A 288,358-nucleotide genomic window follows, 5' to 3' on the forward strand; every position below is an offset into this window, starting at 1 on the left:
ACCGTGTTGCTTATGCATAAAAAATGCAATGGTGCTGTACATATTAAAGCAATGTTTCATTCTAAGCATGAGTTGGCATTGAATGCTAAATGAATGAACATGAGTGTATACATTATAAAATGGCTCGTAAATACAGAAGAAAAAAGCCGAAACCATTGCATGGCAAGTTACATAAAACAATTGTTATTGACAAAGTGACATATTGTCTCTGGAAGTGTTTTAAAGAATTCCTTTCTCTATGAATAGTTCTACTGCAAGCAGATTACTTTGCCCAAAAAAAAAAGAAAAATACAAATTTGGAAAAAATAATTAATCATAGGAAAAAGCTCCAAGTTTAGTCTTGTTTTGAAAAATGAAGGCCAAATTCAGTGTCTTCCCGGTACACTGTGTGCTGAATCAAACGTCAGTGTATGGGGATGGAGAAAACATGAAATCTTCTAATCCTGTAGACAAAAAGTAATCTACCGTTGTAGGTGAAAGTTGGAGTACCTCGTTTAGAAGATTAACCGCACATAGATGAGAAGCATCGCCTTCAGCATTGGAAGCATCAGCAATGTTTGATTCCGAAGTTACCTGTGTGCCTGTTGATTCCTCTCGTACCTCAGCAGTAGCAATTTGCGTCTGTGAGATCTCAATGAATGCCGTCATCTAGATTGGTAGCCGCTGGGGACAACACACAACATGGGCCGTTACCGGGTTCAGCAGAGTATCGATATCCGTTGGAATGACTGATGGAAGTGTTAGACAGATGTCTAGCACACATTCTTCACCGCAAAACAGGCAGCGTGGAACAAGTAAGATGCAATCTTGCCAAATTGGTCTGAATGACAGAAACCATGTGGTATTTAACTCTTGTAGACGAGGTAAACTAAAATTTGGACGATGCGCTCACGACACTGCATCTCCACGGTGCAATGGGTGTCGCTGATGATTTGGCTTGCCATATCGTAGCAGTAGGAGCAAAAACAGGATGCCTGCAACGAGTGCTAAAAGTAGTGGCAGTCCGCCAAACACAAAGTGCACAAAGTTAGGAATTATTACGAGGACTGCTTGAAAAGGTGTTAACAGTCCTGAACACACGTTCTTAAATACATGTACAATACAGCTCGTATCAGACATGTTTAAGATACGTCCCAACATTACTGAGAAATGTATAGAACAGTTTGTATTCAAAAGGGCTTGTATCTAGGCTGAAGTCCTTGTGACTTGTAGATCATAGGTTTCTTTGGCCGAGGTCAGAGGCACTGTTTGTTGCAAAACAATGGCTTTCATTCTGCTTAGAGTATCAATTCGTATAGAAGAGATGCTCAGTGAAGGTTATAAAGGTGACTCCCTGGCTGTCTCTATTTGGGGGAACAAGACTTGCCTACAGCAAGTGACCCTGGGTGTAACGGTTACTAGATATGGGATGCCTGGCAATATGCCACAGCAGCTTTGATCATTTAACATGAGATAACTTCCATTCGAAAGTTGTCCAAAAATTGGATTAATCACTGCAGCTGGTGAACCTTGCAGGTGGCTGGATACGTTTGTAGTGGAACCATTACAGGTCCCGTGTAAATTAATACCCTGGCATTGGAGAGAACCGCTTAGTGCGTTTTCACAGTTTGTACTGCTAAGAAACACTTCACGCCCCCACTCCAACATCTGTGTGTGTAAGGTGAATCCCAGGATGTCATGATGTATCCTTTACCCAACATTTCATATTTGCCTGCTGGTACATGTTTTAGGCAATACTGAAAATGGAAAGATGTAACAGGCAGAGTAATTTTACCATGTATGATCCACTCAGTAGCTGGTTTTTCTGCCACCGTGAATGGTAATTTCTCCAGTTTTTAAATGCTCAGCACCCTATAGTCTGCTCCACTTTGTGCCAGTTTGATCTGTTTATCAGTGAGATTGAATTCTGAAAACAGTGACGTAGTGTTGATTAAACGCCAAGGCACATAGCCTGCATGCAGGTGTTTGTAGCGTCCAGCCGACTAGCATGATAGAACGAAGTTGAGACTGACCAATTTGCGAACAGACAAAAAATGAAAGCAGACTTGCACAGCTCAATAAATCTCCAGTAAACCAATTACTAGTTTGTAGCGTGCTCCCAGGATAACGCCGACTGGCCTTTCAGCGTGAAGTTAAGAGACTATTACACAGCTCCCCCCACTGGAAGGAGACTCCCGGTGCACAGCTTGAAAAAGACAATCCTGTCTTATATATATAGTTCAGCTCATCCAAAGTGTAATCACAGCAAAAGCTTAGAGAAGTTCATCAATGATTTATTCCATAACTCCAATTCTTCTCCTAAATCCTAAATCTTTCCAAATGCCTGGAATCGACATCATTCATAATTCATATTTTCCATTAAGCATAACTCCCAATGCATTTCGGGCTGAATTGAAGCCCTTCCTCAGGGGATTGCTCTAAGAACATAAAGGAAAACAAAACCGTTTCAGTATCATGTGATACCATCTAATACCCATAACCATAGCCTCACGAGTGAACCGTTAATACTGCGTTTAAAGTGCACAGAATGATTCTTGGTGCTCAAAAACATGTAAATCATGATCAAAATTCATGCGCATGCGTAAACAGGTGTGTGTAAAACACAAAATAATGAAAAAGGGTGCGCTAATGCGAAGTATTATCCAGTGTGCCCGCCAAAATTAATGAGCGCTACATGGAATCTCCCATGGCCGAGAGAGTGTCAACGTTTTAAAGTGCACACGGCGTGAGCAAAGTTCCCACTGCAATACGAATAAACCGTAGAACCCAGTGCATCATACCAATAAACCCGAGTGATACCGCTATCAGCGTCCTCAAAGTGAGGTACTTACATGCAACGAAATACGTGTGCCGGCTCTGTGTGTCCACAGCTAGCAGCCTCGGAAAGCGGGGCGGCAAGCGAGTTAATATGCGTGCAGCGCGAAACAGGAAGTGAAAATAAAAAAAAAGATAGGACCAAACTAAACTTGCCCCAAGTGCACAGAAAATGGACGCCATCTTAGAGTGGTGAAAAACAAACCTCCACCAAACCATAAACACATTTCAATATATTTGATATACGAACAACCATGCATGAATGTGGTAATTGTTTCAAAACATCAATATCAAAACAAATCAAATGGTCAATGCAATGTGCAACTGTCGTTTAGAATATGCAGTATATCAAACAATGTGAGGACTATAATACATATGGTAATTCATTCAGATGTAGCACAAAAATTCCATCCGGTCATTCAAACCGTGTGGCTGCATCGTGGCCATGAAGCGGATCCAAAAGTTCTCTCTCTTGAGCAAAGTGTTTTTGTTATTGTGTGTGACTTTTACTTGCTCCAATATCAGAAATTTTAACTGGGCGACTGTATGTTTCTGTTCAACAAAGTGAGCTGCAACTGATGACTTCATGTTGCCTGTCCTGATGTTGCTTTTGTGTTCCAACAGTCGTACTTTGACTTTCCTTTCAGTATGTCCCACATAGCTTTTCCCACAGGGACATTTCAACATGTAAATCACATTGGTCGAATTGCATGTAGCATTCACTCGCAATTTGATAGGGTGACCCCGCATGGGGTGATTGGTAACATTCCCTTGTATGCAGTTGTTGCAATTACTGCAGTTGTAGCATGGTCTCAAACCTTTGTAAGTTGTCAGATGATCCTGTTCCTTGGGTTTAGACAAAATCTCTTTGAGATTACGTCCCCTGGTAAAGGCAAATAAAGGTGGCAAGGCAAAAGATCCCTGAAAGTCAGGCTCCAGACTCAATAATGACCAATGGTTAACAATGATTTTCCTGAATAGACTACTCAAAACAGAATATTTGGAAACCACTACCATCCGAGTATTTTCAGTTTTAGGTCGGACCTGTAGAAGGTCTTCTCGATTCATGTTGTTACAAGATGTGACAGCCTTATCCAATATCTCCTGTGGATAACCACGGTCTCGAAACCTGCTAATCATGTTTGCCATCTCCTGTTGACACTCATCTTCCGAAGATACTATGCGTTTAACACGCATCAACTGCGAGCGAGGTAAATTCTGTTTCAACCGAGGTTGATGGAAACTCTGATGATGCAAAATTGAATTGCGATCCGTTGGTTTGCGAAAGATAGTCGTGGTCACTCTGCCTGATTTCCTTTCAACTTTAACATCCAGAAAGTGCATGCATTCTCTGTCATAGTTCCACGTGAACTGTACTCTGTTGTTCACCAGGTTCCAAGAGTTCAAAAATTCTAGGAGCTCACTTTCAGTCCCTGCCCAAAGCATGAAAATGTCATCAATAAATCTCAGATAGAGTTTTCCTTTGTTTTCCTTTGTTGAGCCACAAAGGTTGATTCAAAACGTGGGTCTCCTCGAAAGATTTCATAAAGAGGTTAGCATACGCAGGAGCTGCGCAATTTCCCATGGCTGTCCCGCACAACTGATGAAACCATTCATCGAACACAGTGAAATAACTGTGATATAATGTGAACACCAATAATTCTAAAAGAAAAACTTTTAGATCCTCATCCAGGTCAGAGTCAAGTAATTCATGTTCAACAGCCTGTATGCCCTGATCATGTGGTATGCAAGTGTACAGTGAACACACGTCCAAGTCCACTGTGCACAGTATCAACTCCAAATTATCTAATGGTTCCACTGCTTGTTGGAGTTTAATGAGGAAGTCAGTAGTATCCCTGACATGTGATCTTGTCTTCAGTACAAATGTCTGCAGGTATTTATCCAGAAACTTGCCTGTTGTTTCATGAATACTCCCCTTAGTAGAGACTATGGGTCTCATGGGTGGTTTCGTAGGGTGCTTGTGCACCTTGGGCAACATGTACAATGTGGGAGGTCTGGGATTCATGGGGGTGAGATAACGTCTCACGCGGTCATCAATTGTTCCATTATCAAAAGCCTGTTGGATCTTATCAGTGAGAATGGTGGCAAACTCATTGGTGGGGTCCATTGTTAGAGGAGCATAGGTATTCAGATCAGAAATGTGTGCCCGAACTTGTTCGGTGTAGTAGGTAGTATCCATGATCACGAGTGCACCACCCTTATCCGCAGTTTGACACACTATGGCACTGTTGTTCGCTATTCTTTGTAGAGTATTCTTTTCGTTTATGGTTAGATTCTCATGTTTCATCCGGGATTGGAAGGGAAGTCGTGTAATGTCTCTCTTGACTAAGCTTTCAAACATGTCGATAATCTTATGGCTCACAGGAGCCATAAAGGTGCTGTGTGGCCGTAATCCGCGTAACATATCTTCATCCTGTGTAGAACTTGTGACTACATTATCAAAATAATGTCTCAACCGAATTTTGCGTAACAGCTTGAAGGTGCTCACCTCCAATTCTAACGTGTTAGTGTTGGTGGTTGGCACGAACGATTGACCTTTCTGCAACACACGTATTTGTGATTCATCGATATCAATCGACGAAATGTTGATCACCAAGTTATCCATCACCGTCATTTCCGACGATTGCTCCTGGTGCCTTTGGATTTTTCTTTTTCTACCTCTGCGGGTTTTGCCCCGCCTGGGTCGGTGGGTTTCCATCAACCTCGGTTGAAACAGAATTTACCTCGCTCGCAGTTGATGCGTGTTAAACGCATAGTATCTTCGGAAGATGAGTGTCAACAGGAGATGGCAAACATGATTAGCAGGTTTCGAGACCGTGGTTATCCACAGGAGATATTGGATAAGGCTATCACATCTTGTAACAACATGAATCGAGAAGACCTTCTACAGGTCCGACCTAAAACTGAAAATACTCGGATGGTAGTGGTTTCCAAATATTCTGTTTTGAGTAGTCTATCCAGGAAAATCATTGTTAACCATTGGTCATTATTGAGTCTGGAGCCTGACTTTCAGGGATCTTTTGCCTTGCCACCTTTATTTGCCTTTACCAGGGGACGTAATCTCAAAGAGATTTTGTCTAAACCCAAGGAACAGGATCATCTGACAACTTACAAAGGTTTGAGACCATGCTACAACTGCAGTAATTGCAACAACTGCATACAAGGGAATGTTACCAATCACCCCATGCGGGGTCACCCTATCAAATTGCGAGTGAATGCTACATGCAATTCGACCAATGTGATTTACATGTTGAAATGTCCCTGTGGGAAAAGCTATGTGGGACATACTGAAAGGAAAGTCAAAGTACGACTGTTGGAACACAAAAGCAACATCAGGACAGGCAACATGAAGTCATCAGTTGCAGCTCACTTTGTTGAACAGAAACATACAGTCGCCCAGTTAAAATTTCTGATATTGGAGCAAGTAAAAGTCACACACAATAACAAAAACACTTTGCTCAAGAGAGAGAACTTTTGGATCCGCTTCATGGCCACGATGCAGCCACACGGTTTGAATGACCGGATGGAATTTTTGTGCTACATCTGAATGAATTACCATATGTATTATAGTCCTCACATTGTTTGATATACTGCATATTCTAAACGACAGTTGCACATTGCATTGACCATTTGATTTGTTTTGATATTGATGTTTTGAAACAATTACCACATTCATGCATGGTTGTTTGTATATCAAATATATTGAAATGTGTTTATGGTTTGGTGGAGGTTTGTTTTTCACCACTCTAAGATGGCGTCCATTTTCTGTGCACTTGGGGCAAGTTTAGTTTGGTCCTATCTTTATTTTTATTTTCACTTCCTGTTTCGCGCTGCACGCATATTAACTCGCTTGCCGCCCCGCTTTCCGAGGCTGCCAGCTGTGGACACACAGAGCCGGCACACGTATTTCGTTGCATGTAAGTACCTCACTTTGAGGACGCTGATAGCGGTATCACTCGGGTTTATTGGTATGATGCACTGGGTTCTACGGTTTATTCGTATTGCAGTGGGAACTTTGCTCACGCCGTGTGCACTTTAAAACGTTGACACTCTCTCGGCCATGGGAGATTCCATGTAGCGCTCATTAATTTTGGCGGGCACACTGGATAATACTTCGCATTAGCGCACCCTTTTTCATTATTTTGTGTTTTACACACACCTGTTTACGCATGCGCATGAATTTTGATCATGATTTACATGTTTTTGAGCACCAAGAATCATTCTGTGCACTTTAACAGCAGTATTAACGGTTCACTCGTGAGGCTATGGTTATGGGTATTAGATGGTATCACATGATACTGAAACGGTTTTGTTTTCCTTTATGTTCTTAGAGCAATCCCCTGAGGAAGGGCTTCAATTCAGCCCGAAATGCATTGGGAGTTATGCTTAATGGAAAATATGATTTATGAATGATGTCGATTCCAGGCATTTGGAAAGATTTATGATTTAGGAGAAGAATTGGAGTTATGGAATAAATCATTGATGAACTTCTCTAAGCTTTTGCTGTGATTACACTTTGGATGAGCTGAACTATATATATAAGACAGGATTGTCTTTTTCAAGCTGTGCACCGGGAGTCTCCTTCCAGTGGGGGGAGCTGTGTATTACTGACCAATTTGCAACATGACCATGTCTTGCTCCATAATGTCTATGAGAGAGGATACAATGCTGTCCAAAGAATATATCCTGGACGACAGAGTTGTTAATCCATTGTCTACTACAGTGAGAGATTTCTCTAAATTAATAAAATACAATTTCTCGTATTCTTGCTGCAGTTTCTGCTTGGGTAACCTTCCATATTTCATTATAAGCAGCGTAGTTACCGGCATATATCAAACATTTTTTACGCAGTCCTCTTGGACCTAGCAAGAATTCCCTAAGGTCTCTAGTGTAGCTTTCTGTAGCCAATCAAGGCAAAGTTTCCCTACACTGTATGTTGTTATTGCCCCTGGATGCTGTCTTTGAACATAGCGTGGGTCTTGCCTATTGATAGTGAAAACCTGTGTTTTGTTCAGGAATCGATCTTGACAGTTGTTTGTGTCTGTGGGCCAGAGCAACCCTTTTTTCCATTCTGGATCTGATCTGTTGTGATGCAAAATAGTATGTACGTCGACCTCCCCCTGTGTAGTGCTATTACTTGCAGGTGCAGGTATGGGCGGAGTGTTCATGTCTTTGATCTTGGCTATCCCAAGGCAAGACGTTTGTTGAAAAGTGTCATTTAAAAACAAAATTTGCTCAGGGAGAATACAGGCTCTAAACAAAGCTTCTACCCCCTGCACTTGCCAATCTTTTGTACCCCAGACAGATTTTGTCTCAATGTTGTCTTTCCAAAAGTCAAAACCCTGTCTAGACAGTTGGACAATAAATGCTGCAGAATATAGGTTGACATATTTTTCATTCCTGTCTTGTTCACATTTTTAAAGAAAACCGTTTCTGGATTTGACAAGCTGAACCCTGAAAAATATGGAAAAATCTTTTGCAAACGTTTTTGATCTACCCTTTAGAGGTGTAGGACAATGTTCCCATTGGTTACACATAAATACATTTCTTGGTGTTGCAATCTTATGCAAGAAATGATGGCCATAATGGTTATAACAATACATTTGTTCATAGTCTGATGAACCCTCCAAATATTCATGATTTGTGAATACTGCAGACATTTCTAGATCAGACATCATGTTATTAATAGTCTCGGAGTCCCAATCATTAGAAAAGGTGCTAGAGGTAATAAAGTCACTTAAAGAAATTTTAAATAAGTGTGGAATCTTCAAAAGTTCTGACGGGCCACAAATGTCATATTCGGTTTTGTCCCAAACTATACCATCTGGTATAGGAATGGCTGTGATGTTCACTGCTGACAAGTCTCTGGCTTCAAGATGGGATGATTTGTGTGGCTGGAGAAGTAAGTTTACTCTTTTACTTGCTGTGTCCATTTCAATATGTCTTCCATTGATCAGCATACCCAGAGCTAACCAAAGTAGAAAGAAGAATATTCCCAAAACAATTCATAGTTCAATCCAAGGTGAAACCAGATAAGTCTTTTTCAGGAGATGAAAAAATCTATTGCTTGTTCTTTGAAAGTACTTTGTGCTGGCATCATTTCAGGTTCGCTGGGATCCTCAGAAAATGTATCAAAGTTAATGCAATAGCAAGAGGCAGTTCAATCAATGGTTGGAATTGCATCATGATTCGTTGAAATCACTGGAACCAGTTGATCACTTGTTACCTCATTGTAGACAGGTGTATCAGGACAAACTGTTATTTGGGTTTCAAGAGGAACGACTTCCATAGCATTGTTGGTTAGTCCTTCATTTCTCACTGTAGAATCTTCAAAGGTGATGAGTCTCTCAGTTTGAACCTCTTGGATTGTAGCTAGAGGAGTGCGTCTGCTACATTATCGAGGTCCACTTGGCCTACTGCTTAGTATCGGCCACATAGTGTTGTTTGATCAGGTCGATGGACACAAATCTTTTCTCCTTTTTACCAGCAAGGGGCGGCAAATGTACTGTTCTTGATCCGTGGATTGCTAGGACAGGTACTGGTTGTCTGTAAGAAAGCCCAAATTCCTTCTTGTCCGCAAACTTTTCTCTGACTAGATCACCAAGCTTTGGAATCCAGACAGCCCCTGCTGGGATGGCTGGTTTTCCCCCAGTCGTGGTTGGCTTCAGGAACACATTGCTTTGTTCCGATCTTAGTTCATTTAAGTCCTGTAAAACAGCCAAACGATCTTTGATATCAAACTCTTTATTTTCCACCACTGTGCCCTTCATGTCAAGGTCCAGTACCAACATTGTAGTCCCAAATAGGACCTCATATGGAGTGACACCCCCTAGAGAACTTCTTGGCAAATTATTTAATGATCATTGGACCCCATAAAGATGGTTGACCCACTCATCACTCGAACCTAATACCCTAGCTGTTATAGACTGCTTTATGTCCTGGTTTTTTCTTTCCACAACAGAGTTTCCCTCAGGATGGAATGGAGAAGAATACAGCAATGCTAAGCCCCAAACTGGCCATGGCTTCTTTGTAAGCTCGAGAGCTAAACGCAGGACCCTGGTCAGAGTGTAATGTGCCTATTGCGTATGTGCCGATAAAAACTCACAAATCTTTTATAACAGTTCAAGCGTCAGCCGAGCGCTGAGGCCACATCCATAGGAACCTTGAACACGAATCCACTGAGACCATGCTATATTTATAGTTACCATCCCTTTGTAAGGGACCGCAGTGGCCCAGGTGAACACAAGCTAATGGTTTATCTGAAATTAACAGGGGCGTCTGCGCAGGACATTTCCCAGTAGAGGCATCATCTTTTTGCATAGTTCACTGACCAAAACAGTTTCTGGTCTGTACGTAATGCTGGGCCACCAGAATCTCAGTTTTAATAATGATACTGTGGCGGAAACACCTGCATGAGCAGAGGCGATCCCTTCATCTGCTGCTAGGATTAGTCCTAATCTATGTTCCATGTTTGGTATTACCCTATCCCCCACTCCAGGTATTTGAGCAAACAGAACACTGTTCGCATTAATTGTATACAAGTATCTGAGTGGAAACTTTTATAGGTAACACTGCACCGCTGCCTTTGCTTGAAGCATTGACAGCCAGTAATATTTCACTGTCTATTTTCATTTTTTAACGAGTGATTGCAGCTACGGAAGCTGTTTTCACAGCCTCCTTTGCGGCCTCATCAGCCAATGCATTCCCTTCAACGCGAACGCCATCACGTTGATGACTCAGCGTGTGTATCATGTGAGTGTTTTGTGGTCCGTTTCAAAACTGAACTACTTGTTCCCAAAGCGTTTTGTGCTTGATTGTGCCACCTTTTGCATCTTTGAAACCATTTTGAAGCCAGTTCTGTAAATATTCAGTATATGTAGGCTTTCCTGTTTTCAGTTTCTATTTTTGGTAAATTCTGGTAGGGTTTTCTCAGTGTTTTCAAGTGATTTCATTACCTTAAAAAATAGTGATTATCAGTGGATACACATTTTCGCTCCATTAAAAACAACAGAAACAGTGTTTTCTCAGTGTTTATGGAACGTTTTTTCTTTTATTATTGCTTGCTTTCTACACTGATAATGCATGGTATATAGATGGTGTACCTACAGTATATATAGAGTCCAAATACACTTTTGCAAATCAAACCTATTGTAGTTCACAAAACAATACTTCTTCAGTGAGTATTTGATCATGTGCATGCACTTTTTAATTCTATTATTGAAGAGTCAAAAATTAAGCTGGACTTTTGAAAATACAGAGAAAATTCTATGCATCATTGCAAGCAATTTCTCATACATTGTAAAATAAAAGTTCCTGACTTGCTCTGTTTAAAAAGTGGCAAGAACTCTAACATGGAACATGTTGCAGTGCCAAAGTCACTAAAGGTGTCGCCAAGCCTACTCTCAAGGAGTTGTTTCACTTTACATCAATTATGCTGAACACTTGGCAGACAGGAGTAGTTTCAGACTCTAGTTTTTTTATTAAGTTCACTACAGCAGTTATGTTTTCCTGTAAAAATCTAAGAATGCAGTAGAGTGTAAATTTTTTCACATCACTCTCAATATGCGACTAAAGATCCTAACATTTCTCGCCTTTGGCATCCTCACTCAGCCAAAATTCTGTAAACGGTTACCACATGGATAATATAGCACTCACAGCCCCTTGGGCTGAAAACCATCAGCTAAATGACACAGTTGGGATGACTCTTTCTTTGATGCCACAGAAAGCACAAAATGAAAAACATTTGTAGGTTATATGTTTACACTGGTGAGGGCTATTTCGCTTTCGGTGGGGTTTTATCAGTTATTATAGGTATAAACCTAAAACCGGACACCTAATTATATGATTGAACACAGTAAAAGGAATTGCACACTATGAGTGTGGGGAATTTGCGCTCCCTATTTTCAAGTGCCATTTTGAATGCTTGTAGATCAGCTCGCTGAGCTGTACAATCTCCTAGAGATTGTGTTTTTGTGACCATTGGTCTGAATTTGCCATCTCGCATACAACCTTTAATGATCGCGCATGCTGCAACATAAGCTTGCTTACCCTCCATAGCGGGTTGTGCAGATCCGTCAGTATAAATTATAAATTGTACTGGTCAGGAGGGAGAATCTCAGTAGGGGAAGGACATTTGTATTCGTATTGCAGGAATGCTTGTGTTTTCAAATAAGGATCAAAAACATATTCAACATCAGTAGCAGCAAGTGAATTAACCCATTGTATCCATCTTGGATGTAAAACTTTTGCATTCAGAACGCTCGCTTTTGTAACTGCCTTTAAGGCTGGTACAGGAGTTACGACCATAATGCGTTTCCCATGTGCTAGAGCTCTTTCTTTTGCTACAGCGGTTTGAACTGCTGTCAGAATTTTTTCTGCTGATGTAAATTTCATTTCTGCTTGTGTGTACACATGTGATTTGTATGCAATTGGTACTTTTTCACCTTCATTAAAAGTTAAGTAGGTGAATCGGCATTGACCCGGAATGATTTGAATCACTAAGCTGCGTACATTTACGCATGTTTGTAAGTGTTTTGTTGCTAACACATCTGCTTGAAGTGAACGCAGGATATCTGTGTGTTCCTATGTCCAATGTGATTTTAAAATCAGGTTTGATTAATTCGTAGAGAGGTTTAACCCTTTCTGCGTAGTTTAGAATGTATGTTCTTCCAAAATTCAGGAAACCTAGAATCAAATGTACGTTTTCAGCGTTTTTGGAGGTTGGAGCAGTGCACACTTTTCTAAAAAGTTGGCTGGCAGGCTTTTGCCTTCACTTGATAGTTCATATCCTAGGAAAAGGATGTTGAGATAGTAATTTCTTGATTTTTTTAAGTTGAATTGTTAACCCTCAGCGGCGAAGCCCAGTATAATGGTGTTCACCCTGTTCAAGTGCCTGTCCAGGTCATCGTCTATCAGATAGATGTCATCGACATATGACAATGTCTCATCATCATAAATTTGTAGTAACTCTGTTACCCTTGCTGAGGAAACCCCTGGGCTATTCTTGATTAGTCGACAAAATTGACGTTGGATCCCCATTAATGAGAACGCTGTCAAATACCTGCTTTCAGGTGCTATGTTATTACAAAAGAAACCGTTAGAAATATCTAATGTGGTTTTATATTTTTTAAGCACAATGTTATTCATTAAAGCTGTACTTTGTGCATTTTGTACTGCAAATGTTTTACAACAAGAGTTTAGGTGTCTGCAATCCAAAACTAGACGATATGTATTGTCTGGTTTGGAAACAGGAAACAAAGGATTGTTTATTGATGAGGTCCATATTTCAATCACCCCTTGGTATTCAAGTTGATCTAAGATCCCCCTGACCTGTTTTTTAGCTTCTTGCTTAATCGGGTACTGCCTTTGTGCAGTTGGTTGATTTTTTAACTGGATCTTATGACGAGGTGAATTCTCATCCCATCCTAAATGATTTTTGTATAATGCTGGGGCCTGGGCCACTGCCCATATCCTTGCATAAGTATATTTTAAATGTACTGGAACATGGTCGGAGAAGGCTGGCATAATGATTTTGCCATATGGGCACTCCCTGAAAAATTCTGGTGGCGAGTCCTGTTCTGCTAGAATGTTTCTCTTTTGAATGTTATTTGTTATTTTCCCACTTCATTTTAGAAGAGATAGGATTGTGTTTCATAGAGTCCTTCTCAGGACCTCCACACAGTTGTGTTTAACTGTGTAATTCTATTAATTATTTAATCTGATTAAGTATTTCTATGTCTGACATTGCTTCAATGTCAGGATGAGGTGTATAACCGGCTAAAATCGGCCATGTTGCTCCTGGTCTACCTAGTGAAACAAGCCTGGTAATGTGATTGTAATGTTTTAGGGCGCCTTTAAAACAGAAATTATGCTCCTGGTATGTGAGTGGAATTTCAACATCCTTGAAAGGAATATATTCCTAAGGTGGATCATCTTCTTTGTAGAAGTAAAACCTTTTAGTTACTGGATGTGATTCAGGGAATGCTATCCATGAGTAGAATACCTCTGTCTGGTGAGATGCATGTGCCTCTATCACAAAAACTGCTCTACCATCTCTTTGTGATAGGCCATGTTTTATAGGTTTTAGAGTGATGGCTCTCCCTAAATTTGGAGCAATGATTATCGCGTCTTCATAGGTTTCATTAAAACCTGTATAATCAAAAGCTGCTGCGACTTTGTCAGATACAGCTCCACCTGTTCCTGTGTTTGTGCCATTTTCGGTCATTGTTTAATGAAAATTGCAGAGCAAGGGAAGAAAGATAAGGTGCACAATATTTTGGAACACTGTATCCTTCAACGTTGAACAAACCAAACATCTAATACATAGGATTTTCATCCTACTCAGCTATGGCGGATATTATCTCTACCCACTCCAGAGGTCTTATGGAGTTTTATGAGCAGGGGTTTCTGAGAAAAGCACATCGGAGTTTCTTCAGTATCTAGCCTTCAATTAGTGCCTTACCAAACCATTGGGCGCCATGTAGTGTAGTTACTATATCCCTGATAGGCTCTGCACATTGGAATAATATACACTATAGTTGTGGCATAGGACTGAGGTCAGTATACCTCTATCGAGTACATTAAACTTAATTACTTGTGTGTGGCAGCTAACTCAGTGGTCACTAGAAACTTCATGAATAAACAAGAAGGGATTAGTTTCTGACAACTGCATAAACATGACAACTTTGTTTCCCTTAGAATCAGAACAGTCTCAGGATCATGGAAACAATAGATAACAGTTTCACTCAATCAATCATGCATACTTTGTTTCTACAGAGTGTACACAGAAATAGGTAGACGGGTGTTTCAATAAAAAGGGTTTACTGAACAGTCTTATTTCCCGTGCAAGAGGTATGAACTGCTACAATCGTAAGACAGAATGTGAGGTATAATACGTACAGCATTAGCAGTAAGATAAAATAATACTGCAATAGCATGGTTTGTAGCTATGACATATATTCATAAAAATACATACGTAAATAACACAGGCTAAAATTTGAATACTCGTCTGGTGCTTCTAGCTAGTTCTACCCCAGTGTATCTAACCTAAGTGTAGTACGAGGTAGGAAGTAGGTAAATGTTTCTATACTCTAGTTTGCCTATAGTTAGGATTGGTGTTGCCAAGATTTGCCAAAAGTCCCTTTAGGTTCTAGTCTGCTTCATACCTTAGAATGAGAGAGGTTGGAATTCCTTTCTGGGTCTCGATCTCTAACAGCCCGCAAAGGAAGTCAGAAACACTGGTGCTGGATCCTCTGCGAGGAGGATGACAGCGTCTCGTCAGTGCATCAGGCGGGGACTCAACTGCCTTCCGAACTTGCCGTGGTGAGCCGTGCAAGTATGCAGCCGTGACTTGCCATGGCAAGTGAAGGTATATTTATACCTTGAAGGTGTTTAGGAATGCCTGTATTGAGGTAAAAGTCGGGCCGAGGAACAACATGAATGAACCCCTAAGGAATAGATGTTCATGCATAATAAATTAGTTCTTGGAGAAATCAATAATCCAGGCAAGGGGAAGTCATAAAGGCTTAAGAGTATGATTTTCCAAGAACTCATTGTGACATGGATGGACGGATGCATGTAGCTTTGCCTGTATTTGGTTACTATGGATAATGCCTAAATAAGGATTGGATTTCTATGCCTAAATAAGGGCAATGTGAATTGTGCCTATATAAGGGCATAAGTCGGGAAACCTATATACGGTATCTAAATTGACAAACAACACTCCTGTTGAGGAGACCCACTCCTTGATTGTTATCTATTTGCTCTATTCTTTTATTTTTTACTATCCCATTTCTTCTTGGAATAATCAGATGCTTGCTTGGTGTTATCCTTTTCAGGAGCACCAACGAGTTGGGGTTTTGTTGTCCTAGCTCCCAAACTATCTCTAACTAATTCATCACATGTGTCTTCGATAAGTTTAGGTAATTTATGCTCCTGTTGTAAAGGAGTGAAATCCCTCATGCGTTGGTGTTTTGCCACTGCTGCTGCCTCACCTTTTATGTTTGCTAATATTATAGTTGATACCTGGGAAACACTTCCTGACAATTTCATCTTTAGGTTTAGGGCAGGTTCTGCCCCATACTCATTCTGTATTTGTCTTAATACATCTGGTATATACTGCTATTGAAGGGATACCATGTGTTTTGGTACATATGGCAGCCAGAACTGTACCCCAAGAGGTACAATCCTCTATTTGGGGAGCTATCCCCATTGGCAAGCAGATTGTTAGCATTCTGTGTTTTCTTGCGGGTTTGTGTGTGGAAACACTGCCTCTAACTGTGTGATTTTCTGAGCTATCCAGAATGGCATTTGCTCATGTCTATTGGGCATTTTACCCATACCTGTGTGTAGCGTTTGTGGAGTTTTTTAGTTGTAGATCCCTGAATTTGTCCTGCTGGTGTAACCCTTGTTGGCTGAAGTGTGAGTGTTCTCAAAAGGAACTGTGTCAGGTTTCTGTAAAGTTTTAATATTTCCTTGTGTAGTAGACATAAGTCTGCTACTGGCATTATATCAATGTCTGGGTGCAGAGTGTAAGCCTCCAAGTTGCTCCTTCTCTGTCGAGCGGACCGAGTCTTACTTCATCTTGTGTGTGGGAGGGCGTCTTTAAACCAGTTTATGTGCTCCTGGTAGGTGAGCAGAATTTCAATGTCCTCATATGAACAGTATTCCTCTGGTGTTTCATCTTGAGTGTAAGAATTAAATGTTTTTGTGCATGCACCTACTTGTGGGAATTTAACCCATGAATAGAATACCTCAGTTCAATATGATTTCTGTGCCGCAATCATGAATGTTACTTTCCCATCCTTAGCTGTGACTCCATAATCTGCTAGTTTTAAAGTAAGTGCAGTTCTGACATTTTTTAAAATGTTCATTTCACCTTCTTGTCCTCCTTCCTACACTGGCGCGATGAGAACTGCATCAGTTATAGTTGAAATAGGTTTCAAGGAAACTGAGATAAGGTTTTATGCACAATAGGAACACATTGTCCTTCAAGCTTGAATAAACCTACAGCTAATATATAGGATATGCCCACTCAGCTATGGTGAATATGTTCCCTTCCACTCCAGACGTCTCTGGAATAATGTGAGTAGAGGTCTCTGAGAAAAGCACAACTGAACTACTCAGATTTGACCATTAAATAAGTACCAATAGGTATGTTCGCCTGCATACCTAGCTAGCTCACAGTGCCACTGTAAACTCCTCCTACCAAGGAGAGAATAGTAAATGTAAAATGTAAATTCTAGTGTAAAATAGGTGTGCTGAAACAATCATAAGACAGAAAAAGATTTAAACGATATTAAGCACCAACAGAGTAAATGGATGGTAGATTTCTACCATAGTGCTAAAACAATGGATATATGCAAGCATATAAATACATGTCAATAGTATTGCGTACTCTTATGATGCAAGTGTAACTTGGTGTATCTAAGTGTACCTTGCATGTATGTAGGTGCACAGCCAAGAATACCCCTAGGCTGAAGCCAAAGCAATTACCTGAAGTGAGAGACTGTAGGACCCCATCTTGGTCTTGATATGGACACCCCACGAGTGATGTCAGACCACTGCGAGCTGGAGTGTCTGTGTCCAGGAACCTAAGCATCTCGCATCAGTGTGTCAGCATGGAAGTCTTTCTCTTCTGTCTGCCTTGGCAAATATATGGTGTATATATGCCCAAAAGGTACCCTATGGGACTTCTACCATGCTGTTTCATGTTGGCCGAGGATGGCGGAAGAGATGACCCTTATACATAGTTATTATGCAAAAGTTGGTAATCCTGCTGTGATTCTGAGAATCTCCATGTATAATTAATGAGGCTAGTTTTCAGGGAAAACCACACATTTTGTGCAGTGTTTAACTAGGTCAAAGATCAATACCAAAACCTGTTATGTAGTGTAATGGTACGGTAAATGTAGGTGAACGGTTAGGAGAATACTCAGGCCTATATTGGGGTACCTTATGAAACATAACAAGATAGTGGAGACAGGAGTGGCAGATGAAGCAGGAGAAGGTCCCTGAGAGTGCTTGTGGCTCCACCAGTGCATCTCTCAGTGTCTGTTTAGAGTTAGCTAGATTACTGGAACCCTGTCGTGCTTCCAGACAATGCAAACTTGGGCCTGCCCTACACTAATGCAATTTTAAGCAGCTGCCTAAAAATACAACCACCAAAAAAGAACCAAGCCACAGAAGTACTACAAACAACTTCAAAATGACAATACTGCTATGCCAAAGTGTGTGCCCTTGCAGCAACATAAGATTTGTCTAAAGATTCAAAATCGTTGGACATGGGGCTGTCCAGGGGGCACTGCAAACCTGGTCTTTCATGATTCTGGACCCCCTTCCTTTGAAAGACACATTATTTGCAGTACTCACAATCACAAAGAGGTATTTACATAGATGGTTAATTAACATTTTACTTTAAAGGAATCAGACAGACTCCTGGAAATGCCCTGGCAATGCCACTAGTAACAGAGATCGTGAAATGCTCCATTTGGTGAGTTACAAAAGAGTAAAAATGGAAAAGGTTTACTACCCAGTAGAGTCCAAGCTGTGATTTGCAGAGCTGACGATCATTCAGCCTCTAATTAATTTGTTTCTCAGTCAGTTGTGATGAAACTCAATTAGCCATACTGTGCAGACCCATGAAAACCTGGAGCAGCAAAAAAGTAGCCTGGTAATCATGCTAAGTGGACGTAGGCAATTGTGGAGAGACATATAAGCAACCTGGGAAGACAGATCCACCCAAAACAGCCGTGGCAGAGATTGGACAAGATAGAAACAGAGAGTGCAGATATAAACGCAGCATGGCCAGAGGCAGAATCACTGTGGACAGAGATTAGCATGCATATATTTTTCCCCTATACTAGTAAGGGCAAGCATATGCCTTCAGTTCATGGGGAGGCAAAAAAAATAGGTGATGGACAGAATGCAGAACAATGTCATACATTCACCCCAGTACAGAGATCTGGGCCTAAATCCATCGTTTTTTTGCTCACCATGCCATTCCAGTTTGGACCCAGCCATATGCAAATCAGTCTTGACCCTGTGACCCATGGGAACAGTCCAGCCCAAACTGCCAAGCCAGGTCCTCCCTGGACTGGAAACAAGCTTCCAAGGACCGGTTTCGGGCTTTCAGCCCTCATCAGCCTGGATAGCTTGCTGGCATTTTTTTTTACTTAATTCTTAACTTTCAGCCCACCACATTGAAAGTCCACCAGCGGATACTTTGGTTAACCATGTCAAAATAGGGTCAGGACTGAAAATTGTCCTATTTACACCTGGCTGGTATCCAAAAAAGGATACTAGCAAGTCATGAACGCATTTACTACTGGGAAAGTGTGCGCAAGAACTGCGTAGAGTATCGCAGTAGTAAACACCAAGGGAAGAGTTGTGAGTGGCCGGATCAAGGCATAGTTTGCCTTCAAAGTTTTTTAACGCCCCCAACTTTAGAGACTGGAGACATTCACACATGATTATCTGATCCTTTCCCACCATTGAAATGTTGAAAGATTTGCTCTGGAGCAAAGCCTGAAGAAATACACTTCCAGGTTGGGAAGGCAAAGGAACACCTGCATGTTGGTGGGGTTCGAAAGTAAGGGACCGGGGTAAAATATTGTCCCCAGGATGAAAACAAAAGAACATATAAAACAAATGTGCTCTTTGCACAGCAGGCTGCCTTTCTCCAATGCATATGTGTTGTGTACATACAACTTTGTCTTGGGGACATGAGGACATGACATTCCCAGCAGCTTTCCTGGAAACCCTTGACTGAATGTGGCCCAAATCTAGGAAATCTACTTCTGCCTGTGGAAGTAAAGGTTAATAGATTTACAAATCTTGTTTATGAATCACTTTTGTCTGTGACCCAGGTCCCCAAAAGAATGAAGCAGATGAGGGTAATTTCAGCTGCATTTTAGAATGTGCTAATGTTTAAAATTGAAGAACTTTTATTTCAAAAGAAATTAGAGTAATTTGAGAAAATGGGATTTTTTCACTAATGAACAATTCACGTCATACAAAAACACATTAAGTGGGACAGTCACATTAGAAATACACCTTAGGCGATTTCATAAAAGATCATCGAAAGGTCACTCGTGTTGACAAATGACAGTTGTCTACGATTGGCCAAATATCCGCCTTCGTAATACACGAGTATTTCCACCGACTACACCTGTAGCCGAAGAACGTAAGTACAAAATAGTGCTGCTTTCAAAGTGAAACATTCCTGCGCAAAAACAAAACTAGAAAATAAGGGCTCGGTAGATAAAACGAGTTCTCCAAAGTCTTTGTGAGCAGAGAGCGAGAGAAAGGCAGAGATGGGCCGTTGGTTGAAAATGGCGTTGCTGCTCTTCTTGGTGACAGCTGGCTCCTCTTTGGCCCTTTCTACGCAGCCAGCAACCAGCGGTCGAAGCCCCTGAACTGCTGAATTTTGGAGTGAATAGATCAGTTTTCCGTCTCCTATAATCTGACGTCAGGCTGGTGAGTAATGATTCTCTCGAAGAGCCGAAAGCCAGGCTGGGCTACGAGTCCCAGAATTGAAAGTGAAGCAGAATAAGCGAGCTGCTAATGTATGTTTTAGCTCTACTTCATTGACTGCTCAAAACTAATGGAGCAAAAAAATGCACTTTCTGAAAAGCCAACGTACTTAATTTTTCATGCACATTGTGTGTCTTATAGGTATGTGATATTCACTGCTGGAAAGTTGGGGGATCCAGTGGTGTTACATTAGCATCCACAGCCCAGAGGTGTGGGGGCCCCCCAAGCTCCAGGAGTCCCCCTCTGGCACTGTCACGGCAGCAGGCCCCTGGCCTGAGAGCTCCCCACTGGGTGCGGAGCGTGGGGCTCCTTCTATGTACTTTGCAGAGTCCCCTTCAAGTTTTGTTATGCCACTGGGGGGATTCCACTGGTTTCTGGTTTCAGTAGCTGTTAATGGGCTGGATCTGTGATCTGGCTTACCCAGGGAAGCATGCAGAATTTGTCCAGGTGCTATTCCGTTTGGAACAGCAGAGGGCAGGCAGCCATGGGGCTTTCTATATTCAACATTCAAAACAAAATGCATGAGGAACACTTCAATTGATTGCTAAAAGAAGACTAGTAGTATTCTAGAAGAATAGTATTTGAAGCTTAGTAGTATTCTGTTAGGGTTTATTTGCTGCTCTTCTGCTATTTCAAGAGCAAAATGAAGGCTAGTCTCATTGATTGTGACCGCTAATTGAAGATTAGTGGTATCTTTTTGAGCAAATCAGGGTTTGCATTCTGGCATGTTTTATTCAGACATTCACCCGCCCATTATAGATGAAATTTCTTGTACATAGATCAGCTTGGAAAATTATTTACTGGTCACAAAAATATTGGTTGCAGTTTGCGACCGGTGTTTTGAGAGCAGTATATAGTACATGTTGCCCCTACCAGTTTAAATGGTAGGCTACTGCTTTTTAATTTTCCTCTACTGCATTCAGATTTTACCCACCCACCCTAAAGCTTTTTTGCTGAGAGTACAGGCCTTGCCAATCCCACAACTCATGCAGTTAAACAATGGAAACAAGGCCTACTATAGTCCAAACGTAAAGGTTACTTGAGATAGACAACAGTCTTATTAGTCAATCAGCAACTAAAACAGTTTGTTCAGCCACGGTAGAGTTGACATCTATCCCTGCCTTCTCCTGAGCCCTTTGACCAGGTGAGATAGTCAACGTATGTGGCTAGGCATTAGTGATTGAACTCAGGTAATAGATAACTTGAAGTGGAGATTCTTGATGTGAAATGCAAAAGAGCATACAGTTGTCATCATAAAGTCAACAACCACGCATGCCCTACGACTACAGAAGAAGGTATGGTTGCACTCTTGAGTTATCGTTCACAGACAAGGCCCAACAGATTGACACTTTCCCTAAGCAGTGTTAATAACAAGGGAGAGGATGTCCTGCAGCCCCATTGTAACTTGTGATCTCTGACATCCACTAGCCCGCTGACTCTTCAGTCACACACAGCTCTCCATCTTTGAATTTTGTAATGGAAAATTTCTATTTTTATGAAAAGCTGCTTCAACTTTGTATTAAAAAGTGTGGGAAGTGGAATTTTTGGGGGTTGTTAAGACTTCACTAATTGTATTTGCTTTCCTGTCACATACTCCTTTCACACCACTGCCAACCATCCCTCCTGTCTTTTTTTCACTTCCATTTAGCCATCCCATCATCAATTACTGCCTTCTGCTGCCACTAACACTGCCCAGTTCCCATCGCACACTTCAGTCCTGACACAGTCTGTCCCTCTCCTGGCACCCAACATAGTGGCCGATTAGGATGGCGGACATAGGTACCTCCCATGTGCACCCCCACCCCCCTTCACCCTGGGGGCCCGCAAGGGCCCCCCAGAAGCAAAGGTCTACATGCTTTTCCACAGTGGAAAAACTGCCGTGGAAAAGCATGTTAACACACGCTTCCTAATTTGGCTCGCGGTGTCTTGCAGACACCGCCACCAAATAGCAGGCTACACCTCGCAGATCAGCGGCAGACGGACCTGCCGTCCGTCGCTGATCCCACCGCCATCCTAATCTGGCGGGTGGTGTTTACAGGGACCGCGGCAGTGAATCCGCATCCTCCGGGCCGGTGGTGGCTTCCACCGGGCCGGAGGATGCGGATTCACCACCATCCTAATCGACCCCCAGGACTCTCTTCTGTCATGCACCATCCCCCATCATCATTCTGTGATCCTGTCTTGACACCAAAACACTCCGCTATGTCCCTTCAAGTATGTCAACTCTTCTTGTACCCCCTTCTGTGTCACCCAACTCCACCTGCCCCGTAACCACTCCTTCCAACTGCCCCATTCTCAATCATTCCCATCATGCATCTCATGTCCTTTCTTGCCACCTGTACATTACACCTCCCACAAATTTCCTTTCACCCTACATGTTAGCCGATAGCTATAGCATGCCAGTTGTACCTTTTTCCTGCTCCCATCTGTGTGGATTGGAGTGGCAGAGTACTGCAGTGTGGCATTTTGTGGAATGGTGTAGAGTGAGGTGTGCTAGACTGGGGTAGAGCTAATTGGGTTGATACTACTGCACACAACTTATAAACATTGGCAAAGCCAATAGCTTTTGCCTACGTGTAAGCTAATAATTTTGCCAATGTATTTCAGTCATGTTGTACAGTAGTGTGGCTGCTGGTCAGCAGGGCTAAAAGTTAGTGCACAGCATATAGGATACTGATTTCGATTGAACTGGCATAGAGTGGAGTGGCGTAAAGTGGCATACAGTGGACTAGAGTGATGTAGAAGAGAGTGGCCTAGAGTGGCGAAGAGCAGAGTGACAGTTCCTGAGTAGCATGCTACTCACTGAAAAAGTGCTTCAACACACCATCAGAGGTAGCAAGCAAAATATAAATGCAAACCTTTGCTCCTCTTCTATCCCTCCACTATCCTTCTGAATCCAAATAACTGACTAACATATCCACCGCTCAAATTACTTTCATATTTCACTATACTAAATCCCCACTAATCCTTTATGGGTTTTGGAGTAGCGTGCTACTCGCCAAAAAAGCACTTCAATGTCTCTTATGGGGAGGTAAGCGCTATGTAAATGCAATTACAATACAACAGAGTGCTGCAATGTGGCATTGTGTGGAGTGAAGTGAAGTGACAGATTGATGTGTAACAGAGTGGAGTCACGTGAATTGAGAGTAGTACTGCACAAAATTTGGAAGCATTGGCAAAGCCAATAGTTCTCGCACACGTGAGAGCTACTGGTTTTGCCAATATCTTTCAGCTATGTTGTACAGCAGCATGGCTATGGCTGATTGTCTTCATGGTTAAAGATTACAGTGTGGCATAGAGGATATTGGCTGCTGACCAGAAGCAGAGAACCTTATGGTGCACAGTAAATCATCACAAGTTATGAAGCAACACCTGTGCAGACTTGAGATGTCTGCTTCCTGCTTTGCACTGAGGAAGAGAGGCCACAGAAGAGAGTGGACTGCTGCAGACCCTGAGGGAAGTGTGCACTGCGATTACGGAGATCAGCAAAGCAGATGAGCTTTCAGTTTTTTCTGTTCAGTGTACTCAAAATCAGTACATGTTGAGCCATGAGTACTTAAAGGAAAGAAAAAAAATGCACAGAACAGAAATTTAGTTTTTGATTTGAGACAATGTTTTTTTTTCAGATTAATGAAGCTTGCAACTTCCTAAAGAGTAAAGAATTGCGAACACAATTAACTCACACGACTGTAGCAATGATTTGTAAAACAAAACCAAAGATTGGAAACGTGGTGTATTTTGAATAGTCATTGTCATCTTGCCTAACCATATGAAAATTTTAAGGTGCTAAGAGCTAAAAAGACTAGATTTCTGAAGGTGTTACATATTTCATATTGTCACGCTCCCAATTGCTGATCAGCTCCTGCTAGACAGGCAATCTGTCGTCACCATGTTGAACTTCCCCGTGCAAGACCTTGTGATGGTAAAGCTGGGGTCGGGTCAAATGTACCTTAGTAGCTGGGAGGAATAATACAGGGGTCTGCTGCAGACTAACCCAGCAGTTTGAGGATGCCTTCTAAAGCTTTGCCCTTACTGCAGAGTTTATACACAGAGTCAAATGTACTTTCCGCCTCTTCGTCCATAGATAAGGGCGTGTAGTTATCAGACAATGACCATGGCACGAAGGAAACGCGCAACAAATATTATAACGGTAAGTTATAAAACTCCTCTTCTACAGGACAGAAAAGACATGATTTTAACTTGAAAATTCCGCAGATGTTAAAAGGCAGTCACACGCTTTCTAGGAAAACCAAACATCTGATTTTCGCAAATATTACTTGGAAAAAGGCAAAACTACTCAAACTGCATGTACGAAATGAATGTACTAGTGTGAGTGAATTAACTATAACAGGGAGGATTCCTAGGACACTGGTGAAGAATGGTACAAAAAACGGCTTTGTTTTTGTGTGAAAATGTGCCAGATTTATACCATAGCTGTAGTAAAATCCTTGTAAATCTGTCCCACAAAGGATAAGAAATGTGTATATTGCAACATGAAAGGGCCCAGTACAAATCAGAGCGCTTTACGACCTGCTCAGGGGTATCTGGCACTCTATAATTAATGCACTCTGACCACCCAGAAAGTGCTTCAGGTCTCACAGAGGTTATCGAAGGCGCTTCATAAATACAAATTCAATACAAATCCATTATAGCTCACACTGTGACCTAGTTAACAAGCATTTACAATGCAACGGTTTCGCCTTTGTAAAAGTTAGAGCTATTGGCATTGTAAATGACATTTTTTTTATTTATGTGTTGGTTTTGAAAACCTATAAATAAATGGCATTGTCATCCAAGCATCCAGCACCACAGGGCAGAGAGCCGAAGGGGAACCAAGCAGCAGACATTTCTGAGGACTTTTAGGTCAGATGAAGGGGAATTTACCCATTCACCTGTCCTGTGAACTTCTGAGTGTGTTTTAATGCCTACAAGTGTGTGTATGCACACGCGTTGTGTGGTGCTAGGAGAACGTGAAACAAATTCCCAAGCTTTCCTGTTCCCTGTTGAAGAAGTTCACCTTTAAAGTACGGAAGGGAAGGGGCATATTGACACATTTGTTACTCAAACACAAAATACCAAGATTTTACAGTGACGTGTTTGATACAGAGTAACTCCTGTTTCTGTAATGTATTTATCACTGGCGGATATTTTAACATATTATTGTCAGGCCCACTGGAATTATGTGGCAGGAAAGGAGCAAAATATGCCGAAGGTTGACTAATTTATGCAAGGCAAATTATGTGGCAGGGTGCTGCACGTGTTTGTGATGGTTTTACCTAATTAATTTCTAATTTTTATTACACTTGTAGCACCGTCTGGACATAGGTTGCACCTCGTTAGTGCCAGTTTAATGCCTAATTATTCAGGGTCGGACTGGCCATAGCGGGCATCAGGTGTTTACCTGGAACGATGGGGACCGGTTTTGGAGCTGTAGGGGGCAGATTTGTTACTGGAGGCTGGTTTTGCTCTGCAAGGGCATCAGTGCCAGGGGCCAGTTTACTTAAGCAGCAGCGCTTCACACTTGCACCATCATCACCCTCCTAGTTTGATCACATTTCCAGAGCTGCTTTTGTTCTCAGTCTGGCCCTCAAATATAGCAATAAACACCAGAAATGTGACCAGCCAACCTCTATAGAGATCCTTCCACTGCCTGGCAACACAGGTTGCTGCGTTTTTTGAAACTTCTGAACTGAGTGAGGTAGAAACACAATTTTTGTTAAAATCTGCAGATTATGCAGCAGATGATGGATTATGTGGCAAATGCAGCAAATCCATGACTATGCGAAAAACGCCAATTAATTGCACAATTCCAGTGTCCTTGATTATAGTGTAGGAGTTTAAGAGTGTGCGATGGAGTATGCGTAGGAATGAGACTAGAACATGTATTATATTACAGTATGCGCATTTCATGACATAAGTATACCACTAGATTCAGGTTATTATGTCATACAGAGCGTCCTTTAAAGTCCGTGGGTAGTTAGGGATGCACTGGTAACAGTGTGTGCATTTCAGTAAGATTGTTAATGGGAGTGTGTGACAATTTACAATGCGTGCATGTATGTGTATTACTCGGAGTGAGTTGTATTGGTATTACAGAGAGTGTGTTATGTGTTACAAATCTAGTGGACGTGAGTTATGCAAAGCTGCATGTGCATGGCATTACGTAAGTGTATTACTGGGAGGTTATTTCATTATTTGGCTCTATATGTGGTATTTTGTGTGTACCGGTTTAAAACCTGCCAGATTTTTTTACGTTTTCATCCTTCTGAAGACTATATTAAACGAGTAACACTGAGGTAGGTAACAATACTTTGGTAATCTCGCAGTAGCACCACGAGACCCCTCGGGTAAACATGCGCTCTACAAGTGCGCCTCTTATGGAATATATTTTATGTGTCACATTATGTGCAATATATTATTCTCGTGTAATACCAGGCGCGAGCTGTGTATTTGCATTATGAGTATTACACTATGCTGGCTACACTTGGCACACTATTTAACATATTACTTGATGAGATAAATATTGCGCATATAAAGTAAACATTTACGTCATTAGCCACACTGTACCACTACATGAAGCAGCAGCACTTTTACTCCTGCTTACCCCTGCAGCTGGAGTTTCTGGTGCACTTGCTGGGGGCTGCTGCGGGTCACTTGCTGCGTTGTGCTGTGGCCCCCGCTCTGCTGCTGGCTGCTGTACCGCACCGCCGCCTGGCTGCTGCCACCTCCTCCTCCGGGCGCCTGCGGGTGCAGCTGCACGCCGGGCCTGAGCTGGACGTGCAGGCCGGGGCCGAGCGTGCTCATGCGGCGGCTCCTCTCCTGGGCGCCCCCGCTGCGGTGGCGGCCGCTGAGCTCCACACTGTACGTCCTCTGGTGCCCTCCCCAGAGCGGCGCCGGGCCGCTGAAGCCAGCCTGGCCCTGGTGCTGCTGCACCACGTAGGAGAACCTCCGCACCCTGCCGGCCTCGGCAGGGTCAGGCTGCCCCGCCGGGAGACAGGCACACAGCACCAGACTCCCACCTGACCCAGTGCACTTCCATATCCACGAAAAGAAAAATGCAAACGTTTCTCCTCTCTTTTAAGTTTGCACTTTTTTTTGTTCGGTTTCAAACCCTTCCTTGGTTTTAACTTGCAGCCCCCCTGCCTTTGCCCCCGGAGTGCCTCCTTCCACTCCACCTATGGGACCCCCGCTGCCTAGAGTGAAAGAACACTTTCAGCAACAAAGACAGACAAGTTGTAGGCCAGAGCTCTTAAAACATTGCTGGCACGAGGGAGGGGGCGACGGGAAGACACGAGCTGCTTAAAACAGCAGCTGTCATAAAAAGATGGCAGAGGAGGCGAAGGTTGAGGTGTTCCCGGGAGGCTGCTGTTGAGAGCAGATGTGGACCACGGCTGCCAGGGTCCCCCGTGCTTGGATGTGAGGCACAGGTGTCATGTCGGGGCAAACGATCAGCAGAAATCAGAATAGCATCTCCGCTTTACTCGTCTCCTCCGCTCTTAAATCAAGCGACAGACTCTACGATTGGCGAGGACAGGGGCCACATTACAACTGCATTCACGGTGTCACCCAAGTAAATTAACGCTCAAGATGGGCAAGTCTTACCTGAAAGAGATTTGGTAAAGGCCAGAAAGGGCGGAATCTACTGGGAATTGGGGCATCTTCCGCAGTGCAGGCTAAACGTCCGTGCCAAGAAAAGGCTTTCAGCTGGCAATATCTTTGGCGTGTGCGTCGCCCTAAATGAGCGAACAAGTCTGAACAAGTGGTGCGGGAATGGGCACACGGAGAGCGGGAGGGGGGCGGGCAGGCACACGGACAGCGGGAGGGGGGAGGGAACGGCAAGAAGAGCGGGAGGGGGGCGGGCAGGCACACGGACAGCGGGAGGGGGGAGGGAACGGCAAGAAAGGCACTCACCTTGACTTCCTCCGGCGGCGGACTGACCAAATGAAACCTCGACGTCGGAAAAAATAAACCCCGCCCACCGCCGCACTGACGTGACAAAAGGGGCCGGATGAGAAAAATTCTCCAGAAACGCCCACGAGTCGCCTCGCAGGATGACGGACGCCTCTGTTTGCCAATGGCTAGCGTCCATTTATGGAGCTAGCCAATGGGAAACGGAGGCGGGCCGAACATCCATACTGTAACTCAAAAGCTTTCGCCCTGGGCGGGGCACAAGTGCCCTCGCCAGGTCAAAACCTAAAAACTGCAGATAAAGCAAAGAAAACCCTTTAGGATACACAGTGAACAGCACTCATCCTATTCCACGCGCTCTCCGTCGCCCAGTCAAGAATATCACATCTTTCATTCTGTGTCAAGAGAGCGCTCTAGTGGGACCGTGTTCGAGGGCTGCAATTTAAATGGCTGTCCATTAATTGGTTAGCAGGCTTGCCTTTTCTAACTTTCAAACAACGTACAAGACATTTCTGCAATTTCCCTTCCAGCAGGTTTTTATTTGATGCAGGTGCCTAGAGAAATCCAAAAATCACACCACCTGGCTGGCAATTATAATTTCAAGTGGAAACCTTTCTCTAAATTAACAGGAGAATCTGCCTCCCTTCAGTGGCGTAACAAAACTTGAGGGGACCCCCCTGCAAAACACATGGAGGGCCCCCTCCGCCCCCCGGTGGCCCGGCCCTCCACCAACCACTTTGCCCCACTTTGGATGGATGGATGGATGGATGGACAGATGGGTGGGTGGCTGGACGGACGGGTAGATGGATAGATGAACGAATGTGTGTGTGGCCAAGGATGGACGGATGGATAGGTGGCTGGGGCTGGAAGGAGGGGTGGACTGAGGTACGGATGGATGGATGGATGAAAGAATGGATGTGTGGCTGGGGATGGATGGACGGAAGGATGTATGGATGAAAGGATAGGTGTCTGGGGATGGTTGCATGGGCGGACGGACGGATGGGTGAGTGGATGGATGGATGGACGGATGGGTGTATGGCTGGGGGGATGGGCAGACAGATGGATGAATGAATGAACGGATGTGTGTGTGGCTAGCGATGGACGGATGTATATGTGGCTGGGGATGGATGGATGGATGGATGGATGGACGGACGGATGGATGGACAGAAGTACGGCTGGATGGATAAAAGGATGGTTGTATGGCTGGGAATGGATGGCTGAATGGATGGATGGATGATGGATGCAGCAGCGGGTGATGCAGTTAAGCTCAGCAGGCGGAGTGATGTTGACTGACGTTGGAATAGGATTTATTTATTTATTTTATTTACTATATTCTATCGTCTATAGATCCCCCTGCGGCGCTTAACTGCACCGGCTGCTGTTGGATGGATGAATGGATAGTTGAATGGATGGATGGATGGATGGACGGGTGGATGGAAGGATGGGTATGTGGCTGGGTATGGGTGGATGATTGGTTGGGTGGATGGTTGATTGGATGGATGGATATTTGGGTGAGTGGAATGGGTGGACTGGATTTGAAGGTTAGAATGCACATGACGTAGTAGGCAGTGGGAGGCGACAGGACAATAGGGCCACCTGGGGTCTGATTTCTGAAGTAGGCATGCGGCACTGGAGGCTGGGAGGCACAGAGGTGCCAGTCACAGACCCTCCTCTACCCAGGCCTGTAAGGAGTGCCACAGTAAGCAGACCCTTCCTTAAGCTTCTCTCTTGAGTCTCGACACCCCAAAGGGACCACGGGTCTTTGCCAGACTGTCCCCGACTTATCAATGAGTGGGGGCCCCATGCCACCCAGACTGTGACCTGTGATTCTCTGCCCCTAAAGGCCTCTCCACAGACTTTCTCCAGCGCTCCTGTGAGCCGCCATTGTGGTGAACAGCCCCCAGTGCCCTCAGTCAATGCCCCAATGTTTACAATCAGCCTTGCCCAGTACCCGGGCACCAGGCCCTACCTCGTAAACACACTTGCTTGCCATGCCAGCACTTTAGTGCTCCTTGTTAGCCCTCCCCAGAGAGCCCTTTAGGAACCCTCAAGCCACCTGTTATTCGTCGAGCACGCCCCTGACCTCAAATGTACCCAGAGTGCCCCTCGGGGGAAACTCCTAGTGCCTGGAGTCAGCATCCCCCTCCCACCCCCCAGTGCCCTCTACAAGCCACGTAGCTTGTCCGTAACCACCCGCTCTTGTGCATGACCCCACCCGCAGCTCCAAGGTCCGTCAACACCCCACAGTGCCCTCGGCAGAACCATCACCCCAAAACCATGAACTGGTTCTGTATACCTCGCCTACCTCCCTTAAGTGAATTGCCATCAGCGGCCACCCCTCTCCCATGCACGCAACACTCTGCCATGAAGAGCACACAGTGAGCCGCTGGCAGCTCTGCTCAACAGTGCTTGCTCTCGCTAGGTGAGGGGGCCCCTGGAGCACGGCCCCCCCGCAATGAGGGAGATGCGGGGGCCTGTGTTACGCCCCTGCCTCCCTCCCCCGACCCCTACAGGTTTTTTTTAACGATTTTCCACACAATACCAAACAAGCAGTGCAAGGTGCGTTCACCATCCATCCCACAATACATACAGGTAACCACATTTTCCTAAAAATACAGCTTTCTCGCCAAATGCACTAGTACATTCTTTGGCTGCATTTAAAAGGTGGGCTCCCGCCTTTCAAATGAAGCGCAGCACAGAGAACCTGAAATGGAGACGAGAGGCAGGAAATTAAAACCACCTCACTTTTCTGCTCTTCCCCGTCCACACCTCTCAAAAAAATACAGATTGAAGTTCCCCTTTTTAACGAACTTTGCACCAAGTCCACGCTGTTTCCTTGTTCGCAGAAGGAACTCTTTCATCTTCACCTCGCCATCTGGCGCGCTGTGACTGAACTTCCGCTTCCGTTCTATACAACAGCAATCCATGCCGATGGAAGAAACAGAAGAGGAACCAGGACAAACTCACAGTGCATTGATTAACTTTGTGGCCATCAAGCATTGGCAACGACAACCAGTGCTCTTATACTCCCGCCGACCTGCCTGCAGATGCGCACACCATCTGTAGAAGACTTTATTTTTCTTATTGGAACTAACTATTGTATAACCAGGAAATACACTGCATACATTTTATTATGTATATTGTTTTAAGCGCAAAGGTGCCATAAAGGCATCAGAGCGCTTTACATGACAAGATATTTTTACACGTAACACCAGAAGTTGCACCTTTTTTGGTACACTGATGTTAAGAATGACCCCCCTATGTAGTCTATTGCATTCTAATAACTAATATTCTTATTTGCCTACATTAGGAAACTTAGGTAATTGGGTACTCATCCTCAAATCATCAGTAACAATCTTGTTTTGTGAAGTAAATAGAAAGTCATTTTCAGATCATCCTCAAGTCTTCAGAAACAATCCCACCTTTTGAAGTAATCAGGTAGTCATTTTCAAGTCATCCTCAAATCAACAGGCCTAGTTTCTAAAGGTTGCTGATGACTTCAGGAGCTTGATGATGTCTGATGACATGCAAATGACTTCTACAGTAGTTGGGTGATTATCCAATGACTCTGGGATGGCTTCTAAAGTAATCCTGTTTGACCTCACCTCGGCCATCGCGCCTCTCCCATCTCTCTTACACCAATTCCCATACTGCAGGATGTACTTGATTTAAAACCTGCACATTTCTTCGTTTTTATCTCAAAAGAGACACAAAGAGAATAAGAGTATAATTCCTCCGGTTTTAGATCCATGTTTGCAGCTTCAAATTTCCCTCGTTTTCAGCTCCATGTAGAACAAAGGCCAGTGAGCTGTCGGCTAGCAGTGCTAATTGTTTGGACACCAACTGCTGTGTCTGATTGGCCGAAACAGCCTGAGAGGTGGAGACGGGCTACAAGGTTGGTTGCAGTATAGCCATTAACCTTTTTATTTTAACAAACATTATTGAACACATGAGAGTAACAAGAAGACGGTAAAACTAATTTATTCAAATGTAGCTAAAATCTGAACTTATCATTTAAAAGAATAATAGAAGAATGTCGGATTGGAGTCTGGAAATGAGAAGATCTAACTTTAGAAGGGTGCAAGGGTGTATTAAAATGTTCAATGGTGCGTGGCTGCTTACAATACTTACACAATAAGGAGGGATGTGGCGAAACGGCCAGGCTCTAGGTTTCTAGTCTCGGATCAACATACTGTGATTTTGGGCAAATTACCTAATCTCGCTGTGTATACAAAAATGGACGTGCTCATGAGTTACCAGTGATTTTGTAAATCCCTCAAATACCTTATAAAACTGAAAAAAATAATAATATTGAATTTATACACAGCTGTTCTGTTCTCTTTATGAAGGTCAATTATTCCCCCCATGTGTCTCATGTGCAGCTGTGGGCTCGGCTGGGCAGTGTCTGGAGTCTTATCTCCGGCACGCCCGAGTTTTTCACAGGTCTTTAAAGACCATTTGCTTATTTGCATACCTTTGTTACTGAGGCTTCATTTTTTATTCAGGTTCCAGTACCCCCTGGAACCTCCACTATGCCTATACCTTACATTTATTTTTTAGATTTACTGCCATAGGGTGAGACATTTCGTCAAAAAGAATATAAAGTAGGGTTGCCTACACAACCCTCCTCAACCCCCAGTCTAGTTCCTACACTCAAACACTACCCTGCACGACCCCCCAGTACTACCCTAAACCCTAAAATCCTACCCGACACTACACAAACATCACAACACTACCCTAAACCCTAAAACACTACACCCAGCACGGCCCTCCCCGACCCCCAGTACGGTCCCCACACTCAAACACTACCCTGCACGACCCCCCAGCACTACCCTAAACCCTAAAACACTACCCTACACTACACAAACACCACAATAGTATAATAAATAAGGCATTAAAATAGTATAATAAATAAGGCACCGATCTACCATTCAGCATGCAGTTTGAATAGAATGTTAATATTAGTCGGGGTAAAGTCCAGTAGTATTCAAATTGTTTGTATTCACTAAATGTTATGCATTGTAAATGAAGACTATGCAATTACAAATAAGTATGTGCTTAGTATTCTGTTAGTATTCAAGAAATACCACTCACATATCAGTAGTCTTCATGCACTAGCCTTCCCAAAAAGAACACTATTGAATACTAAAATTGGCATAAAATAGTCTTCGAATGCTATAAAAAGACAGGTGAACCACTAAATGTAGTATTCAACTTCCGTAAGGGTGATGAGTAGTTAAGAGAATCTATTGGATCTACCTTTTGTAACTTTGTACAATTCTGTATGTAAGAGATGTGCTTGCACTGTATGAATGCAAGGTTTTTAGGTTTTGCCTGGCGAAAGCTGCGCTCTGCGCAGCTTTTTCGCGCAGGCGAAAACCTAATGAGTATAGTAGGGGAGACAGGAACGGCCCCCGTCTTCCATTGGCTAGCTCCATAAATGGAGGCTAGCCATTGGAAGACGGGCCTGTCCGTCAATGCCGGACCAGATTCGGGGGCGTTCCCGAGAATTTTTGGCTTTGGCTACGTCACGCTACGTCAGCCAAAAGCCGGGAACGCCCCCGAATCTCGTCCGGCATTGCCGGCACCCGCCTTCCTGCTCGGGGCCAGGGAGTTTCGTGAAAAACACCCAGAGCGCTTCATAGTGCTTTTCTGCCCTAGCGAGTGCTCACCTCGCTTTTTTGTAATTAAATTGTCCCCTGGCAGGCGCCCAGGGACCTTGCCGCTATTGTTTATTTTCACCTCGAGGGAGCCCACCCCTCGGTGAATTCACTCCCCGCCTGCAGTAGCTGAGACGGGCCGCCGCGCTGCCCGCGACGACCCGGAAGCTGAGGGGGTGACCCGGAAGTCCCGCTCCCCCAGCGCGGACAAGGAGAAGCAGCTGCACCCACCGGCAGGGCTCCATGGTGGAAGAGGAGCCCCGCCGCCGCCCGTGAGAGCACCCGACCCCAAGAAGCGGGACCGGGTGAGGAAGAGCTGCAGCGTCCAAGTACCGGTGAGTGCGGCCGCAGAGAAGGGAGGGGTGCCGGGACACGTCCATTACCCGGAACTCGCTACATGGACGCGCGGACCGGATGCGTCTTCTGACCTTCTGACTCAGGTGAGAGCCATCCCGTCCACCCGATGCTGACCGCAGTAGCCCCTATTATCTCTCTCTGACCTCATTCTTATTTTCCCTCCCAGGTCGCCTCGAATAGTTCTGGACGCACCCGTCCAGTACAGTACTCCCACCTTTGGCACGGGGTGCCCTGGTCGTTTACTGTACTTTTTACCACGTGGCCGACTTTGTATCCAGTAGTCGCCACCATGGTAAGACCCCCTGCCACTGTCAGTCATCACGCCGCTCGCACTCTCGTCCTCTGATAATCACCCCGTACTTTTTTTCTTTTCTTTAGTCTTCCGAAGAGCACCTGGACATCCACAGAGCGCAGCAGGTGAAACGTGCATCATTTTACATTCCTTCCGACTAGCGGTTCTTCCATGATTTCCTCCCCCCCCCCGCCCTCCTCTGTGACTTGTATACCTTTGTGGGGTTCTTCTTGTGTTATTGACACACGATAATAATATCCTCTTTCTATGTAGACTCGACTAAGGTCTCTCCCAGAGACTGTTTTTAGACCATGCACTACTTGAGCTTCTTACATGTCACTATATGACACTATATTACCTTCTCCTACCACTCTCCAGTGTCACCTGCGTAACTGCCTTTATTCATTCTCCAGTGCGTTTGTGTGCTTAATACACGTATCATTACGAACTCTCGTCCTTTTCATTTACGTGACCCCCTTCTATTTGCCTGTAACTACGCTTGGGCTCGGGCTTGCAGTGTGTGTGGGGGCTTGCAGTGTGTTGGGGGGCTTGCAGTGTGTGTGGGGGCTTGCAGTGTGTTGGGGGGCTTGCAGTGTGTGGGGGGGGCTTGCAGTGTGTGGGGGGGCTTGCAGTGTGTTGGGGGCTCGCAGTGTGTGGGGGGGCTTGCAGTGTGTGTGGGGGCTTGCAGTGTGTTGGGGGGCTTGCAGTGTGTTGGGGGCTTGCAGTGTGTTGGGGGCTTGCAGTGTGTGGGGGGCTCGCAGTGTGTGGGGGGCTCGCAGTGTGTGGGGGGGCTCGCAGTGTGTTGGGGGGCTCGCAGTGTGTGGGGGGGCTCGCAGTGTGTGTGGGGGCTTGCAGTGTGATGGGGGCTTGCAGTGTGTGGGGGGCTTGCAGTGTGTGAGGGGCTTGCAGTGTGTGGGGGGGCTCGCAGTGTGTGTGGGGGGGCTCGCAGTGTGTGGGGGGGGCTCGCAGTGTGTAGGGAGGCTCTGTGGGTGTGTGGGGGGGCTTTGTATGGCTGTGTGTGTGGGGGGCTCTGTGTGGGTGTGTGTGTGGGGGGCTCTGTGTGGGTGTGTGTGTGGGGAGGCCTCTGAGTGTGTGTTGGGGGGCTCTCTGTGGGTGTTTGTGTGTGTCATTTGCGAGAGATAAAGCTAGTGGCATTGTAAATGACAATGCCATTTATTTATGTTAAAAAAAACATAAATAAAAATATTGTCAAGAGCAATGCCAATAGCTCAAACTTTAACAAAGGCAAAACCATTGCATTGTAAATGCTTGTTCTGTCTGTATGAGCAATTACACAAATATTTATTTAAATTACACCTGCTAATGTTTTTATATAATTGTTTTATAGTGCTTCTCATCCCAGTGTAGGATGTCAGAGCACTTTACATCACACTCAAAGGCACAATACATCATGCAAGTATGTAAATAAATGTATAGGAAATGTTACATAAAACAATGAGGATGATAAGGTGTAGGAAATAAATATCATTCATACTTGTACACATTATATGCTTTGAGTGAATGGTCAGGAGCAACACAAAGTCAGGATATAAAATGTAACACAGTGATTGTGGTTGTCTGTACTAACAGGACTTTGGGCTTTATGCATGAACCCATTTTCCCATAGACACAGAATGAGCAAAACCCTTTGATGCCTCTGGCCCTTTGTTACTTCCCAAAGAAACCCTTTTTCGCAATTTAAGAATAACAACTGATTGAGGGAAAAAAACAAGTATCTAATACATGACTTACAGCACATAAATAGAACACTGTGTGGTATCTTAGAAGACTTGCAACTTCTGAAAAAAGATCTGTGTCAAAAGCAGTAGCCCCCCAAATAAAGTACACCTCTGTGATCTGCATGTTACTCAGTGTCCTGTGGAGCAAGCTCATTAACCCTCTACGCTACTTTATGAGTCAACACCGAGACTGAATAAAACACAGAACACGCTCAGAACTGTGTTACCCAATAAAGTTATTTTACCACTACTATAATACCCGCAAAATTGCTGGGCATGCAATGAACTCTGCAGCAGGTGTCTTCATCATGTAAGAGATTTTAACAAGTTTGCCTCTTTTTGACCAATTAAGTAACCCAAGCATATTTACTGTCACAGAACCTTGCTGCCAATTTCTTTGAAGCATATTAAATAACTGTATGTTGACTGTTAGACTCTGCTTTTCAAGCTCTGCACCTCATGATTCCACCCCTTTCTCCTGCCACACCTTTACCCCAATGTATGGGTTCCTGGAATAATTTGGCTCCAATCCCATTTCTGATGACATGTGCCAGTGTAGTCATTTTTCTACTTTGGTGGGTGCTGTTGTGGTCGTCTTTCAGCGTCCATACGTGGTGTAACACTCAATCTTACTTCTATATCTATACCCATCCAAGTTTTGGTTTTGAAAATATGGTCACCTTAAGACTGAGTAACATTATAGGCTACACGAGAAGCCTATTAGTGTGATTAAATTCACACTCATGTGTTGTACAAGTCAATTAATTAATTCATGTATTAATTATGATACTGTGCTTATCCATATTCTCTGAAATCGTAAGTGACAGAAGAGGACCAAATTATGCGGAAGGGTGAACTAAATTATCTTAATTATGGGTCAACTTATGCAGCATAATGTATCACATTTTGTGATAGTGTTACTTCATTATTTTGTCATTTTGACACTTTAACACTATTTGGGCAAAGGTTTCACTTAATTAGTACTAGTTTGATATCCAAATACAGCAACCGAAAGATGGGCAGTTCACCTTTTCAAAGGGCCTTCCATTATCCAGCAACACGTCACTGCATTTTCGTAACTGTTTGTCGCTTTGAGTTTGAAACAACATGTGTGTTTGGTTAAAAACAGCAGATTATGCAATCGATGATGGATTATGAGGCCAGTCCATAATTTTATGGAAATCGTCGTGGTCGCAAGATCGCATTATTCTAGTGGCCTTGGAAATAGGTCAGCCAGGAGCGTGACATCCCGCAGCAGTGGTTCTTCTAAGCTGAATATTTGGTCGCAGTACCAACAAAAAGATAATTCAACAATAAAGAAATAGACAAAAACAATAACAAAAGGAGCACAGCTGTAACAGTGCTGGTAAAAGCAGTCACGTTCCCACTGGAAATATGAGATTGACTGTACCTCTGCAGAAGAATGATCCCCGATTTACATGTATGTATTTTGAGTGGATAGACATTTTGTATGGTTTTAACAATCTGTTGGTGACGTTCTCTCCACTGTTTCAGGATGCAAATCTCCAACAACTTTACTTCACCGTCAAAGAGACAGAGTGCTTAATGACAGAGGAGTTTGAGAGAAGTAACCTCGAAGATTGTGACTTCAAAGATGGAGGTGTAAGTAAGCATGTATCTGATGCATATTCGAACATTGTCACTAACAAAAACAAAGTCAGTTAGGCAAACTAAATCATCTACCACATGCACAGTCCCGGCTGGCATTAATCGCGGGCGGGGGTCACGCAACTAGGGTTGCGCAGGGAGGGATACATTTAATAATTTTTAAAAAGTACCTGTCCTGTGGTTTCACAACTCCAGCTCCTGCTCCTGCTCCTGCTCTCCTCTCCTGCCTCCGGCAGGAATAGGAACCAGGCAGCCTCCCTCCCCTCCCCTAAATCAATCACAATGCTGCAATGGCAGCGTTGTGATTGGTGGGGATACCTCCCAGCCAGGTGCCTATTGGGAGGCCATTTTCTCCATGTAGGCTGCATTGCAGCCTGCATGGAGAAAGGACAGAGTGCGCATGATTAGTTTGTGCTATCCCAGAGGGCCAACCAAACCAGTCATGGTCACTCAGGAGTGGGCACACCAATCCTCCCCTGCCCAGTCCTGCTTGTAGATCAGCCCCACCCACCCGCTCGCAACCAACCACTTCTGCTTTCTTGCAGTGCGAGAAGCAGAAACATAAAATGGTAGGTTTACCATTTTATATTTCTGCTTCTTGCACTGCGAGAAAGCAGTGGGACAACCCTCCTCCGCCTTAGTGGAGGAGCCACCCCTGCACAGGCATCAACATTTTTGCATCAGCTTCATGGGGAGTCAAATGTCAGGATATTGTTCTGTGTTGTGTGTTCAACCCAAAAAAGAATCACCATGGTTTCTAAGTGGGCAAACTCTACTTCTAGTCTGGAATCAGTATTTGGATATGGAAAGGGAAACTCAGGTGGACAATTCTTAAGCTATGAAGATTAATGGTGGCTGGCTAAGAAAAGCCCCAGGTAGACCTCAGTAAACTTGGAGAAGAAGGAGAAAAAGAAGGATGAGGATGTTTTCTGAGTTGCATGGAACCAAATTGCCAAATGGAATTTCACTCAGCCTGATTCTAACCCGGTAGTTTTTTTTGCCACACTCCTTTTTTCCGAGTGTGGGAGAAATAGAATCGTTTTTTTTCTGGCCAGAGACATTGGACGAAGCTGTGGTTGAAGCAGCAACCAAGCTTCATTCCCAGTTTTTTCACATAAGGGAGAATATACAATGTTTCCTCCTTCCAGGACACATCTTTCCCTTCCCTTCCCTGCCCACTCTCCCTATCCCAGTCAGAGCTCCCAGAAATAGATATAACACCTGCTCAAGGCATTTGATAAACACATGTGCTAAGAACCATCAAACTGGGAATTCTGTGTAGTTTTTCGACCACAAAAACCAGCCCCACCCAGCAATTCTCCATTGCATGGGGTTTAACTTATGATTAGATGGTACTGTTGTGGATTTACTTAGGGCTCTAAGTGGGATGAAAAACTTGGGGGGTCTCTAAAAGGGGCGTGACCTATGCAGTTACAAGCGTCGCTTAAAACATATAAGCTAAAGATCTATGCTTAGCATAGTGTGCTGCTCAGCTGGTATTTTGCTGCTTCTGTCATTGCATCCAGATATATAAAACAACAAGTAACATTACACCAAAAAGCCAGGTCTATTGGCTTTGTCAATGGTTGTTAGTTGCATAAGATAACTAAGCAACAACTGTGGTTTTGTTGTATATAACATTAAAAATGCTTCTGTTCTGAAATGATGAGACTGTGAAAGAACTATAATCAGTCTCTTTAAAGTTCCATCAAAGGTAGTAAAGGGTGGTACTGCTTCAGAGTTAAGATTTTTTTTTCACCGAGAGGGTGAGGGCAAAAATGGAGAGCCCTATAGGAACCCGTCTCGGCACCTGCTTTTAAGAACTGCCAATGCTGAGCACAGGCAGGAACCGGCCCACTTAAAGTCCTGGATTTACTGCTTAGTGAAGGTAAAGAACACTGAAAATGTGTTTTCAAGACATGTTTACTGCTCAAACCTGTCCTCGTGCCAATTAATTGCTCATCACTTTTTTTAGGCAAAGTGTGTGCTCGCATAAAAATCATAATAAAAGTTACCAATCAACCTCATTTCATTCTAAAAGTCATAATTTTGTAAATATTTTGCAACATTTTTATGATCTTTGAGTAAATTTTGCAAAATAACACAATATCACACACCCCTAATTTGAACAGAATATATGGGATATTCTCTAATCATGGTAAGGTTTTACAGTATCTTGAGTCAAAAAACTTCATTTAATGAGAGTGTTCATGTTCTTCCTCTTACAGATTGTGAAAAAATGCTCTTTATATTGCCACACTGAGCAAGATGCTAGCGCCCTTGTGGTTACTTGTGACACTGTGCAGCTAAAGGTATGGTTCTGTTCACTACATTTATTGCTTCAACTTATAATGTCATAATTCATTGAAATACCATTGTGCATTAATTCAGATTATGGGTAGGAATCTCTCCTAATTTCAATTCTGCTGAAAATCTAAAAAAGAAAATCCTGCCCGAGAGATGAATCCCCCCATTCATTATCTCCAAGTGGATGGAAATTTTAACTGGTGTAAAGTGAAAGCTTCTTACCACAAGTGCTGAAATATGGAGATGTTTTAAAGCTATAGGTGGCTCAAAGCTGTCTGTTATTAAAATCCAAAGTTTCTTTTATTAACAGTGTACATTATCCATTTTCTACCAATACAGTTTAAATTCTTGTTAATGACTACATTAAATGTTTCCACATCAATGCAACTTCCTTCAAAACTACTAAATACGGTTTATAACTTTAGAGCACACATGTCCAACTACAAAGTTGCAAAAGTTACTTATCTTCTTAATTATATTGGGCTACTTTGAAGGAAAATAAAATCTAAGGATGTTCATAGTTCACCATATTGAGTTTGTGATGACTCAACAAGATGGTTGCATGAAATAAGCATATACTGGGGGCACGGCCTTAAAGCTCCTCACCCACACACACAAGGCACTCCACAACACCGGACCAACATACCTCAACAGACGACTCAGCTTCTACACCCCCACCCGCCAGCTCCGCTCCGCCGACCTCGCTCTCGCTACAGTCCCCCGCTTCCGAAGAGCGACCTCAGGCGGCAGATCGTTCTCCCACCTAGCCGCCAAGACCTGGAACACCCTCCCCAACCACCTACGGCAGACCCAAGACCTGCTGACCTTCAGAAAACTCCTCAAGACCTGGCTTTTCGAGCAGTAGCAGCAATCCCCACCCCAGCGCCATGAGACTCTCATGGGTGAGTAGTGCGCTTTACAAATGATATGATGGATTGATTGATTGATGGCCGAAGCAGTCAAGATGTTGAACATGTCTTAGTGGACCTCTCGGGACCTCCTTCACCATCCTGCTCCAACTGCCCCGCCCTGGGTCCTGCTCGATCACAATGATATCCCCAGGGCACTCCTCCTTTCATCTGCAGCCGTTATTAGGGCTGAACAACGCTTCCCAACTGGCCCCGGTGGAGTGAAGTCAGATCTGGGCATTGCTGCACTCCATCCTGCAATATGGTGCCTGTCCGCAGATCCCGTGAAGACTCCTGAGATGGTCCACATCCACCACACATACTGGGGAGGGCCCCTGGAGGCTTGTGGCAACACCGTAGCCTTTGGGGTTTGATGCACCCCCCATTGATCTTATTTCACGAGGAGACTAAGAAGCCCCAATCCCCTGCGGTTCCAGGTGGGGCCTCTCCTGGCTGGGGTGGGCTGGTTTTGGTGAGTGCCCCCCATGATAGAGGTTGGCCTGGCCCTTTTTAGACCACGGGGTCCCACCTTTCTCTCATCTGGACTGAGCGCCTGTGGATGGAGGTCTTCTCTGGCTGCACCTGCTGCCTGAGGTCTCTCTGGGGTCAAGCGGGCTATTGACTACTGCCACTGGGCCCCCCTCCCAAAGATGGTACTGCCCGTGATGCAGCTGTCTACGATTGACATCAGACAAAATGAGTTCTGAACCGGCTTTGAGCACCCCACTCTTTCTACAGCCTGCATCCCTCAGCTGCAATGACTCACTCATCCACATGTGGTGCCCCCGCCACTCAGCTGCCCTGCTGCCCTGCTGCCCTGCCACTTGTATGGGTAAGTGAACTGGGAAGTGGACATTAGCAGAATAGGGACATCAGCATTAGGAAGGCTCCTTTCTCGCTTCTCCCTGCTGTTGGCTCTGGTGCATCACACTGGCCCACTGCCATGGGGCGCTTTCTTGTCCTAGTGCCCCACTCCACATGCTTGAACGGGAAAAGAGAAGCTCTATATGCCAGGATCCCAGTCCAAAATGGACAGATTTACCACCAGCCCCTCTGATGCTGGTAAAAGGCCCGCAGCTGATGAACAGTTAGTTACCTGTACCCTCTGCCTGCCCACATGCACACCAGATATTATGAACTATCCAAATCTTGAGGGAGGCCCTTGAGCTGGAATTGGGGAGGTTGGAGTCAACTTTGCTGTGCTGTGTCAGGAGCTTGGCATGTGGCGGGGCAGGTGACGGAGGTGGAAAGTTGAGTGTCCAGCCTTGAGGATGACTTATCCAACTTAAAGGCCAAAGTAACCCCGCTGTTCTCACCTGTCAGCACCATTAAGGCTAGGGCAGAAGATGCAGAAAATTGTTTCCATCAAACCTGTGCCTTGTCGGCTTCCCTGAAGAGGTTAAAATCTCTCACCAAGAGTCCTTTGTGGAAAACTGGATGAGGTCTTGGATTCCAGAAGGGTCTCTATCACCATGGTTCATGGTGGAGTGGGTGCATGGGACGGTGGCACAGCATCTTCCCCCAGGGCTCCCCCCAGCCTGTTATCGCCAAGATACTGAACATCCACGCCCACAATGTTATTCTTTGAGAAACCCGCACTTGAGGCACGCTCTACTTTCAATCATCACACATCATGATCTTTCCATCACCATATTAAGGCAACAAAACTGCAGCACAATTCCTTTGATTCTGTAAAACAGAAACTCAGGGTGGTGTCTTTGCCGTAGATGCTACTCTTCCCAGCGTGACTTTGAGTTATCCACGGATCTCACTCCCATTGCTTCAACACTGCAGAAGCAGCTTGGGAATGGGCAACTGAACAACGAGCCCTTAATAGATATGATCCCACAAGCGACGCCACATAGGCAGGCACAGGCCCTCCATGACCTGCATCACCCGCTCCTAGACTCGAAACCACCCCAACTCCAAAGGTCGATGGTGGCAAATTGGGCACTCTCCTGCCTAATTGGAAACCAACCCTGCTTGGTCCCAGATGGAGAGTGAAAAGCACCTCGCTTCCCTACTGCCCCCAGGGAGCTGAAATTTGTTGACATTGCCACCTCTGATGAGGATGACATCTTCGGCTCCATTGTGTTCTCTCAATACTCTAGTCACTCGAATATACTGGCCCTTGTCCACGGGCACCTTAACTATTGTTTGTCCATCTCAAATACCTCAACATGTTGTTTGTTTCTGTCTTTGAAAGGTGTTGGGCGACAGATACATCACAGGTAGAAGTGTGGGATGAGCGGTTGTTGAGTTGGAATGTTAAACTTGAAATTTTGTGTTACAAGTTTGACTGGCTATAAATAGGAGCAGGCGGGGAGGTGGGGGATGAATTGGGATGCAATGTTTATGTTCATGGTGCTTTTGCTACACTGTCAATAAAACCAATACAATTTGTTTAATAAACATATACTATTTATCATAAGTAACTGACCTCAGCCAGTGGCCAACAGTGATATTGCAGTTAGTGGAGCCATGTCCACTATACTTACTCTGCATATATAGCATGGAAGACCCTTGAGATCATAAGATTTTATGCTCTTTAAAAGACGTTGCATGCTACATCCTATTTGTTTGATTACATCTATAACTGGATTTTATACATAGCACTTTATAATACACTTTCATCACCCCTAAGGGCATGTAATAACAAGGATTACTAAAACCTAATCTAACAGAAGTCAGATCATTTGTCTGAAAAAGATGAAGGTTAAGCTGGTTTTGCCAAGATTTGAACATATGACTTGAGGATTACAAATGTTGTTAGTATCGAGTATTAGTTCCTACCTTCATTGTCACCATGAACTAAATAGTTAATTGTGATACAGATGTTATCTTTCTGCCTTGACTCACATGATGGTATCCATTGAACTCAGCTTTTAAATATGAGGTTTTGCACAATCACCTATGGTCTGAGAAAGAAGCTGTGAAGTAAATTAGTAGTCAACTTGGTTAATATCATGCAGGAGACATCAAAAAGGAGCTTTTTCAAACGACATAATATAATAGCCCAAACGACATGGGTGCCCTGCATAAATTCTATGTGTAAGAAGGTGGAGTATTTTTTGGTGATGCTGGTTAGGCTTCTCCATGCAAAACATTCAGAATACACCAAAGATGGTCCTTGGATTCACAATAATAAATCCTTAGTTCAGTACTGTTAGAGTGGTAAAGAGTATTTAGTCTTTACCAGAGGAACATGTGTTAAGCTTTTCAGAGTGCCAACATGGATGATAAGTAATTGCCATGACTCGATAGAAATCCGACACCAATTTATAACAAGAAAGCAGATTATTATATAAATTTATACACAGAAGCAAAGTTAATTTGATAAGTATAACTGGAGTTATGGATTTTAGAAGCAATATTAATTCAGTGCAAAAGAGTCCTGCAAAATGTTATCATTGCTGTCAATTGTAAAAACACTAGTGACAATCAATCACTTGCAGGTCGAGTTGCATGGAACCCAAGGAGCGTAAAGGTGATTAGGGTCCCAGGACCAAGTCACACAGTCAGTTTGATTTTACCTGGCACAAGAAGCCCAGATGCAGAGTTGGCCTAGCTGTCCTTGGTGCTGAAGCGGGAGTCATGGGGGCGCTGGTTTTACCACTTATATGGTGCTGGTGGGGGACCAGGTGCAAAAACCCGAAAATAAAGCTACTGCTGATGTTAGATAAATGTTTTGTGGGGATCCCTTAAAGTGCAGTGTCGAGTAAAGGTGGTGGCTCCTGGACTGGCAACAAAAAAACATTGACACCAGTAAGGACAGCAGAAAAGAACGTTGAAGTCCGGGGGAAAAGAGTACCCACATGAAACTTGCTGGAGGTGAGGACTATGTTTCCTACAATACACTGGACCCCACAGAGAAAGAAGACCGCCACCTGGACACCCCATAGTCTCAGGTTTTGGGTCAGTCCTATACCAGACCAATACCTGAGACCGATGGTACAAAAAACATCAACGTATCTAAAAGATACACGTGACCTGCTGAATCTTCTAAAAGGACAGACTTTTATAAATGAAAATATGCTCTTAGGACTGGATGTGGAGAGCGTATATACAAGCCTCCCCAACAGGAAACTGTGGAAACCCTAGAGGAACTGCTCTTCAACAGAGATTGGGAGTACGCGACTCCAAGACACTTTGTCCTTGAATGCTGTAGACTTGCCCTTACAGTGAACTATTATGAATACAAAGGCATATTGTATCAACAATGCCACGGAACGTCCATTGGAAGCACATTCACTGCAAGTGTAGCCAGACTCTACGTGAGTAGCTTTGAAAGCACTCACATACAGAATGAGAACAATGCGATCCTCTCCAAGATTCACTTCTGGAAGCGATATATTGACAACGTCATCATGATCTGGGAAGGGACTCGATACACTCTAAAAAGCTTCAATAAATGGATAACTATAAGAGACTAGTGTTTGAAATGTACTTACTCTGAGGATAATATGATCAGAAATAAGACTTTTTTAAAACCCACCTCAAACAATAGTCTGCTTTCTTACAAACGTTTTCATCCCCGCCTCTCAGGGACAACCTATCATACAGCCAGTTCCTCTGCCTCAACCGCAACTGCAGCAAAACAGAGGAATATAAGATCCAAGCGAGAGATCTCTGCAAAAAAACTATCTAAACAGGACTACCTCATGAAAACTATAACAAAATGCCAAAAGAGAGCGAAAAAACAACCAAGGTAGAACCTTTTGGAAACAGTACAAAGAGAGCCAACACAAGATACTTTGACTTGTATCATGACATACAGCATAGCCAGTAATGCAGTAAAAAAGATTATAAACAAAAATTGGCGGATACTGACATCAGACTCAATGAATTGGTCCAAACCTAGGTTCGCCAACAAGAGGACAAGAAATATCAAGGATATCCTGGTTCACACACGACCACCAGAACGAACACGAAAAGAAAACATAACGACCCTATGGGCCATGACACCTGTGAATCTATGACAAAATATCGAACACAAAAATATCTACATGCAAAAATATCGCAACAAAAATATCGATTACAATAATATCGATATACTATCCCTAACAAGGTAAGTACAAAAATATCGAAAAAATAATATAGATGTCAGAAATATCGTTTTTTGAAAAATATAGTTTTTTTCAATAAAAATAAAAATGTAATATTAATAAAATAATACTTATAAATATATTAAACATAGTTAAAAATATATTATAATATTTAAAATTAATAAATTATGTAATAAAAACAAATAATAATAAAGATATAATACATAGTATATACTTCATTGATAATAACTCTAAAAAATTATTTTAATAACTTATAAATAAATGAAAATTTAATAAATTACAAATACATGTATAAACATAAAATATTAATATAAATAACTATTAATAAAAATGTACAACAAATTAAAAAAAGTAAGTAAATGTTGGATAGCGTAGGGGAAAAAATTACTATTCCCACTCCAAAGAGTGCAACAGTAGGGAAAGTGTGGGATAGCGTAGGGGTAACAATTACTATTCCCACTCCAGAGAGTGCAACAGTAGAGAAAGTGTTGGATAGCGTAGGAGTAACAATTACTATTCCCACCCAGAGAGGTAAAAATAACATACTTATAAATAAAAAACTATTTTTAATTAATAAAAAACGTAACTATTAAATAAATATAAACAATTTACAAATACCAATACATACTTATTAAAAACATGATTAGCAATAGCTAAAATATTATTAAATAATACCATTTAATAATATTTAATTACCAATTGATAATTAATAAACAATTATATAATTAACAAAATAATTAATTGAAAAACATTATTACTTAATTGCATTTAAATTACTTCCCACCCTATTCTCCTATAAACCCACAACCCACTACAGAACATAATTATCAATTAATCAATTAATAACATTTAATTATCAACTAATTAAAATTAATTACCAATTAATTAAAATCTATTTATAAGTCCTACTAATTAATAATTAATTCAGTATAATTAAATTACTTCCCACCCTATTCCCCTATAAACCCACAACCCGCTACAGAACATAATTATCAATTAATCAATTAATAAAAATTAATTACCAATTAATTTAAATTAATTACAAATCAATTAAAATTAATTTATAATTCCTATTAATTAATAATTAATATAATATAATTAAATTACTTCCCACCCAACTCCCCTATAAACCCACAACCCGCTACAGTACTAAAATACATAAATGAATTAAAGTACATAAAAATACATTAAAAACATAATAAACACATAATAATATACCAAAAATAATATAAAAATCAATATTAGTAACATCGATATTTAAAACTTCGATATTAATAATTTCGATATTAATATCTATCGATATTACTTACCTTCTATATTATGTCCCTTCAATATTTAAACATCGATATTATTGTATATCGATCGATCGATTTTTAAATTTCGATATTTTGTCTGCATACCACACCTGTAACGGGACACTATCCCTGCAGCTCGTGATCAGTTTGCAATATGACCACCATCACAAGATCTATCCAACTGACACCGGAACCTAACTGGACCTTGAGGTTACATACAAACTGCAATTCCACACATGTGATCTATATGATCACGTATCCATGCAACCTTAGGTACATCGGTATGACGTGCCGCAAGATAAAACAATGAATCTGCGATCAGAGGAGTAATCTGAGGTGTAAGAGAGGAATAACTAATACGAGCAATCACTATATAGAATTACAACATACCACTGAGGATCTACAATGGGTGATTCTAGAGACATTAACAAAAAAAAAACAAGACGCAGAAAGAATACTCTTCCAGAAAGAACAAAGATGGGTTCATCGCCAAAAAACTAACATCAAGGAATTAAATGCGAAAGTCCCTTGGCTGAACCTAACATGACCAGTTTCAGAATGAGCAAAACCCTCATGTTTGAGAATTACAAGTAATTGAATAACTACTAATTACAGTACTGCCCACTTCTAGACAGAATAAAGAAAAGCTTTAGTGGTGCCAGTGACCTAAAATAACCATATTCATATAAAACACCATCTAGAGATATCAGGTTATATCAATGAGAAATATAGAACAATTAAGGATATCCAAACAGTGTGCAATTTTTTGGGTTTGGATGCCACAATGTATAAACAACCACATTTGTAAATAATTTTCAGGAAACCGACTACTCCATTTCCTGTAATTCACCTTCTTCATCCCAGGTTTTTATGTTGGTTTTTACACCCGTTTTCACATCCCTTTTAAACTTGTTCCTTTATACCCCCTTTTTATAATCCAATCCTTTAGAGGTAATAAAAAGGTTTTTAAGAACGAGTTCATAGCCAAGAAACTTATCTTACTGTATCAATACGGTCCACAACTGGCTTACTTGATTTGGTATAAGGCTACTGAGGACCTAATGCACTAAAAGCAAATTACGCTGTATTGTTTAATTTAATTTCTTTCTCCACAGTCTGAATTTTGCCACCCATGTTCAGAGAACGCCCGGATCAGGACACGGAAGGTACATTGCTTGCAACGTTAATAATGATTCACGTGCCCATACCCACATTACATGCAGAACGTGCGTTACCGTTAGACGCGTAAAAATACATAAAATACCTTCACGCTGGAACGTAGCCACATTACATGCTGAACGCGAGTTACCATTAGATGCATAAGAATAGAATACCTACACGCTGGAGCTTAGCCACATTGCATGCTGAACGCGCGTTACCATTAGACACGTAAATATACCACCATGCTGTAAAATAATAGGAAAGCCATGCTGGTAACCTACCTTTCAACTTACTTGACCAAGCATTACAAATCAAAAACATACATATGTCTACATGTTTTGATAGTTATTCCCGCTAACTATACGCATCGACTTTGTACATACTGCACTGTTACAGACTCTTATTGAGGTCTCAAATGTCACCAAGATTGCAACTTTATAAAAGCGAAAAATAAGAACTACTGTGCACAGATAGAAAATAGAGACCAGGTTGTGTATTAAGTTTTTTAACAGAAGTTTTATTGTAGGATCAGCTTGCATCACCACGAGAGTCTTATAACATTATGAACACAGTGACATTTTTCTCTCTTTTTGTTTCTTCTTTTTGCATATAGCTCTAGGTACTTATTGACCCACGACCAACTAAAACTGCGACAACACCCAGTTTTACCAGTTCAAGGTCCTGAAAAAGGCCCCTGACTCTAAGGGCACTCAAAGGGGTCGAAACATGTTGACCAAATGAGTACAAAGGACGAGTAACCTGTCCACACACGCACAACACTGTTTTTATTTTTTTCATCTGCTCCAAACTGAATAAAGTTACAGTTTAGGTAGCAATAGGTTGTTTTAAACTCACCTCACTTGAGCACCTTCACTTTTTATCACTGATCAGTACTGAGTCGAGGAAGCATACGAGAGAACCCGATGATTATGCTGTCACGTTTGTAAGTAAGGTGGAGAACCAAGATATACCGCCCACCGGCCTATGTATGTGAAAATAAGACAGAACAGAACCACTAACCCTGGTTACACGGGTTCAAGTGATCCATTCCCCATTGATGTCTTTGTGCCACTTTATTAGCCATCCTGTCAGGGAGAGAGGTGTGACCACCTTCCTCTCCAGGCCTTTGTTTCTGAGTTCCTGGGAGAGTCCACACCTCCTGGTGGGGGGTCAGATTCCTGTCTAGGGGGCAGCAGCTGTGGTCTGGCAGCCAGACCACACGAAAGGCTGGGAGAACTAGGTTGGTAACCTCCAATGTAGCCACTTGGGTGCATGCCACATCATCCTCGAATCGAGATTTGTGTCAGGGATGATGAGGAACATTGTTTGATACCAAACATGACATATTTTGGTGGGACCATTATGAAGCTGGCAACATAGAGTATACCATAGTGCCAGCCCATGTTGTCTTGTGGACCGCCTATTACTTATATTAGCCTTTAATGGAAAAGGCTAATATAGGGCAGGGATGTGGAATTCCTATAGCCCAACGCCCAGGATATATTGTTTAGACTCAAGGGCAACTAGTTTTCATGTGTATTTTGTCATTGGGACAAGTAGGCACAATCCCCTGCAGCACAAACCCTTTGACTGCCAGTTTACAGTAACTCATTATGGATCAGAGAAGGGCAGTATCTGCAGATAAGGTAATATATGTGTCCATTTAGTAATGCTGTTCAAACTTGTATTCATGGTTCATTAGTTCAGAGACTTTATTATTAGGTTGAGTGCTTTAAGTAAATGTTGTAAGCTTGTACTGCACTTCTAATAGTGGTTCCAGACAGTATAAACATGTGTACACATTTTCAAAGTTTAGCAACATGAGGCTATGTTTAGTGCTCCCAGAAAGCCCTCTGATTAGATGGAAATATTTGCGGAAGCTTGAAAGCAAGATTGATGAGTCTTTGCTACCAAAAAAACATTTAGCTAAATTACTGTAAAATGTAAGGTATCATTTCTTTGCAGCATCATTTAGTAAAATGTGTTGATAAATGCTAGTATTTCACAAAGATATTCATAATGGAAAATCAGTGTAACCACTTTCAATAAGATTATGGTAAAAATAAAAAGAAATAAGCATTGGCAAAGCCAGCAGGTTTGAAATTGGTGGTCAGCCTTTTGGATTTGCCAATGTATGACTTGTTTTGGCATTGTTTTTGTAAAACCGTATTGACGTCTGAGCTGCCAGGCCCTCACCATTATCACAAAACATTGGTAAAAGCACAAAATAAAATTGGTCTCAAGAAGTACACATTGCTGCAGTAGTTCTTGACACTGAAAAAACTACTTTGTGTGCTGATATGCTCCTTGTCAAAGAGCAGAATGCTGTCACTCACAGTGAAGCCTGCCGATAGACGGATAGAGAGAGAGAGAGACAGAAGCAGAATTTTAATAAACAGAAAAGGTCATGGTTAACGCCAGACCGTATTAGGGGCCCAATTATTAAGTAAAGTCTCAAAAGTGCACCATGGTATATGTCCTTGCATTGAGTGCAGATATACTACTTTCATGATTTCACAAGAATTTACAGAAGTAGGACAATAAACAGTACTCCTAGAAAATATTTGTGAACTGCATTTTAGCATGAGCAAATATGCATGTGTAGATTTACTCATGCAAAAATCTGAGTATTTGCAAGTTCACTTTCCCTCCAACCACTTTTTTCCCAACCCTGGAAAAGTTTGACATCTGCCATTGTCAGGAGTAAAGTTCCAACCTTTTTCAGCATGGGAAAGGATTAGAGAGGAGTTGAGGAAAACCCTTTAAACATGCAAGTCAGAAGGTTTGTACAAACGCAAAAGGGCATTCCAACCCAGGAACTAATGCTTACCGCTATCTTCAGCCCCAGTATGTAGATCTGTGGAAATTCAGCAACATAAGGGAATTGATAGTATTCAAACCCTACTATGGTATGAGCCCTGGCATAAACAGAGGCTATATCATATATCTTATATAATGAGATTGCTGCCATAATGTGTCGCAGCATTACATGGCACAAAATTAGCAAGTGGATTTTATTACAGGACAAGTAGATTTATGAAGCAACCAGCCCCATGGACAAGAGGATATTTGATATTTTATTAAATTCCACACCCCTGCTGGAAGAGGTGTGGCACAGCGGCCATGGTGCCTGAGTCCAGACCACAGGGTTCATGGTTTGATTCCCGGTTCTGGTGGCAGGTTAGCCCAGCACCATGTGACTATGGGAAATAGCTCGCTTAATCTTCCAGACGGCCCCCAGTGCCAGGACACCTCTCCAGAGGTAGCTGTGTGCTTTACAAATGCTGGTATTTATTATTATTTATAGGGACATATTACCTTGCACTTACATCACCTTTATTATAATGCACCCTGCCTCCTGGGCTCAGGACGCCTTCCTTAGTGGTGACTGGCATATATCAAGGATAGAATATTGACTTAGCCACACATGGTGAGGGCCAAGTCAATTTTGAGCAGTATATACTACTCGTGCAGTCAGCGATGGCAGGCCTGCTGTCAGTAGATTCCTTGGGTCACTCACAAACAGTGCTTCAGGCCCTGAAGACCTGTGTAACACCCATGCCCTGGGTACCAGTAGTACCATATACTAGAGACTTATAAGGGGAAATAAGTTCTTGCCAGTAGGGGATCACAATTCACACATATCAGTATAAGGGAGAGAGCCATGGCACTGGAGCCTGGGCAGCAGGTTGCAGTACTCTTTCAGAGTCTTAATCATCAGTATTGGAACAAACAGTGTTGGGGGGGTGACCATACAAAAAGGGCACTTTCCTACACTTTAAATACAATATTTCTTCACCGGCGTTATGTCAGATTTTGTACTTTTGAGTGAAACATATGGAGCGACGCATGGCGTTAGAAAAAGATGGAAAACCAAAAAATTGATCAGTGGAAATTGGATTTTTGATATTCATCGTAAATAAACTCTTCAATAAACAAGTGGTTGTTTGATTTCTGTTATTCTCTTTTCAAATACGTTTTAAAATCTATATGACGCATATGTATTGAGCCTTGTCGTTTGTTAAATAGGCCTCACCTCCTGTGGGGCATTCTTAATTACTGTTCATAGGCTGCACTCTGGAGTTAATACTGCCTGCGAAACAGTGAAACAGCGCGGGCAGTTTATCCTGGTATGGTGATATCTATCTAGTTCTGAAGGATGTAATAAATCACAATGTGGTAATATTGTATATTTTCTCCTCTTTAGAGCTGCGAAAGTGTGATGTTGTGGCTACAAAACGCACAAAGTTCACCTGGTTTCAGTGCAGACATTTGTGGAGATAGAAACTGCCAGCTCACTTTGAAAGCTGCATCTCAACTTGTGCCCAACTGGAAATTACCATGTTCCTCAGAATGATAGCCTTACCTATTACTTACTTTGACACTTAACACATTTATTCAGATAAGCTTCATGTTAGGAAATCATATAGGACTTAAGTAACTAGCCACATTATCAGGAATTTATGTCGGAAGAGGTGACATTTAATTTTCATAAAGCACATTGCTTAGTGTGCCAGTTGTTGTGAGGTGACATTTGGTCAACAGCACTTTATCGTAAATCAATTACAGGGCTTTACAATCCCGATTCACATTTTTGAATTATTGATCCCTACATTTCATATGGTTGTCTTGTAAGAAAGGAGCATGGGTTTGTAAGTGAGCCAGGAGTACTGGGCTCTCAGGGTGTGCGATTAAAATCAGTCATGCTCTTTAACAATGATATCAAAATGCGCACAAATGTATGTCAGGGGATCTTGCTAACACCAACTCCTTCTTTTCCTCCCCAGCGTGTACGTGTGAAGAGGTCTAGAAACGGAAAAGGCGTCCGAGGAAAGAGAAGAAGGGGCAGGGGTGAAAATGTGGGTGGTACTGAAAGGAGAGATAACCAGTTGAGGAGAGGTAGTAGGAGTGGTGCTCGCTCATCCTTTACAAGTGTTGTACAGAGAAGATCTGAAGAAGAAAACCTTGTCTTATACAGATACTAATGCTTTTTCAGCTCTCCCTATGTTTGGCTGAACAGCTTTCACTTAATTTTCTGGAAATTTAATTGAAGATCTCTCTTCTCCTAACTTCTGACATATTAAAACATGGACTTTGCATGTCAATTTGAAAAACAAATTAAAATGTCCCAAAATAAAGCCAAAAACAAACATGTACTCAAATCTTTCATCAGTGTTGCAAAAATGAACACAATCTGAATGCCGCATACCTCAGCCCAATACTGCGGCCAATACTGCGGCACACCAGTAACCAGCAGTCAGAAAATTAGGCATACATAAGGGTGCAGATTCACTACGTTTTGATGTTTACAAATAATCAGAGTAGCATGCTTTGAGAGCTGTATCAGGAGCAGCTTCCAAATTTACTGCTGAGAATATCCTGACAAATCATTTGAGCTTCTAATTCCTATGTGTAATTCTGTGTGGAATACTATTAATCACTGTGGTAAGGTAGCCCGCAAAAATACGTTTCCAGTGGTTAAAGTTATTCTACTAAACCCCAAACAACATGCTAAATATGGGGATGATATTTTCCTATTCATATCTTGAATGGACTAAACCTTCAACAATTTCCAGGATAGGAATGGTCAGAGACGAATTTGTGAAAAGCCACAAATGTAGGAAACCTACAAGACTAACTGCATCTTGGTATGCAAATTTCCCATCCTTCGTTTTGGAGTTACTGCTGCAGGTATGGTATCTCCGCTTTTATGGTGGTCAAATCTACAGCAGTAAAATGATTGAAGTGTGCCAGGATGACCTTTAGGAATTCCTGACAAACTGATATGTGTGCATTTTTGGAGACCAAATTATTTTTCGAGGCAACTGTTTCTTGGTGGAGTGAGCCATAAATTCATCTTGAAACTTTAAACTAGAAAATCACTAGGTGAAAAAAATCCTTTGATACATCAGTTGTTGATGCACTTGTTCCTGGTACCTACCCTGCATCAGCATTTTGATGGGATTGCATGTTTGCTGTGGGAAGGGGCAGCTAACTTTCGTGCTCCCATAAGATGAAAGAAGCAATGAATGTAAGTGGTTAAGACAGTAACGCGTTTTTATAATAAATACTTTTGAATGTTTTAGGACATTGATAGCAACCTGGAAATTATATGCTTGATTTAAGTTTTTATAATGAAGGCGTTGAATAATGATGAAATATTGTGTATGTCATGTCCCACCAAATAAACAATGATATTTATAGAAATTCGTATATTGGAAATGTTTAAGTTAACTATAAGCAATGGATACAAAGTTTTGATTTTGAGATAACCATATACTATGCCATTGATAGGCACTTCTGATTGTTTTGTCAAAGAATATATTTTAATGTATTAAGTATTTCTTTTTTCTTTTGGGACTCACTGCTGTTAGACTGTGACAGTAGTTTGCAGTTGGGAATTTTCTATTTCAAACAGCCATAATGAAGTGACAAATACGTCACAACATAAATGTGGGCTGTGGCTGTAAAGTGCAAGGATGATTCTGAAAGATTAAATAAAATCAGTAATTACCATTTGTACGGAAGGTGCATTAGAATGTATGACTTTCTTTAGATTATATTATCACACTTTTTGGGTCCGGAGTACTTCTACAGTGGTGCACTAGATTCAGTTTTACGTCCTGGAACTCTTATTTCTTAGGCCCTCCGTTGTATACCGTTCTATTACAATTTTCTGTTTTAGTCTTCCTGCCTTTTCGTTTACATTTCAGCAAAGGCTTGCAGTACACATTGTAATACATCTGTCCAATGGGTATTTAGAGCTGCGGGACATTTAAAATGACTACTTGCTGATGGAGCCACAGGAAAAGAACACCACAGTGCGGCATGACATTTACCAGGTAAATATGAATTTGCTGTGCTCGCTACATAATATAACTTCTGTTTAAAGATTTTAACACCAAACTGTTTCTAGCTCAAAATACCTTTCATTATTAGCATACAGTAATCGGGTACAATGCTGTGAGATAGACTTTACGAAGTTCAAATGTCACCCTCAGCTGTTGACTGTAATCAGGCACTTGTAAAGGTGACAATATTCCCAGATAGTGAATCTACCCCACTTGGACTATGGGAAAAGTTTTTGCTTGCAGAAGGGAGCAGAAGCTTAAATATCTAAATGTAATTCAAGTAGGGTGGATAGGATGATTCTTCCTTTGTCATGATTTTCTTATTTCGCTATTCGCACAAATTCATGTTCCCAGACACAGATGTCATAGCTGCAGTTATTTGAAACGGACACTAGGGTTTTAGAAGAAAAAACCATGTTGCATCTCTATGTACGTTTTCAATCCTGTAGTGAGATATCCACATAATAAATACGAAATGCACTACACTTTTCTGCAGATCTATTTTGAATTGAAACAGTTGCTAAATAATGCTTCACAATTAGTTTTTTCTTGCACCATTATTTGGTCAGGCCTGCCACGCAGAGCCGGTCTTTGCTAAGATAGCACCCTGGGCGTAGAGGGGCGAAAAGCTGGCGTCCTTGCTATTGGTAGTGAATTAACCCCTGCACTTAGCCCACTCCAATTAGTACACTTCACACATATATATATTTGTGAATAAAATACACTAGTTGTGTGTTTGTGTTTTAGTGGGATTTCACGGCCACAGTTTTATTACATAAACGGTCTCTACGTTACATCATTTACCTCAAAAATCACAGTGGCCAGTCATAACTCACGATGACAAGGTCATAAATCATAACTACAGTGTCATAAATAATTCTGAGTGCCACAGATCATTCTGACAGGATCATGAATCATGTGTACGTGACAAGACATAAAATGACGTTTGACAGGTCATAAATCATCTCTGGCATGCATAAATCATTCTGACAGGATCATAAATCATAATTTCGTGATATGTCATAAATTATCAATGAGAGACAGGTCATACATCACCTCTGTAATATATCAATTAAGTCCATGTCATTTGCTTGTCATAGTTATGACACCCTTTTGTTGTTGAGGCCATCATCCATGCTGCTTTTTGGGGGCATATAGTTTTTATTGGTTTTCTGTTGGTTCTTTCTTCTATCGTGAGGGGGTAACCTCTTACTACTGTTAGGCTCAGCTCGCTACCTTGTCTGTTCCTCTTGTGCCCTACCAACCGGTGGGTCTGGGCATGCTCCCTTTACTCCCCCGTTGGCCTACTTACCCTGCCGTAAGGCATCCCCAAGTAAGTGACCTTCTTCCAGCACTCCACCCTGATTTGTTCCTCCTTTAGCAACCATTGTACCCTTTTACTGCTCACCTGCTCTCTCAATCCTGCAACAGTGTTGCTGTTCTGGTGTGAATGGGTGGGTCTCGAATTTCCTGCATGCTGCTCCTGCTCCACAAATGTACTTTCTGCAAGGGCAGAACCCAACCTGCTCCAAGGTGAGGTACAGTGGTGTGTTCACATAGGGGTGTTGACAGCATTACCTGGGTCCCCATTGCCCAAGTGTTTTCCCACCAACCTTGGCATGCTATGCCCTCCGCTTAGGGGAGTGAGGTGCCCCTGTCGTTGTTTGACGTTATGGTTGCTGAAACAGGTATTTTGGATCCCCGGCAGCTGTTCTTGAAGCCCACTTCAGGGCGGCCTCTGCCAAATAATGAGGCATCAGGGGTCACTTTTGGGTTCACTGCTCAGTACCTGGACAAGCAGGGACAGGCCTCTGAACACAAATGTCCCAGGACCTCCCACAGTGCAACTAAATCACTGATAGCCTAGTTGCCTCACACAGATGACTGTTTTGTTGATGTTTGTCAGCATGGGTCAGAGAGTGAAGGGAGGACAAGTAAGGGGGCTAAAGGGGTGCTAAAAACAATAAAAATCACCTGCGGTATAATAATGAAGGACTAAAATCACTTTAAACTGGTTGAGAACAGCAAGACGAGAAACGTGGTGCTGTTGGCATAAATGTAATGCATACAGCTCTATGCCCCCCACAGAATACCCGTACCCTGCGCTTTGGCCCAGCTCACCCATGTTAAGGCCAGACCTGCTGCCACTTAATGTTGTACTTCAAAACTGTACAATTCCATTCAGACCCTCCAGGATCTTGTGATATTGTGATTTGCAATAAAGGCGAAACCAGGACGTTTGTGAAAATGCTTAGATTTTTATGAAAACCTCTGCAAAACCTTAATTAAACCCTTTATTTAACCCTTCTTTTAATGACCCTGCACTGCTGGGCCAATAAAAGGAGGCTTGGCAGGAGAGAGTTGTTTTCTAGCTCTTTCCCTGATGCATTAACAAAAACAAGAGCAACCTATACGTCCCTGTGAACTGGGAATAGCTAACAGCCAATCTACCGTTGTTCACAAGGAACTCTTTTAAATCAAGAATCATTTATATTTTGACAAGGTATTATTGTCTTGTATTGATTTAAACAGAAGTAGCATACAATGTAGTCAATATGTATCACATTTGTTTTTCTTTGAAGTTATACTAAATAATTGACTTCAAAGAACACATATGACTAAAGAAAACACAGCACCACAAAACAGTGCTAATGTAACACTCACTTCAGCCGAAGAAAGTGCTTTTATTTTTAATTGTAAGTAAAAAATATAAGTACATTTATACTGTGTAGTGACACTAGTTACATATACATAATGGAAATTCATGACTTATGTGACCCCAGTGGAGTGACCATAACCAAAATAGTGAATATAACTGCAGTGACACTTTTTAAAAAGGGGAGTTCGTTATTCGAGTAGAAAGGATGTCCATAAGGATTTCAGAGTCATTCATAGGCACTAGAGTATGTTCTAGTCTTTCTTGGACTATCCTTTATCAATTGTCAACGATGTTTCGACCCTCTCTGTTTACCGGGTCTCTTCAGGACAGAGATTCTGGGGACTGTAAATGTGAGATGAGATTAGTTGAACTGCATGGCTAATTGTGGGCTGTGAATAAAGAGATAGGACCTATGCTTACCCTGGGCACTTCTGTTATGCCAGTGGTATAATTAATATAGTCATCTAACATCAGGGTTGGGTTAGGATCCAGTCTGTATGGTCTTCACATTGATAGACCAACCTCCACAAGCATATTCTTGCTGTAACAATGATGAATGCAAAAAGAACAATTGATGGACAGAATGCAGGACAATGTCATACTTTCACCCCAGTACAGAGATCAGGGCCCAAATCCAAAGTTTTTTTGCTCAACATGCCATTCCAGTTTGGACCCAGCTATATGCAAATCAGTCTTGACACTGCGCCCAATGGGAACAGTCCAGCCTGTACGGCCAGGCCAAGCCCTCCCTGGACTGGAAACAAGCATCCTAGGACTGGTTTTGGGCTTTCAGCCCTCATCAGCCAGGATAGCTTGACTCCAGTGGCATGGAGAGCACGGGACCCACATCTGGGCATACCCATCCCACTCAGGATGACAAATGCAAAAAGGAACAGTTGATGGACAGAATGCAGAACAATGTCATACATTCACCCCAGTACAGAGATCTGGGCCTAAATCCATTGTTTTTTTGCTCACCATGCCCTTCCAGTTTGGACCCAGCCATTTGCAAATCAGTCTTGACCCTGCACTCAATGGGAACGGTCCAGCCCGAACTGCCAGGCCAGGTCCTTCCTGGACTGGAAAAAAGCATCCTAAGACCGGTTTCGGGCTTTCAGCCCTCATCAGCCAGGATAGTTTGACTCCAGTGACATGGAGAGCACGGGACCCACGTCTGGGCATACCCGTCCCACTCGGGGTGACAAATGCAAAAAGAACAATTGATGGACAGAATGCAGAAAAATGTCATACATTCACCCCAGTACAGAGATCTGGGTGTAAATCCATCTTTTTGTTGCTCACCATGCCATTCCAGTTTGGACCCAGCCATATGCAAATCAGTCTTGACCCTGAGCCCAATGGGAACAGTCCAGTCTGAAATGCCAGGTCAGGTCCTCCCTGGACAGGAAACAAGCATCCTAGGACCATTTGCAAATGGCTGGGTCCAAACTGGGGTGGCGTAGTGGGCAAAAGAATGATGGATTTAACCCAGATCTTTTGACTGGGGGAGAATCTTTGCATTGTCAGCACTATGTCCAATATGTGTTTGCTGTAACACTTTTCGCCCTAAGAGGGATGGGTATGCCCAGACGTGGGTCCCTTGCTCACTGTGCAACTGGATTCAAGCTAGCCTGGCTGAAGAAGGTGACATACCCTGAAACCGGTTCCAGGATGCTTGTTTCCTGTCCAGGGAGTTCCTGGCCTGGCAGTTCGGTCTGGACTGTTCCCATGGTGCACAGGGTCAAGACTGATTTGCATATGGCTGGGTGACATGACAGTATTTATCTCAAGATAGCAGGCTTCAAGGCTATCATTTTCTCACTCAAAACATCCGATACTTTTTCATTCTCTACCGATGTGTAGGACAGTTGAGAATATATGGAAAGTCTCTGGACCGACAGGGACTGGCAGTGCTCTACAGCTGTTACCCCAGGATGGGGGCACAACAGGAGGACTGGGAGGCTCTGGACAGGGGCTGCAGGCTCCGGTCTTCCGCTGTAGCTGGCCCCTCTGGCTTAAGTTTCACCGGCACCGGACGGAGAAGATCATTACAAAGGAGGGCGGGTAAGGAGCCGAGGTGATTTTGAGATGCCATAATTTTGAATGCAAGGATTAAAATGATTGCAACAGTATGTTCAAACATTTGTCATTGCTTGTTATGCCATTGAAAATCATCTTCACGTGGAGTAAATGAACGGGCCGTTCTTGGTTACTAATGCATGTACGGATAGTTATTGACCCTTATTTTAGTATTAACCTGTTTGACATCTCGGCCTAGGAGAGATCATATTAACACCGTCCAGCAGCGTTATTGGGTTTTCGTGCCCAGTCCGAGTTATCGAAAATCTTTTAGTCTGTAATGCTCTTATTGTATTTCTTGATGGCTCTCCCCTGGCCCAAGTTGCCAGCTGCTTTTTATTGCTTGTCTAGCATTGCTATGTGCACCAAATCCCCCATTTAAGACAGCAGCTCTTCCTCTTAGTGTATATGGCTTGCAGTCTGTTATTTCCTACATAGCAACTACATGACTAGTTCAGTGTCTACGTCTCCTCCTGCCTGCATCCTGATACACCTCCACTGTCTGTGAAAACAACTTCACCCCCATCCTGTGCACAAAAACATCTGAGACATCCAAATGGAACCCACAGGCTTTTTTTCACTCTGCTTCACTAATACATATACTAAATTGTCTACAATAGTCACACACACACAACATTCACTTGGACAGGATTAGGTGACAAAGCAGGCTATAATCTATTTGTGCATTGACATGACACTCAGCCAGTGATAAATTAACACATTTTTAGTGAGCGAGGGGGAAAGACCTTCTATTTACAGAAGAGTGAAGGAAGCAGGCACGGCAGACACAGGTAAGAGTGGTGAGGCGGGACGTCGAAGCCGACAGATGATGGGATAGAAAAAAATTAAAATAAATAAAACTACTTACCTTGCTCTAACCGCATCATCGACTCGGCGATGCGGCGAGCACCTTGTAAATGGTTGTATTTTTTTAAATGTTATTTTACCTATCCCATCGTTTGCCGACTTCCCGCTACCCCACTACGCCGCCCCAGCACTCTTACCTGTGCCGGCCACGCCTGGAAGGAAGACATTTAAATAAGAACTTCTGTTTTGCTGTGATAACTTCTCTTGTGCACTGTACATACCCTGTACCAAGGTTAGGATACTGCAGACTATGTGTTAGATCTGGGGGTCTCTAGTTGGCAGAGGTAGGTACCACTGTCCAAATAGGGACCCTTGCTTCTAGTCACGGCAAGGAGATAACCCTCTAAGATAACCCCTGCTCACCCTCTAGGTAGCTTGGCACGAGCAGTCTAGGCTAACCAGAGGCAATGCGTAAAGTATTTGTACCAACACTCACAGTAACACAGTGAAAACACCACAAACTGACTCCACAACAGTTTAGAAAAATAAAGGTATTTTTAATCTAAACTACACAAGACCAAAACGACAAAAATCCAATATACACAGTTCAAGAATATGGTTTCAAAAAGAGTTCTTAAGGTTGCGTTAGAATTCTTTAGGTTGCGATAGAATTCTCTACGTTGCGATAGAATTCTCTACTGATGCGTGAAAAGTTCACAGTTGCGTCACGTTTACTCACAGTACCTTTTAGTTGCAACAAAGTTCCAAAAGCAGAAGCTGGTGCGGTGGAAAACAAGCGATGCGTTGCTCCTGAGACCCTGGGGAGGCGATGCGACAGCCCCGCTGCAGCAGCGGGCGTGTTGCGACGAATCCGGTCTGTATGGGGAGGAAGGCCACTTGTATGGATTCCGGTGCGTAGGTTCCGTAGGAAGTCTGTTCTTGCAAAGGCACGATGCGACGATCTCGTAGGGACTGCGACGATCTCCGGGGCGACGATGCGCGGTCCAGCGGGGATCCTCTCTCTCGCAGCTCCTCGATGCGTTGATTCTGCGACGACACTCGCAGCGACGTGATGCGACCCGCAAGCAAGCGGTGCGGCGATCTCACCCAGCGACGACAGGCTCTGCGACGATACTCGCAGCGATGCTCAATTCTCCCGCACCGGTCTGGTGCGTCCCGCAAACGAAGGATGCGACGGCTCTGGCAGCGGCGTCAGGCGCTGCGACGATCTCGACCTCCGTAGCGGCGGGAAACTTCTCGCACTGTCGGGGATGCGCTCCGCAAGCGAGCGATGCGACACTTTTCAGTTTCAAAGTCACTCAAGCTTAGTTTCAAGCTTCCCAGCTCAGGTACAACTTCCAGAGGCCCCACAACTGGATCAAGCACTCTAGGAAGGACAGAACTCTGTCAGCAGAGTTCAGGGAAGCTGGGGGTGAAGTCCTTTTGTTCCTGGGACTTCAAAACAGGGAGCCAGCTCTTCTCAGGCCCTTGGAGATTCCTTCAAGCAAGGGGACACAGCACAAAGCAAAGTCCTTCCCCTCTCCTTGGCAGCAAAGCAACAGGTCAGTCCAGCAGAGCAACAGCAGGACAATCTTCCTTCTTCAGTTTCAGCTTTCTCCTTGGCAGAGGTTCCTTCTTGATTTCCAGGATGAAATAATTTTCTGTTGTCAGGGGTCCTGTACTTATACCCCTAAAGTCTTTGTCCTCTTGGTGCATGTGGGCCCTGAGCCCGGTCTGAACCAGTTCTGGGTGGATCCTGAGCACTTTGTTTTGCTGGCTGCATCTTTCCTTTCAGAGTGAGGGCAGGGTCCTCAGCCGCCCAGCAGGGGGGTGGAGCCAGCATTGTGGAAGGCAGGCACAGCCCTATTCAGCCCAGGTGCTAACTCCTCCCACCACTCCAGTTGCAACTGCAGTCATTCAGCCTAGTGCTGACTCATCCATCCTGCTGGGGAATTCCCCAGCCCCTGTCACTCACAAACCAGACAGTCAATACACAAACAGGCCCAGGCACACAGAAGGGTTAGACAAGAGAACAGCAACTTTCTAAAAGTGCTGTTCTCAAACACAGGATCTAAAAACAATCTTTCCTAAAAGATGTGTTATTAAATTCTGAGTTCAGGGATACTAGATACTTATGTCCTATCTTGTTCCTATGAGAAGAAATGCTGTTAACTACTGTAGCCAGCATCCCCCATGTTAACCTATGGAGCAAGATAGCCTTACAATAGTGAAAAACGAAAATGGCTGTAATTCACTACCAGAACATGTTACCTGCACCAGTACATGCTCCACCTTTCACATACACTGCACCCTGCCCAGGGGGGTACCTTGGGCCTTCCATAGGGGTGGCTGATGTGCACAAAAAGGGAAGGGTTAGGCCTGGTCAGTGGGGACACTGACCAGGAGGACATGGCAGTTCTAAACTGCCCATAGGCACTGCAGTGGCAGGCCTGAGACACCATTTTAGAGCTACTCCTGTGGGTGGCACAATCAGTGCTGCAGGCCCACTAGTAGCATTTGTCATCACCTGCCCTGGCACACCCAGTGCACTTTACTAGGGACTTCATGGTGATACAAATATGCCAAACATGTATATTCAATCAGAATAACAATTTACACAGGGAGCACTTACACTCTGGCACTGATCAGCAGTGGCAGAGTGTCCAAAGCATCTAAACCAGCAAAAACGAAATCCAGCACAGCATCAAAAATACAGGAGGTAGAGGCAAAAAGATAGGGGAAACCACGCCAAAGATGCCAGGTCTAACACGTGTCCCCTCCAGCTGAAAGTGGGGAGAACTACCCACCCTCTTGGGAGTTCTCTTCACTAAGGCGGAAAAACCTGGACAGACCATCAGCGTTGGTGTGTTCTGTACCAGGGCGGTGTTCCACCGTAAAGTCCATTCCCTGTAGGGAGATGGACCACCTCAACAGCTTTGGATTCTCACCCCTCATCTGCATTAACCATCTGAGGGGCCTGTGGTCGGTCTAAACACGGAAGTGAGTCCCAAACAGGTAGGGCCTCAACTTTTTCAGAGCCCAGACCACAGCAAATGCTTCTCTCTCAATCGCACTCCACCTCTGTTCCCTGGGGAGTAGTCTCCTGGGGAGTAGTCTCCTGCTAATGAAGGCTACCGGCTGGTCTCCTCCCTCCTCAGTGATTTGTGACAGTACTGCTCCCACACCATGCTCTGAAGCGTCTGTCTGAACTATGAACTCACTGGAAAAGTCAGGTGCCTTGAGCACCGGCGCTGTGCACATAGCAGTTTTCAGGGTTTCAAAAGCAGTTTGGCAGGCGTCAGTCCAGTCAACTCTTTTGGGCAACTTCTTGGAAGTGAGTTCTGTCAAGGGGGCGACAATGGTGCCATATCCCTTGACAAACCGTCGGTAATACCCGGTGAGTCCTAAAAAGGCCCTCACCTCTGTCTGGGTCTTGGGAGGCTCCCAAGCCAGAATGGTATCAATCTTGGCCTGTAGGGGCGCCACCTGGCCGCTCCCCACCTGGTGTCCCAAATACACCACAGATCCCTGCCCTATCTGGCACTTGCTGGCCTTGATAGTGAGGCCTGCTCTTTGCAGAGCCTTCAACACTTCGCAGAGGTGTTGCAGGTGTTCCTCCCATGTGGAGCTGAACACAGCAATGTCATCCAGGTATGCGGCGCTGAATTCCTCCAGCCCGGTCAGTACCTGGTTAACCAGTCTCTGGAATGTGGCAGGGGCATTCTTCAACCCAAAGGGCATGACACGGAACTGGAAGTGCCCCTCTGGCGTTGAAAATGCAGACCTCTCTTTGGCCCCATCAGTTAAGGCAATCTGCCAGTACCCCGAAGTCAAATCAAATGTACTGAGGTACTGGGCAGCTCCCAACCGATCTACGAGCTCATCAGCTCTGGGGATGGGGTGTGCGTCAGTCTTCGTGACCGCATTGAGCCCACGGTAGTCCACGCAAAACCGGAGTTCTGGAGGGCCACCGGGGGTAGCAGCTTTCTTGGGTACCAAGACCACTGGGCTAGCCCAGGGGCTGCTGGAGGGCTCAATCACCCCTAGCGCCAACATCTTGGAAACCTCTTCCTTGATGCTGGCCCTGACCTTGTCAGCTACCCTGTAAAATTTCTGTTTCACAGGCAGACTGTCTCCAGTGTCCACATCATGGACGCACCAGTTGGTGACTCCTGGGGTCAGGGAGAACAGGGAGGAGAACTGACCCAACACTTGGCGACAGTCACTCTGCTCTTCTGGGGTCAGGGTGGGCGAGAGGACCACACCATCCACTGACCCATCTTGCTCCTTAACTGCCAGGAGGTCAGGGAGAGGATCACTATCCTCTTCCATTCCTGCATCTGTAGCCAGGAGCATGGTTACTTCAGACCTCTTAAAGTGTGGTTTGAGGCGGTTCACATGCAAGACTCTCAGGGGCTGCCTGGGAGTCTTCAGGTTAACCAGGTAGGTTACCTCACTCTTCCTTTCCACCACCTCATATGGCCCAGTCCACTTGTCTTGGAGCGCACAAGGCTCCACTGGCGCCATCACCCACACTTCCTGCCCAGGTTGAAATTCGACCAGAGTGGTATTCTGGTCGTACCATATTTTCATTTCTTCCTGGCTTGCTTCCAGGTTCGCCTGAGCGAGCTTCCTGAAGCGTTGTGTCTGGTTGCGGATGGCCAGCACATAGCTGAACACATCCTGGGGGGTTTTCCCACGGGACTTTTCCCAACCCTCCTTCACCAGTGAGAGAGGTCCTCTAACAGGGTGGCCATACAGGAGTTCAAAGGGACTGAACCCTAAGGACTTCTGAGGCACCTCCCTGTAGGCAAACAACAGGCATGGTAACAAGACGTCCCACTTGCGTCTCATGGGCTCCGCTAGGCCGATAATCATACCTTTTAGGGTCCGGTTGAACCTTTCAACCAACCCATTTCCTTGAGGGTGGTAAGGAGTGGTGAACTTATAAGTTACCCCACACTCCTCCCACAGAGACTTCATGTACTTAGAGATGAAGTTGGTACCCCGGTCGGAGACCACCTCTCTGGGGAACCCCACACGGGAAAAGATCCCCATCAATGCACGGCCCACCACGGGTGCTGTGATTGTCCTGAGAGGGACTGCCTCCGGGTACCGAGTGGCATGGTCCACCAAGACCAGGATGAACCTGTTGCCTAAGGCCGTCTTGGGGTCCAGGGGCCCTACGATGTCTATGCCCACCCGCTCAAAAGGGGTGCTCACCACTGGGAAGGGCTGAAGTGGAGCCTTCAGCTTCATTCCAGTCTTGCCACTGCCTTGACAGGTTTGGCAAGATCTGCAAAAGGAACCAACGTGCTTTCTCATCTGGGGCCAGTGAAAGTGGGTGACAAGCCGGTTTAGGGTCTTGTCTTGCCCCAGATGTCCTGCAAGAGGCATGTCATGAGCCAGACCCATTAGGAAGTTTCTGAAGCGCTCGGGTACCACCAGCACACGGGCTGCACCGGGCTCAGCAAACTTAGGCTCACTATACAACAAGTCATCTTCCCAGTAGATAAAGTGATCTCTGGCTGCTCCACCTGCTGCCTGGTCTACAGCCTGTTGCCGCAGACCCTCGAGGGAAGGGCAATCTTTCTGCGCCTGGCAGAATTCCTCCCTGGAGGGACCACCTTCTTGCTGCCAATGGGTCAGCTCAGGCAATTCCCCCAGTTCGGCTACCTGTTCCCCTGTAGGTTCCAGGGCATCCCCCTCGGGTTCTGCTCCTTCCTGGACCGTGGGAACGGATGGGGCTGGTTTCCCGCGCCCTCTGCCTCTTCCTCTCCTGGCAGGTCTCTGGGCCACTGTTTCAGGCTCCAGTTCTGCTGACTCCCCCCTACTGGCTGTCATAGCACGTGTGGACACACAGATCCACGCAGGCAAACCCAACATCTCCAAGTGAGTTCTGTGTTCTACGTCCTTCCATGGAGAACTCTCCAGGTCGTTACCTAACAGACAGTCTACAGGCAAGGCATCACTGACAACTACCTCCAAAAGACCAGAGACTCCCCCCCATTCAAAGGGAACACGTGCCAGCTTGCTGAAGCGCACTGAACTGTCAGCTGCCACTACAGGGCGGAGTACACCAGGGATGATTTGGTCTTCAGACACCCACTGACACCTCACGGATGTCACGCTGGCTCCTGTGTCTCTCAGAGCCTCAATATCCCTCCCATTGATGGTCACCTTCTGCCCATATTTCTTAGTGTTAGAGGGCAGTAAGGTTTCCTGGACCATCTCTTGGTCTCCTAGAGAGACAAGGGTCATGACTGCTAGCTCCCCCCAATCACTAGAAACCAAATCCCCTCCCAAAGCTACACTAGTTAATGCTGGGGCGGGGGCACCAGTGGGTGCTTGTTTCTTCTTGGGACATTTTGGAGCTATGTGGCCCACCTCATTGCAGTGATAGCAGGTAGGTGGGCCCCTGTTGTCTTTATTGTCCCGCCTGCCCTTAGAGGGCCATGGCTGTTTAGGTTTGGGGGGTTGGGATTCCTTTCCCTGGGAACTATTTTGGGGCCCTTCTGAGAACTCCTTTTGGTTACCCTTGTCCCCCCCACTCTTCTGCTGGGGACCCTGCCCACCTTTGGCTGTGGTACCCACAATTCCTCTGTGGACCCTGGTACTGGTCCAGCGGTCCGCCTCCTTAGCAAGCTCAATGGGGTCTGTCAGCTTGCTGTCTAAAAGATGCTGGCGCAGCTCTGGAACACAAAGACTACTCAAGTGCTCCCAACTGATTAAATGCAACAACCCCTTAAAATCAGTTACTTTACTGCCCTTCATCCAACCTTCCAGTGCACGCGAGTACAAATTCACACACTCCATCCAAGTCTCAGACTCTCTCTTCTTGGAGTTCCTAAACTGCAGTCTGTACTGCTCTGGGGTAAGGCCATACCTGAGACATAAGGCCTCCTTCATATTGGGGTAGGTCATGGCACCTGCTAATTCTAAGGGCTCTAGAGCACTCCTCCCAGAAGCCTCAAAATGTTTCCACAGGCCCGCCCCCCAATGCTGATCAGGCACACCATTCATCTTCAATGCAATTTCATACGAAGTGAACCAGGCATAAATATCCTCACCCCTATGGTAATTCTGTACCAGGTCCTTGGGAATATATACTTTACCCCCCTGCACTGGCTGCGCGCTGCCACCATTTGAACTGACATCCACCTTCTTGGCTTCAAGATTCAGTTCTTTCATGCTCAACTCATGAGCCAAAAGCAATTTCTTTTCCTCTAGGGCACGAGCCTCTCTCTTGTCTTCCGCTGCCCTTTCTTTCTCCAATTCCAATTGCCTCAGTTTCATTTTCATGACTTCCAAGTCATATTCTCTCACTCTCTGATTTTCTTGTAACTCTTCTGGGGTGAGGCCCCTACCGGAGTGGTTGCTGCCAGCTCCTGAGCCTACTCTGCCCACTGGCAGATCTGCGCTTTGAAAACCATTTTCCATATCCACATCATTTCCCTCTTGTGCCTCCCAATGGGCTCTCAAGATTCTCTGCAGCTCCTCCTTTCTGTAGGCGCTTTTTATGGGGCACTCAAACTCAAGGCAGAATTTCCTCAGTTGCTCAACTTTGTATGAACACAAATCCTCAATGCAAAACTCTAATTCTGCTTCTGCCCCCTCACTGAGTGCCTTTCCTTTCGCAGACATGATGCTTTGAAGAGTTACTCAAAAATAGAAAAATCAAAACCAAAAAAAATCAGTAGTATGCGGTGGCGTAGTGGTCTGCACTCACTAGTGATGTACACCAATTACTGTGGGTCAAGTACAAATACAAGTTCAAATCCCACCGCCTGACCACCAATGTTAGATCTGGGGGTCTCTAGTTGGCAGAGGTAGGTACCACTGTCCAAATAGGGACCCTTGCTTCTAGTCAGGGCAAGGAGATAACCCTCTAAGATAACCCCTGCTCACCCTCTAGGTAGCTTGGCACGAGCAGTCTAGGCTAACCAGAGGCAATGCGTAAAGTATTTGTACCAACACTCACAGTAACACAGTGAAAACACCACAAACTGACTCCACAACAGTTTAGAAAAATAAAGGTATTTTTAATCTAAACTACACAAGACCAAAACGACAAAAATCCAATATACACAGTTCAAGAATATGGTTTCAAGAAGAGTTCTTAAGGTTGCGTTAGAATTCTTTAGGTTGCGATAGAATTCTCTACGTTGCGATATAATTCTCTACTGATGCGTGAAAAGTTCACAGTTGCGTCACGTTTACTCACAGTACCTTTTAGTTGCAACAAAGTTCCAAAAGCAGAAGCTGGTGCGGTGGAAAACAAGCGATGCGTTGCTCCTGAGACCCTGGGGAGGCGATGCGACAGCCCCGCTGCAGCAGCGGGCGTGTTGCGACGAATCCGGTCTGTATGGGGAGGAAGGCCACTTGTATGGATTCCGGTGCGTAGGTTCCGTAGGAAGTCTGTTCTCGCAAAGGCACGATGCGACGATCTCGTAGGGACTGCGACGATCTCCGGGGCGACGATGCGCGGTCCAGCGGGGATCCTCTCTCTCGCAGCTCCTCGATGCGTTGATTCTGCGACGACACTCGCAGCGACGTGATGCGACCCGCAAGCAAGCGGTGCGGCGATCTCACCCAGCGATGACAGGCTCTGCGACGATACTCGCAGCGATGCTCAATTCTCCCGCACCGGTCTGGTGCGTCCCGCAAACGAAGGATGCGACGGCTCTGGCAGCGGCGTCAGGCGCTGCGACGATCTCGACCTCCGTAGCGGCGGGAAACTTCTCGCACTGTCGGGGATGCGCTCCGCAAGCGAGCGATGCGATACTTTTCAGTTTCAAAAGTCACTCAAGCTTAGTTTCAAGCTTCCCAGCTCAGGTACAACTTCCAGAGGCCCCACAACTGGATCAAGCACTCTAGGAAGGACCGAACTCTGTCAGCAGAGTTCAGGGAAGCTGGGGGTGAAGTCCTTTTGTTCCTGGGACTTCAAAACAGGGAGCCAGCTCTTCTCAGGCCCTTGGAGATTCCTTCAAGCAAGGGGACACAGCACAAAGCAAAGTCATTCCCCTCTCCTTGGCAGCAAAGCAACAGGTCAGTCCAGCAGAGCAACAGCAGGACAATCTTCCTTCTTCAGTTTCAGCTTTCTCCTTGGCAGAGGTTCCTTCTTGATTTCCAGGATGATCTAATTTTCTGTTGTCAGGGGTCCTGTAATTATACCCCTAAAGTCTTTGTTCTCTTGGTGCATGTGGGCCCTGAGCCCAGTCTGAACCAGTTCTGGGTGGATCCTGAGCACTTTGTTTTGCTGGCTGCATCTTTCCTTTCAGAGTGAGGGCAGGGTCCTCAGCCGCCCAGCAGGGGGGTGGAGCCAGCATTGTGGAAGGCAGGCACAGCCCTATTCAGCCCAGGTGCTAACTCCTCCCACCACTCCAGTTGCAACTGCAGTCATTCAGCCTAGTGCTGACTCATCCATCCTGCTGGGGAATTCCCCAGCCCCTGTCACTCACAAACCAGACAGTCAATACACAAACAGGCCCAGGCACACAGAAGGGTTAGACAAGAGAACAGCAACTTTCTAAAAGTGCTGTTCTCAAACACAGGATCTAAAAACAATCTTTCCTAAAAGATGTGTTATTAAATTCTGAGTTCAGGGATACTAGATACTTATGTCCTATCTTGTTCCTATGAGAAGAAATGCTGTTAACCACTGTAGCCAGCATCCCCCATGTTAACCTATGGAGCAAGATAGCCTTACAATAGTGAAAAACGAAAATGGCTGTAATTCACTACCAGAACATGTTACCTGCACCAGTACATGCTCCACCTTTCACATACACTGCACCCTGCCCAGGGGGGTACCTTGGGCCTTCCATAGGGGTGGCTGATGTGCACAAAAAGGGAAGGGTTAGGCCTGGTCAGTGGGGACACTGACCAGGAGGACATGGCAGTTCTAAACTGCCCATAGGCACTGCAGTGGCAGGCCTGAGACACCATTTTAGAGCTACTTCTGTGGGTGGCACAATCAGTGCTGCAGGCCCACTAGTAGCATTTGTCATCACCTGCCCTGGCACACCCAGTGCACTTTACTAGGGACTTCATGGTGATACAAATATGCCAAACATGTATATTCAATCAGAATAACAATTTACACAGGGAGCACTTACACTCTGGCACTGATCAGCAGTGGCAGAGTGTCCAAAGCATCTAAACCAGCAAAAACGAAATCCAGCACAGCATCAAAAATACAGGAGGTAGAGGCAAAAAGATAGGGGAAACCACGCCAAAGATACCAGGTCTAACACTATGCCTAAAAAGGGATTTCTAGGCTTGGCACACATCAGGCTAGGGCTCTTAATGTTTGAATGATTTATACACTCGGAATGACATATTTAAGCTGTCTGCCCCGGATATTGAGCACTATGTATAATGTTAATCTACAGCTTCCATTCTCGGACTACTTGCTAACTCAGAAAGCCTTCTCCCACTATACTCTCAAATCATGGATGAAAAACTGATATTGATTTACACTTGGTTGATTCCTCTCCATTCTTCCTTCAGAAACACCATCTTCTAACCTTCCATCCTCTGCATGCTTTCTACGTCTGCCTATAGCCTCCTCTCAGTCTCATGCCTCTCTGCCTCAATCCTTCTTATTATAATTCTCCAGTTGGCAGATATCTCATTTCATAGATCGCAACCTCTCCTCTTTAAATCCCGATTCTGTATCTATCCCACCAACCATTCACCTGAACCCACATAGCCCCCACTAATGATTACACCTAACTGGCATTAATATTTCACAAAGTAACTGGAGTAAATGGATGCAAGTTTTCTTTAGAGCACATTACTAATCACAATACCCAACAATAAGCACTGGACTAACCACTGACCCTGGGTTCTGGAGTAGCATGCTACCTGCTGTAAAGATTTTTGACGCCTCGTCATGGGTAGTGAGTGCTATATAAATCTAATTTCACCTAGAATATGGAACTCCTTGCCACCTGAAATAAGAGTGAATAATTCGACAGCTTCCTTCAAAGGGGAAGTAAAAAAAATTCTGAGGAAATTTCTGGGCTAGTTCCCCAGCCCACCTGAGGTCTCGCTATCTTACTCTTGTCGTTAGTGAACTGCTATGAGTGTTATTATCTGTTTTGTACTTGTCCTGTTCGGTTGTGCTATTAACTACGGCTTCCTTCATAAGAAAGTTAAAGAGGTTCTGTTGAGGGGAAATTTCTGGCTAGAGCTCCAGTTTCACCCTAGGATTTGCTTTCTTACTCTTGCCTTTATTGAAATGTTTGATTGTTATGATCGATTTTGTACTTTTCTAGTCCGGTCTGTGCTCCTGTTGTTATTTCTCGTACCCTCGTAATGACTCATTCGTAAAGCACTCTGATACCCCCTGTGATCTTGTTTGTGCTGTATAAAACTCTTTAAATAAAATTACAAATACAAGTACAACTGCACAGTCTGGGTGTGACACTTGGTGGAGAAGTGTGGCTCAATGGTTAGAGCGGCAGACCTTGATGCAGAGGTCTAGCCCGGGACCATGGTTCAATTCCCCGCCTCGGCGGGTCTTGGGCTCAAAATTCCACGGACCTGATAATTCTCGCCTCGGTGCCTATTCCAATCATGGAGTCCCACTCTGCAACTCTGGGCAATAGCTTGCTTAAACTCCACAACGGCCCTCACAACGCTAAGGATGCATGGCCTCCACCTTGGGGGTGCCCAGGAGTGGACACCTCACAGGGAAAGCCAGGATGGGTTCCACAGCGGTATTCGTACAAGCGCCTTGAGACCCTTGCGGGTGAGTAGTGCGCTATACAAGTATCAATTTACATTTACACTTTGCCAGAGTAGAAGAAGTCAGCAGCGTCCCTTGGGTGTCTGACTCCCCCTCCTGGTGAATTGCCTACAACTGCAGGGCAAAGATAGCTGACAGGAAGCTGCAGGCTGGTTTCTAAATCTAAGGTCAGATTCTTTCAGGAATGAGTCCAGATTCTTTGACAGTCTTCACGGTCTCGGGGGCAGCATGCTTCCCTGGACCTCAGCCCCCAACATTCACACCTGGGCAATGAGCTCCTCCACCGCCTTTGCGCCCTGGGTGATATGCAGAACAGGTAGGGCAGTTAGCATGAGGAGCAAGGGTTGGCAGAAATCACTAGTTACTGGCACTGACACCAGAGGTCTTTCACAAATAATACAAGAATTGTCAAAATGGGGTGTGAGCTCTGGGGTGGACTCAAATCGTGAGGGAGCTGTGGAGCTGGAGGACTCTGTATCATTCATAGGCACGGAGAGAACCGTCAAAACATGGGCTCTTCTGTACAAAATCTTTGACTAAATCCCCCCCACTCCCCCATTTAGAAGGCCTGATTGGGCAAACAGTGGAAAATGCCCTCAAATTGATAGGATGTTTGCAGCAGCAGAAAAGCTGCAAATAATTAAAAAGCAGCTTACCTAATGGAGTAATCTACTGGCAGTGGCGTAACGAAACTTGAGGGGGCCCCTGCAAAGTACATAGAGGGGGGCCCTCCATGCATCCCTGTCAATGTTCCAGGTTGCGTATGTGTGACATTTCAATGGCTGAAGTATGCTTATGTGTGACACTTTGAGTTACACTTTATTGCATGTCAATGTAGCTATGCCTGTGTTATATTGCTAATTGCAGAATGTCCTGAGCAACTCTGAAACAGTGGAGTGAAGATGAGTGTATATAGGCGTGCTTTTTTTCCTGCAAATGGGACATAGCATGGTGAGTGTTGCATGCACCCCAGGCTAACATAAAACATATAGGAAAATAACCCAATTAACAAGCTGGCTACACTGGGTTTTTGCCAAGGTACAACTGTCTCTTGTAAGCACTGGTGTCACCATGTGCTGAGTTCAGCCACACATAGTAGCAGTGAAGAAAACATTGCAAGGCTGAAACTGTAACAGCTAGGGGATGGTACAACCAGGACATTAGGCTTTAAGCTAGTGCTTCCTTTTTTTTATCCACCTACTAGCATCGCTCATTTACAAACAAACTGGTTGTGTTAATAATGAAGACTAGTTTGACGCAATGCAGTCAGATATATAAAGGTAGCCCTTTAACTGACTATCCACATACTGATTCCTTTCCCACCACATACTGGAAGTCATCCACCACCATCCATATCTGGGCTCCCCATCCCTTTCCTCCAGCAGTGAATCTGTATCCTCATGCCCAGTCAATCAATCAATCAATCAATCATGGCATTTATATAGCGCGCTACTCACCCGGGAGGGTCTCAAGGCGCTGGGGGTGAGGGGTATGTTACTGCTCGAACAGCCAGGTCTTGAGTTGCTTCCTGAAGGAGAGATGGTCTTGGGTTCGCCGAAGGTGGGTGGGGAGGGAGTTCCAAGTCTTGGCTGCCAGGTAGGAGAAGGATCTTCCTCCGGCGGTGGCTTTACGAATGCGTGGTACGGTGGCGAGTGCGAGGCTGGTAGATCGTAGCTGGCGGGTGGGAGTGTAGAGGGTCATGCGGTCGTTGAGGTACTTGGGGCCCAGGTCGTGGAGGGCCTTGTGTGCATGGGTGAGGAGTCGGAACGTGATCCTCTTGCTGACGGGGAGCCAGTGCAGGTCTCTCAGGTGTCCGGTGATGTGGCTGTGTCGGGGGATGTCCAGGATGAGTCGTGCAGAGGCGTTCTGGATGCATTGGAGTCTTCTCTGGAGTTTGGCTGTGGTTCCGGCGTAGAGGGCGTTCCCGTAGTCCAGTCCGCTGGTGACGAGTTCCTGGGTGACGGTCTTCCTGGTTTCAGTGGGGATCCATCTGAAGATCTTGCGGAGCATGCGCAGGGTGTTGAAGCACGAGGAAGAAACGGCGTTTACTTGTCTGGTCATTTACAGGGAGGAGTCCAGGATGAAGCCTAGGTTGCGTGCGTGGTCCGTTGGTTTGGGAGCGGTGCCCAGGGCCGGGGGCCACCAGGAGTCGTCCCAGGCGGAGGGTGATGATCCCAGGATGAGGACTTCTGTCTTGTCTGAGTTCAGTTTAAGGCGGCTGTTCCTCATCCAGTCGGCGATGTCTTTCATCCCTTCGTGTAGGTTGGCTTTGGCGGTGGTGGGGTCGTTGGTGAGGGAGAGGATCAGCTGGGTGTCCTCAGCGTAGGAGATGATGTTGAGGTTGTGTTGGCGTGCGATGGCTGCTGTACTGATGAGCGCTACGCCCCGTCCCTTCTGCAGAACCCAATGGTTCTGGCCTGTGGCCTGGTTGCAAGTGCTAATTGGCAATACCAAGAGAACTCTCACCCCCTGATCTCGAAAACATTAACCCCCGCTAGGCCAGATATTGCTGAATTCCAGTCCATTTTACAGGCGCTCTCTTTGACTCACACTCATATGCAATTAATACATTGAAAATGTTAGCACAACAACTAGGAGTTTCCCTCACAACTAGATAGCCCAGAATTGTTTGGTGTGTGTTTGTGAAATGGGTTTTTACATCAATGTATTTTGTGGTGTCCCTCTCTGCCACTGCCACAGTACTTTAAAGGATATATCTTACACATGTCAGTTACCGAGCAGTCCTGGTTTTATCGGCAGGAATGAGTGCAGAGACAGACCCGCCGACATTCGCGCCCCTGTCTTGTGCAATTAATCGGAAATATCGAGAGAAGGCATGTGCAGCCCCGCATCCCCACATTCCTCCCTACCACACAAACACCTATTGGGGTTTACAGATACATTTTGCAGAATCTTTGTGTTTTCCCAAAGGCACTGACCCGATTGGTTGTTCTGCTAGTGCTGGATAATCTATGTTCACCAGGCAGTCTTTTCCAGATTTTTAAGGGTGATAGTCTCTTTTGTGGGCTGATAAAGGACCTTAAACTTTTCACTGAATACAAATTGTTGGCCATTCCCTGAATATTTGCCAGTTAGCTTTCCAAGAACGTTTCACCTATGAAAATAAAAAATGTTCAATAAAAAAAAGTTGTGTAATATTGTTAGGGGTGGCTATTTTGGATGGTGGTGAGAAGCTGGGAGGTGCTTATTTTGCAAATGTCTCTTAATTGCTGAGAAAAATATTATTATTACTGTTCGTACCAATTTTATTGGTATGTTGGTTTTCAAGCGAAAATCAGACATTTTGTCCACCAATTAAGTTGCTTAACAGAAAGTTAGATAGGCAAAATTCATCCACATGCAATGCATCTTCATTTTTAAGTTAAGCCCTGAGCCAGCAGGCAAGCTCTGCTCTGGGGAGGATCTCTGGTAGTTCAGTATGTGAGGCAAGCTCCACCCACTTCCCCGCCCCTATTTTTCATTGGCTTGTGTCTTTGTCCTTCGTAAATGCTGACTTGTGGTTGGTTTATAGGTATGTTAGTCCCTCCGGATGACGGCCACGTTGTCATTTGTATCCTTCCCTGGCTACTGGCCCCTTTACTTCGAGTGTTACACGGTATGTGTTATTTAGACTATGAGCACTGTTTACTTTAATGAGGTTCTCCTACTGCCTTCTCTACTCCCCCCTCCCTCCAGTTGTCCGCTCTTTATCCCCCTCTCCCCCTCCACTCCGATGTCGATGGCTTCTCCCCCCGCCCGCACTCCCGTTGTCCGTGCCTCCTCTCACTCCCGTTTGCAATGCAATAGGTCTTGCGTAAATGCGAGTCCTATTGCATTACAAATGCTTGTTTTCGACCAGGGACCAATCCAGAGCTTGCCTTCATCCTACGCCCCATGGCCTCTGCCTTCACAGCCATCACCGAGGCCCACTGAGCTGCTCTTGAAGAGTGACCGCTGCTGAGCTTGCATTAAAGGTGTTTGACGACCACCAGTGGGTACTGTTGACCATCACCACCGCTGACTGAGCACCATCCGTGAATACCAAGCATTGTTTCACCACCGCCACCGGTGCTGAGCTGCACTTTCACCATCCTGCGCAGAAACTGATCTTCCCCCACCGCATGACTGCGCCAAGTTTGTTTTTCACTATGGGCCGCAGGCTTTAGGCGCTGTCTTTGGAGTTGCCACTGTGCTCAAGAATCAACTGTGCCTCGTAAATTGCTTAAAGAGCAGAGTGAACTCAATTTGGCGCTCTAAAAATAGCATCTGGAGACAAAAGCGGCCTAGAGTGAATGTTAATTTTAGCCTGGTGCAAGCAAGGTCGCCGTGAGGTCCTCGGTGAGTGTTTGCCCCGCTGTGTGCCTGTGCCATGAGGCCTACATCATGGTGCATACCGCGGTGAAGGCTAGAACTGCTGCATGCTTATATACGGGCACACTGCCTGAAGGCCTATCTCGTGGTGCCCACCCTAGTGAGGGCTGGCACTGCTGCCTCGAGCTCTGGCCACCCCGGGAGAGTGTGTGCCACCGCCCCTGGCGGGAGACTTAATGGTAAGGTGTGCACGGGGCAGGTGGCCAGCTGAGCAGGGTCTGTGGCAGGTGTGTGACTAGTAAGGTAGGCAGAACAGGGTCTGTGGCAGGTGTGTGAATAGTAGGGTAGGTAGAACAGGGTATGTGGCAGGTGTGGGAATAGTAGGGTAGGCAGAACAGGGTGTGTGGCAGGTGTATGAATAGTAGGGTAGGCAAAAAAGGGTCTGTGGCAGTTTTGTGAATAGTAGGGTAGGCAGAACAGGGTGTGTGGCAGGTGTGTGAATAGTAGGCCAGGAAGAGCAAGGTCTGTGGCAGGTGTGTGAATAGTAGGCCAGGAAGAGCAGGGTCTGTGGCAGGTGTGTGAATAGTAGGCCAGGAAGAGCAGGGTCTGTGGCAGGTGTTTGAATAGGGTAGATGGCTCATTGTGCGAGGGCACATCCCACTCCAGGGCCTGCAGGGGGCATGGGCAGGGTAGGTAGGCCCTTAGTGCAGGATGTGCAGCAGGCAGGGTCAAGCTCTGTAGGGCCATAGCTTGTAGACTACTTTCTGTTTCTATGTGAATCTGTGTCTCTTTTCACTAACCTTTTCTTCATACGCGTTTGCACTTCTTCACATACTCTCACACAGTGACTTGCACCTCTTCATTCACACTCACACACAGTTTACCGACTGTCTCTCTCTCTCACACGCACATATTAACACACTTCGTCACTTTCAGTGATATATTCACACTAATTTTCACATATGATTATATTGACCCCCACCATACCGCATTACACACTTTTGCACTCCTAATGCAATAACTTCTAATCATTCAAGCTCGCACTCACAGTTTAGAACTGACATGCACTTAGTTATGTTTACGTGCTGCTCCCTCGTGCATAATGTCATTGACACATCTTTCTCACTCATGCTCACTCATTCATTCATTCTCAGTCATTCAGTAGTTCAGTCGCATTTACACTCTGTCACATTCAAATTCTGGCCCTCGCTCTTTTACACGTACAAATCCACACCCTCATTCTCACAATTACTTCACACATCCACGCACACACTCGCACTTTGCTGAGAGCACTTTAACTCACTTTCACTCTGTTGCAATCATCCATTCTCTGAACAGTCTTGTCAGTGTTTGCAACCGATGAGTCAAAGGGGAGTTCTCTACTCTGTAGAGGTAGGAGGACGAGGGGGCTCATTCTCCAAAGGGTTGTACGCAATTGTGTGTTTTTTAATTTGTTTACAAAATTAAGCTTTGAGATGGATCTGTGGTTTGTCAGTATCTCGTTTTCGTGCAAGGACGTACTGTGCATAAAAAGTGACATGCCATACCGAAGCACTGGTGTGAGCAGAACAAGCCAGAGTACATTTTTTTATTTGCAAGAACGAGTTTCTTGCGGGTAAACATTTGTAACATTGAGTAAATTACGAAGGGCACATTTCACCGGCATAATTAAAATTTCACCTAGTCTATTTCTGAGGTCGTAGCATTGGGGAAGTGGAAGGGTAGGGGTGGGGGTGGGTGGCTGTAGAGAATGTGATTCTATCACAGCTGCACAGGGGTCCCGAGGTCCTGACAAAATGTACCAAACGGAGTGCAATAAATAAAATTGTAGCAATGGGGGCCCAGAGGCAATTTCTATAGCAACCATTGCTACCTTGCCTCTAGGCCCGGGCTCGTAATTCCTGGGACACCTTGTAATGAGACGAGTGCTGAACTACGCCAAAATTACCCCAATGTGCTTTGATAAATGGAGAGGCGAACAATATGGGTGATAATCATTTTTATTTCGGTGATGTGGGGTCATGTCCTCAAATGTGCTTGGCCAACCCGTGATACTTGGCATGACTGGGCCACGCTCCGGACCCAGACAGGACCTCTCATGTCTGGCCGTGCACAGTGCCCAAGGGGGGCCCCCTGGAGATCGGGGCCTCCGCACTGTGGGGGCTGCGGTGGTTATTGTTACGCCCATGACCCTACCACACAAACACCTATTGGAGTTTACAAATACATTTTGCAGAATCGTTGTGTTTTCCCAAAGGCACTGACCCGATTGGTTGTTCTGCTAGTGCTGGATAATCTATGTTCACCAGGCAGTCTTTTCCAGATTTTTAATGGTGATAGTCTCTTTTGTGGGCTGATAAAGGACCTTAAACTTTTCACTGAATACAAATTGTTGGCCATTCCCAGAATATTTGCCAGTTACCTTTCCAGGAACGTTTCACCTATGAAAATTAAAAATGTTCAATAAAAAAAAAGTTGTGTAATATTGTTAGGGGTGGCTATTTTGGATGGTGGTGAGAAGCTGGGAGGTGCTTATTTTGCAAATGTCTCTTATTTACTGAGAAAAATATTATTATTACTCTTCGTACCAATTTTATTGGTATGTTGGTTTTCAAGCTAAAATCAGACATTTTGTCCACCAATTAAGTTGCTTAACAGAAAGTTAGATAGGCAAAATTCATCCACATGCAATGCATCTTCATTTCTAAGTTAAGCACTGAGCCAGCACGCAAGCGCTGCTCTGGGGATGATCTCTGGTAGTTCAGTATGTGAGGCAAGCTCCACCCACTGCCCCGCCCCTATTTTTCATTGGCTTGTGTCTTTGTCCTTCGTAAATGCTGACTTGTGGTTGGTTTATAGGTATGTTAGTCCCTCCGGATGACGGCCATGTTGTCATTTGTATCCTTCCCTGGCTACTGGCCGCTTTACTTCGAGTGTTACACGGTATGTGTTATTTAGACTATGAGCACTATTTACTTTATTGAGGTTCTCCTACTGCCTTCTCTACTCCCCCCTCCCGCCAGTTGTCCACTCTTTCTCCCCCTCTCCCCCTCCACTCCGTTGTTGATGGCTTCTCCCCCCGCCCGCACTCCCGTTGTCCGTGCCTCCTCTCACTCCCGTTTGCAATGCAATAGGTCTTGCGTAAATGCGAGTCCTATTGCATTACAAATGCTTGTTTTCGACCAGGGACCAATCCAGAGCTTGCCTTCATCCTACGTCCCATGGCCTCTTCCTTCACAGCCATCACCGAGGCCCACTGAGCTGCTCTTGAAGAGTGACCGCTGCTGAGCTTGCACTAAAGTTGTTTGACGACAACCAGTGGGTACTGTTGACCATCACCACCGCTGACAGATCACCATCCGTGAATACCAAGCATTGTTTCACCACCGCCACCGGTGCTGAGCTGCACTTTCACCATCCTGCGCAGAAACGGATCTTCCCCCACCGCATGACTGCACCAAGCTTGTTTTTCACTACGGCCCGCAGGCTCTAGGCGCTGTCTTTGGAGTTGCCACTGTGCTCAAGAATCACCTGTGCCTCGTAAATTGCTTAAAGAGCAGAGTGAACTCAATTTGGCGCTCTAAAAATAGCATCTGGAGACAAAAGCGGCCTAGAGTGAGCGTTAATTTTAGCCTGGTGCAAGCAAGGTCGCCGTGAGGTCCTCGGTGAGTGTTTGCCCCGCTGTGTGCCTGTGCCATGAGGCCTACATCATGGTGCCCACCGTGGTGAAGGCTAGAACTGCTGCATGCTTATATTCGGGCACCCTGCCTGAAGGCCTATCTCGTGGTGCCCACCCTAGTGAGGGCTGGCACTGCTGCCTCGCGCTCTGGCCACCCCGGGAGAGTGTGTGCCACCGCCCCTGGAGGGAGACTTAATGGTAAAGTGTGCACAGGGCAGGTGGCGCGCTGAGCAGGGTCTGTGGCAGGTGTGTGACTAGTAAGGTAGGCAGAACAGGGTCTGTGGCAGGTGTGTGAATAGTAGGGTAGGCAGAACAGGGTATGTGGCAGGTGTGGGAATAGTAGGGTAGGCAGAAGAGGGTGTGTGGCAGGTGTGGGAATAATAGGGTAGGCAGAAAAGGGTGTGTGGCAGGTGTGTGAATAGTAGGCCAGGAAGAGCAGGGTCTGTGGCAGGTGTGTGAATAGTAGGCCAGGAAGAGCAGGGTCTGTGGCAGGTGTGTGAATAGTAGGGTAGGCAGAACAGGGTCTGTGGCAGTTGTGTAAATAGTAGGGTAGGCAGAACAGGGTGTGTGGCAGGTGTGTGAATAGTAGGCCAGGAAGAGCAGGGTCTGTGGCAGGTGTGTGAATAGTAGGCCAGGAAGAGCAGGGTCTGTGGCAGGTGTTTGAATAGGGTAGATGGCTCATTGTGCGAGGGCACATCCCACTCCAGGGCCTGCAGGGGGCATGGGCAGGGTAGGTAGGCCCTTAGTGCAGGATGTGCATCAGGCAGGGACAAGCTCTGTATGGCCATAGCTTGTGGACTACTTTCTGTTTCTATGTCAATCTGTGTCTCTTTTCACTAACCTTTTCTTCATACGCTTTTGCACTTCTTCACATACTCTCATACAGTGACTTGCACCTCTTCATTCACACTCACACACAGTTTACCGAATGTCTCTCTCTCTCCACGCACATATTCACACACCTCGTCACTTTCAGTGATATATTCACACTCATTTTCACATATGACTATATTGACCCCACCACACCACATTACACACCTTTGCACTCCTAATGCAATAACTTCTAATCATTCAAGCTCGCACTCACAGTTTAGAACTGACGTGCACTTAGTTATGTTTACGTGCTGCTCCCTCGTGCATAATATCATTGACACATCTTTCTCACTCATGCTCACTCATTCATTCATTCTCAGTCATTCAGTAGTTCAGTCGCATTTACACTCTGTCACATTCAAATTCTGGCCCTCGCTCTTTTACACGTACAAATCCACACCCTCATTCTCACAATTACTTCACACATCCACGCACACACTCGCACTTTGCTGAGAGCACTTTAACTCACTTTCACTCTGTTGTGATCATCCATTCTCTGAACAGTCTTGTCAGTGTGTGAAACCGATGAGTCAAAAGGGAGTTCTCTTCTCTGTAGGGGTAGGAGGACGAGGGGGCTCATTCTCCAAAGGGTTGTACGCAATTGTGTGTTTTTTAATTTGTTTGCAAAATTAAGCTTTGAGATGGATGTGTGGTTTGTCAGTATCTCGTTTTCGTGCAAGAACGTACTGTGCATAAAAAGTGACATACCATACCGAAGCACAGCTGTGAGCAAGAAAAGTCAGAGTACATTTTTTAATTTGCAAGAACGAGCTTCCTGCGGGTGAACATTTGTGACATTGAGTGAATTTCGCAGGGCACATTTCACCGGCATAATAAAAATTTCACCTAGTCTAATTCTGAGGTCGTAGCATTAGGGAAGTGGAAGGGTCGGGGTGGGGGTGGGTGGCTGTAGAGAATGTGATTCTATCACAGCCGCACAGGGGTCCCGAGGTCCTGACAAAATGTACCAAACGGAGTGCAAGAAATAAAATTGTAGCAATCGGGGCCCAGAGGCGATTTCTATAGCAACCATTGCTACCTTGCCTCTAGGCCCGGGCTCGTAATTCCTGGGACACCTTGCAATGAGACGAGTGCTGAACTACGCTAAAATGACCCCAATGTGCTTTGATAAACGGAGAGGCGAACAATAGAGGTGATAATCATTTTTATTTCGGTGATGTGGGGTCATGTCCAAAAATGTGCTTGGCCAACCCGTGATACTTGGCATGACTGGGCCACGCTCCGGACCCAGACAGGACCTCTCATGTCTGGCCGTGCACAGTGCCCAAGGGGGGCCCCCTGGAGATAGGGGCCTCCGCACTGTGGGGGCTGCGGTGGTTATTGTTACGCCCATGACCCTACCACACAAACACCTATTGGAGTTTACAGATACATTTTGCAGAATCGTTGTGTTTTCCCAAAGGCACTGACCCGATTGGTTGTTCTGCTAGTGCTGGATAATCTATGTTCACCAGGCAGTCTTTTCCAGATTTTTAATGGTGATAGTCTCTTTTGTGGGCTGATAAAGGACCTTTAACTTTTCACTGAATACAAATTGTTGGTCATTCCCTGAATATTTGCCAGTTACCTTTCCAGGAACAATTCAACTATGAAAATAAATAATGTTCAATAAAAAACAGTTGTGTAATATTGTTAGGGGTGGCTGTTGTGGATGGTGGTGAGAAGCTGGGAAGTGCTTATTTTGCAAATGTCTCTTAATTCCTGAGAAAACTATTATTATTACTCTTCGTACCAATTATATTGGTATGTTGGTTTTCAAGCTAAAATCAGACATTTTCTCCACCAATTAAGTTGCTTAACAGAGAATTAGATCGGCAAAATTCATCCAGATGCAATGCACCTTCATTTTTGAGTTGAGCCCTGAGCCAGCATGCAAGCGCTGCTCTGGGGATGATCTCTGGTAGTTCAGTACCCACTGCCCTGCCCCTATTTTTCAGTGGTTTGTGTCTTTGACCTTCGTAAATGCTGACATGTGGTTGGTTTATTGGTATGTTAGTGCCCCAAAAAAAGCATCTGGATACAAAAGTGGCCTGGAGTGAGCGTTAATTTTAGCCTGGTGCAAGCAAGGTCGCCGTGAGGTCCTCGTTGAGCGTTTGTCCCGCTGTATGCCTGTGCCAGGAGGCCTACATCGTGGTGCCCACCGCAGTGAAGGGTAGAACCGCTGCATGCTTGTACCCAGGCACCCTGCCTGAAGGCCTATCTTGTGGTGCCCACACTAGTGAGGGGTGGCACTGTTGCCTCGCACTCTGGCCATCCCGGGAGAGAGTGTGCCACTGCCCCTGGCGGGAGACTTAATGGTAAGGTGTGCACGGGGCATGTGGCGTGCTGAGCAGGGTCTGTGGCAGGTGTGTGAATAGTAGGGTAGACAGAACAGGGTGTGTGGCAGGTGTGTGAAAAATCGGGTAGGCAGAACAGGGTGTGTGGCAGATGTGTGAATAGTAGGGTAGGCAGAACAGGGTCTGTGGCAGGTGTGTGAATAGTAGGGTAGGCAGAACAGGGTGCGAGGCAGGTGTGTGAATAGTAGGCCAGGAAGAGCAGGGTCTGTGGCAGGTGTGTGAATAGTAGGTCAGGAAGAGCAGGGACTGTGGCGGTGATGTGAATAGGGTAGATGGCTCATTGTGTGAGGGCACATCCTACTCCAGGGCCTGCAGGGGGCATGGGCAGGGTAGGTAGGCCCTTAGTGCAGGATGTGCAGCAGGCAGGGACAAGCTCTGTGGGGCCATAGCTTGTGGACTTCTTTCTGTTTCTATGTCAATCTGTATCTCTTTTCACTAACCTTTTCTTCATACGCTTTTGCACTTCTTCACATACTCTCACACAGTGACTTGCACCTCTTCATTCACACTCACACACAGTTTACCGAATGTCTCTCTCTCTCCACGCACATATTCACATGCTTCGTCACTTTCAGTGATATATTCACACTCCTTTTCACATATGACTATATTGACTCCCACCACACTGCATTACACACCTTTGCACTCCTAATGCAATAACTTCTACTCATTCAAGCTCTCACTCACAGTTTAGAACTGACGTGCCCTCAGTTATGTTTACATGCTGCTCCCTCGTGCATAATGTCATTGACACATCTTTCTCACTCATGCTCCCTCATTCATTCATTCATTCATTCTCAGTCATGCAGTAGCTCAGTCTCATTTACAATCTTTCAGGGGGGCGTGGCCTGACGCCGAGCATGGTGGACGTGAGCTAAAAGAGCTCCGATTGCTGCCCGGACACTCAGCTAATTATCCTGTGGGCCGTGAGCCTCGAAGTCCCCACACGACGTGGATGACTGTCGGAGGTCCCCGTGCGCACAAATGGGGGGCAGTGAAACCCAAATTGATGCCCACAGACCGATGATCGCCTGGGTGAGCGGAGCGGCCTACGTAGCAGACGAAGCAGCGGCCTAGAGTGACGAAGGGGCCCGATGGGCGGAACCATGACGAACCAGGTCTGAAAGTGCCGGAAACTGAGCGCTTGCCGGAGGCTCGGTGGGAAGCCTGACGTGAAGCTGCGGGGTGCGGAGCCGCCGTGGTCTCACCCGAGTGCTGCATGAGGATTGAGAGTCCCTGTGGCCCTGAATGATCCCTGCATATAAGGAGTGAGCGGTGCTGTAATGGTTTTCAGGCTTGTTCTGACGGAGCGTCAGGAACCTGGAGAGTAGTCCTCAGTCGTCCCCCACGTGCCCTCCGACTCTATCAGAGTATCGGATGGCACGCCAGGGGGAAAACAGGGAAACAAAACAAGGAAAGGTTGGGGAAGAAGATAGCAGATCCTGAAAGTGGCACCTCAGTGTGGACTCTGGATGAGGAGACCTGCTGTAAGGAAAGAATAAGGTTACAACCTATACTCAGCTACATGTATGTGTACATCTCCAATGCATATATATATATCACCTACCACAGTAATAGTCAGAGCTTTGGAATATCAATGGTGGGTAATTCTGGTGTTGACTCCCTGCGCAATAAAAAGTCATAGATTATAACAGTCTGCCTCAAACATATGCTAGTATGTGTAAGAAATGTTCTGTAAATCTCACCACGCACATTTTGAGGAATACTTGGCTTGGACCTCACCCTATTCCAAGTTATTATGTGCTTGCGCGAGTTTTTCGTTTGATGTTTATACACAGCATAACCTGCCAAAAGTGTCACAACCTTGTTACATCCATCAATAACCAAAAATAAGAATATAAGAGAGGCAGCGCTATGCGCCGTTACCGTGATTCTGGTAGCTGAGAAGCACAACACACCAACACTGGTCCACACAAGTGCCCCAAAGGAAGGATTATAGTAAACTGCCAAAGGGAAGGCTGAAGAGGGAGGTTCACTTAACGGGAGGCAGCTCCGGCCAGTGAACCTAATACAAAGGTGCAGCAAGCAGTACCCGGCCAGGCGACAGAGTAAGACCAGGTCACCAGGCGTAGCACCAGGATAGGGGAGAGTGGAAGAAGCAGCACCCGGCCGGGCGACGGGATAAAACCCGGACGCCGGGCGGAGCACCGGGATATGGGAAAAAACGGGAGAAAAGAAATATACAAACGAACACGAATTTCAGCAAACGTGTTCCTAGGAAAACCTCGGAGGAGATCACAAAATGTCCCAATCAAAGCGCGGTAATTAGAACCGCCAGAGATAGTACGGGCTTCGGAGGAGCCGAACGCCGGCACAAAAGATGGGACACTCAGAGCCGGAAACACCACACACTCAACCGGAAGTCAGGCAATCACTACAGGAACAGGAAATGAGCCCAACGCTAGAACGCAAAGCGGCGTTCTGGTGCATCGGTGTGCCTTAAATAGAAACCACGGCCACCAGCAGTTAAAGGAACACCAGGAACACCAGGCGCCTCTATGGGGACCTCGGGGCATGACAGGTGTGGGGACCCGTCGGTTCTGCGGCCCTGGAGGCGGAGAGAACACCGGCTGCTAGAGTGCTCCTCTGGCCCCCGCTGGGGATACACTTAAGAGCAGAGGATCAGAACCGGTTCCTTTCCTTCCCTATGGCCTGCGGGGAGGTGTGAGCGGCCAATTAACCCTACTGGCCCCTACAAGACGTGGCTTACAGGCGATGAGTGCCCCCGGGGGACAGCGGATGGGAGGAGCATCGAGGCATCCTTTGTGTGGCATGCAGCACTGACTCACTGAAGGAGGAGGCTGCCTGGGGCATTTTGAAAGAGAGTGTGGGTCCACCAGCCTGGAAACGTGCTGACCCCTCGGTGGTGCTGCTTGCTGTGTGGTACCTTTGGCTGTGACTAGTGAAGCTGGGGGATATCCTACTGCTGCAGCGCGCTACTAGGATCTGCGGGATTGCACTGGGGGTTACTATCACCGCATTTTGTGGCATCTGGAGGAGACAGGGGACCGATTCCTTACTACCAGCTGGATAGGGGTAGGGCTGAGAGACTTTGGTGTGATTTGGCTGAGTCCTGGTTCATTGATCCTGTTATCGTCCCGAGCACAAGACAAGACGAGGCGCTGGCTTGCTGCTCTCTGAACCTGATTAAATACATTAGACTCTAGCCGAAGTGCCCACGGGTACGACACTGCTACAACTGATCGGACTGGTTGCAGCGGCACGTGCCGAACCTTTGGAGAGATATGGGGTGCCCAAAAGCCAAACCGACAGATGCTGCTTCAGGTTCCAACACACAGTCTACTGACTCGGGGGACCCACTGGGCTCATTGGGAAGCGGCGTTATCCCGCCCACGGGCCAAGACCCGCAAGACACTATGCTGGAATTAATACTGCACGAAATCAAAGCCTCTCGCGATGCGTTGGAATCACGAATGGATGCCATGTCCACGGGAATGAGCATCCTGAAGGCCGACCATACTAAGCTGGCGGAGAAAGTAACGGCTCATAAAGTAGCGCTGGATGATTTAATCCCGCAACGGACGGAGCACTCTACGCGCCTGGAGGAACTAACGCGCCAGATCAAGGGGCTGCAGGAGAGAGCGGATGATGCAGAGGGGAGGGCCCGGCACAATAATGTGCGAATTTTGGGCATTCCGGAATGCAGTGGAGGATCCAATCCTACGCAGTTTGTGGAGGACTGGCTCAGAAGTATGGACGCCCCTGAAGCCCTTACACCTTTATATAGTGTGGAACGGGCCCACCGGGAGTCCTCAAGACCGCCCCGACCGGGTGCGCCTCCCCGCCCCTTGATCGCAAGACTCTTAAACTATAAAGACCGGGATGCGATCCTTAAGGCCACCAGGGACAAAGCGCCGGTGATCTATGAAAACAAGACAGTGATACTCTACCCTGATTTTACGCCTACAGTTCAGCGAACTAGAGCAACATTCTTGGGAGTCAAACGCCGCCTCAGGGACCGCAACATTAAATACGCTCTCCTGTTCCCGGCGAGGTTGAAGATCATGTACGGACAGAAATCTTATTTCTTTGACTCTCCGGAAGAGGCGCTAGAATGGGTGGAGGCTACTCTTACGCCTGCCGCGTCGCAGGGCCCATTGGCTTCCCCGCGCCCGGCTCGATCTGTCACGGCAGAGGAACCGGATCGGCCCCGACAGGAAGGCACGCTGCAGGACGCAACGCCACTACTTGCACCGACGCCGGAACTACAGACGGCTGGGCAGGAAAACGCCATTCTTACAGCAGCAGCTCTGGCGGCTCATGATACGAGGAGCTGTACTCATGTGAAGCAACTGCCAAGTGATCAAACTGCATCTTCTACATCGGATGATAGCCAGCTGCTGTTTCCGACTATCACTGCCCAGATGGCGAATGACTTCTGATTTTTGCTGCGGCTCGAGCCCAGGTGGTAATGCATAATATGGGACGCGTTGATACTGAATACTGTAAGGGCGTCTGACCCCTGGAATGTTTCTGTTAATCGGGCACCTTTGCTATTTAATCTTAGCAATGTACTTGACAGTATAGGTGCTGGCACTTGGATCCCCCCATGTGCGAATGCAGGTTTGCGCTTAGTTTGAATAACCCCTGTTGGGTTGCTGACTTCTGTTTGGTCCCTTCTAGTTCTGAGGAGGGAACCTGGTATTGGGTAGTTCATGTGGTACACAGCACTTTGCCTTGTAGAGATACTTCGCAGTATGGCTTGAATGTACTTAGTGTGTGGTGCAGGAGATATTACCGTGATGTCGACATATAACAATTACACTATATGTACCTGGAATGTGCGAGGCCTAGGCTCAATACATAAACGCGACAGAGTACTGGCGCAGCTGAACAGGCGCAGGGCCTCCATAGTGTATTTGCAAGAGACCCACCTTAACGCGGCTGAAGCATCCAAGCTTCATAAGAAATGGAAAGGTCAGTTATTTGCTACCACGTACTCTGCCTTTTCTCGAGGTGCAGCGATTTGGCTGAGAGGTAATGTCCCCTTCAAGCTACTAGAACAACGCATAGATAAAGAGGGTCGCTATGTGCTACTCCAAGGGATACTGGATGGCATGCAAGTAGTGCTGGGATGTGTTTATGTCCCTATTACAGGTCAGGCGAGTTTTTTAGAGACACTTAGTGGGGTCTTGGCGGGCTGGTCCGGCTGCTGCTGGATACTAGGGGGAGACTATAATGCCGTATTAGATGTATCATTGGACCGGTCACATCCCCCCCTATACGCAGCGGATAGTCAAAAACAGGCGAAAGCACTGGTGAATTGGTCGGTGGGATGGGGGCTATGTGATGCCTGGAGACGTAAGAACGAAGGGCACAGGGAATACACTTTTTACTCACCCCCGCACAAACTGCACACTAGAATCGACCGGATTCTCTGTTCCACCACATTAGTGAGCTCTGTCCTGTCTGTGGGGCACATGGGGAAAACGCTGTCTGATCATAACCCTGTGGAGATGACGATACAATGGGGAAAAATCCCGACCCCAATTCCGACATGGCGATTGCAGCCGGTTGCGGTTGAAGACCCGGTCTTCAGATCGGCACTTTCGGACACGATTGTCACATACTTTGAGTGTAATTCGGGCACAGCAAGTACCCGACAGATTGAATGGGACGCGTTCAAGGTGATGCTTAGAGGCGTAGCCATTGGAACTAAGGTTGGGGCGAGACGATTCGTGATGGACAAACAGGAGGAGGTAGAAGACAGGATCACTTTGTTGGAAGGGGAGGCGGCAGACACTATTGAACAACTTACACAGTTACAGGAGGCTAATATATGTTATGCGGAACTCTTGGAGGAACTCCGCGTTATAGACTTGCGATTATACACGGCCAGACAACACACTTAGGCTGATAGGTCGGGTCCCCTTCTCGCATGTTTACTCTGTGATGCTCCAGACTATGTGCCTATTACGACAGTGCAAGACTGCAGCGGGAAAATGGCCACCACTCCAATAGCTGTAAATACGGCGTTTCGAGACTACTATAACCAACTTTACGGGCCGCCGTAGGAAGATCTGGCCCACCCTATCACTGTAGCAGAAATACGCTGCGCAATAAAAGCACTGCCACGCAAAAAAGCTCCCGGGATTGATGGTCTACCCGCGGAGTTCTATGCCACATATATTGACCTATTGGCACCACAGCTGTTGCTGCTCTACCGGGAGTCCCTAATGGCATGTGCACTCCTGTGCATGATGTTGCAGGCGCTAATTGTATCCTTCCTAAAACCAGGCAGGGAGGCCATTCACATGCATAACTACAGACCGCTGTCACTCTTAAATTCAGATTATAAGATCCTTAGTAAATTACTAGCCACACGTATAAATAAATATATGTCACAACTTATTCACACGGTCCAATGCGGGTTTGTCCCCGGGCGGAGCACGGCGCTTAACCTTCGGCGGTTACACCAAATAATGCTGGATGCTGAGGTCTTGGGCAGCAAAGAGGGTTGCATCTCATTAGACTTAAAACAAACTTTTGACTCCCTGCGTTGGGATTATATGTTTACTGCCCTGGCGCGTTTTGGTTTGCCCTTGAAATATCTGGCGTGGGTGTGACTTCTATACACAGACCAGACTGCGCGTGTGCGCACGGGAAAATGTATTTCGGGGCCGTTCAGGATAGCACGTGGCACGCGGCAAGGCTGCCCGCTATCGCCATTGCTGTTTATTCTGGCTCTGGAACCTCTCCTACATAGAATCAGACTGTCCGCTCTCCCGAGGGGTATAATACGTAACGGGATCCGCCACGTAGTCTCGGCGTACGCCGATGACATTATATTGTACCTCAATGACATATCTGCCGTGCCGGACCCCCTCCTGGCCATATTTGACTCCTTCAGCGCGATTTCGGACCTTTTCATTAATGCGCTCAAGTCGTATGGTTACCGATTTGATGCTGCAGGTGGGGATGACCAGATATACTTTGCTCCCTACAGGATCCGCCTTGCCCCCACTACTTTTAAGTATCTGGGAATTACCATATATAAGGCGGATCTCCTGGATGGCAACCTAGGCCGCGCTGTGACATCTCTAAGATCACAGACCCAGTTCTGGATCTCGCTGCCGCTGTCCGCAGCGGGGAGGATAGCCATTACCAAGATGGTGATCCTGCCACGCCTTTTATATTATTTCACGAATCTCCCTATTCTCGTCCCAGTGCGTACTTTTCAACTTCTTAACACTATCCTTATTGAGCTGATTTGGGGCATAGGGAGGCGCCGGGTAGGATTAGCCAAATTACAATTACCTACTGCACATGGCGGCATGGGAGTTCCTGATATGAGAGCTTACAGCTATGCCTGCCAACTACAGTGGTTAGCTTACTGGCTGGCAGGGCGTAATTTGCATGAGATCGGAATGACCCCAGTGGATAGAGACAGGGGTCTAATACATAGACTGTTACTTCCTGGGGTGGCCCTTCCCTGCTCCATGCCGCATTTACTGCACCTGGCAATCAACTGCTGGCGCAGTGCCACGAGATACACGGAAAGCAGTGCGCCTTATGCACCCACTTTTCCCCTTCTTGGTTTACCCACCAGGTCCGGAGTCCTCACTACCCATGCAATACGATGCTGGGCTGACGCCGGAGTCACAACATTGGGAGACTTCTTCGCTGCTGGACAGCTGATGTCCCATGCGGAATTTATAGTTACACACCGTACCATAGGTGTGTTATTTCTATTGCACGCTCACGTTGCGCATTACATACGCACCACCTGGTCGCATACCGTAGTAGAACCCCCCACGAACTCACTCCTAACATTACAATATTTAATGGGCAATGGTGAGCGCTTGACGAAGTGGCTCACGCATGGTATACGCAATGAACGAGCGGTTACCCTACAGCCCTTACGTACCAAATGGGAGAGGGACATTGATAGGAGCTTTTCTGACAAGGAATGGGACAGGGTTTTAAAAGACCACAGGCAGGCATCACGCAACCCTAAGTTCAAGTTCATACAATTTATGATTTTACATAGGGCGTACCTTACCCCGCGTCGATTACACGCTATGTATACGGTGGCCACAAACACTTGCCCGAGATGCCACGATCCTGAAGTGGGATTAGTGCATATGCTATGGTCCTGTCCCAATTTGGGGCACTACTGGAATTCGGTGTACAAATTACTGGTCATGATTATTCCCGGGCGACCCTATGACCACCCGGTATACTGTCTACTTGGACTGGGCACTAGGGACAAAAAGAAGAGCACGATGTCAAGGTTTGTCAACTTGGCCTTACTCTTGGCTAAGAGGACAGTGACGGCTCGATGGAAATCCACTAGACCTCCAAACCCAGGGGATTGGCACAGCGAGGTAGTGAAATGGGGGAAGGCTGAGGGGGCTGAGTTGCAGCGTGAGGAGTACAGAGGACTAAGAAAGACGCTGATATCACTGGCTTGGCAGAAGCTGCTGCTAGACTTTGAAAGTGAAGGATCCTCCTTATGAGGAACTTGTGACTTCACCCGCCCTGACGATTACTAATCGTTTCACACTGTAATACTGCGGTGGCTCGCCTGCTGAACGCACGTAGGATGGGGACATCTTAGGCTGCACGCATTACTGTAAACAGGAACTAAACACACTGCTATTGCGACAACACTCAATATTTTAATAGCTCATTAGTCAAGCCGACATGTATATGACATTGAATGAATGCAAGTGTACCAGGGGGGAGGAGGGTGGGGGAAATGTAGTGTTGTTATAAAAAGTTTAATAGTAATAATTCGATGTGTGAGACACTGTGCACATCAACGATGCAAAGTAGACAAGTAGCTATTGATCGCAGTGGACACCACCGGCAGTGCTGATTGTATATAATGCTTATTATAGTTGATGATCTATGTAACGTGCCTCATTTTCAACAGAAAAGATACCCCTGTAATTATTGGATTGGTTATCTCATAGATATCTGTATTGTATATTGTACTATGATGTGCTTCGTGGAGATGATCTACTTTTTCTTTATGCTTTACATCAATAAAAACAGTTTAAAAAAAAAGAATACAATCTTTCACATTCAAATTCTGTCCCTCACTCTTTTTCACGTACAAATTCACGCCCTCGTTCTCACAATTACTTCACACATCCACGCACACACTCGCACTTTGCTGAGAGCACTTTAACTCACTTTCACTCTGTTGCGATCATCCATTCTCTAAAAAGTCTTGTCAGTGTGTGAAACCGATGAGTCAAAGGGGAGTTCTCTACTCTGTAGGGTTAGGAGGACGAGGGGCCTAATTCTCCAAAGGGTTGTACGCAATTGTGTGTTTTTTAATTTGTTTACAAAATTAAGCTTTGAGATGGATATGTAGTTTGTCAGTATCTCGTTTTCGTGCAAGGACGTACTGTGCATAAAAAGTGACATGCCATACCGAAGCACTGCTGTGAGCAGGAAAAGTCAGAGTACATTTTTTAATTTGCAAGAACGAGCTTCCTGCGGGTGAACATTTGTGACATTGAGTAAATTTCGCAGGGCACATTTCACCGGCATAATAAAAATTTCACCTAGTCTATTTCTGAGGTTGTAGCATTAGGGAAGTGGAAGGGTCGGGGTGGGGGTGGGTGGCTGTAGAGTGTGATTCTATCACAGCTGCACAGGGGTCCCGAAATCCTGACAAAATGTACCAAACGGAGTGCAATAAATATCATTGTAGCAATGGGGCCCAGAGGCGATTTCTATAGCAACCATTGCTACCTTGCCTCTAGGCCCGGGCTCGTAATTCCTGGGACACCTTGTAATGAGACGAGTGCTGAACTACGCTAAAATGACCCCAATGTGCTTTGATAAATGGAGAGGCGAACAATATGGGTGATAATCATTTTTATTTCGGTGATGTGGGGTCATGTCCTCAAATGTGCTTGGCCAACCCGTGATACTTGGCATGACTGGGCCACGCTCCGGACCCAGACAGGACCTATCATGTCTGGCCGTGGACAGTGCCCAAGGGTGCCCCTGGAGATAGGGGCCTCCGCACTGTGGGGGCTGCGGTGGTTATTGTTACGCCCATGACCCTACCACACAAACACCTATTGGAGTTTACAAATACATTTTGCAGAATCGTTGTGTTTTCCCAAAGGCACTGACCCGATTGGTTGTTCTGCTAGTGCTGGATAATCTATGTTCACCAGGCAGTCTTTTCCAGATTTTTAATGGTGATAGTCTCTTTTGTGGGCTGATAAAGGACCTTTAACTTTTCACTGAATACAAATTGTTGGTCATTCCCTGAATATTTGCCAGTTACCTTTCCAGGAACAATTCAACTATGAAAATAAATAATGTTCAATAAAAAACAGTTGTGTAATATTGTTAGGGGTGGCTGTTTTGGATGGTGGTGAGAAGCTGGGAAGTGCTTATTTTGCAAATGTCTCTTAATTCCTGAGAAAACTATTATTATTACTCTTCGTACCAATTATATTGGTATGTTGGTTTTCAAGCTAAAATCAGACATTTTCTCCACCAATTAAGTTGCTTAACAGAGAATTAGATCGGCAAAATTCATCCAGATGCAATGCACCTTCATTTTTAAGTTGAGCCCTGAGCCAGCATGCAAGCGCTGCTCTGGGGATGATCTCTGGTAGTTCAGTACCCACTGCCCTGCCCCTATTTTTCAGTGGTTTGTGTCTTTGACCTTCGTAAATGCTGACATGTGGTTGGTTTATTGGTATGTTAGTGCCCCAAAAAAAGCATCTGGATACAAAAGTGGCCTGGAGTGAGCGTTAATTTTAGCCTGGTGCAAGCAAGGTCGCCGTGAGGTCCTCGTTGAGCGTTTGTCCCGCTGTATGCCTGTGCCAGGAGGCCTACATCGTGGTGCCCACCGCAGTGAAGGGTAGAACCGCTGCATGCTTGTACCCAGGCACCCTGCCTGAAGGCCTATCTTGTGGTGCCCACACTAGTGAGGGGTGGCACTGTTGCCTCGCACTCTGGCCATCCCGGGAGAGAGTGTGCCACTGCCCCTGGCGGGAGACTTAATGGTAAGGTGTGCACGGGGCATGTGGCGTGCTGAGCAGGGTCTGTGGCAGGTGTGTGAATAGTAGGTAGTCAGAACAGGGTGTGTGGCAGGTGTGTGAATAATCGGGTAGGCAGAACAGGGTGTGTGGCAGGTGTGTGAATAATCGGGTAGGCAGAACAGGGTGTGTGGCAGATGTGTGAATAGTATGCCAGGAAGAGCAGGGTTTGTGGCAGGTGTGTGAATAGTAGGGCAGGCAGAACAGGGTCTGTGGCAGGTGTGTGAATAGTAGGGTAGGCAGAACAGGGTGCGAGGCAGGTGTGTGAATAGTAGGCCAGGAAGAGCAGGGTCTGTGGCAGGTGTGTGAATAGTAGGTCAGGAAGAGCAGGGACTGTGGCGGTGATGTGAATAGGGTAGATGGCTCATTGTGTGAGGGCACATCCTACTCCAGGGCCTGCAGGGGGCATGGGCAGGGTAGGTAGGCCCTTAGTGCAGGATGTGCAGCAGGCAGGGACAAGCTCTGTGGGGCTATAGCTTGTGGACTTCTTTCTGTTTCTATGTCAATCTGTATCTCTTTTCACTAACCTTTTCGTTATACGCTTTTGCACTTCTTCACATACTCTCATACAGTGACTTGCACCTCTTCATTCACACTCACACACAGTTTACCGAATGTCTCTCTCTCTCCACGCACATATTCACATGCTTCGTCACTTTCAGTGATATATTCACACTCCTTTTCACATATGACTATATTGACTCCCACCACACTGCATTACACACCTTTGCACTCCTAATGCAATAACTTCTACTCATTCAAGCTCTCACTCACAGTTTAGAACTGACGTGCCCTCAGTTATGTTTACATGCTGCTCCCTCGTGCATAATGTCATTGACACATCTTTCTCACTCATGCTCCCTCATTCATTCATTCATTCATTCTCAGTCATGCAGTAGCTCAGTCTCATTTACAATCTTTCAGGGGGGCGTGGCCTGACGCCGAGCATGGTGGACGTGAGCTAAAAGAGCTCCGATTGCTGCCCGGACACTCAGCTAATTATCCTGTGGGCCGTGAGCCTCGAAGTCCCCACACGACGTGGATGACTGTCGGAGGTCCCCGTGCGCACAAATGGGGGGCAGTGAAACCCAAATTGATGCCCACAGACCGATGATCGCCTGGGTGAGCGGAGCGGCCTACGTAGCAGACGAAGCAGCGGCCTAGAGTGACGAAGGGGCCCGATGGGCGGAACCATGACGAACCAGGTCTGAAAGTGCCGGAAACTGAGCGCTTGCCGGAGGCTCGGTGGGAAGCCTGACGTGAAGCTGCGGGGTGCGGAGCCGCCGTGGTCTCACCCGAGTGCTGCATGAGGATTGAGAGTCCCTGTGGCCCTGAATGATCCCTGCATATAAGGAGTGAGCGGTGCTGTAATGGTTTTCAGGCTTGTTCTGACGGAGCGTCAGGAACCTGGAGAGTAGTCCTCAGTCGTCCCCCACGTGCCCTCCGACTCTATCAGATTCTAGAGTATCGGATGGCACGCCAGGGGAAAACAGGGAAACAAAACAAGGAAAGGTTGGGGAAGAAGATAGCAGATCCTGAAAGTGGCCCCTCAGTGTGGACTCTGGATGAGGAGACCGGCTGTAAGGAAAGAATAAGGTTACAACCTATACTCAGCTACATGTATGTGTACATCTCCAATGCATATATATATATCACCTACCACAGTAATAGTCAGAGCTTTGGAATATCAATGGTGGGTAATTCTGGTGTTGACTCCCTGCGCAATAAAAAGACATAGATTATAACGGTCTGCCTCAAACATATGCTAGTATGTGTAAGAAATGTTCTGTAAATCTCACCACGCACATTTTGAGGAATACTTGGCTTGGACCTCACCCTATTCCAAGTTATTATGTGCTTGCGCGAGTTTTTCGTTTGATGTTTATACACAGCATAACCTGCCAAAAGTGTCACAACCTTGTTACATCCATCAATAACCAAAAATAAGAATATAAGAGAGGCAGCGCTACGCGCCGTTACCGTGATTCTGGTAGCTGAGAAGCACAACACACCAACACTGGTCCACACAAGTGCCCCAAAGGAAGGATTATAGTAAACTGCCAAAGGGAAGGCTGAAGAGGGAGGTTCACTTAACGGGAGGCAGCTCCGGCCAGTGAACCTAATGCAAAGGTGCAGCAAGCAGTACCCGACCAGGCGACAGAGTAAGACCAGGTCACCAGGCGTAGCACCAGGATAGGGGAGAGTGGAAGAAGCAGCACCCGGCCGGGCGACGGGAAAAAACCCGGACGCCGGGCGGAGCACCGGGATATAGGAAAAAACGGGAGAAAAGAAATATACAAACAAACACGAATTTCAGCAAACGTGTTCCTAGGAAAACCTCGGAGGAGATCACAAAATGTCCCAATCAAAGCGCGGTAATTAGAACCGCCAGAGATAGTACGGGCTTCAGGGGAGCCGAACGCCGGCACAAAAGATGGGACACTCAGAGCCGGAAACACCACACACTCAACCGGAAGTCAGGCAATCACTACAGGGACAGAAGAACAGGAAATGAGCCCAACGCTAGAACGCAAAGCGGCGTTCTGGTGCATAGGTGTGCCTTAAATAGAAACCACGGCCACCAGCAGTTAAAGGAACACCAGGCGCCTCGATGGGGACCTCGGGGCACGACAGGTGTGGGGACCCGTCGGTTCTGCGGCCCTGGAGGCGGAGAGAACACCGGCTGCTAGAGTGCTCCTCTGGCCCCCGCTGGGGATACACTTAAGAGCAGAGGATCAGAACCGGTTCCTTTCCTTCCCTATGGCCTGCGAGGAGGTGTGAGCGGCCAATTAACCCTACTGGCCCCTACAAGACGTGGCTTACAGGCAATGAGTGCCCCCGGGGGACAGCGGATGGGAGGAGCATCGAGGCATCCTTTGTGTGGCATGCAGCACTGACTCACTGAAGGAGGAGGCTGCCTGGGGCATTTTGAAAGAGAGTGTGGGTCCACCAGCCTGGAAACGTGCTGACCCCTCGGAGGTGCTGCTTGCTGTGTGGTACCTTTGGCTGTGACTAGTGAAGCTGGGGGATATCCTACTGCTGCAGCGCGCTACTAGGATCTGCGGGATTGCACTGGGGGTTACTATCACCGCATTTTGTGGCATCTGGAGGAGACAGGGGACCGATTCCTTACTACCAGCTGGATAGGGGTAGGGCTGAGAGACTTTGGTGTGATTTGGCTGAGTCCTGGTTCATTGATCCTGTTATCGTCCCGAGCACAAGACAAGACGAGGTGCTGGCTTGCTGCTCTCTGAACCTGATTAAATACATTAGACTCTAGCCGAAGTGCCCACGGGTACGACACTGCTACAACTGATCGGACTGGTTGCAGCGGCACGTGCCGAACCTTTGGAGAGATATGGGGTGCCCAAAAGCCAAACCGACAGATGCTGCTTCAGGTTCCAACACACAGTCTACTGACTCGGGGGACCCACTAGGCTCATTGGGAAGCGGCGTTATCCCGCCCACGGGCCAAGACCCGCAAGACACTATGCTGGAATTAATACTGCACGAAATCAAAGCCTCTCGCGAAGCGTTGGAATCACGAATGGATGCCATGTCCACGGGAATGAGCATCCTGAAGGCCGACCATACTAAGCTGGCGGAGAAAGTAACGGCTCATAAAGTAGCGCTGGATGATTTAATCCCGCAACGGACGGAGCACTCTACGCGCCTGGAGGAACTAACGCGCCAGATCAAGGGGCTGCAGGAGAGAGCGGATGATGCAGAGGGGAGGGCCCGGCACAATAATGTGCGAATTTTGGGCATTCCGGAATGCAGTGGAGGATCCAATCCTACGCAGTTTGTGGAGGACTGGCTCAGAAGTATGGGCGCCCCTGAAGCCCTTACACCTTTATATAGTGTGGAACGGGCCCACCGGGAGCCCTCAAGACCGCCCCGACCGGGTGCGCCTCCCCGCCCGTTGATCGCAAGACTCTTAAACTATAAAGACCGGGATGCGATCCTTAAGGCCACCAGGGACAAAGCGCCGGTGATCTATGAAAACAAGACAGTGATACTCTACCCTGATTTTACGCCTACAGTTCAGCGAACTAGAGCAACATTCTTGGGAGTCAAACGCCGCCTCAGGGACCGCAACATTAAATACGCTCTCCTGTTCCCGGCGAGGTTGAAGATCATGTACGGACAGAAATCTTATTTCTTTGACTCTCCGGAAGAGGCGCTAGAATGGGTGGAGGCTACCCTTACGCCTGCCGCGTCGCAGGGCCCATTGGCTTCCCCGCGCCCGGCTCGATCTGTCACGGCAGAGGGACCGGATCGGCCCCGACAGGAAGGCACGCTGCAGGACGCAACGCCACTACTTGCACCGACGCCGGAACTACAGACGGCTGGGCAGGAAAACGCCATTCTTACAGCAGCAGCTCTGGCGGCTCATGATACGAGGAGCTGTACTCATGTGAGGCAACTGCCAAGTGATCAAACTGCATCTTCTACATCGGATGATAGCCAGCTGCTGTTTCCGACTATCACTGCCCAGATGGCGAATGACTTCTGATTTTTGCTGCGGGGCGAGCCCAGGTGGTAATGCATAATATGGGACGCGTTGATACAGAATACTGTAAGGGCGTCTGACCCCTGGAATGTTTCTGTTAATCGGGCACCTTTGCTATTTAATCATAGCAATGTACTTGACAGTATAGGTGCTGGCACTTGGATCCCCCCATGTGCGAATGCAGGTTTGCGCTTAGTTTGAATAACCCCTGTTGGGTTGCTGACTTCTGTTTGGTCCCTTCTAGTTCTGAGGAGGGAACCTGGTATTGGGTAGTTCATGTGGTACACAGCACTTTGCCTTGTAGAGATACTTCGCAGTATGGCTTGAATGTACTTAGTGTGTGGTGCAGGAGATATTACCGTGATGTCGACATATAACAATTACACTATATGTACCTGGAATGTGCGAGGCCTAGGCTCAATACATAAACGCGACAGAGTACTGGCGCAGCTGAACAGGCGCAGGGCCTCCATAGTGTATTTGCAAGAGACCCACCTTAACGCGGCTGAAGCATCCAAGCATCATAAGAAATGGAAAGGTCAGTTATTTGCTACCACGTACTCTGCCTTTTCTCGAGGTGCAGCGATTTGGCTGAGAGGTAATGTCCCCTTCAAGCTACTAGAACAACGCATAGATAAAGAGGGTCGCTATGTGCTACTCCAAGGGATACTGGATGGCATGCAAGTAGTGCTGGGATGTGTTTATGTCCCTATTACAGGTCAGGCGAGTTTTTTAGAGACACTTAGTGGGGTCTTGGCGGGCTGGTCCGGCTGCTGCTGGATACTAGGGGGAGACTATAATGCCGTATTAGATGTATCATTGGACCGGTCACATCCCCCCCTATACGCAGCGGATAGTCGAAAACAGGCGAAAGCACTGGTGAATTGGTCGGTGGGATGGGGGCTATGTGATGCCTGGAGACGTAAGAACGAAGGGCACAGGGAATACACTTTTTACTCACCCCCGCACAAACTGCACACTAGAATCGACCGGATTCTCTGTTCCACCACATTAGTGAGCTCTGTCCTGTCTGTGGGGCACATGGGGAAAACGCTGTCTGATCATAACCCTGTGGAGATGACGATACAATGGGGAAAAATCCCGACCCCAATTCCGACATGGCGATTGCAGCCGGTTGCGCTTGAAGACCCGGTCTTCAGATCGGCACTTTCGGACACGATTGTCACATACTTTGAGTGTAATTCGGGCACGGCAAGTACCCGACAGATTGAATGGGACGCGTTCAAGGTGATGCTTAGAGGCGTAGCCATTGGAACTAAGGTTGGGGCGAGACGATTCGTGATGGACAAACTGGAGGAGGTAGAAGACAGGATCACTTTGTTGGAAGGGGAGGCGGCAGACACTAATGAACAACTTACACAGTTACAGGAGGCTAATATATGTTATGCGGAACTCTTTGAGGAACTCCGCGTTATAGACTTGCGATTATACACGGCCAGACAACACACTTAGGCTGATAGGTCGGGTCCCCTTCTCGCATGTTTACTCTGTGATGCTCCAGACTATGTGCCTATTACGACAGTGCAAGACTGCAGCGGGAAAATGGCCACCACTCCGATAGCTGTAAATATGGCGTTTCGAGACTACTATAACCAACTTTACGGGCCGCCGTAGGAAGATCTGGCCCACCCTATCACTGTAGCAGAAATACGCTGCGCAATAAAAGCACTGCCACGCAAAAAAGCTCCCGGGATTGATGGTCTACCCGCGGAGTTCTATGCCACATATATTGACCTATTGGCACCACAGCTGTTGCTGCTCTACCGGGAGTCCCTAATGGCATGTGCACTCCTGTGCATGACGTTGCAGGCGCTAATTGTATCCTTCCTAAAACCAGGCAGGGAGGCCATTCACATGCATAACTACAGACCGCTGTCACTCTTAAATTCAGATTATAAGATCCTTAGTAAATTACTAGCCACTCGTATAAATAAATATATGTCACAACTTATTCACACGGTCCAATGCGGGTTTGTCCCCGGGCGGAGCACGGCGCTTAACCTTCGGCGGTTACACCAAATAATGCTGGATGCTGAGGTCTTGGGCAGCAAAGAGGGTTGCATCTCATTAGACTTAAAACAAGCTTTTGACTCCCTGCGTTGGGATTATATGTTTACTGCCATGGCGCGTTTTGGTTTGCCCTTGGAATATCTGGCGTGGGTGTGACTTCTATACACAGACCAGACGGCGCGTGTGCGCACGGGAAAATGTATTTCGGGGCCGTTCAGGATAGCACGTGGCACGCGGCAAGGCTGCCCGCTATCGCCATTGCTGTTTATTCTGGCTCTGGAACCTCTCCTACATAGAATCAGACTGTACGCTCTCCCGAGGGGTATAATACGTAACGGGATCCGCCACGTAGTCTCGGCGTACGCCGATGACATTATATTGTACCTCAATGACATATCTGCCGTGCCGGACCCCCTCCTGGCCATATTTGACTCCTTCAGCGCGATTTCGGACCTTTTCATTAATGCTCTCAAGTCGTATGGTTACCGATTTGATGCTGCAGGTGGGGATGACCAGATATACTTTGCTCCCTACAGGATCCGCCTTGCCCCCACTACTTTTAAGTATCTGGGAATTACCATATACAGGAATAAGGCGGATCTCCTGGATGGCAACCTAGGCCGCGCTGTGACATCTCTAAGATCACAGACCCAGTTCTGGATCTCGCTGCCGCTGTCCGCAGCGGGGAGGATAGCCATTACCAAGATGGTGATCCTGCCACGCCTTTTATATTATTTCACGAATCTCCCTATTCTCGTCCCAATGCGTACTTTTCAACTTCTTAACACTATCCTTATTGAGCTGATTTGGGGCAAAGGGAGGCGCCGGGTAGGATTAGCCAAATTACAATTACCTACTGCACATGGCGGCATGGGAGTTCCTGATATGAGAGCTTACAGCTATGCCTGCCAACTACAGTGGTTAGCTTACTGGCTGGCAGGGCGTAATTTGCATGAGATCGGAATGACCCCAGTGGATAGAGACAGGGGTCTAATACATAGACTGTTACTTCCTGGGGTGGCCCTTCCCTGCTCCATGCCGCATTTACTGCACCTGGCAATCAACTGCTGGCGCAGTGCCACGAGATACACGGAAAGCAGTGCGCCTTATGCACCCACTTTTCCCCTTCTTGGTTTACCCACCAGGTCCGGAGTCCTCACTACCCATGCAATACGATGCTGGGCTGACGCCGGAGTCACAACATTGGGAGACTTCTTCGCTGCTGGACAGCTGATGTCCCATGCGGAATTTATAGTTACACACCGTACCATAGGTGTGTTATTTCTATTGCACGCTCACGTTGCGCATTACATACGCACCACCTGGTCGCATACCGTAGTAGAACCCCCCACGAACTCACTCCTAACATTGCAATATTTAATGGGCAATGGTGAGCGCTTGACGTAATGGCTCACGCATGGTATACGCAATGAACGAGCGGTTACCCTACAGCCCTTACGTACCAAATGGGAGAGGGACATTGATAGGAGCTTTTCTGACAAGGAATGGGACAGGGTTTTAAAATACCACAGGCAGGCATCACGCAACCCTAAGTTCAAGTTCATACAATTTATGATTTTACATAGGGCGTACCTTACCCCGCGTCGATTACACGCTATGTATACGGTGGCCACAAACACTTGCCCGAGATGCCACGATCCTGAAGTGGGATTACTGCATATGCTATGGTCCTGTCCCAATTTGGGGCACTACTGGAATTCGGTGTACAAATTACTGGTCATGATTATTCCCGGGCGACCCTATGACCACCCGGTATACTGTCTACTTGGACTGGGCACTAGGGACAAAAAGAAGAGCACGATGTCAAGGTTTGTCAACTTGGCCTTACTCTTGGCTAAGAGGACAGTGACGGCTCGATGGAAATCCAATAGACCTCCGGACCCAGGGGAATGGCACAGCGAGGTAGTGAAATGAGGGAAGGCTGAGGGGGCAGAGTTGCAGCGTGAGGAGTACAGAGGACTAAGAAAGACGCCGATATCACCGGCTTGGCAGAAGCTGCTGCTAGACTTTGAAAGTGAAGGATCCTCCTTATGAGGAACTTGTGACTTCACCCGCCCTGACGATTACTAATCGTTTCACACTGTAATACTGCGGTGGCTCGCCTGCTGAACGCACGTAGGATGGGGACATCTTAGGCTGCACGCATTACTGTAAACAGGAACTAAACACACTGCTATTGCGACATCACTCAATATTTTAATAGCTTATGAGTCAAGCCGACATGTATATGGCATTGAATGAATGCAAGTGTTCCATGGGGGAGGAGGGTGGGGGAAATGTAGTGTTGTTATAAAAAGTTTAATAGTAATAATTCGATGTGTGAGACACTGTGCACATCAACGATGCAAAGTAGACAAGTAGCTATTGATCGCAGTGGACACCACCGGCAGTGCTGATTGTATATAATGCTTATTATTACATTTGATGATCTATGTAACGTGCCTCATTTTCCTACAGAAAAGATACCCCTGTAATTATTGGATTGGTTATCTCATAGATATCTGTATTGTATATTGTACTATGATGTGCTTCGTGGAGATGATCTACGTTTTCTTTATGCATTACATCAATAAAAACAGTTAAAAAAAATAATACAATCTTTCACATTCAAATTCTGTCCCTCACTCTTTTTCACGTACAAATCCACACCCTCATTCTCACAATTACTTCACACATCCATGCACACACACTCGCACTTTGCTGAGAGCACTTTAACTCACTTTCACTCTGTTGCGATCATCCATTCTCTGAACAGTCTTGTCAGTGTTTGCAACCGATGAGTCAAAGGGGAGTTCTGTTCTCTGTAGGGGTAGGAGGACGAGGGGCCTCATTCTCCAAAGGGTTGTACGCAATTGTGTGTTTTTTCATTTGTTTACAAAATTAAGCTTTGAGATGGATATGTAGTTTGTCAGTATCTCGTTTTCGTGCAAGGACGTACTGTGCATAAAAAGTGACATGCCATACCGAAGCACTGCTGTGAGCAGGAAAAGTCAGAGTACATTTTTTAATTTGCAAGAACGAGCTTCCTGCGGGTGAACATTTGTAACATTGAGTGAATTTCGCAGGGCACATTTCACCGGCATAATTAAAATTTCACCTAGTCTAATTCTGAGGTCGTAGCATTGGGGAAGTGGAAGGGTAGGGGTGGGGGTGGGTAGCTGTAGAGAGCGCGATTCTATCACAGCCGCACAGGGGTCCCGAGGTCCTGACAAAATGTACCAAACGGAGTGCAAGAAATAAAATTGTAGCAATCGGGGCCCAGAGGCGATTTCTATAGCAACCATTGCTACCTTGCCTCTAGGCCCGGGCTCGTAATTCCTGGGACACCTTGTAATGAGACGAGTGCTGAACTACGCTAAAATGACCCCAATGTGCTTTGATAAATGGAGAGGCGAACAATATGGGTGATAATCATTTTTATTTCGGTGATGTGGGGTCATGTCCTAAAATGTGCTTGGCCAACCTGTGATACTTGGCATGACTGGGCCACGCTCCGGACCCAGACAGGACCTATCATGTCTGGCCGTGCACAGTGCCCAAGGGTGCCCCCCTGGAGATAGGGGCCTCCGCACTGCGGGGGCTGCGGGGGTTATTGTTATGCCCATGTCTAGTGGAATTTCTCTTTTGAGGAAGTAAATTTGCACTCGGTAGAACTTCTTAGGGTGCTGCTCTCCCTTCTATTTTCCTCTCGCCCCAAAAGTGCCACATTCTCTCTGTTGGAATGAGTCCCTTCTCTGACTGCTGCTTTAAGCAAGGATCATGCGATGATGATTATGGAAATCGCATCCCTGACGGCAGGGCTTTAAGTGGGATGAAAACATCGAGGGGTCTCTCAAAGGGGCGCGGTCAATGTAATTAAGGGTGTAGCTTAAAAACATGTAAGCTAAAAATCTGTGCTTAGCATAGTGTGCCACCCGACTTGTATTTTGCTGTTTCTGTCATTGCATCCAGATATTTGATACAACAAGTAACATCATACCTACAAGAAGTCAGGACTATTTGTCAATGGTTGTTAGTTGCATAAGATAAATAAGCAACAACTATGTCTTGTATATGAGAGAGCGCAAACTGATATAAATGTATGAGTACATCACACTTACCTATAGTAAGCACAAGTCATGATGAGAAATGCCATGAGTGCTAATAGTATCTGAAATTATATTCTAAATGTATAGCTAATATAGAGATTTAAGTAGAAGTGGAACTAATACAGAAATGTGTGACATTATATGATTTTATTAGACGTGATTATTTTGAATCTATGTCGTGTAGCTGTTAACATATAAGATGGTCTGTGGTAAAACGCAGAACGTGGTAGGCCTCAGGGCCAGAGCTGGAGCTAAAAGGGAAGGTGTTTCTTTTCACGACACAGATTGTTTAACGTTTTTGGTCATTGCATTAATGGGCCATGATTTAGAGTAATGTTTTCTAAATAATAGAATAAGAGTTTTAACATGCTTTAATTAAATGAAGAAATTGAATGCTATAATCATAATGTGGAATATTGTAGGCCTGAAATGTTTTAGCATTGATTTACACGTACATGTCTGGGCTGAGAAATGTTGCAAGCCTTTTTAGAAGTCTATGAGAGTTGGGTTCTTGGCGGCAGATATCTGTCTGCAACAGGAAAGGGGGGATCCAATTATAAGTGAATGAATAGAGGTCTGTTCAGTAGACGGCCCAGACATGGAGGAGGGTTCTGGAATGTTTAAGGGGTATCAGCGGGCCGGAGAAGAGACTGAGAAGCAAGGTCAACTCTAACGTCTGAGGCCCAATACAAAGCATCATGGAAAAAGCCTGAAGTTGCACCACGTGAGAGGCGTTTCGCAAGGGGCGTCTCAAATGTTGTTGACTGTTTTGTATTAGGGACAGCACCCCTGGGTGGAGTTAGAGCAGAGACCTGAGGACCCTTTTAGAGAGCGGATGGGTAGGCAGTGAGGGGTCATGACTGGAGAACTTTAGGTTTTCACCAAGAGACTTAGAGTGGGTGACTTCCCTTGGGGGTCATTCATTGCTGACACCTTTGTTAGGTTGGGATTTGGTTAAGTAGGGATACCATCTAGAACAGGGTAGGGACGCCTAACCTGTGTTTGTTTTCCTCCAACCTAAATGAAGGAGAGATATGCGTCTATGCTGATAGCTTTGCTATTTTTAGAACTTGTGTTAGTGATTTCTGTTGCTCGTCTGAGGGCTTTTCGAGAGCACATGTATGTAATTGGACCTGTGTATCTCGTGAATCTCATTCTGAGATGCTTGTATTTGCAGCTCATTATATCTTTACAATAAACTTTTGAAACCTAGAAGTTGTCCGTGATCTTTGAGAGTAGAGTCCTTTCTTGGGTGAACTAATTTGCAGATAGGTGTACTGTTTCCTTCCAAGACAGGCAATAAAGGTTCAGTCGACCAGATCGAGGTTTGGATCAATAGATATAAGGTATCGATCAAAATCTCGCCCTTTCAGTTGGTAGCAGAGGATGGTTGCCTTCTTGAGGACGGTGACCTAGGCCAGGTTAGCTTACCCCAAGGCCCCTAGAAATCGATGATCGGAAGAACAGCCCGCAGATGAAGATCCGGATGACGTGAGACAGAAAAAGCAGCAGTATCAGAGAGAGTGAGTATAAAGGGTTATGCGTGTTAGATTGCGGTGTTTTGTATTGTATCTATGTTGTAATGTCTGGCGGAGTTGAATGTCTGTAGAGTGACTGTGGAACAGGTTGTGAGCGCGCGCAACCGGTGGAAATCTTAAGTTCAAGGAGAGCTTAAGTGGTTCGGGTGTATCGGACACCCAGAGTAATTGTCAACTAGTGTGAAGGGGGTCATGAGGTACCATTGATCACCCGAGAGACCGAGATAGGGGGAACGTAAGAGTGAGTGCGTGAGTAACGGACGCTGGTCGGAAGTTACTGTGTGTGTAAGTAACCTATCAGAAAGCAGTTGTGTTGACAATTACAGATAGACTGTGGACGTACAGTCGAGAGAAGTGACCGCTTGGTCGGAAGTAGTCATTTTTCAGTGTATGAATGGGACGCATGCATAACCGGGAGACGAGTTGAGAAAGGAGGGGTGCTGCTGCGAAGCGGAGAAAAGAGACGTCAGGTGGTGTCGCGCAGCGATTGGCTGACAGGAGAAAGACCGCGCTGTGATAGGCCAGCTAGCGAACACGTCATACAGGGTCGCGACGTGATTGGCCGACAGGAGAAAAACCGCGCTGTGATAGGCCAAGCTAGCAAAGCCGCGACAGGATTGGTGGATTGTCATCAGGAAGTAAACAGAGTAGCGAGGCTGGATTTTGTGCGCATAATTATGAAGTGTTTTAAATGGTTGAAAGCACTGTTTAAGAAAGAGAGGCGAGGATCGTATGAAGGGGAAGAAGCCCCGCCGGAGGGTACGCCAGCTCGTTATATGGCAGTAAATGTTGGGTTGCATACGATCCTTTGGATATCAGAGTGGAGTAAGATTACTGAAGGAAATGAGGAACTGACGTTCCCGAAGTACGGGACGTTCAGATTAGAGGTGTTACATCGATTGAAATCAGTCATGACCTCAAAGAGACCCTTGCCTAGACCAACCCAGTTTGAAGCCCTTGAAGCATGGCTTAGGGCAGCGCATGAAAGGAATATGAACAGACGACAAGAAAGGGTGAAACGCTCGGTAAGGGCAGTACAGGATGCCAGGTGGGATGCGGATGCTAAAAGATGGAGAGTGCATAATTTGGAAATAAATAAACTGTACCCAGTGTTAGAGGCGCCAGTAAATAAAAGCCCCCTAGAAGAGGATGATGAGAGCGAAACAGAGGACAGCCTGATAAACAGATTACTGACAGACAGGCCACCCCCGTATAATAGAGCAGGGGGAGAGGTCGAGAATACTGAAGGAGAAAAGGGGGGCATTGCAGGAGAGCATAGACCGCTTCCCAGTTCACAGTGGGATCCTGAGCCAAAGAAAGAGTTGTTCCAGCCTAGTCAGGTGCAACAGGTGGTCGGTAGGTTTGTGGTACAAAGAGCGCCGGAAACGGAAAGCGCCACATCCTACCCATTACCAGATGCACTACAGGTACCTGTTACCATAGGTCCTATAATATCGATATATGACCAAGAGAGAGCAAAAGGGGAAGAACGGAAGCGGAAAGACAGAGAAAGAGCAGAGCAGGCAAGGAGGAACGATACCACTAATTCCCCAAGTCAGATGCCGATACCCAGAGAGTGGAGCACCCCGATGCACACAGCAGGGGACCCAGGAGGAGATCCTGGGGGCCCCAGATGGCCAATGGATTTGAGGGGATCTGGACGAAAGTCCTTTCAAGAACTAAATGAGTACATGAAGCAGTGGGATGAGGCAGTGAAGGCTCAAAAGTGCATCAATGCTGCAGAAGCAGAAAGGGAAAGTCAGGACAGCAGAGCACGAACTCACTGCGGGGCTGGGGAGAGTAGCCCGGAGTGGGACTGTAGAGGGAGTAGGGGAGTCACCCATTGGGCCCGAAATGGAGGTAGAACAGACCTGGAAAACGGGGGCCCCGGGAATGGAGGGGTGGCGTGCCCAATACTCAGTGAAGGGGAGAGGAGAGCGCAAGAGTACAGGAACAGCTTTAAGTGTCCACACTGTGTGCCTGGCACCAGAGAACAGAATGGGAGTTGTGAGAGGTCGCACCATAGTCCCTGTGATGACAGAAATGAGCGCAGCCCAGGGAATATGGGGAACCAGGAAGGATCGTATCGGATACTGAGCGATACGAGGCAAAGGGAGTGTAGCGACCAGAGGGAAAATAACAGAGAGATGTGCGGTGAGAGGAGAGAAGAAGACGAGAATGGGCAGAGAGAGAGTAGGGATAAAAGGCCCGTGTTCCATCACCTTCCAAGATCGGATGGCCGAGCATGGGACCTGGAGAGATGGGAGCAAGGGAGGCCACCCATTAATTCTCCTGAGCCCAAACGCAGAGCTCGAAGTTGGGATGGTAGGGAGACCAGTGAGCCCCCTTCAAAAGACATATTGCGAGCTGAGATAAAAGCCAAGAGACTTGATGTCTCCAGCTTAAGGTCAGATCTGGATGACATGGTAGATGGTACCCTGCCTTTAGAAAGAATGGAAATGTATGAACAGGATGAAATACTGTATATGGCAAAGGACATCACACGAAAGGCGAGAGCAGTCCATGAGAAGTTAGTCGAACTAGCAGGCAAATATATGGTGGACTTGTCAAGAACCAAAGCATTACAGGGTAACCACAGGCTACATTACTCAGATCGAGATCTAGATGAGAGGAGAACGATTGGGCTGAAAACACACATAAGGGAATTGATTACTGGAATAAGGACATGGAGGGCACTAGATAAATGGGAAGAGAGGTGGTCCAAGAAAGGGACCGGCAGAAGAAGCATGATTGGTATAACACCAGGACAGCAGGGAATAGAAGCTTACCCTTTGCGTGAAGTTGCCAATGGGAGCTATGTACATGTCCCTTGGAGTAGGGGAGATTTAGCTGCTTTTACCACATCTTTCCCCAAGTTACGAGAGAGCCCCGTGGAGTGGTACAAGCAAGTCGAGAGGTTTGTGAAGATCTCAAAAGTCCTATGGATAGATCTGAACACGCTGTTTGACATTGTAGTACCAGGAGATCTGTGGACAGCATGCAAGGTTAGCGCTGAGTGGCCCACAACGGAACCAGAGAGAGATGCTAGGACTAATGGGCCGTCCGAGATCGTGATGGCAAAATTCGAGAGAGTGATGACTTGGCTGAAAGAGAAGGTGCCAATGCAAGACATAGATTGGGTCAGAATAGACAGAACGAGACAAGAACCCAAAGAGACAGTCCATGAATATTACGAGAGATTGCTGAAGGCGTTTAAACAGTATAGCGGCTTGGATGTAATGGATCCAAAGGACATAGGGCAATTCGTGTCCAAGTTCGTCCTGGGACTGAGACCGGATATTAGTTTAATGATTCAGCAACACTCGATTTGTTGGCAAAGTAGACCCCTAGATGAAATACTGAGATATGCCAGGTACTGCTGTGATGAGGTAGACTCCAAGGCTAAGAAACTAAAAGAGAAGCTGATGGTGGTACAATTGCAGGCAGCAGGAAAGGGGGGACCGCAACAACAGCAGCAAGGGACAGGTACAGGAGGTAAGAAGCAGTACAGTCAGAACAAGGGTAATGAGGAGAGTACTACCTTCAGACCCAGAGTAGACATAGCTACCTTGAAGAAAACGACTAGGTGCCACCAGTGCAACGAGTTGGGGCATTGGAAACGCGAGTGCCCTTACAATGTAGAGATCGGAGAGCAAGAGATAGAGGAGGAAGAGGTCCAGAGCGCACCTATGAGAGGGGCGACGCCATACCAAGGAAAGGTGCTCAAAGGGGGGGGGGCTCCTCCCCGAGCCCAGTTCCCGCAACCTCCTCGAGTAGGGAGTATGGGTAAGACCTATAGACAAATGCCCCTGTTTGTGGAAGGTGAAGAATGCTATTATGTGGACCCATTAACCGGACAGAGAGTGGAAAGAGAAGACTGCACCCTTGGGGCAGCCTTAGAGGTAGATCAGAGGGGACCCTATGTGGAAGCAGAAGTAGCAGGGTGCCCTACGACATTTCTGGTGGACACAGGAGCCACTAGATCCACGATCAGATCAGCTGCAGTTCCAGACCTGCCCATGTCTGGAGAGACCATACAGGTGGTAGGGGTCGCAAACAGGAGAATAACCAGCCAATTGACAGAACCGGTACAGGTGAAAATAGGGAAGTACAGCGATGAGCACCAATTTGTGGTTTGCGATTCAAGCCCTGTGTGTCTGCTAGGAAGAGACCTGTTGTGCAAATTGAATTGTACTATATATTGTACACCCCAGGGAGTGGAGGTATTGACTAATGATGATGATGCAGATTTCAAAGTTGCAAACTCAAGAATATGTGTGGAGCTGTACCCTACTTTGACAGTAGACGAGCTTCCCTGGGATTTGAGAGAGACAGTGGCATCAGAGGTATGGGATTTCACTGGGGAAGAGATTGGATTAGTCAAAGGGGTGGACCCAGTGAAAATTGTAGTGAAACCGCATGCTGAGTTCCCAAGAACACCCCAGTATAAATTGACTCCAGAAACGATTGCAGGCATAAAACCCGTGATCGAGTCCATGATTAAACAGGGAATACTGAAAGAAATCGTGGGTAGTCCATGTAACTCCCCGATTATGGGTCTGCAGAAACCAAATGGGAAATTTCGGATAGTGCAGGACCTTCGAAAGATTAATAACATAGTCGTTTCATGTTGTCCAGTGGTACCGAATCCATCAGTGATACTGTTTCAGATTCCATTCCAAGCTGAGTGGTTCACTGTGATAGATCTTTGTCAGGCTTTCTTTTCGATCCCTTTGGACGAAGATAGCCATTTTCTTTTCGCATTTAAGCTGGAAAATCGCGTCCTAACATGGTGTCGTATCCCTCAGGGGTATACAGAGAGTCCATCGATCTTTAACCAGCTTCTGAAGAAAAATCTTGAAAGTCTAGTGCTGCCCCAGAAGTCAGTTCTGGTCCAGTACATAGACGACCTCCTTGTGGCGTCAGAAACAGAAGAAGCTTGCAGGGAAGACTCCATTGCTTTGTTAAATCACCTAGCTGCCAATGGGCACAAGGTGTCCCCGGGAAAATTGCAGTACTGCCTGACAGAAGTACAGTACTTGGGACACAGAATTGAGAAAGGCAAACGAAAGGTGTCACCAGACAGGATAGAGGCGATCATGAAAATGAATGCGCCTCAGACCCAGAGAGAGGTCAGGATGTTCCTAGGGATGGTGGGTTATTGCCGACAGTGGATCGTGAACTTTTCACTGAAAGCAAAGCCCTTGCAAAAACTGACGCACAAAGAGGTGAGTGATCCGGTACCATGGGACAAAGACTGTTTGATGGCATTCTTACAGCTGAGAGAGGACCTGTGTCGTGCTCCGGCATTGGGAATGCCTGATTACAATAAACAATTCTTTCTTTACTGTTGTGAGAGAGAAGGTTGTGCGTTGTCTGTGTTGGTCCAAATCCATGGGAATGCCCGTAGACCAGTTGCTTATTTCTCAGCTACTTTAGACCCAGTAGCCGCAGCGTTGCCCGGATGTCTCAAATCCGTTGCTGCAACGGGTGTCAGCATTGAGAGATGTGAAAATATTGTTATGGGGCACCCGTTAGAGGTGTGCGTGCCACATTCTGTTGAACTGTTGATGACCAGGACCAAAACACAGCATCTGACCAATAGCAGGCTCACGCGCTATGAGCAAGTTATTCTTGCTGCAGAGAACGTGACCCTCAAGAGATGCTCTGTTTTGAACCCTGCTACCTTAATGCCACTTCCAAATGATATTGATGATGATGATGAATATACAGACCATGACTGTCTCGATGTGACTGAACTATGCACCAAACCCAGACCCGACATTGTGGATGAGCCACTGACCGACCCAGATGAAGTTTTCTTTGTCGATGGCTCATGTGTAAGAGACGAAGTTGGGCAGTTGAGAGCAGCTTATGCTGTTTGTACAATTGAAGGAGTTGTGGAAGCTGGGTGCCTGGAAGGAGTACACTCCGCTCAGGTAGCCGAGATTATTGCCCTAACACGTGCTTGCTTAGCAGGCAATCAAATTCGAGTCACCATCTACACCGACAGCCAATACGGGTTTGGGGTAGTTCATGATTACGGGCAGTTATGGTCTCAAAGAGGGTTCATGACTTCTTCAGGCTCTCCCATTCGCAATGGAGAGTTTGTGCGCTTGTTGTTAGAAGCATTGCAATGTCCAGCAAGTATCGCAGTTGTAAAGTGCATCGCACATACCAAAAATGAGGACTTTGTTTCGAAAGGCAATAGATATGCTGATGAAGTTGCGCGGTATTGCGCAGAACAAGGTTACTCTTTCACAGAGGTGGATGTGGGTGGAATAAATGTGAGAACTGAATTAGCCATGATACTGGAAACTGTTGATACTTGGGATGAATTGTCAACCATGCAAGAAAATGCTCCTGATTCAGAAAAGGAAACATGGGTAAAGGCAGGATGTGTAGTGGGTGAGACTCATTTTTGGGTCTCAGCAGACGGCAGAGCAGTGTTGCCCAATGAGATGGTGAGTCCAATGGCTAGACTCATACATGGTCCCGTACACTTAGGGAGAGATGCTATGCTGAGAGTGTTTAGACAGACTTGGTACAATCCTAAGTTTAGAATAGCAGCAGAAGCAGTGTGCCAGCGTTGTGTGACCTGCCAGCAGCTGAATGTAGGGAAAAGAACACCAGTTGCACTAAGTCACATAGGAAGGTCTGGAGGTCCATTCAACAGAATGCAGATAGATTTCATTGAAATGCCAAGATGCAACCGCCTCCGCTATGTCTTGGTGGTTGTTTGTGTGTTCTCCAGATGGGTTGAGGCATACCCTACACGTAGGTGCGACACCCTCACAGTGGCTAAGTTACTGCTTAGAGAACTTATCCCTCGGTTCGGGGTGCCGGCCTTTTTGGAATCAGATAGGGGAACACATTTTAACAACGAGCTTGTGAAGATGATTTGTGTTGCACTGAATATCGACCAAAAGCTCCATTGCAGTTACCGACCAGAAGCCTCAGGAATTGTGGAACAAATTAATGGCACGATCAAGTCCAGAATAGCGAAAGTTTGCTCCTCAACGACCCTGAGTTGGCCTGACGCCCTGCCATTGGTACTCATGAGCCTTCGTAGTACCCCAGACAGAAGAACAGGGTTGTCACCACATGAGGTGTTAATGGGGAGAGCAATGAGACTGCCATCTATTCCAGCTACTGCACTGTTAAATATCACAGATGATATGATCCTGGACTATTGTAAGGGGCTGTCTGACGCCATGCGTTCTGTGTCCCTTCAGGTGCAGGCTGCAGAGGTTCCAGCGTGCCAGGGCCCTTGCCATGACCTGTATCCGGGGGACTGGGTCCTGGTGAAGAAACATGTGAGAAGAAGCTGCTTGGATATTCGTTGGCGTGGGCCCTACCAGGTCATCCTGATCACAAGTACAGCTGTAAAGGTGGGAGGCCTGCCCAACTGGATACACGCGTCGCATACGAAAAGGGTTCCAGCACCTCTGGAAACAGCTCCTCTCTCGAATGGACGTCCAGCAGAGGACCAAGAAGCCATAGAGGGGGCTAGCCAAGCTGTAGAGGTGCCAGTGGAAGCAGGGAACGAGTCTGACCAAGCTGAGGACGGTCAGTACAACAGCGAAACAGAAGACGCTACAGAAGGAGAAGACAGCTGGGAGTACGAGTCTGACCCTGACAGGTCTGAAAGAGAGCGAGAACAGACCAGAAGGAGAAGGAGTAGAAGGGCACGTGGAGAAGCAAATTGGCCGCAAAGAAGAAGTTCTAGCCTGAGGTCAACTCCAGAAGCAACCCTTCCTCCGATATCAGAAGACTCAGACCCAGAAGAAGGTGCTCAGGGCGCTGAAGCACCAGACCGAAGAAGGTCAAGAAGAGTGCGTGTGCCTAACAGAAGATACTCCACACCTGAGTGGACATATCTGGCGACAAATGTCTGTGAAACCGGAGACAGGGAGGATCCGAGCGGTGGTGGTGTCCAGTTCTGAGCCCATTATCACCGTGGAAATACAACTGTTGGTACCCGGTGTCGAACAAGAAGGGTCACTAACATTCGTGCTCCCCAGACCTCCCCGCCTCAGCAAGTTAAAACACATGTTTCTTACAGAATTGAAATTCCCCGACTTTGGTACCACGATAACAGCACATGAAGAGCATACTCTTCGCATGGAAATATTGAACTATGCTATTGAAGCTGCAACCACAAATCTAATAGTCGATTGTTAAAGGACTTTGTAAATAAAGCAAGCAGAAGGAAAGAAGATTACCTAGCGCCCAGGAAGCAGAGAATTTTAGGGAACCCCTTGAGTGGATGGAGAAGGGCTAGGGTTGTCTTTTTGAACTGTGAAAGGACTTTTTGCGAAAAAGGCTGTCAGCCTCCAGCTGTGTGGATTCTAAAGACAAAAAAGGATTGAAAGAGACTGTAAAGGAACGAGAGGAAAAGAACTTTTTTTGCAAAGAGAAAGGGAAAGCTAGATTGTCTGACGAAATGGAGGCCGGCACCCCGAACCGCAGAGCTAAATGTATAATAGGTACACTAATAGTAGGAGTGATAATATTAATAGCTTTAGTGGTAACAATTTCTTATGTAAAGGGACATGAGGAAGAGGTAAAGGTAACTGATGCGAATTCTGTAGTAACACTTACACCCACTGTTGCAGGTGAGAAAAGGGAAAACACTCAAGAGAAAGCGTTATTGGCTGCAGAAGCCCGCAGGTTACATGTAGACGAGTCCCAAGGAGACTTTAGGTCAAATGCTTATGCTAAACTTTTGTATGAATACGTGGATGCCATGGAGGTTAAGGATTGCTACGTCTGCATGCAGTTGCCTGCGTCTGTAGATGAGGGAATTCGATATCATCACCTCCCTCTGACATATGGCATTACATGTAGCTTATTGCTTAGTATATTTTATGAGAGAGATAGTTTTGAATACTATTTCTCCAATTATGATTCTGTGTTGCCAGAAGTCCCGAATTATAAGCAGATGAATAAATGGGATTACTGGAAGAGTGAAGACAGATTGGCCAAGTTCTTCATTCCTTGGATTACCTTAGATACTTCACATGCCCGTAGAAATAATCTGACATGCAAGGTGTCAGAAGTCGAGAAAAAGTTCATAGGGCAGGTGGATGATCGTTACAGGAGACAAAAGATTTTGAAAAAATCAGGACAAGGGAAATTAGATTGGACCGAGGAAGAGAAGTCACACAAGAGAAAGGGTAGTAGTGGTCCAATAGCTTTAGATAAAGCGCAGAGAGGAAAGTTATGTCTTCACCGAGCCAAAACGTATTATGAAAATGTATACGTGGGTGAAGTTGACTGTGAACATGCTTTTAATTTAGAGTACTACACTAAGGATTTCCTGAAGGGAATGCAAGTGATTCCAAATGTGTATTTTGTATGTGGAAGAAATGCTTACGTGAGACTACCTGACAACTGGTATGGATCATGTTACTTGGCAATTGTCTTCCCCAAAATATATCATGCACAAGACTTATTGATCATTGAGGGCCAGACATCATCGAGGGGAAGGAGAGATTTAGGCGATGCAGAAATGGTTGGAGATGTCTTTGGAGCTATGTTCCCTCTTTTGGGAATAATCCTTAATGATGTTAAAATTAGACGACTGGCAACAGTTGTCGACAGGTTGTCTGCCAGCACTGCTCAGTCCTTAATGCTGGTAGAAGGAGAGATGCAATCGATAAGGGCTATGGTTCTTCAAAATCGGCTTGCATTAGATGTCTTATTAGCAAAAGAGGGCGGAGTCTGTAAGGCTTTGAAGGTTCAGGAATGTTGCACTTACATTCCAGACCTTTCAAAACCCCTTGAGAAAGTTATTAAGAACATAACTAATATACACAAAGAGATCGAAGACTTGAGTAGAGAAAATGTCTGGGAAAAGGTGGGCCACGGAATGAGTACAGTTGGAGGGTGGTTTTCCACCTTAGGCAAAAGCTTTATTTGGTATATCCTAAAGCCTATCATCATAATATTGATCTGTGGGATAATATTGTGGGGATTGGTGAGGGTATTCAAATGGTACAGAGCAAGAAGGTCAGAAAGGGCCCAAAGAGAACAGTTGCAGAGATTGGCTGCCATACAAGATAATCAGTACAGGAGCCTGAGAGCTCTGGAAGCGCAGAGAATGCCAGCAATAACTGCAGTTTAAATGTTAGTGATGACCCCGAGAGGTCATCAAAGGGGGGAACTGAGAGAGCGCAAACTGATATAAATGTATGAGTACATCACACTTACCTATAGTAAGCACAAGTCATGATGAGAAATGCCATGAGTGCTAATAGTATCTGAAATTATATTCTAAATGTATAGCTAATATAGAGATTTAAGTAGAAGTGGAACTAATACAGAAATGTGTGACATTATATGATTTTATTAGACGTGATTATTTTGAATCTATGTCGTGTAGCTGTTAACATATAAGATGGTCTGTGGTAAAACGCAGAACGTGGTAGGCCTCAGGGCCAGAGCTGGAGCTAAAAGGGAAGGTGTTTCTTTTCACGACACAGATTGTTTAACGTTTTTGGTCATTGCATTAATGGGCCATGATTTAGAGTAATGTTTTCTAAATAATAGAATAAGAGTTTTAACATGCTTTAATTAAATGAAGAAATTGAATGCTATAATCATAATGTGGAATATTGTAGGCCTGAAATGTTTTAGCATTGATTTACACGTACATGTCTGGGCTGAGAAATGTTGCAAGCCTTTTTAGAAGTCTATGAGAGTTGGGTTCTTGGCGGCAGATATCTGTCTGCAACAGGAAAGGGGGGATCCAATTATAAGTGAATGAATAGAGGTCTGTTCAGTAGACGGCCCAGACATGGAGGAGGGTTCTGGAATGTTTAAGGGGTATCAGCGGGCCGGAGAAGAGACTGAGAAGCAAGGTCAACTCTAACGTCTGAGGCCCAATACAAAGCATCATGGAAAAAGCCTGAAGTTGCACCACGTGAGAGGCGTTTCGCAAGGGGCGTCTCAAATGTTGTTGACTGTTTTGTATTAGGGACAGCACCCCTGGGTGGAGTTAGAGCAGAGACCTGAGGACCCTTTTAGAGAGCGGATGGGTAGGCAGTGAGGGGTCATGACTGGAGAACTTTAGGTTTTCACCAAGAGACTTAGAGTGGGTGACTTCCCTTGGGGGTCATTCATTGCTGACACCTTTGTTAGGTTGGGATTTGGTTAAGTAGGGATACCATCTAGAACAGGGTAGGGACGCCTAACCTGTGTTTGTTTTCCTCCAACCTAAATGAAGGAGAGATATGCGTCTATGCTGATAGCTTTGCTATTTTTAGAACTTGTGTTAGTGATTTCTGTTGCTCGTCTGAGGGCTTTTCGAGAGCACATGTATGTAATTGGACCTGTGTATCTCGTGAATCTCATTCTGAGATGCTTGTATTTGCAGCTCATTATATCTTTACAATAAACTTTTGAAACCTAGAAGTTGTCCGTGATCTTTGAGAGTAGAGTCCTTTCTTGGGTGAACTAATTTGCAGATAGGTGTACTGTTTCCTTCCAAGACAGGCAATAAAGGTTCAGTCGACCAGATCGAGGTTTGGATCAATAGATATAAGGTATCGATCAAAATCTCGCCCTTTCATATATAATATTGAAAAAGCTTCCACTTAAAGCACTGGCGACAACACGACAATGTTGCTGCTCCTGAGTTTCAAAAAGAGATGGGAAATCCAGAGAGAAAAGGACTCTCTTTAAAGGATTTCCTTTCCCCTCCAATGCTCACTGGGCATGACGTCATGCTGTAACTTCTCCACTAGTGTAAAGTGAGCAGTGTGAGCATGCGAACTTCCATGTGCCTGCTGTCACTGCAGTCCGGAAAAAAACGGGCCGCCTGTGCCAGGGCACAAAACAGAGCCCGATAGAGACCCATTCGAGGTCTCCTTTAAAAAACTGCTGGTGCTCAGCAGCGGTGAGACCCGGCCCACTTAAAGCCCTGCCTGACAGCCACCCAAGATCTATGAGCTGGTGTCATACATGGGTGTCATTTGGGACACTGGCTTCTTTACCACTCGCAATGCTGCATCAGAGATGGAAAATTGGGAAAATAGCCAGAGACAGTGTTCCTGACGTCCAGACTGCCCACCAGGAATGTCTGCTGGTTGGCTGACAAATGAGGTAAACATATGTGGGTGAGGCTGGGTTGCTCCATCGTTGAATACATCTGCTCTCCACAAGACTCTGGCGTGGTTGGAACATGTCGCATGACATGCTGTTCCTGCTCTTTCAGTAGAGCACCTGCTCGGCTGCTGATTGCGCACTGAGGTGCAGATTTATAATTACTGGCGCATCCCTGCAAATTGTGCGCCGCAGCTCCGCCACCCATAATGTGCCGCATTTACAATGCGGCGCACCATGGGGCCAAAACGGCACAGATGCGTCATGCATCTGTGCCGTAAAAGCGGCGCATTGCTGGAGTTGCGTCGCAAGCACGACGCAGCTCCAGCGATGCTCTGGGGGGGCCTATTCTTTCAATGCTGCCTCAAGCCTTACGCCTGCTTCACACAGCTTTGTCACACAGCTTTGACACAGCATTGGCCTAAATGCTGGCCTAAAAGTGACTGAGTGAAATCTTGTAGATTTCACTCAGCCACTTTTAGGAGGCGTTCCTGCGCAGGAACGCCCCCCCCCCCCCGCGCAGGAACGCCTCCTTATGGCAAGGGGCCATAACGCATCTCCCAGATGCGTCACGTAGTTAATACCCTGCACCATGGCGCATCTTTTGCGCTTCCGCTGCGTCACAAAAGTGACGCAACGGCGGCGCAAAAGAGGCGCAAGGGGCTTGTAAATCTGCCCTATAGAGCTTGTGCTGTGACATACAGACATTATCTCTGTGGCAGGCAGCAGCAGGGGTCATTCCTTCTGGGATGGCTGACAGGAAAGAGACACAACAGTAAAATGCGTCCATTGCAGTGCACGTGCACTATACTATACAGGCACTATATATAATGGAAGCATTCTTAAGGAAGACTCATATTACTGCTGGTGAACCAAATGCTGAGCTGCTGTACAGGAGGTAGGCAGAAGATACCGCACTCCCTTAATCTTAAGCATTTTCTCTTTGTTACCTATATTTATAAAGTTATACAACATGATGATATAGGCCTACACCCTGAAACAATGATCCTGAATGAAAGATGAAACTAGATAGTCGATAATATATTAGAAATGAAGTGCAAATCTGGTGCCTGGAAGATCAGGAGCAGGCAATTAAGTTAGATCACCATTTGAAGTGTGTTTGGAAGAACATAATACATTCTGGCGATGCATTATTTTGTCAAATGTGCCTATGCTGTTACACTTGCCACTCATTATGAGTGAACAGGGAATAATCACCATTATTTACCTCCTCCGAATTACCATTAACAAAGGATCGGAGGGGTGGGGGTTGGGGAAGGGGGCCGGTGGGATTATAGGTTTTTGAGGCATAATATGCAGAAATTGGATTTACCATGCACTCCTGCGTGGTTTCGTTCAGCATTTCACCACGGGACTTCACCTACTTGCAGCAGGTGAATCTCCAGCAGCGTCATTACGAGTTTAAACTTAATTCTGAGATAACAGGGCTGGAATTGACAATCTCACCTAGATCTCCTCGTGGGTGAACGAGGGCATCGTTGTGGCTGTGCGTGATTCCGGGGAGTTTCCATTACCATTTCCCATCTACTCTAAGCAGGTCGTGAATGGCCGAAAGGGGGCTTGATTGCAAGGGGGAGGGAGGCCATCTGCGGCCATGCCAGACTATGGCCTGGCCTGGGGATGCATTGTTTGATATTTTTTGATCGCTCTTTGATGCCGGAGGGGGCAGGGAGAGTCCTGTCACGGCATCCAGTGCATCTTATCAGCCCTGTTTTTTTCCGGGTGTGTGACCTGCACCCAGAAAAATAGGGTCCAGTGTTCCCAGACTGTTCCCGGACTTGATCCTTTTAGGCCCAGTAACAGCGAACCACTATGTTTTTGGTAACTCGAAATAGAAACCCAGGTGAAACATGACGGAGCTGCTGTACAACAGGAATAAAAAACACTTCCGTATAGCCAGTTGACGATTAAACTGAAATGAACTTTGTGTACGGCTGACGGGTGCCATCTCGGGGCAAATATGCGGAAATGCATACATACATTGTTTTGCTCAGCTATAGCCAGTTGACGATTAAACTTAAATGAACTTTTTGTACGGCTGACGGGTGCCATCTACTGGCTAAGATGCGAAAATGCATAAACGTACATTGTTTTGCTCATCTACTGTGAAATTGTACCTTAAATACGTCCAATCAGATCATCGGTAGCCTCATTGCTCTAAAAATTGACTTTTTGAAGAACTTGTGTGCTCTATCATGATCTCACCTACTGGACTTGAGTGGGTCCCCTGTACAAATGTAATTGATTTTCTTTGGATCTTTGGTTTTTGACTGATTTTACTGGCATCTCAGGCCCATCGTCTATGCTTTCTCAGTTGTCCTTACTTGTTCATGGGACCACCAAGAAACACGTTACGGCACACGCGTAATTTCAAATCTATGTGTCATAGGAACACCATAGGCTTCGGATGCTAAGTCTCAAAACTCCCAAGTAGGCACTTTAGTTCTGTGCATCAGTTTCTAATCTGTTGCTTCTATAGTTGATGACACCCGTGTGGGTTCATTTTGTGTAGGCGGTCACTTAAAGCATTATCCACCTGTTACAAATCAATGAACTGAAGTATACAAAAAGTGATGCATGGAATGCTCAAATTAATCTCAGCCACTGGTACTTACTCGGGGATGCCTGCATCCCAATTTATCATTATTTTGCATACCATGCAATCTCAGTTTGGACTCAACTATATGTAAATCATTCTTGACCCTGCTCCAATGGGAACAGTTCAGCACAAACTGTCAAAGCATGTCCTCTTTGAACAGCAACACAAACAACCCATGACCAGTTTCATCATTGTTATGGGCTCGTCAGCATTGCTTAATTTGTAAATTACTAAGTGCCAGGGCCCCGACCAGGAGGCCACTCCAGTTTGCACCACCTATTGCCACTATCATCACTGCTCATGATGGTACCAAAACAACTACGAACCATCTATTTGATCTGCAAATGCGACAGTTCAGATTATTCCAGGTTCCCAAAGTTAAAGAAATGGCTGGGGAGGTAGGTATTCTTTTTTTTAATGTTTATTGTATTCATAAACAACCATTGTTCTGCTTATCTTCAAATTAGAAGAGCAGCGCCACCATGTGGCAGACTGTCATAAGTGAGGTGTTGACAATTAAATGCCAGTGCTGAGCACTGGAAACCAAATAAGTGCTTGTTCCGAACACCGGACACCACCAGCTCAAATTACGCACTGCTCTCCAACTGGGTGTAGCTTGGTTCCAGTGATACAGTGTGCCCCAGACTCACGTCTGGGCATACTCATTCCACGTAGGGCATTATACTAAAAAGAAATGATGGCTGGGATGCTTTTAATAATCTTAGCCATGGCTAATTACTCGGGGCTGCATCCCAGCCTATCATTATTTTGCATACCATGCTACCTCAACCTTCACCCAGATATATGTAAATCATTCTTTACCCTACTCCAAAGGGAACACTCCAGCCTGAAGTGCCAAGCCAAGTCCTCCCTGTACCGGAACACAAGCAACCCAGGACCAATTTCACCCTTGTTATAGGCTCATCAGCTGGTATAACTTGGTTCCAATGACAGTGTGCACAGGATCCACATCTGGGATACACATCCCACTTATGGTGACATACTAAAGTATACAAAAAGTGCTTGAAGGGATCCTTGAATTAATCCCAGTCACTGGCAATTACTCTGTGCTGCATCTCAATCAACTATTAGTTTGCACACCATACCAACTAAGCTTTTATCCAAAACAAAAATCCTCCTCATGGGTATAGCATGGTTTCAGTGACACAGTGTGTATGGTAAACATGTCTGGGCATATCTGTCTCACTTAGGGTTACATACTAAATTATAAATAAAGTGATGGATGGAAAGCTGGAATTCATCTCAGCCACTGGTAATTACTCAGGCCTGCATCGCAATCCATCATTATTTTGCAAACCATGCGACCTTAGTTTTCACTCAGCCTTGACCCCGTGTAAATGGGAACAGTCGAGCCCCAGCCTGAACTACCAAGTTAGGTGGCTTTTTTAACAATAAAAAAGGAATCAATTGTATATTGATACAGGAAGAGAGCAGTTTTTTCATTTGAAGAAAACCATAGATCTCTGACTCAGACTGAAAAAAGGAGTGTAAAAGCTCCTCACGCATACAAACAAATGTAAATAGAACCTTTTTGACCATGTGGTGGATGTCAAGAATGTGCAGCAGAACTAAACTTTTTCAGTCTGGCTCAGTACTTGCATTCTGAATGATGACTTAGACATTAGAGATCAGACATACAAATAGTTCATGTGATGCAGTGCTTCATGTAAAATGACTGCGCTGTGTTGTGGGAAGTGGAGAGAACCGAACTGTATCAAATCTACAGAGAAATTGTGCAGTTCAACTCTCTCTATGCTCTAGTGCTCTTTATGCAGCATTCTACAAACACAGGCCCCATTGTGCAATACTGCAAGGGTATCTGTGGTGTGTTCAGGATGCTTTTTGTGCAGGAAGGGCTTCCTTTCTGCACAAAAGGTACAATTTGAGGCTATTTCCTCTATGTATGTGTGCTTCACAATGCAGCTCACATGAAAAAAGTAAAAACTAGGGGAAATATTATTTTTTCTGCTTGATATACAAGCCTCAGCAGGTGCAGTATTTTGGCACAACTCAGTGTCAACAAGTGTTTGTATATATGGATTTGTATCAATATCCTATGAGTGCATACATGGGAAAGTCTATGCAGTACTCCCGGAATCTCTCCCTGATGTAAAGTAATGCAAGGCAGCACAGTGTGCTGCCTTGCCTTATTTGGGTTACAATTTACAAACCAATGAAAATCATGTTTTTCAGTGGTTTGAAAATTCTACCAGAAGATTTCATGCCGAAACTTGGTTAAAAATAGCAATGCAAAGTTTTTGTAAATCTGGGCCTAGATACACTCTACTTGTCTGTGCCAAAATTGTGTCCAGATCACTGTTCTCACGACTAAAGTCTGCAAAGTTTGATTTTATTCTAGGTGTAGATGCAAATCCTCAATACTCATTTGTGCCAGTTGACAACGTGAAGTAAATGTAATATTGTGTTCCTCCTGACGTAAAACTGGAGGGATTTTGTTGAAGTTTTTTCTTGAAATGTCTTAAAAATTGTGTGAAACTCATAATTTCAAAGTGAAATCCTGCATACAGAACTTTGACAGCTATGGGTAGTAACCATAGTATTAGTGAACCTTTAAAGGAAGTTTAAAAGAGGAAAAAATTCATAACCTCTCACACCACTACTCACATAATAGGACAGAAGGGCTGACAGTAATTATTCAAAATAGAGGGCCGTAGTCTCGAACATAAGTTTTGGGTTGCATGGTCATTTTCAGGGTTGAACGAGGGCACAGGGAATGGCACCATGTGTGAAAAAATGCCCAATCAGTGGTTAAGCTTCAAAAAAAATTATGCCTTTACAATTACATTTCTACTTGAGGCACTATTGCAGCTTAAATGGAAAATGTTGTATGTTAAAGATTATTGATCAAATGTAATTGTAATTAAAAAAATGAGGTTGCACTGATAGGCTTACCTTTGGTGTGATTTTGTCTCATAGCTGATCCTTCTGCTACTTGTGCCTGCACCATGTTTGGGTTTATATAACCCCTGGCTGCATTGCAAATATATAAGATCAGCAGTCTCATGGAAGACATTAAGATGAACTACAAAGGAGAAAAAGTGAAAGTAGAAAGAAATGTGAGTGTTTGGGGTCCTTTTCTGGTTATACTTCTGGACATTTTGGCTTTGTAGTGTTCAAGTCTTTGTTTCTCCACTAAATTATTTTATTGGAGAAGATCTTATTTTTAATCTTTTTCTTAGTCTAGTTATTAAGATTATTTTCAATCTCCACTTTAGAGTCTCCTACAGAACGTTTCTCCTGGATGTTAGTAAATGTCAATGATGCCTTATCAATTTTGGTAGGAAGAACTTGTGTTTGTGTTTCAGCTTTCTCTTTTGGGTTCTCCATCTGTTCAGGGGGATCTTTAGCGTCACTTTCACTTCTGTTTGTTAGGGCAATTTTATAAGACTAATGTCTGTAGACAGAACATGAGTAACTAAGTCAATATTGTGGTCAGAGTCAGTGCAAAGTTCTCCAGTACATTTTGCATTTACTCTAGGATATTTGGAATTACTGCGAGTGCTGAGGATAGCAGGAACAGACCTGTTACTGGATGTGGTGTTTTTATTTCTGTTGTTGGTTTTTTGGACTAGCTATATGTGAAAAGGGCTCCTCCAGATTTGCAAAATAATTTTCAGACACTGACAAGGCGGATCTAGATAGGCATAGCCTCCCACTGTTCAATGAGCTAGTGGTATGGAGCATTTCCAAACCTCTTAGGCTCCTTAGTCACACAGAGCAAGACTCAGAGCCAGTTTAAGTGTTTTGTGGTTGTTTTAGTGGCAAAGCCTCCACAATACGATGGAAGGACATAACTAATAAACAATACTCAAACTAAAAAAAGTAAATAAAAATATCTAACCATAAACAAACTTAACCAATAAAATCACACAAACAAATAAAACAACAATATAAAATGTTCACACAATTTATCAACTTATTACTCAAAAAAGGACAAAAGCTGCAAGAAGAGGAAACTCTGCTGGATTCTCTTATCAGACCCTGAATACAGAAATATATACAGCTCGACAACTAAGTAAGTAAAACTTATTTTTAAACTCAAACGTATTTGTATTTAAAATAACAATTTTAAAAGGCAAATAAATAACAAAACATTCTCTAAGTTTTATCTCTTTCCATCTACTTGCTAAAAGAAAATGCGACAATATTGAGAAAATGTTACCCTAACGAAAAACAACCCCAATCTCAAACCAGAAAAAAGGTATAAAAAAGTAAGCATAAGCAAAATATTATAAAATAAAAAGTCACCTAAAACCAAAAAAGAAGTAAAACCTAACAACCTCAAACTCTACGAACTACCAACAAATAACTATTAAAATGAAACAACTGCTCCACATAATATCACCCCCCCCCCAAAAAAGCTGCAACATGGTGTGAAGCATCTAAGAAGAACAGACGTATGAATAAATAAGAAAAACAGTTGCATAATTTTATATGTAAATAACAAATGTATAACATTCGGAATGCTTTATACAACTACACTATTTTGGGACACAAAGACAGAAAGAGCAAGGTACATAATATCACAGAAAGGCAATCACTCATTAAGTCACAAGGACTACACCTACAAACAAGAAAGTACATCAACAGAAACTATGAATTGGAAATGTACTACATTTTACTCTAATGCATGCTATGGGAGGGGTGCTACAAAAGATGATGTTATAATTAATATAAGGGAACACAATCACCCTCCAAGTGTGACCGACATAGAGGTAAGGGCGGTGTTTCAGGATATAAAAGTGGCATACACTAGCTTTCTGGAGCCTACAACAAAAAAGCATAAAAGATATAGGGGCATATTACCAACAAGTAGCGATATTTATCGCTAAATAGGCTTAGCGACGATTTTTTTATCGCTGCTTATTGCTGGATATGTTAGCGGAAAAAACATGCTATTAGCAACGTTTTTCTCCATTGTGCTAAAATATCCAGTGATAACGGCGAAATGCGTGAATATCACTGAGAATACAGCGATATTCACGCATTAGCGACGAAATGCTCTTAGCCATGTTATCCACCTCCCATTGGATAACATGGCTAAGAACTGGTCTGGGCAGGTGTTAGTATTTGGAGATATTCGCGCTTAGCTCAAATATTTCCCACGCTACGCCTGCCTTTGCTAATAGGCGATAGCAACGTTAGCGACTGCTTTCAGTCGCTAACTGGTTGGGAACGCCCACTTTGCATGTCATTAGTGATAAACATCGCTGACATGCAAAGCGGGCCCCAAACCGCTCGTTATCGCCTAAAAGCTGTCGCCAGTTACCTTGCTAATAGGGCGATAGAATTATCGACGCTTAGCGGCCGAAAACGGCCGCTAAATCGGCAATAATTGCCTATCGCCCCCCTTGGTAATATGCCCCATAGTCCTTAAAGTCCTCTAACACATCACAGGTAAACTATCACCTAAACTCACTTTAAAATGTTTAATTGCATGAATTAAATAAGCCACCTTCAATACTCCTCCTGCCTCTAGAAGATGCCATGATATAGAAATACCTGAACACTTAAAAAAGCACAAATAATGAGGAACCTAAACAATGATAGATGAATCTTAATATTTTCTTCAACCGATAACTAAATCTAATCCTTTTTCAAACCTGGAGGTTGTATGGAACCTTCAAAAAGTTCCCCAAAACAGCACTCAGATAAATACCATACATGGTGAATTACAAAACACAAATATCTCTTTTATATGTGCCGTACTATCAAATGCACAAAGTAGCACTTACTACAAACATTTAAAATATAATAACCTGAAACCAAATAAATAATACCTACAAAAAATAGTCACAGGCTTTGAACAAGCCATGATTCAATCTATTTTAAATGTTTACCCCCACACACCCATTCAAGGCTCTTACTACCATTTCAATCAAAGCATATGGAGACACCTCCAACAATCTGCACTAAGAGCCTTATTACAAGTGTGGCGGGTCTGGGACCTCCGTACTTACAGTCTGACCACCAACACCTCATGGGGCCAACAGCAATATTCCGATGGTGGTGGTGGGACCACTGGAAGGATCCAGGATCCTGTGGCAGTGGGAAAAGAAATCTGTAATTGTGGCTGTGCCGATGCTGGCATCGCTGACCCAATTCCAACCTGCCTTTCCACTAAGCATTTCATGGTGGAGACCCCACCATGCAATGCTTGACAGAAAGGCATAGTAAGGGGCCCCTTGTACAAAAAACACAAATTTTCCTCACATTTCTATGATGGAAAGTTCAGGAATCTGGGAGAGCCAAAAACTTCCACTCACCCAGCATTCCCCAAAGTCTCCCTAGAAAAGTGTTACCTCACGTGTGTGTGTAGGCCTATAGCTCGTGAAAGGAAACGGTCCAAAACGCAGCATGGACACATCACATTTTTCCACTGAAAACTGATCCTTTTGTTTGCAATGTGCCAAGCAGTGGATTTTGGGCACCAGCTCAGCCGGCACCTATGGAAGGCAAACAAACCTGTTTATTTCTGAAAACTAGACTCCCAGGGAAATCCAGAGTGGGGTGACTTGTGCGGCTCTCACCAGGTTCTGTTACCCAGAAACCCTTACAAATGTAAAAACTTTTTAAAAAACACATTTTCCACATATTTCTGTGATGGAAAGTTCCTGGAATTTGTGGTGAGCCGCAAACTTCTACCTTTCCAGCATCCCCCCAAGCCTCCAATAAACATAGTACCTCCCTGGACTCCCCCAGGTGTCTAGTTTTCAAAAATGTATTGATTTGGTGGGTTTCCATAGATCGAACAGAGCTGAGGACCAAATAGACGCAGGTGACCCCCTTGCAAAACCAGGTCATTTCATGACACAAAATGCTGATGCCTCCACAATACATTTTGGGCCCTTCCCTGACGTGGGCACTTGGCCCACCTACACAAGTAAGGTCGCCTTTTTATCAGGAGACTTAGGGGAATGCAGGGTGGTAGGACATTTGTCATGGCCCAGTGATCCCAGAACTCACCCACACTGAAATGTGATGAAAATGTGATTTATCTTGAAAAATTGGAGGTTTGCAGGGGATTCTGGACTTGAAAACGTTGGGAGATCTACGCAAGCCACATATCCCTGGACACCCCGGGTATCTAGTTTTTACCAATGTCTGAGTTTGATAGGTTTCACTAGATGGCCAGTGAGCCCGGGACCAAAAATGCAGGGGACTCCCTTGCAAAATCAGGCCGATTTTTGATTGATAATTTTGATGCATCCATAATTAGGTTTGGGCCACTCGCTGTTGTGGTCACTGCCCGTCCACACAAGTGAGGAAGCATTTTTATTGGGAGAACTGGGGGAATGTTGTGTGGTAGAAAATTAGTGATGGCCTGGTAATTCCACTGCTTTCCCACACAGAAATGTGAGGATTGTGTGTTTTTAAGATACATTTGAGGTTTGTAGGGGATTCTGGGTAAGAAAACATTGTGGGTTCCATGCAAGTCACACCTCCATGGACTCCCCGTGTGCCTAGTTTTATGAAATTTCTGGGTTTGGTAGGTTACCCTAGATAACCGCTTGGTCTGAGGCCATGAACACAGGTGACTCCCTCACAAAACTAGGTTGTTTTTGATTGGTAATTTTGAAGTCTCCACAGTACATTTTGGACCATTCCCTGTCGCAAGTAGGGTGACCAACGGTGCGTACATTTCACGGACCGTCCGTAAATTTCACCTCACGTCCGTTGTCCGTGAAGGTTTCTTTAACGGATGCATTTTGTCCGTAATTTGGGCCTTGCAGGGAACAAAGCTGTTCCCTGTGAGAGGCCTCAGCTCCCTGATAAGGCCGCTCGCACCTATGCTCCCTGCCCATTGTCCTTCTGTGTGGGGCTGATAGCCACATACAGAATGACAATGGGGCAGTTTGGGATTGCTAACATCGCCTGCCATTCCTGCTGAGTTCAAAGCTGCCCACAGGATCTCAAAGTCTACCAAAGCCGAAATGTGTTTTCTTTTCCATAAGCATAGATGGTGTTTGATACAAATCTGTGTGTAATAATGTTAATTTTAATGGCACATTAAGTGATAAGGTGACGCCTACATTCGAAAAAGCGTTTCTGTGTAAACTATCAAGAGACCTTTTGCAAATCTAAAATAAAAAATGCAGCGTAGTTAATGGGCAAAGAAAAAAAAAGAAAGTTAAGCACAGAGTGGGGCTGCTGGCCCATTTGAAGCATTTCGAAACAAACAGAGGCATTTGCACTTGTAAAAGTACCGTGAGTGGGCTTGAAGGCTCTCCTGCCCCTCTCACACTCTCGGAACTAGGCCTGCTTATGAAAATGAGAATACTGAGACTTTAAAAGCGCATTTAAACCCTTAAGTAAATGAAACCCACAAGTTCTCAATTTGTAAACAAAATAATGCCAGTTCTCTCTTCAGGAGGCGTCTGCAGCTTACACCCCATATTGCCCCTGCCATGCTGCTGGTGATAATACAATGCATTTACCACACATCACACTCCTACAACTGTGAGAATTTGGATATTTTAGGCCCCCAAAGTTATAATAATGGCTGGAGCTGCAGGTAATAGCCGTTTTTAATGAATATTAGATTAATAATTAACTGTTGACACCCATCCCACCACCGCACCTCTTGCTTTAGGAACTACGGCAGGGGGGAAGTTCTTGATAGGCCTCTCCTGTCTGCAACTCTTCAGACAAAGTCTCAGCTCATAATTAATGTGAAAAGGTGGGCGAGTAAGTGAAAGAATTGGTAAATTGCTGGATGGATTAGTGAAAGGATGAATGAATGAGTGAAAGGGAGAATGGATGGATAATGAGAGGATGGATGGATGAGTGAGTGGAAGGATGGATGGGGTATATAGATGGATGTATGGGTAGATGGATGGTTAAAGGGTGGATGAATCAGTGAAAGGATGGATGGATGGATGAGTGAAAGGTTGGTTGATGGGCGAGTGGATGGTTGAGAGAAATGATGGATGGATTGATGAATTGATAAGTGAAAGGATGGATGGATGAGTGAAGGGTGGTTATAAGGATGGATGGAGGAGTGAGTAAAAAGGAGGGTAGATGCTCAAAAGGATGGATAGATGATTGAAAAGAAGGATGGATGAGAGAAAGGATGGATGGGTGAGTGAAAGGATGGATGAGTGATGGGGTCAATGGATGGATTCATGAGTGTATGAATAAATGGATGAGTGTGTGGATGGGTGAAGGGTGGATGGAAGGATGGGTGGCTAAGTGAAAGGGGAATGAGAGAGAATGGGAGAATGAATGGATGGATGAGTAAATGCAGTGGTGAATGGTTGGCCTGAATGGATGGGCGAATAGCTTCATGGATGAGTGAAAAGAAGAATGTAAAGATGGATGAGTGAAAGAATGCACACATGAGTCTTTCACTCATGTGTGCATTCTTTCACTCATCGGAGGGTGAAGAGCTTGAAGAAAGGATGTATGAGTGAAAGGTTTTAATGAGTGGACAGATGAGTGACTGGGTGGATGGATGAGAAAGTGATAGGATGGCTGGATGGGTGAAAGGGTAAATGGTTGGATGGATGAGTGAATGGATGGATGTGTAGAAGAGTGGAGGGAGGAGAGAAAGGATGGCTTGGGTGAAAGGGTAAATGGCTGGATGGATGGATGAGTAAATGGATGGATGGGTGGAAGAGTGGAAGGATGGATGAGTGGAAGAGTTGAAGGATGAGTGAAAGGATGGATTCGGTGAAAGGGTGGATGGATGGATGAGTGAAAGGGTGGATGGAGGGACGATTGAGTGACATGATGGATGGAAGGATAGATGATGGATAGGTTTGCAAATGGTTGAAAAGGTTTGATATGGATGGGCACAAAGACGGAAGGACAGAATAAAGACTGAATGATAGATGAAATAATTAATAGATGACAGAATGTACATTTAAAATGGTGGATATCAAGGGTTTGATGGCAGGATGAATGGCTAGATCTCTTCTGGGGAGGGTTGTGATGACTTACTTTTCTTTCTTGGTGCCATAAGAGCTTTATTTCAAAGTGGGAGGTATTAACATTTTCTGTCTACTCCCTTTCCTATGTGTTCCTATTCTGTATTTGCTGTGTGCGTACGTGTGGGATCTATACATCATGCATATGACATTTTGAGTCACACCCAACTGGTACCTGAATGTTACACTCGTAATTGTAAATGTTTGCATGTTTTGTTTTAGGTGTGAAGTTTTAGGTGAAGTGTAAAGTTTTAGAGAGAGCCTCATAGAGCCATGAGCTGTGCTTGAGATGTATATTGTGTTTGTAGCAATGGGCAAGGCGTCAAAAATAAACTATGTGATAATGTATCGACAGCGCCTTCTTTAAGAAAGTTGCAGGGAAAAGCACTTTTGTGACTTCCGTCAGCTAGTGCAACTCTCTGCAAAGCCCCCATAAGCAGAGTCAGACTCCATATTTTAAGTTCCTCTTGCTGAAACACCTGTAATGCGTTTCCTGTAGTGGGTTCATCACAGCAATCCTCCCTTTAGTTCACCTATGCGTGCCGCTTTACATCTCACAATGGCAGGCAGATATGAGAGGCTGGTAACAAAGTCTATCCGAGCAGATCTTCCTGACCGCTTCTCTCACCAAACATGCCTGCGTAGGACCAGGAGTTGTAAGCAAAATATCAGACCGGACAACCAAGTGCAGTAACCATATAAATAGATTATTATCATATGAAATACCCCAAGACCTGCACAGTTGCTCAAAGCTGCGCTCATACCAAAAAACCAGGAAGTGCACTATTGTCTCAACTTAATATAATCTTTTTTTGACTTGTACTTACGCGGTTGTCTATTTACACACGTTTATACTATTGTGCAACTTCCTCTGTCTGTAAAGCTTGCCTTTTGTCCCAAAGTTTTGTCCTGAATTTTGAACCTTTGACCTGAATTTTTATCCTGAATTTTGACCCCTTGTCCTGAATTTTTACACTTACCGTCCTGAATTTGCACTCATGCCAGTTGGTCACCCTAGTCGCAAGCACGTGGCCCACCCACACAAGTGCAGTAGCTTTTATATCAGGAGAGCTTGGAAAATACTAGGTGGTAGGAAATTTGTTATGGTTCGATGATCCGACAGCTTTCCATGCAGAAAAGTGATGACAATTTGATTTTCTTAGCTAAATTTGAGGTTTGCAGGGAATTCTGGGTAAAAAAACTTTGGGGGATCCATACAAGCCACACGTCCCTGGTCTCCTCCGGGTGTCTAGTTTTCAGAAATGTATGGACTTGGTAGGTTTCCCTAGATGGCCACCGAGGTTGTGAAGGAAGTCACCCGATTAGGGCCACCCGGGTCACTCGCAACCACCTCTCAGCCTTCCATACAAATGAAGAGTCGATCAGACAGTAGAGAAGATAAACCAAGTTATTTATTAGTATTGTGCTCGAGCGGAGTCCAGTCTGACTAGCCTCATAAGATGCTACAGAGGGGACTGACTCGCATCAACATTACATCAGATGGTATACATTGCCGATGCCAAGCTGGACCTGCCTATAAGTGGAAATTTCCAGTTGGAGCAGGTTAATAAAGGAGACACAGAAGATGAGCTATACTACTGGGCTCGGGCACATGTTATCTCAGCCTCAAGGTTACTCTGTCCATGCCCACCACTGTGAGCATGAGAACAGGCCTATTTAACAAAGAAGGTATGCAAAGGCATATTCATGTATTGAGTGAGACAACAAAGCAAAGCCTTGGAGAAATAAAAAAAGAAATATCAAAGCTACTTTCAGCTGAGACAGACAAAATGAGACAGAAGTTAGTTTCGATCATCACACAAAATGGTGGCTAAATGCAAAATGGTGCAGCAAATGCTAACTTAAGCATGATGCTAATAGGAGGAGTTGATTAGAAATATTTTCTAGTTCAACAGACAGCACACAAATGCAGGAGCCCCCTTTGCAAAAGGTTGTTTTGAGAAAGATAGAGGGGTACCTGGGTTTTTGTTCCTGAGCTCAGCGGCCATCTAGGTACACCTACCAAACCCAGATATTTCTGAAAACTAGCCACCCGGAGTAGTCCAGCGGGTTGTGGCTTTTGTGGATCTCCTGATGTTTTCTTAAACAGACTCCCCTGCAAACCTCAAATTCAGCTAAAAAAATCAGATTTTCCTTACAATTCTGTGTGGGATCAAAGTGCCGGCACAAATTTCCTACCACCCAGCAGTTCTCTCTGTCTCCTTATAAAAATTACACTTGACTTGTGTGGGTGCCAAAAGCAAAGTCAGCCTATAAACGTATAAGATCCACACAAGCCACGCCTCCCTGGACTCTCCAGGTGTCTAGTTTTCAGAAATGTCTGGGTTTGGTTGGAATTTCCTGGATGGCTACTAAGCCCGGGACTAAAAACGCAGGTGAATCCCTTGCAAAACCTGCTCATTTTGTGGTTGCTAATTTTGAAGTCTCCACAGTATGTTTTGGACCATTCCCTGTTGCAGGCACCTGCCCACTTACATAAGTGAGGTAGCATTTGTATCGGGAGACCTAGGGAAACGCTGGGTTGTAGGAAATGTTTGATGGCCCAGTGATCCAACAGCTTCCACACAGAAATTTGAGGAAAATGTGATTGCTAAATTTGAGGTTTGCAATGTCTAGATTTGGTAGGTTTCCCTAGACCAAAACACAGGAGCCCCTTTGCAAAAACAGGTTATTTTGTGATAGATAGGGGGTAACTAGGGTTTTTGTTCCTGGCCTTGGCGGCACCTTGGTAAATCTACCAAACCCTGATACTTCTGACAACTAGACACCCGGGGTAGTCCAGAGAGGTGTGACTTGTGTTGGTCTCCAAGGTTTTCTTACCCAGAATCCCCTGGAAACCTCAAATTCAACTAAAAATACACATTTTCCTCAAATTTCTGTGTGAAATCAGCATGCTGGCACATATTTCCTACCATCCAGTATTTTCCTCTGTCTCCCAAGTAAAAATGATACCGCACTGGTGGGGGTGCCCAAAGCAGATCAGCCTAAAAACTTATAAAATGAAAAACTGAGGGGGAACCAAAGCGTGTCCATAAAGGCAGGTTTTTTAATACGTTTTTAGACTCTGCTTTGGGCATTCACACAAGTGAGGTCTCATTTTGATCAGGAGATCAAGGAGAATGCTAGGTGGTAGGAAATTTGTGCCAGTGCATTGATCCTTCAAGTTTCACACAGAGCCATATGAGGTAGTTTTACTGTTTAACTAAATTTGAGGTTTGCAGAGAATTCTGGGTAAATAAAACTCTAGGGGATCCATGTAAGCCATACCACCAGCCAAAGAACAGTCCACACACAGTGCCAGTCAAGTGCCAGTTCACACACTGCCAGACCAGCTAAAACCAGAATCAGCGAGCACAAGAGCAATATATGGTGCAAAAAAAACATGACTAAAATGTCAACGCAATTTCTGACTGAAATGCACTCCGTGAACGGCCTGAACTGGACCATAATTGGACAACTACCCTCTGAGAAAGGCCTTTTTCAAAAAGAGCAAAGCTGGGTGTTCCGTCTGGGCACCCACGTGATTGGGCTCAACGACGACATTCCATGGAGACAACTGAATTGACTGTGTCGTTTAAAACCACCCCCCTTTTTTGTAAAATAGAATATCCGTATACCCATCTCATGTGTTTAAGGGAGGTGGTTTTAATATGACCAGTCCATAAGACACCTTTTCTAGAGACCTGTTTAAATATTCAGGGACAACCCCCCCACCCCGAAAGTCACTTCTCCACAATATCTTACATATAGGTGTTTTTACATCACAACATCACCCATGAGTGTGCTTCTACTGCAGTAGATTAACCCTTGTATTCGTGGACATCACTTACATTGAGGTACATCACCCTTAATTTTTCTCTACTCTGGCTGCTGAAATGTGCGCATACACTGTGACACCAAGCAAGTCCCCATGGGACCTCGCCCGATACACCCACAACATCGGAGCAACTGCTCACTAGGCACATACGCTACTATATCAGTGCTGAGGGATGTACGAGCGCATTTTGATCACTTTAGAATAGCCATTGCCATGAACGCGCACATGCGCATAAACAGATACACACTGTGTTTCGGATTGGCACATGCGCTGGAGCCTCTCCCAACGTTGCGCATGTGCCGTCTTTACCACACTACTCTTTGGGCAACTACGGCGATATTGTCAGACCGGAATCACCTTATTTGGCTCACCAGTTTCCTGGAATTTCGCCTATTTAGCCCAATAAGCGCTCATTGATGGGTGTACTTAAGGCCCGTTCACCGGGCTGTAATCACTTGCATCGGTGCCGCGGCTGGGGGAAGTAAGGCACCGGAATTCCCGTGTACCAGTGAGAATGACCTGCCGAGACGATATTCAGGGTTCTTCCATCACATGAAGTAAGTGTTCACTAAGCCAGACTGTATTCTGAGCACTCTACCTATCTTTTTTCAGCGTGCTAAAAAGCTCTACGACCCCACCGTTCTGGAGGCTCATGATGCCAACCATGACTTTGGCAGCAGGTATGCACACCATTGTTTTACTCCCCAATTCTCAACTACATTAGTTTCCTGTCCAAATCATCTAAACAGGTTAATCGACTAGAGCGTGTGTTTTATGGTTTTTCAAGGTTCTCAATGCAGATACCATTGAATATATCAGAAGGCACATAGTAGCTTTTTTAGTCTAATATCACTTTTTTTGTAGATAGGCCAAATAGACCCAATGACGTGAGTAAGGTGGGGATTTGTGCACCCCGTCCTGAAGAAGAAGCCTAGATTCGAAACATGTCGACACACACATGAGGTGTTGTACATTAACATACATAATACCTCAGAATCACGCTTTTAACAGTATCAGCACAGAGGGCCATTACAATTTTCTAGACCTCATGTGCCAGGTACCTTTTTAACTTCACTTTTTCACTCACCACTCAAAGTTAGGTTTGGAACAGATGGCGAGTGCACCCCTTTTTTTAAAGTCAGGAGAGGCATCCGTCAAGGATGCGTACTCGCCCCCCTACTGTTCTCTCTTTTTATAAATCAGGTTGACATAATTTTAAGAAAGACTAATGCAGATGCTCCCATCATTAATGGTAACCCTATCCCAGTCCTCTTATACGCGGACGACGCAGTTCTCCTTTCTAGGACTCATAATGGACTGCAACATTTAATTAATCAATTCCACGTATTTATTGAAAACAGGAAACTGAAAATTAACAAAGGGAAGACGGTTACTATGGTGTGCGGCAAGAGATTAAGAAAATGCAAGCCCTTTTTTTTAGAAGGGGAGAGATTAGAATCTGTTAATAGTTTTTGTTATTTAGGCATTACCTTTTCAGGAGATGGGAGATGGATAAATGAACAAAAAAGTGTTCTTTTTAAAATGGTCAGGAATACAAACTGTATTTTCAGATTTGCTGCTAAACTAGGGGATCACAGAATTCATGAAATGTTAACCCTTTTTAACGCTAGATGTATTTCCTCAGCTATATATGGGGCCGGGGTTTGGGGGTATGATGTACAGAGTGCCAAATTGGTTCAGGGTAAGGAGAATGTGTTTTTAAAAAGATTAATCAGTGCCCCAGCTACGGCTTCAAATGAGCTAATACATAAGGAACTAGATATGCACTATGTTAATGATTTAATTGTCCTCCGCCCCTTGTCCTTATGGCGTTCGATTTGGGCAAAGGAGGAGACAAAGTTCACGCAGGACGTAATAACCGATTTATTAAACTTGATCGCCGATCGAATATCCCTTGGCTGAGTCACATACACCATTGGTATAAAACACTGTATGGTCTGGACATTTTTAATGACTTAGCAATGGATTCCACACTATCAAAGCGGGAGTTGAAGATCTCATTTTTGAAATATACAGCTGGGATTAGAATGGAAAAATATGATAAACAAAGTACATTCAATCTTTACCAGCAATACAACATCAATGAAGGTTTCCAATCTTACCTTGTAACAGTTAGTATTCGTTCCCATCGATTTGTACTGACCCGTCTCCGCCTAGGAATTGTGCATCATCTTGTGGCCTTTCCCGTGCCTTAAAAACCTGGAACTTGTTTGTGTCCATGTGACGGTAAATCAAAACAGAGCACGTGTCATTTTATGTTATCTTTTACTTTTTATACCTCTTTTAGGAAATTTTATCTGAAACCCATCTTTTTAAAACATAATACGCATGATATACAATCAGCAATGAAACTACTGTTTAACCTAGAGACCCCAGACGTATGCTTTCATGTGGCTACCTATATTTTAAAATGTATTTTTGTAAGAAAATCAATTATTATATGAATTTTCTTAGCTGCTAAATGTATCGTGCACTTTTAAGGAAGATGTTGTCGACATTATGCACTTTATCATGCTAATTTGCACATACATGTATGTTGGATATATCGCTGCTATTGTATAATATGCACTGTTAGAATGGTATAGCACTTGCACTTTGTTTTATCTTTTATCTGTATTTTTACTGTATAACAGTTAGACTAAGTGCTGCTAATTGCATATTTCACTTTAGGAAGGATGCTGCCGAACCTTGCTCTTGAATCGCCAATTTGCACATACATTGACACGGCAATGATACTTAGCACTTTATTCGCACATTTGCACATAACTAAAGGCTGTATAATTGTTACTATTACAGTCAAATGCATGCTTAGAATGGCTTAGTGTTTATGTTCTACAAATGCTGCTAATATATAACAGATACAGATTTAACTGTATAGGGTATTCGTGTTTTATCTTGATACATTGTGTTTACATTTCAATGGTAGCATGTTTTAGAACTGTGTAATTTTTTATTGATGTTTATTATGTCTGTTGCTATATGGTTGTATTTTTTTTACAAACCGAATAAAGCATCTTTGACACTCACCACTCACTTATACACAAAAAAAACCACATGCACCACACATAGCCAAAATTAAAGTGCTCCCACGTAATCGTCGGTTAGCAGCACGCCGCATCCCGTAGAGGGGTGCGAAGACCCCAATGATGAAGCATGACACCAAGAGTCCTTTTGGTGTGTGAGGGGTATTTAAAGAACACTGTGTGCTCCCCACCATTGTAGGGACCACTCCAATAAACATCTTGATGTGGATTCTTTTTGTTTAAATAAATCTGTAGAGGGAGAACAAATCCACTTTTTCTCTCCTCTCCCTTGTTGTTATATTTGTTGGTCTGAGATAGCCCCATGAGCATGTAGGAAGGGAACGTGAAATGAGCCAATCAGCTTATTTCACTTTGACTTTTAATGAACTGACGTCAGGGCACCATGCGTGCAGATTGTCATTACATTAAAAAAAAGGCCTCAGACAGCTAGGAAAGCTCTCCCCAAGCTCTCGAGGTTTAAAAAGAAACAGTTCCTTCCTCATCATACAACCAATGTGGCTCAGGACAGAACTGTTCCAACCCTAAGCGTGCAAGTGGTTAAATCAATTGGGCCCAGATGTTGTAACACTTTGCGCCGAGGTTGCCTTACTGCAGTTTTGCATTACTTTTGTGATATAAACCCAATGCAGAGTGTTGTGCTGGGATTTACTTGAATGCAAATCAGGATCTGGGTTGTGTAGTTTCTAAGATGTGCTATGCACTGCTTTGCGTTACTTTGCGTCAAGGGGGAGTTACGTGGGTGGTACATAGGCATTCGCATACCCTTTCAATGAGTTTTGCTACAAATCCCAATCTATAAACATTCGTAGACATGTATTTGCATCAAAATCTTACACCTCCTGGAAGCAGCCATAACAAGGAGAAATGTTTTAATTTCTCTTCTTTTTTCCTGCTTTACATGTGTTCTGCCTTGTGGAGCACACATACAAAGCAGGAAATGTGTTTGAGGATAGTTATTGTGCTGAATGGGGGGCCTTCCAGTATTAAAACTACTCCTTGCTGAACACACCATTGGAATATTGCATAAGGGTGTGTATGTTAGAGCATGGCAGCCTAAAGGGTGCTAGTCCGGGAAGAGAGAACATCTGTGTCGCATCTTAATAGATATGTGTGAGAAAACCCTATTTTTTTTAGAAAACTAGGCTTTTTGCACTGTCCCCTCACTGTTTGTACCTATTTTTGACTGATACTGGTGTTGTTTGACTCGGATTGTGCCCTGGGTGCTGCTAACCAGGCCCTGGGCCAATGCTCTATTTCAAATGTCCATGGCAATTATGTATAATTGCAATTGGTACTGTCAACCTACCTGTAAATCCACAGTATATGGTAGGCCATGTACGTTTAGAGGCTCAGTAAATGTAACACACTTAAGTATGCACTGCTGTGGTGCCTGCTGTCATTTTAAAAGCCAGCCCTGCCTTGCAGGCTGCTTTTAATATCAAACTATGTCCAAATTCAACTTTGGAATAAATGGTACATCCAAAGTCTTCAACTGCCTTATTTGAACATAGAAGCCACCGCTAAAGTGGCCCCAGGTTTAGGGTGCCATGTTAAAATGATCGGGACATTATAAAAGATGTTGTATATGCCCTGGTGAGGAACAAACTACCCATTTCGTTTTTCTCATTGTAGTACATCAGCTCCATAGGCTAACATAGGAAGGCTTTATTTAATATTAATAAAGTCTATCTTTTGACAGGAGATAGCTAAAATAAGACTTCAAAGTATGAAAATGATAGTTGAAATAAATCCAGCAATCTGCCAAGGTAGGATTTAATATAACTATTATAGGAAAGACGTTTTAGAACCGTTTTCCTAAAGTTGCAGAATTCAGCTCTATAGCAGCCTCACCTGATAGGCCAGCCTTTGACAGGCTGAGCCAAGCTTCGATGATGAGGTTGTTAGAAATGGGGGTCGCTAGTTGGCAATATGATATGATATATGATATGATATAAAGAGTTTTGTAACGCGCTCTGTTACTAAAAATAGTATCCTGGCGCGGGAGGTGAGGCAGATTCAGAGGACAAGAAAAAAAGGCATAATTGGAAAAGGGAGCTAAACAGGTGAGTTTTCAGCCCCTTTTTAAAGGCCGTAATAGACGGAGCAGCCCTGAGATGAAAAGGGAGAGCGTTCCAGGCCCTAGAGGCCCTGACCGAAGTGGACTGGCCCCCTAATCGGGAGTGCTTGAATCTAGGCACTGTCAATTGAAGCTGGTTGGCCGGACGAAGGCATCGATTAGGGATGTACAGGGCAAATCTTTTCCTCAAGTAGGCAGGACCGGTCAGATGGACCGCGCGGAAAGCAAGCACAAGAGTTTTAAACATAATCCGGTGGGCAACCGGGAGAGAATGGAGGTTACAGAGGCAAGAGCGAACACTAGACCTCTTGGGCAGATTGAACCGAAGCCTTACGGCAGCATTTTGGATGCCGTGAAGGCGTTGGATCAGATAGGCTGGTAGACCACAAAACAGACCGTTCGCGTAATCTAGCCTAGAAAGTATTAGGGCTCGCAAAACCGTCTCTTTAGCCTCCCTTGGAAGGAGGGGAAAAAACCTGCGTAGGGCTTTGAGAGTGGCAAAACAAACCCCCGTATGTTTTTTAATATGGTCTTCAAACTTAAGGTCATTCCCAAACCAAACTCCAAGATTTTTTCCTGGGCCACCGATGGATTTAGGACAGGGCAGGTCACGAGGCCATAAAAGGTCACTAAATTTATCAGGGAAGGAGCCATAAAAAAGAACCTCTGACTTGTCTTCATTACACTTGAGCTGGGCAAGCGCCAGCCAGCGGAAGACGGATGAAAGGCAGATTTGGACCGCCGACGAATCCAAATTATCCTTTGGCCAAGTGAACAAAAGTTGGGTATCGTTGGCGTAGGCCATTATTTTGGCCCCCAGCTGTTCTGCTAGATATATCAGGGGGGTTAAATAAACATTAAAAAGCAGGGGGCTCAAAGTAGACCCCTGAGGGACACCAGTAGTGAGTTTTTTTGGAAGGGAGGCATAGGGGGGCTTCCAGACCTGTTGCGTCCTATTGTCCAGAAAGGACGTCAGCCAGTCTAGTGCAGGGCCAGTAATGCCGACGGCCGCCAGTCTAGTGAGGAGTAAAGAGTGGGGCACCGTGTCGAAGGCGGCAGAGAGGTCCAATAGGATCAGAGCTGCTCTGCCGCCTCTGTCAAGGCACTCCCAAATAGCCGCCGTTTCGGTGCTATAGGCAGCCCGAAACCCAGACTGAGCTGGATGAAGTGCCTGGGAAGATTCAATAAAATTGTTCAGCTGTTTAAAAGCGATCTTCTCACAGACCTTTGCTAAAGCAGGCAGTAATGAGATGGGTCGATAATTCGAAGGCACAGCTGGGTCTAAGCCAGTCTTTTTTAAAAGCGGCAACAGTTTGGCTTGCTTCCAACAGAGTGGGACAGTTGCAGGGGAGAAGGAAAGATTAACAATCGGGGTGACCTCCTTGCCTACTGTTTCAGCAACTTCCCCGAGGACCCTGGCAGGGCAGGGGTCGGAAGGCGACCCTGACTTCAAGGTCGCAAGAACTGTAGTGATGTCGGACTCAGTTGAAGGAGAAAAAATAGCAAACTGTTAAGATGGCTTTGGCATACTGGAAGGGGGAGATCCGGGGGGGGGACAGAGAGCCGTCACAAACGGCGCGCAGGTCTTCTTGGATTTTAGCAATTTTGTCAATAAAAAAGGAGGAAAGCTCTTCGCACCACTGCTCGGAAAGGGGCAGCAAAGGTTGCGCGGCCCATTGTGCTAAGAAGCTCTTTACAATAGAAAATATTTCCTTATTATTGTTATTAGCTTTTTCGAATCGTCCTGCATAATAGCTGCTCTTGGCAGTTCTAATGGCAGCATAGTAATTTTTTTCCGCCGCACGCAGGTCACTCTTAGCCTCAAGTAGATAGGTTTGTCTGCACACCCGTTCGAGTTTCTTGCAACCCAGTTTCAATTCCCGTAGGGTGTGGGTAAACCATGGTTTGGAGGGGGTAGACCGCATCCTACGGATACAGCCTTTGTTGACAGATGCCGCAGACCCTTGTTCCACCCAGGCGTTAAAGGTACTAACCGCCACATCCATCTCCGAGGTCAATGTTGGACGGGTTTGGGACAGAGATTCGACCAGGGTAGCTAAATTGATCCTCTGTGAATGGGCATGTAGGGTGCCACTCTCTTTTGCAGCATCCAGAAACCAGGAGAACCTGATCAACTTATGATCAGACCAAGTTACACTCTCAGGGCAAGCCATAACAATATCAAAATTGGAGAAAACGAAGTCTAAAAGATGGCCTCCATCATGGGTTGACGAAACAACCCATTGTTTGAGGTGGGCCATAGAGAGGGCTTCACCTAGGCGGATGGCCTCAGTGGAGTCAGAGACATCAACATGTATGTTAAAGTCCCCGAGAAGGAGATACCTCGAGTAGTATAGTATATACCTTTGTCCAAATAGGGACCCTTTCTTCTAGTCAGGGAAAGGGAGATACACTCCTGAATAACCCCTACTCACCCCCTTGGTAGCTTGGTACGAGCAGACAGGCTTATCTCAGAGGCAGTGTGTAAAGCATTTTTGAACACATACAATAATACCGTGAAAACACTATAAGTGGACACCACACCAGTTTAGAAAAAAAAAGTAATCTTTACTAGACTTAACACAAGGCCAAATGACAAAAATCCACAATACTGTAATAAAAATATTAATTTAAAATCGTAGAAATAGCTTAGTTCAATGTAGATGGTAATAGCAACACTTTACTCTCAAAGTAACTTGGATGCGTCATGTAAAGCACACAAAAGGGTCCCAGTTAAGGTGGTGCGTCAGTTCATTTCTTCGTAGACATGGCAGTCCCAGGCTGCACACAGGCTTTGCAATGGCAGGCCTGAGCCACATTTTACAAGCTGCTTCTGTGGGTGGCACAATCAGTGCTGCAAGCCCACCAGCAGCATTTGATTTACAGGCCCTGGCCACCCATGGTGCATTGTACCAGGGCCTGACAAGTAAATCAAATAACTAATCACGGAATCACCAATCCATTACATTATTTTACAATAGGGAGCACTTGCACTTTGGCACTGATCAGCAGTGGCAAAGTGCCCAAAGCATCTAGACAACAAAAACAGATGAGGCAACAGCAAAAAGTGGATGGGAGACTCACACCAATGGTGCAAAGACTAATTGGTCATCACACAGGGTGGCACCCTTGCCAGCCCAGTAACGTGGATAAATATGGGACAGCTGCCCGGCAACTCACATCCCTGCTTAGAAATATCAAGAAGAGAAGAACCTCCCTTGCTGAACCCCTGGTCTGTGCAACAAGAGGACTACACTCATAAGGACTGCACCTGCTGCACATTTTGGGCTTCACAATTGAGGACTTTGCCTGGCTTCGAAAAGATTAAGGAGTGGACTCCCTGGAAGCAACAGGTGCCAAGAGCTTCAAATTACCTGCATCAACTTCAAGACAATCCCAGCTAAGCAGCTTCACCTTGGCTTTAAAGGATTTGACCACGTGCATTGTGGGAATTGTAGTGTGAAACCTCCAAAAGGCAAATCAGATCTTCTTAACTGTTGGCTATTTTTGTGGACCCTCAAAGACACAAAAGAAATGTCTCTGGACTCTTGGACTGCACAAGAGAGTACTTCACTCATAAGGACTATGCCTGTTGCACTCACAAGGCTTCACAACAAAAGGGCTTTGCTTGTCTTCAAAGGAAAAAAATGGACTCCCTGATCAGCAACAGGTAGAACAGTGCTGAAAGGGTTACCTGCAACATCAAAAACAATGACAACTCAAACTGACAAGCTTCATCAAGATTTTTATTGGATTGACCAGGTGCATAGTGGGCAATCCCACGAGGCTTCTAAACCTTTGGCAAGTGCTGTGGTCAACTTTCCCGTATCATATTTACTATTATTGGTGTTTTTAAATGCTTTACATACTTGTCTCCTAAGTTAATCCTGACTGCTCGTTAACCAAGCTACCAAGGGTTGAGCCAGGATTAATTTATTGAGACTTAACTGGGCCTTATTTGTAAATATAATGTTATTTCTAGCTGTAGGTACCTACCTTCACCTACTAATAAACCACCTTCCAACAATATGGCACTGTTCTGCTTTCTCTCTTTCACTCAATGCAGTGTAGCAACGTTAGTTCCTGCAATGTGTTGCATGCATGTTTCAGACCCTGATGCACATGAAAAGGCAAAGATGTGTATGTGTCGGTGCTCAATTGCATCAATAGGACACAGCAGATTATCGTGTCAATGGGAGACAGCAGAACAGTGCCATATCTATTAAGATATGGTGCTTTTCTTCTCTTTCCCAGAGCTGACACATTTTAGCCCAACAAACACACCCTATGCACCGTAGTGCAAGAGGGTGTGTGATATCAAGCATAGGTTTGGTTAAGGAAGGGGGTCCGTCCAATACAAATTACTACTTTTTTGTACAGTTTAGCATTTTTATAACTTTGTATATTTCGCCTATACAAAGTATGAAGTTTTAAACTATATGAAATATAATATGTGATGTACACGTCTGCTTTGAGGAGACATACATTTTTGTTACACAAATCCCTCTGTTCCTGTGTTCTTAGATGTGAATTTGCATGACCCTCCTTAGGTGGTTACATTGGAATGCCAATGTACCACCAGTGGTACATCAACTTGATGCAAAGTTACACAAAGTAGTGCAAAGCGATACTCTCGTTACTTTGGGGGTTCCAGCACAAAACTACATCCAAAAATCAACACTTTCCACCGTCTTGTATCACTTCTGTGAAGCAATCCCAGACAACAAAAAGTGCTAATAATTTTAGCATGAGTTCTTTTAAGATTTGCTCCTGAGCCTCCATTTCTTATACCTGTCCTCCCATGATTGACCAAAGAGGGTTACTATTTGGATAAATACTCCCTCCCCTCTTTTCTGGGCTCCAAATAGTGTTTTCCATCTCACCATCACTTAGAGGGATTCCACTGAGAAGGCTGATATGCATTTTGGGTATTCTTGTATTGTTTGCACCTTCTCAACACCTGCCTCCTTTACATTGCAAATGTGTACACGTAATTTGCTGTTTTTTCGAGCTGTCAATGATTGTGAAAACAGTACATACATTTACTGGTTGGTTGTTTGTGAATTGTTTTTTAGGACTCTCAAGAGCAGATGTACCGTATCGTACTCTAAGCTATTTTCAAGAATTGTCATCCATTTCTTATACCTGTCCTCCCATGATTGACCAAAGAGGGTTACTATTTGGATAAATACTCCCTCCCCTTTTTTCTGGGCTCCAAATAGTGTTTTCCATCTCACCATCACTTAGAGGGATTCCACTGAGAAGGCTGATATGCATTTTGGGTATTCTTTTATGGTTTGCACCCTCTCCACACCTGCCTCCTTTACATTGCAAATTTGTACACGTAATTTCCTGTTTTTTCGAACTGTCAATGATTGTGAAAACAGTACATAAATTTACTGGTTGGTTGGTTGTGAATTGTTTTAGGCTCTCAAGAGCAGATGTTCCGTATCGTACTCTAAGCTATTTTCAAGAATTATAATTTTACATTGTTTCTAAATCAATGTGTGTGTCTGTATTTTTAAAGTTGCAAATTAGTCAGCGAATGACTTTTTGAATCCCTAACTCAAAGTATGTCCGACCAATAACTTCTTGCATGTACCAGTCAGACCCAGGACCTACATTTTTAGTTGTCTCGCAGGCTCCAATGTCACTGAGAGTGAGCCTTAGAGAAGTAAAGCACCGAAGGGCATTTTCATCAGCAGTTAGTTTATTTACATTTGATCTTTCACAGAAGTATTTGATCTTTCCCTTTTCTCGCTTCTCGGATTTTCAATGGCAACGTTTGTCCAATATGATTCGACGAGGAAGAAAGGGTAGAGCAGCTGATGGTCTGTCTGTATTTCTTATTTTTAGCCACTAGATGGCAGAATCCGACTGGCCATAGTTTTTTTGCCCTTTTATTGTCGGAACAACCGACTTTTGTAACTCGTATAAATTACTCAAAGACCATATGGGCAATATGCATTTAAATATATATCTTCTTTAGTAGTTGACCGGTTCTAATTACAACTGAAAAAACGTAGAGTGAGATCCCCGCTAGCATCATGAACGCTTATGGTATGGTCCCTAAAGTAGGGAATGAAACATCAAACTTTAATAAGAAACCAATGGACACATATGCCATAACGAAAGATTAGTAATTGATTGTTTACAGAAATTAGCCAGAGGAAAAATAAAAGGTATTCCTAGGGTTGAATATTGAACGATATGCCCTAGCTATTCTGTATGGATATGGATTCAAACATTTTTAGATTGGTATATGATTGGATAAATAGGGTTTTAGCTTTGCATCGTTCCGCAATATTCATTTTATAAATGTATTATATATATTTTTTGAGGATTTGATTTTGTAGATTATGGTTGTGAGAAACTGGGTTATTGGTTGGGGATGGGATGAAACTCTTCTCAAGCAATAACCACAATCCTCCTCAGGGTGAGCCACAAAAAGTCACTAAATTAACCTGTGCTTATCCCTCTGGAAGCCTGCCACAAAAGCAGTCAGGCATACCTTAGAAACTAGGGGCCTCATGTATGAGGCCGTGCGTCACCTTTACGCCGCCGGTGCGTCACTTTTTGTGACGCACCAGCAGCGTAAAAACTGTGCCTTGTTGCACCATATTTACAAAGTGACGCATCTAGGTAGATACATCACTTTGTAAACCCCTGCGCTACATTATACCTACGCCATGTATAATGTATGCAGGGGGGCGTTCTAACGCAAGAAAGAGTCATAGAAGTGGCGCAGTGAAATCTTATAGATTTCACTGTGCCACGTCTAGGACACAAATGCATCAATTTCTTATGCCTGCCTCACAGCAGGCGTAAGACTGACGCAGGCCCTTTCACATGGGGCACACATTGCTGGAGTTGCGTCACTTTTGTGACACACTCCAGCAATGCGTCACTTTTGCGCCATACAGATACGTCAGAAATACTGACATATCTGTAACTCCTTGCGCCATGATGCGTCATACTGGAAATATGACACATCATTGGTGTCGCAAGGAGGGCGCAGTGAAAAGTGACGCATCGCTATTTCACGCAGCGATGCGTCACTTTTCATAAATGAGGTCCTAGGTGTGCAGTATTTATGCATTACTCAAACAGTGATAAACACAAGAATACTCTCACACTGATCTAGAAAAAACAAAGTACAATTTAATAAATACAATGATACCAGAATTACCAAAATCCAGTTAGTAGAACTGGAGAAATGCAATATCAAACTCGCAGGTAAAAGTGGTGCCGAAAAAACACAAGGCGCCAACTGGCATTATCTGGTAGCGCTGAAGCAGGACAAAGTCACAAGTTCAAGCCAAGCATGGTGGAGTTCAACAGATGTTTTGGATTGTGAGAAGCATGGGATTTTTCATTAAAATGGTTCAAAATTACACATAGGAGGTGTTCAGTGATATTAGTAACTGGAGGGATATTTTTATAGTGTGTGACAGCATTAATTATTAGTAGCAATGAAACATTGAGTTGCATGATGGAAATCTAGGACACTAAACAAGAACAGTTTGGAAGATGCTAAAGGTAAGTGGCAGATTGACCATTTACTCTATCTGGCTGAAAGCGATAAACTGGTGACATTAAAACCTTGAAGGTTACTCCCCTAGATTGCCTTAGGACAATCTTTCTTCACTACATATGTACACATTCCTCCTTATTCAATTTGATAAACCGTATTCGATGTATAGCACGATAAACCATAAAAGCATCACATCAATAATTTCAGGTTTAAAATGTTTAGTAAGAATGTGTAAAAAAATGAACATTGATAACAATATTAAAATGTATCCAATAAAAAGGACCACTTTACAAATTATAAACCACTATAAAAAGTTCAATAAAACTATACAACCACAATGCAAATTCATGATCTAATATATTACTTCCTCTAAATAATTTCATTTTCTACATTAGTCAGTGTTTCCAATTTATGAAGAACCTTCGAAAAAAAACATGGTTACATGGTAGCATATGGTAACATCTTTTAGATCATACATGAACTGAAAGGCCTCCTGATAATTAGTAATACTTTATTTCTAAAAAATAGGTTTGAGCTATTTATTACTGTGTGGCAGGTAAAATCTGTAAAAAAAGTGCTATATGCTGGGTCATCTGTTGAGATCTATCATGACAGGGGCATTTTCGAGTTAGGGGACACTACCCTTCCTTCTTTGGAACTGATACATTGCAATGAAATATAAGGAAACAAAAACAAGCTAAAAGATATCAGTAGTAGAAGTTACATCCAAACTAGTGATTCATTGCCAGGCATATTTCCACAGTTAACATGTGCTGATTGGACAGAATAAATTTTTTTCTTGACTGACTTTAAATATGTTATTCTTTAGATCCGTTTTGGAGTGATCAGTTGTGACCTCAGGGTGTACCTAGTCCTTCTATGTCTTTCCAGATACCCTCAGTGTATTCTTAATATAGCATAGCCAAGGGATTTTGAATTCTTGGTAAAGTCCTAAACAATCTTTTAAAATAGCTCTTGTAAAATGTGTCTCTTCTTTGTGCCATACTGAATGTCATATCAGGAGGGGTTTAGTTTCAATTATTTCTTGTAGGAAACCAACTCCCAATGGTTGCAAGGTGGAATATTATGTGGTATGGCTGGGAGGCCTTACCATGCAATATTTTACAATACACAGAGATAATCCTTGGATTAAAAAACTATGGTCCATATGTCTCAACCCTTTTTCCTGCTTGCAAACGGGCAAACTCTCAGAATCGGCCCATTTGTGAATTGGAAAGAGCCTTTTGGGATGTATCATCCCAAACGGCCATCCCAAAATAGAGAATTGTAAAATTTGTGATTCTCTATTTTGCGAATTCAATTGAGGAATTGCAAATTGCGATTCCTTAAATGCAATTCTGGAAGCACCAGAAATGTGCTATTTGGCCTTAAAGAATTGCAAATTACCACCAACTTCAAGTTGGTGGTAATTTGTGATTTTCTTTAAAAAAAAAAGCACTTTTTTGAGTTTTTAAAAGTGCCATATGTCACACATACATGCCCTTAGGGCATGTATGTGCACAAAATGTGCACACATGCATATTTCAGGGGTGCAACAGGGTGTCCTTTTGGCACCTTTGCAACCTTGAAATTGCATTCTCCATTTGCGATTCTCTAATTGGTAATCGCAAATTGAGAATGTCTTCCCATTCATTCCTTAGCGCCTCCTGCCCATAGGAATGAACGGGAAGGTATTCCTCAATTGTGAATCTCAATTTGCGATTCGCAAATAGGGTATATGTAGGATTCACAACATTTTTAGCAAATCCTACATACATTGCATTTTGAGATTCTCTTATTGCGATTCGCTAAAAATCGCAATTTGAGAATCGCAAAACTATTCTTTGATACATATGGCCCCATAATCCTTAGCTCAATTCTGGTAGTGTGGCAAAGAGCAATCAGGTATTACTGTAGGGACATTTTTTAAGCATTTTACACTACCATTATGGTGATAAGTAATTGAGAAGACTTAAAATAAATCCAATACCAATTAATAAAAAAAGAGTGTATTGTTATATAAAGATAGACACCAAAATTAACTTTGTATCTTACATGCACCCGGAATTGTGGATTTTTAAAGTGCTCAAAAATAAATGCAGTACATCTGTCACACTGGTCCCATTAAAATGAATGGGGGCAAACACAGGTGACTTTCAGTCATTTGCAGGGTGAGTTCAAATTAACTTTCTTGTGGATAATATCATGCAGATCCATAGATGAAGTTCCAACAGTTGTTACTTTGTTACCTTGGCCAGGAAGTCCAGGAGCCAAGGTGATTTAGCTGTCCTTGGTACTGAACGGGACCCGCGGGAGCTGTCAAATTTGCAGCACTTGACAAAACCACACTTGGAGATGGAGTTCCACTCTACCCACTGAGAATAGAGGCCTTTGGGGTCCTAGGACCCGGGTTCAATAGCTGGAATTCTTCTACAATGCTTGGCGGCTCCAGGTGCACAGGAAGCTGGCAGCTGTCAATCACTGGTGTGGGTCACACCAAAGATGCTTTAACACACACTTGACTACTCCACCTTCAGGGTGCAGGAACACAGCAGTGGGGATGCTGTTGATGTCAGTCGCTGTCGCTGTGAGGTGCTCATGGGCTGGAGATGCCACTCAAGGGGTCAATCACCCGGCTGGTGATCACCAAGCCTTGGCTGCGGTAAATTTAGTCCACAGTTACTTCAGCGGCTAGAGGTCAACCGAAGTGAATTAGTGACTTCAAGCTTGGTGAAAGGTTTGGTACCACTCTGGTCTTGCAGGACACCACTTCTATTTGGGCTCACTTTGACAGGCCCAGCAAGTTGCAATTCTTGTCATGTAGCACATCGATTTTACTGCAACATGCATGGGACTTGTCCCACTAATCTAAGGGAGCCTGCTTCAGTTTCTGGGATCCACTGGAGTCCCTTTTGCTGGGAGCAATGAACTTTTGCCACAGACTCACATCAAAAACTAGGTTCCGGAATATGGTCTCTTCAGGGAACTTAAGTGTCCTACCTTCGCACTGTGGCAGAGTCCAAAGTCCTGTTGTCGGTGGCAGTGTCTTCTTTGTGTCTCTTCTTGGATTCAAAGTCAGAAGTGAGGTTCTGGTGCCAGGGGAGCCCCTTAAATCCTAGTTTAAAGGGCGGTAAGGGCATGAGGGACAGTGGCCAATGGGCTACTGGTCCCTGCGCCTCACATCCTGTGGGTGTATGTCTCTTTCTAACCAGAATCCTCTAATTTAGGGTCTTCCAACATGGCAGAACCCTTCCTTAGCAGTACAAACCGCCTAGCCTACCCTCAAGGTGTGGCTAGCCTTTTGGAGGTGTACTGTTCCTGAATAACTAATTTTCCCACCTGTCGGGCTGGACAGGATTTGAAAGGCTTTGTGCTTGAGTGGGGGACAAGTATTTACACATCAAGGGCTGTGAAAGCTTGAAGCTTACCGCCTTGATGACTGTAAATACTAGCCATCCTGGGAGGAAGGAAGGAAGTGTGACCTCCTTCCTGCCAGGCCTTTGTTTCCATCCTGAGGAAGTGCTAGCACATCCCACCAGATGGGCAGAGTCTTGTCATGGCAGTTAATGTCTTGGAGAAGCCTGCCAAGGCACTGGAGTGTGGAACCATAGGTGGGCACCAACTCAGGGTGGCACCTAGGTGCATGCCAGCTCACCTTCCACATGAGAATTGTGGTGGGGTGAGAAAGCACAGAGTTTGACACCAAGCATGACACAATTTGGTTGTTCCATAATGGAGCTGGTTATCTTGAGTGTTCTCTGTAGCCAGCCCATGTTTCTCTATGGACTGTCGGTCACTTACAGTAAAACCTTGCTTTACAGGGTTACTGTAGGGATACATTTTTATAAACACATGTATCCTCAACTTTAATATAATGTTCTCTACCTCCTGTGCTTAGGAAGACAACCTTAAGGGTGACATACTTACATTAAGGTAGTGGTGTGGCTCTGTACCCCATGGTATGTGCAAAGTCACTTTCGAGCAGACAGGCTGCTTGTGCAGGGCTGCAATAGCAGACCTACAAACATACTTTTACTTGGGTCACACAGAGTGGCACAATACAGTGCTGCATTCCTGGTGAGCCCTTTACCACCCTTGCCCTGGGTACCACTGGTACCACATACTAAAGACTTATAAGGGAGTAAAGTACCTTGCCATTTGGGTGCATATTACTTTTAGGAGAAAGAACACTGGCACCGGGGCCTGGTTAGCAAGTCCCAGTGCACTATCAGAGTCAAAGAGTGATCTAGCCAAAATATAGGGGGGGCATCTGCAAAGAAGCCCAGCTTTCAACAACAACTCACTGTGATTAATGGTAAACAGTGTTGATTGGGGACCTGCTAGTAGTCTTCTATGTAATTATTCTCTTGGATGTGAAGTGTTCCATTATCACCTACACCCCAAAAGTCAACTCCATAGATTGTTGATGAAACCAATTTAGCATTATATATGGTTAGCAACCCCCCTAATCAGCTTGAATCCTAGGTTGGAGGTAAACCTAAATTTGCCTTCATTATTCTGGACATGTTAGAAGTGCATATTTCCCAATGATACTTCCAGCATCCTTTGAAGAGAACTTTATTCCTGAGTAGCTAAAAGTGTTTGTGCTTTGCATTTTATTTTAATTTCCTTTTAATGAAAAGTGTTGGTTCTTCCCCTTGTTTGGCCACAGCCCATTGTAAAGGTTTTCCCTGAATTGATTTTTAAATATTTCCCTTTTATTAAATCAGTAAAGGAGTTGCTCAAGCTTTGAAGGCTTTTGGGGTTAACACCAAAATGACCCGTTGTCGGCATATAGGAATACGGGTATTTGTCACTTGCCAACTCTAGGGGTGTCTGCACCTATCGACAGGATTTTGTCATCTACTCCATTTATTTAAAGGGACAAGAGGAAGAACACACACCCCTGCTGGACCCCTCTCCCCATGTTAAAACATGGTGTTGATTCTGTGTTTGTCTCAAAACAAACTTTGGCAGTTAAATTACTGTACAGGTAAGCTAAGAGTGAAATCAATTATTTAGGAGTCCCAGGCTGTAGGTCCATACATTCTCATAGTTTTTTGTGATTAACAAAGTCAAAAGGCAAGTAAAATCTATGAAACACATGTGCATGGATCCCTCTGTAGCCATGGTGTATTTCCCTCTCAGGAGGTACAATTTAAGTGACTGCTCAACCATCCCCAAGCCTTTCCCAAACCTGTATTGGCCACTTTATTAAAACATCATTGTTTTTTGTTGTTTTATGTAGCACAAACTAGACCCGGAGGTACAGGAGCGCTTTACATGAGCACTAGTTGCGTTACAGATGGACATATTCATTTTTAGGTCTCGGCCTAGCGTTACACTGCGCAGCCAAGATTTTATGTTCCCTAGAGTGGGGCTTGTACCCGCCCCTTTTCTCCTTTGGCTGGCATCCTAAACGGAGGCCTGCCATTGGAGGAGAGGGACGTCACTCCGTTCAAGCCCCGTCTTTTTGGGATTGAGGGGTGTGTTTTTTCGTTTCTGTCTGTTTACTTTCTCTCCTCTTCCCCTTGGCTGGAATTTAACATTCCAGCCAATGGGAAGAAGAAAGAACGAAAACACGCCCCTCAATCCCAAAAATGATGCTGGTTTCTCTGAGGCAATCCTGCCTCGCCTTGGAGAAAGATGGTGGTGTGCATGGCGTCCCCCGAGTCGGTAAGTTTTCTTGCCTCTGCCTCCTGGCTACGTTCGTCTTTTCCTTGCCTTTTTCCCTAGCTGCGCTGGTCTTTTTCTTGCCTTTTTCTCTAGCTGCGCTCGTCTTTTTCTTGCCTTTTTCCCTAGCTGCGCTTGTCTTTTTAGAGCAGTATGCGGCCCAGCGTTAGGCGCTTGATCGCCTCGTCAGTGATAGAAAAACCTTAAACCTTGTTTGGGGTTGCGTTTTAGGGCACAGGGCAAAAAGGTGACGGAATTCCATTTTTCTTTTGATATAGTGGATGATGGATGTAGAACGTCAGAGAAAGGCAGGAATCTTCATAGACGGCACAACCTCCGATGGGCGGAAGCTCGAGATTAACTGTAGAACACAAGAGGAAGCCCCCTCTCGCCCCGCTGTCAGGCGCCCCAAGTCACCGACCCCAGACAGGGAGCACAACACATTATCAGGGACCAGCCCACCGCTTCCCATGCCCCCTCAGAGCATCCAGCCCCTACTCACAGCAGCCAGCCCCCACTCACAGCAGCCAGCCCCCACTCACAGCAGCCAGCCCCCACTCACCACCTTGACCTTAAAATGAGAGCAGGCAGCCACCTCGCAGAGCAGGCAGGCACCACCCCATCTCCAGCTTGGGGGGCGGGGGGACATGTGACTCCGCCGCACTGACGTCCGAGGCTGGTCCAGGAGCAGCAGCAACAGCCCCAGCCTGCACCAGGCGCACTCCACCTGCAAGCAGCAGAGATGGAGCAGCAGAGATGGAGCAGAGGCGAGCCGTGGAGAGCGGGGACGGGCAGCGGGGCTCTCGGGGACAAGCTGGCCCTTGAGGATGCACTAAGAGGCGGTTCAGTGGAGACAGCCACGCCGCAGAGGATGCACTGAACGCTGTCTCTCGGGGAGGACACCGCCTGCTGCCTCTATGGCCCCGGAGGATGTGCGGGGAGTGCCGGGGGGCAGCAAGTGTGCAGGGACCCCAGGGGGCCACGGAGGCCCAGGGCACGGACAGAGTCGAAGACAATGCCCCTCCCGGGGGACCGCCATGAGCGAGGCAGATATGTATGCGCACTCACCCTTTCAGGGGCCTCCTATTGAGGCAGGTGCGTTAGCCCCTCCATCTAATATCTCCCTTATTAAAGGAGGTAGCTCCGATCTTGCCCCCCTCCCCCCGGCAGTTTCTAGTGGGACCCAATACCCATCCTAACATCTCGTTTATAGGTGACCCCCTAAGACGTGCCCGCCATCCCAGCGGTGTCAGCTGTCCCCGGGCTTCGCTGGAATATTTTCTGGGCTGCAACGATATCCAAGAGCAATCCCTGCCAGCAAGTGCCCTCGCAGCATTCTCCATCAATCCCCGCTCTCCCATTCCTTCCGCCGCTTCCCACGTCCTCTTCCACTCAGTATCTTCTGACTCTTCTGTATAGCGCCTTACTTTCTCCTTGGTTAGCACCTATGTACTGCTTTACTACCCAATGGCACTGAGCGGCTCAGATATCAGTCTGGTCTCTACGGACAGCAGTACAGCAGGGGATGTTCTAATCCACTCCACCAGCATTGAACGCAGTTTGGTTGCCAAGAAGCAACGGACCCTCCATGAGAGGCAGCAAGAGACACCCAGAACTTCATACATCCCTCCTGCACTGTCAGCCAACAAACTCCGGAAGCGCAGGCTAAATCCTAGGACACTACAAGCAGGTACCAGTAGAGAGGATTCAAAGAAACTGCTTGGTTTTTTCTTGCCTCTGTTTCAAGGGGTGTTACTGGGCAGAAATGGGCGTGTGGCTGACCTAGACTGAGGGATGTCTGTGTGTGTGTTGGGCTCTGTGTGTGTGTTGGGCTCTGTGTGTGTGTGTGTGTGTGTGTTGGGCTCTGTTTGTGTGTGTGTATGTGTGTTGGGCTGTGTGTGTGTTGGGCTCTGTTTGTGTGTGTGTTGGGCTCTGTGTGTGTGTGTGTGGCTCTGTCTCTGTGTGTGTGTGTGTGTGGCTCTGTGTGGGTAGCTATTTTTGTAGGTGGCTCTATGTGTGGGTGGCTCTGTGTGTGGGTGGCTCTGTGTGTGTAGGTGGCTCTGTGTGGGTGGCTCTGTATGTGTGTGTGGGTGGCTTTGTGTGGGTGGCTCTATATGTGTGTGTGGGTGGCTTTGTGTGGGTGGCTCTGTGTGGGTGGCTCTGTGTGTGTGTGTCGGTGGCTTTGTGTGGGTGGCTCTGTGTGAGTGGCTCTGTATGTGTGTGTGGGTGCAAATGCAATAGGTCTCGCATTTGCGAGCGATTAAGCTATTGGCATTGTAAATGACAATGCCATTTATTTATGTTTTAAAAACAAAAACATAAATAAAAATAATGTCATGAGCTATGCCAATAGCTCTAACTTTAACAATGCAGAGAACATTGCATTGTAAATGCTTGTTTTTGTTAGGCATGGGGAGATTAAGTGATTTTCCCAGAATCATAGGATGTTGAGCGTCCCTTCTGAGACTCAAACCTGGTTCCCCAGCTTCGAGGTCAACTGCTCTAGCTGTTAGGCCACATCTGCTCCCCTTCAGCCTCTCCTATCTTTAGCCCAAACGTCTAATCTCGCTAGCAGGACCCTCCCAAATAATTTGGCTGGAGAGTCAAGCAGAGAGTTGGGTAGGTAACATTTTGGGTTGTTCCTTGATCCCTTCTTGTAGATTGCAATAATTAGTGAATTGGACCAGGATGGAGGTATATGTCCTGACCCTGCCAAATTTTAATACCTTGGTCATAAAAGAGGCCTATAGATCAGGTTCCGAGTTGTAAGTGTCCATTGGGACCCTGTCGGGACCAGAGGCCTTCCCCTTTGGACTTTTATGTATTGCTTTTAAACCTCCTCCAGGGTAAAAAACACAGTAGTTGACTGAATTACCCCAGGAGTTCTAGTCACTTATTCAGCTTCTCTAATGTAAGAGACAGCTGTACCAAAGTGGGCCACCCACTGTGCAGTGGTAATAGAGGATTCTGTGTCAGGACCTCACCCCTTGGGTAACAGAGCCACGTTAATGGTTCTCCAGAATAGTGTACTATCTTTAATTTCTGCAGCTTGTACTAAATTCTCCAAGAGTTCCACTTGCAATTCTTTCTTTCTGTTACTTATTGCCTTCTTATAACTAAGTCTAGCTTCCAGAACAGCCATAGGGTCCCAAGGTGTCACATGTAAAGGTTTTATAAGATCGTTTTGCCCCTAGGGGCACGGGTGGTTAAATCAACCTTTGTTTTCCCTTCCCTTGGACCTCACAGTCAGCATTTTGCTTATTGAATTAGATATGGAAATACGGGCTTCCAATGTCTCCTCATGACTCCTTCTAAAGCGAAACCTGTCATAAAGGACTCAATGTTACTGGCTACCAGGTCTTTTAAAAAACTAGAGGGATCAACACCAGTCCAATAAACTGTTACGCCATTCAAGCCAACAGGAGTTACATTATTAATTTTACCTGCATCAGGGACTGAATATAAAATAATCTTACATTTTAGCGTGTCCAGATTATGATCACTGAAGTACTTAGAGGCATATTACCAAGGGCCATTATCGCCGCTTTAGCAGGAGTTTTTCCCGCTAAAGCGGCGATAATTTTATCGCCCTATTAGCAAGCTGTCGCTAACACCAGTTATTTACAACAAGGGGTGGTGAGGGACAGAGTCTCTGAATTAAGCAGAATACTCTCACCCAGTCAAGAGATCAGGGCTAGATCCAACACCGTTTTTTAGCTCATTGCACCATCCCAGTTTCAGAACCTGGCTGTATGCAAATTAGTCTGTTCCTGTCCCAGTGCATGATGGGAACAGGGCAAACCAAACTACAAAAGCCAATTCTTACACTGGGAAGGAAACAAGCTTCCGGGGACCGGTTTCTGGCATTACAGCCGTCTTCGGCCCGGCTTGCTTGAATCCTGATGGTGCAATGAGCAAGGGACTCATGTCTGAGTATACCCTTCCACGCTTAGGGTGGACAAAATTATTTACAACAAGGGGTGGTGAGGGACAGAGTCTCTGAATTAAGCAGAATACTCTCACCCAGTCAAGAGATCAGGGCTAGATCCAACACCGTTTTTTAGCTCATTGCACCATCCCAGTTTCAGAACCTGGCTGTATGCAAATTAGTCTGTTCCTGTCCCAGTGCATGATGGGAACAGGGCAAACCAAACTACAAAAGCCAATTCTTACACTGGGAAGGAAACAAGCTTCCGGGGACCGGTTTCTGGCATTACAGCCGTCTTCGGCCCGGCTTGCTTGAATCCTGATGGTGCAATGAGCAAGGGACTCATGTCTGAGTATACCCTTCCACGCTTAGGGTGGACAAAATTATTTACAACAAGGGGTGGTGAGGGACAGAGTCTCTGAATTAAGCAGAATACTCTCACCCAGTCAAGAGATCAGGGCTAGATCCAACACCGTTTTTTAGCTCATTGTACCATCCCAGTTTCAGAACCTGGCTGTATGCAAATTAGTCTGTTCCTGTCCCAGTGCATGATGGGAACAGGGCAAACCAAACTACAAAAGCCAATTCTTACACTGGGAAACTCTGTCCATCACCACCCCTTGTTGTTAACACCAGTTAGCCACAGCTTGTAGGCGATAGCGGGCATTTTGGGGCCCGCTTTGCATGTCAGCAATAATTATCGCTAATGACATGCAAAGTGGGCGTGCCAAACTGTCAGCGACTGAAAACAGACGCTGCAATCGCTATCGCCTATGATCAACACAGGCGTAGTTTTGGAAATATTCGCGCTAAGCGCGAATATCTCCAAAAGCTAATGCCTGCCCTGACCAGTTCTTAGCCATGTTATCCAATGAGAGGTGGTAACATGGCTAAGAGCATTGTCACAGTAATGCCTGAATATCGCTGTATTGACAGCGATATTCATGCATTTTGCCTGTTTTTTGTCGTTCCTGAGATAAACCTTGCTAATAGCAAGGTATCTCAGCGATAAAAACAGGTAAAGGACGGCGATAGAAATATTTCCGCTAAGCCAACTCAGCGATAATTATCGCTAGTTGTTGGTAATATGCCCCCTAATTCCCATCTGTAATTCTGCCACTGTCTGAAAGAAGGAAGTGTTTATGTTACTGTTACAACCTCTCTCTATAAAGGTTGAGGGCTGGAGGTGGCAATTATGTTTCAGCTAAAGATAGTTGCAGCAAAATATAGTTTGATACTGTGCCATATTCACAGTGTTAGAAATGACCCATGTCATTTCCCCTAATGTCCATAAACCAAACACCTTTTTAGATGGAGCGTGGCAAACTGTAATATTAAAATCCACAGCCCAAACTATATAGTAATCCTTACTAAACTGTTAAATAAAGTGGTCCAAATCTATTTGAAGGGTGTTAACCACATTAGATCTTATAGAATCAAAAGCATATTTATAATAATGTTAATAGGGGGTTGTTAAAACGGTTATTTTAACTTTAAGTGCAAGGCTAGAAGTTACTAGAGCAAGAAGCCCCCCCCTTTTCCCCACCCATAGTCGAACATGTAGCTGCTGTACAATATGAGGCAAAACCATTACAATAAATTGGATTTGTAAACAAGTTTCTTGAATGTAAACAATCTTGACTTTTTTAAACATTATTTGGCCACTCTTCTAGGTCTGTAGGCCAAACCAGCAATGTTCCATGAAATAATGGTGTTTTCAGATTGGCCAAGTTTGTTAGGCAAGGAAATTGCATCCCCTTGTATATTATGGCCCCTAGTAGAAACAGTTTACAAAGGGGAGGGTTAACCCAATAGAGTCACTGGGACCAGGGTATCTGGCATTAAGAAAAAGGGGGTCCCAGTAAGGTAGACGTTTAAGTAAAAACAATTTGAATAAAGCAAGTGAAAAGTAAATGCATCTATAATGTTTAATTCACATTATAGGAAAAAGGTAATCAATTACATAAATTACAGTTGTATTGGTGCCCCTGGGGGTAAGGGGGACGTGCAAACGTGAGGGTAGTGTAGGAAGGGATAGTGATAATAAAAACAAGTATTATTCAAACATTCGTATGAATTCAATGTCGAACAGACAATAGAAGGACCACAAATCAACATAAAAATTCAAAATACACATGCCCCAATGTTCATACTATGCATGAATTATGGGTTGGAGGAGGCTGTGTTTCAGGGTGAGGAAGTCGACGTTTCGACCCAAGGGGCGCAGGAATCAGTAAAGTCCTTGCAAGTGGGTCTTCATCAGGACAAAAAAGGGGTGGGGCAAACAACCTAAATTTAAATAAATATATAAGGTCAGTGTATCATTATTAAGACTGACCAAATCACAGTTTGTATGAGGGTATTCACATGGTTAAATTACACATACCTGAATATATATCAGTGATCGTCGATAAACATTAGGTTAGATTGATAGTGGATATTCAATCCTATGAGAAAAATCAATATAATGCCTATCAGGACAGTGGTTAGATTTAACGCGTGTTCATCTGAAGGGCTGAGCGAGAGAGTTCATGACTTACTTAGGAAATGAAGTCCGATATCCCAAAGGGGTATGGCGAAACGATCCGGTTGCTCAACACGGGGGGGACCACTCTGCGTATCTGGTTAAAGGGAACATTAATCAGATGGATATGGCCAAGGTGAAGGTACTCACGGTGGAGCTGCGCAATATCAGTGATCGGTAGGGCTTACCGATTAGTGTAAAGTATGTCCTGTGTCCCCAGCGCAAAAAGGAAAGGAAAACGTCCGTTTGAATCGGGATCCGTATCCTAGTGAGAGGGACAGGAGGAGGGTGTCAGTCATAGATAATGGTAGGATTAAAAGTAATTGTGGATATCGGGAGCCGATGCGGGGAGCGGAGAGGCTTACCGGTCTAATGCGGCTCATTGAAGGTGAAGCGTCTCTCTCGGCTGCCTCGAGGAGAACGCCGAACTTCCTGTTGTTACGGTAGACATAGCAACAGGAGGTCACGGGGTGATAGTAAGTGAAAAAAGACTCTAAGAGTCACTCGTTGTCAGGGTAACACCTATGACAGGTGGAGTCGGACGGTTTGGTTGATCCGAGGTCTGTAATATTTTGGTATTAGACATCAACAATATTAAACCCTACATTATCAAATAAGGAGGGGGGAAGGAGTAAAAATAGAATAGAATAGAAAACGGGGCCCCACGCACATGTTGGAATACATGGTTCGTGGTGAGGGACGGCCCGGGTGATTGATCTGACAGGCGGAAGTGAGTTTGAGGCAATCAAAAGATCTGGACAGTGAGGCGTATTCCAGGAATGAAGCATGCTCAGTGACCTATAGATATAAGGCATTGATACGCTCAGCGTAGACATGGGCAATTGCACTGCGAACCTATCACATGATGGTTAAGGCAGTATCTGTTTGGAACATATCAACGGGTACACATCAAGGGGAAAAATAATACTCGGTGTTAATCACAAAAGAATATCGGCAAACAAGCATATATATAATCACACTATTTTTCACTGCAGTGTGTAACGCTGGTGACTTGTAACCACATATATCGAAGATCAAAACATTCATATATACACAAGATAATTACAAGATAGAACTGCGTACCTATATATGCCATTGTTTGCCCATGCGACCTGATCTATATTGGCCAAACCCAACAGAAGATCAAACAACGTATCTTACAACATATGAGCAGAATAAGATGCGAAGTGGCAGGGGCCCCTCTTGTAGACCACTTCAGATCAGCTGCGCATCCACCTGAGAGCCTGAAATGGATTGTGATTGAAAAAGCCACCCTAGGCCCCAGGGGCGGGAATGTTTCAACTATATTAAACATCAGAGAACTAAAATGGATGTTCTTTTTTAACTCCATCCAATCAGGTTTAAACGAACATGATAGCTCTTTCTCTCAGCTTGCTACCCTACCCTGAATACCGTTGATCAGTCTCTGAATCACTCCATTCATGACACATTTGCTAATTATACAGTCCTCCTTAAACTGGTACTGCCTTTACCATCGTGTGATAGGTACGCAGTTCTATCTTGTAATTATCTTGTGTATATATGAATGTTTTGATCTTCGATATATGTGGTTACAAGTCACCAGCGTTACACACTGCAGTGAAAAATAGTGTGATTATATATATGCTTGTTTGCCGATATTCTTTTGTGATTAACACCGAGTTTTATTTTTCCCCTTGATGTGTACCCGTTGATATGTTCCAAACAGATACTGCCTTAACCATCATGTGATAGGTTCGCAGTGCAATTGCCCATGTCTACGCTGAGCGTATCAATGCCTTATATCTATAGGTCACTGAGCATGCTTCATTCCTGGAATACGCCTCACTGTCCAGATCTTTTGATCGCCTCAAACTCACTTCCGCCTGTCAGATCAATCACCCGGGCCGTCCCTCACCACGAACCATGTATTCCAATATGTGCGTGGGGCCCCGTTTTCTATTCTATTCTATTTTTACTCCTCCCCCCCCCCTTATTTGATAATGTAGGGTTTAATATTGTTGATGTCTAATACCAAAATATTACAGACCTCGGATCAACCAAACCGTCCGACTCCACCTGTCATAGGTGTTACCCTGACAACGAGTGACTCTTAGAGTCTTTTTTCACTTACTATCACCCCGTGACCTCCTGTTGCTATGTCTACCGTAACAACAGGAAGTTCGGCGTTCTCCTCGAGGCAGCCGAGAGAGACGCTTCACCTTCAATGAGCCGCATTAGACCGGTAAGCCTCTCCGCTCCCCGCATCGGCTCCCGATATCCACAATTACTTTTAATCCTACCATTATCTATGACTGACACCCTCCTCCTGTCCCTCTCACTAGGATACGGATCCCGATTCAAACGGACGTTTTCCTTTCCTTTTTGCGCTGGGGACACAGGACATACTTTACACTAATCGGTAAGCCCTACCGATCACTGATATTGCGCAGCTCCACCGTGAGTACCTTCACCTTGGCCATATCCATCTGATTAATGTTCCCTTTAACCAGATACGCAGAGTGGTCCCCCCCGTGTTGAGCAACCGGATCGTTTCGCCATACCCCTTTGGGATATCGGACTTCATTTCCTAAGTAAGTCATGAACTCTCTCGCTCAGCCCTTCAGATGAACACGCGTTAAATCTAACCACTGTCCTGATAGGCATTATATTGATTTTTCTCATAGGATTGAATATCCACTATCAATCTAACCTAATGTTTATCGACGATCACTGATATATATTCAGGTATGTGTAATTTAACCATGTGAATACCCTCATACAAACTGTGATTTGGTCAGTCTTAATAATGATACACTGACCTTATATATTTATTTAAATTTAGGTTGTTTGCCCCACCCCTTTTTCGTCCTGATGAAGACCCACTTGCAAGGACTTTACTGATTCCTGCGCCCCTTGGGTCGAAACGTCGACTTCCTCACCCTGAAACACAGCCTCCTCCAACCCATAATTCATGCATAGTATGGACATTGGGGCATGTGTATTTTGAATTTTTATGTTGATTTGTGGTCCTTCTGTTGTCTGTTCGACATTGAATTCATACGAATGTTTGAATAATACTTGTTTTTATTATCACTATCCCTTCCTACACTACCCTCACGTTTGCACGTCCCCCTTACCCCCCAGGGGCACCAATACAACTGTAATTTATGTAATTGATTACCTTTTTCCTATAATGTGAATTAAACATTATAGATGCATTTACTTTTCACTTGCTTTATTCAAATTGTTTTTACTTAAACGTCTACCTTACTGGGACCCCCTTTTTCTTAATGCCTAGTAGAAACAGAGCATAGGGAGTGGGCTTCGGCAGGAGGTGTAAGACATCCTTGGAGAACTGGATCCCCGATCTTTCCTCCAGGTTGGGTCATGACGTATAGGCCTTTCCCTAATACCCATGGGATCTTCCTGCTGTTTAGTAGCAAAAAAATTGAGATTTGAGGGGTATATTATCAACAACTAGCGATAATTTTTGTCTCTAACTTGTTTAGAGACAAAAATTATCGCCGCACATCGGCGATTTTTATCGCAGATAAACCTTGCTATTAGCAAGGTTTATCGCAAATGCGATAAAAAACGCCCGCAATGCATGAATATCGCTGAAAAGTCAGCGATATTCATGCATTATCGAGCAAATGCTCTTAGCCATGTTATCCACCTCCCATTGGATAACATGGCTAAGAACTGCTCAGGGCAGGTGTTAGCTTTTGGAGATATTCGCCCTTAGCGCAAATATCTCCAAAAGTTGGTAATAGGAGATAGCGATGTTAGCGACTGTTTCCAGTCGCTAACATCTTGGCACGCCCACTTTGCATATCATTAGTGATAAATATCACTGACATGCAAAGTGGGGCCCATGATGGTCGCTATCTCCTATTAGCTGTCGCTAACTGGTGTTAGCGACAGCTTGGTAATAGGGAGATAATTTTATCTCCGCTTTCTTGGCTTTTAAAGCCAAAAAAGCGGAGATAAAACCCCTTGATAATATACCCCTAAGTTCTCTATTTCTGGAAAATGTGGATTCTTTTGGGGACCCTGATATTGATTGAACCTCAGGGCAGAGTGGGCCTGATGTTATCCTTAGCAGTTCTTTTTCTGCCCAAATTGCAAAAAACGAGGATCTGATGGATTCTCAAGTATCTTCAGTACCTTACCCAAACTGTTTTCCAGACGGTTCAGTTTACTGGTCACCCCTGCTAAAGCTTACTACACCATTGCTTCTACACCTTTAATTTTGTCGCTCAGGACTTGGATATGGGAGATAATAACCAGTTGGACCACCGCACGTGGCCTAGCTCCTTGTTTCGGCCCCCTTTCCTTTTTTGCAGGGGGTGGGCTAGCTGTTAATTGTGAAGAGCTACCAATGGGGGCCGACAAGACGTTTGACATGCAAGGATTCTGATATTTTGTATACTTTACTACAGTATTCTCTGTTTCTGGCCTGTCTATCTTGGGTGCTTCTATTGTTGCAAGCACCGCCAAAACCAACCTACAGGAAGGAATGAAAGAGGTTGTGGAATGGATGAAGCTCAGCCGCCTTAAACTGAACTCAGACAAGGCGGAGGTCCTCATCATCGGACAATCCCCATCCGCCTGGGACGACTCCTGGTGGCCCACGGCGCTGGGCACCGCACCAACCCCCTCGGATCACGCACGCAACCTCGGGTTTATCCAGGACCCCCTCCTCACGATGACCAAGCAAGTCAACGCTGTCTCGTCATCATGCTTCAACACCCTACGCATGCTTCGTAAGATCTTCCGGTGGATCCCCGCCGAAACCAGAAAGACTGTTACCCATGCCCTCGTCACAAGCCGACTGGACTACGGAAACACCCTATACGCAGGAACCACCGGCAAACTTCAGAAACGACTACAACGCATACAGAATGCCACCGCACGCCTCATCCTCGACATTCCTCGCCACAGCCACATATCCGCCCACCTGCACTGGCTCCCCATCAACAAGAGGATCACCTTCAGGCTCCTCACCCATGCACACAAAGCACTCCACGACATGGGCAACGAATACCTCAACAGCCGCCTCTTGTTCTACACGCCCACCCGTCAGCTCCGCTCAGCCAGTCTTGCCCTCGCCACCGTCCCAAGGATCTGCAGAACCACCGCCGGAGGAAGATCGTTCTCCTACCTGGTGGCCAAAGCATGGAACTCCCTCCCCGCACACCTTAGAACCACCCAGGACCATTTCGCCTTCAGGAAACACCTCAAGACCAGGCTCTTCGAGCAGCAGTAACTCCCCCCCTCAGCGCCTTCAGACCCTCACGGGTGAGTAGCACGCTCTATAAATGGACTGATTGATTGATTGATTGATTTTGTTAGCCCCATCCTTTCTTCTGCTCCAGTGATCTCCTTATTTGTCCTTGAAATGGCCCTCATCAGGTACCTTGCCTTGGAGCCCTTAATAGTGAAACTGCCAGACTTTGGACCTGCTTTTGTTATCAGTTTCCTCTTTCCCATGTTTTTAGATGGTCACATATTAATAAGCAGGAACACTTATTTATCCAGAAACCATGCGAGAGGGGAGTGGCACAACCTAGCCTCGCCCGGTAGCCGACGGCACAAATGGCCACGCCATTGGCTAGGCTTTGCCCGGGCATGGTGCTTTTAACCTATTAACCAGGGCAGCCCCAACCCCTCCTCCTGCTATTGCCGCGCCTCCGGAGAGATGGGTATTGTGGTGTCTGGAGTCTCCATTAAGTGAGGCAGGTGGTGTCCATGGGATTACACCCCCCTTGCAGCTTCAATTAAAGTCCCCTTATTAGCATCCCAAAAGGTAAAAATGTGTGTCCAAAGAGGAGTTTTGAAGGCTTCTTTCAGTATTGCAGCCCCTCCCTCTTCGTCACGTCATAGGAAAATGCAGACTTCTTACACTCTTCTGCACAGCTCACATTGACAGTCTGCATGGATCAAGCTGTTTCAAGAAAAAAAAAATCACCGACATTGTCCCATTTTCAAAATCATATGAAATGCGGTTTTAAATTTAAACTGAATTGACAAATAGAGCACGTAAAGGTTGCTGGTTTGAACCAAAAACTATGTAGAGGGTAAACTACATTTGGACTAAGAATGGGATTTAGGCAAGACTTTACTCTAGTAATTATATCTTTGAAAATATAACTTTGAAATGGAGTATTCTGTTAGGTGAACTCCTGCGGGCTCAATAGAACTGTAATACTGAGGAGACATCCGACATAGAAAAATAATTCATATCAGATTGATATGACGTAAGAGGATGTTCCAAGAAAGTTTTGAAGGATGTAGTTTAGAGAATAAAATCATTCACACCGACCAGTTTGCTTTTTGGCCAACAGTGTGGGGAAAGAGGCAACTAGCAACACAGCAACTAGTGTTGCCACCGGCAATAATACTAATTCTAACAAAGTCCCTAAATTCATGAAAAAACAATAGGGTATTTTGAAACGTAACCCTGTTATAGAAAGAATATCTTTCTGGGCAACCTAGTATTACTTAGTGCTGAGAAAAATCCGTCAGAGATCCTCTGGTTCCCAGTCATATGATGCATAATAAAGACGAAAGTTGGATGTCAATGAAAGTATGATGTTTAACTTGCAACAAATGCAAAGTGGTTAAGAATATTGGGGCAGATTTACAAGCCCCTTCCGACACATTTACGCCGCCATTGCGTCACTTCTGTGACGCAGTGGCAGTGTAAACCATGTGCCGCGTTGCGACTTATTTACAACGTGATGCATCTAGGGAGATGCGTAACGTTGTAAAGCCCTGCGCCACATCAAACCTGCGTCAAGTTTGATGTATGCAGGGTGGACGTTCCGTTGTAAGGAAGCCCCGGTAAAAGGGAGGTAGTCTAATCTACAAGATTTCACTGAGTCACTTTTACGTCCATGCTGTGTCAAAACCCTGCACCTGCTTGAAGCAGGTGTTAGGAGTGGCGCAGCATGTTAGGCATAGGGCGCCACTGAGCACTGCTGGAGTTGCATCCCGCTTGCAACACAACTCCAGTAATGCGCCGCCCTTACGCCATCAGGTGGGACACGCATCTGCCTATCCCTGCGCCACGGTGCGTTGCATTGTAAATGCGATGCATCTATGGTGGCGCAGGGGTAGAATTGCGTGTCACATCTTTACTGGCTCATCCCTGCTGATATGCAGGGATGCACCAGTCCTTGTAAATCTGCCCCATAAACCCCTTTGCTGCTAGTCCTTTTCCCCTCTTGTGCTGAGCCTTTTTTTGGCTATTTGGGGTAGTGCGCGCTTAGGCCCCTGTAACTTTTTGACCACATAAAGAATCCACACCAATTTTGTGTCCTTTTCTTCCAACATCATGGGGATTGTAAAAGTACCCAGGGTTTGTGGATTCCCTTGGAGGGGTCCCAGAAATTAAGCAAAATACAGTAAAAAAAAATCTGAAAAATGGGAACATCAGCCTCTGGGTTTTTCCCTGCAAATGTTATCAAAAAAGGGTTTGTGGTGCTGAAATCACCATTTTCCCAGCTTTTAGGGAATGACAGTCTTTTGTTAGAGAACCAACATTTTTCACACAGTTTTGGGATTTTTCTGGGACATAGCCTATTTTTGCTATTTTTAGAGCTTTCAACCTCTTTCCAGTTAATGGTAAAAATGGTAAAAATGAGTATGAAAGCAATAATGGATCCTGAAATGCTATACAGTTTAGAAAAGTAGACAAAATTCTGAATTCATAAAGGGGTCTTTTGTCTAAATCCATGAAGGTTTCTTTATAGAAACTAACAGTTAAATTTAGGAAAAATTGAAAATTAGTTGAAAAAAAACAGCCTTTTGTCTCAACGTTTTTACCTGTAACTTCTTGTAATTATGACAGCTCTTTGAAAGCAATTTACCGTTACATCTGATGGACCTTCCTGTTTGTGGGGATATATAGGACTTGTAGGTTCACCTAGAACCCGACGAACCCAGAGCCAAAAACTGAGCAGCAACTTGCAATGGTATTTTATTATGTACCGGGTTCAGCGCAATTATTCTGGGAAAATGTATACATGGAAAAATCGGTATGAAAGACACCTATGCATTTCTGAATTGGGGACAAATTATAGAGTTTAGAAATAGTATATATTTGCACATTTTCAAAATTGGTAATACTCATGAGAATTATTGGTCCTTTTTCAAAATGACTTCTTTTTTACACAATGTCTTTCATTTGGAAGGCAGAAATGCATAAAAACTCAATAGGTAATAACAGTTGATTTACAAATATGAATTACCCTAAGTCTCCCGATAAAAACGGTACCTCACTTGTGTGGATCTGCCTAGTGCCTGCGACAGAAAATGCAACGTGGTTGCACCTCAATTTCGCAGTGAAAAATTAACCTTGTTTTTTAAAGTGCCTAGCTGTAATTTGTGTACCTTAGCTCTGCCGGCACCTAGGGAAACATAGCAAACCTATAGATTTTTGAAAACTAGACACCCAGGGAAATCCAGGATGGGGTGATTTCACTGCCTCCCACCAGCTTCTGCTACCCAGAATCCCTTGCAAACCTAGAAAATTGACAAATAAAACACATTTTCTCCACATTTCTGTGGTGGAAAGTTCTGGAATCTGCGTGGATCTCCAAATTTCTACCTACCCCACGTTCCCCAAAGTCTTCTGAGAAAAATGGTACCTCACTTGTGTGGTTCGGCCTAGTGCCTGCGACAGGAAACAGCACAAAACGCAACGTGGTCGCACCTCAATTTCGCAGTGAAAAATTGCCCTTTTTTCAAAGTGCCTAGCTGTAGTTTTTTAACCCTAGCTCTGCCGGCACCTAGGTAAACCTAGCAAACCTATACATTTTTGAAAACTAGACATCAACCGAAATCCAGGATGGGGTGACTTGACTGACTCCAACCAGGTTCTGTTACCCAGAATCCCTTGCAAACCTAAAAAATTGATAGAAAAAACACATTTTCTCCAGATTTCTGTGGTGGAAAGTTTTGGAATCTGTGTGTATCCACAAATTTCCTTCCACCCTGCGTTCCCCAACGTCTTCTGAGAGAAATGGTACCCCACTTGTGTGGGTCGGCCTAGTGCCTGTGACAGGAAACGGTGCAAAAAGCAACGTGATCACACCTTATTTCGCAGGGAAAAATGACCCTTTTTTGGCAAAGTGCCTAGCTGTAGTTTGTGAACCCTAGCTCTGCCAGCACCGAGGGAAACCTAGCAAACCTATACATTTCTGGAAAGTAGACATCCAGGGGCTTCCAAGGAGGTAAGGCTTGCGTGGATTCCCCAATGTTCCCTTACCCACAATTCCTTGCAAACCTCAATTTTAGCTGAAAAAAAATCTGTTTTTTCGCACATTTTTGTGTGGAAAGCGTGGCATCACTGGGATCACACAAATTTCCTACCACCCAGCGTTCCCCTAGGTCTCCTGATAAAAATGGTGCCTCACTTGTGTGGGAGGCCCAAGTACCCGCGACAGGCAAGGGTCCAAAACGTAGTGAGGCGACTTCAAAATTGACTATGTCAAAACTACCTGCTTTTGCAAGGGGGTCACCTGGGTTTTTGGCCCCGTGCTCGACGGCCATCTAAGGAAACTACCAAACCCACACATTTCTGAAAAGTAGACACCTGGGGGCTTCCAAGGAGGTATGGCTTGCGTGGATCCGCCAACGTTCCCGTCCTCAGAACCCCTTGCAAACCTCAATTTTAGCTGAAAAAAATCAGTTTTTTCACACATTTTTGTGTGGGAAAGCGTGGCATCACTGGGCTCACACAAATCTCCTACCACCCAGCGTTCCCCCGGGTCTCCTGACAAAAATGGTGCCTCAGAAAAATTATAGGCCCCCAAAAGGGGAGCAACCCTTGCATAAGGGGTCACTCATCAAAACTACATTTTAAAAACTGGGCTCCATAAAATGCCCCCCCCTGGAAGTGACCCTTGCCCAAGGGGCCACTCCCCAGCACATTGGCCCGATTAAAAAAAATAACTTATTCTCCCCCCCCAGGGGCACACAAAGCAATTTATAATTCCCCCAAGACTGAATTTGAAAATATAGGCACCCTAAAATTGCCCCCATGGGACTGACACTTGCCCAAGGGGCCACTCCCCAAGCACAATGGCACAATCATATAATAAAATTAAAATGCTGCTCCCCCAGGGGGCAGACATAGCTAGCAACATTGCCCCCAAAAGGGAAGCGACCCTTGCCTAAGGGGTCGCTCCCCAAGACTAAATATTTAATTAGGTATCGCCTAAAATGGCCCCCATGGGAGTGGCCCTTGCCCAAGGGGCCACTCCCCAGCAGCACAATGGCACATTTTCTATAAAATTGTTAAAATTCTGCCCCCCCCAGGGAGGTAGACAAATAAAACAACATTGCCCCCTAAAGGGGAGCGACCCTTGCCTAAGGGGTCGCTCCCCAAGACTAAATATTTAAATAGGCATCGCCTAAAATGGCCCCCATGGGAGTGGCCCTTGCTCAAGGGGCCACTCCCAAAAACAATGCCCGATTTTGCAAAAATTAAAAATAAATCAATAATACAACGAAAAAAATTATGCCCCCTAAAGGGGGGCCACCCTTGCCCAAGGGGCCACTCTCCAAACCAACAAACTTTGCCAAACTTTAAAAAAAAAAATAAAATCCCTGGTGTCTAGTGGACATTCCTGCTGCACGATCGCACGATCGTACAGCAGGAATGCTCAAAAGAGGCATCGAGGGAAAGGAAAACCCTTTCCTTTCCCCCGATGACTCTTTAGTTTAAATCCCCCCCGCCCCAGCCCCCAAACTTACCTGTTTCTCCTTCGACGCGCAGGAAGCAAATGGCTTCCCTGCTTGTCGGAGGAGAAAGGGAACCTCCAATGATGTCAGCGTGCCTCGCGACCTGATGTCATTGATGACGCGGGCGGGCGGCGGAAGGCAGGGGAAGGTCTTCCCCTGCCTTCCCCGTAAAAAAGAAACATATCGGGCTCATCATGAGCACCCGAGCACTGTATGCCATGACGAGCTCAGCTCGTCATGAGCATACAAGGGGTTAAGTATAAGAAAGAATATTTCTTCCAAATGATAGAAGAAAGAGGAACATTAACCAATTTATTCCCTGCTACTCTAATTACACTACCCGTGTTCTTCTATGCTATTGCTCAAAATGATACATATGGAGTGCATCTTTTCCAGCACGGAGCGAACTGTGGAACAATTATGAATGATTTAAAAGTAGGATTCAAATTATCAGACACTCAGACATTTTGCTGAATGCAATGATATCAACAGTGATTTGGCTCAGTTTCTTGGCATTTATCAAATACTAAGACACCCTAAAGGTGGTGAGGGAACCTTACAATTGAGGAGATTATAATTAAAGTATATCATTGAATTATTAATCAATTCTCAAAAAGGTCCAAATTCAAATAAGAGCCTATTAGTGCATTTATGCCCTTTTACATTTGTTTGGAAACTTTACTGCTTCATGTATTTTTTATTTTTTATTTTAATTTCTCTGTCATTGCTACTTTTTCTACATTTTGGACCGTTGATCGGTGGGTTTTATGGTTTCTATTGTCTGTTACCTTATAAGGATTTGTCCTTTAGAATTGGAGGACACGAGGAATATTGCAAGTTGATCCAAGATTCTCCTCGAGATTGTTAATATAGGCAGTGAACGTCTATCCACTAGGGTTATATTTAAAGTTCTAAATAGTCTGAGTTAACTCTTTATAATATGACTCCCATGTTCCATGACGATCATTGTTCTGGAGATCGTGATAATTTGTGTCCTCTCGAACGAGAGGTTTTAAATAATACACATGGTTATAGGATTTGGCGTAATTCAGTACCCCATGTGCCATGAGGTTCCTCTCTTTGAAATGTGCCACATCAACGCACACACTTTTCACTTTGTGTACATTCGCTTTTTTATTTTCTGTGGACAAAATAGCTGCTATTTCAGTTGTCAATATTCATGAAAATCCACAATTTGATATAAACTAGTAAGGATTTTGATTAATATTAGGATGTTATTATTGACTAGCATGATTTACTAATTTTGGCTATATTTATCTATCTAACATAAATATGGAAACCAGTTGTAGGATAAATACATTTTCGACTGACTAATACTGTGGAATGATGATGGATCTGTACTATTGCCAAGAGAAACTAATATTTCCATGTTTGTAGCACTAGATTGTGTTTGTGCACAAAGAATCACTTAAAATTGAGACAGGACAAAATAAACAGCATTGTGAAAAAGGTACCAGTATGAAATTAAAATGGGTTTATATGCCGATCGACAAATAAAAGCCTTTTTAGTTTCCCGAGTGTACTCTTGTGGAATTTGTTTATCCATTTTTAAAATAATATTTTTGTAGATGATATGTTGGGTAAGTAAAAGCTTATTTTTTAAGAAAATATAATTTTTGTTGAATTAGATGTTGCAGTGATAGATCATTTTATACATACTATATGTTTTATTCTTGATATTTGGTATTTTTGCAGTTTACATTGTAGGAATGAAGTCGATATATTTGATACCAAAGTTTTGACACTGATATTTTGCTCCCACAATATTTTTGTGATGGTATTATAGTGTACAACAACTGAATGTTAATAAAGCCTTCTTCTTACATGTTTTGTTTTCTAATTCTGTATCCATTTACTCTTGTGTGCCTCAGTTTTTCTTACTTCCAACAAAATATTTTGAAATTGTTTCAATTATAAATCTCTATTTTACATTATATAATAATTGTGTTTTTTTTAAATTTTATTTATTCTAATAAGTAATCATTCTTTTTTTCACTATTTTACCTTAGTGTTGTTATAGTGATTTCCCAGCATGTTTTATTTCTATGAGATTCCCTGGCAGTACCAGTAAATGGCTGTGTGTGGTTATTAGAAATTGGGCTGTAGGTTGACAGGGGTATGAGCCCTAGTCAAAGACCGACCAAAATTTAAATCAGAGTAAGGATTAGGCAACCCGAAATTATCATGTGCTTATCCTCTAGAAACTTGGCACATAGTTGTCAGGCTTAACTTAGAAGCAACGTGTTACGTATTTGTTTAACACTTCAAACAGTAAAAACAGTAAAAAACACCACACAAAGATTCCACAACAGGTTAAAAAAATATACCTTAATTTAATACATAAAACCAGACCAAAATGACAAAAATCTAATAAGTATAACTTGAGATATTAATTTTTAAAGAATAAACTATTAAGTAGTGCTTAGAATCAATAAGTGCTTACTTGGGATATCTGATCGCGCCAGACTGGGACAAAGTAAAAAATTCAGGCTGATCACCATAGAGCGTGGGCCAGATACAGGGACACAGTTAGTCCCATTGATCAAAAGTACCTTGATCCTGGCTGCGTCAACGAAGATGAGGGGTACAGCCGAATCGATGTCTCCATCCTCGCAGTGGCAGCCAGGTGCTGTCCAATCCACGCAACAGCAATGATGCGTCAGCTATGATGGGCGCAGGGGCTGTCATGCGGAGTTTGCAGCATCGTAGTCGAGTTCACCCTCAACTGAGATGTGAAGATAAGAGCGTTGTGTAGTGCTGGTTCTGAAGGTAGTGATGCGCCAGTTCCGATCCACTCAATGGCACCAATGCACCGGTTTGAGAGCAGATGCATGGGTTTCACTGGAGCAAGCGCCATAGGCCTCACTTTCAAGGGTCCAGGACTGAGGTGGCACCACTTGTTAGAGCAGACTCACAGATGGTCGATTCCAGATGCAGCAGCAGAAGAGTTAGAAGTATTTTATATCGCAGAGACTTCAGATCAGAAGGCAAGCCAGCAAGCCCTTGGAGTCACTCTTGGGTTAAGTGGTGCAGGTACAGTCCTTCTCAAAGATGATGGGCAGCACTGCAAGTTAGGAGTCCAGCAAAGCAGCAGTCCAGCAGAGTGGCAGTCCATCAGAAGCACAATAGTCCTTCTTCCTGGCAGAATATTCCAAAGGTGTACTGAAGTGATAATGTCAGAGGTCCAGTCTTAAACCCAGCTGTGCCTTTGGAGTGGGGGAGACTTCAAAGACAGGTCTTCGAAGTGCATCAATGTGCTCCCTTCCTACCCTGGCTCAAGACTCCCTATAGAAGGATATGCAGCTGTTTGTGTGGGGACAGGACACAGCAAATGCAGGTGTAAGTGAGGGTGGGTCCAGCTTTTCTTTCCCATCCTCCTAGGATGGCCCATCAAGTCACAACTAAACTCTCATTGTGTGTGACTGGCCATGGTGAATGCACAAAGCCCAGCTGTCACCCTCTCCAGATATGTATCAGAGGCAGGCACCAAAGGGCTAAAGTAAGAAAATGCCAACTTTCTAAAAGTGGCTTTTTTTGGGAGAGTTTTATATAGAGTGAACTAGACCCGAAGGTATCAGAGTGCTTAACATAAGCACCCGTTATGTTACAGATGGACACATTCATTTGTATTAGGCATGGGGAGATTAAGTGATTTGTCTAGAATCACAAGATGTTGACCATCTCTGCGGAGACTTGAACCCGGAGGCATATTTACTATAAAGTGGCAACGAATGGCATTAGCATCTTGGCTTAATGTCACACTCTGCCACGGACGTGGGCCCTGTGCCCTCCATGCCACTGAAGTCAAGCTAGCCTGGCTGATGAGGAGTGAAACCCCGGAACTGGTCCCAGGATGCTTGTTTCCAGTCCAGGGAGTACCTGGCCTGGCAGTTCGGGCTAGACTGTTCCTATGGGGAGCAGGGTCCAGACTGATTTGCATACTGCTGGGTTTAAGCTGGACTGCCATAGGGAACAAAAAACCGATGAATTTTGGCCCGATATATGTACTTGGGTGAATATTTGACATTGTTCAACACTCTGTCCATTAATTGTTCTTTTAAACATTGTGCCATGCTCTGAAGTATCCTTCTGCATGAAAAATTGCTTGGAGAAATCAGGTGCCTTGAGTACAGGTGCTGTACACATGACTTCTTTGAGGGAATCAAACTCTTTCTGATTAGCCTCTGTCCACATCATTAATCTGGGCTGCTTTTTCGAAGTCAGCTCGGTTAAACGGGCATCAATGGTGCCATAATCCTTAACAAATCAGACTAGGAATGCTCTCACATTCAGTTTGGGTTTTAGGTGGCTGCCTGGCCGTGAAAGTCTCAAACTGGGCCTGGAGCGGTGACATCTTTCCCCCTCCTACTAGGTTTCCCAGTTACACCATGGAACTCTGCCCATTCTTTCATTTACTGGCCTTGATGTTCTGGCCTCCCTGATGCAGGGCCTGAAGCAACGTGTGGAGATAATGCAGGTGCTCCAAGTTCCTTCCAACTGTAGACATCAATGCCATCTAAGTAGGCATCAGTAAAAGGCCTCCCTTCCAGCCGGGACCTTGTTACTCAATCTTTGGAAGATGGCAGGGGCATTTTTCAAACCAAAAGGCACCACCCGAAACTGGAAATGGCCCTCTGGGGTTGAATATTCTAACCTCTCTTTGACCCCCTCATTCACAGAAATCTGCCAGTGCCATGATGTCAAATAAAAGATATGAGGAATTTGGCAGCATCCACCCTGTAAGTGAGCTCATCAGTTCTGGAGATGGGGTATGCGTCATTCCTGCTGACTGATTTAAGTCCTTGGTAGTCCACACAGAAACAGAGTTCTGGTGTGGGGCCCAGTCGGGCAGCTTTTGATACTAGCACCACGTAATCCATATTTAATAATCCATATTTGTAAAGCTTGAACATATGACCCCTTAAGGTTTCAAGGCGCTGGGGGCCGGCAGGGAGATTAAGTGAGTTGTTGCCCATAGTCACATGGTGCTGAGCTGAGCTGCTGCTGGCACTGGGAATTCAGCTGCGAGCCCAATGCTCTGGAGTCAGCCACTCTCTCTGCTGCGCCACACCTCTGCACTGGCCCAGAACAGGGACTATTGGAGGGCTCAATCGCTCCTAATGCCAACATCTTGAAGACTTCCTCCTTGATGCTGGCTCTCACCCTGTCTGACAACCTGTAAATTGTGTTCTTCCAGGTGGGCTGTCTCCAGTGTCAACATCATGGATGCACAGATGTTTGTGTCCAGGGGTGAGTGAGAACAGTGAGGCAAACTGACTGTCCCTGTAACTGGTAACAGTCACTCTGCTGTTCTGGGTCAGGACAAAAGAGAGGTTGCCACTCTCCACTGACCCATCAGGTTCCTGTGCAGAGAGGAGGTCAGGGAGTGGTTTGCTCTCATCTTCCACTCTTTCATCTATCATGAGGAGCATGGTTACTTCGGATCTCTCAAAGTGAGGCTCAAGTATGCGTACATGGAGCACCTTTAGGGGATTTCAAGGGGTCGGGAGAGCCACCAAGTAGGTGGTCTCCCCCTTACTCTCCTTGATTTTGTATGGGCCGGTCCAGTGGTCCTGGGGAGCCATGGGCTCTACTGGTTTCATGACCCAAACTTTATGGCCAGGCTGAAACTCCATCAGAGTGGCTTCTGGAAATACCAAAACCTCATGTCTTCTTGGCTGGCCTTTAGATTACTTTTCACTTTCCTCCAGAAGTGGTGCATCTGGTTGCAGTGGGCCAGCATGTAGCTGTCTACATGCTGGGGTGGTTTCCTAGGAGCTTGATCCCACCCCTCCTTTCCAAGACGATGAGGTCTTCTAGCAGGGTACCCATAGAGTAGTTCAATGGACTGAACTCTACTCTTTTCTGGGGCACATCCAAGTAGATGAAAAGAAAGCATGGCAAGAGGACGTCCCACGTATGCCTAATGGGCTCAGGCAGGCCCATAATCATGCCCTTCAAGGTCTTGTTGAATCGTTCTACAATACCATTGGTTTGGGGGTAATAGAGTGTGGTGAATTGGTAAATTACACCACATTTATCCTACATGGACTTCATGTACATAGACATGACATTAGTGCCTGTGTCAGACACTACCACCTTGAGGAAACCAACATGGGTAAAGATCCCCATCAGAGCTCTAGCCACCATGGGTGCAGTCATTGACCTCAGAGGGATGGCCTCTGGGTAGCGGGTGGCGTGGTCCACCAAGGCCAGGACAAACCTCTTGCATAAGGCTGTATTGGGTTACAAGGGTCCAATGATGTCAGTGCCCACCTTTTTAAAAGGGGTGCCAATGAATGGTAATGCCATCAGGGGATCTTTTCCCCACTGGCCTGGCAGGTGGGACAGGACCTACAGAATGGATCTTAGGCTGTCTTCAATCTGGGTCAATAGAAGTGGGAGACAAGCCTGTCAAAGGTATTCTTGTCTTGCCCTAAATTTCCTGCCAGGGGTATGTCGTGATCCAAACCCAGTAGGACATTTTTATAATACTGTGGGACCGCCAGCACACAGGCTGCCTCAGAACCAGGAGTCTTAGGTTCACTCAAGGGGAGATCATTCTCCCAGTAGATCAGGTGATCCAGGAGGATTCACCTGCTGCATGGGCTGAGGTCTGTCACCTCAAGCCCTAAAGAGTGGGACACACTCTCTGCACTTTTCAGAATTATTCCCTGGTGGGCCCACCCTCACCTTGCCATTTAGCAAGTTCAGGTAGGTCACCTAGGGTGGCAATTTCTTACCCGGTTGGCTCTGGGGCCTCCTCCTCATGGACCCCATCAACTTCCACCATGGGAACTTTAGTGGCCGGTTTCCCACACCTCCTGCCCCTGTCCTTGGAAGTTTCCTGGGCCACTGTTCCAGGCTCCAGGTGCCCTTTACTCCCTTCCTCGGCAGCCATGGACTGTGTGGTTATTGAGACCCACTCAAGCAATCCCTTCTCCTCCAAGTGAGAACTGAGCTTTATCTTCCTCCAGGTAGTCTGCTTCAGGCAATCAACAGGCATGGCAGAGCTCACAGCAACTTTCAGAGAACCTGAGACCCCCCATTTAAAGGGAACCAGAGCAACAGGTAGATGGCTCTATTGATTGTCGGTGACTGCAACTTGGTAGAATGTATACGGTAGGACTTGCTCTGCCGACACCAGCTGACACTTGACAGTAGTCATGCTGTCTGCTGTGTCTCACAGAGCCTCCAATCATTGCTCATTAAAAAGTGACCCAGTGCCTATCCTTTGAAGGATTTAAAGACATGTGGGCATTAGGCACAATCTCTTTATCTTCATGGAAACTGGGGTCACCTCTATCTTTTCCTTAAAGCTAACTGGGACTACCTCTTCCCTGAGTGCTACAATTGCCAACCCTAGTGACATTTGGAGGAATAGGACACGTTACAATGCACTCATTAAAATGCATGTCATTACAACAAATTGTTTACACCACGAAATACATTAAAACTGCATGCCATTACAACGCATAATCCATTACAATGCAATTACTATTCTAACTCTCCTGGGGCGTTACTTTGGGGAATTCATTGTATTGGTTTATGCATTGTAATGGCATGCGTTGTAATGGATTTTGCGCTGTAAAAAATGTGTTGTAATGGCACGTGTTGTAACTCCTCCATTGTAAACGATATTTCCCCATTTGGAGATGCTCTTGGAGTGCCCTATTTGTAGCACTCAGTACATTGGAGTACAAAACTCCCTCTCTCATGATCAAAGAACCCCTTCTGCTTAGGATCAGCCTGGGACTGGTTTACCACTACTCCCTTGAGATTATTTTGCGGGCCTTTTGAGAACTCTTTAAGTTTTTCTACCCCCTCTTTCATCTTTTGCAAACCCTGACCATCTTTGTGGGATTCACCCCATATACATTTTTGGACACTGATGCTAGCTCAAAGGTCTGATTCCTCAGCAATCTTCCTTGGGTTAGTCAGCTTACTGTCAACTAGGTGCTGGCACAACTTAGGAAACTGAAAACTGAGCACGTGCTTTCTCATGATTAAATAGTGCAACCCAATAAAAACACAAACCTTGCTGCCCAATACCCAGCCTTTAATTGCCCTACTAGAGTAAAACCATCCCCCAGTGCTCCCCAAGAAACCTATGAAAAAACGTCCTCACTAGGTTAGAAAACTATAACTTAATTTAATAAATAAAACAAGAACAAAATGACAAAAATCCAATAAATTGAACTTGAGATATTAATTTTTAAAGAATGTTTAAATAGTGCTTAGAAGCAATAAGCAATTATTTGGGATATCTGATTGCGCCGGACTGGGACACAGTCAAAAGTTTAGGCTGACGAAGAGTGGGTGGGATGCAGGGACGCAGTTAGACCCACTGAAGAAAAGTATCTTAGCCCTGGCTGCGTCAACATCGAAGATCAGGGTGCAGCTGAAGCGATGCGTTGGTATCGATCCTCGCAATGGCGGTGATGCGCTTTCCTGATCCGCACAACAGTGACGATACGTCTGATCAGATAGGTGCAGACCCTGCGAAGCGGTATTCTTGTCTTCGTCAAGTCCGCCGTAGACAGAGATGCAAAGACAAGAGCATTGCACAGTGCTGTTCTGAAGTCGGAGTCGGGTCTCTTAGCTGCGTAAAGGCAGCTATGCATTAGTTCTTGTCCTTGCAGCAGAGGTTGATGCTCTGGTTCTGGCCATGCAATCAGGGGTGATGAACAAGTTTAAATCCATTCAACAGTGCCAATGCTCCTGTTCGAGAGCAGGTGCTTGGGTTTCACTGGAACAAGCACCTTAGGCCTCACTTCCAAGGGTCTAGGCCTGGGGTGGCATCACTTGTCAAGGCATACTCATTGATATCAGAGTCCAGGTGCAGCAGCAGAAGAGTGGAAAGTCTTTTATGCCTCAGAGAATTAAGATCAGAAGGCATGCCAGCAAGCCCTTGGAGACACTCTTGGTTCAAGTTATGCACATACAGCACTTCTCACCCAGGCAGGGGAGCCGCAGGGCACCACAAGAAGCCAGGTACCCAGCTAAGCAGCGGTCCAGCAGAGTGGGAGTCCTGCAGCAGCACAGGAGTCCATCTTCTTGGCGGAATCTTCACAGGTCCAGAAGTGTACTGAAGTAGTGGTGTCAGACGTCCTGTACTTATATCCAATTTAGCATTTGAAGTGAGAGAGACTTCGAAGACAGGTCTTTGAAGTGCACTAATGATCCTCCCTTCCTGCCTTGGCAGCAGACTCACTACATGGGGGCATGCAGCCCTTTGCGTGGAGACAGGACTTAGCCATACATGTTCAATTGAGATTAAGTCCATCTCTTCCCTCCCATCCTCCCAGTTTGACCCATCAAGTAACACCTAGGCCCAGGATACCTCAACAGCCGCCTCAACTTCTATGCTCCCAAACGCCAGCTTCGATCGACCAGCCACGCCCTCGCCTCCGTCCCCCGCATCCGAAGAGCCACCACAGGGGGAAGATCCTTCTCCTACCTCGCCACCAAGACTTGGAACTCCCTCCCGACCCACATCCGCCTGACCCAGGACCACCTCGCCTTCAGGAAGCAGCTCAAGACCTGGCTGTTCGAGCAGTAGCCGACCCCCTCTCCCCTAGCGCCTTGAGACCCTCCGGGTGAGTAGTGCGCTATACAAATGCTTTGATTGATTGATTGATTGACCTAAGCTCTAATTGTGTGTGGCTGTCTAGGGAGAATACACAAAGCCCCGCACTCTCCCTCACCAAACGTGATTTAGAGGAAGGTAGCAAGCACTATATTTCAAAAGTTAGAAAATGCAAACTTTCTAAAAGTGTCATTTTCAGAATTGCTATTTACAATCTGACTACACCATGAGGTATGATTTTTAATTGAGATTCCAGAGACACTAAACTTGAAAAGTCTATCTCTTCTCAAATGGAATTGAACTTTAAAAATGTAATAAGGGAATTCCAATGTTATCCTATGTGAGGGATAGGCCTTGCAGTAGTGAAAAACGCATTTGAGAGTTTTCCACTACCAGGATATGCAAAACTTACAAATGCATGTCCTATCTTTTAGAATATATTGAACCCTGCCCTCTAGGTTGTCCAGGACCTACCTTAGGGGTGACTTATATGTATAAAAAGGGAAGGTTTAGCCCAGGCAAGAGGATTTTCTGGCCAGGTCGCAATGGGAGTGTAAACTGAACATACAGGCTCTGCAATGGCAGGTCTGAACCATGGTTAGAGGGCCACTTAAGTGGGTGGCACAATGGGTGCTGCAGACCTTCTAGTAGCATTTAATTTGCAGCCCATGGGCACAGGTAGTACAATTTACTAGCGACTTATAAGTAAATTAAATATGCCATTTGGGGATGAGCCAACATTACCAAGCTTAGGGGAGAGAGAACAAGCACATTAGCACTTGTTAGCAGTGGTAAAGTGCACAAAGTCCTAAAGCCAGCAGCAACAAGGTCACAAAAGGTGGAGGAGGTAGGCAAATAGTTGGGGGAAGACCACCCTTAAGCTGTCAAGTCTAATAGTGGTGATACTTATGATTTGAGCCTGTCTGGTCTATAGTACTTACTTTTGTAAATTATAAGTGGCTTACTCTTTTGTAGGTGTGCCTTTGTATCTCCGTTTGCCACGGGTTACTTTTTTCTGTACTCTTTCTATTTTGTTTTAGTTATTTTCAATTTTCAAGGCCCTTCTGCTTGTCCCTCCCACATTTACACTAAATTATGGATCTCTGGATGCGGAGTTCTCTCCAGTCGTGGTGATAAACTCACACATAACATAACATACAGGAGAGATATCAGTGGAGATATCTGCTGGACGTTTCTGAATAGCATCTGTGACTATAGAAAGTATACTATCGGAGTACTAATTTATGTTTGAAAAAAATGCTTTGGGGAATAGATCACAGATTGTGCAGCAACCATTTTGTATACCATTGTACAGTCAGTTAATAGAAAAAATGCAGTTTGGTGCATTACTAATATGTTGCAATATCAACGATGGCAATTGTACTAAGTAAAGTGCTATGGACACAATGGCACTTCTTTATTTCAAAGGTCACTTTCTTATTACAAAGCAATTACTTTTGAAAGAACGTTGGTCTTTCAATAGCATGCTCCTACTCTTGTTTTGAGGACTGGCTACGACATACACTCATTCTATTGAGATCCATCACTCTTCAAAATAAATACTCATTAGAGGTCCTATTTATGGAAAGAGTTCCAAAACTATATGAACTGCATGCTTTTCCCAAGGGCAAGCAGTTCGCCTTTCTTTCACAACAATTCAAAAATATATATTTTAACAGATTTGAATGGTTCTTATTACAATGATTGAAATTAGAATGTGTACATGATAAAATAAACTGACTCCCGGCGGAGTGAAAATGTTTAAAGGAGTGTGATAAATAAATAAATAAATAAATATATGATAATTGTAAAATATTAGAAGACACCTAAACAAAAAGCAGCTGTAACCTCAACCTTGTCAAACAGTTTGTTCATAGCAACACAGGTTCAAGGAAAACCTAAAACAAATCGATCGATTTTAAGTTGAGAAAATATTTTAATAGCTTAGAAAAGAGTGAAAGACTTCATAATGTATGGCTCTCACCAAGGGCCACTAGTGTGAATATCAGATTCTAAATCTTGATATCCACTGGTATGACATGGCAACAGTGGTAAACAAAAGTTGTTCCCTACTGTTGCTACATGACAAATAAATTGGAGGCTACTCTGATGAGGCTCTCTTCGAGCCTACCACTCTAAGGCTATTCTCTACTCTGATGAAGAGGAGAAGGCATAGCTTGGACAAGGGAGCCAAAGGAAAAGCATAGAGGGTGGCGGAGGGGGGAATTAGCAGCGACGTTTTAAGGCAGTGGCAAAGTGGGCTCAGGCCCAGGTCCCCAGCCGTTCAGGGGACCTCTGAAAGAGCTAGTTCTGATCTGCGTAGAGTCTTGCCCTGATAACCTTAACATTTCTTAAACAGATTTTTTAATTGCCATTTTCCTTTATTTTTTTTAATGTGGGTCATATCTGAGAGTCTATTACAGACATTTTGCAGAGAAACGTGTTTATGTTTCATGCAACATCCAAAAAAAAGGTTTTTTTAGAGATCAAAACAGAACTTCACCTATGAGAAATGGGAGGGTGTCACAGAGAATATTTGCAATAATGTTAGTGAGCTGCTGCCGTGTTACAATATTGAAAACACAAGTCACCAGTGTCCTGTGCATGGTCAGTGCCCTGGCTAAAGAGGGCATGAAAAAGCGGAAATTGGATAATAAATTCAAAGCTGTACAAAACAGGTGCCACAAAAAACAATTGGCCCCGGGCCGCCAAATTCGATGGGGCAGATTTACAAGCTCCTTGTGCCACCAGTGCATCACTATACGTGACACACCGGCAGCGCATTTCACTGCCCCATATTTACAAGGACAGGAAAAACCACCCTGGGTGACTTTTCCTGTCCTTGTAAATACAGCTCCTTTACACGCAACACTTTGCGTGAACGGGGATTCCATGGGTGTTGCTGTGGGTGTTCCCATGCATCACCCATGGAACCTGACACTTTTCCAGATTTACAAGGAATCGTAAACCTAGAAATGCGTCAGAATGCGTAGCAAGGCGCAACAAGGATAAATGTTATCATTTCTCCTCGTTTTTTCCTCTTTCAATGCTTGCTGCATTCTACAGCACGCATTGAAAGAGGAAAATGCCTGTAGTCACTGTTTTTGTGTAGGAAGGTGCTCCTTCCTGCACAAAAACAATCTCCTCATGACGCAGGCACCCTTGCACCATGGTGCAAGGGTGCCTGCACCGGCGCATGGCAGCTGTTTCTGCGCCAGCGCAGGGGATAACACAGGAATGCGACATATTATTGTAAATATGTGCTTTAAAAGTGACGCAGCGTGGTCCAGCCAAAGGGCTTGCAGTGCCGTGCTGCAGAACATTCTTGTAAATCTGCCCCTTAAGTTGTACCTGGACAGTAGTAGACATTTTCTTTTACATTTGAAACAGAACGAGAGGCCATTTTATGTTTTCGTCCCCCCTTTACTCCCCTTCCCTGTGTCATAGCTGAACTTAGGGACAGACGATTTGGGGTGGGGGGATACATAAAGTTTCATTTTAGATCGTAAAAAGTGAATCACCAGGATGATTACCAAATCTGTATTCTAAGTTTCATTACAGACGTCTCAAGATTCAACATTCCTGTTATTCATTTTAATACAGAAGTAATTAATACATTATTAGCGTGTCTCTTCTCTTCTGATGCAAAACGATGTTCAACATAAATAAATGTGCTATCTTTTCTGTGCTTCATAACCTAACAGACAGTGAATGGACATGTATTTCTTTGTAATCAGCAGTAGGGAGCAGCATTGAACCATTTATGAAATTCATATCGAATAGCACTGCAAGCTCAAATACTCCAATGAGCAATCTAAAGTTCTAATCTAAAGTGAAATAAAGTACAGTGATTTGTCCATGGAAATGGTCTGAAACTCGTTATGTGTAAATTATAGAACTTGCAATGCAGAAATAGGCACAGGCACACATGTAAAACTCTTCAATGACTTTCGAGTTCTGGGTATAATAAATTACTCGGCAAACTTCCTTGAACTTGCTTAGTGAGGAAATATATTTGTGATTAAGTGTAATAAGCTCAGGGTGGAGAGTTGGTGTTGCAAATTGAATTTCAGTAGGACAGTGTTATCATATCACACTAAAATAATGTAAAAGACATGTGGCAGTGAGATCCCTACTTCATCTTAATATTCAACAGCTGCCGATGAGCCAGGTGCAATGTGGTCCCTCTCAAAATACAGAAGTTAATATTGTTTTTTTTATAGATTACAACATATATTGCACAAATGAAACATAGCCAATGAAAGCCAGTTGCTCGGTGAAACAGTAGGAGTTTCTAACCATTTATCCAATCATTAATCAGAATAAGCTCCTTAGTAATATATTGGCATTCATTTATGAAATCAGCAACAGCTTGTCACATACAGGGCCGGACTCTCCGTAGCGGGCACCGGGCTTTTCCTCGGTGGGCCGCCACGGTGAGGGCCGGTTTTGGGCCCCTGGGGGGCCGTGTTAGTTACCTGGGCTGGCAGTATCAGCCCACTGTAACAAAATCGGCTGAAACTTGGCCTAGCAAAGAGCTCGACCGCACATACCCCCCCCACCGGGGTGCAGGACAAGCAGTTTGCCACCAGGGCCAGTTTCGGTTCCCAGTCGGGCCCTGGTCACACACACTTGTTACTTTGTCATTTCTCAAGGCCTTGCGGTTGCAGCAAAAGCTCAGACAGTTCAAGTTCACTCAAAGGCCAACGGCCTGTGCACCTTCTGCAGGCTTGCCCCTATTGAGTGTCACAAAATGTAACCTGAAATAAAATGGATTCCACAATGTCTGAAGGGTTCAGATGTTCAATGATATTCCCCTTGTTTTACATCTTTGCACATGTGGTTCATGAAGTGCGCTGTCTAAATATCGAGTTTTAAATATCGACCTACAGTAATATCGAGTTGTAAATATCATTGGGACAGAATATCGAAATCAAGAATATTGACAACCAGAATATCGACCTGAAGGTAAGAAATATTGTTTTTGTTAATATCTAAGTTAGTAATATCGATAGCAAAAATATTGGTGTTACTAATGACGATATTTATATTAGTGTTATGTATTTTATTATGTATTTTATATGTTTGTGTTTAAGTATTGTACTAGATTTTGAACATATGTATAAAATTTTTTGAAGTTAGTAATATTTTTTAAGTAAATAATGTGTTTTAGTACTGTAGCTGGTTGTGGGTTTATAGGGGAATAGGGTAGGAAGTAATTTAATTATAGTAAATTAATGCAAACATTTCAGGAATTAGTCATTATTTTTAAGTAACTTTTGCGTTTTAGTGCTGTAGCGGGTTGTGGGTTTATAGGGGAATAGAGTGGGAAGTAATTTAATTGTAATTAATTAATTATTTATTTTATTTATTGGTATTGATAATTAATGTACTGGTAAATAATTATTAATTGTTAATTCATTTTTATTAATAGATATTTTTTGTTTTGAAAGTTAATTCATTGTTCATTAATTAATTGGTAATTCATTTTATTCAATTATTATATATTGTATGTAGTAATACGTTATTGTTAATGAATTATTAATTGGGAAATACTTTTGAATAATTATTGTTTTTTGGGTATTGAAAATTAATTTATTGTTAATTAACTTTTATTCAGTAATTCATTTTTAATAATTATTATTTATTGGTATTGATTATTAATCTAATTGTTAATTAATTATTAATTGGTAATTATTTTTTTATTAATTATTTATTGGTTTTGCTAATTCATTTATTGGTAATTAATAATTAAAGCATTATTTATTTTTAAAAAACTATTTTAATAATGTTGACGTTATTTTTACCCCTACGCTATCCAACACTTTCCCTACTGTAGCACTCACTGGAGTGGGAATAATAATTTTTACCCCTACGCTATCCAACACCTTCCCTACTGTTGCACTCATTGGAGTGGGAATAGTAATTTTAACCCCTACGCTATCCAACATGTTTCCTACTGTTGCACTCTCTGGAGTTGGAATAGTAATTTTTACCCCTACGCTATCTAACACTAACCCTACTGTTGCACTCTCTGGGGTTGGATAAGTAATCTTTACCCCTACGCTATCCAACACTTTCCCTACTGTTGCACTCTCTGGAGTGGGAATAGTAATTTTTACCCCTACGCTATCCAACATTTTCCCTACTTTTGCACTCTCTGGAGTGGAAATAGTAATTTTCACCCATACGTTTTCAAACACTTTCCCTAATCTTGCACTTTCTGGAGTGGGAATAGTAATTTTTACCCCTTAGCTATCCAATATTTACTGTTTTAGTTAATGTAGTGTATAATTTATTTTATAAAACATTTTTTTATTTGTTATATATATTTTTTATATTCATATTATTGTTGTATGTGTATTTATGTATTTATAATTTATAAAACATTTTTTAACAATTAATATTTATAAATGCGATGCAGTGCGCACAACGAAATTCGTTTTATTTATGTATATGTTTACTTACCTGTAAAGCTCCGTAATCCATAGATTACTACCCCCCACCCTGCCCCCCCCACCGTCACCGCCCGGCAGGTACTCACACTACCGACCGCGGCTGTCCCCCTTAAATAAAAATCATCCACATTTCACAACGTTCTTGCCCCCGTCTGTTCCAGCTCTATATGGAAGCTATAGAAATGGGGTAATTCCGCAGGAGCTGGACCTAGCGACTATTTTCAGACTGTGGGTCCTACCACCCCATTTCCTTGATAAACGCAGAATTAAAACATATGCCAAAATCCTACCCACTAAGCTATAATCTGCCCCTCCCCTCTCTAATACACCCTGACTAATGTTGCTTTATGCCAAACTGCAGTACTAACCATTTCATAATGCGCTTGCAAGTCACTCTTGCTCATGTTGGGGAACTCTTTGGGGACGCAGCCTTGTTGCTTGTCGATTTCGATAAAGCTTTCAAAATGATTAACTGGGACTATCTTACAGTAGTGTTACACTGGATGGGCTTTGAGGTCTGCTTCCGTGCTGTAACTCTCTTCTCTACTCTTATCTGATGGCTCAGGTCAAGACTAACGGCGAGCTGTCCCGCCGATTTATAAAAGAGCGGGGCACCTGGAAGGGCTTTCCCCTATCCCTGTTACACTTTGCTCTGGCCATTGAACCCTTGGCAAATTTGATTCAGTGTGATGCTCAGCTCAGGGGTTGGTGGTGGGCAGGGGCCTCTGAAGACAGAATCATGCTGTAGGCAGAAGATGCCCTCCTATATCTTGTCGACCCAGCGGCCTCATCTCTTTGAGGAGGCCTCAGGCCTGCACCTCAGCAAAGAGAAACCACTCCTCATTTCTCTGAAGGGAGACGGCGCATTGAGTGATTAGATAAAGATGATGATGTTACCCCGCTTCTTATAAATACTCTAGAACTTCCCACTCCACATTCCAAACACCTGGTTTCCAGTAGTGACTGCACTATTTTGCTCCTTCGTCTGACATGGCCATCTTCCCCATATTACCCAAGAAACATGCCGCCGTTCGGTTTAAGAGGGGGTTTTGGGGCAGTGGACTGTTGCCTGTATTGTTTGGTATTCCATCTTTTGATTACAAATGATTGGTTGACAGGTGGTTGGGATGATCCAGCGTACCAGCTGGAACCATGCGACATTGGTCTTGATGGAGTGATGCACTATTTGTATTCCACTCCCCTTTCTATTCTGTAAATGACTGGATTAGTCTTTTTGATATGGATGGGGCTCTCCACTTTATGGGCTCGAATAGTCGCCTTACTAGAAAGACCCCCTGTGGAGTGATCACTGGTTAGAACATCTGACGCATCTTAAGGGGTTGAATCATTGGGATTTAATCGGAATCACTACGTTGGCTGATGCATGGCACGGATCCACCATGTATTCTTTTGCTGATCTTCAAAAGTTCTCTCTCTCTCATACTCAATTTCAATAATATATATCAGTGTGCCATGCACTTAGGTCCTTCCGTGATAATCTAAGTGAACTCCAAAACCTTAACCCCAGGAGGACTGATTAATGACGGCGCAGCTGACTAAAGGTGGTATCTCCCAACTATATTGAGGTAATGCACCAGTGACACTGGAGTCACTTCAGCAGAAGTGGGAGATATGGATTGAGGTTCTGGAGGAGGTTGAGTGGCGTGAGGCTTGTATGACTTCCAGAGAGTTAGCAATCTCAGCCCGGCTGTAGTTGATCCAACTGCATTACCTTCACCTAGCCTATATGAGTCCCCATAGATATGGCTATCCGAAAATCCTTACTGACCCCAGATGTGCCCGCTGCCAGTCCCCGGTGACTGATTTATTTCACACGGTATGGTAATGCCTACCAATTGCCCCCTAATGGCCCCAGGTTGGAGCTACACTCTTGGCTGTCATGTAAACCTCTATACAACTGAATCCAAAGGTGACACTACTGAGTATAATGGACGAGTTGGGGGAATCTAGAGGAGATAGAGCCATAATTGGACTGGCGACCCTGGTGGCCAAGAAGGGCATAGCCCAATCTCAGAAACAACCGTCTTTGCCAAAACCGAAGCAATGGTGGGCTGGTATGGACTGGTGTGCAAAATGGGAGGGGCCGATCTATATTGCTCAGGGATGTCCTGCTAAATTTTCCAAAATTTTGGATAAATCGTGGGAGTAGCATGGTTTGTCTTCAACGTTAGATTCCTTGTCAAATTAAGTGGTTTGATTTATGATGGGTGATGGGAAGGGGTAGGAGAGAGACTGGCACTGAATATAACTTTATTACTGTTTTTGTTGCTTTACCTTATTCGTTCTTTTTCAATCAAAACATAATAAAATGTATTTATCAAAAAAAGTAACTGCACATTTTCCTAATGGTGAAATGGAACATGGAGGAAGGAAATTGTAGTTCCTGGGAAATGTCCCGAAGCTCACATTCATAATAATGCATTCTGAAAAGGTACATGAATGGGGATCTGGAGGTAAGTTACTATGGTCCTCGTTACCACATATTGGCTAAATGGCATTCCTGAGCCCAGACACAGCAATATTGGAGGGATCAAAACTAGTGAAAACACACTCTTTAAATATTGCATTTTCTTGTTGTGTTGTGCATCATTTATTTCCTGATACCACAAGTATGTGTGAGGGTCGCTATCACCTCCAATTACATTTTAACACAAGAACATATTCTGCACTACATTACATTGCTTATCCATTGATACACTGCATTGCACCACATGTGTTCCATTGCATCATCTTTGTACATTGTTTTTAGCATCCTCTGTACAGTATTGCAATTGCGTTTTAGGAATTGCTGAAAAATATCAATAATTTGATATTTACAATTCAATGTTAACTAATAAAGTAAAATATATCTGGAAACCGAAAGCACCAAATGTAGTATCTATCTTGCAATGAATAAAAAAACTTGCCGGACATTGAAGAAATATATCAGTTTAATCGAAGTGGGCGTTCTCTGTTAAAACAACCCAGGTGGTAATGAGGATAAGACAATGTATTCATCAAAAACGTCTTTTGTGTAACGCTAGATCTACAGGGAACGTGCGCACTGCATAGTAATGCGTCAGCATGGCCCGCAGAGGTGACTGAACTTTGAACTTTCATTTTGGGAAATGAACATCAGATGATGATGTACATTGATAGCTTATGAGTCTGTCTACATATAATACTGATGCGGCATGGGAAAGCATAAGAAATAACAATTTTTGGCTGTACTTTATAGGAATTTAAATGTGATATATAGTAATTTATAAACAGTAAAAACAATGAAAGCATGAAGAGAAAAAAAACAATTACGATGTATTTTCGGTATTCTACAGAACTGTGAAGGCTTACCCTGCAAATCATAAATCAAGGCAAAACTATGAGAAGTATCTTAAGAATTACTCAAGTACGCAGGGTGGGTAGACAGTGTCCATTCACACTGTGGGCACTTACCATGGATGAAAACTCATATAAATTATGCCGTGTGTAATCTATGCCATTGGCCTACATTGCAGACGTAACATTAAAAAACAAGTAAACATCTTTCTCTGAGCTCCCAAGATATTTTTCCACAACACATCTCTCTTCCACCTACGAGGGGAAAAATGAGTCTATTGCACGTCCTTAACACATGGTTATCCACGCCTGCTTCATTAATGTTCACTCTTAGCTGAGCACTAGATAAGGTGACCAGATACGTGTTAGAAACAGTTGTGACTTTCTTATCCTTTAAGAGCGTGTGGATGAGTCTCAGGATTCAAACAACACCAACTATCCCCATCACTTAACCATAACCGAAGTTATCTCCTTTTCATGAATAATGGGAATTTACATTTAAAGTGCTTCTCCGTTGCCGACCCCTCTCATTATTATGCCTCGTGTGTATCTGACAAAACAGGATCAATAATGTTTTGCTGCCTATCTACTACATGCTTTTATAAAATAAAAGTCTATAGAGTCAGTAATATGAACACTCAAGCGAATTTTAAATAAGCATGCATAGGCATGCAGAAGATGCCTACCGCCTCTTTAACTGTGAAGCACATTCGGATGCATGTGGCACTATAAAAAGTAACCCATAAATAAATTAGAGATTGCTCTGTATTTTTTAGCTTTGTCAATTGCTGCAGATTAAGGTAGTACTAGTGTGTTAGCGTGTGACCTTTACGTCTTTTTAGGTTTTAATCTGAAGTCAAATTTAAGGTGTTCATCAATCTCCACTATCATTCGCAGATTTTTTTCTGGGAACCTTTCCTATAGCAAAATGTGCTGAATGGAATTGGAATAAACTTGGGATAAATGTACAACTTTACTGAGAACAGGCCCTTTATACACTGTTTGAGATATGTGTGTTACAATAGGAGTTTGGAGGGGTTTTGAAGGTTAATATTTTGTATTTTTTGATTGTAAGATTGGGAAGAGGAAGATTTAAGAACCGTTTGATATGAGATACGATTTTGAATTTCAAAACAAATCTAATTGAGCTAGGTGATTTCTCCATGAGTAGCTGTCAATGGTTGTTTAAGTCACCTTTATGTAGTGTGAGAGATTGCCTGACACCCAACTCTCGTGGGCATAGCGCATACCCCAAACCTGCTCAGCTAGTTCTGAGATCATGGAGCTGGGGTGCAGGGCATAGTTGAAGAACAAGCCCCTTTCAGTCACTTGAACTATGTCGGAGAATACCAAGGTAGGAAAAGATGGTTGCTGAAAAGTGTTCATTTTCCGTTGTTATAGTTGGAAAAAATGTTTCAGAGATTTTGTATGGTGAGATATTTGAATATACAAAAATGTGATAAATAGAACTTTCCTTGTAAGAGAGTGTTGGTGCACGGCAAGCAAAGACGAATGATTATACAGGCTAGTCCTCAAAATCAACATTGTTAGTTAAAAAACACCTACGAGGAAATGCATTTTTTCTATAGATAATTTTTCCTTGAGCCATATTCCACATTGAATATTGTCAGAAACGAAGGTGCAGTTAATTTCCATTAACAATTTGTTGTTCACACTTTACCTTCAGAACACGTTAGGAACGAGTTAATGTAGTCGTCATCGAAGATCGATTGCCTGCCATTAGGAGAAATAGTTAATGGTGGGCCTTGTCAGAATCTTTTCTCGCTCTGACGGTCTGCCTGCAATCCGCCTCATCAAGTATGAAACCTAATGAGCCCTTTTATTTCCCTTAAGGGTCTTTCCTATTGTGTCTTTGCGCACTTTGCCCCAGACCCTCGAGTCGTATTAACCGGAGCCTAAAGTAAATCACTAATACTGCAAATCAGATCCAAAACAAGTCAATCGTAGCCGATTCAATTACAAGGAAAACGGTGACGTAGGCGACTCGAGCCAAAGAACTCCCTCCAAGTCATTGTTGTTGATTAAGCCTCAGATTGGAACAACATTTCAACATTTTCCAAACAAAGTCCTGGGAATTGTTGAGTCACATGTGCCTCTCCTTTTGCTCTAGCAGAGACCAGGTCATGCACTCCCCTGTTTATCTAATCCCTCTTTTAGAAGAGCAGCTCACGATATACGTCTGGTTCTGGAGGGTCAAATGTATGCATAATATTTTCGCCAATTAGGGAATCGTCAAAACTGATGGACAAAAAAAGCAGTGACTGAACTAAACAAGCATTGCTTAGCGGATAAGTTTGACTTTGTATGGTCTGGACTACAACATTATATTGCGCTAGGGTTTCCGCACTCTTCACGTGTCAACCCAGTGAAGACACAAATTTACATGGTGAACAATACTATTCGCTGCAAACCCTTACATAGAACTTAAGGGCATATTCTTAATGCAAGTTCGCCGCGTTAGCAGCACTTTTTTTGCTGCTAAAGCGGCGATAATTTTATCGCCGTATTCCTAAGCTGTCGCTAACAGATGTTAGTGACAGTTTTCAGACGAAAACGTCAGTTTAAATGAATGTCACTTCTGTTAGCAACAATTATATGCAAGAGAGGCGTTCCCGTGCAAAACAGTCTGCAAACACCACTACTCCATATTCACAAGGTGATCGTTGGACTTCTGAACACCCAAAAAACTGGCTGCAACTGCAGTTAGAGCTAGTTATTAAGACCAGAAAATAGATGGTCTTAGAAATGGGGATAACACTTGGGCCCAAATCACTGAAGGTTTTAGTGCTGGACAGTGCTGCAAGCAATGTTGCAGCTCTGCCCTGCAACAAAACTACAGTGCAGGAATGCGTACCGTCAATGAGATAGTGCGCATTCCTGGGCCCCAGTCATGAAAAGTGTTGCAGCACTGCGACAAGACAGCGTTGCAACGTTTCTCACTACGCCCTTCTTGCGACAGCATGGATGCGCTGTATTCACTGGAAAGTGCTCCATGATGCAAATACTGAGAGATACGTCAGAAATCCTGAAGTATCTGTCTGCTCAAAAGTCACGCTTTGCTGCAGTCGTGTCACAACCATGACGCAACTCTATCGATGCATCCCTGTGGCAGTGTGTCACCCTCACATCTGCCATTAGGCAGTCGGAAGGTACTGACGCAGAGCCGTTCATTAGGGGTGCCCGAATGACTGCGCTGTTGGAGATCGATCAGTGCCGATTGGGCGCGGCGGTGACATCGTTTGGAAGCAGTGGCAGAGTGTTTGTGCGAAGAGAGTTGACGAGACATCCTGCAATGGCCTTGATCCAGCAGCGAGGGGTTGCGATGATGGAGTTGGCATCCGGTGTGCAAGATGAAGACGTAATGCATCCAATGATGGTCGGTCCAGGAGAGTCCGGTGTTGTGGCTGAAGTTGAAGCTCCCGCTGGTGGCGGTGCCGTGCTTGGCCGTGTGTCCTGCTATGTGGCCTGTTGAGGTGAGTTGCTGCTTGCTTCTGATGTTGGGGTCCTTGCCCAGAAGGCGGTGGTGTCCTGGTCACTGGGGTTGTCCAGGTGGAACTTGAGATCTCCTAGTAGCATGTCGTTGATGGATGGGAGACCCTGGGCTGCAATGAGGTCAACAATGGTATTTGAGAATGGGTGTCCAAGGTCCGGTGGGCCTGCACATGAGGGTGCTTCAGTGGATGTGCTTGGGCTTGGTCCGGATCTGGGATTTGAGGTGGTCCAGAGGCTTTAAGATCAAAATGAAGAGCTTGTGAAAAAACAACCAGACTACTATGTATCCCCATGAACTCTAATCTGGTTCATAAAGTTTATCTGACGACACTGTCATCTGACATTTGTCACGGCTAAGGAAATAGGACTGTATTTAGCAACTGTGTATTTTTGTATTAGGAGGTGCAGGTTAAGGCACTGTTCCAATGTACCCAATCCGGGGCTACATTCATACAGCACATGGGAGATTAGATGGTTGTCTGTCACCCAAGATAATATTCTGTTAAGGATAACTATGACTTTTGCAGTGGAGTCTACAGGAAGGTAGACCTGTAACAATTGGGAACCATACAATTTCCTTTTTTAAAGACAGGGACTATAATGACTGAATGCCAAGACAATGGAAGGTCAGTTTTGAAAGCTAATTTGGCATCGTTTTAATTACCAGAGCTCATATATCCACCTCGAGGTGATAGAGGTTCATGAGCAACCCAACCTGATCTGGGCATTACTGCAGGGCTGGCACAAATAGCTTCAGTTACCTCTTCCAAAGAAAATTCAACATTGAGGGAGAATGTTGGCACAGACAACTATATAGCATCATTGTATGTAGCAGGCAAGCAATACATTTATTTAAATGGGCCACCAAGTGATTTGGACTGATATCAGCAAACATACAATGTTTACAGATATAAGTAGTTTATAATCATTACCAGTGTGCCAAAACAGACCATTGCGTCTTGTCTTGCAGGAGATGCCCAATTTATTCCAGGTCACATTCCTCGAATCCAGTTTTACTTTTACATATTGCCCATGGGAAACAACCATCACAACGCAGTCATTACAATGCACTACCTTTACAACGTGGCTGTTACAACGTGATTGCATTTACATCGCATGCCATTACAACATAGACATTACAACGCACGTCCCTACAATGCATGCCATTACAACACATACCATTACAATGCATGCCATTACAACACATTATTAGCTAAGTAATGGAGGTTTTTTGGTATAGGGTGGGTGTGGGTTTGGAGGTACATGGGAATAGTAATATTTAACCCTACACTATCCAACACTTATCCTACTGTTGCACTCACTGGAGTGGGAATAGTAATTTTTACCCCTACACTATCCAACACTAGCCCTAATGTTGCACTCACTGGAGTGGGAATAGTAATTTTTACCCCTACACTATCCAACACTTACCCCACTGTTACCATAAAAGTGCTATGCGTTGTAATTGTGTGCGTTGTAATGGTATGCCTTGTATTGGAATGTGTTGTAAAGGTAGTTTCTAAAAATGTGTTGTAATGACAAGCGCTGTAAAATCATGCATTGTAGTGGTAGCTGCGATGTAAAACGCACATTGTAAAGGCATGCATTGTAATTGTTTGCATTGTAATGTCATATATTCATTGCCCACTTATATTCCCTTCTACATATTACAAATGTCTTGTTATCCCTAGGCTTGTCAAGCAGAAGTCTGTGTAGGCATTCAGTGGCTTGCCAAATAATAGAATATTCCCACTTGACCTGTATTTCTTCTAATATATCCCACAAATGCTGTTGGTTCTCTTCCCCAAATAAATTTGTGCTACACATTCAGATTATTTTTACTAATAGTATTTATTATTTCTCCTATTTTTTTACACAACTACTTCACAAGTCTACATGTACATTTCAACATTTCATTCCATGTACTGTGACAAGATACTCCCTATCATACATTACATTCACACTGTGACCCAGCATTCTAAACATACACTAAATAAACAACACGGTCAACACACGTTTTGGTGTGGACCAACGACCTTCTTCAGGACCACACAACAATACTTCTCTATTGCATTAAGATGTCTGTACTGCGAACGGCCACATCGGCCATCAGAAAGTCCCACTTATGTCTGATATTGCTGGGGTGCACCATACTATATCACCATCATATCTGTGCCAAGTGTGGTGTAGTATTAATTTTAGTTTGGCCAGGTGTATTATTTTGTATCTTATTATTTTCAACTGTAGTCAAAACCTGTTCTAACTTGAACTTCTAATGTACATATAGTTAAATCAGTGACATTCCAGAAACGATATGTCTTCCTAAATTGTGAAGAAAATGAGCATCTTTTTACAGTATGTGGCTAATGTGCTCGTTGGGTCTTGCTTTCTCACTGCATAATACTATGCTATCTTGTTCTGTCCATTTTCTAACCCTGCTTTTCGACTAGGGGCTGAAGCAGCCTTTCAACTCACTGTAGTTGCTCTCCTTGCCATTGCTAATTCCAGGTTTATGCATTAATTTCTCATCTTTTTCATTTTGGAATGTGTAAATTGACATATATGGCATGCTTCTGATATGCACAGCCCTTCTCTCCCAGATGATTCCCTGTCTGCTCTGTAACCTCCTCCCAGTACATCCTTAGGGCCATGCATATCTAGACCATATATTAAACTCCTGTCTCTTTCTGAGAGCATCTGGAACATTTCAAGGACATGGGATTTGAGATTAGATTAAGCTGTCTGGGAGTAATATATGTTCATTGCATGTAAATGAATTGTGTGTGTTTGATGCATGCTGTTAGAATTGGGGGTCTCTGGTTGGCGCAAGTATGCACTTGTGACAAGCAGGGACCCTCTCCTCTACGTCAGGGCAAAGGATGACCCCTCAGAATTACCCTTGCTCACCCTCTAGGTGCGTGGCGTGAGCAGCCAAGGCTATTCTTCAGGCGTTATTCAGTTAAGCATTTGTAATCACACACACAGTAAAATGTACCAATCCCCCCACAAATGGACACCAGGCTGTGAATATATAAAAATGCGCTTCTTTATGTAAAAAATATATATCTCTCAGATCAGACTTATCACAAGATCAAATAACGTCTTTGTATGCCAACAGGTTGTAAATAGGCAAGCTTTCTTTCAGTTGCAGTTTAAAATGTACTCTTAGTCTTTGTAAAATGGCTTTCTCCTGCAGTGTACCTTTCAGAACAGTTCTCTTAGTTCCTGGGGAGTATTTGGATCACACTGCTCCTCTTTATCTTCCCTCAGCCGGCCCAGGGGCTCCTTGACGCTTTCTGCCCGTTCCGGGCCGAGATCTGGGCCCGACCGGCCAAAGCTCACGCTTCCCGCGTGGGTCGCGTCCGGCCCAGCCGAGTCTAGTGGTGCGCACGGCCCCCACTGGTCTGCGGGACTCAGGTGGGGGTTAGCGCCGACCTCGGAGCTGCCCAAGGAGGGCAAGGGCCAAAGAACCTGGAGCAGCCCCCATCACTCTGGCCGGGGCGCGGAGTGCAGCCTGCAGCTTCCCCTTCCCGTCTCTTCGGCAAATTCCGACGGGAGGGGCTGGAGCGCTCTCGCAGAGCGGAGCTGCGCTGCAGGCAGGCACACAGAGCGGTGCGAGTCAGCTGAGGAAGGCGGCTCGCACCACAGCGGACTCTCGAACCTGGATTACTTGTAGGCAGGGCGGCTGGGGTCAACAAGAGGAAGGAGGAAAACAAACGTTGCGGGCCCCGAGCCCGATGAAGGTCTCGGTGGCAGCTTTCCTCCGCCGGCAGATGCGAGGTGCCCAGCGGCTCTCTGGCAGAGCGAGGCTGGCACCCGAGGCGTCCGGACAGCGGAGATCTGTCCTCTGGGTCTGGGAACGTCCAGTGGGGATTTCTGGCGGGAGCGTGGGGGACCAACAGCGAGCCTCCGTGGGCGGTGGGTTCAGTGGTTTCCCTCTGCGGAGGGGGAGCGGCTCAGCAGAGCGGGGCTCTCCCTCGGCAGGGATGGGGAAACCTGGCGATCACGGCCTCAAGGAGGGGCTGGGGGGGCACCACGACAGCGAGCCCTCCAAGGTGGGGTGACACAGCGATCTCCTCAGCGGGGAGACACGGTCGGTCACGGCCTCAGGAAGGGGCTGGGGGGCACCAGGGTCACAGCTCCGGCAGTTGTAGAAATCCTTGATAAATACCGGCAGACGAGCAGAGGGCAGGTTGAGCCAGATGGTCCTGTGGCTCAGGTCAGGGGGCAAGCTCAGTCAAGCCCTTGGAGAATGTTTAAGCACAAAGCAGCAAAGTCTTTTCTCATCAAGTCTTTTCCTCTCCTTTCTCAGCAAGGCAAGCAGCAGGCCAGTCCTCCCAGCGTCTCGTCTCCTTCTAGTTGGGCAGAGGTCCTTCGTGGTAAAACAGGATTCTAATTTACAAGGAGCAGGGCTCCTACTTTTATACCCAGTTTCTTTTGTTCTTACAGGCCAGGGGGGCCTTTGCATAACTGCTCCCAGCCTCTGAGCACTTGTGGTGGGTACTTCTGGCTTCTGCATTCAGTGTGAGGACAGGCACATCAGCCGCTCCCCAGGGGGGCGGAGCCAGCATTGTGTGGACAGGGGCAGCCAGGAGCACTTTGTTGACAAGCTTCAGTCCTTCCTGGGCCAGGTGCAGGCTGAGTCATCAGTCGCTCCCCAGGGGGGCGGAGCCAGCATTGTGGTGGCAGAGCACAGCCTGATGCATAGCTCAGGGAAACTCCCACCTCCCACTAAGGTGTCATCCTGCCATTCACCACCTGTCACCTCCCAGCCCTGTCACTCACACAACTCAGACAGTCAGATACACACAAAAGCAGAGGCGGGCTGAAATGGTTAGGCAAGCAAATGCTAGCTTTCTAAAGGTAGCATTTGCAAACACAGGATATTAAAATAAACTTTACTAAAAGAAGTATTTTATTATTCTGAGTTCAGGCATACTAAACATTAATTTCTACCATGTTCCCTGAGCCTGCTGGGATTATAGAGTGTAATAATTCCAGCAGCCCATCTGGCCTAAAGGGAACAGGTAGCCTTACAATAGTGAAAAACGAATTTGGCAGTAATTCACTATTAGGACATGCCACACACATTAGAGCATGTCCTACCTTACACTTACAATGCACCCTGCCCTCAGGCCTACCATAGGGGTGACTAATATGGAGTTAAGGGAAGGTTTAGAGGCTGGTAAGTGTGTGCACTTGCCCAGCCAGCATGACAGTACCAGACTGCACGCAGGTTCTGCAATGGCAGACCCTAGACACTTTTTAAGGCTGCTTCTGTGGGTGGCGCAACCAGCGCTGCAGGCCCACTAGCAGTATTGGCATTCCCAAGCCCTGGCACTCCTGTTGCACTTTACTAGGGACTGACAGTAAACCCAATGAACCAATCATGGACATCAATCACAGATACACTTTTCACAGGGAGAGCATATGCACTTTAGCACTGGTCAGCAGTGGTAAAAGTGCCCAGAGTCATTAAACCAACAAAAACAGGTCAGAGAGAGTATTGGAGGAAGGCAAAAAGTTCAGGGCTGACCCTGCCAAGAAGGCCAGGTCCAACACAACCCCCTTCCAGCCAAAACGCAGGGTAGACCAATCACCACTGTGATGGGCTTCCCTGCTTTTGGCGATAGAACCTGGACCTGGCCCGCAACAGCAGGGGCACATTCCAGTTCTACGCCAATCTGAACCTATTTCAAATCCTCTGTCCATACTCTCAGAGTCCACCCAGCTACTCCATGGGGCACCCTTCTCTTCCTCTGTGGACATCACCTGTGCAGCCTCTAACCTTAACTTGCTCACAGGTGTGTCCCAACAGACAGTCATCAAATCCCAGTGGCCACTGACAGTAGTCAGGGCTGAGACCCAGGCCTTATGCCTTTCAGGGCTTTCAAACCTCTGTGGCCTCAGAGAGCGGGAGGCAGTAGCCCCAAGTGCTTGGCACCCTCTGTCCACTCTCCCTCCTGTCAGGTCAGGTATGTCATCCTGGCACTGACCCACCAGCCCCAGGCCTGTACCTGGCGGCTGGACCAAACACTGGGGTGGCCTCTCCCACACCCGGTCCTCCTCCTTGGGGCTCTGTACCCTCCCACCTGGAGTGGTACCCCCTTCCAGAATTGTCAGGGCACCTGTGGCAGGTGACCGGCACAATTCGCCCACCAGTTCAGGGGTGCTATCCTGTAACTGGGGCACCAGGTCAGGGGGGACACCCTGCACCTGGCCCTCTACCCTAGGGTCTAAACCCTCAAACTGCACCGGGGTCAGAGGCAAGGACTCCCTCCCTCTGCACCCCCTTCCAGGGTCCGGCCCACTCCCAACTGGAGTGGTACCCCTAGAAGTGACATGGGTCAGGACACTGATTACAGTGGTCCCACCCTCCAGGTCAGACAACACCTGAACCTGGCTCTCCAACTCAGGGACCCAACCCTGCAGTTGAACAATTGCCTGGCGCACCCGGACTTCCCGGGGAGCACGCATGCCCCCCTGAGGGTGGCACATAGCTCCTGTGCCGTGCGACAGTCTGCCTGGTGCAGATCTCCCAGCCTCTGTCCCTCTGACAGTGTGGGAAGATCCCCCAGGACAGAAGTGGTGTCCCCATGGTCATTCACTGGGGACGCAGCCCTGCTGGCTGGCCCCTGACCCACTGGTTCCTCCACTGGGGACTCCTTCCCCCTCTCGCCCCTCCATCTGGACCTCTGCACCCTCCCAACTGGAGCGGTACTGCCAGATACCAGAACTACTGGACCTCTGTTTACAGAGCCTCCATGTTCTCTAGCCACTGGGGGATCCCCCTCAGAGGGTGACTCCTCCGGACAGCCTAGGCTCCCCACCTGGTGTTCCCTTAAAGAACCATCCAGGCTCTGAGACTGAGGTTGGGTACTACCGGGACAAAACCCATTCTCACTCCTTCCCCTTAAGGACAGGACGTGAGGCCCTACACCCCTCTCACTACTACAGGACCTAGCTGGGCTACTCTGCGCCACTTCCACCACTCTGGGCTGGAAGATACCTGAGCCACTCCCCACAGGATCACACCCCAATGCCTCTCCAGACCCTCCGGTATCCACCACAAGGTCTGCCTCCAACGTGAGCTCCCTGGGGTCAGAGAACTCACTCTCAAACAGGTGTTGGCATAGCTCTGGAAAACTGGGACTTAAAATATGCTCTCCCACAGTTGGATTACACAGCCCCCTAGCAGGGTTAACCAAACTATCCTTCACCTCACCATCCAGTGCCTCACACACATACTCCACACCATTTTTCTGAGACTGGCCAGACAGTAGCGGACTGTCTCTGTCGCACAACCCACACTCTTCTGGGCGGTCCTTACACTCACCCACCAGGACCTCAACCATGGGGGAATCCCTCCTACCACTAGGACCATGAACTCCTACGCCAGCCACCCTATTCCCTTCAGGGACGCTGCGCACTACTGGAGCTACCTCATGCCCTCGAACCTCCTGGTGTAAGTTAACCCCCTCCAAGTCAAGTGCCATATCTCTAGGTGCGCGCGCTATGCTGTCAGCACTAGATACCTGAATGTTGCTGCCACCAGCTGAGCTGGACTCCACCTCCAACTCAGCAAAGCTCAATCTGCGAGCTACACAAATCTCTGGATGTTGGGCTGAGGCCCTCCTGGCTTCAAGCTCCAAATCAAGTTCTTTCATCCTCAAGTAGTGATCTCTTTGGCGTTTTAGCGCCTCCATGGCTAATTTTTGGCTTTCCATTGCCAATTTGTGCTTGTCCATTTCCATTTGTCCTTTTAATTTCGCCATCTCTTTTTCATGTGCCCTGGTTGCTGCCCTGTCTGCCAACTCCTCTGGCGACAGGCATCTGATTGCTGCCTTTTCCATCCTCACTGAACCAGGCATGACGTTTCACAAGCACATGGAGATCTCCCAGCAAAATTATAGAAATGGAAACCTGTGGCTGCGTTATAGGTCTGCTCTCACTATGTGGTGATCAGTAATTCACTGTATGTAAACTACAAATGCAAATTCGCAAATCCTCTCGCTGCTGCCAATGTTAGAATTGGGGGTCTCTGGTTGGCGCAAGTATGCACTTGTGACAAGCAGGGACCCTCTCCTCTACGTCAGGGCAAAGGATGACCTCTCAGAATTACCCTTGCTCACCCTCTAGGTGCGTGGCGTGAGCAGCCAAGGCTATTCTTCAGGCGTTATTCAGTTAAGCATTTGTAATCACACACACAGTAAAATGTACCAATCCCCCCACGAATGGACACCAGGCTGTGAATATATAAAAATGCGCTTCTTTATGTAAAAAATATATATCTCTCAGATCAGACTTATCACAAGATCAAATAACGTCTTTGTATGCCAACAGGTTGTAAATAGGCAAGCTTTCTTTCAGTTGCAGTTTAAAATGTACTCTTAGTCTTTGTAAAATGGCTTTCTCCTGCAGTGTACCTTTCAGAACAGTTCTCTTAGTTCCTGGGGAGTATTTGGATCACACTGCTCCTCTTTATCTTCCCTCAGCCGGCCCAGGGGCTCCTTGACGCTTTCTGCCCGTTCCGGGCCGAGATCTGGGCCCGACCGGCCAAAGCTCACGCTTCCCGCGTGGGACGCGTCCGGCCCAGCCGAGTCTAGTGGTGCGCACGGCCCCCACTGGTCTGCGGGACTCAGGTGGGGGTTAGCGCCGACCTCGGAGCTGCCCAAGGAGGGCAAGGGCCAAAGAACCTGGAGCAGCCCCCGTCACTCTGGCCGGGGCGCGGAGTGCAGCCTGCAGCTTCCCCTTCCCGTCTCTTCGGCAAATTCCGACGGGAGGGGCTGGAGCGCTCTCGCAGAGCGGAGCTGCGCTGCAGGCAGGCACACAGAGCGGTGCGAGTCAGCTGAGGAAGGCGGCTCGCACCACAGCGGACTCTCGAACCTGGATTACTTGTAGGCAGGGCGGCTGGGGTCAACAAGAGGAAGGAGGAAAACAAACGTTGCGGGCCCCGAGCCCGATGAAGGTCTCGGTGGCAGCTTTCCTCCGCCGGCAGATGCGAGGTGCCCAGCGGCTCTCTGGCAGAGCGAGGCTGGCACCCGAGGCGTCCGGACAGCGGAGATCTGTCCTCTGGGTCTGGGAACGTCCAGTGGGGATTTCTGGCGGGAGCGTGGGGGACCAACAGCGAGCCTCCGTGGGCGGTGGGTTCAGTGGTTTCCCTCTGCGGAGGGGGAGCGGCTCAGCAGAGCGGGGCTCTCCCTCGGCAGGGATGGGGAAACCTGGCGATCACGGCCTCAAGGAGGGGCTGGGGGGGCACCACGACAGCGAGCCCTCCAAGGTGGGGTGACACAGCGATCTCCTCAGCGGGGAGACACGGTCGGTCACGGCCTCAGGAAGGGGCTGGGGGGCACCAGGGTCACAGCTCCGGCAGTTGTAGAAATCCTTGATAAATACCGGCAGACGAGCAGAGGGCAGGTTGAGCCAGATGGTCCTGTGGCTCAGGTCAGGGGGCAAGCTCAGTCAAGCCCTTGGAGAATGTTTAAGCACAAAGCAGCAAAGTCTTTTCTCATCAAGTCTTTTCCTCTCCTTTCTCAGCAAGGCAAGCAGCAGGCCAGTCCTCCCAGCGTCTCTTCTCCTTCTAGTTGGGCAGAGGTCCTTCGTGGTAAAACAGGATTCTAATTAACAAGGAGCAGGGCTCCTACTTTTATACCCAGTTTCTTTTGTTCTTACAGGCCAGGGGGGCCTTTGCATAACTGCTCCCAGCCTCTGAGCACTTGTGGTGGGTACTTCTGGCTTCTGCATTCAGTGTGAGGACAGGCACATCAGCCGCTCCCCAGGGGGGCGGAGCCAGCATTGTGTGGACAGGGGCAGCCAGGAGCACTTTGTTGACAAGCTTCAGTCCTTCCTGGGCCAGGTGCAGGCTGAGTCATCAGTCGCTCCCCAGGGGGGCGGAGCCAGCATTGTGGTGGCAGAGCACAGCCTGATGCATAGCTCAGGGAAACTCCCACCTCCCACTAAGGTGTCATCCTGCCATTCACCACCTGTCACCTCCCAGTCCTGTCACTCACACAACTCAGACAGTCAGATACACACAAAAGCAGAGGCGGGCTGAAATGGTTAGGCAAGCAAATGCTAGCTTTCTAAAAGTAGCATTTGCAAACACAGGATATTAAAATAAACTTTACTAAAAGAAGTATTTTATTATTCTGAGTTCAGGCATACTAAACATTAATTTCTACCATGTTCCCTGAGCCTGCTGGGATTATAGAGTGTAATAATTCCAGCAGCCCATCTGGCCTAAAGGGAACAGGTAGCCTTACAATAGTGAAAAACGAATTTGGCAGTAATTCACTATTAGGACATGCCACACACATCAGAGCATGTCCTACCTTACACTTACAATGCACCCTGCCCTCAGGCCTACCATAGGGGTGACTAATATGGAGTTAAGGGAAGGTTTAGAGGCTGGTAAGTGTGTGCACTTGCCCAGCCAGCATGACAGTACCAGACTGCACGCAGGTTCTGCAATGGCAGACCCTAGACACTTTTTAAGGCTGCTTCTGTGGGTGGCGCAACCAGCGCTGCAGGCCCACTAGCAGTATTGGCATTCCCAAGCCCTGGCACTCGTGGTGCACTTTACTAGGGACTGACAGTAAACCCAATGAACCAATCATGGACATCAATCACAGATACACTTTTCACAGGGAGAGCATATGCACTTTAGCACTGGTCAGCAGTGGTAAAAGTGCCCAGAGTCATTAAACCAACAAAAACAGGTCAGAGAGAGTTTTGGAGGAAGGCAAAAAGTTCAGGGCTGACCCTTCCAAGAAGGCCAGGTCCAACACAACCCCCTTCCAGCCAAAACGCAGGGTAGACCAATCACCACTGTGATGGGCTTCCCTGCTTTTGGCGATAGAACCTGGACCTGGCCCGCAACAGCAGGGGCACATTCCAGTTCTACGCCAATCTGAACCTATTTCAAATCCTCTGTCCATACTCTCAGAGTCCACCCAGCTACTCCATGGGGCACCCTTCTCTTCCTCTGTGGACACCACCTGTGCAGCCTCTAACCTTAACTTGCTCACAGGTGTGTCCCAACAGACAGTCATCAAATCCCAGTGGCCACTGACAGTAGTCAGGGCTGAGACCCAGGCCTTATGCCTTTCAGGGCTTTCAAACCTCTGTGGCCTCAGAGAGCGGGAGGCAGTAGCCCCAAGTGCTTGGCACCCTCTGTCCACTCTCCCTTCTGTCAGGTCAGGTATGTCATCCTGGCACTGACCCACCAGCCCCAGGCCTGTACCTGGCGGCTGGACCAAACACTGGGGTGGCTCTCCCACACCCGGTCCTCCTCCTTGTGGCTCTGTACCCTCCCACCTGGAGTGGTACCCCCTTCCAGAATTGTCAGGGCACCTGTGGCAGGTGACCGGCACAATTCGCCCACCAGTTCAGGGGTGCTATCCTGTAACTGGGGCACCAGGTCAGGGGGGAAACCCTGCACCTGGCCCTCTACCCTAGGGTCTAAACCCTCAAACTGCACCGGGGTCAGAGGCAAGGACTCCCTCCCTCTGCACCCCCTTCCAGGGTCCGGCCCACTCCCAACTGGAGTGGTACCCCTAGAAGTGACATGGGTCAGGACACTGATTACAGTGGTCCCACCCTCCAGGTCAGACAACACCTGAACCTGGCTCTCCAACTCAGGGACCCAACCCTGCAGTTGAACAATTGCCTGGCGCACCCGGACTTCCCGGGGAGCACGCATGCCCCCCTGAGGGTGGCACATAGCTCCTGTGCCGTGCGACAGTCTGCCTGGTGCAGATCTCCCAGCCTCTGTCCCTCTGACAGTGTGGGAAGATCCCCCAGGACAGAAGTGGTGTCCCCATGGTCATTCACTGGGGACGCAGCCCTGCTGGCTGGCCCCTGACCCACTGGTTCCTCCACTGGGGACTCCTTCCCCCTCTCGCCCCTCCATCTGGACCTCTGCACCCTCCCAACTGGAGCGGTACTGCCAGATACCAGAACTACTGGACCTCTGTTTACAGAGCCTCCATGTTCTCTAGCCACTGGGGGATCCCCCTCAGAGGGTGACTCCTCCGGACAGCCTAGGCTCCCCACCTGGTGTTCCCTTAAAGAACCATCCAGGCTCTGAGACTGAGGTTGGGCACTACCGGGACAAAACCCATTCTCACTCCTTCCCCTTAAGGACAGGACGTGAGGCCCTACACCCCTCTCACTACTACAGGACCTAGCTGGGCTACTCTGCGCCACTTCCACCACTCTGGGCTGGAAGATACCTGAGCCACTCCCCACAGGATCACACCCCAATGCCTCTCCAGACCCTCCGGTATCCACCACAAGGTCTGCCTCCAACGTGAGCTCCCTGGGGTCAGAGAACTCACTCTCAAACAGGTGTTGGCATAGCTCTGGAAAACTGGGACTTAAAATATGCTCTCCCACAGTTGGATTACACAGCCCCCTAGCAGGGTTAACCAAACTATCCTTCACCTCACCATCCAGTGCCTCACACACATACTCCACACCATTTTTCTGAGACTGGCCAGACAGTAGCGGACTGTCTCTGTCGCACAACCCACACTCTTCTGGGCGGTCCTTACACTCACCCACCAGGACCTCAACCATGGGGGAATCCCTCCTACCACTAGGACCATGAACTCCTACGCCAGCCACCCTATTCCCTTCAGGGACGCTGCGCACTACTGGAGCTACCTCATGCCCTTGAACCTCCTGGTGTAAGTTAACCCCCTCCAAGTCAGGTGCCATATCTCTAGGTGCGAGCGCTATGCTGTCAGCACTAGATACCTGAATGTTGCTGCCACCAGCTGAGCTGGACTCCACCTCCAACTCAGCAAAGCTCAATCTGCGAGCTACACAAATCTCTGGATGTTGGGCTGAGGCCCTCCTGGCTTCAAGCTCCAAATCAAGTTCTTTCATCCTCAAGTAGTGATCTCTTTGGCGTTTTAGCGCCTCCATGGCTAATTTTTGGCTTTCCATTGCCAATTTGTGCTTGTCCATTTCCATTTGTCCTTTTAATTTCGCCATCTCTTTTTCATGCACCCTGGTTGCTGCCCTGTCTGCCAACTCCTCTGGCGACAGGCATCTGGTTGCTGCCTTTTCCATCCTCACTGAACCAGGCATGACGTTTCACAAGCACATGGAGATCTCCCAGCAAAATTATAGAAATGGAAACCTGTGGCTGCGTTATAGGTCTGCTCTCACTATGTGGTGATCAGTAATTCACTGTATGTAAACTACAAATGCAAATTCGCAAATCCTCTCGCTGCTGCCAATGTTAGAATTGGGGGTCTCTGGTTGGCGCAAGTATGCACTTGTGACAAGCAGGGACCCTCTCCTCTACGTCAGGGCAAAGGATGACCCCTCAGAATTACCCTTGCTCACCCTCTAGGTGCGTGGCGTGAGCAGCCAAGGCTATTCTTCAGGCGTTATTCAGTTAAGCATTTGTAATCACACACACAGTAAAATGTACCAATCCCCCCACAAATGGACACCAGGCTGTGAATATATAAAAATACGCTTCTTTATGTAAAAAATATATATCTCTCAGATCAGACTTATCACAAGATCAAATAACGTCTTTGTATGCCAACAGGTTGTAAATAGGCAAGCTTTCTTTTAGTTGCAGTTTAAAATGTACTCTTAGTCTTTGTAAAATGGCTTTCTCCTGCAGTGTACCTTTCAGAACAGTTCTCTTAGTTCCTGGGGAGTATTTGGATCACACTGCTCCTCTTTATCTTCCCTCAGCCGGCCCAGGGGCTCATTGACGCTTTCTGCCCGTTCCGGGGCGAGATCTGGGCCCGACCGGCCAAAGCTCACGCTTCCCACGTGGGACGCGTCCGGCCCAGCCGAGTCTAGTGGTGCGCACGGCCCCCACTGGTCTGTGGGACTCAGGTGGGGGTTAGCGCCGACCTCGGAGCTGCCCAAGGAGGGCAAGGGCCAAAGAACCTAGAGCAGCCCCCGTCACTCTGGCCGGGGCGCGGAGTGCAGCCTGCGGCTTCCCCTTCCCGTCTCTTCGGCAAATTCCGACGGGAGGGGCTGGAGCGCTCTCGCAGAGCGGAGCGGCGCTGCAGGCAAGCACACAGAGCGGTGCGAGTCAGCTGAGGAAGGCGGCTCGCACCACAGCGGACTCTCGAACCTGGATTACTTGTAGGCAGGGCGGCTGGGGTCAACAAGAGGAAGGAGGAAAACAAACGTTGCGGGCCCCGAGCCCGATGAAGGTCTCGGTGGCATCTTTCCTCCGCCGGCAGATGCGAGGTGCCCAGCGGCTTTCTGGCAGAGCGAGGCTGGCACCCGAGGCGTCCGGACAGCGGAGATCTGTCCTCTGGGTCTGGGAACGTCCGGTGGGGATTTCTGGCGGGAGCGTGGGGGCACAACAGCGAGCCTCCGTGGGCGGTGGGTTCAGTGGTTTCCCTCGGCGGAGGGGGAGCGGCTCAGCAGAGCGGGGCTCTCCCTCGGCAGGGATGGGGAAACCTGGCGATCACGGCCTCTAGGAGGGGCTGGGGGGGCACCACGACAGCGAGCCCTCCAAGGTGGGGTGACACAGCGATCTCCTCAGCGGGGAGACACGGTCGGTCACGGCCTCAGGAAGGGGCTGGGGGGCACCAGGGTCACAGCTCCGGCAGTTGTAGAAATCCTTGATAAATACCGGCAGACGAGCAGAGGGCAGGTTGAGCCAGATGGTCCTGTGGCTCAGGTCAGGGGGCAAGCTCAGTCAAGCCCTTGGAGAATGTTTAAGCACAAAGCAGCAAAGTCTTTTCTCATCAAGTCTTTTCCTCTCCTTTCTCAGCAAGGCAAGCAGCAGGCCAGTCCTCCCAGCGTCTCTTCTCCTTCTAGTCGGGCAGAGGTCCTTCGTGGTAAAACAGGATTCTAATTTACAAGGAGCAGGGCTCCTACTTTTATACCCAGTTTCTTGTGTTCTTACAGGCCAGGGGGGCCTTTGCACTTGTGGTGGGTACTTCTGGCTTCTGCATTCAGTGTGAGGACAGGCACATCAGCCGCTCCCCAGGGGGGCGGAGCCAGCATTGTGTAGACAGGGGCAGCCAGGAGCACTTTGTTGACAAGCTTCGGTCCTTCCTGGGCCAGGTGCAGGCTGAGTCATCAGTCGCTCCCCAGGGGGGCGGAGCCAGCATTGTGGTGGCAGAGCACAGCCTGATGCATAGCTCAGGGAAACTCCCACCTCCCACTAAGGTGTCATCCTGCCATTCACCACCTGTCACCTCCCAGCCCTGTCACTCACACAACTCAGACAGTCAGATACACACAAAAGCAGAGGCGGGCTGAAATGGTTAGGCAAGCAAATGCTAGCTTTCTAAAAGTAGCATTTGCAAACACAGGATATTAAAATAAACTTTACTAAAAGAAGTATTTTATTATTCTGAGTTCAGGCATACTAAACATTAATTTCTACCATGTTCCCTGAGCCTGCTGGGATTATAGAGTGTAATAATTCCAGCAGCCCATCTGGCCTAAAGGGAACAGGTAGCCTTACAATAGTGAAAAACGAATTTGACAGTAATTCACTATTAGGACATGCCACACACATCAGAGCATGTCCTACCTTACACTTACAATGCACCCTGCCCTCACGCCTACCATAGGGGTGACTAATATGGAGTTAAGGGAAGGTTTAGAGGCTGGTAAGTGTGTGCACTTGCCCAGCCAGCATGACAGTACCAGACTGCACGCAGGTTCTGCAATGGCAGACCCTAGACACTTTTTAAGGCTGCTTCTGTGGGTGGCGCAACCAGCGCTGCAGGCCCACTAGCAGTATTGGCATTCCCAAGCCCTGGCACTCCTGGTGCACTTTACTAGGGACTGACAGTAAACCCAATGAACCAATCATGGACATCAATCACAGATACACTTTTCACAGGGAGAGCATATGCACTTTAGCACTGGTCAGCAGTGGTAAAAGTGCCCAGAGTCATTAAACCAACAAAAACAGGTCAGAGAGAGTATTGGAGGAAGGCAAAAAGTTCAGGGCTGACCCTGCCAAGAAGGCCAGGTCCAACACATGCATTACATATAACCTTGCCTGTGTTCCCCAGGGCTCAGCTCTGCTCAGTATCAAAATCAGCATTCTATATCTATGCCTGTCTCCTATGAGAGCTTCAGGTTACTCAATGTTGTTTTTATCATAGTTCTGGTTGCTCGGTAGAACCATGTTATACGATGTCTTCCACATCCCAGTGGGTATATTCACAGAGGAAACTTAAGGGGTTTTTGGTTCCATTTTAGTGACTCCTGTAAATTCTTGAAAGTGCCCTTTAATGTGTTATATTGTAGGAATTGTCCATGTGGCACCTGTCATTGTCAGTCAACTTGTTCAATGTCTTAAGTTTGCCATTTTCATAACAGTCCCCAGCTACAACCCAGCCTGGTCTCAACCAATCTCATTTTTGCCTGCCTGTGATGTACCCCTGATGTTTGAGGAGTCCTACTGATGGGCTGACTTTGCATATCTTGGTACTGTCCTCGTTTTAGTCAGGGCTCATCTCCAGCATCTCACTACCATCTCTAACAGTTTGATTTGCTTCTTATTTACGGAGCGTTTACCTATGAGTATATAATCTGCATTTAATCCTGCTGTTGGTAGTCCCGTTTCAGCTAGCTTTATGTCTTCTGTCCATTTCCCTATTTACTCCAGCTTTGCTGTCAAATAGTATGCCTCAAAATACCCTTCCCCATGCCACCTTTGTTGAGTTTAATTTGATCAATGATAAGCAGTGTCTGATGTTGCAGCAGATTAAGTCTGCTAGCATTTTAACAAGGTTATTGAAAAATAATTTAGGAATCCATATTGGGAGAGCTCAAAATTGCTATAGCAGGTGAGGAAATACAGTAATGTTTTGCTTTAAAAAAATCACCTATTACTGGAACGTGCGCCTGCAGCATTCAAGATGGACACTGTTAGACCTGTCTGCCTTTGGGTAGTCCCTCCTAATTAATTATTTATTTTGTCCCCTTTTTGCCCCTCAAACCCTTTTTATCTTTTTGTGTTCACTGACTTTTTTTAGGTGTTGACAGGGGTTAGGTGCTCTTTGCCCTCATAGTTTTTTGAGGCCTAGGCGCCTTCCTGACAGGATTTTTTCTGACATACAAAATGGTGGCTATTAACTGCCACAACTGCCACCACTGGGACTGGGTCCATGGGGCACAATAGGATTCTTCTAGAACCTTCCGGTCCCTTCTGGACCTTTTGAGGTCAGCCTATAAAAAGGCTGGTGTGTGGGCGGCCATTTTGTGATGACCATAGAACCCGAGGAGTGAGGCTGTGACCTGGGGAGGGTGGCGCACAATTAGTAATTAGTTACCTTTAAGGCTGACACTTTCCACTTGAGGACGCTCCCCCCTGAGTCCCTTTGACTGAGCCCCGGTGTGGTTCATTACCCCTGAGGGAAGTGGCCCTTCAAGCTCCTGCTGGCCCCCCTCAGGTCCTTCCTGAACATTCATCTAACCCCCCTTGATAAGGCTCCAAAAGACTGACTTACCAGCCTTGTGAGTAGCGCAGCGCGAATCCACGAGGGGCCCTGAGGAGCTATATTCGTGGAGGAGCCCCTGGGACCCCGTGCGGGTCTGAAGAGGTACATCGCCCCTGGAGAAGTGTTGTGAATAGCGCCAGCTGAGGTGGGAGACACCGCTCTCTTGCGCATGCCTCGAGGCGCGGAGATCGTGAATAGGCGGCGCCGGGCGGAGACACTGCTCCTTCGCGCCTGTTCTCTAGCGCGGCTGCCCAAGGAGTGAGGTGGGAAGCGCAGGAGAAAGCGTGTGCAGCGGCGCCCAGCGGAGACACTGCTCCGTGGCGCCTGTGTGGAGGCCCGGCTACCAAGAGGTGAGGTGGGCGGCGTAGGAGGCAGCGAGGGAGGCGGCGCCCGCGGGGACACCGCCCATCGTGCCTAAGAAGCGCGACCACTCGTGTGGAGAGAGTGGACGCGAGTGGCAATTCCAGGCCACTGGTGCCTCGAGGAGGCCTTCCTTAGTTGTGGGGCTGCTGGGCATGTGGCCTGGCCTATGAAGGAGGCATCGACTTGAAGAGTGAAGCCCTGGCTGCTGTGGTTACCGCTTCTGGTCCCAAGTAAGGTGGAGAAGGGAAGGGCTGTTAATTCACTGGGCAATCCCCGTGTATCACCAAGGAGGGGTGGTGCTCCATAGTCAGCCAGTATTTGGTTAACTGAGAAACTGAAGGAGAGGAGACTGAGACTAAGGTCTATTGACCCTGCAAAGTGAGGAAACAGTGTGAATAAAGAGGGCAACTGCCCAGTGACGTTTACTTTAACCCCTGTGTGCCGCCAAGAGTGGGAATTATGCTAAAGATCTGTATTCTCTTTCAGAGGCAGGAGGGGGGAAAGAAGCTCTGGGCTTGCTTGACCAAAAGTATTTAGGCTGTACAAATAAGCTGTGTTGTGCACTGAACATGTCCATTGGAACCCTAAAATAGTCACCTGTTCTAAGGGAGGGAGTGTCACCCTTTGGGTGCCAAGGTGCCAATTTAAGTGTATAAGCCTGAAGATTTTCAACTGAAGTGAATGTTTAATGTAACATCAAAAGTACAGTAATAAGCTAAGTAAGGAGGAGAGGAAGAGCTTACATGATAAAGAAGTGTGACCCTTAATTTGTATTGTAAAAGTGATTTTGAAACAACAAATGAACCTAAGAAAATAAGTAACTGACAACAAGAGAAAATATAAAGCTTTTTCTACTTTTATAAAAATTAAGGTGTAGTGTCATTTTTGAGTGGAATTGCATTGAGTTACCGCTGGGTGGTGTGCAACCTTTACACATGTGCCTCTATTTAGTGACTGTCTTACCCTAGGCCAGGCTACCCTATGTAACCAGGCTATCCTAGGTCCAACATATTGGTGTCTAGCGGTGGGATGAGAACTATGGTTGCAACTACTCTGCAGTAACTAAGCGTAATCCACTGACCTACACCAGGAGTTTTCTCCTGGCGGCCTTCCTAATTTTTTACTTTTGCTTTTTCCAAATGTATTCCTGGTGGTGGGGTGGAGGTAGCTTCAGGTTGCCCTTGTAACTCCATTCTTTTTGTGTGCCTGTCCCTGATTTGCCTTTAGCAAAATGGAATTTGCGTTGGAAGAACTGGACACTTATTCTGTGGCCCAGCTTAGGGACTTTTGTCAACAGATGGGAGTGTTCTTTAAGCGGGGTGCCAAGAAGGGGGAGCTCCAGACCAGCTTGAGGGCCTGGGTGGCAGCACATGGAGAAGGGAAGGAGGAGGAAGAGGGGACGGACCGGGACACAGTCATAGAGGTAGAGGGATTGTTCCATCCTGAGATGGGAAACCTACTTCCAGGACCAATGACCTACTCAAGGGGGGGCAGTAGTGTCTCCGGAGGAAGCTTGACCGAAGCTGAACTAACAGACAGGAGGGGAAAAAGGAAGCTGAAGTGGGAGTTAGCCAGGTTAGAACAGGGGAGGGAGGAACAGAGGATGACTCATGAGCTTAGACTAAAAGAGCTAGAACTCAAGGCTCTACAGTTAGGACTCGCCAACTCTCCAAATGGTGGTAGCGAAACCAGAGAACCAACCAGGGAGTCCAGACCCTACCTGCCTAAGGATATAGTTGCCAGCTATAGTCAGGGGGATGACATAGCTAAGTGGCTGGCTGCCTATGAGGTCTCCTTAAGAGCCCATGGGATCCAGGAAAAGCACTGGGGGGGGTGGGTTGTATAAGTACATGCCTCCTACTGGTCGGGACACCTTGTTAGCCTTAGAACCGAAGGAGCAGACCAACTACCCCACCATGAAGTTAGCATTGATTAGAAAGTTTGGGCTAACCCCGGAAAAGTATCGCCAAAAGATCAGGGGGAGCCACAAGTTAAGCACACAGAACTGGGTGGATTTCCTGGATTATGCGAGGAAGGCATTGGAGGGCTGGGTACAGGGCGGTGAGGTGAAGGACTATGAGGGTTTGTATGACCTTTTTCTTAAAGAGCATCTACTCGAGAAATGTTTTCCCGAGCTGCGCCAGCACCTGGTGGACAGCAAGCTGACCAACCCCCGGAAGCTTGCAGAGGAGGCGGACATCTGGGCAAGTACCCGGGTGTCCTCAAAGGGGACTGGAGGGGATTCCCAAAAGGCCGGACAGTGCGCCCCTCAGAAGAAGGAGGGGGGAGATAAAAAGCGGGAGTTCTCTAAAGGTCCCCAAATCAGTTTCCAGGGAAAGGGAACAGGTTTCACCCCTAAGGCTAACCCGCCCAGAAACCCTCATCCTGGCCAAAGCCAGCAGCCAAGGGTTGTCCACTGCTTCGAGTGTGGTGGTGTTGGACATTATAAGGGAGATGTCAGATGCCCAAAGAGACCACCCCCTCCCACCGGAGGCAAAGCCCCGGGAGTAGCTAGTGTAGCGCTCGGGGAGGAGTTGCCCTTAGATAAGGGGGGTGAGTGGGCGGGTGTCACCTTAGTGTCCCTGGGAGAACGGGAGATGGTTCCTAAGATTCAGGTGCCCCCAAATACTACTAAGTATGGGCAATGGATCACCATCAATGGCCAGAGAGGGGAGGCTCTGAGAGATACAGGAGCCAGTATGACTATGGTGAGAAGTCAACTGGTGTCTCCAGAGCAGGTGATTCCCAATGTACTCCACCCCGCCGCGATGGCTGACGGCAGAATGGGCCACTACCCCGTGGCCGAGGTTCCCTTTGAGTGGGAAGGGGTTGCAGGTTCACTTCGAGTTGCCGTAAGCCCTGCCGTGCCAGTTGATTGTCTGCTGGGGAATGACATGGAGCACAATGCTTGGAGAGAGTTGGAATACCGGACGCATTCAGAGATGCTAGGTACACCTGACTGGGCCTGTGCGAGCACAAGGTCTGCGACTGCCCGGAGAGGGAGTTCGCCTGGGTTGGAGCCTGGAACAATGGCCAAACCCGCTGCCAAAAAGGGACAGACCCGAAGACAGGAGAAGCCTGCTTCGGCTTCCACACCCCATGTGACAGATCGGCCAACTGCGGTGGTGGACCAGGAATCCGTCGAGGGGGAAGTAGTTTCTATGGAGGACCTGCCCATCCCTGCTGAGTGTATTATAATACAGGGTTAGACCCAGAAGTCAAAGGGACCTGGGTAGTTAATTGTTATGAACAGAGGGGTCCCCCACTTATATGGAGTTGGTACGAAAAAAGGGGAAATCAACACATAATTCAAAAAGGTTCAGAAAGAAAGGTTAATCAAAAAGCGTTCTGGAAATGCATTGTTTTATTCACTATGCATCCATATCGTCACAGTCACGTAATTCATTTGTAAATATCAGAGTACACACTCATTTTATCATACGTTTATGTGCCCATAGGGAGAAGGAAAAGGGAAAGGAAGGTAGTAAAGTTAGCATAGAATTGTGACTCACTATACATTTAATAGAAACAAAATTACATTGAAATTCATGTAAAAGTTCAAAAATGATCCCTATCCACAACAGGGTCATATACAATGTCCGCACTGTCAGGTGCTTGTTCAGAAAGTTCAAGCTCCTATAAAGCCGTGTATATCATGCTGGTACTAGGAGTTGAAGAAGGGTAGAGGAACAGTCTACGTTTCGACCCAGGATTCGATGTAGGATAGTTGGTCCTTACAGATAGGGTCTTCTTCAGGACATACGGGGTGGGGGGATGGGCAAGCCTCCTAGGGTAAAAGGAGAGCAGAGTCAGACTTTACTTAATGTAGGGCAACAGTGTCCCTAAGATAACCGTAGCGGGGAAATGACAGGCCGCCCGGGAACAGCGTTAAAAACATACTGAGGACTATAGAGGTTGTCTGTGAGGACTGTTACCTGCTGTGTATTGCAAGTAAGCGTGTGACCAGCACGGTCATAAACAAATCGTAGGGTTACGGATTGCGGAAATCTAAATTTCAATCGGTGTGATCCAAATCTAAAGAGGAACATAAAAATTTTTTAAAAAATATTGATCACCACTCAGAGCAAAACAAGCTGCTATTCACTCTGAGATCCGGTCATACCTTAGTTGGAGATATCAAGTAGTGCAGAGAGGAACTATCTTTGTGTGTCAGAAAAGGCTCAACTGATTTCTGAGTCCATATCTAAAGTAAAGAGAACAAGTGGAGACTGATTTGGTAAATGAGCTGCCCCACCGTAAATACTGGCAAATGTCCAAAAAGAGGGGGGGTGTTAGGTCTTACCCATGAGAGCCGGTCCTTCAGCGTGGGACGGGTGTCTCAGAGGAGCGGCTCCGAATTGCTACTGCCTGGAGGGGGCGGGGATTGGGGCGAGCATGAATGGCTTCGCCGTCGTATCTGAGTTAAAAGAGTGAATCGGCGATTAATAATGAAGTAAACAAGATTTTGTGGGGGAGAGCGTAATAGTTGTAACGCATTTACCTCTCAATGCGTCTTCGAGATGTTCGAGCCCGGAGGGCGGGGGTGGGGCGGTCTCGTGTGACTTCGCCGTGATATCTGAATCAATAAAGTGAATCCGAGGTTAGATTGCATTAGATTAACCAAGGGGCTCCTCAAAGAAGCGTGATTGTTAAGGGCATTTACCTCTTGCTATAATTCTCTCTGAAGTGACCGGGAATCCTCGCGGGCAAACAAAGCTCCATAACCAGGAAGTGTCCTGGCGGGGGCGTGGCAACTCAATATATATGGAGTTAACAAGATAAAGGAAGGACTAAAATTAAGTAACCTGGCAACCGTCTGGGAATAAACAAATATAAACGGAGTCAGCAAGTTAAGGGAAGGGCTCGAAGTCAGTAACCTAGCAACCGTCTTAGTGTGAACAAATGGCGGACCCGTTCACTGAACATTATGTGAATGTTGATAATGTATGTGAATGATACCTATAAGAACGAAGTTCATGGTTTAACAAAAGTATTGACATCAGACACCACGTGTATTCATAATGTGCATTGTGTTCGCTAAAACGAATAGGACATATAGCTCAATTATCCCATATTGGCATGGACCTGCCGACAAGGCGGTCAAAATGCATGATCAAAGGTTGGGTCACGACAATATGTTCGATTTGGTGGTTAAAGTCACATACATATGCTAACACAATGATAGCTAATATCTAAGATACTGCATAGGAAATTCCGATAGTGTTGAATTCAGATAATTAGCATGAAACTGCCAACATGAGTAAGGTTGGTTGATGGGCACGTACCTACCAACATGGTGGTAAAGGTGCACATAACTAACCAAAATTCTTAAGGGTATCATAAATTGGCCAGTTGGGCAAAAGTATTTTCAGATTCATTTAACCCATTGTTCACTGAGTTGAAAAAAGTAATCCATTTCAATTCCCTGACATTCAGGATCGGGGCTATACTGCCTCCCCTAGGACCCAGTTTGACCTGTTCTAGGATGACCCATCTCAAGCTTTCTGGTAAATGGTTCTTCGCAATGCAGTGTTCTACCATCGGGGCCCCCTGTACCTTGCATTTGATCCTGCTGCAGTGTTGGAGAAACCTCACTTTTGCACGTTGTTGTGTCTGTCCAACGTAGGGTAAATCGCATGGACATATAATGCAGTATATCACATTGGTTGTGTTACAGTTGGTATGAGATTTGAGAGTTACTCGTAGTTGTTTGTGAATGAATTCTTTGGTTTGAATGGTCGCGGGGCATGCTTTACAGGAACCACATCTGAAGTGTCCCATGATTGGAGGGAGATTCCACATTGCGGTGATTGTGGGTTCCGAAACAGTGTCCAGAAGTGAACAGACCACGTGGTCACGAATGTTCTTCGCCTTCTTAAAGGAATGTAATGGTAGATCTTTACTGCCAAGGTCCTCCGAAATCAAATTCCAATGATTGTTAATCACCTTCTTTATGGAATTACTCTGGGTGGAGAAAGTTGTCACACAAATTAAGCGGTCCTCTGTGTTGCTTTTATGCTCCTTAGGCTGTAACAGGATGTCTCGGTGATTGAACCATGCTCTTTTCCTGGCCTTTGTGGTTAAGCGTTTTGGATAGCCACGTTCTATTAGCCGCGCCTTTAGGACTCCCGATTGTTCCATGTAGTCCTCTTGCTTGCTGCAATTTCGGCGTATTCGCAAGAATTGCCCGAATGGCAGATTGTCCCTCAGACCTCTGGGGTGGTGGCTGGAGTATTGGAGCAGCGAGTTCCTTTCCGTCGGCTTCCGGAACAGAGTCGTATGCAGTACATCATCCTCAGCGATGATGGTGATGTCCAAGAAATTCACAGATGTTTTATCATATTGTATGGTGAACTGAATATCCTGAGATCTTCTATTTAGCCAATTGTAGAAGTCTTGAATTCCTATCTCAGTACCTGTCCAGATTAGGAGAATATCGTCGATATATCTAATCCACATACGTATGTTCGATCTGTATGGATTGATGTCGTTCAACACAGGCAGTAGCAATTCGGAGCCGCTCCTCTGAGACACCCGTCCCACGCTGAAGGACCGGCTCTCATGGGTAAGACCTAACACCCCCCCTCTTTTTGGACATTTGCCAGTATTTACGGTGGGGCAGCTCATTTACCAAATCAGTCTCCACTTGTTCTCTTTACTTTAGATATGGACTCAGAAATCAGTTGAGCCTTTTCTGACACACAAAGATAGTTCCTCTCTGCACTACTTGATATCTCCAACTAAGGTATGACCGGATCTCAGAGTGAATAGCAGCTTGTTTTGCTCTGAGTGGTGATCAATATTTTTTAAAAAATTTTTATGTTCCTCTTTAGATTTGGATCACACCGATTGAAATTTAGATTTCCGCAATCCGTAACCCTACGATTTGTTTATGACCGTGCTGGTCACACGCTTACTTGCAATACACAGCAGGTAACAGTCCTCACAGACAACCTCTATAGTCCTCAGTATGTTTTTAACGCTGTTCCCGGGCGGCCTGTCATTTCCCCGCTACGGTTATCTTAGGGACACTGTTGCCCTACATTAAGTAAAGTCTGACTCTGCTCTCCTTTTACCCTAGGAGGCTTGCCCATCCCCCCACCCCGTATGTCCTGAAGAAGACCCTATCTGTAAGGACCAACTATCCTACATCGAATCCTGGGTCGAAACGTAGACTGTTCCTCTACCCTTCTTCAACTCCTAGTACCAGCATGATATACACGGCTTTATAGGAGCTTGAACTTTCTGAACAAGCACCTGACAGTGCGGACATTGTATATGACCCTGTTGTGGATAGGGATCATTTTTGAACTTTTACATGAATTTCAATGTAATTTTGTTTCTATTAAATGTATAGTGAGTCACAATTCTATGCTAACTTTACTACCTTCCTTTCCCTTTTCCTTCTCCCTATGGGCACATAAACGTATGATAAAATGAGTGTGTACTCTGATATTTACAAATGAATTACGTGACTGTGACGATATGGATGCATAGTGAATAAAACAATGCATTTCCAGAACGCTTTTTGATTAACCTTTCTTTCTGAACCTTTTTGAATTATGTGTTGATTTCCCCTTTTTTCGTACCAACTCCTCATCCCTGCTGAGTGGCATGTGGAGGTAGGGCCTACCAGAGAAGAGTTCTGTAAGGGCCAGAAGGAGTGCCCTACCCTTGAGGGACTGAGGCGACAGGCTGAAGCCCAGGCAGCAGGGGACGTTGCGGGACACTACCACATTTACTGGGAGGATGGACTCCTTTACAGTGAACCCAAGGTACCCTTACCTGGTTCATCAAGGGCCTTGGTAGTCCCGCAACGGTACCGAGCCTTTCTGCTGGAATTGGCTCATGCAATACCCTTGGAAGGACACTTAGGTCAGGACAAGACCTTTGCTCAGCTTGTCCCCCACTTTTACTGGCCTCAAATGAAAGTGGCGTCTAACACCTACTGTCGGACATGTGTATCCTGCCAAGCCAGTGGGAAAACAGGGGTGAAGCTGAAAGCTCCCCTGGAACCACTTCCTGTCGTTAGCACCCCCTTTGAAAGGGTGGGCATCGACATTGTAGGGCCATTGGATCCACCAACAACAGCTGGTCACAGGTTTATCCTGGTTCTGGTGGATCATGCCACACGGTACCCAGAGGCAATTCCTCTGAGGACTGTCACTGCACCTGTGGTGGCCAGGGCCCTAATGGGGATCTTTACCCGAGTGGGTTTCCCCAAAGAAGTTGTGTCCGACAGGGGGACCAACTTTATGTCAGCGTACAAGCGGGCAATGTGGAAGGAGTGTGGAGTGACCTACCGGTTCACCACTCCCTATCACCCCCAGTCCAATGGAATGGTAGAAAGGTTCAACAAGACCTTGAAGGGCATGATCAGAAGTCTGCCTGAAAGCCTGCGGAGGAAATGGGACGTCCTCCTACCCTGTTTGTTATTCTCCTACAGGGAAGTGCCGCAGAAGGGAGTGGGCTTCAGCCCCTTTGAGCTACTGTATGGGCACCCTGTACGCGGACCTCTCAGCCTGGTGAAGGATGGATGGGAAAAATCTCCCAGAAAACCTCCTCAGGATGTGGTGAGCTACATGCTGGCCTTCAGGAGCCAAATGGCGAAGTTGTGGAAGCAAGCTTCTGACAACTTGGAAGCCAGCCAGGCAGTAATGAAAGAGTGGTATGACCACAACGCTCACCTGGTGGAGTTGGAGCCTGGCCAGAAAGTGTGGGTGATGGAGCCTGGAGAGCTAAGTGCCCTCCAGGATCGCTGGACAGGCCCCTTTGAGGTGTTAGAGAAGAAGGGTAAGGCCACCTACTTGGTGGATCTAAAGACCCCTCGACAGCCCCTGCGGGTGCTGCATGCTAACCGCCTCAAACCCCACCACGAGAGGCCCCAGGTCATCTTGATGACGGTGACTGATGGAGGTGAGGAAGCGGAAAGCGAACCTCTCCCTGACTTGTTTTCGTCTCAAGAGAGGGATGGGTCGGTGGAGGGAGTGATTCTCTCCCCATCCCTTACTCCTGAACAGCGGGAGGACTGCCGCCAGGTCCTGGAGCAGTACTCCTCGCTGTTCTCCCTTGTTCCGGGAAGGACCCACCTGTGTACCCATGATGTGGAGACAGGAGACAGCCCACCAGTGAAGTTGAAGACCTACCGGCTGTCAGACAAGGTGAAGGCCAGCATCCACGATGAGGTCATCAAGATGCTGTAGCTAGGAGTTATTGAACCTTCCAGTAGCCCCTGGTCCAGTCCGGTGGTGTTAGTCCCAAAAGCTGCTCCACCGGGCACCACTCCAGAACTGAGGTTCTGTGTGGATTACCGGGGACTGAATATAGTGACAAGGACTGATGCCCATATGATCCCTAGGGCGGATGAATTAATTGACCGGCTGGGAGCTGCCCAATATTTGAGTACCTTTGACCTTACTTCTGGGTACTGGCAGATCTCCCTTACAGATGGAGCAAAAGAAAGGTCAGCTTTCTCCACGCCTGAGGGACACTTCCAGTTCTGCGTAATGCCCTTTGGGCTCAAGAACGCCCCTGCCACTTTTCAGCGGCTAGTGAACCAGGTCCTCTCCGGAATGGAGGCTTTCTCCGCTGCTTACCTGGATGACATTGCCGTCTTCAGTAGCAGTTGGGAGGACCATTTGCGGCACTTGCAAGCTGTTCTCCAGGCCCTGAAACAGGCTGGCCTGACAATCAAGGCCAGTAAATGTCAGATTGGGCAGGGGTCGGTTGTGTACCTAGGCCACTTGGTGGTTAGGGGAGCAGTGCAGCCCCTCCAGGCAAAGATTGAGGCCATCATGGCCTGGGAACCCCCCAAGACACAGACTGAGGTCCGAGCCTTCCTGGGCCTCACAGGTTACTACCGTCGCTTTGTGAAGGGGTATGGCACTATTGTAGTGCCCCTCACAGAGCTCACCTCTAAGAAACAACCTCGACGGGTAGTCTGAACTGAGGCTTGTCAGCAAGCCTTTGAGAAATTGAAGCAGGCAATGTGTGCAGCACCGGTCCTGAGGGCCCCAGACTTCTCCAAGGAGTTCATTGTCCAGACAGACGCATCAGAACATGGCATTGGGGCAGTGTTATCGCAACTCAATGAAGAGGGTCTGGATCAGCCTGTAGTCTTCCTGTCCAGGAGACTGCTTCCCCGGGAACAGAAGTGGAGTGCAATTGAGCGGGAGGCTTTTGCGGTGGTGTGGGCTCTGAAGAAGTTGCGGCCATACCTGTTTGGCTCGCACTTCCTGGTTCAGACTGACCACCGGCCCCTTCGTTGGCTGATGCAAATGAAGGGGGAAAATCCCAAGTTGTTGAGATGGTCCATCTCCCTACAGGGAATGGACTTCCGGGTGGAACATCGGCCTGGAGTGGACCACACCAACGCAGACGGTCTCTCTAGGTATTTCCGCCTTAGTGATGAGGACTCCCAAGGGGTTGGGTAGCTCTCCCCACTTTCGGCTGGGGGGGACGCGTGTTAGACCTGTCTGCCTTTGGGTAGTCCCTCCTAATTACTTATTTATTTTGTCCCCTTTTTGCCCTTCAAACCCTTTTTATCTTTTTGTGTTCACTGACTTTTTTTTAGGTGTTGACAGGGGTTAGGTGCTCTTTGCCCTCATAGTTTTTTGAGGCCTAGGCGCCTTCCTGACAAAATGGTGGCTATTAACTGCCACAACTGCCACCACTGGGACTGGGTCCATAGGGCACAATAGGATTCTTCTAGAACCTTCCGGTCCCTTCTGGACCTTTTGAGGTCAGCCTATAAAAAGGCTGGTGTGTGGGCGCCATTTTGTGATGACCATAGAACCCGAGGAGTGAGGCTGTGACCTGGGGAGGGTGGCGCACAATTAGTAATTAGTTACCTTTAAGGCTGACACTTTCCACTTGAGGACGCTCCCCCCTGAGTCCCTTTGACTGAGCCCCGGTGTGGTTCATTACCCCTGAGGGAAGTGGCCCTTCAAGCTCCTGCTGGCCCCCCTCAGGTCCTTCCTGAACATTCATCTAACCCCCCTTTATAAGGCTCCAAAAGACTGACTTACCAGCCTTGTGAGTAGCGCAGCGTGAATCCACGAGGGGCCCTGAGGAGCTGTAGTCGAGGAGGAGCCCCTGGGACCCCGTGCGGGTCTGAAGAGGTACATCGCCCCTGGAGAAGTGTTGTGAATAGCGCCAGCTGAGGCGGGAGACACCGCTCTCTCGCGCATGTCCCGAGGCGCGGAGATCGTGAATAGGCGGCGCCGGGCGGAGACACTGCTCCTTCGAGCCTGTTCTCTAGCGCGGCTGCCCAAGGAGTGAGGTGGGAAGCGCAGGAGAAAGCGTGTGCAGCGGCGCCCAGCGGAGACACTGCTCCGTGGCGCCTGTGTGGAGGCGCGGCTACCAAGAGGTGAGGTGGGCGGCGTAGGAGGCAGCGAGGGAGGCGGCGCCCGCGGGGACACCGCCCATCGCGCCTGAGAAGAAGCGCGAGCACTCGTGTGGAGAGAGTGGACGCGAGTGGCAATTCCAGGCCACTGGTGCCTCGAGGAGGCCTTCCTTAGTTGTGGGGCTGCTGGGCATGTGGCCTGGCCTATGAAGGAGGCATCGACTTGAAGAGTGAAGCCCTGGCTGCTGTGTTTACCACTTCTGGTCCCAAGTAAGGTGGAGAAGGGAGGGGCTGTTAATTCACTGGGCAACCCCCGTGTGTCACCAAGGAGGGGTGGTGCTCCATAGTCAGCCAGTATTTGGTTAACTGAGAAACTGAAGGAGAGGAGACTGGGACTAAGGTCTATTGACCCTGCAAAGTGAGGAAACAGTGTGAATAAAGAGGGCAACTGCCCAGTGACGTTTACTTTAACCCCTGTGTGCCGCCAAGAGTGGGAATTATGCTAAAGATCTGTATTCTCTTTCAGAGGCGGGAGGGGGAAAAGAAGCTCTGGGCTTGCTTGACCAAAAGTATTTAGGCTGTACAAATAAGCTGTGTTGTGCACTGAACCTGTCCATTGGAACCCTAAAATAGTCACCTGTTCTAAGGGAGGGAGTGTCACCCTTTGGGTGCCAAGGTGCCAATTTAAGTGTATAAGCCTGAAGATTTTCAACTGAAGTGAATGTTTAATGTAACATCAAAAGTACAGTAATAAGCTAAGTAAGGAGGAGAGGAAGAGTTTACATGATAAAGAAGTGTGACCCTTAATTTGTATTGTAAAAGTGATTTTGAAACAACAAATGAACCTAAGAAAATAAGTAACTGACAACAAGAGAAAATATAAAGCTTTTTCTACTTTTATAAAAATTAAGGTGTAGTGTCATTTTTGAGTGGAATTGCATTGAGTTACCGCTGGGTGGTGTGCAACCTTTACACATGTGCCTCTATTTAGTGACTGTCTTACCCTAGGCCAGGCTACCCTATGTAACCAGGCTATCCTAGGTCCAACAGACACCCACTGACTTTCTTCTGCAGGAGCCAAGGAATCTGCATTGTTGGGTGGTTTTTACCATCAATTAACATGCCAGTGGCAAAAATAGCCGCCGGAAATTGCAGGGAGCAGTACGGTAAGCGTTTAGGCTTATAAATTGTCCATTTCCAGAAGCTTTGTCATCTTCTTTTCACTTTGCCTGCCGTTCCTGTCCCGTCAGGACTTTTGCCGCCATTTTGCTTTTGACGGTCCTTCAGCCTGCCTTATTATTCATATTGGCATGTTTTTTGCCTATAGAGACTCCCTTTTCTCTTTGCTAAATAGCATATATGGCCACTATTACCATATTTTTTCCCCTTTTTCACCCTTGTTTTTCTCTGTTTTTCCCTGAGAGATATCCCAACCTCCTATTCTCTGTGAATCTTTGACTGCCTGCCATTATTTTCGGTCACCTCCAGTGCTGGTTACTTATCGTTACTCGACCCACCAATCCTCGCTGGACTAATCTACACCACCGAACTTCATTATGGATACTGCACATTCTTCCAAATCTGTGGCTTCTTCTGTTTCCGGCGCTCCCAAGAAGTCTGGAGGTTGTGCAAATAAAAGAGTAAAGAAGGATCCCTTTTCACCTATAACATCTCTATTACCCTTTACTGTGGAGGATATTATGAATGATTTAAAAAGTATGAAATCTTTCATGGGGAGACAAGTGCCATGGTTTGAAGATAATTGGTCCATTCTTAATTCAAGACTCACTGAGGTGGAACCATGGGTTAGTGAAGCTCAAGCTGTCACGGCCAAGGTTAATATTTAACCAAGGAGGTTACACAGCTTAAAAGACTGGCTGAGGATTTGGAGAATTGTACCCATTGCAATAAGCTACAAATTCATGGTATCTCGGAGGGATCAGAAGGTTCAGATATGATAACATTTCTCAAGTTGCATATCCCCAAAATTGTGGGGCTATAATCTTCTGCGGAATTAAACATTTAAAGAGTTCACAGTAGTGGTCCTTGTCCTTCTGCATCCTCTAATAGGCTTAGAGGGATTATTGCTCTTCTTTTTTACAATACTCTGATCTTACAGAAGTACTCATGATGGCCAAACAACGTAAGCAGATGCTCTGTTCGGAGCACCAAGTATTTTTCAGTCAGAATGTAGCCATGGTTATAGCAGCAAGGAGAAAGAAGTTTTTGGTACAGGCTTCTTCTCCTATGTTTTTTCAAAGTCACCTACATAAGGGCAGGACAATCACATTTGAAGACCCTAAGGATCTCAAACTCTTCATCCATGAGCACAAAGGAGAAGAAATAGAACTGAGTTAAACTAGATTTGTGCACCTTCTTTTCCAGTTATTTTTATTGTCTCTTTGTGTTGTTTTGTACAGGTTCTACTTTCCTCTGGTCTGGTAGATTATGCTGTGATGTTTGTTGTCCTCATCCTGCTTTCAGTCTTCATGTTTTTGTGTATACTATATCAAGCTTCTAATCACATGGCAGGCCTGTCCGGTGTTAACCTGTCTATTTTTTTGTTATATTCTATCCTTCATCAGACCTGCATTAAGTCTCCATTATTGACTTCATATATATTGTTTCTTAATTCCCTTGTGGCTCCCTTTAGGGTTGGACTTCTTGTCTCGACCCCTCGCTCCCAACTAGTATCCTTTTGTTTCACATTCTTGTGGATGATATGACTGAAATCCTTCTGCTTTTTGTCATCTTTTCCCTTTTCTATGCTCAGGGGAGTTAATTTCCTCACTCCCCACTGTTCTACGTTTCCTTTCCATTTCTATCTCATTTTCTCAAAGTTTTTCTTGCTTTTTAATATGTATGACCCTACATGTGTAGATTTACATTTTTGAAAGTGATTCTCTTCTATTCTATCCCAATATTCTTCAGAAAATTTTATATTGGGGGAGATTGCAACCAATTAATGGATCCCATTATAGATCAGCATTCTCAAGTTAGATGTGTCCCCAATAAAATGCAAACATGCGTCCGAAGGGTCATTTCATCTTGAGGCATAATTGATGCCTAGTGAACTGTTCACCCTGACCTGTTGTAATTTATGTATTTTTCTCTTGCACATGACTCACAATCCAGAATAGATTATTTGCTTGTTACACAAATTGTTCTCCAATCAATTTTAAATGTTGAAATTGGCTCCATTCTGATTTCAGATTACGCCCCTTTTATTTTAGACCTAAATATCCCCAACAACAATTCACAGCCTAATAAGTGGAGATTTAATAACAAATTATTGCAAGATAAACAGTTTACTGATGCATTTGCGGATTTTACAACCAATATTTTGTTTTAAATATTCCTGTTGATTCACAGATGAATTACATATGAGATGTATATAATGCGACTGTCAGGGGTTTTATTATTGATAATTTCACAGGGAAGAAGAGGAAATCACTTAGGGAGTCTTCACAATTACTTTAATAAATCAAAACGTTGGAGCGTGAATATTTTACCTTTAAAAAGGTAGAAACTTTTTGTCTAATTTAATCCAAGCCAAATTACAATACAACAAACAATCTTGTATTGATGCAAGTGGTAATTTTCCTCAAAAGAATGCAAAAATGTTTGGAGGCCGTAATAAAGCAGGGAAAGTGTTGGGCAATTATTTGAAAATTAAAAAACACAAATCTAAAATACAAGTCATTACAGACAAAGATGCACTGACTCACAGTAATGACAAAAAAGTTCTAGACTGTTTTCTACAGTATTACACTAATATATCCAGCGGATATTTCTCCCACCTATGACCAATTGAACTCTTTTTTATAATCTGTCCCCAAATCAACAGTCAACGCATTAGATCTCTCTGGCTTCGATGCTGACATAACTGGGGCGGATCTAAAATATGCTGTTCTTCAACTTCCTAAAGATAAGGCTCCTGGTCCTGATGGTTTTACTGTTCAATTTTACTACCATTTCGCTACCATTTCGCTTACTACTTGTTTTAATTTACTATTTTGTCACTCAGGAATGCACACAAGGAACCTTTTCACAGCGATGTTTTGCCTACTGCCGAAGAGGGATAAGTACTTATCCAAGCATGGGAATTATAGGTCTAGCTCTCTTATTAACACATACTGCAAAATATTCAGTAAGGCCCTTGCAATACGTACTAAGCAGATCATTCCAGATTTAATAGACATCCATCAATCAGGATTTGTGACAAGATGTTTTATCTCAGAAAACTCTCATACTTTCCTCAATATAATCCATAAGGCCTCTACATCTGAAATACCTTATGCTGCCATACCCTTAGACGCTGAAAAAGCCTTTGATCAGGCTATTTGGGATTTTATGTTAGGTGCATTAAAATATCATGGTTTTAGTCCCCATTTTCTTGTATATATTTATCTTCTATATTATCAGCCTTCTACTTCAATTTTTGTTAATGGCACTCAATCTTCATATTTCCCTCTTTTCTGAGGCACTACACAAGGTTGCCCTCTGTCACCTCTTCTTTTTATTTTTTCGTATATCACCAGCTTTTTCTGGATTTAAATATAAGCAACTGGAGATTACATCACAGCTTATGCAGATGATTTGTTACTATATGTGTCTAATTCAGTAAATACGCTTCCTGCTTCTTACGATTATTAAATGAATATTCTTTGGTATCCGGATACAAACTCAATATAGAAAAATCAGAGGTACTGCTAATAAATAAAAATTGTCTCCTGGATATGTTGAAGGACACTGGTTTTACACGGACTTCTAAACCCATTAAATGTTTAAGCATTCTATACTCTAACACCATTAAAAAACTATTCAAATAAATTTAGAGCAGATAAAGTTAAAGATTTCTAACATGTCGTTCACTTGGTCCCCTCTTTTCTTATCTTGGTGCGGGAGATTAGCTTTGATTGAAATGATGATGTTACCGATAATTCATGTTTTATTTGTCCATGCTTCCTGCCAAACTCCCTTCAAGTCAGTTAATCATCTACTTTTATCTTTTTATAAAGCAAGCGTAAATAGAGAAAATCTTTATTCAGGCTTCAACAGGCTAGGAATAATGGAGGGGTCAATTTTCCTGTGATCAGTCGTTACCACTCCACTTTTGCTTTCAAGCAAATCTGGTCCTCTCTTTCAGTTCCTTCTCTGGATGAATGTTCAGTCTGGAGCCAACTGGCCAACTGGAGATGGCCTACATATCCCAAACTCCTAGGACTTTCCTTTCGCCCTTACTTATACATTCTCTCCCAGTTGTCAAACCTTTACTACTTAAAAACGAATTCTCCACTGGAGAGTCTATTACAAACTCCGATTTGGTATAACAAGCAAATCAAATTAAATAATCAGGCCCTCTATTGGAAGGAATGGATAGATAAAGGAATATTAGTTTTTGGTCATATAATTTGTGATGATGCAGTGTTAGAATTTAGAGACATCAAACTTAAATATGATCTTTCATCCTTTTATGCAGTTCAATATGATTGTATTAGATCCACCCTTCTTAAGCTTTTTTCTCAAACCCCCTCTTCATCAAATCTTCCATTGTCTCCTTTTCCTCCCATAGATTTTTCTTGAAAGGTTAAAGCTTCTTATATATATAGGTTTTTATGTCATCTGCCTAAAAACAGACCTAAATCAAAAATTGAATTACGTTGGGAACTGGACTTCAATCAAGAATTTTCTCAATACACTTGGGAAATAATTTGTGCTAAGATACACACTACTTCCTGCTCTGGCGCCGCAACCCAAACTTCATTATCTTTCTATAATACATTGTATTACACTCCCACTCACTTACATCAGTTTCATTTAACTAATGACACCAAGGGGTCGATTACGAATCGGGAAAAAAAACGTCCGTACGATTGGTATCCGGAGCCCTCTCCGTACAAATCTTACCCGTCCGTCCGAGTCGCGTAGTACGATCCGTATTCCGTGAATCCGTCCGAATCGTCGTGATCCGTACGTATTGCAAGGCTGAAACCGTGAACCGTACGACTCGTACACATGCCGTACGACTCGTACATATGCCGTACGACCCGACGAGTACGATCCGGACCGGGGTATGAGGACGCGATTCGTGCGGTCCACGTCAGGTAAGGGCGAGTTGTACGGAAAAGCACACAAACACATACACACCATACGGTCCGTACACCCCATGATCGCAGGGGTACGGTGCGTACCCCTGCGATCTTGGGGTGTACGCACTGTACCCCATGTACGATGGGTGAACGCACCATACCCCATGTACGCTGGGTGTACGCACCGTACCCCATGTACGATGGTTGTACGCACCGTACCCCATGTACGATGCGTACACCCAGCGTACATGGGGTACGGTGCGTACACCCTCGTACATGGGGTACGATGCGTACACCCAGCATACATGGGGTACGATGCGTACACCCAGCGTACATGGGGTACGGTGCGTACCCCTGCGATCATGGGAGGTACGCACCGTACCCGGGGGGCGTTCCGTACCTGTTTCGGTGCGAACTCTTCTTTTACGGCTGTTTTCAGCTCCCGTAGAAAAAGGGTTGTACGGTGCGTACCCGACACGTATCGTACTTGCTGGCTTGTAAAAACCAGCCGCGAACCGTACAGATGTCGCATACAGCGGGTTCCGAGGGAGAATCGTACGGAGATTAGAGTCGTATGGTCTCTGTACGACTCGTACGGAGTACGGCTCCTGGTCTGAATCGTACTTCGTCGTACGTACAGGGGACGTTGCAGGGTACGATTCGTATGGGAAAAACGCTCCAAACGGCTATTCGGATCGGTTTTTCCCGAATCGGAATCGGCCCCCAAATGTTGGTCTTGTGCACAAGAATACTGCGAGTTCATGCATGTTTTTTGATTGTCCCCGAGTTTGTAGTTTTTGGTTGGTAATATGTGGCAAGCATAATAACATATGGTCTACGGATTATATGTTTAACACAGTTCATTTGTTTTTGCGTAGTGTGTCTCCTCTATGGCTTACTCGCAAGACAATTGGGAAATTCATTGATTTGATGACAGACTTGGCTTTTCAAATTATCACATCCAAATGGAAAGACACTAAAAAATCACCTTTATTGCCTGGTGCATTTTTAACTATGTTATTTTAACCTTGTGCTTATATTCTTCTTTCTTCCTCCTCGCTTTATTCTTCTTTTCTCTTTCTCGCCTTTCTTCTCTCATCTCCTTTGTTACATTATTTTAGAAAATGCTACAGTTTTATATTAGTGTTGTTCTTTCTACTCTATGCATTATGTTTCATATCGATATTTATATCTTAGTTGTTATCCCTTTTATAGACATAATATTTCATTGTTGTACATGTTATGCTTAAATAATGCTTGAGTTGATGTATCTTATTTTGCTATGTATTATTTTACAAATTCATTCAATAAAGCATTTCTAGAGGAACATGGCGGCAGCAGGCTAGCTGCCGCGATACCCCGCTCTAAGCTGTAGCAGAGCGTTTGGGTTTTTTCATGCGCGAATGAGGGCTGCAAGCGAGAATCAACATTGCCAGCATTTTTCTTTGTTACTCTAATATCTTCCTCTGCCTAATACATCTCCTTACTGAAGATTCCTGCAGTTACCGGGCCGTTTGATCCGGTCTCCTTTCACTCTCCATGCGGGGGCATGGGGGCGTGTTTTGCTCAGATTCGGCGTTTGCTCTACCGAGCGTCTCCCTGTCATCGCAGGCTCTGCTCCTGCACCAGTCGCGGACTTGGTTTTCGCTGCTGTCGGCGGTGCCGTGGAAGTGGCACCGGGCCGCCCTGGAGCTCCGTCGTGGGAGACAGGTCCGCTCCCTTTCTAGAGACCTCTTTCCAGTGTCCGCTGGCGGGGAGGCACGCGAGGCTGCATCAGAGGGCACGACCCTGACCAGTTTGGAGCCGGCTTCTCCAATTCGACCAGTGGCAGCAGTGGAGCCTAAAAAACTCGGGCTGACAGCGGACAAGGTGAAGGGGTGCCAGGGGGAGGGGGGAGCACTGGATAAACATTTCTTGACGGCACAAGACGAGCCGAGTGTGAAGGGGCTCGAAAGGGGTTCTGCTGGCCTGGAAGATGAGTCATTACTTGGTGCAGGGTCTTTAGAGTTGAGACCCAGGTTGGCTAACAATCCCTATTCCCTTAGAAGCCTTACCTTACCCCGGTATGCCTCTTCTATAAAATTGACTTCAGCAACAACTAATAAGGGGCGTAGAGAGAAAAAGGCAGCCAAAACTAGGAGTCAATACCACTACCGAGGAGGGAAATCTAATCGGGGTAAATCAAACCTGTTTGCCACTTCAGCTCTGGAACCCACACAGGAGATAGGGGGGGTGATCGAGACGATAGAGTAGCACGACCTAATTTAGATAATCTAACTAGCGCAATACCTCTCAGTAATAGCGTTAGTGTTACTAGTACCAACAGAACGCCATCTAAATCCTCCTCTTACCTCTCTTCAGAGGTTAAGCCTAAACGAGCCAAAAAAGCCAAGGCGCTTAAATCAGTTCTGGACTCTGGTTCCAAGATAACTCCTTCTCTGCGGTCTTATTTCAAGGCCATACCTCAGGTTTTGAACCTCCAACAGAGTGGCTCCCCCCTCACAGGAGTGCCTTCGGAAACAACTCCCAGCCCTGCTACATCTAGTTGTATGGCCTTTTGTTCACAAACTATGGAAGGGGTGCTGCATAACGAGAGTCAGTCTAATGAAAGGGGGGGTCTCCCCACTGTAAACATTGCAACAGCAGACATAGCTCCGACTCTAGAGGTGCCAGCAGAACAGTGTATCAGTGTCAGCAGCAGCCCTAGTAGCTCATTGAGTCCCAAAAAGGCAGACTTGACTCTGGCTACACCTACAAGTAACACAGAAGAGGCATATTCTAGCATCCCTGGTAAACGCTCCAGTCTGGAAACAGACACAAATCTTGAGTCACTAGCTCTAGAGTGGGACAATCAACATCACCCAATTTTGGAGGGCCCCTTTAATGAGGATCGGAACACCCTAAATATTCAACAGCAACTGCCTCTCGACCATTCCCATAGTCCGGCAACACAAATTACAGCAGATGCCACTGCCTTAGCCTCCCCTTTTGATCTCTCAGTCCTAACCATGATCACTAATCTGTCGGTCGATATCAAGCGAGGCTTTCAGGAGTCATCCAAAATCCAAAAAGAGATTAGAACCTACTGTGAATCATTGGATAATAAAATCGACGGGCTTTTTTCAAGAACTGGGGCGCTGGAAGAGACAACTGCGGCAATGTCCCTAGAATTAGACAATGCAAAAGAAGAAATAGTGAAACTTAAAAAAGAGGACATTCTACTAGCTGACAGAATGGAGACCTTGGAAAACAATGCGAGGCGCTGCAACATTCGCATCTTGAATGTACCAGAGGGAAGTGAAGGAACCAACATTAAAACATATATTATTCAACTCCTCATAAAATCTTTAAACTTAACACGTACAGAGGAGGAACTCGACTTAGACATTCAAAGGGTTCACAGGGATCCTTTTAGACGCAATTTGCAGCGGACAAAGCCCCGCAAGATTCTCGTGAACTTCCACACTTTTCTTTTGAAGGATCACATCCTTAACCCCGCCCTTAAACAAAAATCCCTGTCTGGAGAGGGCTTCTCTTTTCAGGTACGATCTGACCTGTCAAGGGTGACCCTCGAGAGGCAGTGGGAGCTGGGTAGGAGAATGGAGGCATTTAGGAATCTAGGGGCCTCAGTGCAGCTTAGTTTCCCTGCAGCACTGAAGATCATGTTTAACAATAAAATGTTTAATGTCCGCACAGTTCAGGCTGCAGATGAGCTACTCATGAGCATCGGTACTTCTAAAAATTGATCGTAGATTAATCTGAAACCAATAATCCCGAGGGTTTTCTTCATAATCTTTCGCAGTATTGCCGTTCGAGTCTTGACATAAACCTCTCTAGCGGAAGTGAACTAGAGTAGAAAATAAGTTATCCTACACCAACAAGAATAAATAAATGAGAAAAAGGAGGAAAACAATGAAAGGAAAATGAAAGGAATAATCATAATAAATAAAAAAAAAAAAAAAAAATAATGATAAGGTAGAACAAAAAAAAGGGAGAGAAGGAAAGGGAAAAGAAAAAAAACGTAAGAGAAAAAAGAGGGGAAAAAAAAACCCTGGGAAAATAAGATTAGAACAAATATATATAAAAACAGCAAAAAAAATAAAATAAGATAAATCATTAAAAGTATAACACAGGGTGCACGAAATTATACACCTACCTCTAAAAACCCCCTTAGAGTTATAGCTAAAGTAACTCAACTTAACCCAGATTATGTCTATAATTGGCTTAATCGTCATTAGATTTATTTAGCCCTTAAACATCATTTTCACCAACGCTTTGCTTAAGCTTAGATTGGGTAAGGGGTATCACAAACTGGTCCTGTTCCGGTTGATTAATCAAGGGTTCCTCAGGGGAGGGGGGGGGGGGGTTTGTGGGCAAGGGTTTGGGTAATAAAAAATAAAAAGTTTCTCATCTCTAAACAGGGGGCCGACAACTGGATAAATGAAAAGTGGCCGAATCATGCATCTCTAAGTAGTATTAAGGTGTGTAAGTCAGCAGGGCCCAGCATCATTGGTTATATCAAATATGAGTACCATTAAACTCCTCTCCTGGAATGTTAATGGCCTGCGCACCAAACCTAGATCTAATACAATTTTACAATACATTCGTGACTTTGATGCGCAGGTCGTCATACTCCAGGAGACACACTTAGTAGAAACTGAACTATCAGACTTGGTAAAAAAAAACAGGTGGATAGACTTTATTGTTGCCACCTCTCAAACAACCAACACCAGAGGGGTAGCCATCTTATTTAAAAAACTATTACATCAAGACTCTTGAAACAGAAGGTTGACCCCTTGGGTAGATGGGCAATTGTGGCTGTTATGTTAGGCGGTACACGTGTTACGTTGGTTGGGTATTACTGGCCTAATCGGGATGACCCTTCCGCCCTGGTCTCGCTGTTCTCTGAGCTCTTGCACTTTCCAGAACCAATGATAATAGCGGGAGATTTTAATATCGTGCTTGACCCTTCGCTTGACAAGTCCACTTCTGCCCGACAACTTGCTCTCTCAAAATCCAGAGAGTTTTTGCTAAAATCTATGCATCAGTATGGATTTATTGATATCTGGAGAGCAAGATCAGGTCAGAAAATTGGCTTCTCATTCCGAAACTATAAGTATCACCACAGATCAAGGATAGATTTTTTCCTAGTAAACAGAGCTTTGGATAAATCAGTTAGGAGCATAAATTATTTACCATCTCATCTGTCGGATCACTCGGCGGTACTCCTAGACCTTGAGCTGCACATCCAACCCATGATCAGGTCATGGTCAATTGATAGGTCTCTCCTCACATCTCCCGATGACTTGGAATATATTAGAGTGGAGACACAAGAGTTCTTTAAAGTAAATATTGGTTCCGCTTGCTCTAGTACAGTATGGGACGCCTTCAAATGTTCTTTGAGAGGTGCCATCAAGAACAAACTTCGTTCGTAAAAAACAGTACACCCAAGGGGTCGCGCTGATAGAGGCTAATATATCGATTGCCCAAACAGAGTTAGATAGTCTCAACAATGCTCCTGAACATGTCATTTTGACTAAACGGGAGGATTTGACAAAGCTTAAAGGGCGTTTAGCTTCTCTACTAAACCAACGTATCCTGCAAAGGTGAGAAGCTAGCAAGCTAGCTAATTTTGAATTTGGCGAAGGGGCGGGCAAACTTTTAGCCTGGAAGTCAAGAACTGATCAGACCCGTAACAATATCGAGTCGATAACTACTGGCTTGGGAACAGTATCATCTGACTCAGAGATTAGGTCAGCTTTTAAAGACTTTTTCCAAGCCATTTACCATGAGGATAACAACATTTCCTTTGATAAAGTAAGAAATTGGCTTAATAAAATCTCACTCCCCTCGCTATCTACTGAACAAGCGGCTTTTTGAGACCAGCCTATAACTGTAGAAGAGGTATCAGCGGCCATACTCAAAAGCAAGAACGGGAAGGCGGCAGGGCCTGACGGTCTCCCCGCAGAAATTTATAAACACCTTGCAGCTGATATTGCCCCTTTTCTTACCAGGTTATTTAATCAAGTTCTGATAGATGGCGATTTACCACCTACAACGTGGAATAAAGCATCAATTACGCTAATTTTGAAACCAGGAAAGGCATCCACCGCCTGCGGTTCGTATCGCCCCATCTCAACACTTAACGCAGACTATAAGATCTTCGCGTCTCTTTTAGCTAAAAGGTTGGGCCAGGTCGCCCCTTCAGTTCTACATTCAAATCAAAAGGGCTTCGTCAAAGGCCGCCAGCTTTTTGAACTGACTTATGACCTAATAGGAGCGATCGACATGGCAACCAGTTCATCGTTGCCTTTGGCTATTCTCACGTTGGACGCAGCCAAGGCCTTTGACAGGGTCAATTGGGTATACCTGTCGGGGGCCTTGGAAAAATTCGGCGTGGGTCGGGCCTTTCGTAGAGCGGTGGAATTGCTGTACCATAGCCCATCGGCCTCAGTTCTGGTTAATGGCGGTCTGTCGGAACCATTTACCATCACAAGGGGCACCCGGCAGGGGTGCCCGCTTTCACCCCTGCTTTTCGTTCTCTATATTGAGCCATTTGCTCAAAAAATCCGGGAGGATACTAAAATCACACCTTTTACATATAGAGATTGGACAAAAAAAGTATCCCTGTGTGCTGATGATATCATGATCATAACCTCTGATACCAATACTGCGTTTCCGAGAGCCATAAAATTAGCACAACAATTTGGTAACATCTCTGGCTATGAAGTTAATGCCACTAAGACTGAGGTCATGGTGTGGAATGGCATAGCAACGGGGCTTCCTGTGCAACCCTGTGACAATATGAGATATCTTGGCATAAAGATCATAAAGGATATCAAGTTAATCGCCTCTACAAATTTTACTTTAGTGGCTAAGGAATGCAGGAAACTAATGAGCTCCTGGGCACATCTTCCTTTATCGCTCCTGGGTCGGTCAAACTTAGTTAAGATGTCTATCCTACCTAGGTTGACTTTTATTTTAAATAGTTTGCCACTTTACTAGTACTTTAATACTACTTTGATAGCAAAGATGCAGAGTGACATCACTTCATTTGTCTGGAGGAATAAGAGTGCCAGAATTGCTTGGACCAAACTGAGACGACGTAGGGATAAGGGTGGTTTGGCCGGACCTGACCTCCAGATTTATGCCTGGGCCTTTCAGTTGACACATGCCCAAATGTTACTCAAAACTCCAGCAGATCATGGCATCGGGCTAATGTTCACAGCATTACTGCAGTGTGAGGGTCTAAACCAGTTAGGTTTTTTATTTAAGTTCGGAGACCCCAAATTCTTTAAGAAGATCAAACTGAAGGTATTGCAGGACCTTGCAAAAACTTGGTATAACCTTCGAGTTGCTACCAAAATAGGCTACCATTCTAATAGATCTCCTATATGGGATCTTCCTGCTCCCCCGACCTGGACCAAAGACACATTGATAAGCCCACTAAAAGACGCTGGTATATCAACATGGGGGATCTCTTTTTTGAAAGGATATGTTCTCCTGGGAACATCTAGTCAGCATGGTAGGCCCCAATCTCTCTAGATTAAAATTCTTACAAATTTCAAGCTGGGCACAGGCACAAAAAACAGGGCCACCTCGTCGCCAACAACCACCTCTAGGAGGAAGCAGCCAACTGGAATCTTCACTACTCGATAGGCCACCAGCACCCAAGGAGGTCTCCTACTTTTATAATCTAATCTTAGACGAGATCGACGGAGAATTCCATCTTCCAGAGCAGCTCTGGGGCTCCCTATTCCCCACAATAAACTTGCACGAACTTTGGTTAACCTCCTGCAATGTTCTATGGGATATCGTTAAACCTGCCTGGCTTCGTAGAAACCACCTTTTTACCCTTCACAGGGCCTATTATTCGCCTCAGAGGTTGTCCAAATTTTCACCTGACATACCAGTGGCCTGTCCCCGTTGTGGCCAAGTGGCAGCCTCGGATGCGCACATGTTTTACGATTGCCCACGTTTAACATCTTATTGGCAATCAATAGGCACCAGATTAACATCCTCAACAGGTTCCACCGTGAGTTTAGATCTCCGCCTGGTAATTTTTGGAGTAGTGGACACAAAACGTAATGCCAATAACAATCTTTTGTTTTACTCAATGCTGGCGGCGCGACGAGAGATTTGCAGGCGCTGGAAAGAGGCTTCTCCCCCGACCTTCTACGACTGGTGTTCCTCCATGCTACAAATATCTAAAATGGATCTTTCCAGGGCTGGAAAACCGGATAACAGAGCTTTTTGGTCAAAACTTGATTGGTCCCAATAACTCGAGCTGGTTTTTTTTTTTTTTTTTTACCCCAGTTCCTATGATTATGAAGCCATGACACACTCTCCTCGCTATATCACTGTTATCCTTGTTTTTGGGACGAACCAGTGGTAACGGCAATAGTGGAATCTGGTTAATGGCATTCACCTGTCGATTGGTGCTCAGGGCCAGAGATTGGGTGAGAAAATGACATAGCTGTAGGGTCTTGTCGGATTCGCATTTCGATCGCACCCCAACCAGTCCTGCACTGAGACAGCATGTCTACTTTCCACATCTCTCTTTTCTCCCTGTCCACGGTTCTGACGGGTTGCCATGGTTGAGATGAGGAACAAAAAAAAAAGAGAAAGGGAAAAAAATAAAAAATAAAGCATTTCTAACTTTTAAAATATCACCCATTACTGACAGTATTTTTTCAGAATCAAATGCATTGCTTCAGACCTGGTAATTTCTCCCCTAGGATTATGTCTCATGTCCGCATCAGCATGAAACATCTGCACAACCAGATGTCAAATTTTGTGAGGTTCCAATTGTATTTGATTCTCTACCAGCTTGTTAGCCACTTCTGATCCGCCCAGTTACATTAGGAGTGTGAAGGCTTTACTCTAATTCATGTGCAGCCTGGACACATTTCCAAATCTGGTAAATGCCTGTGTGGCACTATTCTGTACAATTGGATGTTGCGTTTCCGACTGGGTGGGAAGGCTGGGTGGGGGGTGGCGGGATGGGAATTGTTTAATTTGCATTGCACAAAGTAAACATTTTTTATGGCTGTTGGCACATTAGCGGAGTACGGACCTAGACTGTTTTTCCTCTTTGAGATTACCATGCAGTTATGGCACACGTAGGACACACTCTTGGCCCATCCACTATTACCCTGGCCACATGGAATGTTAGAGGCTTAAATGATACCCGGAAGAGACGGCAGGTCCTGCATTATCTAAACCGGCATTCTATAGACATTGCACTAATACAAGACACTCACCTCCCCCTAACAGACTGTTCCCGGTTTGCAGCCGCCTGGGGCCCCAATTGCTACTTCGCGAACTATAGTAATTATGCCAGAGGTACCGCTGTCTTAATCCACAAGCGAATCCCCTTCAAATGTCACTCAGTCACGCAGGACAACTCTGGTAGATTTGTGTTGGTGGTGGGCACTCTTTACTATTACAAGGTCGCGATAGGTTGTGTATACGGCCCCAACACCGACTGGCCAGATTTTTTTCATGACTTGTATGCGAACATTTTGCAGCTGGGCCCCGTTCCCCTGCTGTTTGGAGGGGATTTTAATGTCACATTTGAACCTCGCCTTGATAGCACTTCCACTGCCCCTGACCCGAAGCCCAGAGCACGTAAGGCCCTACATTCCCTATGCAACCGCCTTTCCCTGCTAGATCTGGGGCGAACACGGGTCCCAAGCCACGTAACATACGCACACTACACAGGTGCTAGCAATACCTGGACAAGGATTGATTATTGGCTAGTCTCCCCTGAGTTCTCCAGCTGGTTCTACAATATACATACACTGCCTAGATCCTATTCCGATCACTCTCCAGTACTGCTACGGCTCCATATCTCCCGCCCTGAAGGTTATGAACAACAGTGGAGGTTCCCGTCACGAGCACTAGATGATGAACACTTTAGAGAGGAACTGCATATGGCTATTGAAACTTATTTTGAGATAAACACGGGCTCGGTAGACTCAGAGGCAGTTTTATGGGAGGGCTTTAAAGCATATATGAGAGGCGTATGCATCTCAAAGAGCGCTGGATCGCTTAGGGACCTACGGCATACCATGGCCCAACTGGAAATAGCCCTGGCCACGTTGGATACCTCACAACAAACGATTACTGACCCCGGGTATGATGCCAAGAGGGCAACATTTCTACTGCAGTATAGGGAAGCGGTCCGACAAGGAAATTTTATACATGGGTAAATACCACAAAGCTAGAGTATATGGAGAGGGGGAACGTCCTGGCAGAGTTTTGGCCCAGATGCTTAGGCCGCCATCCCCCAAATCGTACATTACAGAACTACGCTCTGAGGCAGGGCTTACACTTACGGACCCAATGCAGATACAGGAGGAATTCTTATTCTATTTTAAATCATTATACATTACCAGGCTGGTATCTGACCCTTCTGAAAATGAAGAATATCTTTCAGAAATAGCCTTAGTTTTCTTGGAAATATTCATGCAAGATTTTTTGGCAATCGAAGCACTGAACACGTCCACTGCCCCGGGACTAGATGGCTATACGCCCGAATTCTATAAGGCATACAAAGACCTATTGATCCCACATTTACTGGATATGTACGCAGAGGCCTTGGAATCTCAACAACTCCCGCCCACTCTGAGAGAGGCCGTAATAATACTGCTACCGAAACCTGGCAAAGACCCCCTTCATTGTAGCTCCTATAGGCCACTCTCATTGCTAAACTCAGACTATAACATTTTAGCGAAAGCGTTGGCGTGCCGTTTATCCCTGCTCGTAGAATCCATAATTTCCCCGGCTCAGTCGGGCTTTGTGCCACACCCATCCACTGTCTATAACCTCCGTACCTTGTTTAATACAATACACAGACTGCCCCCAGAAACTCCCGCAGCGGCGATTTTACTGGACACGGAGAAAGCTTTTTATTCTCTGGAATGGCCTTTTTTTCTTTCCGTAATGCAACGTATGGGTATGCCTCAGGGATTCATTGCAACCACAACCTTGCTTTATACAAGACCTACTGCTAGGCTGCGTCTAAATGGGACGCTATCTGCCCCCTTTGCTTTATTGCGTGGAACACGCCAGGGCTTCCCCCTTTCCCCCTTACTATTTATTTTGGCTATGGACCCGTTGATTAGACACTTCCAAGAAAAACATCTCCATGGAGGCTTGGTATTCCGGACAGGCCCCTTGTTGGTCTCGCTATATGCTGACGACACGATTCTGTACGTCTAATACCCCCAAATTAACCTCGATCCGTTACTCAGGGAGGTCCTGCGTTTTGGCACATTTTCAGGCCTAAAAATTAATTGGTGTAAATCAATCATCTTCCCACTCACTGAGGGTCTGAATCGATGGACCACAGAATTTCCATTAGAATGGAGTACCGACTCAGTGAAATATTTAGGAATCCACGTCCATCGAGATACCGAGCAAATAGTGCGCCGGAACTATGGTACGGCAATTTCTCAATTAGAGACGCAAATCGATTCCTGGCTTAAACTTCCACTCTCTATAGCAGGTCGCGTAGCCCTCATAAAAATGATAGTCCTCCCCAGATTTTTGTATCTATTTCAGAACATTCCGATTTCCCTAAACAATACATTTTTTAATACCCTGCGGTCTTTACTGATTAAGTTGGTTTGGGGAAACAAGACGCCCAGAGTGCGGTGGCAAATCATGACCCTTCCTTATGATCGGGGCGGATATGGCGTACCTGATCTACGTTTATACTATTTAACTGCGCAAGCCAGTTTTGCGCACTCTTGGTATCACCCGGACGCCAGAATTACTTATCTCCGCCCTGAATCAGACGTGGTTTTTCCTGATTTGTTGGCCTCAGTTCTACCCACGGGTGTCCCCCGAGAGCCCAAAATCATACAGCCTGTTTACACTACAAACAGGGCATGGCAGGCACTCAGTAAGATTACGCAGATGAGCACTTTGTACTCCTCCTCCCTTCCTATAGTGAATGCCCCCTTTCTACCCATTACCTCTCTGAAAAGTTAGTTCAACGGACTTGTGCTAAGTTCGATTTCCACACCATGGGAGATCTCTTCCCTGATGGTCATATCTTTGATCCGAAAGACATGCCCGCGCTTTCGGAGGCCTCGTTCATGGACAGATTTATATTAGCCAGGTTGCGAGCAGCTCTACGCGCTAAATTCCCTGATTATCCATTGGAACCGCCCTCCTTCCCCCCACTGACACTGGTGATAACCAGCGATAAGGGACTGCACCTCATATCACAGCTTTACAAGGCCTGCTCTGAGCTGATGCCATTAGATGATTCAAGAGTCCGCTCCGCGTGGGAATCTGATTTGGGAATATCCATCACAGATGAGCAGTGGTTGGCATGTTGCAAGGTCACCGGGACGGTTTCATTGAATAGCAGATATAGATTATTACACTTCACATTTCTCCGTAGACTATGTGCTACACCTGCCAGATCACACAGGATAGACCCCTCCAGACCACACACATGTCAGCGTTGTCTAGCGCCACACGCAGACTTTGCTCATTTGGCCTGGAGCTGCCCACAAATCCACGACTACTGGGCAGAAGTGCACAGACACCTTAGTATAATGATCCAAATTCCGCTGGAACCCCTCCAAGAGATTGCTCTACTGGGGTACTTGATCCAACTTCCATTGAATGTTCGCAGGTTCGCTGCCATTGCCTTGCTCTTAGCTAAAAGAGAGGTAGCGATAGCCTGGGGCAGCAGGAGAACACCGACGAAGAAGGGATGGATACAAAGTATGGCAACTTGTACAACACATAGTGATATGTATGCCACCACTTGTCCTGTGTCTTCCAGACCCAGAGATATTTGAGGACCTCTTCGTAACTACCTGACCTCGCAGCAGCAACCCCCCCACACACAACTAGGTCAGGGCAAAGAACCTGCGGGGATAGGCTGATAGGGGCGGCATCTTCCTAATCATATTCCTACATGCACGAGCTACTTTGTTATGAATGATTATGAACTTAATTGATAATTGTTGACACGCTGGAGAGGGTGGTAGCAATATCTTTGATCGCAAACTGATTGTGTTTAGTACCAGTTGCTCTGATGTACCGAGAATGTGTTGAAATAATCTGTAATGGAGGGTTTATTGGCTTATCAATGTCGAGATGTCTCTGCTATGTGCCACTATTGAGTTTTGTGCTTTGCTTTCTACTCTAAAAACTGCAAAATGAAGTTATAAAAAAAAAAAAATGCTTGTGTGGCACCTGCGTAGCTAGGAGGGGGGGGGGGGGGGGGCGGTCCGCCCCAGGCAGCACCATTTTTGAGGCGGCCGCGGTCGCGCGGCACTGGAGGCCCGTTTCGGTCGCGGCGGCCTTTATAATTTATTTGAGATTCTTGGGGGAACGACAAGGTGCACAGTGTCCCACATAAATTATTAAGGCGGCCGCAACGGGCCTCCAGTGCCGCGGCCGCCGCCCGCATTTGCACTGTGCCTGCTGCAGTGTTAAAAAAAACTTACAAGCAGGTCAGGGGTGTGCAGGCTGCAGCGCAGGCGCGGCCTAAGTCCCGCGCCGCGTTAGTGACGTCCTCGTCAGCCCTCCGGCTCCGACCGTTGTGGTTGTTGCCCCCCTCCCCTCAGCCCAGCCTCACTCAGAGTCCTCCAGACCAGAGGGGCGTCAATCATTCAGTTCTCGGCGCAGCGGCCATCCCGGTGCCGGACATCCAGTACAAGGTGAGGCTGAATTGTACGTCCAGAGCCCCCAGTGGGCGCCCAACCAAGTAAGTGGCAAACTTCGTCGGACTCCATGACTCCGTGGCAAACTTCGTCGGACTTCCCAGTGTATTCTTGTGGTTGGAGTGTTTGCCATTTATTTTTTGCAGTATTATCCTTGTACCTGTGTTTGATTCTCTTTTGTAACATGCACACGTCACTTTTCTCTTGTAACACACTGTTTGCTACCTTTCACATTTTGTTGGCTTTTGATACATGCACAAGTGCCACCATTGCCTACGTATAATACACCTATAAAATGAGAAATAAAGTTTAAAAAGAACAACCATGGGAGAAAAGGGGGGGTAGTATGTCTAGACAAGTTGAACAAGTGTCTAGTAGCAACGTTAAACACATTGTTCTGTGGGTAGAAGAGATGCCGGGATGGCTCAAAATCAGGCTGTTTCATTAGCGCATTTTATTAAGTACCACTGAATTATTGCTTTAGTGCAATAGAATTAGGAGACATGAGTGCATTTTTCTAATGTTCATTACGTGATAGCGTACAGCTGTTTTGCTTAAAGTAATAAGTCATTCCACGTGCATCAAAGGGTTTATAAAATACACCAGGATTTCTGTTTGAAGAGATGGGGAGTGGATAGAACTATGTGAAGTGCAGGTTGCAGAAGAGGAGAGAATTGTGTCTAATGTGCAAGAGGCAATTTAAAGTAGAGAATAAGCGAGGTAGAGGGAGATCATGCGCCAGTGGATGGAGAGAATGTTCAAATAGGTCTTCAGTGTTAGGTATTCAAGGTTTATCTGGAGAATTAATAATATTGGTAATAACATAATTTTGAAAGCATTATGTAATACTAAGTAGTGGTATTGTAGGTAGGTTATCGGAGTGTGTAGCAAATGAGCAGGTTGTTAGCTTAGAACAGGCAGCACACTCAAAAATAAATAGCATGGTACATACTGTGGTTTGTCGAGACTTTGAATAGGAGCCCTCAATATAGCATGATTGAAGTATCTGGTAAAGCGCTCATAACGTCCGAGGCACTATACCATTTTGGAATAAAACATATTATGTAGAATGACTAGCTCCCTTGTCCAGTCTCAACAGGAGTAAACAGGGAATGTGCCATTTTTCCTTCGGCCTTCATTGGGCACCCTGGCAAAGACCTCTTGAGGAGGGCAGATATGAATAAGTGATGGGGGAGCAAGGACTGTACATCCTGATATTGTTGGGCATGAGATGTGGAGCGGGGCCTAGCCTTGAGAGGGCCTCCTGCTTTGGACAATGTCTGCCTAGTATTAAACAAGCTGTGAGCGGCAGGACAGTGGAATACAATGTGGGCAGTGAGGGAACTGGAGCTTGGTAGATTTTCTCAGTTCCTATTAGTGTCATTATACCTGCTTGAAAAGACTCTTTTGTAACATGCACACGCCACTTTTCTCTTGTAACACACTGTTTGCTACCTCTCCCATTTTGTTGGCTTTTGATACTTGCACAAGTGCCACCATTGCCTATGTAACGTTTGTTCTTGTGCCTGAGTGTCTGCCATATATTGCAGTATTATACCTCTAATTGTACTTTGTTTTCTCTTGTAACCTGCATACTTGTCACTTTTTCCTCCTGTAATGCACCGTTTTCTACTATTTGTATTTTGTTTGCTCACAATTGTCACTTTTGCCTCATGTAACTTAACGTCTGCTTTTGTAATTTGTTCACTTGTAATTTTCTCCTCATGTATCAGTACTGTTCCTATTGTGAAGCGCTCTGACGCCTTCGGGTAAAGTCTGCGCTATATAAAATGCATACATAAATAAAAATAGGAGCGGCGGTGTGACGCAGCTGACCACCCCATGCAGAATGTCAGGAGTGGCCCATATTCTCCAGTTGCTCACAGATATTCGTTCATTGGCCTGGGGTTGAATAGGGACCCCACTCAAGGGTTGTGAGGCCCCTGTATGTTCGCCCCCAGGTGATATTGTCATGCTGTTAATGCAGGGTTCTGGAACCAGTGTGCGGGGGTTCTTGATGCTGTCCATGTGCAGCCCACAGCTGTGTGGGGTTGCCTTAAAGTGCTTCAAGGTCTTCTCTGCGTTGTTTAGGGAGCTCTTGGTTGCAGTCTTAATTACCAAAGTTGCTTCCTCTAAGAATGCATATTGTCAGTGCACACCTTGGTGCTGTCCTGCCCAGCACTGTAACAATCAGAACACCCCATTCACTGTTCCCTCTGCGAAACTGCATTTGGAGAGCATTGCACACACAGAATGACACCATTCTCATTATTTCCTGTATTGCAGGGTCACCAGCTTTATTCCACCTGTTTCAGGTGATGCATTCAGAGCTTGAAATGCTGCGTTTTCTTCAATCCATTTATTGCCCGCGCATTTTAGGCTTGACACTCGTTTAAAAAGCTATTTCCTTTACAAAGAATGTCTCTGGCTGTACAATCTTGTTCACTGACTTTTTTCATAACTGTGTTCTATTGACTGTCGACAACTGTCGACAACTGTGGCATACTAGTGCTTGAGGCCTGACCTGCTCCATAATCCTAGACAAGTGATCCAAGGAAGCTAGGACTCGCATGCATATCAATAAACTTACATGCATTTATTACGTTATCCCATTCATCATAATTATCTAATTAATCGATTGTCAGTTAGAAATGATGTCACTGTCTAAAGGCAACGTTGTGAAAACTGCAAAAAATTAATACATTCTGAGGTAGAAATACCACCATAGAGGCTGAAGAAGGGCTATTAAGCAGCTGAGACAGGTGGGGGGTGATTATGAGATTTATTTGCGAACTTGTTGCAGCAGTAAACAAGCTAAAAGCTGATGCAAATCATTTGATTGATTCTACAAAAAAGATGTGAATAAAAGGTTTTGCTTTTGACAGTTAACGGGCTATTGGGCTGTGCGGTGGGAATTATTTCAAGTGCCCACCATCCTTTTTCCCCAGCACCTCCCCCCCCCTAAGGGGCGGCAATCTGAGGGATAGCCCCGGGCGCCACAAGCTCTAGCTACGCCCTGCTGTGTGGTTACTGCTGCTCCTGTACATTTATCTCTAAGGAACCGTTGCAGGTCCTCTGTGTACATTGGTATGGTGTGAGTCGTACCCCACAGGTTAAATCCCCCTGTGAGATCTAGCTGTCTCAGTGTTGCAGCTAGCCCCTCCATCACTAATGCAAACAGCATTGCTGACAGGGGGCATTCCTGATGCTGTCCTCTCTATATCTTCAAGGATGTCATACATGTCTCTCGCTTCTCACTCTTTCTGTTGGGTTAGAGTAGAGTAATTTAATTCACTGATCTATTCAGTCTATAATCTCCACATTATGTAATGCCACCATCAAAAACGGCCACTCCAAGGTGTCAGAGGTTTTCTCTATATCTACAAAAAGTACTGAGTGTTTTAGCTATGGGAGCAAGGTTAGTCTATTATTCATATCAATTGCCTAATATATTAATAATGTGTTCCTGCCTGATGTCAACCCATTTTGGTCTATGTGCACCAGTCTTTTGGAGAGCCTTTTACTGAGGATTTTATAATCAGTGACAAAGACAGCAGCCTATAAAATGTTGTCCATTTGGTCACATCTGTGTTAGATAAGCCATACTATCAATGCTGAGCTGGTATTCAGAGGGAGGCTCACATTCTTTAGTGACATTGGGGCCGATTAGGATGGCGGACGGACTTGCGTCCGTCCGCCATCCCAGAGGTGGAGGGACCGTCCGCATGGGCTGCGGCGGTCCCTCCGTGCAAATTAGGATGTGACCGCCACCCTGACGGTCACATCCTGGATATTTAACATTGCGGCGGGTGCTGCTTCAAGCAGCACCCGCCGCAATGTTAAAAGTGCATGTTTAACATTTACATGCACAAAGCGGCAGGCACCGCGCGGTGCCTGCCACTTTGTGCATGTAAATACTGGGGGGTACCATAGGTACCCCCCATGTGCACCCCCCACCCGCCTACAACCTGGGGGCCCGCAACGGGCCCCCAAAATCAAAAGTACACATGCTTTTCCACGGCGGAAAAACCGCCGCGGAAAAGCATGTTTACAAATGCATCCTAATTTGGCTGGCGGTGTCTGATAGACACTGCCAGCCAAATGAGAGCTTTTCCGCCGCGGTTGTAATCCGATCTCGGTGGAAAAGCGGCGGACAGAAACCAAGACCCACCAGCCATCGTAATGTGGCGGTGGGTCTTTGGTGACTCCGCAGAGGATTTTCCGCCTCCTCCGGGCCGGAGGTGGCTTCCGCCGGCCCGGAGGAGGCAGAAAATCCTCCATCCTAATCGGCCCCTTAGTATGCATTTGAATAAGGTGAGGTACTCGAAGGGTAGCATGTGATGCATGCAATAACATTATTTTTCCAAGACACATTTGACAAAAATTGATTTTAATAAAAAATTTTAATAACATTGTTTCCCCATTGCACCGTAGACTATATGAACCATTGCATTACATAGCAAATAAAAGTATTAGCATAAAATATGTTTTTGTAATTTTTCAACACTTTTAAAAAACGTAAACGTAATTATCTTTCATGTAAGAACATTTTGCACCTAATTTAAAATATATTATATCAATTTTTGGAATGGCAAATAGAAATGTAATGATAGATAAAATAAAAAGGTGTTAGAATACTTTTTAATAAAGGAGTAAATAGATTAGATAGATAGATAGATAGATAGATAGATAGATAGATAGATAGATAGATAGATAGATAGATAGATAGATAGATAGATAGATAGATAGATAGACAGATAGATAGACAGACAGATAGAAAACATTGATCTATGGAGAGAGATATGAGGGAATGCGCAAATAAAACTTATAACAAATGGGACTTAGGGGGTTTGAGGCATATAACGATATTTAAGTCACCAACAAGTATCATGAGTATATAGAGAATCGAGATCAAATGCCAGCTCGTTTATTAGGTTGTGGAACTCTGAAAATTAAGCAAACTGAAAAGCAAGTGGATAGTTCTTGGAAAATATATTGGAATACGTTTAAAATAAAGTAGATTTGTTTTTTAAACAGCAGCTCTTGATGTCTAAAAACTCTCAGATATTCTAACTTTCTTATAATTTCTGAGAACATGCAATAATAAACATGTTGCCATAAATATTTATTTTATGATTATCACTGTTCATCTAAAAAACAGAGTAGAAGAAAGAAAAAACAGGTTTCATTTTTGTTTTAAACTGCTGCTTTACATCTGCGCTGTGTCCTGCTTTTTCTCTTGACTGCTGGTTATCTCAGCAAACATTGGGATATCAGAACCCAACAGTAATATGGTATTATTATGGATACGGTCATTGATAGTAATGAAGTGTGTATTTACTATTCTAACTTGACGCCCATTTTGATAGCAGTAGGGTAGATTATTAAGCAGACTGAGTCAAATGTAAAGACACTTTTCATTTTTTGATAAACTTTCTTAAAAGTACCTAATCCCACTACGTGGACCAGAACTCCTAATTGCACCGTTACTCACAAAGATAGTGTTTGTCAGGTTCTGTCAGGGTTTACCCACCCCATGCGAACCAATCTGGCCCTCACAGCATGGGTTATACTTCCCCACAAGGGTAAGACACACATAACACAGATAAAAGAAAACATTGGAATACATGTGTATAAATTTCTATGTGAATAAATATAAATAGCGATAAATAGAAACAGATACACGTACAAAAAAAAAGAAGTTAAGGGGAGGTTGGAATTTATAAGAAGATATTTTGGTTAAAATAATACCCTACATAGAAAATGGAGCCATTAGAATATCTGTGAAAAGCAAATAAAAGAAAATGAACAACCTATAACAGTCATATGTATGTCATTCGCATGAAATGGGCTTTAAATGGGCAGTGTCCAGCCAGTTCTCAACACCGGCAGTTCTAAAACGCAGGTGCTGAGACGAGCCCCATCGGGTTCTCAATTTTTGTCCTCACCCTCAGGTTTCTTAATATAAAAATCTGACAGTGCCCTTCTGAAGGTCTGCCGGCTGCCTCTCGGTATTGACATGAAAAGAGAGAACAGGTAGCGCTCCAAAATACGTGCTGATATAGTGACCATAGACATATTTCATTTTCAACAACTGGGAACTCATTTGTGCAAATAGTGAATTGACTAGGCGATACATAATTATACACATTTCAATGACGTGTAAAATGACATTTTTACAAAGATGCAACATGGTTGTTTCAACTAGAAAGACAATGCCCTACAAAATCGTTTTTGCTCGTGGAAATCCTGAAATGCCAGTTTGTATATGGTTAGAGAAGGGAAGGGAGCAAAGCGTGGTACAAACAAATAAACTAATGACTAGTAACAGACTGAGAAATATATTTGAATATTTGTGACCATCAATATTGAAGAATAGAAATGGATACAAAAGACAATGCATGAAAATGATAATGTTCATTTAACATCGTGTTCATGATATTTAAAAAAAAGAAGCATTTGGTAAATAATATTACACCTCAAGGCAACTTTTCATGGTGAATCTCCAAGTGGTATTTCGGGCACAATCTCCTGATGGACTGTGGCATGGTATTCATTTATTTTGAACATTTAAAAATACACAGAGCTTTTATTCTGGGCATTTAAAAGATATACAGCTTGTTGTCCAATGGCCACTTTAAGAATGAGAATTTCAATGTTACTTGTTAGTATTTGGCTGCAATGACAGAAGCAGCAACATAACAGTCAGGTGGCACACTGCTAATCACAGATTTTTAGCTTATGTGTTTTTAAGCCAAGCCCTTGATTAGATCGGCCAAGCCCCTTTGAGAGACCCACCCAATTTTTTCATCCCACTGAAAGCCCTGCTTATGGTAACAATTTTGTATGTTTTCCCTAAGTGACTAACAAGGATTCAGTCTTCCAGCATTTGGCTCTGCATCACCCATAAAAGGACTGTAGGGTATTTCCCCCATAGTAACACTATGTGCCAGTGGTTATGATCACATACATACAGTATTCTGATTAAGTGAGTAGATGCTGTGTACCCCTTTAACATACTATGCTTTCTAGTTTCACCTGTAGGTTATCCACTGGGGAAGAGAATGATATTCTTTAGCTTATAGACATGTCTGCCTCCACAACCCCCTCAGACCCCACTGCATGATCAAATCACCAAATAATTTTGAGGCCCTTACAAGGTAAGCTCCAAGGAGTGAGTACCAACCTCCTTCTATGTTGTAAACAATGTTAAAGTCCCCACCCAAAATGAACACTGCTTAATAAAATGCCACCCATTTAACTGACACTCTGCCCAACAATTATGACTGGTGTGCATTTGGCACACAAATGCACACATGTACTATTCCCTACCCATCTAGATCTAGATGACCGATGTTCAATGCACGTCTGTCCTCTTTATCTATAAATGTGGCTAACATTTTTAAGGGTATCATGTTGTATCCAAATCAGTGTGCCCCTCACGTAAGATGGATATCCTATTGTTATCAACTGACCCCTCCATCTGTGTTGTAACTAAGGTATTTCCTGGTGCCTCAGGTGGATGTCCTGTAAGAAGGCTATATATTTTTTTTTACATTGCAAATAGGTCAGGATATTACAACATTTTGTGCCCCTGTGCGTGTCTCTAATGTTTCAAATGATTAGTTTGTATGCAGAGAGATTAGCCATGACATTAACATTGATTTCTATTTTCTCCCTTTTTCCCGTTCATCAGCTGACCCACCTCTCCCTCTGTCTTCTCGTTCAAATAATTAATAGCATTTGTCACACTACACAATTTCTCCATTAATCTCAAAGTCCAAAATAACTTTTTAGGTCGACCCTGGGCAGCGCATGCACTGGTCTGCGAGGTATGCTGTATTGGAGTATGGACTTGAAGCGCCGCCCATTCTCCACCCTTATTTTTCATTGGCTTGTGTTATTGTCCTTTGTAAATACTGGCTTCTGATTCGTTAATAGGCGTGTTAGTTCCTCCTTAGTACTGCCTGACTCTTTTACTTCTGTTATTACACTATTTGTCTTATTTAGCTGTAGGCACTATTTTCTTTATTGAGTTTATCCTACTGCCGGCACGACATGCTTTCCTGCAGCATTCACCTGCCAAGCGTGCTTTCCTTTTCGAAGCCGCATGGTGCAATGGCGGCCGCTTCTTTGAAATGGAATAGGTCTCGCAATCACAAGACTTTGAGCTATTGGCATTGTAAATGACAATGCCTTTTGTTTATGCCTTAATTATCAAAACAGATAAATAAAAGGCACTGTCATTTACAATGCCAATAGCTTAAACTCTTGCAAATGTGAAACCTATTGCTTTGCAAATGCTTGGTTCGAACTACCATTCCCAATGCAACAGTGAAACATCATTCCACCCAACAACCAAACTGTTGTTTACCAAAAATCTTTCCTATCTAAGAGAGTGAGGTTTGGTACATTACATCTGGTCACCCCCTCTCTGTGCTTTTGTCTGCTGCCACCTGTACTCCAGGGAAAACAGGTTTTGTTCCATTAATGTATGCTGTGCAACTAGAACCCATTTTCCACTTATATTTTCAGCACCACTGAAAGTCCCTGGCTCCTCAAAAGAAATCTGCATTTTCTAGGTGTGATGATTAGCAAGATTTACACACTGATTGGTTCTTTCCTTATCTTCGGTAGGTCGTGATCTGGTCACTCTGGTGCTGTGCTGCAGGATTTTCAGTGAACATGTTTTTGCCGCTGTTATCACTGCTTCTCTTTCCATCTCTGCTTGGTTCCTTAGAAGACGAGGTATTTCTCTATTCCTTTGTGTGCCTCATGTCATTGTCTACTCTTGACGCATCGGCTACGGTCTGGTTTCCTATCCTATCCAACATCATATTGGTCAATCCATTGCCATATTTCATCTGGGCTTATGAAGAACAGTGCTTTGTCTTTTGCCAATATTTTCAATCTTAGTGGAAGGAAGAGCATGCCAAGGAGCCCCGCTGTTACTGTACTGCTGCTATACAGTCCGGGAAGTATATGCGCTATATTCTGTTATCCACTTCTAGTAAACAGACCTAGACAGCTTTTTGGATAATTATATCTCTGTCCCTAAAAAGTAACAGGTAGCCACATTTTTATCTGGCCGTCAATTGGGGTGGGGGTCTTTTAGCTGGTACTCTGGTATATGTTCCAGTGTGTAGAACCCGGTAAACTATTGGGTGCCACCATTTCCTCAAGGCAATGCTCCACAAAAAGTTCATCATGCTGCTTCCTTCTGCTCCTCGTGGTAATCCCACCATTCCTATTATTTGTTCCGCAAGTGCCCTCAGTGTACTTTCATTTGCCATGCCTTCCCGGAGTCACACTCAGTCTGTCAGGTTGGGAACTGCGTGTTTCAGCCCCATAGCTGTATGTTACAACAATACTGTTTCTATTTGTCTCTTTTTGCTAGTTTTAGATGGTCATTATGCAATAGCCCTTCTATGTCTATGATGCCCCAATCTTTTTTTAGCTCCTATTACTCTCTAGATGACGGTATGGCCTTGAGGATTATGGCAATTTTGTCTCGCTGTATATCCTTCTGTGTGGAAGTGAGCATTTCTATCAGTATTCTATGTTAAGTTGCCACTTCTTTGCAATCTCTGCACACTGGATGCTTAGGGGCCCATTACGATGTCGGGCGGATTGCCCCCGCCAGGCTGGCGGTAGACACCGCCGGCCTGGCGGGGGCAATCTGCCCGACAGCCACTCCTGAATGCCCCCCTGCCAGATTAGTATGGCGGGGGGACCGCGGCGGATGGAAAGACCGTCCGCCGCTTTTCCGCCCCGGTCGCCTTGAGGCCGGGGCGGAAAAAGGTTAATATGGTGGCGGTGTCTCATAGACACCGCCAGCCATATTAGTATGGGCCAAATCAGAAAGGCATGCGGTCTTCACTCTGGGGGCCCCCTGCAGGCCCACAGAGTGAAGGATGGGTGGGTGGTGCACACGGGGGGTACCTGTGGTAACCCCCAGCATTTGCATAAACAAAGCCGCAGGCTCCGCGCAGTGCCTGCCGCTTTATTTATGCAAATGCGCGCATTCATTTTTAACATTCTGGGGGGCGGTGCAGTGAGCACCGCCCGCCACAATGTTAAAAATGGAGGATGCGCCTGCCACTGTGGCAGGCGCATCCTAATGCAGACATCGGGACCCCCGCCCTTAAGGCGGGCGGTCCCGTTTTCCGCAAGGGTGGCCCACCCGCCATCCTAATGGGGCCCTTAGTCTCAGCATCGTCTCTTGAATTTCTTTTACTCCTCATTTTCGTGACTAATGAAATCAGTGCATTTGTTCTGTCTGGCTATTTTCTGTGGTGACCGGGTGTTTCTGCTATTCTTGTATGGGTTTACTGCCTCACAATCCCCAAGTGAGTCAGCTCACCTATGACCTTGGAGTGCTCGTTAGAAAAGTTAGTAATCTATTTTCAAAGAGAACAGTTCTCAGCTCTAATAGCTGGGGGCACAGGTACTAATGTCACCATTAATGGCAACCCAGGGCGTTTGAAAATGGACTCTGCAGTGCAGCGCCCCTGCTGTTCTGCCTTGCCTGTCCTGCCTCACACTACGTAATGAACAGGGGTTCTGCCCAAGTTACCCTCCCATACCTGGGCAAGGAAAATCACATGGATGAAAAAGTAGAACGAAAGGTACTGAGGGACAAATAAAGCAAAAGCTACTTCAAAACAGGAAACAATTTATTAACCTGTTTTCTTCAATCTTTTTATCAACAATGAATGATAGGATTTTTACGAAGGACAAAGTATTGAATCACAAAAAGGGAGGTGACCAGACTATATACAGTAATCAAGACTTGTAATTACAATATATACAAAATATACAACTATGTACCCTAAACAAAAAGAAAAACAGGGGGGGTAAAGAAAACACAATTAATTATTTGTCGACGCAGTCGCGGTCGCGTTTCCACCAGTAGTATCTTGTGCCTTCGTCAGGACAAGGGTACTGAGAAATGAAGTACAAGTGGCCCCCCCGGGGAATGCGGGGGCACCACCCTGAGGGATACAAACGACCTCCTCCTATGGGCCAATCAGTTCAATCTCTCCTTCAAAATTATCAATTCTGGGTGAAAGGGGTAGATTATTTCATAGGTGTGTATTTTAACGCACACCTGGGCTTGTCACACACCCTCAATGAGGTCACCAGGAACTACCTCTGTGACTACAGCTCCCCAGATTACACGCAATTTAGAAAAACATTCAGCGTTCGTTAAGCCGATCCGCCGTCCGAGAGTCAAACAACAGTGTCCTGCCTCACAGGCACCATACCCTAAAGACCTAGGTGTGGGGTACTTCAATCAGAAGTCACTTCTAGCTAGAGACCTTAGTATCTGTGCTTATTAGATTTTGCATGCATTTCACTTTCACTCTCTGGGCGTTTTTCTAATCGCCTCTGCGTTGCTCTCAAGCTGTGGCATGCCTCAGCTCTGAGCTCACACACCATTGGGATCAGGTGCCTCCCCTCCTTAGGTTTATGCCAGGATCAGCATGAGAACACAACTAAATAACACAAATGCTCAGTCTCATTTTTAGGCACCTAACTAGAGTATTTTGCCTTATTTAAATGTGTTTCCCACTGTTGTCTTGCTCATATCATGAGCATCTTGGATGTGCACGGATGAGTTTGCCCGGTGGGCATTCTGGCGCAAACCACAGTGCTTGTGACACTTTCTATCTACTGTCTCCTCCTAGTCAGCATTGCTGAGTCTGTCCAGTGATTTCAGCAGCGTTTTTTTCAGTATTGCATGACTATTTAGGGCTTCAGGCCCCACAGCCCAGGTGTTATGCACCTGTGTCCATGCTCAGCTTGGCCAAGATCATTTCCTTCCCTAGAATTATCACCTGACTAAAACAAAGTGCACTCTGGATGCCCATCCCAGCCTTGGGTTGTATACCATAATATTGAGGTTATTAATTTAATCCTGCAAGAAGTTTGCATCCAGAATATCAACTATCACTATAACGTAAAGGTAAGAATAGACAGAGAAGTCTAGATTTCCGATTCAACAGTCCACAGCTACCTACTTTGAAGATATATTGTCAAGATGCATGGATGTGGAGTTAGCAGTCATAAACCTATTCTTACCCACGTATACCTACCATCGCAATGTGATATTGAATATCCTTGTAGGACAATACTTAAAACTTGACAAGAGTACTGCTGATCACTATCCTTGTCTCAATGATCGCTTCATGTCCCAATTGCAAGATGACTAGCAAATACAGGAGGATATACCAGACCTGAAGTTATAGGGGATTATTTGCATAGGTAAACTTACAAATAAGTAATTCTACACATGTAGCTGTCTTCTTACATTTAGTTATACACCTTTTAAGAGTGCACATTTACTACAGATTGTAGAATTATATGTCTCCACCCCCTGAAATCAGAGTTTGGAGCTTAATTTATGAGTGCAAAACTACTACTAGTAATTTTTCAGAAAATGGCGGACAACTCCACCACTGGGACAGAGACATACCTATGGTACAATACGTGGTAAAAGTAAAAATGTTTATTATACTTATAAAAAAGTAAAATAGTTTCATGATGACTCTTTAAGTAATTTATTTATTTTTATTTATTTTAAATATAGAACAAAATATAAAATGTTACAGCACTATCAGTCTTGTATTAAGGAACTCATAACCCCGGGAGTAGATTGCATAGTTGCGCTACGCATAGGTAAGCAAAGTGCACTTCGCACCACGCAAGCTACGCGAACTGCGTAGTGCGGGAGAGAAAATGCTGTTCGCACTGATTGCACAGTGCCCGATGCTTGTCCGCACTGTGCAATAATTGCAAATGGCATCTTGCACAGTGCAAGCGGTTGTTTTCTGCCGCTCGAGTAGATTAGTACTCGAGCGGCAGGTTTCTCAACACGGACTGGTAGTTACTCATTGCGAGCGGTCGCGAGCATACGCGACCACTCGCAATGAGAAACCTGACCTCCCAGCGTTGAGATTCTCACCTGGAGGTTTATTTTCCACGCTCGTGATTGGCAACTTGATATTGCTGATCGTGAACGATGAAAAAGTCTTGCCGGAATGTTGATCTTGCTCGGTCGCGGTTGCCAACTTGACGTTGAGGACTGCAAGCAAGCAAAAAATACCTGCTATGCTATGCGTTTTTGCACTGTGCTACGCGAGCGTAGCTTAGTCCTATGCCCAGGGTTAGTTCTGATGGTGTGGGACATCAGCCTGCCCGCCAACGTAACGGTGATCGGACCGACCACAAGATGCGTGGTGGTCCCACCGGCCCCATTAGGATGTGCCCACCATACTGGCGGGCGCATCCTGGCCTTTTACCATTGCGGACGGTGCTGCTGGCTACACAGCATTTCCCTCCACCACGTGGCAGGCACCACGCGCTGCCTGCTACTTGGTGCAGGGCACTGCAGGTGGGCACCATGGGTACCACCCAAGTGCAGCCCCCACCTCCCACCCCCCTTGGGCCTGCAATGGGCTCCCAAATCTGATAGCTGCCAGCATTTTCAGCCGCATCATAAAATCGTAACGATTGCTGACCGGTGTAAAAGCGATACCCACCGCCATCGTAATTGATGTGTGTATTTCACGTTACAATGGCGTAACGGTCGCCACCGCCGGCTCGACTGTGGCAATCGTTACGCCATCGTAATGGGCCCCTGTCTTTAATTAATGTAAATATATAAAATTGCATTGCAACAATTTTTCTAAGGACTTATCAAAAAATATACCACACCTAAAGAAAACTTGTTATATTTATTTATTATGTAATAAAAGCTACCCAAAGTTATGTATACAATTATTTTAAGCTAATGAAAGAATATTTTTTTTAATCAAGGTACATTTATTTTGAACTTAGAAACAGGTAATCAAAATATTTCCCCCAAAATTTGTATTTACTATTGATATATTATTTGTTAGCATTGCAAAAATGTTATATATATTTAAAAAAAAGTCAGAGTATATGCATTCCTTTTAGCATTGTTCCTATTGGGTTCAATTTTAAATCTCTCCCTCCATTATTTTCCTATACAAGGTCTTGAAGTATGAGTGGTTGGCCATGCGTGGTGCTGAATTCTAGATGTGATCCTGAGTACATTACTACTGTTTTAGGGCCGTTTTGGCTGTAGTAAATATGAAAGTACAGTTTGTGAATAGCAATTGTGTTATATTTATATGTTATATGGTTCATCACTTTATGATTACTCACATGTTTCTCTCATTAGAATGTTGCATCCTTATGATGCCTTAGATGGTTCTAAAATGATGTCATGCCTGTGACATCAGTGAGCAGTTGATCCAGCTGTGTCTGGCATGAAGATGTTCAGGTCTTCCTTTGAAGAATAAATCCACTTGGAAATATTACCAGATCTACTTGAGTTATATATCATAACAAATTTGGCGATGAGGATGGCTTACACTTTTGTGGTTAGCTGCATATTGCACCCTCAACTCATTCTTAACCTCTTGCATGCTCATGACAAGCTCAGCTCGTCATGAAGCACAGTGGTGCTGTGTTCATGATGAGCTGAGCTCGCCATGACCTCTGCGGAACGCCCATGCAGGGATAATTCCCCTGCTGTGCTGGGCATTCCATTGAAGCGGACGTGGTCATGACGAGCTGAGCTCGTCATGAGCACAGCACCTCCTTGCTCGTTACGAGCACTGTGGCCCCGAGCGCGTCCCCCCTCCCCCCAGCACTGCGGGGGATTTAGCCCCACGGTGAAGAGGTTAATTCTCCTTAAACTCCATTTCACTCCTCACTTAACCCTTACAGTTTTGTAGTAAGTATTCCCCATCCCATTCTCCAGCCACTCTCCCATATTAAGTTGAAAGAACATAGGCCTTCATTTATGAAGATTTCCTTGGTTCGGGATGATCTCAATGCACAAAAAGACAGAAGAGGCTGAGACAGAGACCTCCACTCATATGTTTACAAATAGAATTTTGTAGTATGTGTATTTGTGGTATGTGAGTAGCACTATTGCAGTACTGGTAAACGTATTATAAAATGCAGTTTATGAACAGACCCCATTGTTTTGTTATGTTGTCATGTATCTCCAACTTGGTGAGCAGCCATCATGAAATCTCAACCGAAATGTTGAATATCACCCTGGAACTACTGAGTTCAGTATTGCATGCTCTTTTTGAACCAACATACATTTTCCACCTCTTTTTAGCAATAGGGACATGCCATCTTCAAGCTGCCATTGAATGGCAGGGACTGCAAAATGTGCAGTGATCTGGGACTTCATCACAACAAAATTTTTTCTTTCTTATGCCAGTGTAGGCAGCTTATGCAAAAACGATGATTCACATCCACATCTGGATGGATTAAAAACATTTCACCATCAAATACTTGCTTCCTACCAAACAAATGTTTTATTTTTCTTCTGTCTTCTCAGAAATGTATTTAAACATTTCAGCAGAGACTTGAAAAATTGAATGTAATTAATGTGACTAGTGAGTGTGATGCATTAATATTGAGGATTTAACACCCACCTACAAAAATAGGAACTCCACAAAATTGATTAGTACTCTATGATCGAAATCATTATATGAGTAAGTATAGATGAACTATTCTTACTGCAAAATATCGGACTACAAAAATGTCGACAGTCAGAATATTGTTGTGGGGATTATCGAGTTGAAGGAAAGTAATGTTGTTTTTTAAAATATCGAAGTAATTAATATCGCTAGCAAAAATATTATTCTTTGATTTAGTGTTATGTATTTTAGTGTGCATTTTAAATGTATGTGTTCTATTTTTTGTGCAAGTAATGCATTTGTTTTTTATTATATGTGTAAAATATTTAGAAGTTATTAATTTTTTTAAAGTAAATTTTGCGTTTTAGTTCCGTAGCGGGTTGTGGGTTTATAGGGGAATAGGGTGGGAAGTAATTTAATTGTAATAAATGTAATAATAATTTTTACAAGTTATTATATTTTTAAATTATATTTTGCGTTTTTGTTCCATAGCGGGATATGGGTTTATAGCGGAACAGGGCGGGTCATAATTTAATTATATTTAATTATTTAAAAAATATGAATTAATATTTATATATTTAATATTTTATATCGCTAAGTGTGGTAATTAATTTATTATTATTTTAGTATTTGATTGGTTGTTAATAATTAATAATTATTTGATAATTCTCTTAATTGTGTTAATAGTTAATTAATTATTTGTTACTTAGTTTTTATTATTTTGCTTGAGTGGGAATGGTAAGAAGAATAGGGTGGGAATTAATGTAATTATAATTAATTAATTAATATTTTTTATTAATTAATAATTAAGTATTTATGATTTTATATTGTTAATTGTGGTAATGACGTTTTTAATTAGTTAATAAGTGGTTGGTAATTAACAATACTTATTTGGTAAATATCTTAATTGTGTTATTTTTTAGAAGCAGGTTGTGGGTTTATAAGGGAATAGGGTGGGTAGTAATTTAATTATAATTAATTAACATTTTGAATTCATTAATAATTATGTTTTATGCTTTTATATTTTAATTATGGTAAATAATTTATTGTTCAATATGTATTAATTGGTTATTAATAATTATTAATTAATCATGTAATTTGTGTCATTTCTTTAAGAGCGTGGTCTGGGTTGATAGGGCCTAGGCTGGAAAGTCATTTAATTTTAATATATTTAAAATATATATATATATAATAACATTCATTGTAAGTTGTTTTATAGTGTTAATTGTGTGAATTAATTTATTATTGATAGTTTTGTAATTGCTTGTTAATTTGTATTAATTTATTAATTAATTAGTAAGTAATTATGTTATTGTGTTATGTTTTACAACATTGGTGGTGTAATTTATAGGGGATTATTGTGGGAGGTAATTTTTTTAATTAATTAATTATTTGTTACTTAGGGTCAGATGTAGGTAGCCCAATACCAGTTGGTAACGGCTGAAATTACCAAGTTTTGGCCGTTACCAACCGGTATTAGGCTATTGAGATGCAGGTGGCTACATTTTAGATTCGGTAATTTACCGAATCAGTAATTTAAGGAATCGGTAAATTACCGATTCCTTAAATTACCGAATCGGTAAATTACTGAACCTGAAATGTAGGGAGCACTCAAATGAGTGCATTGCATGGTTAAGGATTCGGTATTTACCACCAAATAAAAGTTGGTGGTAAATATCAAAAATCTTTGAAAAAGCAAATTTGTTCCTTTTTCAAAAGTGCCATGTGTCAGACATACATGCCCTTAGGGCATGTATGTGTGCCACATGTGCACCCATGCACTATTCAGGGGTGCAACAGGGTGTCAATGTGACACCCTGCCACCCTTGAATGTGTTCCCCCATTACCGAATCGGTAAATACCGATTCTGTAATTCCCATTCATTCCTATGGGCCTCTAGGCCCATAGGAATGAATGGGAATTACTGATTCGGTATTTACTGAATCGGTAATTACCGAATATTACCGATTCGGTAGAGTTTACTGAATACTTACCTACATACCCTTTACTGATTCTAAAATACCGAATCGGTAAAATTCGGTATTTTAGAATCGGTAAATGGAACTTACCTACATCTGGCCCTTAGTTTTTATTATTTTGCTTGAGTGGGAATAGTAAATTATTCCCCAATGCAATCCAACACTTTCCCTACTGTTGCACTCTCCAGAGTGGGAATAGAAACTTATTCCTCTCCACTATCCAATACTTTCCCTTATGTTGCACTTGCTGGAGTGGGAATAGTAATGTTTACCCCTCCGCTATCCAACACTTTCCCTACTTTTGTACTCGCTGGAGTGGGAATAGTAAATTATTCCCCTCCACTATCCCAAACATTTACTACTGTTGTACTTGCTGGGGTGGGATTAGTAATTGTTACCCCTCCGCTATCCAACACTTTCCATACTATTGCACTCCCCGGAGTGGGAATAGCAAATTATTCCCTTCCACTATCCAACACTTTCCATACTGTTCTACTTCCTGGAGGGTGAATAGTAAATTATTCCCCTCCACTATCCAACACTTTCCCTACTTTTGTACTTGCTGGAGTGGGAATAGTAAATTATTCTCCTCCGATATCCAACACTTTCCATACTGTTGTACTTGCTGCATGGGGAATAGTAAATTATTCCTCTTCGCTATCCGACACTTTCCCTACTGTAGCACTTGCTGGAGTGGGAATACAAATGTTATCCCCTCTGCTATCCAACACTTCCCCTACTGTTGCACTCTCTGGAGTGGGAATAGTATTTTTTTACCTCTCCACTATCCAACACTTTCCCTACTGTTGCACTCTCTGGGGTGGGAATAGTAAATTTTATCCCCCCTGCTATCCAACACTTTCCCTACTGTCGAACTCCCTGGAGTGGGAATAGTAAATGATTCCTCTGTTATCCAAAACTTTCTCTACTGTTTTAGTCGCTGGAGAAGGAATAGTAATTGTTACCCCTCTGCTATCCAAAACCTTTGATACTGTTACACTCTCTGGAGTGGGAATAGTAAATTATTCCTCTCCGCTATTCAACACTTTTCCTACTGTTCTACCTGCTGGAGTGGGAATAGTAAATTATTCCCCTTCGCTATCCAACACTTTCCCTACTGTTGCACTTGCTGGAGTGGGAATAGTAATTGTATCCACTCTGCTATTCAACACTTTCCCTACTGTTCTACCTGCTGTACTGGGAATAGCAAATTATTCCTCTCCGCTATCCAATATTTTCCGTACTGTTGGGCTTGCCGGAGTTGGAACAGTACATTTTTCCCCTTCGCTATCCAAAACTTTCCGTACTGTTACACTTGCTGTAGTGGGAATAGTAATTCTATCCACTAAGCTATTCAACACTTTCCCTATGGTTGCAGTCCCTGGATTGGGAATAGTAAATTATTCCCCTACGCTATCCATCACTTTCCCTACTGTTGTACTTGCTGGAGTGGGAATAGTAAATTATCCTCCTCCGCTATTCAACACTTTCCCTACTGTTGCACTCCCTGGAGTGGGAAAAGTAAATTATTACCCTCTGCTATCTAACACTTTCCCTACTGTTGCACTCCCTGGAGTGGGAATAGTACTTGTATCCCCTCCGCAATCTAACATTTTCCCTACAGTTGCTGTTAATGTAGTGTCAAATGTAATTGGAAAAGAATAAAAATGTTTTAATATTTAAATTTATTATATGTACATTTTATTTTATTGTTATTTTACTGGTGTGTATATATATATATATATATATATATATATATATATATATATATATATATATATATATATATATATATATATATGTATATCAAATCAAAACAGAGTTGCCTCCTGTGGAAGAGCCGCTTCAGGTAGGTAAATTACTTCTTTAATGTGCACGAGGGCTGCATACAGGAGAAAAGCGATGTCATCAGAAATAAAGCGCTTAACTGCCAGACGCGTTACAAGTCAAGGAGACCCTTCTTCAATGGCATCAGCTGCATTAGTAACACAAAACTGGTCCGGTGCAACTGCTTTAAAGTTAATGTTAATTTCATACCGCCCCAGTGGGCGTGGCCGCTTCATTGGCCTTCTGGTCTCTGTAGTTTGCAGTAACACCCAATGTTCTCGAGTGAGTCCGTTTTGTGAGACTTACTTCTTGCAATAATTCCCAAGTGGGGTGATGTGCACCTTCAATTCTGCCTGCTGCATGCTCATTCCTTCGTGGAGAAACGCTACCTCCCACGCAGCCGATGTCACCTGACTTCACCTTGAGAACGCTGCACTCGCAGCGGGGCTCTTCCGCGGCAGGCCGCTATACATCAAATCAAAACAGAGTTGCCTCCTGTGGAAGAGCCGCTTCAGGTAGGTAAATTACTTCTTTAATGTGCACGAGGGCTGCATACAGGAGAAAAGCGATGTCATCAGAAATAAAGCGCTTAACTGCCAGACGCGTTTCAAGTCAAGGAGACCCTACTTCAATGGCATCAGCTGCATTAGTAACACAAAACAGGTCCGGTGCAACTGCTTTAAAGTTAATGTTAATTTCATACCGCCCCAGTGGGCGTGGCTGCTTCATTGGCCTTCTGGTCTCTGTAGTTTGCAGTAACACCCAATGTTCTCGAGTGAGTCCGTTTTGTGAGACTTACTTCTTGCAATAATTCCCAAGTGGGTGATGTGCACCTTCAATTCTGCCTGCTGCATACTCATTCCTTCGTGGAGAAACGCTACCTGCCACGCAGGCGATGTCACCTGACTTCACCTTGAGAACGCTGCACTCGCAGCGGGGCTCTTCCGCGGCCGAGGCAGGCCGCTGTACATCAAATCAAAACAGAGTTGCCTCCTGTGGAAGAGCCGCTTCAGGTAGGTAAATTACTTCTTTAATGTGCACGAGGGCTGCATACAGGAGAAAAGCGATGTCATCAGAAATAAAGTGCTTAACTGCCAGATGCGTTTCAAGTCAAGGAGACCCTTCTTCAATGGCATCAGCTGCATTAGTAACACAAAACTGGTCCGGTGCAACTGCTTTAAAGTTAATGTTAATTTCATACCGCCCCAGTGGGCGTGGCCGCTCCATTGGCCTTCTGGTCTCTGTAGTTTGCAGTAACACCCAATGTTCTCGAGTGAGTCCGTTTTGTGAGACTTACTTCTTGCAATAATTCCCAAGTGGGGTGATGTGCACCTTCAATTCTGCCTGCTGCATGCTCATTCCTTCGTGGAGAAACGCTACCTCCCACGCAGGCGATGTCACCTGACTTCACCTTGAGAACGCTGCACTCGCAGCGGGGCTCTTCCGCGGCCGAGGCAGGCCGCTATACATCAAATCAAAACAGAGTTGCCTCCTGTGGAAGAGCCGCTTCAGGTAGGTAAATTACTTCTTTAATGTGCACGAGGGCTGCATACAGGAGAAAAGCGATGTCATCAGAAATAAAGCGCTTAACTGCCAGACGCGTTTCAAGTCAAGGAGACCTTCTTCAATGGCGTCAGCTGCATTAGTAACACAAAACTGGTCTGGTGCAACTGCTTTAAAGTTAATGTTAATTTCATACCGCCACAGTGGGCGTGGCCGCTTCATTGGCCTTCTGGTCTCTGTAGTTTGCAGTAACACCCAATGTTCTCGAGTGAGTCCGTTTTGTGAGACTTACTTCTTGCAATAATTCCCAAGTGGGGTGATGTGCACCTTCAATTCTGCCTGCTGCATGCTCATTCCTTCGTGGAGAAACGCTACCTCCCACGCAGGCGATGTCACCTGACTTCACCTTGAGAACGCTGCACTCGCAGCCGGGCTCTTCCGCGGCCGAGGCAGGCCGCTATACATCAAATCAAAACAGAGTTGCCTCCTGTGGAAGAGCCGCTTCAGGTAGGTAAATTACTTCTTTAATGTGCACGAGGGCTGCATACAGGAGAAAAGCGATGTCATCAGAAATAAAGCGCTTAACTGCCAGACGCGTTTCAAGTCAAGGAGACCCTTCTTCAATGGCATCAGCTGCATTAGTAACACAAAACTGGTCCGGTGCAACTGCTTTAAAGTTAACGTTAATTTCATACCGCCCCAGTGGGCGTGGCCGCTTCATTGGCCTTCTGGTCTCTGTAGTTTGCAGTAACACCCAATGTTCTCGAGTGAGTCCGTTTTGTGAGACTTACTTCTTGCAATAATTCCCAAGTGGGGTGATGTGCACCTTCAATTCTGCCTGCTGCATGCTCATTCCTTCGTGGAGAAACGCTACCTCCCACGCAGGCGATGTCACCTGACTTCACCTTGAGAACGCTGCACTCGCAGCGGGGCTCTTCCGCGGCCGAGGCACAGAGACCAGAAGGCCAATGATGCGGCCACGCCCACTGGGGCGGTATGAAATTAACATTAACTTTAAAGCAGTTGCACCGGACCAGTTTTGTGTTACTAATGCAGCTGATGCCATTGAAGAAGGGTCTCCTTGACTTGAAACGCGTCTGGCAGTTAAGCGCTTTATTTCTGATGACATCGCTTTTCTCCTGTATGCAGCCCTCGTGCACATTAAAGAAGTAATTTACCTACCTGAAGCGCTCTTCCACAGGAGGCAACTCTGTTTTGATTTGATGTATAGCTGCCTGCCTCGGCCGCGGAAGAGCCCCGCTGCGAGTGCAGCGTTCTCAAGGTGAAGTCAGGTGACATCGCCTGCGTGGGAGGTAGCGTTTCTCCACGAAGGAATGAGCATGCAGCAGGCAGAATTGAAGGTGCACATCACCCCACTTGGGAATTATTGCAAGGAGTAAGTCTCACAAAACGGACTCACTCGAGAACATTGGTTGTTACTGCAAACTACAGAGACCAGAAGGCCAATGAAGCGGCCACGCCCACTGGGGCGGTATGAAATTAACATTAACTTTAAAGCAGTTGCACCGGACCAGTTTTGTGTTACTAATGCAGCTGATGCCATTGAAGAAGGGTCTCCTTGACTTGAAACGCGTCTGGCAGTTAAGCGCTTTATTTCTGATGACATCGCTTTTCTCCTGTATGCAGCCCTCGTGCACATTAAAGAAGTAATTTACTTACCTGAAGCGGCTCTTCCACAGGAGGCAACTCTGTTTTGATTTGATGTATAGCGGCCTGCCTCGGCCGCGGAAGAGCCCCGCTGCGAGTGCAGCGTTCTCAAGGTGAAGTCAGGTGACATCGCCTGCGTGGGAGGTAGCGTTTCTCCACGAAGGAATGAGCATGCAGCAGGCAGAATTGAAGGTGCACATCACCCCACTTGGGAATTATTGCAAGAAGTAAGTCTCACAAAACGGACTCACTCGAGAACATTGGGTGTTACTGCAAACTACAAAGACCAGAAGGCCAATGAAGCGGCCACGCCCACTGGGGCGGTATGAAATTAACATTAACTTTAAAGCAGTTGCACCGGACCAGTTTTGTGTTACTAATGCAGCTGATGTCATTAAAGAAGGGTCCCCTTGACTTGAAACGCGTCTGGCAGTTAAGCGCTTTATTTCTGATGACATCGCTTTTCTCCTGTATGCAGCCCTCGTGCACATTAAAGAAGTAATTTACCTACCTGAAGCGGCTCTTCCACAGGAGGCAACTCTGTTTTGATTTGATATATATATATATATATATATATATATATATATATATATATATATATATATATATATATATATATATATATATATATATATATATATATATATTACCTACTGGCGGTCGCCAGTAGGTATATATAGTTAGGATTTTTTCTCTATGGGATTTTTGAAAATTCTATGTCTAATAACTTTGGCGTTTGTGGACGGAATTGGCTGAATTTTTCAGGAAAATGGCACATTTTGTTTCTGAGCAGCCCCTGAAAATTGGGGGGGGGGTTCGTCCAGGGGGAGTCGAGAAAAAAGGGGGGTCCCAAAACGTGTTTTTAACATTGAGTTTTCCATAGGGCGGTTGGCCTCACTTTTAGCCCGAACGGCTGAATGGATTTGCACGAAACTTGGCAAAATTGTAGGGACTGGTAGCCCGATGTGCCTTTTGTAGGTCTCAATATATGTGCTACAGTGGATTTTGAGAAATTAACGTTTAAAAAAAGATATATATCTGTAACAGCGGACCGGGCAGCGCTCCAGTACGCGTACTTTTCGCGCAACGGAGCTTTGTGAAGCGAAGCTGATTGGTTCTCCGGCGTCTGTAAACATTCCAAACAGTCCGTAGCGGCCGCCATCTTGTCTCTCGGTAGGATCGAGAGACAAGAGGAGGCCAAAGCGAAGGGGCAAATGACCATAAGGGGGCATAGTAGATCCTCGCTGACCCCCTAGGTTTGATGTGGAGGTTTTAAAAGGGCCCCGCGGGGCAAAAAATAATAATAATAATAATAATCGAACGGCTGAATGGATTTGCACGAAACTTGGTAAAATATTAGGGACTGGTAGCCCGATGTGCCTTTGCTAGGTCTCAATATGTGTGCTCCAGTGAATTTTGAGAAATTAACGTTCAAAAAAAGATATATATCTGTAACAGCGCTCCGCTTCGCGTACTTTTCGCGTTACGGAGCTTTGCGAAGCTGATTGGTTCTCCGGCGTCTGTCAACATTCCAAACAGTCCGTAGCGGCCGCCATCTTGTCTCTCGGTAGGATTGAGAGACAAGAGGAGGCCAAAGCGAAGGGGGAAATGACCATAAGGGGGCATAGTAGATCCTTCCTGACCTCTTAGGTTTGATGTACCATTTTGCCAAGTTTGGTGTAATTCCGTTCAGCCATTCAGGCTGTAGACGTATGTAAATGTCCTATGGAAAATTGCATGGGGAAAACACATTTGAAAGTGTTGAAATTTAGAACCAATTAAAATGTTACTTTGGTTTTGTATTTGTGTGTGATGAAAGTTAATTGGTTATGTATATATGTCAAATGAGAGGAAACCACAGCCATTTTGTGATACTACTGTCTGAGGTACATTTGTGAGGAATTTTTGGTGGTGAATTTCTGGTGTTTGATTTACACAGTACTAACACTTCTCCTACTTTTAAAAAGGTGAGTTGTTAATTTGTAAGGGGGACTATGTTGTACACTTGAAGATAATTTGAAAAATGTTTTCTGTTATTTATTTGCAGTCCTTCTGTTATACTAAATACTTGATAAAGTTAGTTTTATATTATGTATTACTAAAAACGATAAATGAAAGTGATTATTTTTTTCTGCAATTTACAGCAAGCAATTTCAAAATAAAATGGCTCACAATGAAGAGACCGTGGCAATTTCTTTTGAATTGTCCACTACATTGATTGAAATTGAGAGCACCAATAATGAAATATTGTCACAAGGAGGAGATGACTTGTATGATTCCATTAGATTGATTGAAATGGACAGCACCAATAATGAAATATTGTCACAAGGAGATGACTTGAATGATTCCACTACATTGATTGAAATTGAGAGCACCAATAATGAAATATTGTCACAAGGAGGAGATGGCTTGTATGATTCCATTAGATTGATTGAAATGGACAGCACCAATAATGAAATATTGTCACAAGGAGGAGATGACTTGAATGATTCCACTACATTGATTGAAATTGAGAGCACCAATAATGAAATATTGTCACGAGGAGATGACTTGAATGATTCCACTACATTGATTGAAATTGACAGCACCAATAATGAAATATTGTCACAAGGAGGAGATGACTTGAATGATTTTTTTGATCAATCTGTTGATGGCGAATTTATCGAATGTTTGGAGACCATAGAGTTACAAGAATCATCATTGCAGACTTTTCATGAGGAAATTGCTGATGAGGACATGTTACTAGTTCTTTCAAATTTAGAAAATTCTGAAGAATAAATTTATATTTAGAAATCAAAAATTGTTTGAGACATTATTCATTTTTATTTTTAATTTATGAGGTTGTAGCGAAGTGATTGTAGTATAAAATGAGACTTATAGTATAGAGTGCAACATTTTTATGTTACATGGTAAGTTTACTCATATTTACTTCCCTTCTGCCACTATATTATCTCCAATGTGTATTTGACATCTCTTCTTCATCTCCGGCCTCCTTTCTCTCACTGTGTGTCTCCGATGCATCTTATCGCTGCTATTTTGTGTAATTACAGAAGAGAGTAAAATAAAATAGTTCGGAACGTGAAAAGGGGGCAAAGTAGAGTACCCCTCACCCCCTAGGCCTTTTTAGGCGGTCCCAAAAGGATCAGTTTCTGCTTTCCTGAGAGATTATGGTATGAGTTCCATATACCACAATAATTTGCATTACAACATGCAAGATATCTATCTCCTATTACCAACTTTGAGATATTCGCGCTAAGCGCGAATATCTCCAAAAAGTAACACCTGCCCTGAGCAGTTCTTAGCCATGTTATCCAATGGGAGGTGGATAACATGGCTAAGAGCATTAGCTCGGTAATGCATGAATATCGCGGACTTTTTAGCGATATTCATGCATTGCGGCCGTTTATTATCGCATTTGCGATAAACCTTGATAATAGCAAGGTTTATCTTCGATAATATCTGACGATGCTTAGCGGTAAAAAATTCGTTGCTAAGCATCGTTAGGGATAAATATCGCTTAACTTTGGTAATATGCACCAACGTCTGTTAACGTTCGATTCGAAGGAAATGAGGAAGTGTTGAAAAACATTGTCTGCGCCATCTTGCCTTTTTTGAAATGCCACACTTTTGTCGTGCACGGCAGCCATTTTAGATGCCTTGACCAGACCCACTCTCTGCACGCTGTCGATTCGTAGCATGGCTCCCCACCCTCGCAAGCATCTTCCCCAGGCACTGGTCACCCCCGCTCTCTGTCTTATGCATCGGCAATAAACCTCCCCCCATCTGCGCTGCTCTTCCCTGAAAATCACACTCTGTGCCCGCCCGACACCTCCCTTTCGCCCTATTCACTACCTCACCCTCTGACACTCCTCTTCCTCTGTGTCCGATTGTCCAGGCTATCACCTAGCCCTGCAGATGTAGTTTATGGCCCCAGCTGTAAAGAATCACCCCTCTTCAAAGGAGTTATAGTAGATCAAGGCCCACACCCGATGAGATCCGTCACACCACACGTGTTCCTACTATCTGAAAACCATCCTGTATTGTGATTGGGGAGGGGACCGAGCCTGAAGCGGAAGATTCCAGGAATGACTCTTTGTACATCAAAGTTTTTACAATTATGTGTCACATTAAAAATATATAGCACTCCAACAAAGTAGTAGGAATATAAAACTTTAATAACATATAAATATATACAACAAAACAAAAACAGTAAAAACATTTAAACAACGACGAGACCGTGGCAATTTCTTTTGAATTCCTGATGAGGACATGTTACTAGTTCTTTCAAATTATGAAAATTCAGAAGATGTTGCCTGGGGGTGGGTCGTCAGTAGCAGTCTGTTGTGCGAATAGTTCCAAGGCAGCAGAACGCGCTGAAATCTAGATGGCACGAAAGTGATGTCTAGTAAGTTGCCGCCCAGCAAATAATGGCGTGGGGCGCCGCGGGGGTGAGTGAGTCCAGTAGGCACCACAGCTATTCTTACCGGCATTGCAGAATTACTGCTGGGGACAATGCCTGTGCTGTAGCAGGGTCACAGCAGAAACAAAAAGGATTCTGTTGAAGATGTTGTTGGTTTTCAATTTGAATACAGTTCTGGTGTCAACTGCTATGCTAATGTAGTGGTTAATGTTTTGTTTTCTCTAGAAAATGTAAAAGAGGGGGAGGCAGTCCAAAGTTCCGTTAAAAGGGCAAAGGAAAGGATCGGTGGTTTGAACTATCAGTCAAAAAGGGGAGGGGGTGCAACAATTTTTCCTACCGGGTCACACTGTGCTTTCACCGGAACTGAGGTCTGCAGGATTCTAGTAATTCAAAGTGAGGCTGGCGCCAGCATGGGAGCGCCGACGTCCCGCGGATACAGTTTCGTCACTCCACGGGCGATCATGGCAGTCATTCCCCATCGGGGGTCGGAGACTCCCGCGGCTCCTCTAGAATCTTCAAGGTCGTGGAGGACTACGGTGGTGGAGTCAACCAGTGACCGGGCCATTTCTTTATGCTGGGCCCGCTCTTGCCAGGTCGACCGCCATTTTGAGAGTTCGGTAGCTACTGGCGATCGCGGGGTCAAATGAGCGGACGGGCTCCACCCTGCCGGGCGAGACGTTGCAGCATGGCCACAGTAGAAGAACCCTTTTCCGGGCGCCTGGAGCGCTGAGGGTGCAGCTGGGAAGCCTCCACCTGGGGAGGCGGGAGAGGCCTGTTCGCACCGTCTCTCCCTCCCAGTGCACCCCACGGCGTCTCGCTTGAGATTTGTTATGGCCGGACCAGGCGATGAGGACGGGGGGGGGGGTCGGAGGCATGTGCAAGACATCCCCCCCCAGTGTTGTCGCAGCCATTATTCAAGAAAGAAGAAGTGTCCCGTCTGTCTTCGGGCCGGGCTTCCGGTAGATGTCGGCCGGACGCCCCTGGCTCTGGCCCCATGAACGGGTTTCTTGGTTTATCGGCTGCAGCCGGATCCCGTCGGCCTCGGCCCCCCGACCGTTGGTGGCCGGACCGGAAGAGCATGTGGCGGGACTACCTGAAACTGTCAAGGGCCACCGCGGCCGGACTGGGAGAGAGAGGGGAGGGTCGAGGAGACATTCCCCCCCCCCTGCAACTGTTCAGCGTTGTAAAGGCAATCCCCTGGCCGGGTCCCGCTGGCCTCGGCCTCTCCTCCGGCTACACCCTACGTTAGGATCTCCTGGCCGAGGCGTGGCAGCAGGACCCGCCTTATATGGGCTGCTCCCGGCTGGGCGTAGCCGCAACCCTGCCCCACCTTGGAAGTTTCCAGAGTGGGGGCGGATGTTCTACTGACTTGCATTTTCCCTAGTCTATCGATTTTTTTGGCGTGGCAGGTGGTGGGACAGCGAGGGGTGATTTGGTTTCTCTTACTGTTTTTCTGGTCTCTCACCACTGGCATATTTTAACGTTTTCTTGTTTCTAGGACATTAATAGGTTTTATCATTACGTTATGTTATCGTTTCTTTGTTCGTTGTTTAATAAAAGTTCATGTTCATCAGTGGCCTACTGATTTTCGTTTTCCTATTCTTTTCTTTCCAGGTTGTTTCATGCTAAAGTTTCTGTTAACAGGATACAGTGATCACTTCGTTATTATTGCATATGTCCTTTTCACTAGGGGTGCTCTCTGGTCGGGCCAGATGACGTATCTCTAGTAAATGGTCCGGGTGAAACAGGTGCATCAATCAGTGGGGAGTAGATAGGCATGACAGATTACAACGGGGGAGAAAGGTCCGCATTACGTACCCTTTCACTATTTGCAAAGATTTTCCTACGTATATTTGCAAACAGGGAATACCTCCAAAAAGAACCAATTCCCAAACAGTCAACGTTTGGGGAAACAATCAATCAATGAGGAACGAAATAGGCACGACGTGTTAAAGGTTTGCGTTACCTACCCTTCACTATCTGCAAAGGGAGAGAGAATATTCCTATTCTTCCTCGTTTGCAGGCAGAGAAGATTCTTAAGAGAACCAACTTCGAACAATTCAATGGTCGATTCAAACAATCAACAAGGGGTACTGTGAACACAAATGAACGCCGCTTATGTACATACACATTGGTATTATCAACAGGTTGTTCCTAATGTTTCTATTTTAGGGAGGTCAAAAAGAGATCCCATTAGTGGCCTACTGATTTTGCTCGATTCCTTTTGTTTTTTTACACGATTTTTCGCTATCTGCAAAGACTAAACAGAGTATTGCGACTCTGTGCTTGTTTGTAAATAGAGAATGAACCAAAGAGAACAATCAATCAAATGGAGAGAGAAGCAGGCACGACGGATTACAACGGGGGCAAAGGCCTGCGTTAACTACCCTTCACTATCTGCAAAGAGAGAGTACTCCTAATAGAAATGAGGGGTGGGGGGCAGCATTCAAAGCAGATCAGTGTGCATAAACACGAAAATGTTTTTACTTACCACGTACTTGACATTCGTGAGCTTATGATATTTGCTATTAAAAAACCATTGAAATTCACTGAAAAAACCATAGGTTATAGACCATATATAGTTAGGAATTAGCATTTACAAAACCTTGAAAATTCACTGAAAAAACCATAGGTTATAGACCATATATAGTTAGGAATTAGCATTTAAAAAACCTTATTTTACTCACACAAAACCATTGAAATTCCATATATAGTTAGTTGCACTAACTATATATCGCGCACCCGCAATCCACTGCTGATCATGTCACATATTACATCATTCATGACATGGTCAGTGACATCACTGATGACATCACTGATGACATCTCAAATGACATCACTGATGACATCACTGATGACGTCTCATTTGACATCATTCTTGTGCTAATACGATAAACCTCTTCAGACTCTAATATAACCTTAGATACACTCAGTGTTTACAGACACTCACACACTGCCACTCATCCATGGAGTTACTCACACACCCAGTCAGTCATGCAAAGAAACAATCTCACCTCCATTTCTTCAACTATACAGTTATACACACCTTACTTATTGAAACATATACTAACACATATTTACTCTCTTATACAATCCCTGATACAAGTTCACAATGATCGATACAACCACTCACTCATTCAGTGGCTCTCATGCACAGTTATTTATATATGCCAACTCTCACATGTACTGTGTTTTACATATGTACTTACTATGACATGTAGCATTGAGATATCCATTCACTCATCAATACACTCATGCACACAGTCAACTGCCCATGTAGCTGTTTCCACATGCACTCTTGAACTCATACACCTAGTGAATAAACTGCTCACACATCTATGCACAGAGTCACACACCTTCCAGCCACCCCCACACAAACTCAATCTCCCATAGAAATACTTGGGCAACCAATTAATAACACATATAGCCTCTCGTATAGCTAATGATCAACACATGCAGCAGTTTACATCACAACAGACCTAATGATGCACAAATTAAGACAGTTTAGTCACTAACCCATGCATTCAGTGAGACACATTTAATCACTCACTCATACAGTCAGTCACGCACCTACTAAATCCTTCATCCAGACACTTATACATCCACTCATTCTTCAATATGTAAGACATATTTTAACTTTACAGAAACATACAGTCACTGGATGTTGTCATCAGTGATGTCATCAGTGATGTCATTTGAGATGTCATCAGTGATGTCATCAGTGATGTCACTGCGATTTTACGCCGTAGAGGCGCGTCCCGGTACGCGAACCGGGCAGCTCACCGGGCAGCTAACCGGGCAGCTAACCGGCAGCGTAGCTGTCAACATTGTAAACAGTCCGGAGCGGCCGCCATCTTGTCTCTCGGTAGGTTCGAGAGACAAGATGTGGTGAAAAAAGAAGGGGGAAATGAAGGAAAGGGGGCAAGGTAAACCCCTCCTGACCCCCTAGGATTGATGAGAGGGATATTAAAGTCCCCCGCGATTTTTCGCGGTAGAGGCGCTTCCCGGTACGCGAACCGGGCAGCTAACCGGCAGCGTAACGGGAGTCCGCCATCTTGTGTTTTTGGAGCGTCCGGTTTGCGTACCGGGTAGCGTCCCGGTAAGCGTAACAAGGGGAAAACCAAGAGAAACAGTAAAAAAAAAATTAAGGGAATAGATTTCCAGCAAACTTGGCAAAATTGTAGGGACTGTTTGTTTGATGTGCCTTTGCAAGGCCTCAAGATATGTGCACGTGTGGATTTTGTCTAATTAAGGTTAAAAAAAATATATATATCTGTAAGCGTGCTCCGGCACGCTTACGTTACGGGTTTTGTTTGCGCTGCAGAGCCGATACATCACGGTTATGCGACGCGTCATGAGGCGTCTCACGTGGCTACGTGATACGTCACGTAATAAAGAATATATTTTACAGCTATAGATATTAGCTTTTAAAAAACCAATGAAATTCACTGAAAAAACCATAGGTTATAGACCATATATAGTTAGGAATTTGCATTTACAAAACCTTGAAAATTCATTGAAAAAACCATAGGTTAGAGACCATATATAGTTAGCTGGACATTTTATTGACATAAAACCAATGAAATTCCATATATAGTTAGTTGCACTAACTATATATCGCGCACCCGCAATCCACTGCTGATGATGTCACATATTACATCATTCATGACATGGTCAGTGACATCACTGATGACATCACTGATGACATCACTGATGACATCTCAAATGACATCACTGATGACATCATGACACACCAATACCAGTTACTACATACGCACTCACTGATTCCTACGTCTACACACACATTCACTCATTCACCCATACAATCACTCATACATACAGTCACTCATTATTACAACACTATCATATGCACTCATACACCTATGCAGACACTCACACACTGCCACTCATCCATGGAGTTACTCACACACCTAGTCAGTCCTGTAAAGAATCAATCACACTTCCATTTCCTCATCTATACAGTTAAACACAGAACACCATACTTCAGTGACATCACTGATGACATCACTGATGACATCTCAAATGACATCACTGATGACATCTCAAATGACATCACTGATGACATCATGACACATCAATACCAGTTACTACATACGCACTCACTGATTCCTACGTCTACACACACATTCACTCATTCACCCATACAATCACTCATACATACAGTCACTCATTATTACAACACTATCATATGCACTCATACACCTAGTCAGTCCTGTGAAGAATCAATCACACTTCGATTTCCTCATCTATACAGTTAAACACAGAACACCATACTTTTCACACATATACTAACACATACTTACTCTCTTATACAATCACTGATACAAGTACACATTGATATGCACAGAGTCACACACCTCCCAGCCAGCCACACACACACTCAGTCTTCCATACATCCACTCATTCTTCAATATGTAAAACATATTTAAACTTTACAAAAACACACAGACACTAGATGATGTCATCAGTGATGTCATTTGAGATGTCATCAGTGATGTCATTTGAGATGTCATCAGTGATGTCATCAGTGATGTCACTGACCATGTCATGAATGATGTAATATGTGACATCATCAGCAGTGGATTGCGGGTGCGCGATATATAGTTAGTGCAACTAACTATATATGGAATTTCATTGGTTTTATGTCAATAAAATGTCCAGCTAACTATATATGGTCTCTAACCTATGGTTTTTTCAGTGAATTTTCAAGGTTTTGTAAATGCAAATTCCTAACTATATATGGTCTATAACCTATGGTTTTTTCAGTGAATATATATATATATATATATATATATATATATATATATATATATATATATATATCCGGTAAAATCCCTTCAAGAAGAAAAGATCAGAGGCCACCAGGGGAAAACAGTGCAGGAACCCTTTATTTCAAACATCCCAGCAGCGGCAGATGCATTTCGGCACACTCGCCTTCTTCAGTGCCCTGTGCTGTTATGAATACAACCCAATGGTTCTCCCCCTGTTTCAAATACTCGCTGGTAACTGTGTCCCCGCCCCCTAATGATGTCATCACACCAATAGGGGCTCAATCCTTGTCCAATGAACTCCAAGTCTCAGCAGGCACTGTCCCGGCGCTGCAAAGTTGGTGGCGTGGGGGAGTGGGGATAACTGTAAGTTAGAACCAGCTCCAGGTTAGTTGGGTCGACCGTATATCAGTGAAACAGCGGGAACCTCCCTGAGTCCCCCATAACCGCAGCAGCCCATCCCTTCAGGCAAATTCGCGTGTGGGGGCAGTCAAATGCGAGACTGCACGCCCCCTCGAGATCAAATACCTCAGTCCACATACGATGTCCTGTCGTTCGTGGCAGTCAATATAGATATATATATCTGTATTTATGATTTTTAATATGTTTCTAACTTTTTATAATTCATTGAGATAAATATTTATTAATGTTATTAAGTAAATTTATATATTATATTTTATATATGTATGTTTATTCTTTTTTACATCATATTACTGCATTACTGTGTCAAGGGCTCTTAGCGCTTCCGCCTTGTAAATCTTTTGTCGCCGCCACTCCTGGTCATTTACCGCCCCGCCCCCTGACCCAGCCCACTCCCGCCTCCACCTTTACTCCCGCCCACCTCCTCTACATAATAGCGACCTAAGGCAAGCCCGTCTGTTTTCCCCTTCTGCAACCCAACCACGACCGGCGCCAGGAACCATAGTTCTCCTGGTCCCCACTGCTAGGACTCAGCCACCCTCCACGCTCACACTCCGGGGGCCACGCCAAATGTGTAAGAGCCTCGCCCAACATGACTCATGGGCAGTTTATGTGTGGACACTGCCATAGATCTTTCACCTTCGACAAGATGCCCACTGCCACCGGAGGACCGCCGACTGAACAACCCACTGAAACCCTGACTTGCATCCTTCTCAATGTGAGCTTCCTACACCCACACGCGTAAAAATCTGGGACCTGATTGACACCCTCTCGCCCGTCGTCGCATTCTTCACAGAAACTTAGAACAACGCCGCCTCTGCCCCCAACATCGCCACAGCAATCCCTGACGGCTACAAGATCCAGAGAAAGGACCACCTGGGAGGAGGACTCTCCATCGCACACAAGACCCCCCTCTAACTCTCCACATCCAGCACAGGTGACTCCCACTCCAACACGGAACACCCCCACTTCCAGATCCAGACCAACCCCAGGACCACACTACGCGGCACCCTCATCTACAGACCGCCCGGTCTCCGTGCCCAGCCTGCAACCACCATCGCCGAGCTCGCTGCACCCCATGCCATCACCTCCATGGACTACATCCTGCTCAGGGACCTGAACTTCCACGTTGAAAACAGCAAGGACCCCGACTCCTCCACACTCCTCGAGAACCTCGCCATCCTAGGACTAAAACAGCTCATCAGTACCCCATCCACAGAGCCGGCCACACCCTTGACCCCATCTTCGCAGGAGGATCCAATATCTTCTTCAGCCACACCACCAAGCCCCTCTGAACAGACATCCATTGCATCCATTTCACTTTCAATACCACTACCGCACCCAAGACCGCCCCACACATGCTGTGACGGAACTGGAGTAAGGTCACCGAGGAGCACCAGAACTCTGCCCTCTTCCAAGACCTTCTCAAGACCACGACCAACACCAACTCCGCAGCCAGGGAATTCAACCGCTGGGTCTCATGCTGCACCGACAAGCTGTTACCTCTCCGCCGCACTGGTAATCAATGCTGAGGGCCACCTGGTTTACCACTGCACTCCAAGAATCCAGATGCTCCTGCAGACGCTTGGAGAAAACCTGGAGGAACCAGAAGACCACAGAAGCATGGAACAACCACAAGAGCACTCTCAAGGACTACCACCAATGTATAAGAGACACCAAAAGGACCTTCATCAGAGACAAAGTCAAGACCAACGTATCCAACGTCAAGGAACTGTCCAACGTCATCCAGCAGTTCGCAAAACCCACCTGCGATTCCTCTGACATCACACCCTCCCAGGAACTCTGCAACAAACTCAGCTCCTACTTCCACCTGAAGATCAAGGCCCTCTACGACAATTTCAGCAATCCAGCAGGAAACAGCACCACGCCACCCACCACCGCTGAGAAGCCAACCATCACCTCCTGGGCCCCCCATCCGTCGAGCTCATCTCCTCAACCATGAAGAAGACGCACTCAGGAGCCCCAATGAACCCCTGCCTCCCTCACATCTTCCACAGGGCCGCCACTGTCATCACACCCAAACTAGGATGGACTCCTCCCTCATATCCGGCATCTGCCCAGATGATTGGAAGCATGCAGAAGTGAAACCCCTCTTCAAGAAATCAACAGCTGACCCAACCGCCCTGGAGAACTACAGGCCCATCTCTCTCTTCCCCTTCGCACCCAAAGTCACCAAAAGACTTGTGAACACCCAGCTGACGCCTTCCTCAAAGAAAACTGCATCCTAGATGCTTCCCAGTCTGGCTTTTGCAGCAACCACAGCACTGAGACCGCCCTCCTCGCAGCCAACTCATCCTCCATCTCTCAACAAAGAACCCAGAAATCACCAGACTCAGTTTCCAGGAAGGAATGAGAAATGTAGCAGCCTGGATGAAGGACAGCTGCCTAAAGCTCAACACCGAGAAGACCGAGGTCCTCATCCTCAGGCCCTGCAACTCCGCCTGGGACAAAACCTGGTGGGCCTCCTCCCTCGGGAGCCCACCCACCCAGACTGACAACGCTCGGAACCTCAGCATAATCCTCGACTCCTCCCTCTCCATGAACCGCCAGATTAACGCCGTCACCTCCACCAGATTCAACTGCCTCCGCATCCCTCGTAAACCTTCAAATGGACCCCCCCCCGATAATTCTATCTTTTTAAACGATATTTTTAACAACAATATTTTTAAGGTTTGAAAAAGACTTTATTAAGAAAATTGGGTGTCACTATAAATTACAATGTTAGAAATAACAATCAACAAATCAGCAATATATCCCAGTACAAACGTGATAAATAAAAGCAAGGATCAGCGAACATTGTCATGAGTAAAACAATGTAAAAAACAAAAAAAATGATTTATGTAAAGAGATATATAAAAAATGTAAATACGTTAAGGAGGTTTGAGGACTTCCTGTTGGGAGGGTTGCAATAAGGAGTGTGATTTAGCACATTTATCAAAAACCAAAGTTGAATCCTCTTTGCAATCATAGGTGTAGGTAAATTGGGGAATGTATCCATTCTATGATTGACAGATATCATACCACCAAGCTTTATATGAAATGTTAGTAGAATTCTTCCAATTCCTCGTTATTTGCTGAAAAGCAACCGCTATTAATAAATCAACAATTTTAAAGTTAGTTATGCCATCCCATGCTGGTGAAAGACTACCTAAAAATATATTAGTTGTGGAGAATGGGATATGTGTGTTAAAAATTTAATTAATTTGAGACCAAACACGTGTCCAGAAACTGCTTACTAGGGGACAAAGAAATAACATATGAAATAAGTCAGCGTCAGGAGAGGCACAAGACCAGCAGGTAATAGGTGTATCAGGAAAAGTCTGTGTGAGACTCGCTGCTCTCGAGGATTTGCAAATTTTTGTCCATATGGCCTTCCATAATAGTAAGGACAAATTAACACCAAAATCCTTCTACCAACTTTCTTCGACCGGTGATTTATGTCTGGATGTGGAAGTGGATTGGAAAAAGGTATATAAAGTTGATGCTTTGGGTTGAAGGCCTAAAAGTGAGGACAGATAGGTAAATGAGTGCATGGGTTGGGATGGTTGAGCAATAGTGGAGAAGAGTGTCTATGCATCTAAAATGGTAGTTCGGAGAACAGTATATTTGTTGAGAAATGAATTGGGCAAATTATATAACTGACTAAGCAAAGGAAAAGAGAGAAATTCTCCGTTTGAAAAGAGGTGGAAAACCCACAATAAGCCACGCTGTCTCCACGTTTTCGAAGGGTTTATTTCGTATCAATAGACCTTTGTTATGCCATATTGTGGAGGTTAGAAAGGAGGCTAGAGTATTAGGAACTAAAGGGTACAGAGGGCTAACCAGTTTGGTGAACTTGAAAAGTGGAGTGGAGATTACTTGGGGTTTACGAGAGAAAGAAAGATACTCTTGAAACGAGAAAGGAGAGATAAAGGAAAGTTCAACCGAAGCCCATAAAGGAGAATCATCAACAGAATCAAGCAACCAATATGTAGCCTGTCGTAATTGAAAGGCCTTGTGGTAGACCAAGAAAAGAGGAAAGCTAACTCCTCCTTCCTCTTTGGGATGAGCTAATTTGAAGATAGATATACGTGGTGTCTTCTTATTCCATAAAAAGGAAGATAAAACTGAATTAACAGCTTTAAAAAGTTTAGCGGAAATTGGAACTGGAATATTGGATATGGTGTATAAGACAATGGGCGTGATCATCTTTTTGATGGTATCTAAATGACCCCACCAGGACAAATCTAGAGGGTCCCATTTAGTTGTGAATGCAGTTATTTAGACATAAAGTGACTGTCCCTTTGATTGTTGGTGCAAAGTGTAGACCCAGATATTTAATGGAGAAGATTTCCAGGTAAAGTTAGTGGACTTAAAATCATCCTTAAAGGTGTATTTAGTTAAAGGTAAAATCTCGCATTTATCGTTATTTAACTTATAACCCGAGATCAAAGAAAAAGTGTTGACTTCCTCAAGGAAGGCAGAGATCGAATCAGTTGGGTTTGAAATAAAAAGCAAGATATCATCGGCATGCGCCGCAAGTTTAACATGAGTAGCAGGGGTGTGAAATCCTGATATTTTTGGATTTTGTCGGATTTTTGAGAGGAAAGGTTCAAGGGCCAGGTTAAATAGAAAAGGGGAAAGGGGACAACCCTGACATACTCCTCTGCCAAGATCGAAAAGAGGTGATATGAGACCGTTGGCACAAACAGCAGCCCGAGGATTAGAATATAAAAGGGACACTAAGGAAATAAAATTGGGACCAAAGCCAAATCATTTAAGAGTATTAAATAAATAGCACCATTCCACTCTATTGAATGCTTTTTCAGCATCTAGTGCTATGGCTGCTAAAGAATGATTTAAGTGGGGAGCTTTAGAGAGAATATCAAAGAAGAGTCTAGTTTTGTCCTGTATGACTCGTCCTATCACAAAGCCAGAATGTTCTTTGCCCAATACTCGTGGATGGTAAAGATCTAAACGGAGAGCTAACGCTTTTGAAAAGATTTTATAGTGTATATTAACAAGGGACAAGGGCCTAAAATTCTTGCAATACTTATGATCTTTTTTCTCTTTGGAAATCAGGCAAATGTGAGCATCTGAGAAAGAGACCCCGGGTTTCCCCAGAGAATAGAAAGAATCGATTAGAAGGTGTATTTTGGGCTTTAATAAATCGGAAAAGTGAAGAAATAGATTCCACTGTGAACCCATCCGACCCAGGTGCTTTATCTTTTTTGAGGTGATGTAATGCATTTAAGAGTTATGATTGCGTAACTTCGTTTTCTAAGGTTGAGAATCGTCTCTTAATGTCTTGAAGCAGCAAATATGTGTGATTACTGGCAGTGTTGCACTTTCTTGACACATATATTATAATGAAGTCCCTCGCAGAAGCTTTAAACGCATCCCAAATAACAGAAAATGGTAATGACTCAGTGTGATTAATTAGAAAAATACTTGTTACAAAAAGTTTTGAAGGAATTGGAGAAGACCGGATCAAGCAGAAGTGAGTTATTAACCCCGTGGGCGCGGCCGCGATTCCGCGCCTGTATGGCACAATCCAATTGCCGGTGCGGTCATGATGGCCGGGAGCCGTCATCAGCACACAAACACTGTGTGCCATGACGGCTCCCGGCCGTCATCAGCATAGAAGGGGTTAAAGCGCCATCTTCTTAGAGCGTTGGTTTTGGGTAGAATATCTAAATCACTGGAAATAGGGGCATGATCTGATAGGAGTATGGGTCCTATATCTTCAGTTATGAGCAATTGTGAAATACTATGTGAAATGAAAAAATAATCAAGCTGCGACTGAGAATGATGAACTGGGGAGTAAAAGGTGTATTCTCTGGTAGTCGGGTTGGATAGCCTCCAATCATCAAGAAGTTTGTGTTGTGTTATTATATGGATAAAAGATTTGTGGGTCTTGTTGGGGATGAATGAAACTTTAGAATTACGATCTATAAATGGATCAGAAACCTGATTACAATCCCCCGCTAATATGAAGTTATCTTCCATGTGAAGATTGATCTGCCTAGCCAGTAAAGACCAAAATGATGAGTCACCTACAGTTGGGGCATAGACATTAAAAAAGGAGACTGGAACATCCTTCAACATTAGCTTAACGTTATGCCATCGTCCCTCCATATCTGAATCTTGAGAAATCAATTGATAACGTAAAGACTTACGACATAGCATCATGACTCCATTACTATTACCATCACCACTGGAATAAAAGACTTCACCCACCCAACCTTTTTGTAACTTTAAAGATTCATTCTCTGTAAGATGAGTTTCCTGCAGGAAAACTATATCTGCATTTAATTTAGCTAAATGGGATAGAACTATCTGTCTTTTGATGGGAGGGTTTAGCCCTCTAACATTCCATGAGATTAATCTTAACTGCATAATAAGTCAGGAAGAACAAGGGGAAGAGGGTAGAGTGAACAATGGTAACGCAAACGGAGCAAACAACTCAGGGAAGTACGAAGAATGAAGGATGGCACATTTACAGTATCCACGAGTAAAAAAAAGAAAAGGAAAAAGACCTTTTGAGGAGGGAGACAGGAGAAAATACTCGATAAGCAAAAACAATAACAGTAAGGAATATAAAGTTTAAAACATGATACAGAAATGGAAGAGAAGTAGGAGATTGTAACTTTTCTGAAGAAGTTAAGAATTTAAACTGGGAAATAGCAACAACAAGGATGTAATGAAGCAGGAAGATTAAAATTGTGTAATGAAAAGGATTATGAAGGAAAAGATTAACAATGACACCTAAAAAGTATGAAAGAAACATACCTGGGAACGGAGAAAAGAAAGGATTGATGACAAAAGAAAAATTAAGATACAATAGAAAAACATACCTACATAGGGAAGAAAGCAGGAAGAGACGAAGGAGGGGGTGGAACCACATAGGACAGACGGCAAATCCGATATCGGCTGAGCGGAAACCAGGAAGACAACAGAGATCTGGGATGAGAAACCTGTGAAGATGTAGGAGATAAGAACAAGTTAGGACATTAAATCAGAACAAACAAAGACAACAACCATAGCAAACAGAAACCACAAATAACAAATAAATTAAGTTACAGAACTGTAAGCAAAAAAGGCAAACTGAAGAAACTAATCTCCAGAACAATTGCAATCAAAAAGATAAAATATCAAACACCATCAAGGTAGAAATTGCGACCATGGTTCAACCATGGAATGAGGATGCGGCACCAGAAGTATCCATAGTAGGTGCTTTACAAGAGTTAATGAAACTCTGCAAACGAATTGGATCTTCATATGTGGTCGTCTTGTTGTTGTAAGTAACCTTGAATAAACAGGGATGAAAAAGAAGATCTGCTCTCATATTTAGGAAGGCTTTACGGTGGGCTGCAGTAGCTTTAGCATATTCTTTGACAAAAAATAAAGACGAGCCCGACCAAGTGATCTTTGGAGAGGACTTAACTGCGACCAAAAACTTCAGTAAGTCAGTGTATGCTAGAAAATACAGAATAACTCATCTAGGCCGTTGTGATGTTGATGCTGGAAAAGGTAAACGGCCAAGCCTGTGCGCTCGCTGGATGTTCAAAAACGTTCCCTCAGGCACGTGAAGAAGGTTTGGAATAAAGGATTTGAAAAAAGTAAGAGAGTCAGATCCTTCAATCCACTCTGCCCGTTTGTAGATGCGAAGATTATTCCGTCTGTTACGATTTTCCAAATCTTCAATCTGCTGCTAAAGCACCGTAACTTGTGAACGAAGATTGGCTACATGAGCACAGGTCTCTTTGAAGGAAGTAATGTTCTGTTCAACTGAGGAGCCCCGTGTCTCCAATTGGGACCAATTGTCTGTCAAAATTCGTAATTTAGCTTTAGTTTCTTCCATGAAGGGTCAAAGGGCCCTGATCTCCTCCAGTATTAAATCCATAGAGGCTAATGATGATGATTTAGGAGGGGATGGCGGGTCCTTTTTCAGCCACTTGGTTTCGGATTTCCCGGATGTAGCCTCGGAGGATTCCATCATTGCGTCAGAACTGTGCGAAGAAGAGGTGAGAGAGACTTCAAGCCTAGAAAACTCAGAAAAAATCTTGGAGTTTTTAATAAAAATGTGCTTTGGTGTAGTGGCCGAAGAAGATGTTGACTTCAATCTTCCCATAACTTCAAATAGCACCTCCTTCTCAATAAGAAGAGGGTACCCCGCAATGTAAATCTTGCAGGAAAGAAAAAACTTATGAGACGAGATGCAATATAGACGAAGCAAAGGGAGATATGAAATAAGTCAAGTGGCCTGAGGCAGTTATCCACAAAAAGAGCAAAACACCATAAAAAAAGGCTGAGCGCAGCAGGTAGCGAAAGGCGTCAAAATAGTATCAATACAGGCTGAGAAGCAAAAACAGGTATTATGCAACTCCCCACAGCAACAGTGAATGCCAGCTTAGTTGGCAGAGTGTGGAGATATAAATAAACAGCAGACCTGTCATTGAAGAAGAGTATCCATGAAGATGCAGCAAATGTATGTTAAAGAGAGAGGAAAAAAAAAAACTCAGAGTAAAGTGTGAGGCTCCTAAAATGGCTGCGAGGTCCAAGAGCTAGCGCTGAAAAAGAGAGCCTGGCACGTAATTCTGACGATGTGGTGTTGCAATCATGTTGTCAGATAAAGTTCTTGCAAAAAAAGTGAGTTTGCAGAGGCAGAGGATGGCATTCCGGCATCAGGACGCCGGGAAGCGAGATAATTGAGGTAGTGCGCGTCTTCGCGCAAAATGCTCAAAATGGCGGCCGTGATGCGAGTGGAACCGCTGCAAACTTACTGTGAGAAAAACAAAGATGGTCCGGGGGCGTGGCTTGGATGGCAATGTGGACGGGTGCCTAGGTCCGCTGCCTTCATAACCCAGAGGCACAAAATGGCTATTTTCACATAGCAAAACGAGTTCGATCCAGGAAACAAGGACAGCCTAGAGCGTCGGAACAGCTGGGGCACAAGCGAAACCCAAGGGAAGCCCCACATCTGCATGCAGCACGCGCTTACCGGCCGATCTGCCCTACCGGAGTTCGAGGTGATGAAGCTACACAAAATGGCGATCGTGGCAGACGGGAGAACAAGATAAAGGAGGTTAGTGCTGCAGAAGGGGCTCTCCACCACATAGACCCTGACAACACCGACCCTGCCAACACTGGCCCAGCACCAAAACCACTCACCGGTTCTTTAAAGGGGCCTCTGGGAGACAAAAGGAAAATTTCTGTAAACCCGAGTGGGCAGCAGTACCATAAGGAGGAAGCAAAAGTGCTACCGAGCGCGACCATCTTGACGGCCACACCCATATCTCGCCAAGCCCCGACCGAGTATCGGTAAATCTAAAAGGGAGCCAGACACAAGTAGCGGTACCTCCAGAAGCCTTCAGGATCTCCAACGGAACCCTACGCCACCATTCACCATCAAATGCCTACCACGTGAGAATCAGCATGACACCGCGCCCAGACACCAAGGGCAGGAAACCAAAACTGGAAGCACAACTGGGAGCGGCCATCTTGCGTACACCAGCTCCCCCCCTCCAAGGGATAGAGTGCAAGCCACAATTACCGTTACGGTGGTGGGGCTCCCAAAACGCAAGCTAGTGCCACCTTTAGTCAGCCAGCCAAACCAAGCGCATCTGCTTGCCCTGCAACTGCCGGCGCGCGCGTGCAGACAAAGCACTAACAGGAACTTAAACAGGAGAGAACAACCACGGAAGCAGGGGGCCACAAGCGGGCCGACGTGGGGGAGAAACGAGAATCAGCACACTCAGTCCTTACATACTCTACAGTGCGACACGCCGAGGAGAGGGAAGACCAAACGACGACCAGATGGGAACTAGCGGCCCCCGGCCGGACCATAACAAAAGCTGAGCACAAGCGAGGGGAGGAGAGAAAGGTCTGCAACCGCAGGCGGCAAGCACAAGCCAAGTACAAGGAACAACTTCAGGACAAACCAAATCGCGGTACAACAAGAGACAGCAACCATCCACGCAGGGAACACTACAGTGCAGGCTTGACACGGGGGATCCCAGCTAACCGGCCTCAAATTCGACAGACAATTCAAAATCGAAAAGGCCTTCAGAGTGCCGGCAACGAAACCACTGCAGGGTAAGGGGCCTCGACCAATAATATGCAGTCTGCTAAGATCAAACCACACCGAGGCGATCTTTGCGCTAGCTCGCAAGAACCCGAACCTGAGATGGGAAAGCAACAAAATAATCATCACACAGGATTTCTCGAGACAAACGGTGGAGACCAGGAAGGGATTCCTGGCACTAAGGGACACGCTACGTAGGAACAACTTCACCTTCAGCTTTGCAGGCCCGGCAAGGTTCAGAATAACGGACAAAGGCGGGCACTGATCTTTGATGACCCAAGCGACTTAAGAAGGTACATCCAAGGCCCGCCAGCGGAGGACATGGAGGCCCAGAATCTAGGAGCGGCTAAACGAAGGGCATCCCGGACAACGCGGAGAAGTCTGAGTGAATGTAAAACAGGGACTACCCAACTCAGAATGTAACAAACCGATCTACCTCATAACAGACCTACCTCATATTTTTCTACCTCTAGATGCAAAGACTACCTCAAAAAACATAATCCTGCGTGCCAATCCTACGTAACCGACCAATATACCCCACAACGGATCTACCTCATACTTTAGCTGCCGCTAGATGCAGCGACAACCGCACGACACGGACACCTGGGTGAACACCCCAAGGAGAACTGACAAGGTCACATATATATCCTTTATGTTATGTCAAGCCGACAACAGGGTGACGATCTAAGGAACATGGGAAGAACTCATCACCTTTCCTTGGGGGAAGGGAACTTTGCTGTCACACAGGGTGACGATCTAAGGAACATGGGAAGAACTCATCACCTTTCCTTGGGGGAAGGGAACTTTGCTGTCGCACACCCACTCAGCAAGCAGCGGGGGCGGGGGGAGGTGTGGGAGGAGGGTGTGGGGGGGCTGGGGGGATGCCGAGTACAGCTATATGGGCTTCCCATATCTATCTATTCTTCACTTTCCTTCTCTTCATCCTCTCCCCTCTACTCAGGGTCGAACACATACGATCACTAGAAAGTTCGGGTGGACCTCACGTGGACAGACATAAAAGAACACGAGACACCACGGATAGGCCCCGCAACTACAAGGACGGGGGGTAGCAAGACCAACCCGGGCATGGGCCCTAGCAATAACACAAACCAACACACACAGAAGAGCCTTAACTAAGAGTGACACACAACACACAGAATGACACACACACACAACAAGGCCAACTCCTTGCTAACATTAAAGTTGTCTCCTTCAATGTTAAAGGGCTCAACTACCCCGTCAAAAGAAGGAAAGTTATAGAGTACCTAACCAAGCTAAAAAGTGACGTGTGCATCCTCCAAGAGACAAAACTGTCTGCCGTTGACGAAAAAACGACTAAAGGCAAAATGGATCGATCAACCAATCTGCTCAACGGCATGTCACAAAAAGAGAGGGGTTATCACACTGATAAACAAAAAGGCCAAACTGACATTACAAGAGTCCTACGCTGATGAGGAAGGTAGAATCCTAATAACTAGCCTGATCAGGAGGGAGGAAACAATACACATCGCAAACATTTACAGACCCAACACAGAAGACAGGGCATTCTGGAGCAAAGTCGAGGACAAACTAAGCAAACTTCCACAGGAAGACCTCCTAATAGTCGCAGGAGACCTAAACCAAGTGCTGGACCAGAGCATAGACAGACTAGGTCTAGCCACAGCTCGCATGGAGAGAACATCCTTAAAAACATGTGCACCAAGCTCGGACTTAGGGACCCATGTAGACTCCAAAACCCAGATGCCAGGGACTACACTTTCTACTCCCACCCCCATAACTCCTATAGTCGGATCGACTACATTCTAATCTCGGAATCACACACACACCTCATAGACCAAACAGAAATAGCAGCCAGATCAATTTCGGACCACTCACACATCAGTCTAACGCTAGCGGGGAGGCATAATGAACACATCATGCGCAGATGGAGGCTCAACAACGACCGC

This window comes from Lissotriton helveticus, chromosome 10 (genome assembly GCF_964261635.1).
Source record: "Lissotriton helveticus chromosome 10, aLisHel1.1, whole genome shotgun sequence".
Taxonomy (NCBI): Eukaryota; Metazoa; Chordata; class Amphibia; order Caudata; family Salamandridae; genus Lissotriton; species Lissotriton helveticus.